Consider the following 222,309-nt stretch of genomic DNA (forward strand, 5'->3'; position numbering starts at 1 on the left):
GAGACCTTGAGTCTCCATTTACACTTTGTTAGGCCAGCAGTAATACCAACTACTTACTGATTACAAAACTGCATGATTCAGGATGCATATAGACTATATGCATGTCATCTGTCACATGGGATCTCACATCTATTTTAGAACTTTCTGTTCTCCACAGAGAAGGAATTTTAAAGGGATGATTCTTTCAGATGGGTTTTTCATTATTAAGAAACTAATTACACTGCAGGCATCTTTACTGAGGTCCCATCTGCAGTGGCAAAGCTGCATGCTCCAGCACCGGGGGTGGAGAGCAGGTGGGGGCATGGCTGGCGCAAGTGTGGCAAGTCACCCACAGGGGCATGGCATGCTGAATGCAGGGGCGTGGTGTGCATCCCTGGGGCCTGGCCGCCGCCCACGGGCGCATGGTGTGTGTCCTGGGAGCGTGGCACCCAGCGCAGTGGGGTGATGCACGTTGCATGCCTGGGAGGCAGCCACGATGGTACCCCCCTCCCCGATGGTGCCAGGGGTGGTGCGCTCCCCCCGCCCCCCCGTTCCTCCGCCAGTGCCCATCTGCACTATACATTTAAAACAGTATCATACCACTTTAAACAGTCATGGCTTCCCCCAAAGAATCCTGGGAACTGTAGTTTGTTTTACTGGGTACCAAGAATTGTTAGGACACCCCTATTCTCCTCACAGAGCTATAATTCCCATTGTTCCCTGGGAAGAGAGATTGACTAAGGACACCTCTCTGAATCATTGGCAACATCCAAATTTATTTATATTTGATTAATTAATCAGTGTGAAAATCCCACATGATTAATCAAGTAAATGTTCTCTTAATTGGTTGACAGCCCTTTTAAAATGACGTATTGGCTTTCAAAGCAGTGCCCCAAAGGAAATGGCAAATAGTATGAAAAAGAAAAGTGATTCATCACTTCAAAAAAACAAAAACAGAACTGGAAGCATAGTGATAGAAACAAGGTGCAGCAGTATGTTTGTTTTATTTGAGATTTCAGTCATTCCTGGATTCCATATTACTGTTTTTTTGGGACCCATAATCAGCTGAATATCTTTTGCCGGGGTGCACGACCTGGAAAGGGCCATTGTTCTTGAGGGCTTTCCACAGGCACCTGTGAAAACGGGATGTTGGAATAGCCACTGATCTGTTCCAGTAGGACTCTGCTTGTGCTATTTTGGGACAACATCCCCTAAATTGATTTGTACAGGTCAAGTGTCCTGGGCACTTTCTGCCTCCCCCCTGCACACCGACTGGCACAAAACTCCCAGCAATCCGTTTTACAAACCTGGAAGTAATATGCTAGACTTTCCCATTTTGAACTTTCTTTTTCCTTGCTTGTAGTTTGGATTGATTTCGACAAAAGTAATTGTTTTTTATGAGCCTGCAGATGATTGCTACACATTCTTTGTAGGCTCTACAAATAAAAGCCAATGATAAAGCAGTTCATAAACACACACACACACACACACACACACACACACACACACACACACGTATCCCTGTGTCCTGGCCCTCTGAATTCTGCAGACGTATTTGTCTTTCTCCTAGATGCTTGGCAGCTGCCAGTGGACATTCTTTTGCTGCATTTCCGTTGTCGTAAAAGAATAACATTAAAATAAGATCCTACAGTGTATAAGATCCTAACCATCGATGAACTCTCATTCAGTTATTAAGCATCACTTGAGTAGAGGAAATGTATTTCAGTTGGGTTTTTTTATTAGTCACAAATTTGGGGGTCAGTTTTCCATTCCTCACCAGAACCTTGTGCAAGATGGTAGCCAGAGTAATTTGACTATCCTTTGCCTCCACTAATACTGGAGTTGAAACAAGTGTCATATGGTAGCTAACAGAGTAGGTTGCAGATTGCAGTGTGTGCTTGGTTGCAGTGTGCTGTGGCAACCACGACAGTTTCCCCAATTTGCAAATGTGCCCAAAGGCCCAAAGAGGTTGGCAGCCTCTGCGGTAGAAGTTTGAAGGACTGTAACTGAGAACTGAAACAGCTCCAGGGAGTCACATATGCAAGTTATGTTAATTCTACCATAGAACCATCTGAGTGTCCACTGTTTTTTTGCATGTATGGGGGTTTGTATCACCCTCTTCGGGTGTTTATATCTAATATTAACTAAAGACACAAAGTGGGGAGATGCAGCAGCGATGAGCATGCTAGAGCTATGCTCGATCCTTGTTTTCATTGTTCTCCGCAAACTGGAGGGTGACTGTATCAGGAAGCCTTCTGCTCTCGTGGAAACTCCTCACGTATTTAGAACCCTGGAAAATGCCTGGTGTTTTTGTCGCTTGAACTGCCAAACATGGGTCAGATGACACACTAAGCCAAACAATAGCTTAGCTCAGATACAGGGGTTCCTGTAGATAGGGCCGTCTTAAGCATATCCGGCGCCATGGTGCAAAGATCCCTCCGGTGGGTCCCCCTCCCCATTTCCCAGAGTTGTTGACCTTTTCCCAAGCCCCCGCGGGGATCGTTTTCCTCCCGCGGAGGCTTGGGAAGGAAGCTGCATGCCCACCACCCATATAGTTGGCGAGGCGCAGCTTCCATTCATCAGGCCCTGCTTGTGAGTTTCCTGCTAGTATCTTGTTGGCAATTGTAAGAACAGGATGCTGGACTAGATGGGCCATTGGCCTGATCCAGCAGTCTCTTCTTATGTTCTTATGAGGACACTGGAATAGCGACCTCAGTATACACCCTATATCAGTATACTCCCTTTCAAATACATCTATGTTTTATGAGTCACGTGATTTTGTGTTAGGAAGAAGAGGATAAACACAAAAATATTTGCCAGCCTAGCAACTTTTTAAATACCACATTAGCAATGCAAAGGAAAGTGTTATTTCAAGAAGAGAAAACTTTCAGAAGCCTAAAGGTGACAGAGCTACAAATGAAAACAGCCGAACAATATTCAGCAATTTGAAAGACCGCGACTGAAAGGTTCCCAGCTCATTTTCAAAAAGCCATACGCCAAAGAAAAAAAATTGCACCAGAAGCTTTGAAATATAGTTTATTAATGCATTTCTTCCCCACAGCAGGACACAAAAGAGGAAGATAGCAAGACAGACGCGTTAAAAAATTATAACTTCAACAAATGAAATGTACAGGCACAGAAATGAGCCACCTTTCCTTTGTGCTGTGTTGAGATGCCAGTGCAAGAAATGTCTTCAAAGCGCCTCCACTAAACGCACCATCTGTGCTATTAGCCCGCTAATCCCACTTCCTGTAAGTGCCTAAGTGTCTGCTGCTTTCCTAGGATTTTGGGAAAGCTTTGCTGATGCGTGAAAAAGCTTTTTGATTGGAAAACGGAAGAAACAGCAGCCCACATTTGCCTCGTCTCTTCCAATCTATCGGTTTATCCAATATCATTGTGAGATCCTTAGTGTACACATATGGAGCCCAATTGCTGGCTCCTGGATGCATTTATCTGACTTTAACATCTACATATGCTTCTCTCCAAGCATAGCTCTGTCTCCCTCAGAGATTCTAATAGTTTTAGCATGTCTGCCTGCCTAAAGTGTGTGTGAAGCCGTTTCATCTTAAAGGCATATTTAGCAAAAAGTTCAATAGGGCTTATTACGACATAAATGTGCATGAGAGCCCAGCTTCCAGGAGAGATCCCCCCCCTAAAATAATGATGAAATGGACTGTATAGGTCTAGATTTACCTGTTGGTGACAATTCCAAGTTGATATGCCAAGTTGCTAGATCTCAATGAGTGGAATTTTCCTTTCCTGCCCTATCCAATCTCAGATACTGCAGTTTTCTTCAAACTCCATATTCCCCCCTCTTTCATTCTCCCAGTCCCTGTGCACCCCCAGAAGCCTCTCCAGAGTGTGGCGAGACAGGCTGCTTACACCCCATGTCAACCATGTTGAGGACCGGAACAGACTGAAGTTCTGCACTTGTGAAACTGCAGACAGTAAAAATGTTGCATGAATGCCTTTGGTGTTTGAGCCATCAAATAAATGCTATTTGACTGTGACCTATGTTTTAGGCTTTGCACCACCTAAAAAAAAAATTGTATTCTGTCCTTCATCGCATACAAACAGCCACCCAATCTCAAACAGCTCCTCACCCACAATAATACAAAAACAGGACTCAACATGGACACTGGTACCAGAGCCTGCAATAAACCCAGATGCCAACTTTGCTGCCACATAAACCCGGATAACACCATTACTGGTCCCAACAACATCAAACACACCATCTCAGGACTATTTAATTGCTCATCTTCCAACATTGTGTATGCAATCAAATGCCAACAGTGCCCTTCAGCTCTCTATATTGGACAAACAGGCCAAACCCTACGCCAAAGGATAAATGGACATAAATCTGATATCAGGAATCACAAGACAGAGAAACCAGTAGGAGAACACTTCAATCTCCCAGGACATTCTATAAAAGATCTCAAAGTAGCTGTCTTAATACAAAGAAATTTCAGAAATAGACTGGAAAGAGAAGTGGCTGAATTGCAACTAATCACCAAACTTAAAACCATGGAGAAACCTGGTTTGAACAAAGACATTGGATTCTTATCTCATTATACATAACAAAGCCATCTTTAGCCATCTCACCCCTTGCATTTCCCTGCAAGACTAACTGCAGCCGTTTAGAGTCGTCAACAGGTTTTCCACACTTATCAGCCTATCACCCATTCCCACCACCCTTCTGAGTAATACCCCTCCCCACTCCCCCACTATATTTAAGGATCTGGTGACTTCTGTTTCAGTGTATCTGAAGAAGTGTGCATGCACACGAAAGCTCATACCAGGAACAAACTCAGTTGGTCTCTAAGGTGCTACTAGAAAGAATTTTCGATTTTGTATAATTATGGTGAGCAAAGAGTCTCTACCACTGATAAATGTCATTTTTCTGAGACCCCTCCCATTCCGAGTTGCATCAGGCACCAGAAGACACTGAGGTAGGACTCCCTGCAGGCAACTCACTGGTCCTCTCCCCAGGATCCAGCTCCACACTCTCACCCCAAAACTCCTTCCGCTCTGACCACACCAGACCTGCCAAGAACCTTCCATGGAAATCATGACATGCTTTTGAGCACTTGTGAACTGGTGGCACTCATCGTACTGGCACGTTACTAAACAGAAGTTCAGTTTGGGAAGATATGGGGAACCAAATACAAAGAAGTAGTACAGAATGTTGCCTGCAGCAGTTTTGACCAGCTGCCTACAGTTTAGGATGGTAGCCTGCTGCCTGTATGAATCTACCCCGCTGTGTGGCCTCTCATGCCTGTAAATCTAGGTCACATCCCCCATGCAGATAAGTCCTTCCTTGCTAATGCCTTGGGCCAAGGAACAACCTCAAGGTAAAAAGGTTTATAGGTCGTGGCTGATCCCTGCCGTCATTCTTCGCCTCAGCAGGAGCTGCTAGATTACACAGTCTACCCTATTATTGTTAAAGAGACATTGGCACGTCCTCTTACAGCTTTGAAGCCCCAGTTAAAATTGCACAGTGTGAATCCAGAACAAGACAGAGTAACACACCAAATGGAATTAGGTCCTAACATGATCTCATAGTCAAACAAGGCCTGGGCCCACCAAGCATGAGAGTGGGAACATTGTGGATGTGATCACAGTGGAGAAGACAAGCCCCCAAGGAAAACAAATCACCAAAAAAACCCTTTCTTTTCCTGGCCAAACGAAAGGTAGCGTCTGCTGCCAACCCTGAGGAATCCAAATGAAGCTGTTGTCTTTATCCCTCGTTGCTGGGCATTGGCAACATTTTCAAACTGCTAAGTAATCAGACAGCACTCCGTTGTTGATGCAGCATTGGTGAAATGTTACTTGTGCAAATACTGAATTCTGTCCCATCTGCGCCGCAGCAGCTTGCTTGAAAAACAAACAAACAAACTAGCAGCACTTTGGGGAATCTGGCAACTGGAAAAAGTTGTTCAGAATGAGGTGTGATGCATTTCCCAAAGCTAAAAATCCCAAACAATTTTTGAAAAAAGGACTCTGCCTCTATACATGCAGTAAGCATATGCAGAGTCACAATCCACTTTAAATGCGGACATGGAGGGTAGATTTGCAGCAGGATGTTATCTAGCAGTTGCAACCATCACTGCATAAGCTGGTCTTCTGAAAATTCAGAATGCTGTCACCTGCAAGGTACACACCAGCAAATTCAACATTAGCTTCAGTACAGTACAGCTTCACACTAGAAGCTACTATGTGAGTGTGATCATTACACGTGAACTGATTAGGTAACTACAGAATATGCGTACTCAAACAATAAGTGTATTACTATTTATGAGATCCTCAAGTCGCTGATGTTCGAACTGTGGCTTAAAACCTATCAGGGGATCATAGAAAGTAGACGGTTGTGTTGCTCTTAGCAGATGCCAATGAAATTGCGGCAGAGGAGCCTGGAGGGTGCGTATGGTCACTTTCCGTTCCAGGACTTCAAGCAAAGACAGAATCTGGAAGGAATCCCATAGCTAAAGCACTTGAAAGCCACTACTCAGCAATTAGTAGCAGCTTCAACTGTTGGACAAGCAAGCAACTAGAGAACTGATTTTTGCTGGAATGTGGTAAGTGAATGAGCTGGGGGCAGGAAAAGACAGGTGAAGATTCCATTGACAAGCATCCTGTTGAATTTGGAAGCTTGGAACACAAGTCACATTGTGCAAAACAGCCAGCCATAGAATCACAGCATTGCAGGGATCCCAAGGGGCATCTAGCCTAACCCCCTGAGATGCAGGAATCTTTTTGCCCAACATGGGGCTCAAACCCATGACCCTGAGATTAAGAGTTGAAGTTAGTTACCCTACTCCTTTGTTCAGACACTAACCGTCCTTCGTTCATAGGAAAATGTGCATGGGTTCTTTGTGTGTGTTTAATAAATTGTTCTTCTCCTTCTACCAGTTCATGATGTGGTCAGTATTTATTGTCTGTACTGAAATGGCATGGAACTGTAAACAGATCACAGCTCTGGTTTAGAGACCCTGACCTCTCCAGAAATAAGTCTACCTACAAATGCACGTGATTCCAACCTTCCATATTGATTCCACCTCCGCAAGAATAAAAGAGGCCTCCCTTTTCATGTCAGTACAGATAAACAAGGGATCAACTTACAAAAGGAGTCTGCACACATTTTGCCACTCTACTGTGGTCCTGATCCAGATTATGTGTTCTATGCTGAATATTTGCATAAGGGGGGAAACTCTCATTGGAGAAAATGGGAACTCCCCCCCCCCCACGCAAACTGAAGGTGCATGGGGCCCAATCCAAACTAGGATGATGTCAGATGCCACAATCCCCATTTGGATTCCCCCATCCCCATTAAAAAGCCAATAATGCAGTTGCTAAGTGTTTGATTGGTGTCTCATTCAGTCTGACCCTTAGTTACCAAATATATCAAATTCAGATTTGCAGTACATCTCCACTTCAAACGTGGCAGCATACTACATGGGTGAAGGTGAATGGTGTACTCCTTGGATCTGGATCCACAGGACTAGATGATTCACGAGTGATTCATAATGCCCTTGAATTAATTGGTGAAACAGTATCAAATTGAATAGCAATATGGTGCAACCTACATGAATGACTAAACTGAAGCAGATAGTGTAACTATTGAAAATGTACAGGCATTATGCAAAGATAGTTTCAGCAGCACCTCTGCACTTCCCCAACACTTCTGAGTGTGCTGCATACGAAGTCACCCTCCTGCAATTGAAAGGATTCTTACTGTCACCTGTCCCTTTCCCCTCCAGATTCTGAGGAAGGAAACCCAGCATTACAGAATGATCTGTATATAAGTTGGGTAACTTTACACAGAAATGCCCGCATTGGTAATTTTCTTTTCTTGTGAATTAACTTTTCCGTTTATGTTTTTTCCCTCCATTTTGCCAATCAATCTGCTTTACCATTTGTGCTGAAATAAATGGCTGAAGTTACTTAAAGGAAGCCACACTAGCAACGATGCTGAGAGCACAATCAGTAAAAAGTTTAGAATTTTTTTTTTGATTCTTTGGGTTAAAAGCAGCAGCAGCTCAGGCAGGGTATTAAGCAGGAGCTGGAATCCAAGGAATGTAGCAGACCAAGAATGCATAAGAGAGTGTTCTGTTTTAAAGGAATGGATGAGGGAGGGTTCCTTAACTTGACAGGAACTGAAGAATGTATTTCTCGGAGACCCATGGTCCCTGGCACCAGCAGTTTAATCTGCAGAGAACCCCCACACTATTTTCTCTGTAATTCTGAAGCACATTGTTGAATGTCATAACACAGTTTTAGGTATTGGTTAGGGTGCTTCCAGGCTGTCACTATTTTGGGGTGTGATTCAGTCACATACCAGCAAATTCAGGTTGCAAAACTATTGTTGGCTTTTGCAATAAAAGTGCTAGGGAAATGCCCTGAGCGGTGTGTAATAGCACTGACTTGGATGCAGCAGTATCTAACCTCTCTGCAAACAAATGGGGATGATTGCAGACTAGATGGGTCATCTGGAAGCAGCCTTGGTCCCTCAGATTCAAGATGTGCTTCTTAACTACTATGGAATCTAGTCCGAAACTATATAGTTTAATCTCGGTTTAAATTTCTTTTTGTGTTTTCTGTTGGCAATAGATAAGCCAGTTTCCCTTGATTTCTCTCCTATTCTGAAGCGGCCACTGGCAAACTGTCCCCCCCACCCCCCCTAAAGACGAGAGGACGAGGAAGGACAAAAAGATGTCTCACTCATAGATTTCAGCCCCGGCTGAGTGGACTAATTGGTTCTTCCCTCCTGTCTGCATTGGCTTTCTGCAGCTGAATCATTCCAGAGGCAGGGCAGAGGGGCAACAATGAACCAGCACCTGATCTTACAGAACTAATCAGAATGCAATTCAACACTTATTTAGAACTGGATAGCCTCAGCTGCGCCACAGCTAGGGATGTTCCTTTTTCAACATACAGCGGTTGAAGCAGATTTAAAGCTTAGTGCACAACATACTATGACGCATTTTATTAGACCAACTGCACAGACACCAACAGCTCAACAACTGTGGCTAATCCTGTTGCTGACCATCTGCCTGGCCCTGGGAAAGATGCTAAGAAAGTTCTACCGATTTGCATCCACAGCTTGATTCTGAAATTCAGAATAAAATGGGTTCCCCTTTATCAATGTACTATATAGGCCAGAAGGCAGGGGGAGGGGGACATGAGGCCCAGGGGCCAAGTGTGCCCCCCCACAAACCTCTCTCTTTGGCCCTTGAGAGTCTCCCCAGGCCACACTCCCTCCATTATCCTTGAGTGCTATTGCTCTGCTTAATTTTGCATTTGGCCCCACTCACCATCAGAGTGCGGCTTCTGGAAGGCTGTCCACAACAGACTGTGGCCCCCAGGCTGAGAAATCTCCCCTATCCCTCATATAGGTTATGGTGCACAAGGCTGCTTGTGACCAATAGCAGAAAGCCAACCTGGGTCAAGTTATTACTGAGGTTCTATACTAGAGTCAGGGCTGTACCACATGGCAAAATGCTCTTCCGCAAAATATAGAAAAGCAGAATGTCAGGTTGAAGGTTTGCTTGGAGCTCGGCATTTAGTTTTCTCAGCAGAGATATAGGTCACATCCACAGCATACATTAAAGTTTCCCCCACAGAATCCTGGAAACTGTAATTTACCCCTCACTGAACTACAGTTCCCAGCACCCTGAAAAACTACAATTTCCAAAATAAATTCCAAGGGGGGGAGCTATCTGCTGCAAATGTATTCTTCGGATGTGACCCTATATATATTTGAGTGGGGCAGGGGTGGAGAAAGAATCCTTATTCCTAGGAGGCCATACTTGTAGGTTTAATGGTATGTGGTGGAGCTCAAGTAGAGAATCACCAACTCATTGAAAGAGAAACAAGAGCGGCTATGGTATCAAATCAGCCAATGGGATTAAGGCAAGGGGGACCAGCAGAGGTGAGAGGCAAATGAGGAGAAAGAAGAAAGGGAGGGGGGACAATGGGAAGTACAAGTCAACCAGGAGAGCAGTGGTACTGAGAGCATGATCTCAGGGTTGTGGGTTCAATCCTCATGTTGGGGAAAAGATTCCTGTATTGCAGGGGGTTGGACTGGATGACCCACGTCGTCCTGTCCAACTCTACAATTCTATGATTCCTGGCCCTAATAAATTCTAGTCACATGCTCTGAATCTGGTGGAATGCAATCAAGCTAACAGCCCATCTCCGCTATGAAGCCATTTCCCCCATTTGCAGATTTCCTGCCCCCCCTCCAGCATCACCCACTTAAAACCATTCTCCCATTTCCAAACATCACTGCCTACGTATAATTTGAAATAGTCACCAATCATCAGAGAGGAAGCCCCGGCTCCTTTCTGAAAGGTGTAATTATCTAAGGCTCGGCTCTGGCACTGCTGCAGAGACGCATCACCCATTAAAGCAGTTTGAAACTGCAATTGTGTTGATACTTTCAGAAACATTTCAAGCGGAAGGAAAACCTTAAGGATCTCTGTAGCACCAACCGTTCGCTCTTGTGGGTGGTTGAGACTTTATGCCACTGCTATATTATTTAAATGCATTTTCATTAAGTGAACACATGTGGAAAAAATAATCCATGCAGCCAGGCTACTTAACAAAACTCATGCTGACAAACAGTGCTAGGAAGACTCACACAGCTAAATTGTATATTATCATGCAAATGGCAAAAGAACCGGCACATGGGACTCTGTGCATTGTGCAGAGTGATAAAAGAGTGGAGAGTTATAAATAAGAGTTAAAGAAAGAGTCCTGTCAGTCTGGGCAGTGGAGTGAAAGAGCCTTCTTAGGGCAGTTAAGGAGGTCTGAGAACAATACTTAGTTAACAAGCCCTATGTATTTTAAAGGTCCAGCATCTAACCTTTGTAAAAACATCATTGTGCTCCTGGGCTCAGGAAGTAATTATGATCAACATGATTTGAACCAGCCCCATCATTTGCGGGAAACGTTACCAGAAAGGGTGAAATCTGTTGGCGCCGAAGCCCTTAGCACTCTTAAGGATATTTGTATGCTCAAAACGATGTCAACTGCACTTACTTTATCTGATGCCTGCAAAATGCCCTCTGACCTCCAGTCTACGAAGGCAGACATCTCCCCAGATGTGGCAGAGATTATTCTCTTATCTGAGAAGCACATACAGTTCAGAGGGAATTCAGCCGCTTTATTCCATACCTCTACATCCTGTGTTTACAAAGAGAGGCGTTTACAGCATTGCCCTCCTTACTGTACGGTGTGGCTCCTCAGAAGCTCAATCAAGGCTGCCAAAAGACTTTAAAGACCCAAACCAGTTCTGGCCACGTACGACCTATTGACAGACTGTATTCACGCGGACCAGAAGACATAGCCAGCCAGTTCCCTGGAACCCAAACAAGCATTACAATACACACTGACAAGGGCACCGGTGCTGGTTAGATAAGGGATCTCCCTTGCTAGATGGGGGTTTTGAACTTTAGTTGCAATTATGTACACATTTCATTTCAGCTTCTGTCCCCCACTTCCACCTAGATTTGGATAGAAACTAAGCTGAAACAAAGCCCTGAATTATTCTGGCATGAACAGTAAGTCACAGACTTTTCCATTTGTTATTGGTTTCCCAGAAACCAAAATGGAAAAGGAATTAACAGCTGCTGAATATGGCACATGCTCTCAGAGATGCTCTGATTTTATAGCTCTTGGTACTACTATAACAGGTTTTTCACCAGTGTGTGAGAAGCAACCAGCGGGGGCAGTCAGTGCTGAAACCTGAACAGACTGAATCAAGTCAGTTTTTTAAAAATACACAGTAATTCTCCTGGAAATTTGTGTAGGAATTCTTACTCAAATCAGCAGCAACCATTAGACATGCGTGTTACACATTCTTGATGAGCACAGGGTTTTGGATAAGCTAAGGCACAGGGAGGGAGCCTGCAAAATTAACTCTAAAGAGCAAGTTCTGTATGGAACAACTTAATTCTTTTATACCAAGTAAAGAAAAACACCCATTAAAATTAGGAAAGAGAAGGGAGAGTGTCGGAAGAAAGACATTGCTTTTCATAAAGCCAAAACCTTGAACACAAAAAGGCAAAACTTTTAACACATTTTTACTGAAATATCCATTTCTTTAGTATGTTACAGAAGAGCTTAAGAACATACGTCATGTACCTAAAATGCAGACTTCTTTTAAAATAAAAAAGTCTTTTTGTAAAAAAAATAAGAAAAGTCAAAGTAAAGTGCATGAAACTGATGTTTTCCTCCTCCAGATTAATGCATCAAAACATTTTAATACACTGACAATACTATATAAACCTGGGAATATTTTCTCCTCCATCACCCCATTAGTCAATTATTTACTGTACAGCAGTGGTTACATATAAAAACAGACACACAGAGAAACTAATGATATTTGCAAAATGCTTCTCACTGGTTAAAGTCAAAAGCTACTGGAACAGTGACTTTCTCATCACTTCTTTTTTAAAATACTAACTTTTGTCAAAACTATGTCCACCCTGGCTAGGAAGAGCCACAGGAAAATGCAAGTCCATAAGTGGGATAGATGCAGATTGTTACTGGATAGCAAGTACTTTTTCATTTAAAATAAAGGGGATTGTTACATGGAATCTTGTGTACATACAAATCCCCACTGGAAGGAAAAGGTAGCTGGTTGCACCCAACCACGGCAATAGCTTTTGCACAGAGTATTTCAGAGTGAATTCTTAAGGGATGCTCTTATAAGAGTGATTAAGGGGGGCACACTTGAAAGAGAAACCTGGCATGAAATTAATACAGGGAGATATATAGCAATTAAAACATACACTTATTATCATTATGCCATGATGTTACAGGAGGCTCCCAGTGGTCTCTTATCCAAGGGACTAGTTAGGACCACACCCATTTAGTTCCAGCACAGGCCACAGACTGAGTCCCTCAAAAGTCATTTTGGACCCTAATTACTTCGGACACAAAGAAAAGAAAAACAACACTGTGCAATGGAAGGATATTACCAGTACCTGGCCTAGTTTTATAGCAGACAATAGTGCAGGACAGGTGCATCAGGGCAGCATTACACCTTACACCTAAAAAGGCCATTGTTTTCAGTGCATCCCTCTGAAAAAATCTAAGCCAACCCAGGTCTCCTTTGAGGATGGGGTGGAAAGCTGGGAGTACAGGCTGCATAAGGCTGCCTAGTCAGAAATTTCACTTTTGGGGTTGGAATTTAAACTGTGTGCACCAAACAAAGGAAGACCACATTCTGCTGATGGATCCCAGCAGGAAAATGTCTGGGAACCATTAACTAGTCTCTCCGCCCTCCCCCCTAAAAAACAAAGTACTCTCAATTATTAAGTTCATTTTTCGGCAGGCTGGTCAGATATTTCAAGGCAAGGTTTCCAGAAGTGCTCTAGACCAGAAGCTGCGTTCCAGCCACCTACAACCGCTGCCCCTGCATTCATCTCCCTTAGGGACACTGCGCTACCGGGCACACCTCCAGTGCCTTCATTACGCCCTTCAAAATGTTAAATCCACCCAGGTCCAGCAGACCCAGAGGGGTCACAGCGAGGCGGCCTTGGCTTTGCAGTGCAAAATGTGCTTGTGGACAAAGTCGACACGGTCCTGCAGCAGCTGCGCTTGCTGCTCGGAGAGGAAGCCCAACACGCCGGCCAGGGGCTCCCGGGTCCGGTAAAGGTGGAGCAGCTCGGCGGCGGCGTTGCGCGCGCGGTGCAGCTCCCGCACCCGCTGGGCAGTGGCTTCTCGGAAGACGCAGACGGAGCGCAGCAGCGGCTCGTTGTACTTGTCCCACATGGCCAGCAGCCGGTAACCGTGCACCAGGCCGGCCTCGTTGTCGAGGAAGACCAGTCCGCCGTTGGGCGCCCGGTGCAGGTTGCTGGTGGCGCGCTGCATCACCCGCGGGTCCCACTGCAGGCTGAACAGGTTGCTGACCAGCCGGTCGAAGTTGGCCGTCACGTAGTCGAAGACGATCAGGTCGCTCCACTGCACCAGCTCCACCAGCTGCGCTTGGCTCAGGCCGCGCAGCTCCCCGGCCGACAGGGGCTGCAGCCGACGGGGGCCCGACGTCGCCGCCGCGCCCGCCTCGGCCCGCCACGGGGCGGGAGCCACCACGTCGGTCAGGTTGTCCACCCAGCGCGCCAGGCTCACCACGGCGCCGTCGGCCCAGGGGGAGCCGCGCAGCTCGTCGCGCACGGGAGCCCACTGCCCTCCGCGGCTTTCGACCCGCGCCAGCGCCAACGGGGGTAGCCGCTCCTGGATGCCCAGCAGCCCGGCCAGGTGGTACGAGAGCGCCTCGCCCTGGATCTGCTCCGCGTTGATGCCGTAGCGCACGCACGCGCGACTGCCGTCCGACAAGCGCGCCAGCCGGTTGGAGCTGCGCCCGCAGCCGCCGCGCTCCAGGGACACGACTCGCGCCTCGCGGGCCGCCCGCAGCCACGACGCCGCCTCCTCGGCCGAGAAGCCCGGCGGCACTTGCGCCTCTAGCGCCCGGCTCCAGAAGATCCCGCCGCGCACGGGCGGCTCCGCTACGCCCCGAGGGGGATCCGCGGGAACAGGCGGCGGCTCCTGCCCACTTTCGCCCGGCCCCTCCGAGGGTTGTCCCGGCAGCGTGAGCAGCGCGCGGAAAGTTTTCTGCGCCGCTTGGCTGGGCGGCCGGAGGAGGCGCCCGCTCAACGCCGCTTCGACGCCGGGCTCCCGGGCGCCGCGCCCGCTCCACAGCCCCGCCAGCGCCACCACGGCCAGCAGCCACAGCCCGGCCACGAAGCCCAGCCCGGCCAGACCCGCGCGTCGCATTCTCCTCCTCCGCCTCGTCCCGCTCTCGCCTCTGCCTCAGTCTGCTGCGCTGGGACCCGGCGGCCGGGCGGCACCGCGGCTCTCCCGACGCCCGCGGCTGCCTCCTCCTCCGCTCATGGCGCGGCGCTGCTCCGAGAACTCCGCCGGAGGGAAGCAGCCGCTCGCCGCGGCGAAAGAGCAAGAGGGAGAGAGAGCGCTCTTCTCCGGGCGGCGGGACCGGCGTCTGCAGCGAGACCCTCCAGCTAGGGCAATTCACAAGCGCCGAGACCACGTGGGAGAGCGAGGTGGGGGGGGGAGCTCGCCGACCCAGCCCACCGCCCAGCGTGGCTTTCCGCTTAAAGCGGCGATGGCCCCAGAAACGGGGGACCCGCCGTCGGGGAGTGGCTGGCCGTGAGGGGCTCCTGCGAGGAGAGGGAGCGCCTCCCGAGCCACTCTGACCCCGGGAGTGGGCTTTGTTTCCCCCCTGGTTAGCTTCTAAGCCGCGATCGGGGGCGTTTCTCCGACGGAACGGCCTGGGCCACGGACCGCCTCCGCCCGCACCTCCCTCCTCCCACCCGGGTTGGGAAGCACAAAGGATTCGGCACGTTTAGAAGAAAAGATGGGAGCTGAGCGCTGGTTTCAAAGAGCCTTCCTTCTCCTGGAGTGGGAGGGACAGAAAAGCGTGGGACGGAGCAGGAAAACGAGGCTGGCGAGAGGGGTGGGCTGCTTCCCGGCAACAGCGACACAAACGCAGCGGCGTTTGACCCTTGCAAGCGGGGAGCGAGGGTCGACGTGCACCCCCCACCTGCCCGCCATGCACAGAAAAGGCTACCCTTGGAAAGAGGGCAGTAGTCACAGGTTTAGTCCGCAGGAACCCTACCCCACCGTCCCCACCAGTGGCATTTGCTCCGGATTAAATATTGCACAGATTATGTGGGGTTCGGATCCTACCAACTGAGCAGCTGCCCTTGTAAGATATGCACTAAGAAAGGCAGCATTGGTGAGGAACACAATTGGATCCACATTTCTCGCTGGAACGGCCTGTTTCCTCCCGGCTGAACCGACAAGAGGTAAATTCGGCCCCCTCCACTTGGCTCCTTCGGAATGATCGAATAGAACCTTTGTGGCATCAGTCCCTTTGTCTGTATATGTATCAGTAAGGCGCACAAATTGCAGGTAACATTGGGTAAATATTTATTAAGCAGCCAGGAGCTCTTTGAAATCGATCAAGGATGGTTTGAAGTCTAGGCTGCTATCTGCTGGCGTCAGTGATTCTTTCTCTCATCCTCCCACAGAGAAATAAAATGAACCGAGGAGAGAGAGAAAACGTGAAATCAGAGACGGCAGTCACAACCAGCTTTCTTTGCCAGCTCAGTGGCAGTTACACTGTGATCCTCAGATGTGAGCTCTGTTTTGTTCAGTGGAACTTTTTTAAAAATAAAAATGAGTGTACACTGGGTTCCAACATTAAAGTACAATCTGTAATTAGAAGGGATCCAGACAGTTTGATGTAGATTCTGCTTCCACCATGTACGCAAGCTTTCTCTCTCTTTTCTTTTGGCTTATGAAGTCATCCCATCTCACCCAAACAAGCTGCCACACATGTGGACCACCAGCTTGGTGTTATTATTTCACATCCCTTTGGAAATAATCTGGGGAGTTTTGTATTTACAACAAAGAAGAATGGTCCATCACCAACTTGGAGGATTGCTGTGGAAGGATGGAAAATGGGCCACAGCATCCCAAAGCATCTCTAAAGGAACGTTTTATTGACTATTTCAAGAAAGACTGTAGGTACATTCTAGAACAGAGGGGCTTATTATCCCTCCCCGGCCCTACTCTTTCTTCATAATGACTTGTCCTCTGGACCTTCTCTTCTCCTTGAACTTTCTTAATTCTTGTTTCAATATCCTTCTTGACCAGAGGCAACTCCAGCTGAATACATTACCCCAAAATTAAATTTTTCTAAATGTCTAAATGTAACAGTACAGTACCTTTCTCAGATCTTGGGGCCTTCACCAATACTGTATCAGTTAGTCAAGCAAAAATGTCATGTGTTGTGCAGGATCAGTGTGTGTTGTTGTCTGTCTAAAAAAGCACTTTTGTTTAGAGAATATTGCACCCCCCTCCATCCTCAAGCAATATGTAATTGCTGGGTGGAGGGGAGGATGCAGTTATTCCCCATTGCAATAAAGGGACAAGCCATGGCAACATGAAGGATGTCTAGAGTATGGTTGGTGGAATGAGTGTCACAGGGAGCCCCATGAGTGATAACACAAGCACTCTTCCATGCCCATTAAAGAGGTTTTATTTGTATTATGTATTTATAGCTCCTCTGTTGGACCAGGGTGCATGCACAGACCGTCTAAATCCATGTTTCCCAACTTTGGGTCTCCAGCTGTTTTTGGACTACAACTCCCATCATCCCTAGCTAGCAAGACCAGTGGTCAGGGATGATGGGAATTGTAGTCCGAAAACAGCTGGAGGCCCAAGGTTGGGGAACACTGGTCTAAATTAAGGGTGTATGAAGACAATCACAATCACATGTCAGTTGGCCAGAAGCATACAATAATTTGCTTAGGAACATAGGAACGTACTAGGAAGTTGCCTCCTTCCAAGTCAGGCCCTTGGTCCATTTAGCTCAGCATTGGCTACTGCAAGGTTTCAGACAAGCATCTTTAATCCCTAACTGCTACTGCAGATTGAACCTGGGACCTTCTCCATGCAGCACAAATCTTTTGCCACTGAGCCACAGCCATGCAGCACAAATCTTTTGCCACTGAGCCACAGCCCTTCCCTATTTAGCTTGCCATTCTGTCCCCAACTTTTTTTCTGGGAAGTTCACAAGGTCATTAAGGCAACACCACCCCTTCCTGGTATCTGCTATCCAGAGGTATACTGCCTCTGCCTCTGGAGGCACAGTTTGGTTATCCTGTCTAATAACCCGGGTGATGCCAGAGCATGCAGCCCAAGTCAAGCCTGATCCAATGTTACAATCCATTCTCCAAGGACTGGGGATTGAGTCACCAATAAAATAAACAACCCCTACAAAGTTCTAGCTGAAACTTCCACCAGCCTTCGTGAGTATTCAATAAGTGCACAAACCACCTACATTTTCTTCATTGTGAATGTTAAAATTACATAATTGCTTCTCCCCATCATGCATTATAATGTATTAATCCACTAGCCCCAATTCATTATTTACACACTAATAAAAAGCGTTCAGTGTTTTAATATAAAATGACAAGTTTTACAAGTAATTATAGACACTGTTCTCATCCTGGGATAACACACCGTTACTGCGATTGAGGGCTCCACCATGTGGCAAAAAACTGAAATTGGTGGAATTCATAAGATGTTGCATTTAGCACTGGAGATGGTTCAGAATGCTCTTACACATTATTTCACAACTCCTTACAGCAGAATCATTAGGTTTCTGATCATCCTCATACTGTGGATAAGGGATTGATGCTGAAAAAACAGTGGCTTGCCTCAAGCAAGTTCTTGTCAGAGATGGTATTTCAACCAAGGATGTGGTTCTGTCTTAGGCAATGTACAGTACTTCTTTGTGTCCTTACTCAGCAGAGAGCCCTATTGTATTCAAGGTATCAACTCCCAGAAAAGTATGCATAGTATATTGTAGCCTGTCACTATACTGAATTGGTATGTGTAACCTACATACTAAGGACGTGGGTGGCGCTGTGGTCTAAACCACTGAGCCTAGGGCTTGCCGATCAGAAGGTTGGTGGTTCCAATCCCTGAGATGGGGTGAACTCCCATTGCTCAGTCCCAGCTCCTGCCCACCTAGCAGTTTGAAAGCACGCCCAAAAGTGCAAGTAGATAAATAGGTACCGCTCCGGCGGGAAGATAAACAGCGTTTCCGTGCGCTGCTCTGGATTGCCAGAAGCGGCTTAGTCATGCTGGCCACATGACCTGGAAGCTGTATGCTGGCTCCCTTGGCCAATAAAGCGAGATGAGCGCCGCAACCCCAGATTCATCCGTGACTGGACCTAGCGGTCAGGGGTCCCTTTACCTTTAATCTACATACTATGAAAATTAGTGTGTGTGTATGTATAATTCGTCTTTGTTTTATGATAGACATATTTTGAAGGTGGCAGATATTCTTGTTTTAATATGGTTTCAAGGTATAAAAACAATAATTTCTGACACTTTATGATGTGTCTATGGTGCAATATTTATAACAAACATCAAAACATGCATTGTACTTTATATAACCTTTATTTACTGTAAATAATTGTTGTTCTCACTTTAACAGCAACTCTCTGAAGCTATAAATCACTTTGTTTTTTAAAAAAATAATAATCAAGTAGCATCTAAATTTTATGAAATAAATAATATAATTAAGTGATGTTATTGTTATTCCCTTTTTACAGATGGAGTACTAATAGCCCAAACTGTGTGACACCATCATATCTATGACAGATGCAGGTCTTGCTCCATTGCTGAAATCAAAAGGAAATACAGTTCAAATGTCAAAGTTTATTTTAAACTGTCTATCAAATTATAATGCCTTTTTTCAGATGAAGAAATATTGAGTTTTATGGTGAAACTAGAAGACAAGCTTCCAACTTTTGATGTTGATATTAAGGTAGAAGGACTGGACAAAAATTGTCTTCATGTGGAACGGTTCATAATAGATTTCACATTTGCATATTCAAATATTATTAAATGTCTACTTCCTTCCCAATCTGGCTGTGAATACAGTGGTACCTCGGGTTAAGTACTTAATTCTTTCTGGAGATCCGTTCTTAACCTGAAACTGTTCTTAACCTGAAGCACCACTTTAGCTAATGGGGCCTCCCGCTGCCGCTGCGCCCCCAGAGCACGATTTCTGTTCTTATCCTGAAGCAAAGTTCTTAACCTGAAGCGTTATTCTGGGTTAGCGGAGTTTGTAACCTGAAGCGTATGTAACCCGAGGTACCGCTGTATGGTATTTTAAACTGACCTTTGTGGCAAATTTCTGTTTCCCCAACAATGTTCTTCTTACTCCACCTACAGGCCAAAAGCAATTTTGACGTTTGTTTCTGCTCACTCCTGTACAACAATATTTGAAAACACATGCAGGCATTAAATGCATTAAGTTACAATGAAATGCTCCCCACCTTGTTATTAATAAAAATGGGCTGGAAACAGTGATGAAAGGAAGAAGACCCCAGGACCAGTAATAATTCTGCTGGGTTCTGTTCTCATTCCCTCCCACCAGCAGATGCAATGTTCTGAAGGTGGTATATGGAAGTGCAGGTGTCTTCCCTTGCGGCAGGAGCAGCCCTCCTCCCAGAACGCTGCCCACAATTTTGCATGCCAACCCACCAGGAACCTGTTTCACTGCCTCCCTGGGACTGCAATGACAGAAGGGTCATCAAACATCTGGCAGGCCACGCTTGATGGACCATGTTCAGATTGACAGTTCACAACTTCTGCAGGCCTGCCCTCAAGGAAGAAATATGCATTTGACCTGCTTTGTATTGTGAATGTTTCAGTGACAGAGTTGAAAATACATTTTTCATCTCCCTTGTTTTATTTTTTATAAAAAAATTAGATCATGTCAGCTACCACATCATTCAACCTCTAGGTTTTAGAATTAGTAGGCCCTTAGCCTTTGCCCTGCCAGCCTCTTAGACTGAAACCATGCATCTGGGCTGAGGGATCTGTGGCTGCAACCAACATCTGGAAGGCCACAGGTTTCCTGCTAAATCTGAAACCTTGGTGAGAAGTTCTGAGTCTCCCGATAGAAACTGGGAAGCCAAAGTCACAGGAATATAGGAAGCCACCTTCTGCTTTCTCAGTCTGGAGAGCTTGAGTTAGTTAGTTTCTGACACACCTCTTTGGCTGAAGGGCTGTTCCTGAAGTTGATTGCTGCCCAGATTCCTTCTTCATGCTTCATGTCTTGCTTTACAGTTGCCATCTTTTTATTCTGGCTGGGCGTTCTTGCCCCAAACCCAACATGCTTCCCCCATCGTTGCAACCATGTGCAGAGGAAGACCTTCATCTGTTGCAGTTCTGCTAGTAAAGATCGAGTGACACTGTTGGAAAGGAAGAAGGGGACACTATCTGCCATATATATGCCTTTGAGTCCATTAGTCCCTGCCTCATTCTTTGTGATTTAGTTTCACAAATTCAGCCAACCGGGGTGCAGCATTCCTTCAGTCAATCAAGTTCACTTTAGTCCTATTGATACATTGGAGACACGCAGCCTGATCCTCTGCTTTATATTGACTTAGAAGTACCGGTACATCCCAGGGAATTCAATGGTGCTTACTCCCCAGTCAGTGCACATACAATTTCAGCCTAAGTGCCCTGAAGTGGGTGAGTATAAAATGGGGATGAGAAACTTGTGACCCTCTAGATCAGGGGTCAGCAAACTTACCGCGCCTCGGGCCAGCGTCTCCAGCGCCAATTGTGCGGCGGGTCAGAGGGCTGGGGAGCGTGCGCCCATACGCGTGCATACACGCTATTTCCGGTGCACTTTCGGGTTGGAGGAGCACCGGAAATAGCTTGTGCGCATGTGCTTGGGCCTCCTCTGACCCAGATGTACACTGGAAATAATACGCATGTGCACAAGCTATTTCCGGTGCTCCTCTGACCCGGAAGTGGGCAGCTGTGAAGCGCAGTGCCGGTAAGAGTGGGCGGTGGCAGTGGGCACCAGGGGTTGCACGGGCCAGATAAACAAGTCCCTCGGGCCTTATCTGGCCCACGGGCCTTAGTTTGGGGACCCCTGCTCTAGATGTTGGCCTCCAAGTCCCACCAGCCCCCGTCAACTGTAGTCCAGCAACATCTGGAAGCCAACAGGCTCCCCATAACTTGGGAGTATAAATTTATTCTGTGAATCGCCCTCATTTATTCTGTGAACAGCCCTGAGACCAGTAGGTATAGGGTGGTAAATAAATAACTCTGGTCTAAATATCTGGAGTCTGCTGTACAGGCATAAGTTTCCTGCATGATTTAAGACCCTGTGTGATCAACACGGGGAGCCTATGCCTGTAGAGAAGCTCCCCTCCCCCCTGCTGCCCTCTTTAGACCTCCTCTCCCAATGGAGCTATGTGGAAGTGGTGTTAATTGGGTCACGTGAATTCTGTGAGTTGAAAATGCCAGAATAGGGCCTATGGGGTTCTATCAAATCTAGGGTTGAGAGAGAGCTTTTGAGACACTGAATGTCCCACATCCCAGAAGTTCCACTTAGTCACTTAAATGTTATATGGCTTGATAGAAATGTTATTATTTAATTTTTTATTTCTTTTGAAAAAAGTTTGTTTTAGGATACCATGTGATCTATGTACGTGACCATCTAATTGCCACCAATTTGACAAAGCGGGCTTCAACTCCCCACAACCAAAGGTTTGGATGCTAATCCTAAATGTTTAGGATTGTACCCCTGTAGGTGGACATGTTGTCCCTTTAACATCTGGAATTTCAAGGTGGCCCCACTAATAGGAATAAGGGATATGGATCATCCCTTCCTCACACCTGAAACTCACCCCACCTCACCTCTGCAAATCTTTACCCACATCATGATCTCACAGAAGCCTTGTGTTACTCTACCAACTCACAACAGATGCTGCTGACTGGACAAGAAAGATGCACATCAAGGAGTCAAGGCCATTTGCAGCTGCCATGTCTTGTTTCTTCCTCTGGCCTGCTATTGAAAACACTCCTGGCACTTGGATAAAATGTTGTTCCTGCTTATATTGCCAACAGTCACAGTTCTTATCACATCAGATCCTTCTTTGGTGGTGCACAGCTATTTAATATTTAGCCAATGCTAGCAGTGTGCTGGGTGCCAATATTCCTTCCTTCCTTCCTTCCTTCCTTCCTTCCTTCCTTCCTTCCTTCCTTCCTTCCTTCCTGCTCCTCCTCCACCTCCTCCTCCTCCTCCAGATTCCTTTTACTGGGCAATGATATGCTGAAAGCTGGCTTTTTATCCCTTGAAACTGCACAGTGTTAACAGGGACAATCATATGTTCCACTGATGGTGCTGATTGTCAAAAACCCACAATTCCAGATAGGAACAGCACCATTATCCTGAATAGCTGCTTCTTATTCAATAGGAACTAGGGTGGTGTTTCAATAGGAAGGAGCCCAAAGGCTGACACAGGATAGCATCTGAGAGCAAATCATTATGTGCCGGAAAAGGGAAACAAGGGTATGAATTTAAATTTAGAGATCGTCCTTTTACTAATAATACATTTTAAAGGAAGTCTATTTCTCTCTGAGGCTAAATTATGCTTCTAAATGAGCAAACCTTTAGGCAGGGCAGTCCTCTCGGCAAAGAACCCTTGCCAGTGATATACGAACAACAACGCTAAGCATAAAGATTTGTGCACTATTGCTTACAGCATAAGCAAAGAGGCCAGTGGCATGCAAAACTGATTGAATCCCCTTAAGCAAAAGCAAAATAGATGGGGTGGTAGTGGAATGCAATTAACAGTGAAATGCATCAATACTGGAATGCAAAAGGTGGGTCTTAATAGAGTTGTCACTTGATTACAAAATATTGTACAGCTCAGTTGTATGCATGTCTATCCAGAGGTTCTACCGAGTTCAGTGGGCTTCATTCCTAGGAAAGCAAGCGTAATATTGCAGTCTAAGGTCACCTCCAAATCATCAGTATTTTGCCAGAGCCTTTCAAACACATAGCAGAAGCGTAGGTTTGTGCAATTTGATTAAACTTTTATCACCCTGGTGCAACAAATCCACTTTTAAAATAATTTTGCTTTTAGGAGAGCTAGGGGGAAATGTTGTTGTTGTTGTTCAGTTGTTCAGTCGTGTCCGACTCTTCGTGACCCCATGGACCAGAGCACGCCAGGCACGCCTATCCTCCACTGCCTCCCGCAGTTTGGCTAAACTCAGGCTAGTCGCTTTGAGAACACTGTCCAACCATCTCATCCTCTGTTGTCCCCTTCTCCTTGTGCCCTCCATCTTTCCCAACATCAGGGTCTTTTCTAGACCCTGCTGAACAAATAGTAACAGGAATACATATTATTTACTTATTTTATTTATTTACTTATCTGGAGAGTGGCAACACGAGAATGGGCCTTTTTTGTGGTGGCTCCTAATTTGTGGAATGTTCTCTCCAGTGGGGCTCACTTGGCACCATTATTATATCTTTTTAGGCACCAGAATGCAGCAGGTCCCAAGCTCAATCCCTGGCATCTCTAGGTAGGAATGGAAGAGACTCCTGGTCTGAAACCCTGAAGAACCACTGTTAGTCAGTGTAGACAGTACTGAGCTAAAATTGAACGATGGTCAGATTCTGTATAAGGCAGCTTCCTATGTTCCTGTGCTAGGGTCCCAATCCATAGAAATTCTGGCTACTTAGAAAAATAACAAAAACATTGCCCTTAAAGTCAGAGCTGCGTGACATGAAATTTGGCCCTGAAATTTGGATTCTGATAAAAAACCTCCTGCACAAAACAACTGCACAAAGACCTGATTGAAGGCAACCAGTTAAAACTCAAATTTCACTTTCTGTCTGGGACTCATTGGCTATTAAACATGAGCAGCCTCTATCAGTGTAGCCTAACTCCATGCTTCTGCCCTTTTTTAGTTTGATTGTTGGATTCTTTTCGTCTGTGTTTCTTTTCTTGGAATGTCTCAACATCATCATGGCAAAGTTCTGTGTGATTCATTGGTGGCCATGATTCATCACTTGGGAATTACTGTTTTAGAACAGCGTGTGTTAGCACAGACCTTGCCATGGCTGGAATACAAGGAGATGCCAAGTATTTAAGGGCATGCTGGTTTCCTTTCTCCAGCTCCTGTGCCTACCCATGCCTGTTTTCCAGATGGAAAAAGAAGAGAATACAAAGGACTGAATTTTACAGCTGCAGATATACAGCTGTATTCCGGGTGCATCCATGGTGCGGCGAATGCAACAACTGACATTCTGATCATGCTACAAATAAACTCTTGTGGCAGATATTCTTTCAGTCCATTGGCGCTAATTTACCCCGAATGAAGCAGAAATACAGATGCTGGATTTAGGTCAGAAGGTTCATAAACCAGCTCTTACAGAACTCAAATAAAACAGATAATTTAAGGGACATTATCAACATGCTTGTGTTAATGGAGAAAATGGATAACAGCTCTTGTATCTTGTTATTGCTGTCTAGGCAACCAACACAATGGAGTAATACTGGTGCCTGAAATATTCGTTTCTTTGCCTTCTTTATTTTGTATACCTGCATCTTCCACTAATATTTCCATAATTTCTAGAATTCCAGTTACAATTACTGGTAAACAATAAATATACCAGCCCCACCTGCCAATGATATGTGGCCCTTGGAAGGTTTCGTCTCAGAGGATGCAGTCCTTGGGCTGAAAAAAAGGTCCCCCAGTCCTATTTTAGAAGGTCACGTATTAGAAGAATTAATTCATATGCCTTGCACCAAGGAAGATTATTGTTATTTAGGTAACACATCAATGTACAGAGCAACACCAGCAAAAGAAGATAGGCCTCTGCCGCAAGGAATTTACATCACACTGCTTCCAGAGACCTGTTTTTCATTGTGCTGCTTTGTTTTCTGCACATTCTCTTCAACAAGTGCCTTCATTGGCTTCTCTGTATCTTTTAATGGAGCTGTCCATCGTAAAGAAAGACTTGATTTGGTTAGGGTGCTCAAGATTGAAATGATTGGGTTTTTATTATCTTCCTGACGTGATTGTCATCTAGAGATCCTCTAGGGGTCCTCCTAGGATTTTTCCAATAGTAGTTACAAATTTGACGGAGCCAGGAACCCAGAATGCTTTCTGTCTCGTGGAATGTTTGAATGCTATATGAAACAAATGTCTTTTTTGACATTAACCAAGAAATCTAAGCTCCAGATGCAGGATACTAAAGGCCAGTGATTTATGTATGGCAGAGTTTCATGTTACACAACACTTCATAGGTAACCATGGCCAGCAGTCCTCTTTAACATCAAACCAGTTCACAAGAGTTTTGATGCCTGATCCTTGGCAAGCTTTAGTATCCATCAGCTGGTTTGATGATCCGCAGTTATATGAGAAGGATATGCACATTCCTTTTCAGAGATGATTCACAAAGGTACAGGGATATTTATATTTAGTCTAGTAAAGAGAGCCAAAGGCTCTGCCATGTGTGATTTATCTGGCATCAAAGAAACTCGCACTGTGATAATTCAGTTGTATGTAAAATACAATCTGGAATCCCAATCCTAAATTAATTTCTTTGGGAGCAAGCGCAGTTGATTCCAGTGGACCTTACTTCCACACACAAAAACTTTCAGCCAAGTTGCATAATCCAAGTAGAAAAGTAGGCGTGTGTCTTGTATGGATCTATGCTCAACTTGGACATGGTGATGTGATTGTGTGGTTGCTTGACAGTCTACTCAGTGACCCAAAATTATTCCACAGTTACCGTAAATATGGATTGTAGAGGTGAATCACACACATAACTATTTACCACGTGCTGAATCTTGCATGGATCCACTCTATCCAATTTTGGGGGTGCTAATGCAGTTGTGTGGATTGTCCTCAAGAACCTGAATTGTCTCAGAGAACTGATGCTTTGTTTAACTGAAGATTTTCATTGTGATTAGAAGACACCAGGAGATGCACATTTGTTTTCTTACAATGTAATGCCAATGTCTTAGAGGTTTAATAATAAAATATGGCTGTTGCACCATGCAGACATCCATCATTTACTAATCATGCTAAGTTCTTCTCTTTTTGAAAAGAGATGGATGGTTTTAATATTCATATAAAGGATAATCCAAAGTAAACAGCAGAGATGTCTCCTTTCTGACACATCACCCCCATCCCATGTTTGATTTACTGGATTATTCCACAATCCATGTATTGTCCTTACATTATACTATGTCCTCTAAATCTGCCATCATGTACCTCTATTGTTAAAAACTGTTTTCTCTGAAATTCATCTTTGCAGTTCCTGCTGGTGTGTTTGCACTGCATAGAACTTGCTGCTGCCTCCCCTCTTTCCCTCTATCCCAGTATGCCGTGACAATGCAGGCAACTGGAGCTCAGGGCTTGCCCCTCCACCCCACCATCTGCAACTGGGTGTGGAAGGCCACTAAAAAGGAAGCCCAGAGACAGGATTATAATGGTAAAAAAGCAACATCTTATTTATTTCAGGAAATTAGTTGGCATGCCATTCAAATGTAGAGAAGAAGAAAATATTCAGAAGTATATTGCTGCAAGTTTCTTACTACTTGTCTCATGATGTTATTTGGCTAGGAGCTCCTCATGCTCTTGATTTTATTCTGTGAACTGCCCTGAGACACCTGGGTATAGGGAAGTATATAAATGATGATGAAGATGATGAAGATGATGCAGGAAAAAATGACATTTGCTTCCCTGAAGATGGAACAATGCATACAAGAACTCCCAGAAGTTTGATATCATTTTCTTTTAAAAATCCTTCTTAACTTGTTAATATTAGCTTTGTGTTTATAGAGTACCTTTTTCTAAGAAGACAAAATGTTTGTCCTTGTAACCCTTCGTCTTTGTAACCCTTTCAACATTCCTTTTCAACAGACACCTGTCTGTGCCAGGACAATTTTGTCCCTAAAAGTTCTGGTTTCATTACATCATTTTGAGATGGTATTTCATGGCCAAGCTGAGATTTGAACCGAGGGCTTTCTGCTCCTAGTTCATGCTCTTTAGTTCATGCCTCGTATACCTTAGACCAGGTCTTTCACACAACCCCCCCCCCCAACATTCTTTTCGCAAAAGAAGAAGAAGAAGAAGAGTTTGGATTTGATATCCCGCTTTTCACTACCCGAAGGAGTCTCAAAAGAAAATTAGTTGTGTGCCTGGCAACTGCTTATGCTGAAACTATTACAATCTATAGATTTGAATCTATATCCTATTGCAGGAATAGGCAAACTCGGCCCTCCAGATGTTTTGGGACTCCAACTCCCATCATCCCTAGCTAAGAGGACCAGTGGTCAGGGATGATGGGAATTGTAGTCTCAAAACATCTGGAGGGCCGAGTTTGCCTATGCCTGTCCTATTGGCTGATTTGAGAAGCATAAAGAAAAACATTTATTTGGTTCATTGTAAAATGGCTCTTTGGCTCAGGCTTCTGGGCACACTGTGGCTGGGTAAAAAGTTCATTCCCATAAACAGGAATTCCCCCTTGCCACTGCATTAGCTCATATGAGGCAAGTCCAAGGCCATTATGGCTGTCTAGCTAATTAGGTCAGATGCCTTCCTGGTGAGGTATCATGTTCACTCGCACTTCAGTGCTGGAAAGTTATGGTGATCCAGGCTAAGGAATAGCTGTCCTCTGTATCCAGGCTTCTTTCCATAAAAGTGGTTTTGCCCTTTGTTTAGTGCCTCCGTTTTGGATCATCACACCTATGCATGCTAGCTGGTTTTTCAGTGGGGGGAGCAGCTCTAATGGTTAGTATGAGAGAGAGGCAAGCTAGTTTTCTAGTTTTATGTCCTGTAGTCAAATCCCCAAATGTATTCTTGCACTATGGCTATTTCTCTTATTTATTTATTTATTTATTTATTTATTTATTTATTTATTTATTAATGTGATGGGTTCCTACAAGTTTATAAGCTACTAATCTTATAATTATTAATAAATCTACTTTTTATATTTCTGGTGTAGTTTCTTGTGGTTAGGCTTGGCTCTGAATCCAGTACCTACCCCAGGAGCTAGCAAACTTTTTCAGCAGGTCCACTGTCCCTCAGACCTTGGGGGGGGGGGGTGGACTATATTTTTTGGGGGGGGAATGAACTAATTCCTATGTCCCACAAATAACCCAGAGATGAATTTTAAATAAAAGCACACATTCTACTCATGTAAAAACACGCTGATTCTCGGACCGTCTGCGGGCCAGATTGCCTACCCATGCACTAGTCAAACTGCTACAGAGTAAATTGGGCTTGGGGCTCAAGAGGCAGAGAGTCTGGATGTTTCGCTCTTGCTCTCCTGAATGTCTGGTGTACAGCTTGAGATTTTTCTGGCTCCTGCTGGATATAGCTAACAGGAGTGGTGGCAGCTGTAGGATTAATTTCAGCCTGGTCATTTGGCACCTTTTACACCCAAAGGAAGCTAGTGCTGAGGTCTTGGGCACCAATTATCCTTTGCAGTAAGGATCACAGCCCAGTATACAATTATGTGCATTTTAGCTTCCTTATTTAAAATGCTGACCTGCATGTTCATACATTTGGTATTCAGGTCAAGAGTAGTGTGTCTCTGGAGGGAGAAATATTTCCAGAGAAACCTCTTAAACGGGTGAATGTTCACTCTTCTCTCTTATTGTACCTATCTATTTATATTTTTAAAAATCATTCTCTGATAAGACTTATGACAAACAATCCCCATATACCTCTAGCCCCCGAGAAACATTCCATGCACAATAGTGGAGGGAGGGGGCAGGGGGCCACGGACGGCACTGGGGCTGCAGGACATCCTCCAGTGGGTAGGCCCAGTGCTGCCTGAAAATGCAGCGTGGGAAATGGCATGGGACACATGTAGCACATGGCCTGCAGTGCGCCCCAGCCGCCCTCCAGCTGAGGGGGAGTTCTGCTGGCCCCTGCTCCGGCTCGCCCCACCCAGTGGGTGACTTGCCCCACCCCAGTGGCAGCTAGCCCCACCCCCATGGTAGCTAGTCCCACCCCTGTGTGCAGTGTGCATGCAGGCACCCGAGCGGCTAGCTATGCCGCTGTCCATGCATATACAGTGTAAATGATAGTCAAACATTAAGCAGGTTTATACAGGAGTGTAGAATTGATTATATCAGTTAGGTGCCTTCTACTCTCCTACTAGAGTGAGTTGTGGGTAGCTGGTGATGAGAAGACAATATTAGCCTTTCCAGGGTATTGAATAAACATGTACCATGCCATTGCAAAGTCATCTTTGGTCTTTGTGACAACTCTTTTCTTGAAGCTGCTGCTTTCTGCTGTTGTTTCCATTATCTGTTACTGCTTTATACCATTTTTATCCAAGTGAAGACTAGGAAGAATGGCCTCAGCCAACCAGGAATCATGGAGCAAGTGTTACGCCTCTTAACATTTCATAGCCCATCAAATTTGGTCGTGTGCTGACATCAATGAGGGCACATGAAGCAGATTTAGAAAGAAGGTAATGTTTAGTGTACTGATCATATGGGCTACCAGAGGCCACCAGGGATCACATAGTGAATGTGATGGCAAATAAAGTGTATTCACATACATTCTTCCCAAGTCACTACAATGACACTCCTCAAAGTTGTTTTGCAGTGGAAACCTTGCAGAGCAAAAAACAGCTTGAAGCAGCAATGTTTTTTTGCAGAAAATTGTGGGGAGAAAAGTGTTAAGAAACTCCTTCTCCATACCAGTGTGCTGCTTGAGATTACAGCTCATCTTTAAAAGAAAATAATGTCAGGGACTTCCTATAGGCACCTGGGTTTCCTGTGCGGTTTGGCCAATTTGGACCTCCAAATTGTGAAGCACATTGTATACTCAAAAGCACCAAATAAATGTGAAGTGATATTATTGCTAGGCTGATATGCTCACAGTTTTCACATTTCCCTCTGTGCATAAGGTTTGAAGCAGCCCCCAGTCAGTGTGATCAAAGAAACTTATTAAAGCGCACACAAGTGTTAGTTCTGTGCTGTCACGGAATACAAAATACCATTGCTGTCTTTTTGGATCCAAAGCTGTTTTAAATTTAAAAGGAACTCTTGTCACTTTATCTGAAAAGCATACAGCTCTTCAAGACTTGTACAACTGAAACTGGCCCACAGCAACCGTGAGGAATTTTTTTTTGGCCCCCTAGAGATACTGCCTGACTGATAAACACTTAAAAAAACAAAACAAAACACGCTGCATCTAAAGGCAGTAGTGATTGTTATAGCAGTAAAAGCCCGAGAAAGGAAGCCATTGGGAAGTGCTATCCTTGCTGCATGCTGCTGCTCCCACTTTGCAAAGGTGATGTAAAACCTGGTGTGTTTAAAGCTGAATTTGAACTAATGGGAAATACACACAACTTCATGGTGGAATAAAAGAAATCTACTCGTGTGTGTTGATTATCATTCCCAGGAAGGAACTGACTTCTGTACGGGAAGTTTTCGACATGTGAAGTGGTCTTGGGTAAAAAGCCATTGGCCTGACGCACCTGCAGATGTACCCCATGCAGTGTTTGGTGAAACATTGGAGGGGATGTCTCGAAAAGGGGATCAGACAAATTCATGGCTAGTAGTCATTTTGGCTGTGTATTACTCCCAGTATCAGAGGTGGTAGAGCATCTGCTCTGCAAGCAGGTCTTAGATTCATCTCCCAGCATCTCCCAGGTATGGCTGGGAATGTCCCCCAGTCTGAAACCACAGAGAACTGCTGTAGAAACTACTGAGCTACATGGAATGGATGATGGGATTGTGTACAGGCAGTTTCCTATGTGCCAGTTGCTGGGATTCACAAACAGAGAGAATGAGAGGGCTATTGCACTCATGTCCTGCTTGTGGGCTTCCTTCCCATAGGCATCTAACTGGTCATGGTGAGAACAAGACACTGGGCTTCCAAGTGGGTCTTTGGTCTGATCTAGCAGGGCTTTTGTTATATTCATATGTGGAATTCCTGGGAGGAGGAGGGATGGTTTGACAGACCTTCATGGAATCATTATTTACATGCTTTCCAGATCCTTGGCGGAAGCTGTGTGGTAATTGAATTGTTTTGTTGCTGTTGTTTAGTCATTTAGTCATGTCCAACTCTGTACTCATCGTTAATTCCAGAGCCTTTAAGAACAACAATGCCTCTGTTGTTAATATGATTGTTTTGAAACCTTTAAAATGAAAAGCAATAATTTGAGAATGCGTGGTATTTCTCCCTATGCTTCTAAGTCTAGACTCCTTTCCTTTGCCCTTCCCAGTTTACAAGGAGAGCTGCAAGAACCTCCAAGTTCCAACATAGCCTGGGAAGACATGTTTTTCCAATGACTGGATTTTGTTTGATCTACTCAGCCTGTCAGCAATGAGTCAAGCCCATAGGCAGGCAACACAAATAACACCCTCTTTGGGAAGCTGACCAACCATTTTGTTTTCATTTTGTGCATTTTCTTTTGCAAATGGGTTTGAGCTCAGCCTCTGAACTTTCCATAAACATTTTAGTGAGATCTGTAAAATAAATCTCTGCAGAAGGAGGCGAGAGGAAGAAGGGGGGGGGAAGAGAACCCATATAGTAGCACAGAATCTGTTATGAAAAATATGAGTTGTAGCAATGGCTTTTTGATAACCATCACTGAAGCTGACTATACTCTGAGTCATAAAAGAAGACAAACTGTGGAGATGAAATAAAGCAGCAGAAGAGAAGTCATGGCATCCTACAGTACCTGAGAGAAGTGAAGGTGTTTATTTTCGAAGCAGCTGACACGGATTTAAAAAGGCATAAGCACAAATATCACATGTCACCTTGGCAGCAAGTGTGTGGGTTTGAGGGAAATGGAACAATATTAGAGATTTATGAACAATTGTCTCAATATAGAATGTGCTCCTCCTTAGAACATCTTCTCCCAGTTTTCAGAGATGCTGTTTAGTGACGATGCCCTGAATGGAAAAAAGCCTTAGATGGCTCCGTGATGACATTACGGGTTTGTTTGTTTGTTTAGGGCAGGACTGCGGAACCTGTGGCCCTCCAGATGTTGTGCAACTATGACTCCCATCCTGCCTGATCACTGGCCATACTGGCTGAGGATAATGGGAACTGTAGTCCAGCAGAATCTGAAGAGCCACAGGTTCCTCATCTTCAGCTGAAGGGCATCACAGTCTGTGATGGCCACAATGTTGTTATCATCCAATGGATAAGGAAAGACCATGGACAGTATCCAGTGCATTCATTTCATTAGCACAAGGATTTGTGCTTCCATAATGGAACTACTGCCTCTCCCACTGTGCATGTCCGAGGTCCTTCCCAGATTTGCTCCGGAGGGTTGATGAAACCCCAGAACAGATTGTGTGGACATGCGGAAGGAGGAGACGGAAGAGGCGAGGAGTTCCATTGCAAAAGCGTATGGTAAATCCCTGTTACCACAATTAAGATTACCACAATTAAGGACAAAAGTGGAAAGGACCTAACAGAAGCAGAAGACATCAAGAAGAGGTGGCAAGAATACACAGAGGAATTATACCAGAAAGATATGGAGGTCTCATACACCCCAGGTAATGTGGTTGCTGACCTTGAGCCAGACATCCTGGAGAGTGAAGTCAAATGGGCCTTAGAAAGTCTTGCTAACAACAAGGCCAGTGGAAGTGATGATATTCCAGCTGAACTATTTAAAATCCTAAAAGATGATGCTGTTAAGGTGCTACACTCAATATGCCAGCAAGTTTGGAAAACTCAGCAGTGGCCAGAGGATTGGAGAAGATCAGTCTACATCCCAATCCCAAAGAAGGGCAGTGCCAAAGAATGTTCTAACTACCGCACAATTGCACTCATTTCACACGCTAGCAAGGTTATGCTTAAAATTCTACAAGGCAGGCTTAAGCAGTATGTGGACCGAGAACTCCCAGAAGTGCAAGCTGGATTTCGAAGGGGCAGAGGAACCAGAGACCAAATTGCAAACATGCGCTGGATTATGGAGAAAGCTAGAGAGTTCCAGAAAAACATCTACTTCTGCTTCATTGACTACGCAAAAGCATTTGACTGTGTCGACCACAGCAAACTATGGAAAGTTCTTAAAGAAATGGGAGTGCCGGATCACCTCATTTGTCTCCTGAGAAATCTCTATGTGGGACAAGAAGCTACAGTTAGAACTGGACATGGAACAACTGATTGGTTCAAAATAGGGAAAGGAGTACGACAAGGCTGTATATTGTCTCCCTGCTCATTTAACTTATATGCAGAATTCATCATGCGAAAGGCTGGACTGGATGAATCCCAAACCGGAATTAAGATTGCCGGAAAAAATATCAACAACCTCAGATACACTGATGATACTACCTTGATGGCAGAAAGTGAGGAGGAATTAAAGAACCCTTTAATGAGGGTGAAAGAGGAGAGCGCAAAATATGGTCTGAAGCTCAACATCAAAAAAACTAAGATCATGGCCACTGATCCCATCACCTCCTGGCAAATAGAAGGGGAAGAAATGGAGGCAGTGAGAGATTTCACTTTCTTGGGTTCCATGATCACTGCAGATGGTGACAGCAGTCACGAAATTAGAAGACGCCTGCTTCTTGGGAGAAAAGCAATGACAAACCTAGAAAAGCATCTTAAAAAGCAAAGACATCACCTTGCCGACAAAGGTCCGTATAGTTAAAGCTATGGTTTTCCCAGTAGTAATGTACGGAAGTGAGAGCTGGACCATAAAGAAGGCTGATCGACGGACAATTGATGCTTTTGAATTATGGTGCTGGAGGAGACTCTTGAGAGTCCCATGGACTGCAAGAAGATCAAACCTATCCATTCCCAAGGAAATCAGCCCTGAGTGCTCACTAGAAGGACAGATCCTGAAGTTGAGGCTCCAGTACTTTGGCCACCTCATGAGAAGAGAAGACTCCCTAGAAAAGACCCTGATGTTGGGAAAGATGGAGGGCACAAGGAGAAGGGGACGACAGAGGATGAGATGGTTGGACAGTGTTCTCGAAGCTACTAACATGAGTTTGGCCAAACTGCGAGAGGCAGTGAAGGATAGGCGTGCCTGGCGTGCTCTGGTCCATGGGGTCACGAAGAGTTGGACACGACTGAACGACTGAACAACAACAACAAAATCCCTGTGCTAATGAAGTGAGTTATTTAGTGCTGCATTGGATATAAATCTATAGGTTATAAACCGTGAGGCTTGGATTTGCTTGGAGGTATGAAAGGCCAGGAATACTCAGACAGGCATTGTGATGAAGTGTTTCACCTTATTCATTGAGCTTGAAGTTCAGGTGTTTTCACCTGAAGCCTGTTAAGCTCATTGGGGCTGTTTGTTCTCTTTTCCTCCAGGGGAAGGTGTGGGGAAGAGTAGGCCCCCTTCTCCAAAGATGGCTCTCCACTTCCAGAACCGCCTCTGGCCATTTTATTGTCAAAGGAAGGTGGTCTAAAAATTAGCCTCTATGGCAACATATCACCTTAGTTTACATAACAATAAACCGTGTCTGTTTAACTGTGGGTTTTTTTTTTTTTTAAACCTCCTTGGTGTTCTGTTTTTATAATCACAGAATCACAAAGTTGGCAAGCATCCCCGAGAGGTCCTGTAGCTCAGTCTCAGTCTCAGTCCCATAACAATATCCAACACACACACACACAGCACCCTTTGGCCAGACCTGTATACACACCGTACATTTAAGAAACATGACTTCCCTCAAAGAATCCTGGGAACTTTAGTTTATCCCTCACAGAGCCACAATTTTCAGTACCTTCAAGAGACCAGCATACTTTGGCGGGGATCATGGACATTAAATGTGTGGTGTGCCACCTGTAATTCTGTGAAACAGAAACTGTTTACAAAGAAAGGATGGGAAAAGATGCGCTACTTCTGTTTTTCTACACAAACATGCTGCTAGCTTTATTACCAAATGGGATTTTTTTTTTTATGGACTGGGAACAATCAGCCCAAGGTCTGAACAAGTACAGTGGTACCTCAGGTTACAGACGCTTCAGGTTACAGAAGCTTCAGGTTACAGACTCCACTAACCCAAAGAGTACCTTGGGTTAAGAACTTTGCTTCAGGATGAGAACAGAAATCGCATGGCAGAGGTGTAGCGGCAGCAGTAGGCTCCATTAGTTAAAGAGGAACCTCTGGTTAAGAACATTTTCAGGTTAAGAACGGACCTCCAGAATGAATTAAGTTCTTAACCTGAGGTACCACTGTATATTATATTATTTCCATCCTTAAAGAAATCAGCCCTGAGTGCTCACTGGAAGGACAGATCCTGAAGTTGAGGCTCCAATACTTTGGCCACCTCATGAGAAGAAAAGACTCCCTAGAAAAGACCCTAATGTTGGGAAAGATGGAGGGCACAAGGAGAAGGGGACAACAGAGTGTGAGATGGTTGGCCAGTGTTCTCGAAGCGACTAGCCTGAGTTTGGCCAAAGTGTGGGAGGCAGTGAAAGATAGGCGTGCCTGGTGTGCTCTGGTCCATGGGGTCACGAAGAGTTGGACATGACTGACTGAATGACTGAACAACAACAACACCACTGTATCAGAAAGTGTGGTCAATGATCAAGGATGATAAGAATTAGAGTCCAGCATCACCTCGGCCCCTTATCTCTCTCATATACACACACACCTTGAGGGAAGCCGTTCAGAGTCTAGGCCATTTCCCCCTGTCCTGTTTTGTAGGGAGAGCTGTAACTATCATATGAGGGTGAGGGGACAGAGCAGTAGCATTGCACTGGGCAAAGTCGTGACCAGAATAGGGGTAGTTTGGGTTGGCAGCAGTTGCCCCCTCCCTCACACACTGAGGTATCTGGGTGAAAAAGAGAACAGGGTTCCTGCCCCTTTTATAGTTGTCAAGCTATACTTCCTGACGTTCCCTTTTCTATACAGCTATTGAAAGGAGGTAGGAGTCCTGACCTCTTTTGTACCATCCTCTTAGGCTGGATTCTGTAGTGCTTTCTGCAGACAGAATAATACTTGACATGCAGATTCCCACCCACACCTCCTTAATTGTTTTATTATATTAAATTGCCATGGTTGACGTTAGCTATTCCATTTCTAAAATTGCATTTTCTGTATAATGGTGATAAAAAGAAACATAATAGTATGCCATTATGAGGCGAAAGAAAGCTTATTTGTATGGATTCTACTATCACATCTTCTTCTCCTAACATAATGAAGCCATTATTTTCCTATACAGATTATTTTCCTGTAGGAAACACTATTTCCTATGAATATTTTGTGACAGAAACAGTTTTGATTTTCATTGGCCTATTTTCAAGATGTGGGGTTGACTTGCCTGTGTAAAAAAATGATGTATTCAATTACCCACAATACAATATGATATATGTATGTCCTAGAAAATGTCAGAATTTTGCTGAATCTTAACAACCACAATCTGAGATGAATTTTGTGAATGCCTTAACACTGCTAAATATTTTAATCCTTTAAAGATTTTTCAAAACTGAAGATAACCATCAAATCTACAGTGCAGTCCTCTACCAGTCAGTTCAGAAAAAAACCCCATTTTTTCAATGGGGTTTTCTCCCAAGTAAGAATGTGTAGGATTTGCCAGAGCGTGTTCTCCTTCCTGGAGAGCACGTGTTGCGGTGGGGGCCAGCAAGTCACCCCTCTGATTGCCGGGCGGGTTAGGATAGATGGTCTCTTGTCATTGGGTCCAGGGTGTAGCTGGGGAGATTTGTATGTTGCAAATGGTTGATTGACAGCCCAGGGACTATATATGCTGCTTGTTTCCCTCTTCGCTGCGTGCATCGGATCTCCCGCCCTCCCTCCCTATTGCTAGGCCTCTGCGTATGACCTTGCTATGCCTGTCATGGGGTCGTCTGCTCTTGGGGCAGGGGCCTGGTAGGAATTTTTCCATTTGGCTGATTGGCTGGTGCCATCTGGTTTTCGCCTACTGCAAAGCAATTAGTCACAACTTGTAAGGTTGGAGGTTAGGCATTGGTTATTATTGGTTGGTGGAGGGGTCAGAATTGACGGTGGCTGCCCCTCCAATGCTGCTGCTGCGCGGGGAATTTTGTTAAAGGAATCCAGGGGCTCGCTATGCTTTTGTCCGTATCCCCCGGTCGGGGGCCAGGGCCACACAAGAGCCCCTGGGAGCATTTGTGGAGAGGCGAGGGCCAGACCCCTGGCTCCCATTCTCTCCCCAAAGGGTTTTCCCCTTACTGACAAATGTCAGATAGTCTGAACCAATGCCTAAGCAACCACTCAAGTAATTAGTATTTCAATAAAGTTGTGGCCAACTTAATGCCAAAAACCTAAACTTAAATTCATGTCTGAAGTGTGTTTTATTGAGGGGTGGTCTGGGGACCTCAACACGCAACTTAATGAGTTTTTGGAGAGCACTTTTCTGGATTAGTCCTCATTCATCTTTGGTGCTGAGCACCCTGACCACAGTTCTGCCAAAAAGAGATTAGAACAACGCAAAGCTCAACTATGGCACCAAGCTTCACCATCACCATTCATTGCTGGAAATCTTGTAAGGACATTTTCACACATGACATCACTGAGTCGAGCTTTCTGTGCTATTTTTGTTAATGTTTTATGAATGCTGTGAATGTGGGCTTCCACTTGCCCGCCTCCTTCTCTGGTGAGGCTGCAACAAGAAATATATTGGGTGCTTAGTTAGGATAATATGTCACCAGCTGGGTTCTGAACATGCCAACTCAAAATAAAAGGAATACTACTAGCAAATGGCATTGCATTCATGCTTCTAGGGGGCTGGTTCCTTACAGAAGGTTCAGAGATTCATAATTCAACAGCTTTCAGTGCCTGCCATGCTAGAAATAATAATAATAAACCTAATGAAAACTAGAAACATAATCCTAGGAATGTTTACTCAGAGGTCCCACTGTGTTCAGTGAGACTTTTTCAGATGTGTGCCTAGGAGAGCCTCGGAAGAGCAAATGAGAAGGATGTTTGCATGGAGAATGTTTTCAGGAATAACAGGAGGACCTGGAAATACATTCGAGAGAAAGACAGAGCAGGAACGGATAACACAATACCTAGCATTTAGTTAGAATTTTTGGAAGCTTAGGGTGCTTCACATACATTAAAAGTGCAACCCTATAGACGTTGATGCCAAAGCAAGTCCCACTGTTTACAATGGAGGTTGCTCCCGAGTTAAGTCCGCATAAGATTTCAGCCTTATTATCTCAACTTCCCAACTATGGCTTCCCTTGTGAACCATCTTATCTTATTCTAAAGCCACTATGTGGCATTTTTCCAAATTAAAACTCATCCACTTCATTAGACTTCTGCGGTCACAACCCAATGGAGTTCTATGCATCCATAGGGAAGAGTGAGGGCATGCAACCATGGTTCTCATTTTCCTATCAAGCGTTTGTGCTGCTGATGAGGCAAAGTGCTTTGGATCGACTCTTTGGCACATGGCAGCAAAGTGAGAGTCACTGCCATTTCCCTCTATCCAACACTTTCCTCTCTTATTATTCGTGGCCCCATTAAAATGTAGCAGAGATCCAGAGTACATTTTCCATCCCTGAACGAAGTCCTTTCCCATTTTTACTGCAGGCCATTATTCAGCTTTCCCTGAAATATATGGGTTTCTGTCCTTCATGAGTCTGTAATCCCATGGTAGGCCATAAGGCATGCTGCTTGTTAGCCTACAATTGAAGAAATTGGAGTTCTTGGAAGAATAATGCAGGAAAAGAAGCGAAAAGGACACCAGCGACTCAGGCCAAAATAACGATTTGATAGATATAAATTATTCAAGTCTCTTGTAAGTTTTATTCCATAAACTGTGTTTATGCATGGACCTGTCCCTGCAAAAAGATGTACATTGGTAAATGTTCTAGGCCCATAAGACTCAGGACCAATGAACACCGATCCAGAATACATAATCGTATTATGGAAGCACCACTCGTGGAACATTACATTCAACAAAAACACACAGAAGATGATTTCCTATTCTTTGTTATATGGAAGCTGCCCCCAGACCATTTCCACCGCAAGAACTCTGATAGACTTCTCTTGCAAAAAAGAAACAAAATTTATCCATCTTTTCAATACGATTTCTTCCAGGCGTCTGAACAACCATCAGGACTTTACTTCCTTTCTATAATTTGCTATAATTTTTACTGTAACTTTAAGACCAGCTGTATGGCTGCTGCTTTAAATTCTCTCAGTAAATTGTTATAACTCATTTTGTAATCTCAAACTGCACCACTGCCACTTTAATTCTTTAGCAGACCACACCTTATCTTTGCGGGGCCAGGCGGAATCCCCCGAACCCTGGGCAGCCCCTGAGGGAAATAACGACACGTGACAACAGTTCTATGGGATTAAATTGGCCACAACTTTATTAATATTCAGATGTAGGGAGACCTTGGCTCAGGCATTGGGTGTTTATCCTTCCCAGCCCCCCAGCTCGGGTTCTGGGTAATATCAGGGTTATCCAGCATGTGTGGGGAGTGGGCTAACTCTGGAGAACATATGTTCAAGCAGATAGCCCACCCCCCCATTCACCGCCACTGGAGGGGGAGGGCAATGATGACCCCTGGGCATATGCCCAATGCCTCCCCCTGAGACCCCTTTAACGGGAACCCTGTTATTGCCGCCGCAATGGGGGTAGGGGTAACCTCCACATGCCCCCCCATTTTGTATATGACTAAAAGATTCCGCCCAAGGCCTGCAACCGCCAAAGTTGTGACGAATTGCTACGGGAAAGGCGAAACCTACCAATGCAGGGAAAGTTCTTTCAGGCCCTTCAACAGAGACCTTGTCATAGCAGCGCCTGCGTGCCTGTGTGGTTGTGGAAATAAAATGGTTAACCTGCAGAGTAAACGTTAAATGAGGGAGTGGTGGGTGGGGAAGCTCTAAATCCAATGGCCGCTTCCCAGGTATGACTCAACTCCTATTGTGTGTACTGACTAATCCCTCCTTCTACCTGGCCAATCCCCCCCGGCAACACCTCCCCAGCCAGGATTGGGTGGCTGCTTGAGTGGGTGGAGACCACAGGTATCCAACCTGGGAAGGTGGTGCCAGACCCAACTGCCAGGAGCTACACCGTGATCTCAGGAGGCTACTCGCGACCACGCAAAATGCGCACCCGTTTGATGTGGGAAGCGGTCATTCTTTTAAATTCCACAAATGCATTTTGAGTCACTCAACTCGAAATAATTGGTACACACTGACCTGAAAACCCTAAGACACTAGTAGGTAAGATTAACTTTCCTTGTAGATTTCTTTGGATATTTCATATATGCGTTTGTAAAACTGTAGATGATTAAATCTGTAGAGAACATCAGACATTCAATATGATAATTAACATAGGGTCTCTTAATTTTCCAGTTGAGGAAGAATACCGAAACAAGGCCTTGTCCTGGAGTTGTCATCTCATTTGTATTACAAACCTCAAGGAATAAAACTTACAAGAGACTTGAATAATTTATATCTATCAAATCGTTATTTTGGCCTGAGTCCTTGGTGTCCATTTTGCTTCTTTTCCTGCTTGTTAGCCTACAACACACACCTTTACTTCCCCTGGGTGTGGGTATTTTCTAGTAGCTAGAGACTATGACTTGGGAGATCTATATGGATTTTATTTAAACATTACTTGACGGGGTCATTTGTTTTTCCTTTTCAGTGTAGTGAAGGGATTTGTTTAGTTTACAGGAGAAGGGAAGTAAGAGGTGGCATGATGGAAGTTTATAAAATGACACATGCTGTGGAGCAAATGTACAGAGGAAAGTTCTGCCCCCTCTCTCATAACTCTAGAAGGCGTAGACATCCAATGAAACTGACTATTGGAAGATTCAGAACAGAGAAAAGGAAGTGTATATTTAAACTATGAAACTCACTCCCACAAGAAGCAGGGATGGTCACTAACTTTGATGTCTTTAAATGAGGACTAGACAAATTCAGGGAGGATAAGGCTATCAAGCGTATGGGGCGAGGTTCAAAAAGTTGCTTAGAGAATAACTTGCACCTAAATATTAGCAAGACAAAGGAGATGGTGTTGGACTTTTGGAGGAAGAGAGGGGAACTAGCCCCGTTGTATATCAGGGGGGTTGTGTGGAGAGAGCCTCTTCCTTTAAATTCCTGGTAGTTTGTTTACCTTAGTGAAGACCTCCTTCTACTGGTCCACAATAGAAAGTGTCCTCTCATATTGTATCACAGTGTGGTACGTTGTCTTGACAGCCACGGACAGAAAGTCTTTACAGAGGGTGGTGAACACAGCACATGATATCATGGGCTGTCCCCTGAGCCCGCTAGATGACATCGCAAGGGATCGTTGCCTTAGGAGAGCGAGAAAAATTCTCAGGGGCAATTCACACCCTGGCCAGTGGAGAATGCCTGCTTGTGGGTTTCACACAGGCATCTGGCTGGCCACTGTGAGAACACAATCAGAACATAAGAACAGCCCCTGAAGGATCAGGCCAATGGGCCCCTAGTCCAGCATCCTGTTCTCGCAGTGGCCAACCAGATGCCTGTGCGAAACCCGCAAGCAGAATCCGAGCACAAGAGCCCTCTTTCCTCCTGCCATTTCTAGCAGCTGGTATTCACAAGCATCACTGCCTCCAACCATGGAGGCAGTCAGAGGAGAGCTAGGGAGTGTGGAATATAAGCCTAAGAAACAAAACACCTGTTTTGGGATTTCCTTCTTTGGCGTGTGCTTTATCTCACTGGACGCAGCCTTATCTTTCATTGGTTTTACTGTAGATGTTCTGCTTCTCCAATTAAGTATATTAAATGTTTCTCTGCCTTTATAAGAGAATTCCAGCGATCCAGTTTGGCAGTGGCAGCAGCACATGACCAAATAGCAGCTAATGATAACGAAGGGTTTTCAAACAGAATGCAGGGGTGAAAACTAAATGAAAACAAAACAATTTCCAGAGTCTGCAGTGAGATATAATTAGGGCTGTGACATTTCTGAAACATAGTCCAGAAAGGGAATCGCTTTTCCAAACAACCCTAAAATGTATTTCATAAAACTGATAGCCTGGAAGCTACTTTAGCCATATCCCCAGGTAGTTTAGAGAAAGGTCAGACTTCCTTTGGAAATACAGTGCCTGCCAGTATAACTCAGGCTACACCTTTATATTCTGTCATGTGCGGGCTGGCGATGTCTCCGCCTTATAGGAAGATGGCACTCATCAGTTTCAACTAATAATGATCAGACCATAGTCTTGGAAGCCTGCACTTTCTAATACCTGCCAGATTATGAAGTCTTGTCACAGCATTTTATGGTCAGTAGGATCAAGGTCCGAATACACACACATTTGTATGTGGGCAATGCAATAGGGGAAAGTGACAAGCTACCCAATGGATAAATTTCATTCTTCTCCCAAGCATGGGCATAGCCAGAATTTTTGTTAGAGGGGCAGGACTTGGTGGTGGGGCAGGACTTTTGTTAGGGGGGCAGAACCGACGTGATTGGTCAGTTAGTTAAGTATTTTTATTATTTTACTTGATGGGGAACAGCTGCCCCACTGCCCCCCCGGCTACGCCCATGTTCCCAAGTATATCAAAACGCTTGAGCCTGAGCATGAAAACAAATTCAGATGGCTGGCCCTTCCCAAAGGGCTTGTCTGCACTACTTGTTTAGCGCTGATCAGGGACAACTTAGGTATGACATTAAATGTGTCTTTGTGTACACATTTTCTGCAAATAGTGAATGCAAGCAGCAGAGGAGTTAATTCATCTCTGCTACGACGAGATGAATATTGCCCCACGGAAGATGTTGATTTCACTGGGGCCATTGAAGGAGTCCATCCCAAAGCCTGCCATGATCCCAATAATTATCAGTCCTCCCTTCCACAGCAGCTGATGTTTGCATTTAAAAAATGTGCGAGTTAAATGCACATTAATTTACACCACAGCTTTCCCCCAGAATCAGGACTCAAGGTGGCTTACAAAAATTAAAATGAACTGTGGTGGTTAGGGGAGGAAAGCAGCTGGTGAACAACTGGAGCTGAGATGAAATCAGCACATGACTGTGCCCACCCTGCTCTTCAAATGGAGGGCAAAGGGTGTATGGCAGGTGTTGAGACGACGTCTCAAAATGTCCTAGCTTGTGCTCAGCCTTAGAGCTTTGCTTTGAACCACTGAATTGTCTAGCCTGATCTATGTTAAGCCATGTAGTGATTTTTCAAATAAAACCTTCAGCGATAATAAAGCTGGGAGTCTGAGTACTGCATCTACGCATGGGAGCCAAGACACCAGATACCATCTCTATCAAAGAAGCCAAAGGGAGAAAAATCTATTGAGTGTTTTGCTGATTCAATCAGCAAAACTAATAAAACTCTCTTTCGAAACACGGTTAGTGTTGAAGTCTGTGTGGCGATTCCATAAAGCCACTGATTGAGAAGGCCTTGCTTCTATTGGAATGTAAGGACATCTGGACTCATATTTTGCTGCCTGGACTAATGTTTTGAAGAATAATAGAGCATTTTCTGGGGCATGAGCCAAACGGGGAAAGACTCTGGATGTGGAAATGTTTTGGCTTTTCTCATTGTGGTTGGGACATGACAGTTCCTGTTTTTATTCTTTTTCTTGACAAGAGCATCCAGTTCAGATCAATGACATGAGAATCTCAAAGGCATTTCTGGAACTTCCAAAGCTTCCCTTACCCTTTGTTCCATGTTTCTTTCTCTTGATTTCATGCCATTGTTCCCAGCTAGACACAACGACCTAAATCCCAGCCACAAACTTTGTTTTACAGTATTTGATACTTTTCACCTAAGTTTCCCCTTGGCAGAAAATAGCTGGAATCCCTAGTCTGGAACATGCATTGGTGGAATAATGTAAAGGGGGAGAGAGGTGGAAGAAAAGACTGAAAGATGGAAATACTAATTACTATGACGACAAGAAAAAAATAAACAAATCTTAAAGGGAGAGGGTTTTTTAAAAACAAAAAACAAAACAAAACACCACACATTTAAATTGTAGAACAAAGGGGGGGGGAGAGAGACCAGGCAAGCTTTATTTGCATGGGCGGAAAGTCAGGGAAGATTTAGAATCAATCACAGAATAATAGAATAGTAGAATAGGAAGAGAACCTGACAGTCATCTAGTCCAACCCCCTACAATGCAGGAATCTTCCAGCCAATGTGGGCCTCAAACCCATGACCCTGAGATTAAGAGTCTCCTTCTTTGGAGGTCTTTAAGCGGAGGCTTGACAGCCATCTGTCAGGAATGCTTTGATGGTGTTTCCTGCTTGGCAGGGGGTTGGACTGGATGGCCCTTGTGGTCTCTTCCAACTCTATGATTTTATGATTCTATGCTCTACCGAGTGAGCTATGCATGCCAGCTTGCCAACATCCTTCTTAAATTGTGGTGTCCAGAACTGGACAAAGTACTCCAGGTGTAGTCTGACCAAGGCAGAATCTTACTATTTGAATCGTAGCTTTACAGGGATTCGTATAAGTGATCAGTTCAAAGGGGTTCCATTCCTAATGGTGTCACAACTGGTCCAGAATTATTATTATTAACTATCATTATTAACATTCGCACATAAACACACACACACCTCTCTTCAGGCAAAGAAGATGCTCGGAGTGGGCTACAAATATCAGCAAGGAGATAGATCCTGTTCTCAGACTTGAAATCTAAGGCCACTTTCAGACTGTCACTAATTTTGCATGGGATTAAGTCACATACCAGTAAAGTCAAGTTGTGCAATTCTAGCTGACTGGGAGGTCTTGCACAGCAAACTCTCAAAAGACATACTTCATGTGATAAGGAACATGATGAGGAAAATGCACTGGGACTTGCTTTGGCACAACATCAATTAACCTCTCTGCAGACAAATCAGAACAAATACTCATTAAATAGCCAGTGTTGTCTAGCCTCCCTGCATAGAAATCAAGATGAAGGCAAAATAAATAGGTTGTCTGGAAGTGCACTCAGACAGAAGATACAAAAGAAAGGGGACCGGGAAGAAGGGAGTATGGAGAGAGAGAAAATGAAACTCAGGAACTACTTCTTAATTACATAGACCTTGTAGTGAAGAGCAGGCGAAAATAATCAGAGAAAAGTGATAAGTTGCTGGTTTTTCCACAGAACCATTTGAGATCCTTGCAGTCCCAGTTCTCTCACTTTCTTGCAGCCTGATAGGACCAATGTTTCCTTACTATAGTGATCTCTCACTCGTCTTCCAGAAACTTCACATCAGCTTATATGAAGTCCTCCTATCTCTACTTCAGAGAGTTAAGAGAGCCAGTGTGGTGTAGTGATTAAGAATGGTAGACTCGTAATCTGGTGAACCGGGTTTGCTTCCCCGCTCCTCCACATGCAGCTGCTGGGTGACCTTGGGCTAGTCACACTTCTCTGAAGTCTCTCAGCCTCACATGCCTCACAGAGTGTTTGTTGTGGGGAAGGGAAAGGAGATTGGTAGCCGCTTTGAGACTCCTTCGGGTAGTGATAAAGCGGGATATCAAATCCAAACTCCTCCTCCTCCTCCTCCTCCTCCTCCTCCTCCTCCTCCTCCTCCTCCTCCTCCTCCTCTTCTTCTTCTTCTTCTTCTTCTTCTTCTGTAAAATGTAGCATGATCAACTGGCTTCTGACCAACATAGAAGCAGCTGAAGCTTGTACGGACAGACCTTGATTTCACAAACTCTGTAAGAACTGGTAAGGACCCGAAGGTTCCAGTTCGTCGCATTGAGTCAAGACACTAAGTACATTATCTGCAAGGGGCTCATATAAAAAATGATGGTCAAATGAATGATATGCCAAAGACCACACATCTCCTGTGAAATAGTCAAGTGGATGATCAAATTAATGTCTTTGTTCATTCATTTCTTGCAAGCCACTCAGGCCAGAGTACATAGTCATTCTCTCAAGAGCACTGTGAGGTAGAATACACTGAAAGAAAGTGGCTGGCCCCAAAATCCAATACTTTATTTGATCATCAGTTGGTTTTGCACTTCTCTGAAAGGGCATGCACAATGCTGTATGTTACAATCACCGTATATACCCGAGTATAAGCCGACCCGAATATAAACCGAGGCACCTAATTTTCCTACAAAAACCTGGGAAAGCTTATTGACTCGAGTATAAGCCGGTTCACCTTTGCCGCTGTGGAGGAGGAGGAGGAACGAGCAGCCCGAAAGCAGCCCTTTGGGCTGCTCCTTCCTCTTCTTCCTTTGCCAAGTTTGCATTTATGCAAGCAGTTCAGGAATGGAACAAACTGCCTAGGGAGAGTAAAGAACCGTCATTCTTGTACACTTAAGGAGTGGTTGACTGGGGAGAGCGGGTGGCGGCACGAGCGGAGAGAAAGGGCTTCTTTCTCGCCACCCCCACCGCGTGCCTCACTCGAGTATAAGCCGAGGGCAGCTTTTTCAGCACAAAAAATGTGCTGAAAAACTAGGCTTATACTCAAGTATATATGGTACTTGTCTTCCTACAAATGCACCTTTTAAAGCAGGGATGTCATTGGGTTTGATGTTTATCCTCAACATTTTGTTATTTAAAACCCAGCAAGAAATGTTCTTTTGATGGACCTTCTTTCTTTTTCTCGGTGGTGAATTTGTACTCCTTGCCGCTCCTTCGACTTCCATTTCTTCGGACTTTCAGGCGCATGTTTGGGAGCTCTTTTAATAGGTTATATTTTGACTGTGGCATTTTCCTCACTTTTTCTTGAGACTACTAGGAATTAGAAAGTGGAGCATATATGAGCTATGTACACTGGAATGTTCATTGCTCAGGGATTTAATGGGCTACTGGAATACACAGACTTTGCCTCAGGTTTCAGCACGCACACTGTAAATCTTCTATACAGATTTTTCTTTTCTTTTCTTTTCTTTTTAAAAAAGGAACATGTGCACATGATGCAGAAGTTCAAACAAATGACAGGGCAGCTTGGAAACAATAAAAATGTGATGAACTACAGCACAGTTATGCACTGGCCAAAGGTGAACACCTTTAAGCCTCATTGATTTTTATGGGAAAGTTAGGCAAGGGTTGAAATTTGGTTGGATTGTTCCTATGGAATTTGTAGAGTGTAAAAGGGTAACAAAGTCTGGGGTGGTAAGGGACCATTTCCCTGCAGCTGTTGGCTGAAGCAGGAAAGGAAAAGGTGGTCCCTTTCACATTGCCTCGTGGCAAAACTGGCCCTCATTGGGTGGGGCGGGGCTCCTTCAGAAGGAAGGGTGGCATATAAATTGAATATATAATGATAAAAGATAAAGAAGTGAGCCTATTTAACAGCTGGCGTTCATGCAGGGAGTCTATTTAGGAAGCATAAAGGTCCAAGTGGGAGAAGGGCATTCACACCATATATTTGAAGCACATTCAATGCACTTGTAAAGCACATGCTTCCTCTCCACAGAGGATTCTGGGAATTGCAGTTCCCCACTTGTAGACCTACAGTTCTCAGCACCTTGTTCCCATGATTCTTTGGGGGAAGCCATGTGATTTAAATATGTAGCGTGGTGTCATGTTTTGTGGCGGCAGAATGAACAAGACCATTTCAGCGCTACTGGAAAATCACATTTTTCATCTTCTTTATGTTTAAAACTGGTTGCAAGAAGAAAGCCAGCACCTCAGCAAAGAAATGGGCTGGGACTTTTCTTCTGGATATGTAACTTTTTTCTATTTGCAGAGAGGTTTTGTGCGTGTCACTTTTTTCAACATGGAGACACATTCAAAAGTTGTGTTATTTCAGCTGTAATTTAAAATGGTACAGTGCATTCTGTCACCTTATTCCTCCCTCATTCAGCTGAATAATAGACTGTTTTATGTTTCAGAAGCCCTAGTAGGTGTTACTCAGTAAAGGAAGAAGATGGGTTTGAGGGACTTTGAAGCTGCATATTTACTTCATAGTATATTCCAGAACAGAACAGGTCCTATTCTGGGCCAGCACCTGCATCATCTCAGATGGCAGGAGGGACCACAAAAGGGCTTCTGGTAAGGATCTTAGGACCTAAGCAGGTTTGTGAGGCAAGAGATGATACCTGAGGTAAGGTTTGGAAAGTTAAAACCAACATCTTAAATTGAGCTTGGAAACAGGCCAGAAGCCATAGGCCTGGTCCCAGTTAGCATCTCAGTTGCCATGTCATACTAAAGGTAGTTTATGAACCACTGATGAAAAATAAAGTGCAGTAGGCCAAATAAGATTTTGCTAACTAGAATATAAAAATGTTGATTATTCCTCCGATGTCTGTTAAGTCAGGGCTAAGGATACTCATGTCCATTATCTTTACTTGTGTCTATTATTTGTTTGGTGTATTTTTTTGACTCATTTCCTCTTTTGCTTGGAAATATTTTACCCAGATTTAGCTGTTGCTCAATGTTTTTTCCATTTCTGAGGAGAATTCAGCTCTCCTCCAGGCTCCTCATATCATTGCCTGTCTGCAAGTGGAGTTAAGATGTGTTTTCTATGAAGTGCTGAAGTCTTTCAGCTGATAGCTCATAACTGTGTTCCTAAGCACACCAGATTGGAAGCAAATCAATAGGACTTGTTAAAACAGAGCCATAGACTAGATGGGCCTCTGGCCTGATCCAGCAGTGCTTCTCTTATACTCTTATTCTAACTTGGAAGGACGTATGCAAAAAGGCACTTTCAGACTTTCACAAAGATACAAATTACATCATAAAGCAATGCAATGATAAATGCATTTTAGCATTTAATGGGATTAAAAGAGATTTAGCACTCACACATTGTGGTATTGTTTTATGATTTTAATTGTATGTTATACTTATTTGAAATGTGATATTACCGTAACCTACCCCAGAATCATTTGCTGAAGAGTAGGTCATAAGTACAAATAATAAAAAATAAATTTTATAATCTTATCCATCAGCTCTTGAAGTACTAGCAATTAGAACAGTCCCATGTGTACACTGGGTCTCTCATTGGAATACAAGACTTACAACAAGTTACAGTATATATAAAAGGAAACAAAACACAGTTCAAATGTATCAGTAGCATTTTCCTTTGCTTTATGAAGGTCATGTGCAAGAAGAATGAGAGTCTCTTGCTGCCACCATGAAGCTCTTTTTGGCAGCAAACTGCTTCAGCCCTGTACACTTGAAAGAACATTTCCACCCTTATCATTTGGCCCAGACACTGAGATCCAGTTCTGAGGGCTTTCTGGTGGTTCCCTTATTGCAAGATTTGAAGTTAAAGGAAATCAGGCAGAGGGCCTTCTCAGTAGTGGCACCCACCCTGTGGAATGTCCTCCCATCAGAGGTCAAACAGATAAATAACTATATATGACCTTTAGAAGACACCTGAAGGCAGCCCTGTACAGGGGAAAAAATGTGTTTGAGGTTTTATTGTGTTTTTAATATTTGTTGGGAGCCTCCCAGAGTGGCTGGGGCAGCCCAGTCAGATGGCAGCATACAAATAATAAAATTGTTGTTGTTGTTTGAAAGGAAACAGCAACTTGTTATGACTGCTCCTAGAAGCAAAACAGCACAGGTGTGCTGTGAAGTACCAAAATGGAAAAAAGGAAGCGTCATCAAAGATGTCAGAAAGGCACAATCTACAGAGACTGAATAATTTCACTTTCAACTGGATTTGGAACTGCCACCTTTCACATCTATACTAGTTTTTACTGTACTTATTAGATTTTTTCCCCCAGTTAGGAAAAATCCACATAATCCAAGGGCAGGGGGACTGAGACATGTTCAAATACAGTTTGACATTATGTGAATGAGGGCATGGGGAACGCCAAATGTGTCAGAAAGGGCAGGTCTAGAAATGCCACGGCTTTCAAGTTCCAGTAGTATATTCTTGTTGGCTTTTAGGCTGCCTGTTTATTAAGATGTGGCAGGACCAGTTTGCAGGTGGGGAGGGAGTTACATGCACACTGAACCACTCCATAATTTGCAAACTAGGGGGAAAGGAAGGGGCTTGGCAAATTATGTAAGGAAGGCATGCAGTGGTGACAATCCCCAATGTAGATGGAGGCAAGCTAATTCTCTCCTTTCTTCCCCAAATTTTGAAAATTGGCCTAAGACTTCAGTGGAACCACTCCAGCCTCAAACTGAGCATGAACCATTGAGTTTTGGAGTGTCACTTCACAGCTGTGATTCTTCATGACTCCATTTTTCACATGCTTGTGGTTTTTAATATATCAAAAATGGCTTACAGTAAGAAGAGAAGATAAACAACGGCTATCAGTTAAGCAAAGAATGGTAGCGTCAATTTGTAGTTGGCCAAATCTGTAAATAATGGAAAACAACAAATAGTTTCTAAGCTGCCTCTTCTTCCAGAAAAGAAATAGCTTTGAAGGAGAAAGCCTTTCCAGGCATGACCCCACAAAACATGGGCTGCAGGGGGTGGAGTTGGAAAGGATCCATCTGGAGAACAGCATGACTATGTATGTGCATGATAATGTCATAATAGGGCTAAGAAGATTTAGATATGGCTGAAACAGACCTGGAAGAACAGATTCATGCCAATAAAGAGATTATGGGAGGAATTCAGTGTAGTGCTATGGAAAATTGTTTCATCAGTGCAAGGTTGTCAGCTTGTCAGAAGGAAGGGTCTTCTTCTCCCCACCCCCTGTATTCTTGGGGATTTTCCTGACCCTCCCAGACCCAATTTCAGGGGACAAGGGGGCTGCACGGAGGGGAAAGGCCTATTGTGCTGTTGGAAATCCTTGCATAGGCTTCCTCTAGCACGGCTCATTTATTCACGGATTCCCACCTAAAGAGTCAATGTTTTAGTATTTGCAATTAGGCTTTGAACCCTAAACGTTTGATCAGCTTGTTACAGAAAAACAAGTGACATATATTGGAATTCACTGATGAGATATATCAGATAATTTCACACTCCCCCCCCGCCAAAGTAGCTGCAAAATCTGAAATTGCTTCTCTTCAATTCACACAATAGCCATTGGCTTCTACAGAGTGAAAATTTCATTAATGGAAAATGTGCTACATATGTTTGCTCTTACTGAGATTTCAGTGTTTGAGGGTCGAGATGAATCATTGCCACAAATTAACTGATTCTGCTCCCCCACCCCACCCCATACCAAGGCCCACAATTAGTTTCTTGCATAGATCTATGGGAACCAAGTTCTTCCGAAAAATCAGGTCATGGCAACGACCAGCTGTACTAACTTCATTTGGTGAGAAAGTTGTGACCCTTCTTTTCCTTCTGATCTTGGTCATTCATGTCTTTCTTAATGTTGGATGCTCTCTGTGGTACTGCCTTTGATGACTGCTTGGAAACTGCAGACACCACTTTCTCACAGTGATACACTCCTTTTCCAGGGTCTGCTCTGGCATCCTGCAGCCTTCTGTGAAGAAGTGAAGAAGCTGCTTTTGATATTTTTGGCTATTCACATTATAGGGCAGAAGCTGATATCTTGTCCAGAGGGCCTCACAATATGCTCCACCAACTCAATGGGGCATCACCATCATCGACAACCTGCCATCGGTGCGCATAGCACTGGTTTCTTTTTTCTTCTTAAATTTATTTTTATTAAAGATTTTCCTGGTTTACAAAAGCACATGCCTTGTCTCTTTTCCCAGGTTGTACAGGCTTTCTTACAAACCAGTTACAGTACATTTGTTGTGAGACATCATTGTTGAGTACAGTATAAGGTTCAGGAAGAAGAGAGGGGAGAGGAGGAGTGGGGTGGTGAGGCTTATATTCTTTCATATAGTGTACGTGTGGGGTTTTGCGTCAGCGTCAACTGGGTAGGTTCGCTTTCTGTTCATTTATTACATTTCCTTGGTAATGAGAGGTAGTGGGGGCAGGGTGTGGTTGCTTGTCTGTGGTTGGCTGCAGTGGGGTTTGCTTGCATTTGTGAGGGGAGGGAGGGCTTGTTGGGTCAGGTAAGCCAGATTAATTCGTATGCTGTCAGTAGATTATTGTTGTTTTGTTGGGCTATGTATGTGATAAAGGGCAGCCATACCGGGGTGAAGGCGTCCTCTTCTATTTGTCCCCGTGTCAGTTTCAGTTTATTGGTTAGCTTTTCTAGTAAGGCTGTTTCCCATACAATTTGATACCATTGAAGAGGACAGGTTTCTGATCAGAGGGCTTATGATCAATAATTCAACACAGGGAGACAACAGCAGAAGGGGAAGAAAGAGAAGGCAAGGAAGAAGAGGGGAAGAATATGTGTTTCTACAGTAACAATATTTATACGTAGTTACTTGAATGTTTTCACGCTAGCCTTCATGAAAGCTTTTGGGTATATGGAAAGGAGCAATCTGGATTCCAGCCTTGATCTCTAAGGTTATTATTGATAACACAATGCTTAGCAGTAATACAGTGGCATTTGTTCATTCTTATAAAATTGGGCACCAAGGTACCCGCGATGAGTCCTCCCCTCACTGCTCCTTCCATCAGGTGGTGGCAATGGTGGTTACCTCCCCCCACCAAAAGTACATATAGCTGGAAGGATGACACCATGTCCCACTTCTTCTTTCAGTTCTAAATGCTTTTGAAGTCTGTGTTTGGCTGAAGTTAACAGAGAAGCTGAACAGAAAATGGAGTGACCAAAATGGTAGGAAAGAAAGGAGAGCAGTCTGGAAGATTAGGAGGGGGGGAAACAAGAGTCATGGGTGAGAAGGAGGAGGGAGGGAGAGATGACATGCACACACACACCCTTTAGGTGGTATTTAATTATGTTTTACAAAGAGTAGACCCACTGGAATTAATGTATCTAACTTAGGGCTCTTCCACACCTCCCTTTCCCCTGCCACTTTCCCCAGGGAAACCCACTCTTCACCACTGAATCAGAACATACAGCAATTGTGTTTTCTATGGATTGCTGTTTGTTCCAATTCAGCAGTAAAGAGTGTGTTTTCCAGGGGAAAGCAGCTTACACCCATTTCTAGAAAGCACAGGGCAAGCGGGAAACAAATCAGACCCATGCTTTCTAGGCATGGGACAAGCAGAAGTCTGGACAAGCCCTATGTTATGTTCATTAACTTCAGTGGGTCTACTCTGTGTAAAATTTAAATGAGTATCACTCCCTGTCTCAGTTGATTGAATTGTAAAAATCGTCGATCTTTCAAGCACTGCTATGATTCCAAAACACAGATCCGAGCTATGAATCTTTATGGATCCTCATTTATTTTTTAAAACAAAGGGCAGAATTCATCTAAGTTGTTTAGTGCACAGAACAAGGTGAAACAGGATTTCTCCCATTTCCCATCCCATAATTCCTTTGCAGGCCTACAGTTCCTGGAGTGGTTTAACAATCACTCACTCTTCCCAGGGAACTCTCGGAATGGTAGCTCTGTGAGGGGAATAGGGGGTCTCCTAACAATTCCCAGCTAACTATAGTTCCCAGAATTCTTTGGGGGAAGCCATGACTGTTTAAAGTGGTATGATATTGTTTTAAAATTTATGGTGCAGATGGGGCCTAGAATTGTTTTGGAATCAACATACAGCACTGGAACATCAGGGGATATTTCAGGCCATTAAAAGCACCATTGGCCTTGCTGACTGGTGCTGATGGCAACTGTTTTCCAAAACATCTGGATAACACCAGGGTGGGGGAAAGGCTGGTCTAGATCTAACTACCATAGTCAAACAATGTTATCTACTAAAATATGTTATCTACTAAAATATATTTTGGGGAGATGGGAGGAATCTGGAAAGCTGCCTTCGAAGAAAAGCAACAACTTTCTGACAATATTTCCATGGAGATAGTTACAACATCTACAGGGTTGCCAAATTTGAAATCAATATATTTCTGCCAGCTTTCTTGCTCTCTCCCCTCTTGCACCCTGACTTTGAAATACCAAACATGATTAGATCATGCTATGAGATTATTGTCTGCCAATGTTCATGTTTTAAATCATGGTGAACTATGTAACCTTATTGAAATAATCTTCAGCAGACAAATGTTTGTTTTACACTGAAATAATGATGGGGGGAAACCTCTGTCTACTTAGTCAGGAGTTTGAGGTTCCAATTTAACACAATAGTTCAGAACTATTTCACCACTGATAATTTACCAGTTTACAATGGAACTATGTTATGTGTGAATCCACTAGAGTTCAAAAATAGTGGGCTCACAGTGGTCTTGTTCGCACATCATGTTAAGCCAAGCCATGGTGTAATGTGAATTCTGGGGAGGACATTGAAGCCACTTCACTCCTTGGTTGTTTTTCTGTTGAGGTAAACCATGGTTTGACCCAGTTTATTCTCCAAACCTGGGCTTGTGATTTAACTCTCTCCAAGTTAACCCAAGCAGTAACCAAGGTTTGTTCTTGGTGTACAGCTTCTTGTGGTTTCTCTGGGAGAGCCAACTATGAGTCAGAGTTTGGATGACAAGCTAAGCCAATCCATGGCTTAGGCTACTGCAGTGCTGCAACAAATTGACTGAGGAGAAAAGCTTGGTTTGGCTTAGTGTGGTGTGCAGACCAGGTCAATAAAACTTTACTGAGCTTGTAATAATAATAATAATTTATTTATACATACATACATACATACATACATACATACATACATACCCTGCTCATCTGGCTGGGTTTCTCCAGCCACTCTGGGCAGCTAGATCTATTTTGAGAAGAGCCTCCTGGCCTCTGGAAATGGTTTTCTGTTTCTAATTGAACCTGAGAATATTAAGTGCCTATTTTGCACCTGTGTGGGCTGCATCCCTCAGGGCCAAAGTAGATGTGATGCTATACATCTTGACATTTAACAAGATGCACATTTTTAAAAACAATGTTACAGTTGTGTCCTTGGGATGACTTCATGGGTAGAATTAAATCTGGGCTAGTGGTTTGGCTTCCAAGTGGGTGGAGCCTCTTCACTCCATCCAGGCACCAAGCATCCAAGTAGCACATTTACCAAAGGCAAGATGAGGAGGTGCCTCTGTTCTGGAGGACCAAGCCCCTCCTCCCTCACCAAAAATTATCTCCTCTCTAGGAAGCCACCTCTGTATATTATTAGCAATAACAATATCTCGCTGGAAACCACAATTAATGCTACAAATATTTGCACATAAACTCATGGGGGGGGGGAATTAATTTAAAGCAGTATCAGCATGATGACCACATTGTGTGCACCTTTTAAAGGAAAGAAAAAAATCAGCAGCACAGAGGTGAGTGCATAGGAAGCCCAGCACACTATTATGGCTTTTAAGTGCTCCTGAAGGAGTATGAACACAGGACTTTGCAAATGCTAGATATTGCCTGCCCATGTGGTTGAACCTACAGTTCAAAGGGAAGCATGGACATAGCCCAGATTTTTGTTAGAGGGGGCAGGCTTTTGTTGGGGGGGACAGAACCTCAGATTTGCATTGATTTGTCCTGATTTGGATGGGGGCAGCTGCTATGCCCGTGAAGGGCAGTGCATTTCTAGTTGTTGTTTATTCCTCCAAATAAGTTATAAAAATGTTCACATCTGATGCTACAATATAGTCTGGCCTTTCATTTAAAAGCTGTATTTTACAGACATGTGTTTTGCTACCTCTTTACCAAAAGGGCGCCTGAAGTCAGCAATTATGTGCTGAAGGGAGAAATAAAAATTAGTGATAATCTTTCATTAAACTGCTGCTTCTGCTCAAGCCTCAGGGCTGCGTTCCATTTGAATTTAATTTGTGTTCAGAGATACAGATATGCTTTGGGCTCTCAGTGTGCTTACATTTCCTACCCTCCATCTCTCTAAATGGTTTCATCAGGTGGGACTATGACTGCCTACATTTTAAGCATACTACTTGCCCCAAAGGACCTGGGAAGTGTAATTTGTTAAGGGTGCAGGGAACTCTAGCTCTGTGAAGGGTAAACTACAGTTCTTGGAATCCTGTGTTTGTGTGGTGTGTGTGATTTAAATGCATAGTGTCATACCCTCCAACTTTTCACCGATGAAAATTGGGACGTCCCATTCTATAATGATAATTTTTACTATTTATACCTCACACATCTTACTGGGTTGCCCCAGCCACTCTGGGCAGCTTCCAACATATATAAAAAACATAATAAAGCATTAAAAATTACCAAAAAAAATCCCTATGCAGGATTGCCTTCAGACGGCTTGGGGGGTCGGGTAACTCCATACCCTCCAACATTTCTCCAATGAAAATAGGGACATCCTAGGGAAAGGTGGGACATTCTGGGATCAAATCATAAACGAGGGCGGCTTCTCTAAATCAGGGACGTCCCTGGAAAATAGGGATACTTGGAGGGTCTGTAGTGTGTTTGCATAGCTGTGTTGCTTCTGACAAGGACTGGTATCAAGGACAGGCATTGAGAGGCATCTATGAGGCCCACACCCTGCAGGGAATACAATGGCCATTCTCTGATGCTCCTGGTTTTGCTATCCTGTTCACTAGTCCTGTCTAAGTACTCAAGTGGAATAGATGAACCCTGGTATCCTAGATTCTAGTGCTTGTTATCCAAACACTTCCCTGTCACTTGCCTTGACGAAAAGTCAAAATTTGGGCTTGGTGGGTGGGAGGGACTGGGTTTGTTGTGCAGCTTGAATTTCCCAGCACACTAATAGCCATGGATAGTCTTATCCTCCATGAATTTGTCCAAGGCTCTTTTTTAAAAGCCAACCAAAGGGAGAGTGCTCTTGTGCTCAGGTCCTGCCTAGGGGTTTCTGGTTGGCCGTTGACAATGGGATGCTGAATGGCATGGTCCATTGGCCTGATCTATCAGGTTCTTCTTGTGTTTGAGTAGCTAGCCATTTCTGCAGCTTGTGGGAATATCCTATTACATGAAAGGAGCAAGTAAGATGGTTCTGGAATGGCTTCGTTTGTTTGTTTTTTTTTTTTTTTTAAAAAAGATGAGGAAGATCCTGAGGAAGAGGAGAATTTAAAAGGGAGTGAGAAGCAGCTTGATGAACAGAGGCAGGAACTGGGCTTTTATTCAGCCAGAACTTGCAGGAACTCAGTTCTGGCACCTCTCAGGTGGGCACCATTGCCATTCTAAGAGAACAAGGGAGGCGTTCATGGTGAGTACCTGCACCTTCGCCCCCCCCTGAAAAATAGTACTAATTTCACTCTCTCTTAGAATGGCAGTGCTGCCCACCTGAGAGGTGCTGGAACTGAGTTCTGCAAGCTTCAGAATCAACCAGACTCAGAATCTTCTGAAATCATTTTGCATCCCTTTATTGACTTCATAACATCAGAGTAGAATATGGCATTGCGTCATCCAGAAGGTTTTCCATTGTTGCAATTTACGAGACTAGCTGTGGTTCTATGTTTAACTGCTTTCTAATTTAAGCAAAATTCTCTCCGTTCGATGTCACTTCAGAGAGCACATGGCAGTGGTGGGTGTTGCCTGTTCAGATATGGGAGAGGGGAATCACTATGCGGGAGCAACTATCACATCATATATTTAGCACACACATTTCTTTCTTTAAGCAGATTTGTATCCTGCCCTTCAATCCCTAGCCATCTTAGCGTCCCATCAGATCAGCTTTAAAAGAAGAGCTGTGGAGTTTCTTTTTTGTTTTAGAGATGGTTGTTAGAAGAATTAATGTATTAGAAAAGCCTGCCTCAGTGTCAGCTGAATGACATAACCTTTTGAGAATTTCCCAAACCCATAATTCTTTCATCTTGGTATCTGTCATAACGCTTTGTTTACATTCAGCACTTCAAAGAAAAAGCTTACATCTCATCTACGGACTGCGGTGGAATAATAAAAGCTGCACATAAAATGCAGAGCCCAAAGGGGCTGATAAGTATATACAGGAAAAACCCAGAAGCCAAATGTTGCAGTGGGGTTCCAGAGTGCTGGTACACTAGATTACTGCCATGCATTATCCGTGGGGCTATGATGGCAATGCTCTGCCTCCATGTTTGGGGACAGTATGCTCCTGAATCCCAGTTGCTGGAAACTTCAGGAGGGAAAAGTGCTGTTGTACAGTACCAAGGTCCTGTTTTTGGTTTCCCATGGGCAGGCACCTGATTGGCCATTGTGAGAGCAGGATGCTGGACTAGATGGGCAAGTGACCTGATCCAGCAGCCTCTTCTTATCGTTTAGCTATTAGTTGGTGTTGGTACTTGTAGCTGGGTGGAGTCAGGAGATTCCTGTTGCTGTTCTGCTCCAGTATAAGAAAGACAATGGCTTCTTCCAGGCCATGTGTTTATTGATTATTCACCCCAATTTGTGTGCATAAAGTTTGTGGGGAAGTCAGATGACATTGAGCATTTATTGAGCATTCATTCTGATTTGCTTGCTGTTATACCCCGGTGCATCATGCAAAGCTCACCCCGCTCTTTCCGGTCACTTTTCTTATAGCAATTGAGGGAGATGAGTTTGTTGCACAAAAGCGCCAAATCAGCTTCAACTTCTAACTTAAATTTGCCGCCATGTGTTTGAATCACACCTCAATCCAACAACAGCCCGGAAGCACCCAGTAAGGTTACTGACTGCTGTGTCTCTCTGGAATTCTGCACATGTTCAGATGCACACACAGCCCACACATATGTCAAGAGTTAAATCTCGGCACAGAAAAGAGGTCCGAGGGATCCCTGCTGGCTCTGATGCTGCCCTGCTCCAGGTATCTTTCACAAGATACGCAAGGAGCTGCCCCAAGCACATTGTCCGCCCATTTCCCCGCCCCTCCGCGATGACCTCGTGTCCCTTGCGCACGAGAAGCGCGACGCGTGCGTTGCTGGGCGTCCAACAGGTCCCTTCCTTTCGCTCCCCTCCCGCGCAGAAGGAGTTAAAAGGAGCAGCTGAGAGGTTTTTTGGGGGGTGACGTCGTCTTGCTTCTGGCCGTCTGAGGAGTCTCTTGAAGGTAGTTCCCCCTTCTGATGATGAGGGGAGCCGAGCCGAGGTCTGAAATCTGAGAGCCTTCACAGAAGCGCCACTTGCAGAGGTCCCAGCAAAAGCTGCTCGCCTGCCTGCCCGCCTGCCTTGCCTTTCCTTTCCCTGAGCAGCAGCAGGCACCCGCTTTCCCTGGGCGGCCTGACTCTGAGCAGCATGGAGAGAGCACCCTGGACCCACCTCGGACTCGCAGTCCTCTTGCAGCTCCTGTTCATTTCCTGCTTGCCAAGAGGTACTGTAAGTAGGCGACTCGCTTTCTAGGCATGCTTCACAGGACGGGGCTCTGCGGGGCCCCCGCCCCTTCTGGAGAGGCCGGTGCGTTTTTTGGTCTCCCACCGTGTGCTGCTGGGATCAATCCTGTAACCTTCTGGGACGAGTTCCCTGAGAATTTGGAGGAAAACAATAGGATCTGACTGAGCCACACTGCTGGAAATCTACTTCTTGCTAGGTTTCCCTGAAATAGTAGAAAAGAAAAACACCACCCCTTTTTCTTTAAGCAAAGTGTAATTTGTTTAGCTTGCCAAAAGGCAGATTTTCCTTTTCAGTCTGACTCCGAAGAAAGGAGGGGAAGACAAGAAAAACAAAAGCCAGATTTGAGTTCCGACCTGTGCTTTACTTTTGCCAATACTGTTCTACTTTCTTTTTTTACTTCAAAGGGAAAATAGTGTGGAAGTTAAATGGGGCTATTTTATTTTATTGCACGGTTGTCGTTTCCATGTTGGCCTGCTGAGCCGGCATGCATACTGCCAAAATGGTTTTTCTTTCAATATATGTTTGCCAGGACTGTCTCCAAAGTGTGCTGCTTTCGTGCCACCTTGTTTTGCCATGGAAGCCTGGGCACCTCTCGCGTTCCTTTTTTCGCTCCCAGAGTCCTTTGCAGTCCCTCGCGGGTTACCCTTCTGAGCCAGAAGGCCAGATCAACTTTTTAATAACTAATAGGCAACTGGAAACTCTGGAATCTGAAAGGAGGAAATCCGCAACGTCCCATGGACAGTATGTGGACACAAAAATGCACGTTTTGGCGTTCTGTGGGACCCTTAGGCTTTTAGAGTAGCCTAAGCAGTGGCCTTTTGAAATTAGGAACATAAGCATCCGTTCTCTGGGTAAGGAAGCCTGCCTATTGCTGCCTCATTAAAGAAAAGAATGATGGTAAAATCACATGTACCAAGTAAACATTGCAGCATTCCAAACACCGAAGCTCATAGTGTGTATAAATAACTCCATATGTAAAGTGGTATGCATCAGGTCTTGCGCTCCACTTGAATGCATTTGAAGTCAAACGAAATGGATTTCCTGGGCAATTCCCCAGGGCCAGCAAATTCTGCTTTGGGGCCTTTCAAAAGTCTAGAAGCTCTGGTTGTGGTAAGCATACAAGAGAATTCAGGTAGTCTCTGCATTTGCCTCCGGAAAGTAGTTGAGCAGCTCCCTCTTAAGGGCTTAGTTGCGCTGCAGTTTATTACTGCCCAAGCTCGTGCCTTCAGTGCTGAAGCAATCCAATAATAGCACAAGTGTAGCTGTCCGGTTACACAGTGGATTTAAGGAACAATAAAGTACCCCCCCCCAACCTCCTCAGTGCTGTGTGCTATGAACCAGAAAGAAAGTAAGGTTGTGAGAATACACAGTGAGTTTTTTGTGCAGACAAAGGCCAATGATGCTGGGGAGTGGGGGGTGAAGGAGATAGAGACCAATACCGTACTAGGACACAGGTCTGTTCTTTGGGACTTCCTGCTCTGCTATTAGGTCAACTGTTCTTTTAGCAGGGACATTTGCCCTCCTCAAAGCAGCTTAAAAACGCAGCTTCTGGGAGTATTTAATACCAGCTCCCAGATGTTTTCAATGTAGATGCTGCAGGTCAGGCCACATCAACAGCACTCTGGCACCGTGAACATGGAACATAGATAAGCCCCAACTTTTTCCACCTCAGCGATGAAAGCAAAGATCCCTGGATAAGAACATTCTTGTGGGATACCCCTGCATTTAATTTCCTCAGATAGTAATCCGCATTCCTTCCATAGGATCAGCTTCGTCTGTTGGGATAATTTCCTATTGCCAAAGCTGCCCTGCAGCCTCACAGTGACAGATTCTCTAGCAGAGTCAGCAATTAGTTTTACCTGCTGAGTCACTTTATAATGCATGGTAGTCAATGTTTCCTCTGATATTCAGCTGTGGCTCCCTTGCCTTTACCCTCTTTTCTTTTTCTTTTTTGCTCCCCAATCCTACCTAATTGCTGTACATTAAACACTGCAGGGCAGTCATGGATAGGTGTGGAGAAACAGAAAAAGGGCCTCAATCTGTAAGGGCATTCCTGTCTCCATTTCTCTCCCCTCTATATGTGTATGTCTGAGAGCAGAGCTGTAGCTACAGGGGGTGGGGCAGGGGGGCTAGCCAGTTTTTTTTTGCTCCAGGTGAAGCCTCCAGAGGGGCTCCATTGAGGTTCCCAGTCTGTATGTGTGCGTGTACACAAATGCGCATGGGTGTGTGTGCCAAACTGAGTCTGACCCAGGTGAAATAAAGTCCAGTTTCACCCCTGCTGAGGGATGGGCCAGGGGCAGGAGAATGCTGCGATGCTGGTCTTTTGTCTCCACCTTCGTCACAAACTATTTAACAGTCATTCCTTCTCACCTGGACCCCATAGTTTTGTAAGGAAAGGGGAGGAATCTATTCCAGCACACTTGCTCTCACCAGTCTATAATTCTCAGAATTCGTTAGGACAGGAGTGAAGAATCTCAGGGCCAGGAACCAAATGTGGCCCTCCAAGCTTCCACATCTGGCCCCCCACCACACACTCTCTCTAGGCTACACCCCTCACCATTGAAGAAACATTCTCAGCCCATTCTGGGGGCCACACAGTGGTGGGCAGGGCCAGAGGCAAAAGCGAGCAGAGCAACAACTATGAGTTTTACCTTTGCACCATAGGCTACACATTCCGTTCCCCATCCAGACAAGCAAGATCCGTTGCCGGAGATCAATGGCATTTCAGCCAGGCAAAAACACTACAAAGCAGAGCCAGTTTAGCCTGGAGAAAAATGGTGTGGAGGCCCCTGAGACTTCCTTCCCACACTTACTTATGAGAATACACGGGACGACTTTGGCTTACTTGAGGCAGAGTGGGTGGCAGGGAGATGGCAAAAAACACAGAGACAGTGCCATTTTATCTCCCTAGAGCCAGGAGAGAGAAGATTGGCAGGTGCAGCAGAATTCTTCGATCGAGTCAAAGGCATCAAAGGGAGTTTGAGGCAAACATGATGTAAGCAAGCAGCACTTCTGAAGAGAGTGACTGATGCTTTTCTGACCCAGGGAGATTTAAAAAATTCCATCTATGTAGAATTTGGGGGGGGGGTGGAGTGGGGATAGGATTACAGCTGCAGGCTGTGCCGCTGGCCTGCATCACCTTAGATAAAATGTCTGAAAAGGGCCACTGCAGAACAGCAGGGGTAGGGAGCACTGTGGGCGACTTGCCCAAGATTCCTTAATCTTCCTTCTTCAAAACATGATACCTTGCCTTTCAGTGATATAGGGTTGACACCTTCTGTGTCAGGGATGGTGAAGTCATGGCCCTCCAGACTCCTATAAGCCCCAGCAAGCATGGCCAATGCTCAGGGATGATGGGAGGGATAGCTCAGTTGGTAGAGCACAAGACTCTTAATCTCAGGGTCGTGGGTTCGAGCCCCACATGAAGCAAAGCGATCCCCGCATTGCAGGGGTTTAGATTAGGTGACCCTCGTGGTCCCTTCCAGCACTACAATTCTATGATTGTAATACATGGAAAGCCACAAGCTCCTCATTTGTGTTCTATGCTATTATTTTACCTGCCACCCAAAAGGCAAGGTTCCCAGAGCCTTGCCTGTGTATAGTGACAACTAGTTAACAGCACTGAAGGCAGTACAGGTTCACTTTTTAAGAAGCAGATGCAGTCTCAGTACCATGTCTGCATGCATGCAACATAAGGACATATTGGATCAGGCCAATGGCCCACCTAGTCCTGCCTGCTGTTCTCAAAGTGGCCAACCAGAAGCCCGTGAGAAGCCTACAAACTGGACATGAGTGCAGTCACACTCTGCCCACCTGCAACTGGTATTCAGAAGTGCAACACCTCTTAACAGTGGAGGTGAAACATAGCTATTGTAGTTAGCAGCCTTTGCTACCCTTGTCTTCCATGAGCATGCCGACTATTAAATATAAGGAAAGTTCCATCAGAAGCAAACAATTTCTCTGCATGTTGATCACACCCTTATGTGTTCAGCTTGCTTGGGGATTCTTGGGAGGTTTGGAAAGATGATTCACCAGGATGCATTCCAAACAAATAGTTTTGTACCATGGGGTCAAGCATTATCTGTGTATGGATACTCTCTGTGCAATATTCCTGCCAATCCTGTCCATTCCGCCCGCCCCCCATCCCCTGAAAATGAGTCACACTCACAAAGCGGAACACAACGGTCAAGTCAATGCAGCAAATGTATTACATAAGGACCTGCATTGGGGGTGTGTGTCAAAAATCAGTGGTGTGTGTGTGTGTGTGTGGTAGAAAAAGAATGCACTGATGATTAAGGGGTCACATTTCACACATTGGCCACCCACCAAACTCATGAAAAACCTCTTGCAAACTGATTTGCTCAGAGGTCAAAAAGCTGTGTCGTGTAAAAAAAAAAAAGCAAAACACAAAACCTTGTAACAGTTTATGTCACATCTTCTATCCGCCAAGAAAAACCTTCATGTTCCCTATATGGCCCTAATTAAAAACCCTCCTATGTTTTTATTGAAGTCATAGGAGTGAGCAAAGTGATGAGAATATTTGTGTCTTTTGAAGACTCCAACTGCTCTTACTTAACCAGAAAGCACCATAAGATTTGGTGTGTGTGTGTGTGTTTATACTGGTAATTACCAGGCACAGAGAAGCCTGAGCAAGGAGTCATTAACTCTTTCTCTTCCTGCCACAGTCCCAGCAAAAACTTACTCTCCGAAGCTTTTTTTTTTGTATTTCAAGGGAAATTCTCATAGGTGCCAGGCTTCCCTGTGGTGCTGTTTACATAACAAAGCTTGTTCACATTACAGTAATCATATTTGCACAGCTAGTTTGGTCGTTATAATAACATATACAACAGAGGGCTCCAACAATCCTTCTAGCACAGCAGCTGAAAAGCATTGAGATGCAAATCTAGACCCTGGAACACTTGCATTGTCAGAGCTGTGAGATACAGTGTTTGTTCAAAGCCACTGGTTCCTAACTTCTTAAAATTGCTGTAAAAAGCATTTTGTGAGGGCCTATTCTATCACCACATGCTCCATGAGCCTGCAGTTTGGGATAGAGTTGCGTTGGTGGTTTGGCACAGGGAACAGTGGGTGAAGTCATTACATGTGCCCAGACCATGATGAGAAAAACAGACACTTTCCTGTCAAATAAGACTGATGGAAACATTACCAATGGTTCCAGTTGATTTATGACATGCTACATTCGCTAACCTAAATGCTTTGCTGCATTAGAAGAAACAAACACCTCAAATAGCTGAAAGGGAAACATGAGGGTTTGTGGTAAACATACTAGAACCAGGGAAGAAGTACTTCACAAAAACATGGCACATTTGTATCTTACCAGAGTGGATTAGTGTTACGCCCAAACCAGCATTATCTACTGGCTGGCAGAGGTTCTCCCGTGTTTCAGACTGTATCCAATGAAGTCATTGTGTAAGCTTGTTGGCCCCATCAAAAAATTGAGCAGATTGAGGTGCAAATGTTATTGAAAGCATGTTCACGTTTGACCACCCTGGTAACATCATGAGGTTAAATCATGATAAAAAAAGAAGAGAGCTTCTGGAAGGTCTCTTGATATTCAGAGGCATAAAACCAGTTCATATGTGACAGGAATTCACATCACATAGGTCTTAGGAACATCACAAGAGCCTGCTAGATCAGGCCACTGGCCAGTCTAATTCTGCATCCTCTTCTCACAATGACCAACCAGATGCCTGTGGGAAACCCACAAACAAGACATGAGCACAAAAGCAAGCTCCCCTGCGTTGGTTTCCAGCAACTTTGTAGATTTGTTTAAGCCCTTCTTTAAAACCATCTAAGATAGCGACCATCACCACATCTTTTGCTGGTGAATCCCATAAGTTGTTTATCCACTGTGTGAAAACATTCCTCTTGCTGGTGCTGAATCTACTGCCCATAAACTTCACAGAGTGGCTGTAGTGTTAAGAGAAAAGATGTGTGTCTTCCTATCTACTTTCTCCATTCTATGAATAATGTTACAAACCTCTACCATCTCCTCAAGTCATCTCTCTCTTTCTCCGTCTCTCTCAAGGAAAAAATCATAACTGAGTCTGATTCAAGCCAGTCAGATACAGACAAGGGTGCCTATCTGTTTTAGAATGCCTGAGCCTAGCAATGGGAAATCGAATCGCTTGTCTCTCACACACATTAAGGACATAGCTATTTCCTGGCTCACTGAATTTGCAAATGTTTATGTCAGCACTTAATGACATTTCTCCCTTTGTTCCATCCCAATAAATTAGCCAGTCGCTCCTTCTTACCTTACTGGTGTAATAAGACTGAGATTAATATTAAGGAAGCTGGCACTTCATCTAGACTTTTAATCATTTTTTTAAGGATAATTAAACCACAGAGCCGGAAGAAAACATGCATTCCTTCCCACCTCCCCTCAGCAAATACCTTTCCATGTAGTTGAGAGAATTATGCTGAGTATAAACACAATAAATCTGTCAGTGAGTCCTTTCGGTTGTTCTTCTCCTCCAACAAATGTGTACTTCATGACAGCTAGCTTCTACCTCGACTGTTGAAGGCAGGATCCCTCAGGGTGCCAATTGCCTGGAATCACAAGTGAGGGCAGAGAGCTATTGCATCCAGGTCCTGCTTATAGGCTTCCCCAAACATGTGGTCCACCAGAGTTAGAATACGATGCTGGACTAGATGGGCCTTTGGCATTATCCAATAGGGCTATTCTTAATAGCACTAAACGTTCCATGTTTCATTGAGGTGTTTTTTGCTATTGTGGTTAGAATTGGCCGTGGCTTTTTCTTTGGAATAGAGGGGAACAGGCCTGGGAAGGGGTTATTTTCCCTCTTTGTGTTGTTTTCTGGCCAAATACTGCCCTCCAGAGTGTCTATTTCTCTCCGAAAGTGCTGTTTGCTGCAAATAGAGAGATTTCTGGGAATGAATGTGAAACTTGTGTGTTCAGATAAAATGAAACAATTTCCTATGAAGAAAGGAAGCATTATAGCTTGAAGTCAGTTTGTGTACTTCATGACGTTCTGAAACCCTTTGTGGTATGTTTCCCCCCCTGTACTTTCATCAGAGTTCAAGCTGCAATGGGATTTTTCCTCAATAGAATTCTAAGGCCAAGACATCCAGTGCAAAAAACAAGTGCTGCATTATTTCTTTGCTTTGTTTAAAGAGGCTCTGCTTTAGTAGCCCTCTAGTGTTCATTCATAATTGGGAGACTGCAGCCAAACTGATTCTGTGTCGCAAAGCCTCACCTGGCTCATATTTGTGATCCAAACTATGAATAAACCGTCCAATAAGTTGTTGCAAGCCACATCACAGGGCTCAGCCTGTCACCCAGATTTTATGGCCATTGTTAATAAAAAATGGACCCATCTGACTTATAAACCAGGATGGGTCTAAAATTCCAATCTACCTTTTAATAGCCATTGGTGTAATAAACAGCCCATACATTCTGACTATCTGTCTCCATGAATACCAGCATATCCTTTGTGTAGAGTTTATTACACAGGATTATGGAACAGCTGCATAATGCTGAGCTCAGTGGCGGCCCTGGTTGGGGAAATGGAGACATTCTGGGATCAATTCAGAAGCCAGAATGGCTTTTGTAATTCCAGGGCTGTCCCTGGAAAATAGGTACAATTGGAGGGTATACCTTAGGATGGGTAAATTCTACTACTACTAAATAATAATAATAATAATAATAATAATAATAATAATGTATGAATATTCCATTGGAATCAGTTAGCTCTTAAAAGCACAATGGACATTTGCTTGGAAGTAAGTCCCACTGAACAAAATGCAGCTTACTCAGAGGTGTAGGAAGCCGCTCGGGCACCCGGAGCGGCAAACATGACGTGCACCCGGGGGCGGGGCGTTGCTATGTAGCGTGCATGCGTCGTACGTAGAGATGCTGCGCATGCGTGCTACATAGCGGGTTGCCGGCGCTCCAGTGCCATACGGATGGTGGCAGGATCCTCAGCTCGCAGCTGCAGCCACGAATGGAGGATCCTCTACATGTGGCTGCTGCTGGCAAAACGCATGCCTTGTCACCCCCGGAGACGTGGCACCGGGAGCGCACCACCCCCACTGCACCCACGTTGCTACGCCCCTGGGCTTACTTCTAATTAGACATGTATCTGATTGTATTTAGGGAAGAGTCCTACCAAGGGCTTTATTCAGACAGAGTTCACAGGAGTTCAGCTCCAGCACCTCTCAGGTGGGCACTGTTGCCATTTTAAGAGAACAAGGGAGAAATTCATGGTAAGCTCTGGCACCTCTTTTTCTAGAAAAATAGTGCTCAGTGGTGGAGCATCTGTTTTCCATGCAGAAGGTCTCAGATTCAACCCTCAGCATCTCAAGGTAAGGATGAGAAAGATTCCTTGTCTGAAACTATGGAGAGCTGCTGCCAGTCAGTGTAAACGATACTGGCCTAGATGGACCAATGGACCAATTCAGTATATAGCAGCTTCCTATGTTTCTATTCATAGTGACTTCAATGTGCATAATTTTGCCAGAAAATTGTAATTTTTTTCTAAGTCACTTTGTGTGTGGAAGGCATAATCCAGATTGAAATATTTTTGTTGCAATGAACAATAAACAGGAAATTTAAGGCCCTGCTGCTGACAAAAATGAAGGATGGTCTTGTTACATTCCTTCCTCTATTCATCTCTGCAACCTTCTCTTATCTCCAGGCTCCACAGTAACAGCCCTCAGATCTGTCTTTTGGTTGAGGGACACCCTGATAGAATTGTCAGCTCATTAAATTTCAATTTGCTGGATGCAGACAGCATGCCAATGGAAGGAAGATGGAATCTGCAGAATTACTTTCTTAGCCAACAGTCACAATTTTTGCAGTTTCAGACTGGGGTTTCTTAAAGAGGAGTTGGCAGCTTTTGCCAAGTTGAAAACCTTAGGTACTGTTTAAAAAAATAACGGTAATACAAATATTCTGCAATGCTTGATAGGTAGTAGCAACAATAATAGCAATTCTATTTCAGCTACATTGCTAAACAGATAAACCAGTAAAATATGATAAGGATGCAACAGCAAAAATATAATTCAGTGTTTATACAATTTCCTAATCTGTCATCCCCCTTCATGGATCACTGCCTTGTCGTGGCGAAGGGGCTTGAATTACTCAGGGAAGCTATGAGCTATGCCGTGCAGGGCCACCCAAGATGGACAGGTCATAGTGGAGAGTTTGGACCAAACGTGATCCACCTGGAGGAGGAACTGGCAACCCACTCCAGTATCCCTGCCAAGAAAACTCCATGGACAAAGACAACAGGCATATAAAAGATATGACGCTGGAAGATGAGCCCCTCAGGTCGGAAGGCGTCCAACATGCTACTGGGGAAGAGCGGAGGACAAGTACAAGTAGATCCAAAGCTGATGAAGCGGCTGGGCCAAAGCCGAAAGGACACTCAGTTGCGGATATGCCTGGAAGCGAAAGGAAAGTCCAATGCTGTAAAGAAAAGTATTGCATAGGAACCTGGAATGTAAGAACCATGAACCTTGGTAAGCTGGATGTGGTCAAAAATGAGATGGCAAGAATAAACATTGACATCCTAGGCATCAGTGAACTAAAATGGACGGGAATGGGCGAATTCAGTTCAGATGACTATCATATCTACTACTGCGGGCAGGAATCCCGTAAAAGAAATGGAGTGGCCCTCATAGTCAACAAAAGAGTGGCGAAAGCTGTACTGGGATGCAATTTCAAAAATGATAGATTGATCTCGATACGAATCCAAGGCAGTCCTTTTAACATCACAGTAATCCAAGTTTATGCACCAACTTCCAGTGCTGAAGAAACTGAAATTGATCAATTCTATGAAGACTTACAACACCTTATAGAAATGACACCAAAGAAGGATGTTCTTCTCATTATAGGGGATTGGAATGCTAAAGTAGGGAGTCAAGAGATAAAAGGAACAACTGGCAAGTTTGGCCTTGGAGTTCAAAATGAAGCAGGGCAAAGGCTAATAGAGTTCTGTCAGGAGAACAAGCTGGTCATCACAAACACTCTTTTCCAACAACACAAGAGACGACTCTACACATGGACATCACCAGATGGGCGACATTGAAATCAGATTGATTATATTCTCTGCAGCCAAAGATGGAGAAGCTCTATATACTCAGCAAAAACAAGACCTGGAGCTGACTGTGGCTCTGATCATCAGCTTCTTATAGCAAAATTCCAGCTGAAACTGAAGAAAGTAGGAAAAACCACTGGGCCAGTAAGATACAATCTAAATCAAATTCCTTATGAATACACAGTTGAAGTGAAAAACAGGTTTAAGGACTTAGATTTGGTGGATAGAGTGCCTGAAGAACTGTGGATGGAGGCTCGTAACATCATACAGGAGGCAGCAACGAAAACCATCCCAATGAAAAAGAAATGCAAGAAAGCAAAGTGGCTGTCCAATGAGGCCTTAAAAATAGCGGGGGAGAGAAGGCAAGCAAAATGCGAGGGAGATAGTGAAAGATACAGGAAATTGAATGCAGATTTCCAAAGAATAGCAAGGAGAGACAAGAGGGCCTTTCTAAACGAGCAATGCAAAGAAATAGAGGAAAATAACAGAATGGGAAAAACCAGAGATCTGTTCAAGAAAATTGGAGATATGAAAGGAACATTTCGTACAAAGAATACCACAATTAAGGACAAAAGTGGAAAGGACCTAACAGAAGCAGAAGACATCAAGAAGAGGTGGCAAGAATACACAGAGGAACTATACCAGAAAGATATAGAGGTAATATACACCCCAGGTAGTGTGGTTGCTGACCTTGAGCCAGACATCCTGGAGAGTGAAGTCAAATGGGCCTTAGAAAGCCTTGCTAACAACAAGGCCAGTGGAAGTGATGATATTCCAGCTGAACTATTTAAAATCCTAAAAGATGATGCTGTTAAGGTGCTACACTCAATATGCCAACAAGTGTGGAAAACTCAGCAGTGGCCAGAGGATTGGAGAAGATCAGTTTACATCCCAATCCCAAAGAAGGGCAGTGCCAAAGAATGCTCTAACTACCGCACAATTGCACTCATTTCACACGCTAGCAAGGTTATGCTTAAAATTCTACAAGGCAGGCTTAAGCAGTACGTGGACCGAGAACTCCCAGAAGTGCAAGCTGGATTTCGAAGGGGCAGAGGAACCAGAGACCAAATTGCAAACATGCGCTGGATTATGGAGAAAGCTAGAGAGTTCCAGAAAAACATCTACTTCTGCTTCATTGACTACGCAAAAGCATTTGACTGTGTCGACCACAGTAAACTATGGAAAGTTCTTAAAGAAATGGGAGTGCCGGATCACCTCATCTGTCTCCTGAGAAATCTCTATTTGGGACAAGAAGCTACAGTTAGAACTGGATATGGAATAACTGATTGGTTCAAAATTGGGAAAGGAGTACGACAAGGCTGTATATTGTCTCCCTGCTTATTTAACTTATATGCAGAATTCATCATGCGAAAGGCTGGGCTGGATGAATCCCAAACCGGAATTAAGATTGCCGGAAAAAATATCAACAACCTCAGATATGCTGATGATACAACCTTGATGGCAGAAAGTGAGGAGGAATTGAAGAACCTTTTAATGAGGGTGAAAGAGGAAAGCGCAAAATATGGTCTGAAGCTCAACATCAAAAAAACTAAGATCATGGCCACTGGTCCCATCACCTCCTGGCAAATAGAAGGGGAAGAAATGGAGGCAGTGAGAGATTTCACTTTCTTGGGTTCCATGATCACTGCAGATGGTGACAGCAGTCACGAAATTAGAAGACGCCTGCTTCTTGGGAGAAAAGCAATGACAAACCTAGACAGCATCTTAAAAAGCAAAGACATCACCTTGCCAACAAAGGTCCGTATAGTTAAAGCTATGGTTTTCCCAGTAGTAATGTACGGAAGTGAGAGCTGGACCATCAAGAAGGCTGATCGCCGAAGAATTGATGCTTTTGAATTATGGTGCTGGAGGAGACTCTTGAGAGTCCCATGGACTGCAAGAAGATCAAACCTATCCATTCTCAAGGAAATAGGCCCTGAGTGCTCACTAGAAGGACAGATCCTGAAGTTGAGGCTCCAGTACTTTGGCCACCTCATGAGAAGAGAAGACTCCCTGGAAAAGGCCCTGATGTTGGGAAAGATGGAGGGCACAAGGAGAAGGGGACGACAAAGGATGAGATGGTTGGACAGTATTCTCGAAGCTACTAACATGAGTTTGGCCAAACTGCGGGAGGCAGTGAATGATAGGCGTGCCTGGCGTGCTCTGGTCCATGGGGTCACGAAGAGTCGGACACGACTGAACGACTGAACAACAACAACAACAACAACAATCTGTCATCTGACAACAATAACGTATGTCATATGTAACAAATGGATTGCAGCATCTATTTTCTCCAGAAAACACCATAAGCTGGAAGGAAATGTGAATCGGATCCCTCTTCTTAGATCAGGGGTCAGCAACCTTTTCCAGCCGTGGGCTGGTCCACCGTCCCTCAGACCGTGTGGTGGGCTGGACTATATTTGGGGGGGGGATGAACGAATTCCTATGCCCCACAAATAACCCAGAGATGCATTTTAAATAAAAGGACACATTCTACTCATGTAAAAACACGCTGATTCCCAGACCATCCACGGGCCGGATTGAGAAGGCGATTGGGCCGCATCCGGCCCACGGGCCTTAGGTTGCCTACCCCTGTCTTAGATACTCCAAGCTGAGTGAACAATGTTAAATAAAGCAGAACTCAGGTCAAGCCTATGGTTTGCCTCTTAATATCTCTAGGATCCTGTTGATGGCATTGTGCAGATATGGGGTTGAGGTGCTCTCTTTTCATCCCTGGATTCTGTGATAGTCAAGGTACATTTTGCTGAGTCTCCTGCAACAAGGAACAGCGGCCAAATGACAGTCCTTCGAGCCAGGACATCAAACCACAGGTCTCCTGCATGAAATGTTGTTTGGCTGTAACGAAATGGATGACATTCTTCCAATAATGAATCATTCCTTCCCACACACCCCTTCCTTTTGCTTTTCTTCAGGGTATACAGTGATCAATGAAAATTGTCCGGGAGCCGAATGGAATATCATGTGTCGGGAGTGTTGTGAGTACGATCAGATAAAGTGTGTGTGCCCCGGGCGAAAAGAAGTGGTAGGTTACACTATTCCCTGCTGCAGGAATGAGGACAATGAGTGTGACTCCTGTCTAATCCACCCAGGTATGTTGATTTATCGCCCTTATCTGAACTGCCTCACCTTTTGGGTGTTCTCACCAGACATAAATCCTTATTCAATGACCCTGATTGTAGCTAGGTGGAGCGTGCAACCTGTTTTGTCTGCCAGACATTGATGATGAATAGGTTTTTTTCCCCCTTTCTTTCTCTCTCTCTCTCTTCAGAGATGGATGGGTGCCAATACAAATGGTTTACTGAGTTGATGAAAGTTAATGCATTTAGCATATTGCCGTTAGTACGTCCCCTTTTCTAATAATTTAAACTCGCGCTCGGAGTCGAAAGTTTCCAGGATTTCACCATGTATGCCTGGAAGCCCTCCAGAGAGTAAAGTCATTGTTGGCATCGGCGCCAGATGAAGATTTTTCATTCCTGAGTCTCCCAGGCCTGGCTTGCACATTGCCTTACTTAAAAAGATAGGAACAAAATTGCTGAACTCAGACTCCGCAAAAGGAATAAAAAAACAATAAAGACAAAGGGATAAGGAAGCAACAGCCAGTAGAACCAAGAAGATAATATTTCTATTAGGAATTGATTCAAATTGTTTACCCTGGGTCATTAGTCTACTTGCAACAACAGATTTAGGGAAGTGTGGGCAGTTCCCTCGCACAGGGTTCTGAGCTGAGGGGGCACAAAATTACACTATTACTAATACCACAGTACCGATAATAAAACCTATTTTTATATGCAGTGCTTTTTCTGGGGGTACGCAGGGATATGCACACCCCTAAACATTTTATCCATCCTTAAAGAAATCAGCCCTGAGTGCTCACTGGAAGGGCAGATCCTGAAGTTGAGGCTCCAGTACTTTGGCCACCTCATGAGAAGAGAAGACTCCCTGGAAAAGACCCTGATGTTGGGAAAGATGGAGGGCACAAGGAGAAGGGGACAACAGAGGATGAGATGGTTGCACAGTGTTCTCGAAGCGACTGGCATGAGTTTGGCTAAACTGCGGGAGGCAGTGGAGGATAGGGGTGCCTGGCGTGCTCTGGTCCATGGGGTCACGAAGAGTCGGACACGACTGAACAACAACAACAAGAAACATTTTGTGAATCTAAGTTTGGCCTCATTGAGTGGCAGTATTTCAATATGAGTAGGAAAATGAGAATACCCCTAAACATATTTTCTTTAGGAGGGGAAAAAGCACCGTCTATATGGGTACCTACTGAGAAAATCCATTAAAAAGCAACTGTACCAAAAGAGATTATTGTGAAAATAAGAAATATTTGGGGGAGGGCAAATTTTGTCTTTGCTTAGAGCACCATATAACCCAAATCTGCTCCTGCTACTTGACATTATCCCAAGGAAATAATCAAATTCCCTAGATAGTGTTTAGTAAAGAAAGTACTACATAGGCCAACAGCTTTGCCCAAGTCCTCCGGCTCCTCTATCTTGAAGCCAAGGAACTATAAGTAGATTTAGATATATTATACATTTCCAGCTACAATCTAACCAGGCTGCCGGTTTTTTATCACTTGTTCTGGCTGTCCAAAGCAAACACATTATGTGACAGCTTGTATTATCTCTGCCATCCACTTTCATTTGTTCCTTTGCAGCCCAATGTACATGCCCAGCAGTTTCAATTCGTACTAGCTCTATATTTTTGTAAAGTGTTTGAAATTTTCGCGGTGTTGTATTTTTGATATAAAAGCCAGGTGTGTTTGTGAGATTCCAGTTGTTCTGTGAGACTGAGATACAGATTATGAATGTTCAAACACAGTGCTAAATGTTCAGAGATATTGGGCAGTATTCAGTTAATTCTTGTGCTAGAATAAAGGGATTTGCTTCTCCTTTCCCCACATGCATCCTGCTGTGTCCCATAATCCACACTGAAGGCTTGGGGATAAGGCCAGAACCAGTTTAGGAGGGTTCAGGGGGACACAAACAAATCACATATATGTGGTTCAGAACACTTTCCAAAACAAGGTCTGTTCAATCAGACCAGAAATGTTCTCTAAATGTCATTCCTCATCCAGGAAAAAACTGAACCTAGCCTTCCACCCACCAGATGGTTTTCCTCTTCTTTTAGGCTGTATGATTTTTGAAAACTGTAAGTCCTGTCGCAATGGATCCTGGGGAGGAACGCTAGACAACTTCTACATCAAGGGCATCTACTGCGCAGAATGCAGAGCAGGCTGGTATGGAGGGGATTGCATGAGTGAGTATTGTTAGAGACATGCTCTCCAATAGGGCAAAGGGTACGGCTTCAAATATGGCGGAGGGAAGACTGAATAAATTGGGAATCAAGGAAATGCATGGCTAGGTCCAAAGAGCTACCCATCCAGGACAAGATCCAGATCCTAGCCATGGCCGATGCCATTCAGAATATTGGATAAGGTGGGTGCCATGAATGGGTGATGCAACCATTTAGTTCAATCCCACCTGCAGCAATCCAACAAATAGCCCAGTTTAATTATTTGACTATTGCAACATTTAAAGTCACAGCAAAGCAAGCGATCAATCAATTAAAACATAAAACAATGAATGGCAAATGCAATAAACACCGCGGGTTTGTGGGTGGCGCAGTGGTCTAAACCACAGAGCCTAGGGCTTGCCGATCAGAAGGTTGGCAGTTCGAATCCCCGCAACAGGGTGAGCTCCCATTGTTTGGTCCCTGCTCCTGCCAACCTAGCAGTTCAAAAGCACATCAAAGTGCAAGTAGATAAATAGGTACCGCTCCGGCGGGAAGGTAAACACCATTTCTGTGTGCTGCTCTGGTTCCCAGGAGTGGTTTAGTCATGCTGGTCACATGAACTGGAAGCTGTCTGCAGACAAACACCGGCTCCCTCGGCCAATAAAGCGAGATGAGCGCTGCAACCCCAGAGTCGTTCACGACTGGACTTAACTGTCAGGGGTCCCTTTACCTTTTAATAAACATTCCAGTGCAACCATGTGTCAAAAACCAGTAGTCACTGCCTGGCAGTACTTTACTTGTTTGTATAATATTTTCAGGAAATGACACAATATGGAATAGAGGTTGTGAGGGGTCAAGTTCTTTAAATATCTCCAAGGCTGTAGGGGAGACTCGGTAACCTTGCTTTTCAAAAAAGATTTCCATAGTATACAAATTACTGTAGTACCTCAATCTATCCAGAAGGTGGTGCTCAGAAGCTCTTCCATGAAAAAGGCATTATTAATACTGTATATAAAAAGAGTGATTCCTTTCCTCCCAGGCATATTCACTATTATGGATTAATGGGGAAACTTATCATTAAGCTAAACATATGAGGAAACAAAACATGATAGTGTGTGTTTTTTTAGTTTAGAGAAAAGGTGAGCAAGAGGTGACATGATAGAAGAGTATAATATTATGCATGCATGCATGTGTGTTGTTGTTGTTGTTGTTGTTCTTCTTCTTCTTCCACCAGCATTTGTTTGTGGTGTGTGCTTTGCTGCAGTTTTTTATGAGTTTCACAGCCTGAGTGTAGTTCACACCACATTGATGGACATCCTGCTTTTGCAGACATAGCCGTCTGTGTTGGTTAGTAGTGGCTATGGCTGAAATGGGGACAGGGGGAGAGAGAAGCAGAGTTCTTAGAAATATGAGTGAAATTCAGTGTAGTATGGGGCTATGTGCACGGGGAACAAGGTCTGCTTGTGCAACAGGACTTTCCCTGTTCCTACCTCTGTGCACCCCTTATTATTATTATTATTATTATTATTATTATTATTATTATTATTATTATTATTATTATTATTATATTTCATTGCATTTATATGCCACCCTATACCCACAGGTCTCAGGGTGGGTAAATTTCTTCTGTGGGTTCCCTCCAACCCCCCAGAACAGATATAGGGATATTTAGGGAGCATGGGTGGGTGGGTCTCAGCTCTGGGCCAATGGTCACAGATGGGAGTTGTAGTTCAGCACTATCTAGAAGGGCTGTAGCTCAGTGATAGAGTACCTGCTTTGCAGTTTAATCCCTGGCATCTGCAGGCAGGGCTGGGAAAGGTTTTCTGTCTGAAACTCCAGAGAGCCAATGCTAGTCATGGATGCAAGACAGTGTCTACAGCTGGATCAGCCGTCTGTGTAAGGCACCTTTTTACGTTCCTCACAACAGTGTAGAGAGCATGTCAGAATGCAGAAAGGAGATTCTGATTAAACATCAAGAAGAACTTTTTTCACGGTAAGGGTTGTTCGAACAGACTCCCTCAGGAGGTTGTGGACTCTCCTTCCTTGGTGGTTTTTAAGCAGAGGTTGGATGGCCATCTATCATTGATGCTTTAGTTGAGATTCCTGCATTGCAGGGGGTTAAACTAGATGACATGTGGCGTCCCTTCCAACTCTGATTCCATGCTTTCAGTACCCATAGGGGCACCCTGAATGATGGCAGGCAATAGACTGGGTGAGACTTGGCTCAGGACCCACCAAAAGAGGGAGAAGACCATGGGCTGTGTGATTGGCTTACATATTCTATGTAAGACTATACAAATGAACTGGATGCATATGGTCTGGTGGAAGAGCAAAGTCCTAGTGGACATAATGGAGAATAAGGCATATTTACCTCTTAACAAGAGTTCCCATATAGCCGTAAAGGATAATGCACATTGATAGGGTTTGTTTTTTTTAAAAAAAAGTCATCTAAGTCATTTTGAGGCAGTGGACCCCATAAATTATTTATGCATTGTGTGAAGTAATAATACCCATCAACCCTATTGATATCTATCTGCTCATGAATTTTCTCAGGTGACCTTAAATAGAATCCCAGTTCTTTCCAAGTGGAACTGTAACCACTCCACGGCCTTTTCACAACCACTTTGAAACCATCCCACTTCCATTAGAAGGATTCCACAGAGAGGTATCAAAAGGAGAGGAACTATATCTAAAGAGGACATCTCAAGGCTTGAAGTAGTCCTAAATAAATAAATGGCTCCGGCATAAACACAGAATGTAAATTACAATTATTGAAAGGATTAAACAACCAGCATTTTTCTCTATTTTTTTATTTTATTTTTGTGTGTCCCAGAAAACAGTTTTGCCTCCTTTTCAGACGGCACAGTGGTGCTGACAGTCTTCCAAAATTGATTCTTTTCTCACTCTTCCCTCCCTCTCCACTCCTCAGAAGCAAGGAAGGGTTTGCCAGGATTTGCCATTGTGGGTGTGAATTATTCTTGAGAACTTTCCAGGTCTTTCTCTTCTTCTTCAGGCTTCGGCAAGAGAGAAAAGATCCCTTTGAGTGGAAACGGTGGAGCTGGTTGCTCAATCATTTGTTGAGAGAGAGGTGGCAGGGCATTACATAAACCTCCCCTGAGAGAGCTTGAGATGGCGGAGGGAAATGGAAGACCCACATCTCACCACAGCTATGCTTCATGCAAAAGTTTGTGGCAAATATGTGGCTGTTTCTTTGGGGCCACCCTTTGAATGGCTCTCTCTTTAGCCTCTCGACCACCTGCTTTGTTGGCCAGTCCTGTTTCCTTGGCAGGAATTTCTGTAAGTTCAGACCGTAATGTTCTCCCGAGAAAGGTGCATTCAGTATTCCCGGCACGCCAACATCTCTTTGCACCAGTTCTTTCTCGTCAAAAGGCAAGAGCAACAAAGGCCACTCAAAAGCCCCCTTGTAACGAAAGGGGAATGTTCTCTGAGGTGATTCAAGGACCTTGTCAATCCTTCTGAAGAAGGTTTCCTGCAGCTTTGTCTCAGGTTGTTTTGAGGTAGGAGCCAGCAACAGGGCAAAGTTTCCTCTCTCCAGTGTGGGAAGCTGCATTATCATGTACGTTGCGGCAGATCCTGGCATATCCCAATAGCATCTTAATGACAGCCATGGGGGCAAAGTAATTAATTCTCTAGCCTTTCACATCAGGAACCAACAAGCCCTGGTGTGGAACGAAACACTTATGGTGAACCCTTCCGTGCTTGTTTTCCATTTCATCAGAGTGCATTTAATTGAGGGTAATTGAGGGTAAACTGACAAAAGGAGATTTTTTCTTTCTTTTATTAGAACAGACAAGTCTTAACACTGTAGAGTCTTGCAGGAAAGAGGAAATATCATGCTACGGCACATGGCATGTCGCTGGGTGTGACAAAGCTGCACCATTCATAGGCTGAGCTTTTTTAGGCCACTGCTCATCTCCTGCACACATGGGAAATCAAGTGAGCCTGCCTACAACCCTAAAAACACTGGTTTGTTCAGATCTCCCTTGCAACATCTTCTCTGAACACATAGAGCAGGGACATCCAACTCCCAAGAGACTGCGATCTACTTCCAAAATAAAAACCATGGGGGGGACCCAAAGTCGTTGAGCTTTTTTTAAGGGGGGGGGATGAAAATTTTTGAGCTTTTTTTTAAAGGGAGCAAACAAAAGTTGTTGAGGATTTTTAGGGGGTCAGGCTGAGGTTGTTGAGCTTATTTTAAGGAGGGGTAGCAAAGGTTGTCGAAGTTTTTTTAGGGGGTGGAAGCAATTTCTGATTGCTTTTTTAAGGGGGGGGACGCCGGCAATCGCTCACCATTCAATAAACCACGCAGGCATAGCTCAGTCTTTTGTTTTTGCTATTGTGCATGAATGAAGGACAGGGCGGGGGGCAGGGCCAAATGTTCTTTTCCCCCCTGTGGAGGAAAGTGACCCTGCGATCGACCACAATTACCTGGGGATCAACCTGTTGACCAGTTGGACATTCCTAACATAGACAGTTTGGAGGTGAGGCCACTGAGTAAACCCTCTCCTTCTGTTCATCCAGGGAACAGACAGACAAGAAGTTCTGAACAAATCTAATGTGGATTGATATTGAGACCTGAGTCTGAATCTGCAGGAGCACAGTTGTGAGATTGTCTTGCCACACACTGAAGTCCTAATACTTGGGTGCATTCCAAATGTTTCTTCAGCAACAACATGGAAGATGTTGTAGAGGCTAGTAATATGGCCGTGCCAAGGCTTCGATACCTGATACCTAGACAAAATGGCAATGAATCCCACTATTTACCAATGGGGACAATCTACCCAGGAAGCTGAATTAACCAGGAGCTGTGGAAAAGCACGACTGTATTCTATTACCAACAAGTGCTAAAATAATAGATTTAAATTCCACCTTGGGCAATCGTTTTTGATTTCTCAGCGTGGTTCCCTATAAGTTAGGAGGTGGTGAAGATACTGCTTGTGACCCATCACATTGAGCAGAAGGCTCACCAACTATATAATGTGGCTGTCCAGGTGGACATAGGAAGCTGCTTTTAACTCAGTCAGCTGTAGTTTCAGATCCTGGCTTGAACACACCTCAATTCCACAGATTAGGACAAATGAGTATATGAAGCTGCCTTATCTCAAGTTTGCACCACTGGTCCATTTAGCTCTGAGCTATTTCTGAGTCTGTGTTCCCTCACAGAGTCTAATATAAATCTTATTCTTCTTTTCCTGCCCTTCAGGATGTGGCCAGGTTCTGCAGGCTTCCAAGGGTCAGATCTTGTTGGAGAGTTATCCACTGAATGCCCGCTGTGAGTGGACTATTCATGCTAAACCTGGTTTTGTGGTTGAGTTAAGGTAGGTGGGAGATGCATTTCAGCGTACAGATATTTCTTTTCAAGTTTATGTACAAATGTAAGGTGTGTTCTGCCATCAGGCTAGTATTTCAACCCTGGAACCTAGAGGGATTTCCAGTGGAGTTTTTCTGCTCCCCCAACCATTAACATTAATCATAATTAATGGACTAAAAATGGCTGCATTCAGTGCTATTTTTCTAGAAAAAGTAGGTGTTGGAATGCCTCCCTCGTTCTTTTAGAATGGCAATGGTGCCTACCTGAGAGGTGCTGGAACCGAATTCCAGCTAGTTCCGGCTGGGGAAAAAAGCCCTGGCTGTATTTCTTTTCCTGTGTCAGAAATGATGCAGTTACGGGTAGGTGGCCATGTTGGCCTGCCCTAGTCAAAACAAAATTTTAAAAAATTCCTTCCAGTAGCACCTTAGAGACCAACTAAGTTTGTTCTTGGTATGAGCTTTCGTGCGCATGCACGCTTCTTCAGAAATGATGCAGTGAGCATGCTGTTTGCATATGGTGTTAGGTTGTCTTCAAGGAGATAAGTGGTTCCCTGTGTCTGGCCCCAAGAAAACCTACCTGGGAAGAAGGAAAGAGGGAGGCAGCAACTGTGCGTACTCTCAGAATCCTTTTCCCACTGAGGAATAGACTGGGGATTCAAGTCTCCGCATCTCCAGCAGGAAAGTGATGCTATATCACTTGTGTGGGATGCATGAGACCAGGGCCAGTTTGCATGGAAGATTGTGTCCGCCTTGATCCTGCTGTTATGTTTCCCACCAGGAGCACTGGAGTTTATGAGCATTCCTGACTGAATGCTCAAAGCATCACAATTTATCTCGGCTTTTAAAGGGTCCCACACAGGGGCATGGGGCAGAGGAAGTGGGAAAGCCTACTGCAGCAGGGCAGGGGTTTTCAACTGTAGTGGTGTGGTTGATGGGGTGTAGCCACCCTCCCAACATTGGCGTTGCTTGGATGGCAATAGGGCAGGACAGTGGCACAGCATGGGTGGGTGGGGCCACAGGACTGGTTACAAACTCAGCCCACCCAGAGGAGTGTCTGCTTACTTGCCTGTCATGTGGGAAGCCTTTGCCAGTAGCAAATGCTATCTTTGAAGGTTATCTTGTGAAACTGAAGGTGTAAAGGAAGCTCTTTGGTGGGATGTTTGTTTCTCTCATTTAGGAGCACAGAAGTAATTTAGAAATACAGACATATGTGGGAAATTTTGGCATCTGGATTTTTCATACCCCTCCCCCCCCCGCCCTTTTGTGTCCAAGGTTTGCCATGCTGAGTCTGGAGTTTGACTACATGTGCCAGTATGATTACGTGGAGATCCGGGATGGGGACAGCATTGATAGCAGGATAATTAAGCGTTTCTGTGGGAATGACAGGCCTCTCCCAATCCGAAGCACAGGGCCTTCTCTCCATGTTCTCTTCCATTCAGATGGTTCCAAGAACTTTGACGGGTTTCATGCCGTCTTTGAAGAAATTACAGGTAAATAGGATGGATAAAATGCATGAGCAAAGGCTACCTGGGTGAAAAGAAAAGTCTTGAGTTATTGAAGTAATCATGTGACTGTATCCCTTGCAGTGGTTTAGCCACATGATTTGGAAGGGGGGGGGAAAATCCAATGAATGTGAAATATGGTCCTGTTTCATTCTACTCGCAAGATTGCCTCTTGCTATTCATGTAACTAATTTAGGGCTCATCCATGGTTACCTTTTGCCCTGCACTTTCTAGGCACAGGTCTGTGCTTTTTATTTCGCCCTGCTGCTTTCCCTAGGAAAACCCAATATTTACTGTTGAATCAGAGCAAATGGCAATTCGGAGCAAAAGAAAAAGCACTCAAACATGGACCTGGAAAGCCCAGACCTGTGTCTAGAAATGTGGAGTAAAAGTAAGTGTGAATAAGCCCTTACTGAATCCTCAGCTCCCCATATGTATGTAGCTGTAGAATCCTTTGAAAATTGATCTCAGGAGTTAGAACCTTACTGCTATGGGGTCATAAAACAGTGAATTAACAAGGGGGGGCTTAGATGGTTCTGATTGCCTCTGAGATTTCTCTCCTCTATACATGGTGCATGAAGCCATGCCAGGCTGTTCCAAATCCCTGCCCTCTTTTTTCCCCCTGCTCTAAAGTTTGTGGGTCTGCTTGCCTGACCATTTCATTTCATGGAGGGGAAGGGTAGGTTGGAGGGAAATTGAGCATGAGGAATAGCTACTTGTCAAAGGGTGTGTCCAGACTTTGTGCAAGGGATTCAAGCACGTGCTGGAAATTTAGGCTGGCACCGTTACAGCGGATCAAAGTGCTCTGTTGCCTTGGCACAACAAATCCACTTAAAAATAACAGACTTTTTTACGGTTGGGAAAGTGATGGGGAAATGCACTTTGAGGTGTGGGGTGAATGGATGATTAATGGGGAGACACCAAAATATCCCACAAGCAAATAGGATAACCACCTCATAAACCAATCAAAAAGGATGCTCAGTAAAGACCAGACATAGTCTAGCTTCCATATAAGCATGATGTGAGCAAATCAGGATGGATGCTCAATAAACAGGTCATCTAGAAGAGCCCAGCGACACTGACTCCACAATAAGTTATTGGTAAGGATCATAGAATTGTAGAGTTGGAATGTTGGATGTTAGAGTTGGAATGTTGGATGTTAGAGTTGGAATGTTGCATATCGCTTTCACCATGGACTTCTACCTTCCCAAGTCTGACTCTCAGTCCACTGGGGCTTATCACTTCAAATTGGACACCTTACTTACTGGTTGATCTTCTGCATCATGATTTCTCTTTTCATTATTGCACAAAGTGCAAAGAGTACCATCACAGGAGTTGCTATAAGTAGCACTGTGTTAATTAAGCAGCCTATTTAAAAAAAAAAAAAAAAACGGAAAAGGAAAACAAGAGTCGGCTCTGTGAAATTGAACTTGGTGTGGGGTATGTTGCAGCAAGGCCTCCCACACTCATGGGACTAACGTATTCCATACGGGGCAGAATGAATGGATCTTGTTTCCTCTGCTCAGCGGGAGCCTTTTAGTATTCCGCTGCTGCCATCTACTTTTCTTTCTGCCCCATTTTTAGCAGCAATTATTTAGAGATTGGGTGGTTGCTACAGTGGTAATCTATGCAGAGTGGGATATGGAGGGCTTACAGTTTTTAGAAGGAAGCTTTATTGTGTGCCTTATTGTGAGTCTGTCCTGGCCTAATGTGCAGCTGAAATGAAAAGCTTTTAAAACGCTCTCTTTTGCAAGGCCGCTGACACTGTTTATGGGAAAGAATGCGATTTGCATGGGGAGTGAAGAGGCTTGGGGGGGGGGAGGACTGTGGGATGGAGACCTCTGGCAGCACAAATTTAACAAGATATAGCAGTGTGAAATCCTTCTCTGGACAAAAACCTCAAGGGGTAGCTGAGATCGGTGTAACAAGATGAACAGAGTTTCATTGGCTGTTCTCCTGTTTATTGCTAAGAACAGGTTGAAGCACTTAAAGACTGTGCAGTGGCCCAGAAGGGATCAGGTGATATCCTTGGCTAGGACCACAATCCCAAGCATTCTTACCAGGAGTCCCATTGAAGTGAATGGAGCTAACATATGAGGGTTCATGTTTAGGATCAGGCTGCCAGAGGGTCTTTGCAACTAAAAAATAAAATAAAAAGTGGTGGTTTTATTACTCATTGTAAAAACTATAAAGTATGCTGTTATATAGTTTCGTTTGGGGAGATTTGTTTTTCAACTTTTGGCACTTCTGTTGCTGGGAACTGCTTGCTTACATCAGCTTCGTTAAGCCCCTTCTCAGATCTCTCGCTGCCCACCTCGATCTCTTCACTGACATTTCACAATCCTTTGGTCTCTGCAGGGTCTTCTGCTGTAATTGCAACTCTGTAGGCTTTACAGTTTTCCTTCTCCATGGCTTCTTTCCTGCCCAGTTTTTTCTAGTCTTCTGAAATCATAAGGGGTCAAGTCTTGGCTGTGTCCTAAGTTCCTTGGGGGCCAGGTGGCAAAGGAAGTTCAGGTGATCTATATGAAAACCACAGGGGTGTCTATTGAGCTGTTTTAGTTCCAGGTTTGGATTATTTGGATTATCTGCCTATGCCCTGTCTTTGAGCAAAATATTGTTCACCATGAAGAATAAGGCTTAGTCAGGTCAGAGGTTCTGGTAAATGGAAGAACTTTCAAAATGATTTTCTCCACAGCACAGGTCTATATTCCCACTTAAAAACAGGAGCATTCACTGAAAATACGTTCTCTTACAAAAGTTTTTCGTACTGGGATGGCTGTACATATAAGAGATGAAAGAGGTGAAGGAAGCTGTTTTATGAAAGAAACTGAGTGGTGGTCTGGTCCTCCTTATACTTTTTTTCCAGCTTGTTCTTCCTCTCCATGCCTGAATGATGGAACTTGCATCCTAGATAAAATTGGTGGCTACAAATGTGCTTGCCTGGCTGGCTATACTGGGAACCGCTGTGAAAGCTGTGAGTACATACATCCCTATGCCTGTGAATGTGAATGTACATGAGCTTGATTTGAATTATTGTGTTTTCAGCTAATGCTTAGCATTGCTATACAGAATTTTATTTATTTATTTAAAATTTATATCCTGCTCTTCTTCCCAAAGGAACACAAGCCAGCAGGCTGATGGAGTCTGATAACTGGCACACAATGGCTAATAATAATAATAATAATAATGCTTTGGAAGGTGCTGAAGAAAGAATAGCCTGGCCCACACATAAAACTAAGCCATGGTTTACTTAACAAACTTCAATTTAAGCATGAGTTGTCCCACAGATGGCTTGCTTCTCCAAAGTTTGCCTTGTTTTATAACTGCCCTTGCCTTGTACCCTTGTAATGTGGTGAACGATTGGGATGGCCTTGCCCAACAAACCAGGCTTAAGCAAGAATGCTTGATTAAAGCAAACCAAAGTTTGTAAACTGCTGGGCAGGGTTCATACATAATGCTAAGTTGGGGTGGGGAAGCTTTTCTGCCTGGTTGGCCAGTTCCCCACATCCCCGCCACCTGCAAGCCAATTTGTCAGGCGGCTGGGACCATCCCTTTGTACTCTTACCTTCTTTTCTGCTTTTAGATGTGACAGTCGTTGCCAGTTCCCCACAGCAGCCATTTTGTGACTGGTACCTCTGTCACCTTCTCAAAATTCCAATTGTGCCCATGGGCCAAAAAGGCTAAAACCCTTGAAATAGGGTATAGCTATGCATTATTTTAAATAATACCATTCTCTATAAAGAAGTGCATCTTTAATGAAGAACATGAATACCTCATGACTTATAAAAAAGAACATTGTGGGGAGGGTAATATATTGATCATCCTGTTCTATAAGATGTTAAAGACTTGAGGTGTGGCCCCCAGCTATCTGAATTCTAAAGATCTTAGAATTACGGCAGTCTTTGTTCAAATTCCCTCCTGACACACTTTTTAAAAATTTCCTTTGGTATTGCTAAACAAAGCCTGAACATTTCCCCCCCCTGGGTAGTACATGCCAACCTAGCAGTTCAAAAGCACATCAAAGTGCAAGTAGATAAATAGGTACCGCTCCGGTGGGAAGGTAAACGGCATTTCCATGCGCTGCTCTGGTTCACCAGAAGCGGCTTAGTCATGCTGACCACATGACCCGGAAGCTGTCTGCGGACAAACGCCGGCTCCATCGGCCTATAGAGCGAGATGAGCGCCGCAACCCCAGAGTCATCCTCGACTGGACCTTAGGGTCAGGGGTACCTTTACCTTACATGGGGAAAACAGTCCCAACTTTATTTTGATACATAGAGGAGAATCATGAACCTAAAATTATTTCTGCCTTAATGCTTTCAAAAATAAGCCAGGAACATTTTTATTCCATGTCTTTGAAAGAGGCTGGATATACTGTAACTTTTCTCTAGGCAGATCCTACTGATATGAGAGGCTGTTTCCTGACAGGCGAAAAGAAGTGCTTTTGGAATGAGAAAATTGAGGGCAGAATCTTATATACTGACGATCCGTTGGCTGAGGGGCTATAGGGTTTGCGTGAAGCCCACTGTGCTAGCTGAACTGCTGTCCTGGCAGACATCCTGACAGAATGCCCCAGGATATGCTGGCAGAATACTCTGCCCAGTGAGAGGACTGAAATGGGGCATGGTCATGAGGAGGACAGAGGCAACACAGGGGGGGGGTCATACATATGTTGGATATTATATGCCTTCAGTTGAGTACCACACACCCAATTGATGATGCAACATTACACCAGCCCCGTAGCTAACCCAGGAATTTCCCCACCTATGAACTTCAACCAGGGTGGAGGGCAGTAGGACAGTGACAGCAAGGGAGGCCTTCTGGGATACTGTCCCATCAAGCAAACTGGTTGAGTTGCAGTAGGTGGATTGGGTCCTGCTTCATAGGTATTTGCATTATCTCAGCAGATAGGGATTCAGAGTGCGGAGGACACCTTTGCAATATCACCCTAAATGGAACTGAAATGGCTTAACTTTGCATTGTTAATTTTCCAGTGCTGTCATCCCGGTCGTGGATTTGAGGAATCAGGGGATTGTCTATCTTCCCACCACTTTTAGGTGTTATCTCCATCCTCATGTAGTGCATATGCAATACTGGTTCACCCAGTGCTTTTTTCCCCTTAAAAAATGTTTAAGGGTACTCTCATTTTGACTCAAGAAAACCACCATTTTATAGTTCAAATTGGGAAAAATAAATACATTAAATGGACAAAAGTACAAAGAACATGCATTCCTCATAGTGAAATACTGCCCCTCAATGAGGCCAAACTTTCATATGTAAAACACCACACACCCACATTCCACACTGCTTCACACATTAAACGCTCGCTTCTGTCTGAGACTCAGGAAACACCATGACAGGAAATGAGGCCGCCAACAGAACTGACGATTCACCGTGCTAGAGAAGAAGCTAAAAAATTTAAAATTTTTAGTTTCTTCTCCTGTTAGATTCACAAAATGTTTAGGGGTATGCGTACCCGAGCCCCTCCAGAAAAAAAGCACTCGGTTCACCTGATTCTTCTCTGTGCTTACTAAACTTCTGTCAAATTAAACTGTATGAATAGTTAGCATTAGGGACGGATCTCAATGAATTCTCCCCACCCCCTTATTCAAGTGATGCGCAGTCCTTTATTAATAGAGCAAATTGGATGGGCTAATTTTTATTTTATTAGCCCACCAGCCTTGATCCCTAGATGTAAAAGAAAACTATTAGAAGCTGCAGCTAGATCTCGTCTGTTTCCATTATCATTATACCCAGGCAATGGGCTTTGTAATTTATAACTAAAACGCACTAAACTGGTGCTTAAAGGGCTGCAACAAGATGGAAAGTTGCTGACACAGTTGGCTAGTGCAACCATATGTGGATTGAGCAGCTGCAAATTCAAAACCTCTAAGATCCTAGACAGCATCTTAAAAAGCAGAGACATCACCTTGCTGAGAAAGGTCTGTATAGTTAAAGCTATGGTTTTCCCAGTAGTAGTGTATGGAAGTGAGAGCTGGACCATAAAGAAGGCTGATCGCCGAAGAATTGATGCTTTTGAATTATGGTGCTGGAGGAGACTCTTGAGAGTCCCATGGACTGCAAGAAGACCAAACCTATCCATTCTGAAGGAAATCAGCCCTGAGTGCTCACTGGAAGGACAGATCCTGAAGCTGAGGCTCCAATACTTTGGCCACCTCATGAGAAGAGAAGACTCCCCGGAAAAGACCCTGATGTTGGGAAAGATGGAGGGCACAAGGAGAAGGGGACAACAGAAGTTGAGATGGTTGGACAGTGTTCTCGAAGCTACCAATATGAGTCTGACCAAACTGCGGGAGGCAGTGGAAGACAGGAGTGCCTGGTGTGCTCTGGCCCATGGCGTCATGAAGAGTCGGACACAACTAAACGACTAAACAACAACAAACAAATTCAAAACAGTTCTAAATCTAAATTGGAATAAGTGGTAAGGGGGCTGGTGGGGAGGAGCATCAGGTGGATGAGGTCCAAATTCTTTGCAGTGGGGAAGGAGCTGCAAATGCACATTATATGTGTGTGTGGACAAGCCTGTGTTGTTGTGCTCTTTGCTTGAACTCCCGCTGGACAGCCTGAAGAAGGATAAGAGAAGAGTGCAGGACTGTTTGCCAAACTTACCAGTAGGACCCCTCTACCCACAGATATATCAGCTGGAACCCCGCCTGCCAGGCTCCCAAGCAAAAGTTGACTCCAGATCTAAGTTAGTCCCATTGATTTCAATGTGTTTATGTATGACAAAGGGTGCATTCACACAGTAGTTTATTCCATTTTCCTGTTTCCCTAACTGTTAATTATCTTTTAGATTTCACTTGACATAAAAGCCATTTCCGGAAATATAGTGGAATATAGTGCAGGTTTAGCTTTCATTTCAAAGTTATTTACAAATGGATATATATTTTTTCCTGGAAGCAAATAACGTGGAAATGAGAGCCAAATTTCCACTATATTCTGGTATATTTCCGGAAGTGCCTTTTTCTAACATTGGGAAACCAGCTGTGTGTATGTAGCCGAAGTCTGAATCCAACCCAAAGTATTTTCGTAGCAATTTAACAAACTCCGCCCACAGTCGGATTGGACGCTTAGGCTGTAAGTAGCCAAAGTTTTGGAAAACTTTAGAATAAATGCTCTCTTCCGCCACCCCACCCTGGTGCTTTATTAACCCCTGTTATGTATATGTGGAATACAGTCCTCCTATCCCTGCTCAGCCTCTCTTTGACCAGGCTAGAAATGGTTCTTCCCACTCCCCTCCCCTCCCCTCCCTTTCAAGTTGTGTACTGTGTTCCTCTCAGGGGGTGCAGAGCATTCTGGCTCAGTGAGCCTCCCAGGGAATTGCTGGCCTTCTAAGCGAGGGACTTTGACCCCTTTTTGCTCTGAGACTTCCTGTCACCTTTGTCTGAAACAAAGCCCAGCAAGCTCAAGTCCTTGAGTAAATGCTGGGATCTTGTATTGAATGGGGAATTCATTGCTTAGATCCAACTTCCATTTCTTTGCGGCTTCCCAGTCTCCTTTGCCAGCCGTTGGACACTTCTTCCGCATCCTAATGAAGGGTGCTCCATTGAGCTAAACTGTGGCGTACTGTGCTATCTATCACTAGCAGCCCCCCCCCATCGTGTCAGCGTCACCCCCTTTTTCAGGGTAGGCCTGTGAAAGTGTTCTCTTGGTCGTCTCCTATGCTTGACTCCTGCCCACTGCCATCACTGAGCAACACACAAGGTTTTCAGAAAGACAGTTTTTCGGGGCTTGTCTTTGCTGACTGACTCATGTGTTTAAAAGGGACACCCTCTCAGCCTCTGGCAGCAGCAGAAGTAGAAACAGCTGCTCTCTGTAGGGTATTGAACATGGTTGTTGTTCTTTCTTTCTTTGTTTTAAAGAGAGAAATTAACAGTGTCAGAGTCAGTGTTGTGACACTACTGCTATGATGTTGCTGCATTGATAAAGGGGAGATGTTCATGTGATTACCTGAAATTACTGAGTGCCAATATTGAACATGCCTTCCTAATATTGGACAGAGGAAAATCTGTTGTTGTTGTTGTTGTTGTTTAAAAAAATAAATGAATGAATAAGGCTGAATTCCTATACACACCTGGGAACAAGCCCTAATGAAAGCAATGGGATTTACTTCTGGAAACATGCATATAGGGTTAGACTAGAAGACTTACCTGGATGGAAACCTCAATGGGACTCGCCTGAGCAGAAATGTATAGGATTGTGATGTCAGGGATTCACAGTGTGTGGTAGGGATTCACATGCCAAATCTGTGAGGACTAGTGGCATGCCCTGCCAAAGGCACTTTAAGATGTTCCCCAAAATATATCACCCTACTGTTCTACATTTTGCATACATTTCACACAGCATCTCATTCCCACCGTATCAACCTTTTCATAATGCCACCATTCATTATATACTAGGGAAGTTATCAGACTGAATTCCCAAGCAATGCACATAGAGGTGTGCTATCTCTAAACAGGGTTGAGAAGTAGGGAGCATTAGGTGCAAATTCAATACACACCACCAACCTGCTGACATCAATGAAGTGGTAGCTGAGGGGTGCTTGCCCAGCTTTAGGAAGGAGGAAGGAGGACTCTAGGACCCTGTCAGAGCCCTCACACCTCCTTCCCAAAGCTGAACAAGCCTACCGGGGTCTGAGAAAGCGCCCTCCTTGGCTGCACACCCAGTACCACTGCCCCACTCGCATTGCCCTAAATCCTCAGACTCCTGTCTGAAACTCTGGAGCCCCATTGTCAGTCATTGCCGACAATACTGAGAATAGGTGCCAGCTCCCTGGGGCCCTGGGTGCCTGAGCACCCACAAAATTCCCTGTGAAGGGGCCAGGAACCCACAAATTTTGGTGCCAGAGCCATGCACACTACATGGCACCCATGGCTCCGTGCATCCACAGTCACGGGGCCAAGTTGGCACTCCTGATACTGAGCTAGATTGGCCAGTGGTCTGACTTGTATATGACAACTTTCTATGTCCTGACTGCTGCCCTAAGACCAGCGCCTCAAAGACCAAGCAATGTGTAATGGAGGTCCTACTTAATCCCTTTCCTTTTGAGCTTCTCACCCAAGAGCTGAGAACAAGGATGTGTGTACTCTTAAAATGACAGCCAAGGTTGCTCCTGAAATCTTCTGAGTGAAATAAAATTTGATGACCTCTTGGCATTGCAAAATGCAGCATAAGGTATATTGCTTAATATATCACATTGCAATCTGGGAGATGCATTTGTTGAAAAGGAAAGCAGGGCAGAATTACTGAAACTGTGGCAAATCATGAAGGCTGATGGAAATGTCATTAGGCAAACTCTGTGTGTGTGTGTGTGTGTGTGTGTGTGTGTGTGTTGGCAGTCAGGAAGGTTAGGCTCCAATTCTGTATTTGGAATTGCTAAATAATGCAGAGAGAAAAACTCAACTTTCACAGCTCTGCTACTGACGCACCATTTCACCTTGAATTAAGGCATAAGGTGGCTTCCCTCCACATCTTTGTATTATTTCTATTGTTGCTGTGATTATGAATGAACTTCAGCTGTAGGCTTAAATATTATTGGTAGGAAAAGGTGCATACTTGTAGCAATTCTGTTGATGCCCCAACCAAGGAACTGAATGTGACTGTGGTTATTCAGATTATGTCCTGATTGGGTTGCTGTAAGGGGCTTAGGTCTTCAGAAGTGTCTGTTGCTTCCAAACAAAGCAGCCAAACTACAGTCTAGGTAGTACCGTATGGGGTGTTTCAATAATGTCACCTCAGGGTTATTTCAGCTAGGGATGTTGCTCCCCTCTCCTAATCACACCCCCACCCCCAAATCTTTTATACTAGTGACAAATGCATTCTGCAAACGTGGATCCTTGCACAACCAAAATGACAGCACCTGTGCATCTCAGAGGGTTGATTTGATTTTATACTTGTATTCCGCTTTCCCAACAGCAGATGCTGAGCTCAAAGCAGCTTACAATAATCACAAGACCATTAAAACACACACACATTGCAATCACTTATAATATCAAACACAATAGCATTTGAAGCAAACAACAACAACTTCATCATCAAAACAATGAATACAATTCAATAAAGTCATAATAACTCATAGCATTGTCAGGATACTTCCTAATCACATGCAACCTTACTCCATAACAACAAAATATTGATTGGGAGTGATTGGTAGGCTTAGGGAAAGCCTGATATTTGTAGATGTACCAAAACAATTTTGGGGGGAAAGTGAGGGCATCCCCCTCCCCAACAAAAACAAAACAAAACAGCCCAGTAATGTAGCCAGGCTACTAGGAATATCCCTATCGTGAGCTAAGTGGGGAAAGGGCAGGATACAGATTTGGTTTATTGTTATTTTATTATTATTTAAAGAAAATGCCATCTTTTATTCAGCCCCACAATCTTCCTTTTAAGCAGCTATTTATTGTGGTGTTCCCTATGCGCTTACCAAGGGATACCTTCTGGAACCTGTTCACAATATTAATGATAGAAGCATAGAGACAGAAGGTGAAGTTTGATGGGGACGTTTATAGTTTTCATTCAGCCCAGTCTTATATGCAAACCAGTTCAGTTCTAAAATTAAATGGGTTAACCAAATAACCGGAAAGGTTGTATCCAAAGACACAGCTTTCTAAGGGATTCGAACAATGCTGATAAAGATCAAGTGGCTAGTTGTAAGCAACAGCCTCCAAATTGCCTCCGGATGAATACATCCCAGTGGCTGACCCAAGCATACTTTCACATGGTTACTGTCCCATTCACAGACGCATGGAACTGGAAGACATTGGGGTGGGTTCCACTTGGCTGGAAGGGCATGAAAAGATTTTCATTGCTGCTGGGATTACATCATTGCTTTATTCTGGTGATTCCTGGCTGTTGGGATAACTGCGGGAAAGGATGTTTTGCTCAAACCAGAACTCTAAATCCATGGATGAAAATATACTGTGAGGCTCGGTGATCACTACAAGATTCCCTTCCATGTTGAGTACATGGCACGAGCGAGGGATACTGTCCCAAGTGTGCGTGAAGACAGAGATTCAAAAGTGTGGTGGAAGTGCCTTGAACACATATTTGCAACACGTGGAAGCATTTGTTTTCCAGGCAGCCTTGCCCTATGCTTGTTCTAGAGAGAGAAACTATCCCGAAATTTCCTGTGATTGGAAATTCCTACCTAGATGTACAGTATTTCTCCTTTGTTGCAGCCACAGAGTGATCAAATCAACTTTCTCTAGAATCAATTCTATGTTTTAAAAGATCATATTTGTTGTTGTTGTTGTTCAGTCGTGTCCGACTCTTCGTGACCCCATGGACCAGAGCACGCCAGGCATGCCTATCCTTCACTGCCTCTCGCAGTTTGGCCAAACTCATGTTAGTAGCTTCGAGAACACTGTCCAACCATCTCATCCTCTGTCGTCCCCTTCTCCTTGTGCCTTCCATCTTTCCCAACATCAGGGTCTTTTCTAGGGAGTCTTCTCTTCTCATGAGGTGGCCAAAGTACTGGAGCCTCAACTTCAGGATCTGTCCTTCTAGTGAGCACTCAGGGCTGATTTCTTTAAGAATGGCTAGGTTTGATCTTCTTGCAGTCCATGGGACTCTCAAGAGTCTCCTCCAGCACCATAATTCAAAAGCATCAATTCTTCGGCGATCAGCCTTCTTTATGGTCCAGCTCTCACTTCCGTACATTACTACTGGGAAAACCATAACTTTAACTATACGGACCTTTGTCGGCAAGGTGATGTCTTTGCTTTTTAAGATGCTGTCTAGGTTTGTCATTGCTTTTCTCCCAAGAAGCAGGCGTCTTCTAATTTTGTGACTGCTGTCACCATCTGCAGTGAAGGAACTGGCAAGCCACTCCTGTATCCCTGCCAAGAAAACTACATGGACAAAGACAACAGGCATATAAAAGATCATATTAATACCTTGAAAATATCAGGTGGATTTAGCGCAGAGTGCCTGGTTCCGTTAGGCTGGGTGCCAAACCAAGGGGGCGCCACAGAGCATCACAACTATGACATAGTGAGTTGAGTAGAATGGGAGGCAAGAGGCGGGGGTGCCAAATTTTGGGCATGCACAGTGCACGACTGAGATTTGAAAGACCAAACTCTGCCCCTAAAAACATGAAAGCAATTTTATTTGGGATAGACAGATCACTCTCTGTTTTTAGTCCAAGTCACTTTTCCATGTGTTCACCCGTTCTGTACATTCTATACCATTTCTGCATTTCTCTGTGAATATTTATAAGAAAAAAACTTGCATTAAATTCATATACAAATGCATGGTTTTAAACACACTTTCTCTCAAAATACACATTTGAAATTGTCTTATGATGAATTTGGAGAAGTGTAAAATCCCACAGATAGCTACATTCCAATCCACATTCCAATCTGATAGGCTTGGTTCAGGTCAATTCACACTGGACTTCACAAAGATCAGATTTTTAATAGCCTCTTGTGGGCCATATTTCAGACACATAGGTGGCAAATGTCGATATCTGTGGTCATACTGAAGACAAAGAGTTATTATCTAGCTATGGGATATATTATGGATGAGATGTGGGTGGATGAGATTAACCTATGTATTATTTAGCAATGAATAATGGAGGGGAAAGAGACCAGAAAAAGAAAAGTAGGCTTTATTTATGCAGGGAAGTAATGGAACATGGGTAAAGAACAGTCGGGATTTAGAAAGGATTAATAGGGGAATGTTCAGCAGCAGAAGAAAGTGGTTTAAAATAGGTAATCCAATTTTTTCGTAGCAAATTGAGTATAGAAGCTATTTCTAAATGGCAAATAATTCAAAGTTGAGGAATGTTGCCCATAAGTAATTGAGGAAGAAAGGAATGAAATTATTCTCTGGGTTATTAATATCCCAGAATATTTAACTTAAAAATTCAGATACTCTGTCTTCATTTATTCTAGACTGACTTTGAGTTCTAGAAATACCCACAGAACATAAATATAACATAGAACATTAAATATAGTTCATTCTAAGAAAAAGAAACCCAAGGAATATCTGTAGAAAAAGGCAGGGGTGCTATTAAATCTTATCACACACTTGTGGACTTGTAGAGTTTTGAGACCCCCACATTTTCTGCCTTGGCACTCCTCCATCAATCAGGTCAGGCTGTGTGGACTGACCAAACAACTCTTTAGGCCCAGTCCCTTATCCTCACCACAGTTTCCCCTTGTGAGCACAAAATGTGCATGACATGGGGCCAGAGAGATACAGCTTGCTTCCACATATCTTACCGTGTTCCCTGTGAAGAGGGTTGGGAATTGTTGAGGACAATAGGGGTCTTCTAAAAGCTCCCAGCACCCTTAACAAACTACAGCTCCCAGAATCCTTTGGGAGAAGTTATGACTGTTCAAAGTGTTATCATAGCACTTTAAATGTATGGTGCGAATGTGGCCTGTGTAGGATCCACTGCCAATCAGAGAGGACCATGGAGGTCTAGATGGAGAAATGGTCTAATACCTTAGGAAAAAGCACCTTCCTTATGTTCCTATGCCATGTAGTGAAAATATAAAAATTGACATTGGCCAGAATGTTCTTCATTCACATTAATAATGCCTTCATTTGTACTTAATCGTGGTTCTGTACGAAGCTGCAACCTAAACTTCACCTAATCAGGTTTACTTTTGTTGCCTTTTCATTCTCCTGCAGCACTGAAAACTTGTCTTTTAATCTGTATTACACAGGAAACTTCCTACCAGTGCTGACTATTTAGAAATAATGAAGGATTCTGCTTAGGAAGGTCTTGTATAGTTAAACGTTCCACAAAATTTAACTGACAGCACCAGTGACACAGACATAGCATCACTTTTATTGGTTCCTGGGACTTATATGCTAGAAAGCATTATAATAAGTCCCATTATTTTAATGTGGCAGTTAAGCATGTCCTCAATATTTTTCCTTTGGAATTTTGTTGTTGTTGTTGTTCAGTCATTCAGTCGTGTCCGACTCTTCGTGACCCCATGGACCAGAGCACGCCAGGCATGCCTATCCTTCACTGCCTCCCGCAGTTTGGCCAAACTCATGTTAGTAGCTTCGAGAACACTGTCCAACCATCTCATCCTCTGTCGTCCCCTTCTCCTTGTGCCCTCCATCTTTCCCAACATCAGGGTCTTTTCCAGGGAGTCTTCTCTTCTCATGAGGTGGCCAAAGTACTGGAGCCTCAACTTCAGGATCTGTCCTTCTAGTGAGCACTCAGGGCTGATTTCCTTGGGAATGGATAGGTTTGATCTTCTTGCAGTCCATGGGACTCTCAAGAGTCTCCTCCAGCACCATAATTCAAAAGCATCAATTCTTCGGCGATCAGCCTTCTTTGGAATTAATGGGACCTAAATGTGCTTAGTAGTGGTTGGATAGGACCATCCTTTTGGACAGGATCATTTCCATTCTTTTCTGAAACATGATGATATAGTTGTAACTCTTTTGTGGCATGGGATAAGATGTCAGCCATCCAGGTCACTCTTCAATTGTTGACAACCCAACACTTACAGTTTGGTGCTGCTTCTAAAGGGATTTGAGTGTGACTTCTCCCATTTGGATCAGACCCCAGCAGAATACGGGCATTACAAGTGGAGATATGTACTGAATGTTCCACTATTCCATTCTCTCTCTGAAACCTCTTTCCAGCTAGAGCCACATAGGCAGCTGCAAAGGTTAAATTGGCCTTGAAGGCGGGGGACACTCTTAAAAGGCATTTTAAAAATATATCTCATAAAGGATCCTGTCCTTGGCTAAAACTCTGTTGAATGCACAGTGGGATCTGAAGAGGGAAAAAATCAATCAGGTTCATGTACCCGACAGGCAACCATTCACACAATGAAAGAAAACTTTCCTATAAAACACACAAGGCAGTAGCACTCATTTCAAAACCAGCTTCAGAGCTTTTCTTGCACAAAGCAGGAATGAGACAGAAAAAGGATCAAGCTGTAGAGAAACTGCAGGAAATGCTCTAGAGAAGGAAGGGGCTTACAATAGGTTACAAGACAGCATGTGTTGCCCCCATTTTACTGGGTGAAAAGGTCTTGAACGCATTTGCTTTTTCATCAGGCAGAATGACAAGGCAGCCAATACGAACCTGAAAACTCTCCTGGTAGCAAAGTCATAAAGCATAGAGGGCTAGTCCAGGAACTTCTAGCATGTGACGGCCTTTACGGCGGTTGCTAATAAACACATGGAATGGCTAGCATTTGCTGCCCTTTGATGGTGATCCACCAACTGGGGCAGGTACCTTGTTCCTCTTCACTGGACGGGCGGCCCAAGTAGGAAGGAGCCATTTGCTTAGGGTGGTCCATGTAAGATGGTAGTTTCTCCTCCTGCTTTAAACCCATTAACTAACAAGTTTAACAATATTCCCCCATGACAAGTGTGAACGTTGACTGCTTGCCCGAGTAAACAACAAAGAGACTGGTGACGTCCTGAAAGACTTAAGAAATTTAACATGGCACACTTTGCTGGGCTAGAGGCTTCTGTTCGTAGTGGTGAAATTTGATGCTATTGCTATGATGTCCCCACCTTCTGGGGGGCCATCCAAAGGTCCTTTATCATATAGCTAACCCCGCCTTCCAGATAAGGCAGTACAGTGGTACCTCAGGTTAAGAACTTAATTCGTTCTGGAGGTCCGTTCTTAACCCAAAATTGTTCTTAACCTGAGGTACCACTTTAGTTAATGGGGTCTCCCGCTGCCGCCACACAATTTCTGTTCTCATTCTGAAGCAAAGTTCTTAACCTGAGGTACTATTTCTGGGTTAGCGGAGTCTGTAACCTGAAGTGTCTGTAACCCGAGGTACCACTGTACCTTATGTGATGGCAAACCCTATGGTGAGCAAAGGCTCTGGCTGTCAGAATGGAAAGAATGAATAAAGTCCATGGCATTAGTAAGTCATGGCAGGGCTAGATGAGATTATATTTGTGATCATTTTCATTAGAGAATGTTTTAGTCAACCAAGTAAGGCTGAGCCAACTGACGCCAATGGCAAAATAACTGATAGCTTATATGGAAATATTATTATTACAGTACCACAACTTGGTGATGAGATCATGCTCCCCTGGGTTGGGGTTACTGCGTCCTTGGGAGCTAATACTCCTAAGTTAACAGTTTTAGGGCTGACAAGTTTATCAGAACGTTCTTTTTCAAGCTGCTGCTAAACTATTGCCTCTGCCACACACCTTACTCTCACTGTTCCAGAGTACTCTCAACAGAGGAATGAGCTTGTCATTTTCAGGGGGCTTGTGAAATCAGACCAAGGGCTTAATAAAATTTGGCCTAGGAGCACATATTGCCCGGCCCTAGCATAGAGGCTTTAAAAAAATCCTGTGAACAAGACACAAGGTATTGGGGGGGGGGGAATGTTGTAAAATGATTGAATTAAATTGTGTTCCTAAAATAAGAAAAATGAAAAGCAAAGAGCACAAAAGGACAGCCAGTGGGCACTTAGAGACTTTAGAAGACTCAGGAGAAAAGAGTTTTGTAGCATTCTGGTGGATTATACTCCTCTTGGTCACAATAACTGACTGAGCATTTTAAAATTATACCTTTATATGTATCTTTTTAAAATGAGCCAAACATTTATTTTTCGCTCCTTGATGGTTACCTTTTTTCTTCTCTTGATTTTGATACAGGATTCATGTTTTAAAAACCATTTATTTAAAAAGGAAAAGGGAAGAAAAAGAATAAAAAGTCATGAACAAGCTTAGATATTACTGTTTCTATTTATAACTTACTTTAAAAAAAAAACCCAGTGAGTTATATGAGCAGAGTTGTATTCTAAAGGTTTATAAACTTGTTTTTACTTTGGGGTTTTCTTTTCTCAGTTTTCTATAATAAGTAAAGTTTGCTAAGAAAGATTTTGTTATACCATTGGATTTTGACTGAATTGCATTATATGTACTACTTAAAAATTAGAAGTCACTTTATCAAGGGCACAAAGGGACTTTTAACATATATAGCAATCTAAAATGGGTAATGATAGTTTTAAGTTCTAGACACCTTCGATGCTGGTAGATGATGCCTGGCACTTCATTGAAAACCATCAAATAAGGGTCTGGTTCACATGTCACAGTAAGCCAGAACATTCAACCTGCTGGTTCCCAGAGAGGAACTTGCATCAATTTTGCTCCCTCCCTGGGCTTTTTACATCAGTATAACATGGCAACTAAGCCATAGTTTTTCCAGGGTTTGTCCTATGGTTGCAGTCATAGTTAAGGAGAGTCCTGGACCATGGTTTTTGGGTTTGGACGACACACTAAGCCAAAACCATGGCTTAGCTGCCACACCTTGGTGACCTAAAGAGCCTGGGAAGGAGCAAAATTTCTGTGATTTCCTTGGAAGAAAATTTCTGTGATTTCCTATCACGCTAACCCATGGTATTGCTTAGTGTGCCATGCAAACCTGGTCACAGATGAGTACAGAAAAACTAAGGGCCTACTGCTGCAAGTACTTGTATACTCATGCTTTAAGTCAAGTAACTAATCCAATTACTTAGGTGGTAGTATTTAAGATAAAAGATACATCAGGAATTTGGTAGATTGGAATGAAGCGTGTGCTTTTTATATATATATAAAAGAATTGTGTATAGCAGTCTCACTATTTTGATTTTTTTGTCTCTGTATCTCTTCCTTCTTAATATTTTTATTACATTCTAAGTAAAGAATCAACTTAACACAGCCCTGTTTTTGTAATAAAGTGGATTTTTTTGAAATATCTGAACTGTCAGTGGTGATGTGTAGGACTCCAGGTGCTCCTGCTCATGGTTTTGTGGAAGGAGATGACTTTAAATACGGGTCCCAGGTTTACTTCAAATGCAACGCAGGTTACACATTGAAAGGCAGCCGTGTTGCCGACTGTCAGCTAGATGGGAGCTGGTCAAAACATCATTCTGAATGTGGTAAGGGTGCTTTACATTTTTTTAAAATCATGTTTCAACCATTATTCCATTATTATTTTCCTTTAAGACTAATTAACAGCAAAGCCAACACGCTATTTTGAGGTTGACAAATTAATAGTGAGACATTCATTCACACGGTCCCTCTTAATAAGAGGCCACCTGTTCAGAAGCCTCAGTGTGCTTGTAGTGACTTCCGATTATTACAGCGAGTGCGAGTGCCTGCTCCTGGCAGACTTTTGCCTGTGTTCCTAAAACGTCTTGCTCCACTTGGCATCAGCTGTTCTTCCTTAAAGGAAGGACTTCTCCTTGGTAGAGATACAAGGAAATTATTTTCATTTTTTGTATGTTGTGGCTGATGCTTTTCTCCTTCCCCACTGAGGGCAAAATTGGTCTTTGCCAGAAAGAAAAAATAAAAACATTCCATCCAACTACTTCTTTGCTCTTTTCTGGCAAGGGATTCTGGGTAAGGGTAAGGGTATTGTGAGGTCTCTTCTCCAAGCTTGGGACAAAGCTTAAACTGGACTGAGTCACTACCACCATGTACTCTGTACTCTGGATGCCAGAGCCAGAGGCCAAAAGCGGTGCAAAGAGACTTTTTTGTGCCTGTGGCCCTTCTTTAAAAGCCTAACAAATATACCAGTCCAGATGTACAGATGCACAGCCCTTATTTGCTAACTTGGAATTTTGAAATCAGAACTGGCATGCATTCCTTGGAAATGGCTGGAAAACAGCTGAAGTGCCATTTTGAATAGTTGGATACAAATCTGAGCCGCACATCTGGCAGGCCATTTTCAAGATTCTTCCAATATTCCATTTAAGTTTCATGATGGAACCATATTGGGTGTAGGTGAATCCCTGTTTCTCCATGCTCAGCAGGATATGCCATTATCCTCCCTCCTCTCCATCAGCCACCACCTTCCTCAAACTCTAGTAAGTCTCCCATTGATTTTAAAGCACTTTCTTCCAAGGCCACCAGCAGTTATGTGGCACATCCTGAGTTGGCTGTGAGCAATAAAAAGAGCAATTTACTTCTTAATTCTTTCCTTTCCAAATCTCTCTCTATGAGAAGCTGCAGCCAGTGTATGCGGCACTGCCTTTGACGTTTCAGGAGTCGCTGAAGCTCTGGGGCTCTGGGCTTGAGTGCCAACCCAGAGAAATGAGAGCCCCACTGAGATAGTAATTGGGGAGCAGAGACGGGTGATAATGAACATGCCACATGCTAAAGCCAGAAAGAGCTCCAATATATTCATGTGCATAAAAAACAGGTTTCTTGGTCACATGGAGAGCACTCCTCTAAAAATGGATGGATTACTATCCAGTGTCAATTTTGCATTATTTCATTCACAAGTCTGATCTGTTTCCACATTAATCTGCTATTACTACGGCCAGTCAAGCAGTAATAAATGAAACGACAATGTTGTTGCAGACTGTGCAATTTTATGGATGAACTGTGGAAAGACAACTTCTATCCTTAGTTTTAGCAGTCAGATTTTTGGCTTACCACTTGCTGGATGCAACAATGGAATGCAGTGGTCCAATGGAAGAACCTTTGCCAACCTGTTGTCCTTGAAATGTTTGAACTACAAATCCCATCAGCCCCAACACAGCTGTGCTGGCTGGAGCTGATGGGAGTTGAAGTCTGAAACATCTGGAGGACACACCTTAGCTTGGCTAAAGCTTGAAGTAACTGCATTGCAATGCTCAATGGAATTAGATTTCATCAGATCAAACTGTTTATACCTGTAGTGTTATTTTGCAGTTGCAATGACTTCTTTAATGCTCATAAAAGGAAAGTTAATAATATGCACGACGCTGTACAATAAGTGTATAAACTGTGGAATGATCTGATGATCAGGATTAATACTTTCTGCATGGAAAAATAACATTTACCCCCTCGCTGTTAGTCACAGAGGACAGAAACTGCTCTGATCCTGGTGCTCCACTCAATGGGTACAAGAAAATGATGGACGGTACTGCATTGATGAACGGCCGGTATGCAACAGTTGGAGCAGTCATTACATTCTTTTGCAATAACTCCTATATTCTTAGTGGCAATGAGCAAAGGACCTGCCAAGATAATGGAGAATGGTCAGGAAAACAGCCAATTTGCATTAAAGGTAATTTACAATCCCTTTTATGACAACTAAAATTTGTGGGTTTTTTTTACATTGGCTTAGTTTTATAGCTGAGACATATGAGATACAAGCTGCTTCCTGGCAAATATCAATACAAGGATTTTTTGGCGCCCATTGCAGAGGCAGGCAGTTTTTGCCAATCATCCTCCACTGCTCTCAGTGAAGTTAGAATCTACTCCAGCAGATGTGTATTTCTAGGTTTTTAAAATGCACTTATGCGCAAGAAATGACAAAAACTCATTTTCTGCAAAATGTTTGCACCAGAACCTAAAGGTGGGGCACTTTTGGTTTGTACTTGATGGCATTCAGTGGTCAACCATGGGGAGCTGCAGATAAGGAGGCTCCATGGCTCAGTTATCTTCTCATTCTCCAGTGACCCCACCAACATTTGCTTCCACTGACTGGTAGGGTTGTAGTGTCTTCCAGATCAACCTGGACCATTGTCTAGGGCCTGTTGGCATTTACTGTACAGGTATTTCTCTGTCTTCTGGCATTGACTCCTGTGCTGAAGTTTCACTTACCTGCCAGACTTCCCTCCAGGCTCATGCCTCTTGCTTTCCACCCTGCCATCTCTTTAACAGTGTGATCTTCATTATATCTACTCGGAATGAAGTCACATTTCAATCCCATTTATTTCAATGGGAACTGAGTGTAACTAGGCTGCAATCCTATACGCAGGGAGTAAGATCCATAGAGCTCAGTGGGATTTACTTCTCAATAAGCATTCAGCGGATTTCACAATTAGTCTGGATCCAAACTATTCTAACAAATAGTTATCTAAAGAAAGCCCTCCCAACTGCTATTGGACTACAGCTCCCATCATGCTTGATAATTTGCCATGGCTGATGGGAGTTGTAGTCAAGGAATATCTGGAGGGCCACCAGTTCCCCATCCGTGATCTAAAACTCAGGCTAGTTTACAGTATTTTAACATGTTGTTGTTGTTGTTTAGTTGTTTAGTCATGACCCCATGGACCAGAAAAATGCACGGCTAATCTTCTCTCTAAAAATAGCTGCTTTGAAAAGAAAATTCAGGTGCAGCTATTTTGTATACTGATTGCCTCTCATCTTGAGGCATTGCTATTAGGAAAAGGAAAGGATGGACAGGTATATGAAACATAACTTTTGACCATGGCAGAGCATTGTGAAACATTGTATTTTTCCCTCCTAGCTTGCAGAGAGCCAAAGATCTCTGACCTGGTGAGACAGAAAGTACTCCCAATGCAGGTTCAGTCAAGGTGAGATCACAGTGTCTTAACTACAGTGTTAACGAGCAATGTTGATACTTTTTTTAAAATAAGAATTTATTGGGTTTTTCAAAATCAAATTAAACAAAATACAAAAACACACAATACACACACTACACAAAAACACACCAACAAAAAACACAATTATTTAACAATCCTTCTCTTCTTTAAAATCCTAGGCCTGGGACTTCCTCATGTCCTCTCTTATGCGTTCATTTCTAATCTTCTTTAGTAACTTTGTAACATTGTAAAATCTTATTTCTTACATCTAATCTTGGTCTTACAATTATAACCAACATATCTTAAATCATACAACTTGTTCTTATCAAATAAAATATCATATTCCAAATCTTAACTTCTTATATCCTTTCTTCATTTAACTTAGTAAGGCTGTTGCCATTGTTCCTTCTGATTCCAACTTCAAAAATATTAAAACCAACACATTTTACCATAAACCTAAGTATTTCTTCCATTCTCAAAATCCGTTTTCCCCTCTGATATCGGAGTACCGTGGTCAGCATTTATAATATACCTCTTAATTCCCATTACCCCACCCCCTCCTCACCATCCTCCCCCTTCCCATTCCCATCTCCCACCAGACTCCCCCCCAACATTTTCCCAGTCCAGGTTCTTCTTCTTCCAGAATGTTGCAATTTCCTTCTTCCTCCAGAATGTTGCATTTTCCTTGATACATGATTACAGAGACATTGTCACAAAGTAACTTTTCTCCACTCTCCAGTTCTTGTTGCATTTCCCAGAATTGTTGTTCCAAAGCCTCTGAGCTGCCACCCCAGAAGCTCACTACACTGTCCCGATTACCAGCTTCCTACCTCTCACGTCCTGGAAGCCTCTCCTGTCCCTGTACTTGTGCCTCTTCTTCATCAGGTGAAATCTCTGGAATAAAGTTCTCTCTAACTATTTCCTTGAGTGGATCAATGAAACAGTTCTTCCAAGTAACTTAAATCTGAGTAAACTTGTCAATAACATTCTGTTGCAAAAGTTGTAATTCCAACTGTATTCTTTCCTGGATTGGGGTCATTGTTGAGTCTAGGGAGACTGTGGGAACGGAGCAGGCAGGAAGTGATAAAGTTTCAGTACTTTTCCATCTTCACTAACCGGACCATAACCGCCATTTCCCCCTTAGTCAGAGGGTTAACTTTCTGACTCTTTACTTCACCAACCATAAGAAGAAATAAATCAAGTTCTTGATCTTACCCCAAACAGGGTTTTCTTAAGTATCCAAAATCAGCGTAAAAATTTCAAGCAAGTCCTAAGTGGCTGCAGCTGCATTAACGTTACTTTGATCTTGCCGCTGTCAGAGAGAGACGGACTTCCTTCTTTTAAATCTCTCTCTGTAAGCCAAATTTCTTCACTTTTTAGAGCCAAATTAAACTCCGTACTTACAGAATTCTTCTTTTGAGTCCAAATTGAGGAAAAGTGGAGCGCTCAAAATCCGGTAGATCCCTCTGCTTCGTGTCCTTGGTTAGAGATGGCTTCTTCAGCGCCGTGCCAGAGCCTCGCTCGCTCAAGCCTCCCCTTTACAGGGGTTGCCTGAGAGCGGGGGTGACACGTCTGGCGCCCGCTAGAAACCCAGGACCACGGGACGCTCCTCCCGTGGGTTAACGGAGCCCGCAGCGCGGTTGCGGTAGCTCCTATCCCCAAGACCACCGGAGTTGCCTCGGAGCCGAGACAACTCCCGACTACACGGAATGGCGCTCACACCGGAAGTCCCGCAATGTTGATACTTTTTACCTATGTGCCCTAGCTTGTTTGGGCATCCTACCAAATGCTTTGCATGAACAACACTGATGTTCCAGAAATAATGGTTGCTAGTTGGATGGGGGTACACTGGGTATAGACATCCAAGCTGATGAAGTTACCCACAAGACAACACATAGGTAGAGATGGTCACAGATGTTGTATCAGTAAGCATTGTAACTAATAATGCAGCAGGTGAGACATCCCAGGACTTTCCTATGGATTGCTGATAGATCTATTGCAGCTTTGATAGTGAAACCTAAGAGATGAAATGGTGGGGAGGAAGGATCTTCCGAGATCCTACCTTTAATGATAAATTGACTGATTTCTTTTAAAGGTAAGCTCTGGACCATCTCACAGCTTTAAGCTTATAAAGGATCCTCACACACAACCTCCAGCACTTGAATGTCTGTCCCCACCCCGCTAGTGGGGGCATGGCCATACATTTTGTGGTCCTGTCCCTTTTTCTGCACTTTTAGATTGAGAAGCCATTTTGGAGTCCATGGCACTTTCTCAAAATTCCAAATGTGCCCACTCACCCAAAAAAGTTGGTGATCCCTTCTGGACACAGTCCAAAGAATTTTAGATCCACTTGCCACAATCTAGCCCAGTTAGGCATAATTAAACCCACTGCACATCCGTCTCTGAGCTGGATTCTGAGCAATGAAATCTATTGGCTACAAAGATGCAATTAATCACTTCGGTAGGGTTTAAGTAAGCACATGCACAGTTTATTTGAATTGTACCCATTAAACCAGGCCTGACCAAACTTGGCCCTCCAACTGTTTTGGGACTACAACTCCCATGATCCCTAGCTAACAGAACCAGTGGTCAGGGATGATGGGAATTGTAGTCCCAAAACAGCTGGAGAGCCACGTTTGGCCATGCCTGCATGAAACATTTGCTTATATGTGCCATAAAACACTGTGTTGACAGGTTTTGGGTGATATTCCTATGTTCTTTATGCATCGAAACAGAGAAACGCCTTTGCATCGGCTCTATTCGTCGACATTTAACAAGCAGAAGCTGGACATATATCCAACCAAAAAACCATTACTACCATTTGGAGAACTACCTCCAGGGTTCCAGCATCTTCACACACAGCTTCAGTACGATTGCATTTCTCCTTTCTATCGTCGTTTGGGAAGCAGCCGGAGAACCTGTCTGAAAACAGGGAAGTGGAGTGGGAGAGCTCCTTCATGCATCCCAAGTAAGAAGCCTCTGAAACATATAATACCTTAGAGAAAAACCAAGACAATAGCAGGAATAATAATTTTATCTCTCTTTAATGGCAGTCTGTGGAAAGGCAGAAAACACCACTGTTCCAAAAACATCCTCAACCAGATGGCCATGGCAAGCAGCCATCTATAGGAGGCCCAATGGGGTGAAGGTTCCCAGTCACAGAAAAGGGGCCTGGATACTGATTTGCAGTGGGGCCCTTCTAAACGAGCGCACAGTCATTGTGGCAGCCCACTGCGTCACCAATCTGGGGAAGGTCACTGTCCTCAAAGCAGCAGACATTAAAGTCATTCTCGGCAAGTTCTACAGAGATGATGATAGAGACGAGAAGACCATACAGAACTTACGGGTGAGTAAGGCTTTGAGGCGCCATGACACTGTGCATGTGCAAACAGGTGCAAAGGCCTACAATAAGTGACTGCTGCACATTCAGGGCTCCGTGTTGAGACAGAGAGACCATTTGGGGGCTGCAAGTGTAAGTACAGTCGTACTTTGGTTCTCGAACCCTTTGGTACTCGTATGTTTTGGCTCCCGAATGCTGAAAACCTGGAAGTAAGTGTTCTGGTTTCTGAACGCTTTTCGGAAGCCGAACGTCCGGCGCAGCTTCCACTTGAGTGTAGGAAGCTCCTGCAGCCAATGGGAAGCCACGCCTTGGTTTTCAAACAGTTTCGGGAGTTGAACGGACTTCCAGAATGTATTATATTCGAGAACCAAGGTACTTGCATGGTGGTAGATCCCACTAAAATCGCCCCCCCCCAGTTGTTTTAAGTACATGGCTATGATTAGCACGTCATTTGTATTTTTAAAATAATAATGTCTAAATCAAATTTACCAATGAAAGCTGTATGATTGTGTTTCATTATGTGTGTGTGTGTGTGTGTAGTACAACACAACATAACAGGATATATTTCTATTATACTCTATACCAGAATCTCTCACAATGTGATTATATTTCAGTTTCCTCATTAAATGTTTGGCATCTTAGATGAGATTGCTTTTTTAAAAAGTGCCAGCTAATACCAGTGCTAATTAGAAAATATATTTAGTAAGGCAGGCATCCAGTATACCCTTGGCTGTGTGCATCATTTCATTTGCTAACTGCATTTTGGAGGAAAAAAACAGTGAAAATCTGAAAGCTTAAAGCTGAATTTGTAAATTTGTTGTCCCTGGTCAGCTCTGCTGGAAGGTTCATCCAGCTGTCATTTGAATCAAGTAGGTTTACCAACTTGAAGTATTATAAGATAACATCTCAGGCAATTTCCTAGCCAGCTATTTGTTATCATATTTTTTTATTTTATTTATTATTATTATTATTATTATTATTATTATTATTATTATTATTATTATTATTATTTATACCCCACCCCTCTGGGTGGTTTCCAACAACCCATTTGTAAGCAGAGAGCCTATACATTGTTATGATCACTCTACTTGTTAGGATTGCCTGGTGTTACAAAATCCTCACCTTCATTTGCCAACGTTTTAAAGAAATTTTCTAGTTGGCATCAAGAACTTAAAAAAAAAAAAAGTCTGAAGGCTCTACACATTCTCTTCTAGTGACCCAGGCCAGACACTCGGGAGTTCTGCACTACAGAGTATTCTCTCTCCTTCTCCCTGGCCCTGGTCATTGCAGAAGCAGAGTTTCTGCACTTCCAATACTGTGATACCTCCTTCCCCTGCCAGTCTTTGAGAAGCACTCCACAGTGTATGTTTGCAAAGGATTCTGCCATTCAGCTGTGAAATGTATGCAGATCTGCCCAGTGTAAATGAGAGCCAGTTTGGTGTAGTGGTTAGGAGCGGCAGACTCGTAATCTGGGGAACCGGGTTCGTGTCTGCACTCCTCCACATGCAGCTGCTGGGTGACCTTGGGCTAGTCACACTTCTCTGAAGTCTCTCAGCCTCACTCACCTCACAGAGTGTTTGTTGTGGGGGAGGAAGGGAAAGGAGAATGTTAGCCGCTTTGAGACTCCTTCGGGTAGTAAAAAGCGGGATATCAAATCCAAACTCTTCTTCTTCTTCTTCTTCTTGCTACAAAATACTGAGTTCTAGCTACAGAAATTACAGTTTAAATGAAAACATGTGGACCTTCCCCAAATTAATTACTATTGGTGAATGAAGGATTGTTAGAACAATAGCCATTTGATTTCCTGTTCAATTGTGTGATCTACCATAAGATCTTTCTAAATAATGACAATGAGTCACCAGGAGCAATGGGACCACCTTACAATGACTAGAGACACCTCAGAATTTCCCAGTTGTCTATATTATGTTCCAACACATTTTTGGGAACTGACTGTTTTAACTGGCTTGGTGCTGCAATGTTTTTATCCTAATCATCTGTATGTTTTAACAGATCACACACAATATTCTATTAATATTTATATTTTTTAATGATTGCTTTTCTCGTTTGTTTTTTTAAAGCTCTTTCCATTTTAGCCTCCTTGAGTCCCTTGAGCCAGCCTAATAATAATAATAATAATAATAATAATAATAATAATAATAATTTCAAGTAAATGGTGAACTGAAAATGAAGCCGTTATAATTTGTTGACTACTTCTGGGTTCTTTCCTAGATTTCAGCCATCATAGTTCACCCTAACTATGATCCTATCTTGCTTGACTCTGACATTGCTCTCATTAAACTCCTGGACAAAGGGAAAATCAGCAGCCGTGTCCAGCCCATATGCCTGGCATCTATACGCGATATCGATCCGCCCGCGGACAACTTGCAGATAATGATCACTGGCTGGAAGATCCTGACAGATGTTGCCGATCCGAGCTATAAGAATGACACCCTCCGCATGGGGACTGTTCAGATGGTAGACTCCCTGCTGTGTGAGCAGCAGTATGAGGAAAACGGCATCCAGGTCAGCGTCACTGAGAGCATGTTTTGCGCCAGGCAGCACCCCACCGCCTTTTCCAACATCTGCCCTGCTGAGACTGGAGGCATAGCAGCTATAGCTTTGCCAGGAAAATTATCTCCAGAGTTAACCTGGCATCTCATGGGGTTAGTGAGCTGGGGCTACGATAAAACATGCAGCCTAGAACTCTATGCCGGCTACACCCGAGCCATCCCATTCAAAGACTGGATTGAGAAGAACATGAAATGAAACACTCCACCCCCACCCTCCCCTCCATTTTTTTTTAAAAAAATGTTAAATATATTCATTTCTCTCACAGTCTCTGATACTTTAGATTTGTCACTCCATTGATGGAACACCTGTGGAATAAAGGTGAAGCAGGGGTCTCAGCACTTTGATACAGTCTAGCTATCAAGCCAGACCACTTCATCTGTGCCAGATGGGTTGGCATGTCTCAGCTGCCCCCTTTTCTCCTGGTGGGAGGAGGGCGTGCATGGATGGTGGGTTGTTGTACCAAAAACATGATGACTAGAAGTAGCGGTCTTCAATCTATATTTAACCATCACCTGAATGAAACCATTAGAATTATTTTCATCCATAAAGGAGGTTGGAAAGAGATAATTAGGAGGTTGGATTAATTTGTTATGGTCACTAGAAGCTATCTATATTGCCGTATTCTATGTTGTATTCTTTGCCCTCCTGAGTACATTACACATTCAAATAAACAAAGGTTTCTTTTAAACCTGAAAACTAACACTTTACCATTTATTCCTCTGAGTCTGATCTATCAAAAATAGTTTTTTCTCTCTTTGGACAGGTACAACCAGAAAAATGTAGACCACTGAATCCTATCATTTTTCAAACCTTCTGTCTTGGTGGATCCCCTTCCTCACTGACTTGTTTAATGTGTCTGCAGTTGAACACCTACAGATAGAAGAGGATTCTGGCACAAGTTCCAGGACCCCCAGTCAGTTCATGAGGAGGATTGGCCATTGACCCACAAACACTGAGACTGATCCCTTGAGCACACTTTGAGGTTTGCACATTGCAGGGGAGGTCACTAGGGGTGGGCAAAGCATCTTTCAGGCAAGTTTCCCTGCTGATGCTATTGTTCTCAGCAGTGAACCCCTGAGAACCTCCAAGCAAGAATGCATTTTGAAAACCTTTGATCTAATCACTGAGTTATGGTCCTCCATACTCAGCATTCTAAGAGATTGGTCCATGTCATCGAAAGAATAATATGTGCCAACAAATACCAGGGTTCACTGTTCTGTGCTTCTAAAATAGACTCTGTTTAAGGTATTTAGTGCCTTACTAGCTCCTGAGGGCTAACCCTTGACTGTGCATGTTCCTGGGCATCTTATTTTCATTGTTGGGTTGACATTTCCTCTTCCAGTCATAGAAACTGCTCATTGACATCATTTTGCACTGATTCTCAGGAGACCCAAGCAGGTTACCCATTACTATAAGATTACACAATCCTGGTCGATAGAAAACAAAAATGTGCTTGGAAATCCTATTTTTAAAGTGTTTCTTATCTGAACATGGTCTGACACACTTGTGAAAGAAAAATTAGTAGTGGAAGTATCTTAAGGCATTAGTTTCAGGACAGCATATAAGTCTTTTGAAATAAAATAAACACACAAATAGATAGATAAATAGCATTCTCTTCCATTTCCATAGGCAAAAGCATTTTCAGAATCATGACCATTTTTAGCTTTTAATTACTTAATTTCCCCTCATCAATTACATGTTGTTCATATTTCAATTTACTGCACTTCCAAACAGAAAATTACTCCTGAAAAAGGAAGTTAATTGTTTACTATGGCATGCCTTTGCTTATCCAGGAGTCCCCTCCATTTATAAAATAAAGAGGGGGGATGTGTCTTTGTCTCCTTCACATACTTTCCACCATAGTGATTGTATTGTCTTCAAGCAAGTGACTCCCGAAGAGGAAAGCAAAACTGAGAGGCAGATGATCTTTGCTGTATAAATTCAAATAATAATAATAATAATAATAATAATAATAATAATAATAATAATAATGTGTCAAGGCTTCAGCACAGAATAGGTTCTTTCCAGTAGCTGAAGACATCTACCTCTCAAGTGATTCTCAATGGTCCACTGCAATTTGATGGCCTCGTTTGCTCTATGTTTACTCAGAAGCAAGTCTCTTTGGTTTGAATAGGAATTGCTTCCAAATAAGCATGTTCAGTGTTGAAACTTTGGCCAGCAATCCCCTGTGCACTTACTTGGGAGAAAGTCCTATTGAACTTGTGGGACTTACTGCCAGGTAAAAATGTACAGAATCTGGCTGTATGTTTCCTTTCCCCCTTTCTGGTTTCCCCTTTAAAAGGGTGTTAGTGAGTTATTGTTTTATTTTGCTGTCACTTGTCATTATTACAGCAATTATCAAGCAATAAAAATAGACTGCTGTCTTTTTGCTTTCTGTAGAAATCACTTTTATTTTAAGGCATATCAGTGGGCGCGGAGGTGGTCAGGTTGATAATATGCACAAGAAACAGAGGTGTGTTATCCCAATCACAGATAATGTGCAAATATGTATATATATTCGAAAAGTATATATATTGCAAAAGAAATTGCATCACTTGCACATATGTCTTCAAGCAGATGAGAAGCTCTCTCTTACTTGACACAGTTTAGTGTTGAACAGTCTCCTTGAAGGCTATGTCAAGTACTCTACTGTACTAGTATAATAACCCAACTCAGGAAAGTAAAAACTAGATAATATTGCTTAAAGCAGGCATAGAAGAAGAAGAAGAGTTTGGATTTGATATCCCGCTTTTCACTACCCGAAGGAGTCTCAAAGCGGCTAACATTCTCCTTTCCCTTCCTCCCCCACAACAAACACTCTGTGAGGTGAGTGGGGCTGAGAGACTTCAGAGAAGTGTGACTAGCCCAAGGTCACCCAGCAGCTGCATGTGGAGGAGTGGAGACGCGAACCCGGTTCCCCAGATTACGAGTCTACCGCTCTTAACCACTACACCACTACACCACACTGGCTCGGCATAGGCACACTCGGTCCTCCAGATGTTTTGGGACTACAATTCTCATAATCCCTGACCACTGGTCCTGTTAGCTAGGGATGATGGGAGTTGTAGTCCCAAAACATCTGGAGGGCCAGAGTTTGCCTATGCCTGGCTTAGAGGATGTACTTGTGGCAATAAGTTTCCAAATTCAGTCCCCAGTATATAGGGTTGCAGAGCTAGAAAAGATATCTCCCTGAGTCCTTGAATTATGGCAGCTTTCCTGGGTAGATGGACTAATGGATTAGATGATTCAATGTTCATTGTAGATGAATTAGTTGTCTAACTTAAGGCTCCTTTCGTGAGTTTCCCACCTCTCATCTTGTTCAATGGAAACTGAGGTGCATGGGCATTTCACCAGATGTTGGGCTACAAGTCTCATCATGCTTGACCATTGGCCATGCTGGCTGGGGCTGATGGCAGTCAGAGTCCAGCAACAAGAACTAGAGGGTCACAGATTAGCCAACCCCGAAGAAAGAGAATAGGATTTAATTATCTTCAATAATTGCATTGTAAGGGGAATTATCTTAGATCAACTCCTTCCTCTGCCATGCAGCTGTTAGAAGTACAGGTGCTGTGCCAAATGCACCTGATTAACTTAGTGTTGGATCAGGGTGTATTTCGAGAAAGGCTTCAAGTTAAACCCAAAGCAAGGGAAAAGCCAGTTTGTATTACAAAAACCATGATAGAAGTCTAGATCCTCTTAAGAGAAGTGCTGAGATTGATACCAGAGTTTGACAAGGGAAAAAAGAATTGTGCCATTTGAACAAAGTGTAGAGAGAGCTGCTTCATACCCTTTGCTGATCTGCACAATTTGATTTGATTCTTGAGAGTCTTTTGCTGGCTCATAGAACAAAATCTTTCAATGAAAGCAGGCTTTGATGTAGAAACTAGTATTCCACAGAGAGTGCATTTGAAGTGTCTAAAAGGCATGCTAAGGTTATTCCTGCTGCAAATCTAGCATCTCGCTATTCATATATATATATAATATTTAACCGTACCTTTTAAGATAGGATTTGGGGCCTTACTACTAGATGACCCTTGGGGTCCCTTCCAACTCTACAATTCTATTATTTTCTGTTATACAAATATGCATGAAACAGAATCTGAATTGTCATTATAAAAAATTTGGGAGGTTTTCAGGAGGAGCATGGGTTGGAGTAGAGAAATGAGACGCTTCATCTCTTTCCTATGTACAGCTGCCCTACTCTAAATTATTCCCCAAATTGTGTTTCCATCAATAAGTTTCCAAAAGCCCCCTTGTCCTTTCCAAATTGTCTCTCCCCCCCCCCCCAGTTCCTGCTCATAAAAAATTAGGTTTTTTTAAAAGTCATTTTAGTTTTATACAGCCTCTGCCAGAGGAAGGGTGAGGAGGGCTGGCTCAGTGGAAAAGACGACCTGAGTCCTGTATCTTTTATAGTTGGGTAGAAGATGGAATTTCAGTTTGCCATGCAAGCTATACGACACGGTTCTGAGAAAAGCTGAAAGGTCTTATCTTGCATATATTCAAGGTTAAACTAAAAGAGGGGGGAAACCCTGTAAAATTTAAGAACATTTGCTTTAGAATAGGATAGTATTGAGATACATAGACCAACAGTCTGACTCAGAATAAGCCACCTTCATATGTTCCCAGGCACGATTGTTGATAGTTATAGTCACTCTGAATAGAATCTGTGAACTGGCAATTCTCGCCCCGAGACAGCAGAAGTCATAACAAAGTGAGCAAGAGCAGAGTGCCATTTCTTTATCGCTGAATGAATGCACCGCTCCCAAACATCTAAAACTAACTCTTGGATCTCTCTATTATTTGATCTTGTTTCACACTTCCTTTTTTGGAGATTGATGAGCTGCATCACCTCCTAATGAAATTTTAAGACTGCAACCTTATGCCCACTTAACCTTAGTACAGGGGAGCACCATATCTTTTGAGAAGACATGTATAGAATTGTTGTTGTTGTTCAGTTGTGTCCGACTCTTCGTGACCCCATGGACCAGAGCACGCCAGGCACGCCTATCCTTCACTGCCTCCCGCAGTTTGGCCAAACTCATGTTAGTAGCTTCGAGAATACTGTCCAACCATCTCATCCAGCACATGTAAATGAGAGATAAAACTGATATTTTAGTGTAAGGGCAATGATGACTGGTTAAGTTTTGTGGCCAGTACCGTGACCAAGGCTAGTATTATTATTATTTTAAATAAGAAATACCATTTCCATCTACACTGGTTGGTCATGTCCACAGAATAGAAGATGGCAGGACCTCCAAGGATATGTTCAACAGGGAGCTGGCTTCAGGTACTCTGCGTTATAAAGCTGTCTGCAAACATGACATGAAGGTTGGCAACATCAACCCTGCCATGTGATCATTCCTTGCAGACAACCATAATGCCTGGAGACAGTCAGGTTGTGTATCCATAGCAGTGACCAGAGGAGGGATGACCGCTGGGAGGAGCTTGAAATGCCTTGGTGCATCTACAGCAGCACAACCAGACGCCTTCATCTGACCCAGCTGCAACAGCAAATTTATATATTGCCAATAGCAAATTTATATATTCTGACGACACCCTAGGACTATGTTGATCATTAGTACTAGAACATAACATTTATATTGTATCTTGGGACCTAAACATTGTACAGAAGGGATGAAGGGCCTTTGCAGAGCTTAAAACCTAAAGGTCTGATCACACCCCCATATACTGGCTCATTCATATGGTCACCCTTATATCATTGCCCAAGAAGAAAATATCTCAGAAATGTGGAGGTTTAGAGATACAGCTATCACTTCTCTGCAGTAATTTCTATAACCATAGCAGACATTTCCAAAGTAACTTGCCCATGAGAAGGGATGTGAAATGTTCTTCATATGATTGCATCCTTGGAAGATACTGAAGGGACACTCCACAGTGAGTGCATGATCCACCCATGCTTTTACCTGACCTCACATCATTTGATTCCTGGAGTGGAATTCTGGGAACTGAACGTATGGACTGGCTCAAGTGAAGTATTTTTTCTTGTTTGATTGTGTTAGCATTACTTTGACGCTCCTGTTTTTGAATATTGCATACACACACACACACACACACACATATGTAACAGGCTGGACAGAAATAAAATCGCTCGACATCCTGTACCTTTAAGAGTTGATAAGAAAGAGAAATCTTTTTGCCTGTGTGCCTTTTTTCAGTACAAAACATTGAGAAATCACAGCTAGTGGAATTTTCCTGTCTAGAAGGTGCAGGAGTCCTCTCATGATTAGAAGCTTACAACTAAGGGAAAAGATTAAGGGGAAAGGTTCTGTTTGATAAGGAATCAGATGAAGCATGCAAAAATATTTAGAGTCAGGAAGTGGCTTAGGAACGATAAAAGGCGAGGGAGCTAGCTGGAGTCATCTCTCATCAGCACCAACCAGCAAAGCTAAGAGTCAGAGATGACATCTGCAGGACCCCCAAATTCCCACCTCTGTTTTAGACATGTGCAATGTGGAGAGGACAGAAAAACAGGAAGTAAAGACAAGAAGGAGATTACTGCCTTAATGTTGGTAAGAGTTGACCTGGGCCCACACAGCACATGGTGTTTGCATATTCCTAGGCTAAGTACTATTTGTCAAATAACCCAGTTTACAAAGATGATGTAGCTAGAGATAAAGGAGGCATTTCACTAGCAAGCAACAGAAGAGGTCAATATTGCCAAACTGCTGCTTTGCTTTTGCACTCCTTCCCTGAAATACAGCACAGCCGTCTCTTTCCATCCTGCAAGGAAAGCTAATGTACAACTCCAAATTGACTATTCCCCTAGAACGGGGGTCAGCAACCTGCGGCTCCGGAGCCGCATGCGGCTCTTTTACACGGCTGCCGCGGCTCCGGGGCTCCAGGGCAGATACGCCTGCCCACTTCTCCAGCTGGCAGCGACCGCCCTCCAGCTGGCCGGCGGCCTGCCCTCTGGAGGCTGAGGGCGCTGCTCAGGGGCGTACCCAGGATCACCTGGCCTTGAACAGCGGGGCAGCGGGGCTCGGAGGCTGTGGGGATGCAGTAGAGGTGGTGCAGCTCAGCCGAGGGCTCTGGCGGGGAGCGCGCCTGAGGCGCGCACGCTCCTTCGGGAAGAGATGGAGCTGGGCAAGCGGGAGGGGGAACTTTGAAGACCCCGCCTCCGCCTCCGAAGCAGGCGCCCATGGGAGAGGCCGCCCCCCCAAGCCTGCCTGGCGGGACCAACCCTGCCCAGCTCCGGGAGTCTTCCTAGCGTGGGAGGCGGCCTTGGGGTGGACAGGGGAGCTCCGGGGTCGGCGGGTATGTGGGACCCCGCGGCATCCAGAGGCAGCTGGGAGGCGGGACGGGATGGGGGCAGGAAGGGGGCCTTCAGATGCGCCCCCGCACGGGCACTGGAGGCCAGGACTCCTCGGCTGGGTTGTGGGACCGCGGGGGAGGGCTGGCCGCGGTTCCTCTCGGAAGGCTGCTGGCTGCTGCGTCGAGGCGCCGACGAGGTAGGCAGCTGCGGGCTGGGCCAGGGGCGGCGGGTGGCAGGCGAGGGGGGAAGCCCTCTTTTTAAAAATGGCCGAGGAAGCGGCGCCTGTTTCCCTGCCGCTGCCTCCTTCGCTCCTGGTTCCGCTCGCAGCCTCAGACCGCGCTCTCGCGGGCGCGCGTCTCTCTCCGCCCCGGAGGAAGGCCGGGACGTTTTGCAGTTTTTCCTCTGTCCTGAGTGTGTGTTAGGGGAGCCTTGACAAAGCACCTGTTGGCGTGGAAGAGAGGAGTCCTAACTTGGATCTGTGTTCATGTGCAAAATCTATCGCCATTGTCATTAAGGGGGCAGGGAACTCCCCTTAAAAAGGTTTGAACACTACGAACTACTACAGCCACCTGTATGCAAGTCAGCACAAACATCACAGGCTTCTCTGGTGCAATTCTGTGCTTTATTTAGCAAGAGAGGAGGTTGGAAGAGGTGAACATAGCCTCTGGTCTGGAATATTAAGGGTAAAAGACACTAAGATTATTGTAAAAGCCAGCAGTCTTCAATAAGACATGGGACAAACATTTAACACAAGTGTGCAGTTGAGGACTCATTTTTTTTAAAAAAAAACAACAAATCAAATATTTGTATGCTGTTGCAACCCACCTTGGATCAGGCTGTGACCTGGCAGTGGTCCCCAGGCTAGATAAAAATGAATGATTTTTTTAAAAAAAATTAAATCGGATTTTTTAAAATTTAAATCGGATTTTTAAAAATAAAATGCAGTGTTATATTTGTTTTAAATGTCGCAATGGTTTTGCGGCTCCCAGTTTTTTTTTTTCCCTTCGGAAACGGGTCCAAGTGGCTCTTTTGGTCTTAAAGGTTGCAGACCCCTGCCCTAGAACAATGATTCCGAGTACTCCAGCAGCCAGTGTTCCACTTCATAAAAATACCAGTTTATACTCTCCTTCCCTGTCTTCTAAGGAAGTTAAAATCTACTGACTACTAAGAATGCCAATTAAGAAGAAATTGTTTTGAGGAAGAGAAAAGAAAGCTCACAAAATGCTCCCAATTTCCCAGGAAAGCCCTCTCTTCCCCAGCTCTTTCCCCTGCCTGTTTCAACTAGCACTGATTTACCACATCTCCAACAGAGGTCAGCAGAGCCTTGGAGGACTGACTCTTTATCAGTCATTGAAGTTTATAGATGCAGAGAAGCTGCTCATATTTCTTAATGGGCTAAAACGATGCTGATGAATGGTGTATCTTCATAGCTGGTTTCTGGGAGTACACAGAAGTTTAGTTGCCAAGGGTGCAGGTGGGGGGATTTGTGAGATGGTGGTGGTGGTGGGATCTCATCCTATCTAGTGAGCCTGCCTTCTTTTCTTCCATTCATCAAAAGATTGCGTGCATATAAATCGGACATTAGACCCAATAAGAGGTGTCAAGTTCGCTGCTATTGCATCCCTTAAATACAAAATACAGAAGAAATATACTGCTGCCTTTCCTTTTCTCTAGCAAAAACTGCAGGGAGATGGGAAATAGAGTTGGTCTGTTCTCCTTCCTTGCTTACACCAACACTTTCATAGAACTGCCTGCAGGAACATGCACAACCCCACACATAACTACTGAGAAGTAAGTTCCATTGAGTCCATTTAGGCTTACTCCCAGGTAAGGAGGTATTGAGCTGCAGGCCAAAGATGCCTCTTGGTACTTTCAAACAGATATGTAGTGGAAAGAAGAAATAATGGCTCAGCCGCTGAAGAAAGCAGGCAAGCTTATATTACCCAACATCCATTCCACACAAGTCACCCTCATCTTTTGAGAAGGATTTCTTTTTAAAGAAATGATAGGATTGCATTAGAGTGCCATAGTTTCTCTCCGTTTGGAGTTTCCAGAAACCTCCTGGTTCTTTGGAAATCTCCCTAATGCTAGTGGATAAGAGCAGCCCTCCACGATAGGGAATCGTATCGAGCCATATTAATTCTCTAACGCAACTTAGAGAAAGAGAGCGGTCCGACTGGCTGAGAAGCTTATTTGGCTTCCTGTCCTCCTGTCTGCGCAGCGTTCAGTAAAGCCGCCCTTTGTCTCGTGTCGCGAGTATTAATTCATTAGTGTAGCCTACAGTAGCCCCGCCCCCTCCCGCCCGAGTTCCAATCGGATATCCAGGCAGGTTTTAAAGGACAATAAATGTGACAGCATTGGAGTGCGGGGGGGGAGGTTAACCCCTTCTCTGCCGGCCCAGAGGATGCGCTCTCTCTGTGTGTGTGTGTCTTCTTTCTACACATGATCACTTGCCGACAGAATTCTAGCAATGCGAGTGTTTGCACTATTAATTAGTCCGACTTCCCAATTAGCTCTTCCAGGCCGCCGGGAGGCTCCGGAGCTGATAGCGAGTGAGTGGCCGGGTGGGGAGGGGCGCCCGCGCGCCATGTGGCCCCGCACCTCCACGATAAACGGCGGAAAGGGTGTGGGAGGGAGCGGAGAGAGAGCTGATAATAGGGACGAGGGGGCAATATATTCCTTCGTTAGCAGGGTGGTGGGGGAACCGACAGACGCTTGCTGCTGCTGCTGCTGTTGCCACTGGGATCAGACAACGAGCACAAAAGGAATCGATCGTCTGTGCAGGCTGGTGAGACAGTTGAGACGCCTCCCTCCCCGTCAGCTAATCCAAGCCATCGAGGAAAAGCGTCGAAATAATAATAGCAATGCAAGCGAGCGAGCGTGAGGAGGGAGAGAGAGAGGGGGGGAGGGAGGGGGCGCAGAGTTGTGCTTGGCCTCGGAGTTCCCAGCTGCCGATCTCAGCCCGGGATCGCCTTCATTCCTATAGATCCACGCGTCTTCCCTCCCGGGAGGGCTGCGCTGCCCCCTCCCTTTATAAAGAGACTCGGGGAGGGGGATTTGTAACCACACCGGGTGATGTCAGCTCTCGCCTAAAATAGAGAGGGATAGACTGCAAATCCACCGTTAAAGCCTTCCAATCCAGCCTCAGCCAACAAACACCATGGCAATGTGAAGTCACCCACCGCCTCTTCCACATACACACAACCCCCTTCGCCTCCTTCCCTCCCTCTCTCACACACAAACAAACACACACACACACACACACTGCACTCCCTCGCCAGGCAGCCCCCCGAATGAGCGCAGAAAGCCAAGGATCGTAGCGCAGGTGCCCACCAGCACACAGCCTCGGAGCCCTTGCCTGTCATTTGCCATTGACCATCTTCTCTCTTCGCCCCCCTCCCCTATTTCATCTTCTCTCTCTCTCTCTCTCTCTCTCTCTCTCTCTCTCTCTCTCTCTCCACTAATACCAAACCTCTGGAAGGAGACGTTGAGAAACCTCCCTCCGAGTAGCAGGAGCAAGAGGAGGTGGCGGCGTCGGGGCTTAGATCTCGAGACCAGCCAAGCTTCTTGGATGATCGCCTTTCGGAGACGGGAGGATTACACAGGGCAGGAACTAAAAGGGTTCTGCGACACCCAAAGATAAAAGGAGAAGAAGAAGAAGTTTCCCCACCCGGAAAGCGGCCACGCGTGGTTTAAACCCTTGGATTTCTTGGCAAGACAGGGGGGCTTCCGCGGGACCATGGCATCGACAGAAGGGTGAGGAGGCAACCGGCTTTTCTTTTCTTTCCCCCCTTCCTTGGTTTGCCGGCAGGGGTGGGGTGAGAAGATCGAGCTGGGTCTCGAGTGGGTTGCTTTGCTCGCTCGTGGCTTTTCCGTTCCGTTGTTGCGTGTGGGCTTATCAGGCGGCGGGATTCTCTGCGTCCTTCCTGCCGACCCTACAGGATGAAAGAAGCATCCAGCTGCAGCTCAAGGCTGGAGAATGGCATTTCAAATATGAGTCTCTCTTGGGAGAAGGAAAGAGCTTTTCCTCTTCCCTACTGGCTTTAACCCTTGCAAGGGCTGAACGCCAGTAAACCGCTTAAATATTATTATTATTAATAATAATATTATTAATAATAATAATAATAAACTGAAGCCTGCAGTTCTGTGTATCATAAGTCTCATTAAAAATCAGCGGGGCTTAGTTCAGAGTGGGCGTATCATAGGATCGGGCTTGCCTGAGAGTAAGCCCCATTGCACTTAATGGGACTTACTCCTGAGCAGGCTTTGCACTGCGAGGCTGCTCTCTTAGGTGCGCTTGAGACTTACTTCTGAATAGACACGAACCCGGCTGCAATCCTAAACATATTCAAGGTGCAAGCCCCGCTGAACCGAGTGGGACTTCCTGCCGACCAAACATTTGTAAAACAGCAGCAAGAGCACGCTGCCGCTTCCAAATTCTTAAGGGGTTTTGCAAGAGAGAGACTCGTGTCAAATGCCGTTTGCAATGCCCACAAGGGAAAAGTACCCGGAATACAGTATTACGCTGGAGGGGGGTTTTGCGGGTTACCCAAGAGTTATGCATTATGGAGCAAGCAAGCAAACACAAGTTTTTGGGTAGTATTCCTGCCGCGCGGGAATCTTGTTGGAAGCGCGCCTCTTGCGAAACGTTTCCCCGGGGCCCAAGTCAGGCGGCGGGCGGCGCTGGCGATTGGCCGCCTTGCTCTGCTCGCGTTGGTTTGCAAGTTAATGTCTGGGACTCCCGCGGGTTTGTCTCGCGTTCTCCGGCGTCTGGGAAGGGCGATCTCCTCTTGATCCGCGCGGGGCTGCTGCCTGTCAGCTTGGATCAGCGTGATCTGCTCTGGACGGGACCTTGTGAGGACAGGGTGTAAAAAAGAAGCAGCTCTGTTTTTGTCGATTGTAGGTGTAGGTGTGGGCGTGTGCGCGCGCGCGCTTCCAAGGCCAAAAGGGGATTTAAATCAACCTGCTGCAGCTTCAGCTGCACATTGCTGGAAGGCGCGCGCTCACCCAACTGTTCGCCCTCCTGGTGGGAAGGGAAATATATGCGCGCAGTACCTTGACCAAGACAGGTTACCTGGCAGGAGGTTGTTCAAAAACCGCAAGCACTCTGCAGCTGCAAGCTCTCTGCTTTCTTGGGTGCAGGGAGCCTGGTCCATAGGAAATCTCTGCAGACCAAGAAATCCGCCCAGTATTAATAAGGTGAAGCCCCTTTAGCGCCATCCTATGCGTGTCTACTCACAAGTACCGGTAAGCCCCACTGAATTGCACACTTAGTGATGTGTTGTAACTCCAGCGAATGCGAATCTCATGTTGGCACAGCCCTGCGTTAGCTCTGCTGGCATTTTCCTCTTTGCAGCCTTCCTGCTCAAAGGTAAATGAAGAGGGATTAAAGGAAAGGTAGTGGTTGAGGGATGCAAGTGGACATTGACCTAGATCTCACTGGAAGAGGAACTACCCATTTGCTAGTATCCTCTGTGCAGCCTATCAGTATAGATACTTGTTGCTTTAGGGTGGCTAAATGCTACATAGTCCCCATTGACTTCAGTTAGATATTGAAGCTTCTGCTAACTCTTTCCTGAACATGGAGCCTGAACATCGGGCTGTATCATTTAACTGAGATTAATTATACAAACAGCAGGTGGCAAGTGTCATATTAAAAGAGCAAAGCCCACCTATGCACGAGAAGAGGAAGGTGAGGGGTGATGCTTCTCCTAAGATTATGTCCACTGTGAAGCATATGCGCATCATCTCCCAACAATGTATATTTTCTTCTGCACTATTGATGCAGATTTAACAAATTGATTAACCAATGAATATACTAAACTTTCATTTCTTGAACTGGGTGACATCCTCGTTTAGAGTGACTGACGTTGGCTCGATTGTTTCCATTGTGAAATGCTTCTCCAAAGGTTTGCATTTCCTCTAGTGGTTGATTAATAATAATAATCGCTACATGTTGTTGTTTTGCTACAATTTGCCTAGCATTTAATCTCTGCATCTCAGTAGATCTTACAACACTTCTGTAAAGGTACAGCTGTATCATCATCCACATATATACTGGATGGAGAACATGAATATAAGTGCCTTCGTTGCTCACCTGACATTTGAAGTAAGGATATTTAGCTCCTGGCTCATAAACACTATTCAGGGATGGTGAACCTATAACCCTCCAGATGTTGGGTCAGCTACAGTTCCCATCATCCCTGGCCATTGGCTATTCTGATTAGACGTTCCTCAGATCATACCACAAGCATATATCAGTTTTTAAAACCCCAAACTACTGGAAAGACCAATATATTAACATGCCTTTTGCCCGAGACCCCTTACAATACAACCATTGGGGTTTTAAAGAAGAGTAATCAATTCATACTTGCATATAGATAGTATGTAGTACTCATTTCTGTCCCCCCCATCTATATTTCTCAGTTTCTTCAGAGAAGTGCATATGTTCATTCTGTTTTAATAGTAGACATTGGGCCAGTTAATATATAAATATTAATGAACACTCCTGGAGTTTTCAGTAGTTGACGACTTGGTTGAACATGTAAACTGAAAAGCATTCTGTTTGAAGTGGTATAAGGCTGACATGCAACTTCTACCTGTTGTGTTTAGATCTGTAATGGCTCTTCGCATCTTCAAGTCATCATTTGATGCTGCAGTCATCAAATGGTATGATTCAAAAGTGTAAACCAGCTCACTTATTCAAGGGAATTCAAAGTCTGTGACTTTGGAATACAGACTAACACAAGTACTGCTCTGGAAATATTAGTGTTACTGTACTTTAAAGTCACTGATAAAAAAATATTAATATTTCTGTGCCATAAGCTGTAATCTATACTTTTTGAGCAATTTACAGAGTGGTAGCCATGTAGGTCTATTGCTATTGCTAATTTGAAGGTCGGCGGTTCAAATCTGCATGATGGAGTGAGCTCCCGTTGCTCTGTCTCAGCTTCTGCCAATCTAGCAGTTCAAAAGCATGCCAGTGCAAGTAGATAAATAGGTACCTCTGCAGCGGGAAGGTAAATGGTGTTTCCGTGCGCTCTGGTTTCCGTCACAGTGTTCCGTTGCGCCAGAAGCAGTTTAGTCATGTTGGCCAGATGAGCTGGAAAGCTCATCTGTGTGTGGACAAACACCGGCTCCCTCGGCCTGAAAAGCGAGATGAGGGCTGCAACCCCATAGTTGCCTTTCACTGGACTTAACTGTCCAGGGGTCCTTTACCTTTTTACCAAGAGAAAGAGAGAGAGAGAATGTTAGCAAGTGAAGTGAGAGAGAAATAGAGTGCAAGAAATACTGACTGTGCTAACTTTAAAGCTTTAAGTATGTAAAATAATTACAGTGACCCCCTTCACAGAGCAGTGTTGATGAAAACAGAACATCCAGGCATTGGGAAGTCATTGTTTTGGATTTGTTCTTCTGGCATGAGCAAGGGAAAGGACTGTTTCTCAGTGGCTGAGCACATGCTCTATATGTAGAAGGTCTAAACTGAAGGTCTGGAGCCAATACTGAGCTAGACTGGTCAAGAGTCTGACTCTGTGAAAGGTAGCTTTCTATATTCCAAAGTTTAACTCCTGATAGCAAATCTGATCTGGGAAGTGGGAGTCTGAACCTCTATAAACTGACTTCTAAAATTGGCAACATCCAAATGCTTTGGTTATTAGTACAGAGACAAGAGTAAGACTATCCACAAGAGATCTTGAGCAATGTTGTGATACTTGGAGAAGCACGTTCAGATAGTTAGATATGAGACCTTGAGCACAAAAGCAAAAGAGGGAGGGTGCATGGCTCAATGACTATGCCATATAGTGAGATTGATGTCCTCAAATATACACATTGCATTGCTTATCTGTGTGCAGCATAGTCCAATGCATATTTACTTAAGACATAAATCCCACTATGTACAATAGAGGCCTGTTTGTCACAGCCTTCATCATTTGCCGCCCTCCGGATGGTCATTTGAGGCATTGGACTTACCTGTGCTGTTGCTTCTAGCTGTAAACAATAAACTATTCAATGGAATGTCAACCCCACTCCCTCTCTTAAAATGTTAATCATGTTTGGAAATGCTAAGCAGAAAGGTGGGTTGCTGTGTACCAATGCAAATGCGATAATAAGAAAACACTCTGAAGCAGTTTCAGGTTTTTTTTCATTTGAAGCATTTTTGTCCTGCTCTTCTGCTGAAAAGGAATCCTGGAGTGGGATACAGAAATCATTAGTAGGGCACGAATATAAGCAAGGCAATATGACACACAAAGGAAAAAGAGAGGGTAAGGGTAAAGGAAAAAAAGCAAACTCAGGCACCAGCTATTAACGTAACAGTAGTTATAACAGCTGTCATGGGTTGCCTGGTGGAATGGCTTCTTGAGGTACGTCCAAAGGCAGCTGGTATATCTGCAGAGGTGATAGAACAGCCCTGCTTCCCTTTGATTTGCACCCTGATGGAACAGGTTCCTCCAAGCAATGGGGAGCTTCAACCGCACAATGCTTCAAAGCACGCTGAGCCTATGGACATTCTGCTAAAAGCATCTTAAGTTCCCCCTTCAGACTTTGCACTCAACATGTGAAGGTCTGGCAGTGGAGTTCTGAGATGTTCACATCTGGGGTGAAACAGCCCTGCACCATCCTCTGAAAGCAAGGGGTAATGTCTCAAGAAGAGGGGTACTGTCACCGGGTAGGTGTCATTACACACCCATTGCAGTGCCATGTCTGTATCCCATTTCTAGCTTCTTAGTAAGCCTCTAAACTGACTGTGTTTACAGGGGTCAAAGTTCATGGGGTCATGAAAGTAGCAGGTTGCTGTCACAGGGCGGCGGTACTGACCTTTGGCAACAACAGGGCATCTTTTCAAGTGCCATCTTACGTATGTGGATTGTGTCTAAGTCATACTCGGAACAGATCCATCGAAATCCACCAACATGACCAGCTCAAGTCTACCAATTTCAATGTCTCTGTGCTGACTTATTTTATTTACCGGTATTTTACTTTAGTATTTAAAAACAAACAAATACAGGTAAATACACTGACTTGGTTGGATACAGCCTTTTGTTGGGGAACCTGGGATTCTCCAGTTGATGTTGAATTCCAAGTCTCATCAGCCCCAGCAAGCATGACTAATAGTCAGGGATGATAGAAGTTCCACATCCTTATACTGCACAATGAATGCCTCCAAAGTCTTAAGCATCTCTACCCAAACTGCTTTGCTACTTGGTTTCATTGATTTATTCCCTCTGGATACTATGTACAAGCTCTTTATACCAGCCAAACTCTTTTGTAGTAAATTTAGGATTTAAGTCCAGAATCTGTAAAGTATAAAAGGGCCAAAAGGGGGAGGGAAGAACAGCAATATGTAGCTCCTTGGTCATTTACTGGTACATTGAAACACTATAAAATTGCCATAGGGATAAAGAAGTTTCATGATTCCACTGTGATTTCTTTCTTCCCAACCTCTTCTAATCTTTGTACTTGAGCTGGTCAATGCAATTGAGTCCACAGCATCAATAAACAGTGGACCAGTAAACTCTCTGTTTGGCTATCGGCAAAATCTGCCGTGTAATACTTAGAGCAGGGGTCAGCAACCTTTTTCAGCCGCGGGCCGGTCCACCGTCCCTCAGACCATGTGGTGGGCCGGAGTATATTTTGGAAAAAAAAATGAACAAATTCCTATGCCCCACAAATAACCCAGAGATGCATTTTAAATAAAAGTACACATTCTACTCATGTAAAAACACGCTGATTCCCGGACCGTCAGCGGGCCGGATTGGGAAGGCGATTGGGCCGCATCTGGCCCCCGGGCCTTAGGTTGCCTACCCCTGGCTTAGAGTATAGTACCACACCAATAATGGTTCACATGGCAGTTTGCTGGTGGCCTACCAGCTTCCATTGCTCAGCATCCCTGCAAGAGAAAGCGGGACCCAATGCCGTTAATGATGGATGTTGTCAGGAGAATGTTGCAGACAGAGGAGTGACTACTTCAGCACCACACATGTGGCCGTATCCAATTAACTTGTTCCATCAATGGAAGCATTTCCACTTGCCCAGCAAAACCTCCCCACTCCCATGTCCCCCTAAATCTCCTTTGGGGGAAAGTTGCATTGTGCAAGCGGAAAGTTTGTTGGATACTGCCCCTAGTCATTGGGTGAATGAATAATAGTGCTTGATGTTGGCTGGTGACCTCAAAGCTTGCTCAATGTCTGCTACATTGTGCCGAAGTAGCAGCATCTGAGCCTCTGCTAGGCTTCCATTAAGGATGGGTTCTCCCCTGTCATAGAGCACCGTAAGTTCAAACCAATGGTCCATAGGAACATGTCCTTTCACTGAGCCAGACCATTGGTTTATCTGGCTTAATGGCACCAACACTCACACCAGTAGCAGTTCTCCAGGGTTTCAGACAAAACAATACTGGTAGCACCCCACCAAAAAAAGCCACTATATGAGCTACCGCTGTGTTAATCCATATTTTGAATGTATCCATTTCTGCATTCTTATTCCAGCTTCTATTTGTAGGAGTTCCAAAACCACTTTTATGATTTGAGATACTGTAGTTGGTATCTCAGATTTTTTTCATTATGTTTCTGGGCTTACTGGTAGTTAATTGGCCATACCTTGGCTAACCAAAGGTTTACTAAGCAACAAGAACACACACAAATAAAATATGGCACCAGAAGAATTCAGCTGAAGTGAAACACACATAGTATACAGGACCTGTCATATTAGCCCATATTCCTTCTTGGCTTTTTCTGATTCCCCCTTTAGAAATACATTCCAACTGGGGATAGCAATTCATCCATCTGATGAATTGGTCTCTAGTCCACAAAGACATTTGTATTTAAGTGTATTTAAAACTCCACAAAACTTTGTTATATTTTCTGCAACAGCAGGCTAACACAGTACCTCCTCTGGAAACAGTAAATATATAACAGTGATACTATAACTTGTATCATCTTTTATATGGATTGCAAACATTAACACGCCCCAAAAAGTTTAGTTCATAATGCAAGGAAGCTAAATTCTTTAGGCAAGAATCACCTAATGAGTCCCACCAGAGTCTTCCCCCTTTCCTCCCTTGCACCCCCCATGTTCCCCATAACCTGGGGCAAGACCAACAGGCTCATCGCCTAGTAAGACTTGAAGGATGAGCCTTGGAAAGCAGAACAAAAAGTTAGGGAATGCTACAATTGCTAGAGGTTGGAACCTGCTTAACTCACTGTGGCTCGAAACATTGTGGCAAAAGCAGAACTGTATAAACAGTTACTCCAAATTGTGTTTCATTCCAGCTAGAGACATCTCTGATTCAATTTCAGTCATGGACAAATGCAGGGAGAGTGAACTATCCAGGATCAGAGACAGTTGCTGGGAACAACAGTGAGGGCAGGCTGTTGCCTTCGTGTCTTGCCAGTGGGCTTCCTGTTGGCACCTGGTTGGGCACTGTGAGAAACAGGATGCTGCCTCTACGATATAGGCCTTTGGTCTGATCCAACAGGGCTGTTCTAATGCCTATATGGGGAAGGAGCAGGTGCCACTATATGAACATACCCTATTCTTATACACCTTTTATGTGCACAGCCTTTGCACACATAATCATAGGAAGCTGCCTTATACTGAGTCAGACAATTGGCCTACCTAGCTTAGTATTGTTTACACTGACCAGCAGCAACTGTCCAGGGTTTGGGGGCAGCCCATCTGCAGATACAGAGGGAGTGATCTTGGGACCTTCTGCATGTAAGGCAAAGGCTCTACAATTGAGCCGCATCTCTTTCCTGACTCCCCACCCATCCCTGCCTTCATCTCAAATAGCATCTCTCAAAAAACCCTGCTTAATTTAATGCACCCATACATCCCAGCCCAGCAATTCTTGCCAGGTGTGGGAACTCTTATACAAGTATGGCATGTCGTTTCCTGCTTGGCAGGGGGTTGGACTGGATGGCCCTTGTGGTCTCTTCCAGCTCTATGATTCTATGATTCTATGTCTGTTCCTACAGCTGCTTTCTCGTTCATTTCAATGGAGGAGCATATCCACCCATGCATTCCTGTGTGTGTCCAAACCAGCACCTTCTACTGAAATAAGGGGGGGGGGGCGCCATTGCATGTATGTACATCAGAACTCTGCATCTGGATTGCGGAACTGTGCCTTGAGGTGCTGGTCTCTAAACTTTGTGGCAGTGGTACAGGCAGGCTAATCATTGAAATATGAAAATTATGCACATACTTACTGGGTTTCAAGATGTTCTCTGAGGAATCACCTGCCTATGTTTTTTAGGAAGTGCTAGAAGAAAGTTTCTGTTTCATCGGGCATGAAATAAGCTGCCCAACAGGAGAATTAGCTGCATCTTTTTTACCCACCTGACCTCTTCACCTCCACTTTGCTCACTAATCTTTCAGCAGGGACTGCTCCTTAGGCTGCAAATCTCTGAGCAGCTTTCAAACAGCTGCTGTTTTTACATGGCTGCGGGGTGGGGTTGGGTGGAGATATTCATACTGTGACAGTTTTGAAGTTCACACGGTGATAGGAATCTTGAAATCTAGGACGTAATATCATTGAACCCCGTCATAGTTTTAAATCCTGCAGTCTCGCAATAGGATATCTAACCTGAATCCGGAAATTATTCTGATTTAGTGACAAAATGGCAATCCTTTGTATAGGTTAGTCGACAGACTGGTCCCACCAAAAGTTTATCTGTTTCTAGGTACCCTATCACATTTTTCATAGTGTTGTAGTAAAAAAAACAAAAAACAATCTACAGTTTCTTGAACAATATTTTCACGTTTTAAGAAACAGATTTTCAGTTCCTTAATGTTCTATATTTCTTTTAGATTTGGCAAGTTGTACATTTTCTTATGTAATGCATCATATGTAATATGTAGTATACATTCTTATGCAATGCCCATTCCTCTGACGTTCTTGCTGCCAGATGGTGCCAACTTTCTTATCAAATAACAACTTGTGTGACTATTAGTTTAGATATTGAATTCCTTCCTCCACCCCCACTAAAAAAAAAAAGTAGCCTGGAGAAGTGTGTGGCTTCTGGAAACATGGCAGTTGAAAATCCCTGGTTTAGATGAAGATTTTTAAATGTTAGATGTAGCGTACACCGCTATTAGCTCAGTTAACTTAGCCTCCAGTTAGGAGGCGTTCATGTTGAGAAAATAATTCCTATCGTGCTGAGAGTCTGGTTTAAAAATAGCCATTCATCTCCTCACCTCCCACATATATTTGTACTCAGAGCAGGCATGTGGGTGCATCTATTTTTACCAGCAGGTGCATATTCATACAGCGTCAATTTAAAACTTCTTGCCACTTAAAAAAAATATATGGTGGTGTTCCCCTGCCCCCTGAAAAAGAACAAATGGCAGAAGCAAAACAGAGGTTGGGGCAGTTTTGTGCAAAGTTTTTAAGGGGATACAGTGGTAGCTTCATGAAAAAAGAAAGCACCCCCAAGGAACCGGCAATTCGTTACCATCATTGTAAACCAAACTATGTTAACAAATCTTGTTATTCTCAGGTGTGTGTGTGCAACACTGTGTCAGAAAACAACTAAACCAGATTATGTGCCTTTACAAGGGCTTTGCCAAATGTACGGTGTGAAAAAGGGGCTGGGAGCTTCTCATTCTCCAAGTATAGAGCCTAAACAGCAGTATCTGTGCCTGATAGGGAAGTATCTCCATGCTTGGGGGGACCTCAAGATTTCAAGTAGTACAAAAAAAACCTAACAGTGGAGATTCAAAACTTCTGCTGCTTGTAGCCTGCATAAGCTGCAGCTTTGGTACGATTTATTCTTCTTATTTATTCTGGAGAGCCAGTGTGGTGTAGTGGTTAAGAGTGGTGGACTCGTAATCTGGGGAACCGGGTTCGCGTCTCCACTCCTCCACATGCAGCTGCTGGGTGACCTTGGGCTACTCACACTTCTCTGAAGTCTCTCAGCCCCACTCACCTCACAGAGTGTCTGCTGTGGGGGAGGAAGGGAAAGGAGAATGTTAGCCGCTTTGAGACTCCTTCGGGTAGTTATAAAGCAGGATATCAAATCCAAACTCTTCTTCTTCTTCTTCTTCTTCTTCTTCTTCTTCTTGTAAAGAGACCGTGATCATAGTAACAATGACGCCCCACATTACCAAGAACAGCAAAACATGGTGCTGAAGTTCCAGCTGACCAGGGCTGTCTTGTCTATGAAGACCAGGAGCAGCTTGCTAGGTGGGTGGATCTTCCAGGCAGATGGGTCACTTTTGCTCCCCGGGGAAGGAAAGGGGAAGTAAGCAACAGCAACTCAGTACAGTAGTGTCGCCACACTCAGCAAACCGTTTTGTTGAAGTCCTGCTTCAACAATGAAATACTGGGGTGGTGATATGGAAGGCCTTGGTGCTGGTGCTGCAGCTGCACACACTTCCCCCACCTTTTGGGGCTTGCCTTTTAAAAAGCATCATTACACAGGGTGCGTGGGTGAAGCAGAACGGAGAGAGTGTTCACAAAATGTACCCACCCTATGCCACCGCCATGATGGTGGTGCAACAAGGAATCTCAGGCAACATTTTTCAGTGTATATCCTTAGGAGAGGGTAACTTGTGTGGCCTCCCAGTTCTCCCCACCACCACAATTCACTACCAAAAAGAGAAAGGAAAAGATAGCTTGTGTTGGCTTCTTCTTCTTCTTCTTCTTCTTCTTCTTCTTCTTCTTCTTCTTCTTCTTCCTCTTCTTGCTAATTCATGCCTATTGATGCAAATTTAGAAATAATTACTGTAGCGTCCAACATATCTCTCCATAATGGGGAAGACTAGGTGGTCTATGTAGCTGCTCAATCTGCTATCCAAATGCTAACTTTCAGAAGTGGAACTTAAAACTTCCCGCTCTTCTTTCTTATGGTTTTGTATCTTTAATCAGGACTTGGACAAGATAGCCTTCAAGAAGATTGTCCTTTGCAAAGCAGGGCCCATGGCTACCCTAGAATTAAATGGTTTCTGATGTAACAGTTGCAACTAGTATAATATGCAAACAGGTAACTTGATTTTTCACAAAGTGGAACACCCCTTATTAGATAAATTAGCAGTGGTGGAGCTTCATGCTCCGGCACCGGGGGCGGGAAGCAGGCGGGGGTGGGGCTGATGCACATTCTGGGGGCGTGATGCACGGCCCGCAGGGGCGTGGCGCGCATTCTGGGGGTGTGGTGCGCCGCTCGCAGGGGCATGGCACGCGTTCTGGGGGCATGGCGTGCAGCGCAGGTGGGGGGGGCAGCCGAGATGGAATCCTACAGGTATCGCGCTGCCCAGGGCGCCCCACCCTTCCTACGCCAGTGTAAATTAGCATTGTAGACTTTCAGTCCCACCACAATTCCATAATTGCAGAAGCTCCAAAATGTGCCATGGTTTGTGTGGGAGAGAGACCATGGAAAGCAGCTCACATATGATCCATCTATCCATGCATGGACAAGGAGGAGAGACTGTTGAAGGCTGTTCATACATATGGGTTGACAATGCATCAGACTAATAAAGGACAATATTTGCCGGAGGAATGATAATATTAAGAACTGCTCTTAATTGTTCCCTAGGGCCCTGATCCTGAAATCTTTGCACATAACAAGGTCCTGTGTAAAAACCTTCTGCAACAGCACATATTGCTTATCTATTGAGCATACTGGCTAATTTACATTTATATGCCACTGAATAATGGCTAACCATATACACAAAATAGCTGCCTAGAAAGAGTACCAGGGGATAAAAACCAAGGCAACAACACTAATAGGAATGAAAAATTCATAGATCTTAAAAGTCCCAAACTATCAGAAGTTCTATTGATCACTGGAACCATTTAAGATGTAAATGCCAAGGAAAGCGAAAATGGGTCTTCATCTGCTACTGAAAAGCCCAACGAGTTTGGAACAGCATCATTGAGAAGCCACATCTTTCCCTGGTGGTTACTTGCTGCATGTAATTTGGTGGTGGTGGTGGGGCTGGAGAAGGGCATCTCAGAAAGATCATATGGGCTTGGCTAGGTTTCTGTGAGAAAAGGTAATCCTTTAGATGACTTGGTAACAAGCCATTTTAGGGATTTCAAGCAGGGCTGGGGAACTGTTGCACCTCCAGGTGTTGATGGGCTTAAAATCCCAGCATTCCCGATCATTGGCCACAGTGGCGGGGGATGAAGAGAGTCGGAGTCCAATAACACCTTGAAGCTCAAATAAGTTGAGGGTTAAGTTAAGACCAGCACTTTGAATTGGGAATAGAACCAGAACAGAAACAAGCTCAGGTGAACAAAGAACTGGCATCATATGATCATACTGTCACAAAAGTTGGGTGCTACCCCCATTCTCTGCCACGTGGTAGCAAGATTCCGGGCACTCACCCAGGGTCTGTGTTCTTTTGGAGAATTGAAGATGTGGTGGTAGAGACTGTTGTAGGTTTAAGAAATATGCTGTATCCACCTATTTACACCTTCAGTCTGCATGGAGGGAGTCCAGATCTTACAGCATGGTCATTTCATTTCCATCCAGCACTGGAGTCAAAGGCATCTCTTCCAGCCAGCCTGCCCAAGATGGATCTTAGGCTTTTTTGTCTACCTTCTTCTTCCCAGCACACCTTGCTTAAGACACTCTTTCCTTGTCACTTCCCACCCAGTTACCTTGGCAACCTTCTGTTAATCCCTGACTTGGAAAGGAAGCTTAGCCTGTATTTTTCCACTGGCCTGCAATCTTCCCTTCAAAATAATCAAAATCCAGGGATTGGGAGGGTGCCCTCTCAAAATCTATAACAATAGCATCCCATCTTAGTTAGCGATCTTGTAGGCTTACCTTTGAACCAACTGAAGTTAGGATCCAACCCTATATATGTAATTTCAGCAATGTAAAGATTTCACTGAGCCTAAGCCTAATTTGCATATTATTGCCTTCACATAGCAGTATTTTAGAGAGATTTTAAATATCTGATATTGAGGTATTAATTAAATGGACAAAACAAACATATCTCCTTGTTCACCTGTTCATAAATATGTTCCCTCTCCCACCCTGATAATTGGGTGAGGTAATTATACCCACTTCTGAACCCTCCAACCAACAGCAAATGCAAATACAATTACCTTAGAATATTACTTAGGGGATGGTATTATATAGATGACAGAAAACCTGTTATAAATATTTCTGTTGTATAGTTAGGACCAGGAGAAATTTCATATGATTCCCGACAGGTGGCAGTACATGTCAAGGGTTTTCTTCTCCCATACAAAGTATCCAAGCTGCAGCTGTATCTATATCGTATCAATCTTCTGAAATGATATTTCTCTATATTTTTAGTTTTTTAAAGATCCTGAATGATAGTGGAACACAGAAAGATCACCCTCCTTCCCTTTTCACCCCATTTTAGCCTCAGAGACTGAATGACATGAAAATGTAGCTATGTATTTCAAAATAACTGTAAAAGATGACTTCACATCCATAATCTGTAATTTTACTAAATGGCTACTACGGTGCAACAGATCATAAAATATCACCAAGGGCTATTTTATTTATTAATTCAGAATGTTTTTTCAGCCTCCAGTCTTCTTTTTTGCATTTTATATTGATTATCATTGGTTTTACTGTTGGCTTTTTCAATTGAACTTTATAGGTGAGGGTTGTAAAAAAATTGTTTTATGTAAACCACTTGGAGGTCATGCCTGTGGGATGCAAGAACTCCAAAACAAGGAAGACAAGAAATATTTATAGGCCTGCCATTCTGTCACTAGGAAAGCCCACACAGCTAACAAAGCTATTAAAAAACAAACCGTTCAGTATATAGGATTATTACACACAGAAGGTTTGCAGGTAGATAGAGACACATAGGTGTGCACATGTGTGCTGTGTGCAGAAGGAGAAACAGTATGGCTGGTTTTAAATTGGGTAATACAAGCTCTGTCCCAGTAGATTCCCCTCACTCACTCACACCACAAAAAACACCCAGTGGACTCTGTATCTCTCCCCCCCCCCCAAAAAAAATGAATCTTTCCAACCACTCCCAGAATCAAAAAGCCAACTTGGGAGTAATCTCCACTCAAATTAATCTGACTTCTGAGAAAAATGGCATTTTCCTCAAATGGTTTATTGGGAACAATAACAAATAAAATGCTAATTTGACTCCTAGTCACAATAATGTTAAAGATATGATCTAGTAATATGTTGGGAACATAATTCATCCTGTCTGAAAGAAAGAAAGAAAGAAAGAGGATGGGTGTGGTGATATGTGTTTCAACATGCATATTATGTTGCAGTAATTCCTAATACAATATGAAGTCTTGTCTAGCCGGGCAGTAAAGCAGGAAACAAAGGCCCTTTGAGCCGTTTCTTGAAGAGGCATACTTAATCATCAATCCGTAAACTAGGAGCTGCCCAGGTCATGTTGAAAAACATAAATAAAAATAATTTCTTTATGTATTTCACAAAATTTATATGCTGCTTCATTGTAAACACACACACACACACACACACACACACACTATTGATATTTTCATTCGAGTTCCTCTGCTTTAAGGGTTCAGCATTGGTTACAGTATAGCTTTCTCATTTTGTGTGTGGACAAGAAGCCTGTGAGCAAGTTGGACTGAGAGAGTGCTTTACATGTACTATGAGAAAATAATATATCTTTGTACAGTGTGGTCAATTGATTCCATGGCAGTAATGGAGAAGAAGCCGTTGATGCTGACCTCTAGCTGCATTAGTTCATGGTGACCAGCATGTGCAGTCTGCAGGATTTGGATTTGGCATGCTGCTGCTGTAGCCACCACCATAAGGTAAAGGTAAAGTGACCCCTGACTGTTAGGTCCAGTCACGGACGACTCTGGGGTTGGGGCGCTCATCTCGCTTTACTGTCTGAGGGAGCCGGCGTTTGTCCGCAGACAGTTTTTCCAGGTCATGTGGCCAGCATGACTAAGCTGCTTCTGGCAAATCAGAGCAGCACAGGGAAACGCCGTTTACCTTCCTGCCAGAGCGGTACCTATTTATCTACTTGCACTGCGTGCTTTCAAACTTCTAGGTTGGCAGGAGCTGGGGCAGAGCAATGGGATCTGACCCCGTCATGGGGATTCGAACCGCCGACCTTCTGATTGGCAAGCCCTAGGCCATGGGTAGGCAAACTAAGGCCTGGGGGCTGGATCTGGCCCAATCGCCTTCTAAATCCAGCCCACGGACAGTCCAGGAATAAGCGTGTTTTTACACGAGTAGAATGTGTACTTTTATTTAAAATGCAACTCTGGGTTATTTGTGGGACATAGGAATTCATTCATTTTTTTCCCTTTTCAAAATATAGTCTGGTCCCCCACAAGGTCTCAGGGACAGTGGACCGGCCCCCTGCTGAAAAAGTTTGCTGACCCCTGCCTTAGGCTCTGTGGTTTAACCCACAGCACCACCCGTGTCCCTAGCCTCTACCATATATCAACCCAAAAGTAGGGTATGCCAAAAGTCCAATCCAGAGTGAATCCTGTGCATGCCAACGCCAGTTTTCTTGAAACTGCCTGGCTACAGTTTGACATGGGAGGAGTCAGCATAGGTCGTCTTTCCTCTAAGCCTGCTATAGGCGAGCTGCTTGTGAGAACAGGCCTTTAGGAGCAGGAAGAAACTGGCACAGAAAAAATGTGTGTCATGAGGAGTAAGATATAGGCACAGCGAACTTCCAAATTTCAGTGTTGGTTTGTCAAAGATGCGTTCTGTGTAATTAGCTATACTAGATCATTATAATTGGAGAGGCAGGAAAGGCACTTTCAGGAAAGGTTTCCTAAAAAAAACTAGAAATGCATCAGCTTTCTGAGCCTGGGCATAGCAATTAACTCTGCAACTCAGCTTCCGTCATGCTTTCTTAGTTGTGCATACTGTAGTTACCAGAACGACAGCGCATGAGAAATGTTACTCTTATTTACAATTTGAACCCTTGACCAAATCCCCAGCAAGGATGTTTAGGCTAGCAGGATATGAGAAGGAAGCTGTTTTTAGCAAGCAAGAGAATGTTGAAGTGCAAGCAGAGGGAATAAATGGGAAGTTGGGAGACTGGAGAAAGCGGGGGGGGGCAGGAATCGAATACCTGAGGGCAGCAGCAAAAAGTAGAATGGTGGCACGTTGGAAGTGGATGGTAAGAGCTAATTTTAGAAACTATTGGTGGTATAACTATTGGTTCTATAACTATTCGTCCCATCAATATCAGTGTATAAAGAGTTGGTGATGATTTGAGGGTATAACCCCAGGAATGTGGGGAAGCAGGAAGGAGCTAGGTGAGAAGTTAGAGATTGGCAGCCCTGAAGAGAAGAGAATTTATCTCATATTTTCTGAGTTTCACCATCATATTTCCTTCTGCAAAAATTAAAATAAATACATATCCTTATAAACTCAGCAGAATTGCAACATATGGAAGTGGCGGAGATAAGGAACACATTTAGAAGAGGAACTGAGAAACTGAACCCAGCCAAAAAGGCCTTAGCTGAATAAAGCTGTGAGGAGATCGCTCACAGATGGCATGCAGACATTTCATTTGAAAATTAAGATAATGATATTCAGCTAAAGGAACCTGGTCGTTTCAACATCAATTAGGAATGCTTATAAATATTATTGGATTTCCCATGCCCCACAAATAAAAGCCCAGGTTAATGGTATGGGGTCTTTTAAAAATCTAAAACATCGCTGCTTGCTCTTTAAAACAACAACATACTGGCTGATAACGTCTTTGACGCTTTCCTTTTCTGAGTAAATGGCTCCCTCCATATATGTAACTATCATATTGAAAGTAGCTTATCTCATCTTGTTAAAACTAGATGTGGAAACAGAAGATCTTGATGTATGAGTTAGACTTTATGTATGAGTTAGACACAGAAAGTTCACTTTCTCTACAGCAGATCTGGGCTATGATGGGCTTCTCCAATAATAATAATAATAATACAATAATAATAATAATAATAATAATAATAATAATAATAATAAATTATTTGTACCCCACCCATCTGGCTGGGTCTCCCCAGCCACTCTGGGCAGCTTCCAACAAATATTAAAATACATTAAAATATCACAGATTAAAAACTTCCCTAAACAGGGGTGCCTTCAGGTATTTTCTGAATGTCAGGTAGTTGTTTATCTTCTTGAGCTCTGATGGGAGGGTGTTCCACAGGGTGGGCACCACTACCAAAAAGGCCCTCTGCCTGGTTCCCTGTAGCTTTGCTTCTCGCAGTGAGGGAACCACCAGAAGGCCCTCGGCGCTGGATCTCAGTGTCCGGGCTGAACGATGGAGGTGGAGATGCTCCTTCAGATATACAGGACCGAAGCCGTTTAGGGCTTTAAAGGTCAGCACCAACACTTTGAACTGTGCTCAGAAACGTACTGGGAGCCAATGTAGATCTCTCGGGACTGGTGTTATGTGGTCCCAGTGGCCACTCCCAGTCACCAGTCTAGCTCCCGCATTCTGGACTAATTGCAGTTTCTGGGTCCTTCACACTGTTAGAGGCTTTTGTTTTCCCAACAACCAGCCTTGCTTGATTTGCTTTTGTGAAGGTCACGTTTATGGGATGCATGCCCTGCCCTTGGGGCATATGTGCGGAGCCATGGTGTTATTTTGCAAATTACATACCTGTTTCCAAAATGCACAAACCAACCGGCCACGCCAGCACAGCAGCTGCCTTCCTGGGCACCTCTTCTGGGAAATGCAGACTGTGTAGGTACTCAACAGGCACAGTTTAAATTGTGAACGGAAGAGTGTTTGCAGAGAGTTCACTCAAAATATATTTGTATACAGTAAGATGAGTAAATTTCACATTGCATGCTGCATATATCAAACGCATGCCATTCAGAAATCTTTCTGCCTTGAGGCAGCCCTGAAACTGGATGCCTGTGTGACTGCCCCACATGCAGAGATTTATTGCTGGATGTTAGTTCTTTCTCACATGCAGCACCCTGTTCCACTCAGATTTAAGTTACTGTTTGGCAGGATTAGAGTAATACTTGTAAAAGACAAAATATACTGGGAAAGTTAAAATAGATACAACAAATGGGGGGGGGTAAGTTCAATAAAAAGGGATGAACAATGGAAACCAGAGAAGGGCGGGGGGGGGGGTCAAGGGATTCTGAGAATCCTAAATGAAAAGGTGATATGTTTAAATTGAAATTTAATAATAATAAAAAATATTTCAGTTACTGTTTGGAGGCAAATATTTTCAGGTGGTGTCACTAAATTATGGCCCAGAGACCTCCACATTTGTACAAGCATCACTTTAAAACACGCATGCACATACACACTGAAACTTGTCTTTTAATGTGCAAAATGTGAAACTTTACCCAAAACCTTCTTCTTTTCTGTGGACACCCCACTACTTTAATAGTTTTGCCCTGGGTCCAAAGAACTACACAACTAGTTCATGTGCCCAAGGGAGTTTTAAACTTGCATTACACAAACTACGTCCCTCTATGCTGTATGACAAACATCCTCCTCAACTTTTGGGGTTCCAGCCATAATATGTAATGAAACTAATAAGGACACCTTCGCTTCTCTTTGTTCTTCACCTACCCAAACAACCTGTGTATTTTGCCAAAGGTGGAGGCAGAACTGAGTTAACAGCTGGTTTTGTATTTGCAGAAATGGGGGACCAGCCATTATGTGTTTTCCCATCCCCAGGAGGCCTGGGTGCAACCTGAAACCTGCAAAGCACCTGAACAGGCCTCATTTGAATGTCTGCTACCTTCTCCCACACTCCATCTTAAAACTCTTACAAAACACAGACACCTGTCCTCTGACCAACAGGCCCTCCCCGCTTCTCCTGCCTCATCTGGCTTGGGTTTTTTTTTGTTTTGGCCATCTAGCTTGATGAAGAGTTGTTGATGAAGAGAAATCTAGCACACTATTTTGTGACTTTTTTGGGGAAGCCTTGCTTGAATATTATCTGCATATTGCTATCTGTTGAAAATCCACAGCACAAGCAGATTTCGAAGGTTTCTTGACTTACATATTTTAGTTAACATAATGTAAAACTTTTACTGCTTGGTCTGAAAGCAAACTGGACTGTGTTTTTAAGTAGAATTTAAGGAGCAATACATTTTTGCATTTTAGTAGAGCAGTGAAATTTATTAAGGATGTCATAACCACCATCAATGACAGTGGTAGGATTCTTTTCCTTTTAGCAGTGGTGTTGCCCCTCTTGCCCACCCAAGAATTACAATGCAGTATATCCAAATTGCATATGATGAGTTACTAATGAATGCGTGCGTGCGCGCGCACGCACACACACACACACACACACAAACACACACCACAACGTACTGGCAGAAGAACAGTAACATGCATTGCTTTCCTGCCAACATATCACTCATCAAAGAAAAAAAGCAATGACGTACAATGGCTTGGCAACCACCCTTGGTCCCAGCTCTCCAAACCTGATCATGCCATCACTGCTGCTTTAACATTAAGAAATCTATGAACCTGACAACAAGAAGACAACCAACTCCCAATAATTTATGCAATATGATTGCTAATCAGTTCTTAACTCAGTATCTGTGAATACTTGTTGGAGAATGTTTAGGCCTGGAGCTATTAACCAGAGTGCCATTTGTGGAGCATTCAGTCTTCTAACTCCCAGGTCCAGCATTACAATGGTGTACTCATAGCAGTGCCTTCAGAAAGATAGGGTTGCCATTTTCGTGCATCCAATAGCTATCACAATTATTTTTTTTATAATTAAAAAAACACACACCAATGGGCTCCAGTCCACCTTTTGCTTTGTTGTTGTTTAGTTGTTTAGTCGTGTCCAACTCTTCGTGACCCCGTGGACAAGAGCACGCCAGGCACTCCTGTCTTCCACTGCCTCCCACAGTTTGCTCAAACTCATGTTGGTAGCTTCAAGAACACTGTCCAACCATCTCGTCCTCTGTCGTCCCCTTCTCCTTGTGCCCTCAATCTTTCCCAACATCAGGGTCTTTCCCAGGGAGTCTTCTCTTCTCATGAGGTGGCCAAAGTACTGGAGCCTCAACTTCAGGATCTGTCCTTCCAGTGTCCTTTAGGTATGCAAAGCAATGTAAGGCTGGCAATGTCCAAAGAACACCAAAATGTGGTATTGTGTTTCTGCCAGAAACAACACCCAGACTGAGTGCTGCCCAGTGACAGAAATGGGTGAGGTTTTTTGGTCCTGCCCTCCCCCCCCCCCAGCCTCCTAGTTGGGCACAATGGAGGCACCCAAATGCTATAGAGGAAGGAGGAGAGGGAAGAACCCCATCTGGCTTTTTGCTTAGGATTCTGATGGCTGTCAGCCTCATACATAATCATATGTTATGTTGAACAATCCCCCCCCCCCCAGTAAGAATTGTCTGGGAGTTTTAGAACAAAACTCTTACAAAGCTTTGTGAGTTGTTGCACTGTGGAATGCAACTCAGCTTCCAGGCATGCAGCGAAGTATGGCAAATGTTGGAGGAGGGCTGATTTTCATTTGGAACTATTGTGTGTTGCCTCCCTCTGATCCTCCCATGGTTGGGGCACACCAAGAAGGCCTCAGATGATTATCACAGGACCCAGGTTGGTTCATGTGCAGCAAGCTGGTCTTTGAGGTACTTCTTTGAGCATAGAAGACAGATAGGAGCACAGCTAGGCCACAAGTCAAAGCTGAAGGAAGGTACTCTGCACCACCAAGGCCACTAGGGCCTCAAGTGACAGTAATGGATTCAGAAATACCCACAAGCTACATATGTGCTCCATCAAAGGGAATGTAACCCAGAGGGGTACCACCCACCAGCAGTGCCTTGGCCCTGTCTGGATTAAGCTTCACTTTCTTGGCTCTCATTGAATCGATTCTCAAGGCAGTGGATCAGACCAGCACTGCCACACCTGCAGATGTAAAGGAGAAGTATAGCTGTGTGTCATCAGCATGTTGTTTACAATGTATTCCAAAACACCTGATGACCCCACTCACTAGTTTCATGTAGATGTTGAAGAAGGAACCCTCAAGGCTCCACGGGGTTGAACAAAACTTCCCAAGTACCACCCTCTGAAAAAAACCATCCCATCAAGATTGGAACCATAGCAACATGGTGCCACCACCTGCAACTCACAGTTGCCCCTGCAGAACACCTTGGACAGTATCAAAAGCCTTTGAGAGTTTGAGGAAAGTTAACAGGAACACACTCCCCATGCCTTTCTCTCAACTGAGGTCAACAGGGCAACCCAGGCAGTTCCCATACCAAAACCAGGCCTAAACCCTGATCAAAGTGCATGTAGGAAATGGGTTTCATCCAAGAAAGCCCTCATATGTGTAACACACATTTGATACTGCCTTGCATGCCTGCTGTGTTGAGGTTTGAGTACATTTTCTCTGTGCTCTTCTGCCTCAATTCTATTCAAGACCCAGAGGGAATGAGAAGGTTGGCTGGCTCACAAAGACTAGAGGAATGCTTTTAATATAACAATATCCAGTTGCTGAATCGGAAACAATCAGGTCTCTTAGCTGATGTGATTAATACTTCTTTTTGTACACATTGACTGGTTTATGAGTGAGGTTAAAAATACTGTGTGGCTTCAAGCATACATCAATAGTGTGTGGCTGCAAGCATACTGTGGTTTCTTTTAAAAAACAACAGCCCCAAAGCATTTCCCGTTCATCACTGTTGCTAATTACCTACCTTCTGCTAAGAACTTCAGCCAGTGTCCATTATGATTTTTTACACAAGTTGGAAAGAGCATATACATTCAGTACGCTCATTTCTCCTTCAGAGGTAGTCCAGGGAACTGAGAGAGATACAGCCCTGGAATGTGTGCCCATAACAGGAGAAAAGAGCGTGATCACCACCTCATTTATAGTAATGGAGTGTATGCATATGTTTATGAGACGCTGTGCTTGTTCTGGAATTCAATGGCCATTGCGTGCTTAGCAGCACATGCCTGAAATGTTAGCAAATGCATTTTTCATTGCTGCTCTGATCTTGTGTTATCTTCTTCATTTGGAATCTGATTTGGAATGATAAAGGAGTTAGCAACAGGAAAAGAAAAACTAAAGATGGATTCTTTTATTAACATCTCCCATATAATGGAAAACCAAACGTTGTGCTGTTACATTATTATTTTAAATGGCACTGAATGTACCTCTCATTAAAGTGCCTCCCAGGGCACTTTCAACTGAACTGTTTGTTGAAAATTCATCTTGATGTGTTTGGTGGCCTCGGCTATTTAATGAGCATTCACTCTGATTTGTGTCATTGCAAGTGTTACCCCATGTTTTCCACTGCGTTTTCCTTCTTGGGGAAAAAAATGGTGAGGGGGCAAGCGGGTTTGTTGTGCAAGAGCTCCAAATTAGCTTTAATTGCGCAACCTGAACATGCCAGTATGTGATGGAATCCCACCTGAAAATAGCAACAGTCTGGAAGTGTAATTAAAAGAGCACAGAAACTCCCATCTCCATGCACAACCTGAGAAAGAAGACTCTTGATCTAATATTGGAAGACCCTATCCCCAGCTCTTCCATCTTCTCCTTTCTATTTTATTCAGCCACATTAGGAAAGAATGTGAATTTTCCGTCCATTAAAAAAAAGCAACAAGTTAAATAGTTTCAGCAGTTGGTTTCTCCACCACGATTCTAAAAATATCTCGTGAAGAAAATGAAAGCCATCAGATAAAAGGCAGGTGCGTGTCTGAGCATGCCTGTTATCTGGGAGATTCTGGGAAATCACAAATGGTAGGTGCGCCACTCCAGTCTTTCAGCTGGCCTTTTTGGGGGGGGCAGGGGTAATGCTTTTGGTTTTGCAAGAGGGCCTATGAAGGAGGATTAATCGAAAAGGCTTTCGGTGTCTCCTTGCAGCTCACCACAAATCTGCACTAAGATTTATCAAGAGATCAGCCTTGTCCGTGGACCAGCAAAGATTAGCTGGGCTTTAAAATAAAACTCTTTGAAAAAGTTCACTAAAAATAAACTACTGCGCATTTATCCGCACAGAGAGGCACAGAGAGTACGCAGGGAGGTTACCAAATAGATTATGTGATCCAGTGGTTGAAAAAAAGCACAGATCTACGTTGGGGGGGGGGGAATAAAAGCAAAAGTTCAACATGGTTGTGGCTCTGCTCTTTGCTTTATGTTACACTGCCTTAACGGTGTGTATGTGCAGTCTTGCTGAATGAGGCTTCCAATGAATATATAGGTCATGTTTTCCAAGCTGTATGTGAAGTCAGGAATAACCAACTTTTGTATTTGTGGGGTGGGGGGAGGGTATCACTCTGTTATCCAGCTACCAGTTTGGGTGTTGGAATAATCCATCCTTTCATGGTTGTTCAGGTTCTAGAATAGAATTGTCATTTCCTGGCCAGAGGCAATTCGCGAATGTGGAGCACAATTGTTCAGATGCTATGTGGGCGTCATTTGCAGGGGTGAAAAATGGAAGGGTTTCCTGAAAACAGTGGCAGATTGGGCACAGGGCTGACCCTACCATTGGGCACAAAGAGGCCCCAGGTGGCAGGTGCTGTGGGTCAAGGAGTGGTGGTAAGGCATTGGCCGATAAGGCTGTGGGTACCATGTGTGTGCAGCTCCTCAAAGAGACTGTGGAGAATGTTGTGACTGATATTCAACTGCCAGTCCTGTCAGGTTTTATACACAAAATATAGGGGAAGCCATTTTGTTCTTTGCCTCAGGCTGCACAATGTCTTGAGCCAGCCCTCACTGGCCACATTTTTTGCCTTTCCCAAATGCACATGAGATGACAACACAAAAACTCAAAGCAAACACAGCCTCTTTCCTTAATTTAAAGTGGTTTGTTAGCAATTTTAGAGGGCTCCTTAACAAATGGAATAGTGGCAGGAGAAAGCGGTGATAGGCCTGAAGGGTACTAAGGTTTAAATTTGACTTGCTTTGCAGTGTCAACACCTTTTGCTATCTTCAAATTAGGTTGCCTCATCTTCCTTGGAGGCGGGTGATTAACAAGATTAAAGGCAATCAAAGCTCATGGGTGTTTGTTTTGCTTTTCATTATAGACTTCACATGGTATTAGAATAGACAATACTAATGGAGCAAAGGTAAAACCCACAACCATTAACAGTGGGGATTTTCCAATCCTGAAACTGGTTTTGCAGAACCTACACAATGCCTAGATGCCCAATCATCCCTTTGATCATGCCATATGGATAATGTTAACTTCTTTGTGTCTGGTGGCACTTGAATTTTTTTTTTTAAATTTCTAGTTAGAAATAAATTCTCTATCCTGCATGCACTATTTTGCCATCCATGAGAAGGACTAAAATATCTTCTCTTGCATTTATCTTATAACTTGATTAAACATGTTTCACATGCTTGGCATGTATAGCAGGTATGGGGAACCTTTTTGTCTCCATGAGTGAGATTCTCATCAGGATTGGCCTTGTGGGCCGAATTTGAGAAGTGGGTGCCTCCTCCACCTCAGCAAACCACATTGTATCATTATGACATTGTATGATTGGCAGGTGGCTAGGGCCTCCCAACCTGTCAAAATCTCTTGTGTGGGGCTCCCAAGTGCCCAACAGCCAGCATTACCCCATACTGCTCATGAGAGGTCCAGAGGGTGGCAACACGAGGACAGGCCTTTTTTGCAGTGGCTCCCCATCTGTAGAATGCTCTCCCCAGGGAGGTCACCTAGATTATACACCTTTAGGTTCCAGGCAAAAATGTTCCTCTTTAACCAGGCCTTTGGTTGATTTGATTGACATCCTATGCCCTTTTTAAATGTTTTTTTTTTTGGGGGGGGGGTTATTGGGTTGTTGTTGTTTTTATTTTGATTATATACTTTGTGGTTTTATATTCTGATTTTATCCTGTGAACCGCCCCGAGACCTTCAATAAATCATCATAATCATAGGGTGTTAAATCCTTCTTCATTGGCTGCAGGCATCTGCTCCAAAGCAGAATTGACCCCACCCTTCTGCCCATCAGCTGGCATCACATATGATACCAGCTGATTGACAGTTGGGCATAATGATTGGCAGGGGCAAAATGGTCCCACAGGCAAAATTGCGCACTCTGGCAGGCCAAGATTGGCCAATGGGCCAAAGGTTCCCAACCCCTGATATATAGTATGCATTGTTAACAGTGATTGAAGAGTAAGCAAAGGTGTTTTTGCAAATACACATATTGTAGCTGCTCTGCACTGCAGCTGCTCCACTCTTTGCAAGCTCATGAATAGCAAGTGAAAGCATTATTTGTCCTCTCGGTCTGCTACTAATGTTAACCTGTTATAACATCAGTTGTGGTTTCATTTTAGCAATGTGGCATTCTAGTTCTGTAAGGTTTATACTGACTTAGCTAGGGGGTAGGATCCAAATGAATGAGTTCAAATTAAAAAGGGGGGGATTTCAACAGAACTTTAGGAAGAACTTGAAAGCTCTTAGGCCCTTCCTTCCTTCCTTATTGATTTTATGCACAGAAACATACAAATATATACCGGTATCTGTATGAGACATATATAGAATGTTGAACTTAAAAGATACAGTAGAGACAGCTGATAAAAATCCTTTCTGGAGACTAACAAGCACAGCAAAATTTGCAGAGGATTTACTCTCTACAAAGCACGGTATAAAGATAGAATCAGAATCGTAGAGTTGGAAGGGACACCCGAGGGTCATCTAGTCCAACCCCATGCAAGCAGGAATTTCAACCAAAGCATCAATGACAGATAGGCATCCAACCTCTGGTGAAAAAATTCCAAAGAAGGAGAGTCCACAATCTCCGAAGGAGTTTGTTCCATTGCTGAACAGTTCTTACTGTCAGAAAGTTTTACCAGATGTTTAGTTGGAAACTCCTTTCTTGTAACTTGAATCCAAGATAAGAAGTATTACTTTTATTCTTACTGTGACTTCAGCATAAACTACTCTGTGCTTCACAAGGTAGCATACTGCAATGAGAGCATTGCTTGTCTTAAGACATTTTTAATCCAAGGCTGATAACCCCCCCCCCCAATTATGGGTTTCTTGCATTGGCAGGGCGTGGGAGGAGATGATCTTTGGGGTACCCCCAGCTCTGATTCTGTGACCTAGATACTTTCAATTATTTGTTCAGCTATATCTTGTTTCAAAAGCATCAGTTCAGCACAATGAGAGTAATTTTAAGTTGCGCCAAGTATCTCTGGAAAATTAAGTGGAACGTTGTTTTTCAAATATCCCACATTAGCATTTTAGAGATTGTAATTAACGTGCTAGGAAATATTAGATTCCAGTTCGCATTCTCTTTCTAAGGAGCTCACTTGGGAAGCATTAGTGCAGAAAAAAATATTGCTTCATATATCATCTGCATACAAACACCTCAGTATTTTGGAAGAAATTTGTCACAGGGCTGGCAGTGATGGTGCAAACAGTTATTGAGCCTTAAACGCTGGAAAGGAATCATGGTCAAATTACCTCTGATTTCTAAATAAACAGAGTAGATGGCAAAGACCTGAGTGATGTTTGGTGCTAGTCCAGTGAGGTCAGTAGAGCTAAAATGTAAATTAGCTTTAAAATTTGAATGAAACATCCAAGAAATAGAATTAAGATGTGTCTCCCTTTGTTTAGATCAGTGCCCTGCAGAATAATCTGTGGTCCAGATGAACTATTAGGCTTATCTGTAGTTTAATTGCCTGAAAACTTACAGTTTTAAAATCCCTAATAGTTCAGAATATATGCCTCTTGATCCAACCCATTTCTAGGAGTCCAGTAGTCATATTTCTATTTATGGGAATGTGCTGTTTATCATGAAGAGTGGAAGTACCACATTTTGTGGAACATAGCAGATTCTATGTGTATCGTTTGGTGTCTGGGAAACCTTACTTGTCTTCGGGCTGGTTCACCCGATCTCTAATTCTATGACAACCTGTGGTCATTATTTTAACCAATGATTTGGCAAGCTAAAGTTGAACTTAGTTGTAAAGGGAAAACCACCACTGGTTCTTAGCTAACTTTCTTCCTCAACAGTATAAGTTAACACCAACGAGGGAACAGAATTGTTCTAATGGGCGGAGATCACGAGTCCATCAAGAAAAACGGGAGAGGCCTTTTATAGACCAAAGATGAATGTGATAGGTAAAAGTGGCCCATCTCGATTCATAATGGTTTCACTCCTCGTGGAAAGCTGTAGGGAAAAGATCAGGCTTTCTCAAAGGCTTCTTCAAAGCTGAGAAAGCTCTGGGCAGGGAGAATTCCTCTGATGCTATCACATATCCCTGCTTCCATTTTTTCTCCTTTGCCTTTCCATACTTTCCCAAATATTCTAGTTTGTGAGAGCTCTTCCTACGTTATCATGGTATTCTGAGCATGCCAAGCATCTCCACTGCTTCCAGAAAATGTGGGGACTACATGGGACCTTCTGCTGTATATATCTCACCTCATATCTCCTCCTCCCTATTAAAACCAAAGGTAGCCTCAGGAAGAAATATTCCTGAGGTTAATGACCAAAGTACTAGATACTGGAGATGGGGGCAGTTTCCTACTCAAGTCTCCACCCAGCGATAGCAGGAAAATATTTTGGGTACCCAAAATAGCATGGGAATATATTTATTTCGTTACATTTATATTCCACCTTTCTTCTATTATGGAACCCAAGGCAGTGCTTGTGTAGTTCCCAGGTGGTCACTAATCCAGGAATTAATCAGACCCAAACATGCTTAGCATTGGCAAGGTGGTAGCCTAGTGAACCTTCAGACCATACCTGAGAAACAGGATTTCCCTGCATGCAGAAAAGCTATTGAACAAGAATGTTCAGCAAAACAACAACAGCAGGCAGGGCAGAAAGGTCAGAGAGCTCCTGCTCCAGTTGCTCATGGTCCTCTGGTTAAGAGATGAGTTTCCTGACGCATTTAACATAAAACATGGAGGGAAAGATGCATGCAACTGTATATCATGTGTATTTTAAGCAAGGATCCCATTTACACAAATCTTTTGCATTGAATCAACACACGAGAGGAGAGAACAAAGACAAGTATGCTTCCATGATCCGCCCCCCTTGCTGCCCTGTAACCCCCCAAGGGTTGGAAAGTCAGGACACTACATTGTGTGGGGAGCCTACATGAATGGGCAAACATTCATGTGGATGATGGTGATGGTAGAATGTGTACTTTTATTTAAAATGCAACTCTGGGTTATTTGTGGGACATAGGAATTCATTCATTTTTTTCCCTTTTCAAAATATAGTCTGGTCCCCCACAAGGTCTCAGGGACAGTGGACCGGCCCCCTGCTGAAAAAGTTTGCTGACCCCTGCCTTAGGCTCTGTGGTTTAACCCACAGCACCACCCGTGTCCCTAGCCTCTACCATATATCAACCCAAAAGTAGGGTATGCCAAAAGTCCAATCCAGAGTGAATCCTGTGCATGCCAACGCCAGTTTTCTTGAAACTGCCTGGCTACAGTTTGACATGGGAGGAGTCAGCATAGGTCGTCTTTCCTCTAAGCCTGCTATAGGCGAGCTGCTTGTGAGAACAGGCCTTTAGGAGCAGGAAGAAACTGGCACAGAAAAAATGTGTGTCATGAGGAGTAAGATATAGGCACAGCGAACTTCCAAATTTCAGTGTTGGTTTGTCAAAGATGCGTTCTGTGTAATTAGCTATACTAGATCATTATAATTGGAGAGGCAGGAAAGGCACTTTCAGGAAAGGTTTCCTAAAAAAAACTAGAAATGCATCAGCTTTCTGAGCCTGGGCATAGCAATTAACTCTGCAACTCAGCTTCCGTCATGCTTTCTTAGTTGTGCATACTGTAGTTACCAGAACGACAGCGCATGAGAAATGTTACTCTTATTTACAATTTGAACCCTTGACCAAATCCCCAGCAAGGATGTTTAGGCTAGCAGGATATGAGAAGGAAGCTGTTTTTAGCAAGCAAGAGAATGTTGAAGTGCAAGCAGAGGGAATAAATGGGAAGTTGGGAGACTGGAGAAAGCGGGGGGGGGCAGGAATCGAATACCTGAGGGCAGCAGCAAAAAGTAGAATGGTGGCACGTTGGAAGTGGATGGTAAGAGCTAATTTTAGAAACTATTGGTGGTATAACTATTGGTTCTATAACTATTCGTCCCATCAATATCAGTGTATAAAGAGTTGGTGATGATTTGAGGGTATAACCCCAGGAATGTGGGGAAGCAGGAAGGAGCTAGGTGAGAAGTTAGAGATTGGCAGCCCTGAAGAGAAGAGAATTTATCTCATATTTTCTGAGTTTCACCATCATATTTCCTTCTGCAAAAATTAAAATAAATACATATATCCTTATAAACTCAGCAGAATTGCAACATATGGAAGTGGCGGAGATAAGGAACACATTTAGAAGAGGAACTGAGAAACTGAACCCAGCCAAAAAGGCCTTAGCTGAATAAAGCTGTGAGGAGATCGCTCACAGATGGCATGCAGACATTTCATTTGAAAATTAAGATAATGATATTCAGCTAAAGGAACCTGGTCGTTTCAACATCAATTAGGAATGCTTATAAATATTATTGGATTTCCCATGCCCCACAAATAAAAGCCCAGGTTAATGGTATGGGGTCTTTTAAAAATCTAAAACATCGCTGCTTGCTCTTTAAAACAACAACATACTGGCTGATAACGTCTTTGACGCTTTCCTTTTCTGAGTAAATGGCTCCCTCCATATATGTAACTATCATATTGAAAGTAGCTTATCTCATCTTGTTAAAACTAGATGTGGAAACAGAAGATCTTGATGTATGAGTTAGACTTTATGTATGAGTTAGACACAGAAAGTTCACTTTCTCTACAGCAGATCTGGGCTATGATGGGCTTCTCCAATAATAATAATAATAATACAATAATAATAATAATAATAATAATAATAATAATAATAATAAATTATTTGTACCCCACCCATCTGGCTGGGTCTCCCCAGCCACTCTGGGCAGCTTCCAACAAATATTAAAATACATTAAAATATCACAGATTAAAAACTTCCCTAAACAGGGGTGCCTTCAGGTATTTTCTGAATGTCAGGTAGTTGTTTATCTTCTTGAGCTCTGATGGGAGGGTGTTCCACAGGGTGGGCACCACTACCAAAAAGGCCCTCTGCCTGGTTCCCTGTAGCTTTGCTTCTCGCAGTGAGGGAACCACCAGAAGGCCCTCGGCGCTGGATCTCAGTGTCCGGGCTGAACGATGGAGGTGGAGATGCTCCTTCAGATATACAGGACCGAAGCCGTTTAGGGCTTTAAAGGTCAGCACCAACACTTTGAACTGTGCTCAGAAACGTACTGGGAGCCAATGTAGATCTCTCGGGACTGGTGTTATGTGGTCCCAGTGGCCACTCCCAGTCACCAGTCTAGCTCCCGCATTCTGGACTAATTGCAGTTTCTGGGTCCTTCACACTGTTAGAGGCTTTTGTTTTCCCAACAACCAGCCTTGCTTGATTTGCTTTTGTGAAGGTCACGTTTATGGGATGCATGCCCTGCCCTTGGGGCATATGTGCGGAGCCATGGTGTTATTTTGCAAATTACATACCTGTTTCCAAAATGCACAAACCAACCGGCCACGCCAGCACAGCAGCTGCCTTCCTGGGCACCTCTTCTGGGAAATGCAGACTGTGTAGGTACTCAACAGGCACAGTTTAAATTGTGAACGGAAGAGTGTTTGCAGAGAGTTCACTCAAAATATATTTGTATACAGTAAGATGAGTAAATTTCACATTGCATGCTGCATATATCAAACGCATGCCATTCAGAAATCTTTCTGCCTTGAGGCAGCCCTGAAACTGGATGCCTGTGTGACTGCCCCACATGCAGAGATTTATTGCTGGATGTTAGTTCTTTCTCACATGCAGCACCCTGTTCCACTCAGATTTAAGTTACTGTTTGGCAGGATTAGAGTAATACTTGTAAAAGACAAAATATACTGGGAAAGTTAAAATAGATACAACAAATGGGGGGGGGTAAGTTCAATAAAAAGGGATGAACAATGGAAACCAGAGAAGGGCGGGGGGGGGGTCAAGGGATTCTGAGAATCCTAAATGAAAAGGTGATATGTTTAAATTGAAATTTAATAATAATAAAAAATATTTCAGTTACTGTTTGGAGGCAAATATTTTCAGGTGGTGTCACTAAATTATGGCCCAGAGACCTCCACATTTGTACAAGCATCACTTTAAAACACGCATGCACATACACACTGAAACTTGTCTTTTAATGTGCAAAATGTGAAACTTTACCCAAAACCTTCTTCTTTTCTGTGGACACCCCACTACTTTAATAGTTTTGCCCTGGGTCCAAAGAACTACACAACTAGTTCATGTGCCCAAGGGAGTTTTAAACTTGCATTACACAAACTACGTCCCTCTATGCTGTATGACAAACATCCTCCTCAACTTTTGGGGTTCCAGCCATAATATGTAATGAAACTAATAAGGACACCTTCGCTTCTCTTTGTTCTTCACCTACCCAAACAACCTGTGTATTTTGCCAAAGGTGGAGGCAGAACTGAGTTAACAGCTGGTTTTGTATTTGCAGAAATGGGGGACCAGCCATTATGTGTTTTCCCATCCCCAGGAGGCCTGGGTGCAACCTGAAACCTGCAAAGCACCTGAACAGGCCTCATTTGAATGTCTGCTACCTTCTCCCACACTCCATCTTAAAACTCTTACAAAACACAGACACCTGTCCTCTGACCAACAGGCCCTCCCCGCTTCTCCTGCCTCATTTGGCTTGGGTTTTTTTTTGTTTTGGCCATCTAGCTTGATGAAGAGTTGTTGATGAAGAGAAATCTAGCACACTATTTTGTGACTTTTTTGGGGAAGCCTTGCTTGAATATTATCTGCATATTGCTATCTGTTGAAAATCCACAGCACAAGCAGATTTCGAAGGTTTCTTGACTTACATATTTTAGTTAACATAATGTAAAACTTTTACTGCTTGGTCTGAAAGCAAACTGGACTGTGTTTTTAAGTAGAATTTAAGGAGCAATACATTTTTGCATTTTAGTAGAGCAGTGAAATTTATTAAGGATGTCATAACCACCATCAATGACAGTGGTAGGATTCTTTTCCTTTTAGCAGTGGTGTTGCCCCTCTTGCCCACCCAAGAATTACAATGCAGTATATCCAAATTGCATATGATGAGTTACTAATGAATGCGTGCGTGCGCGCGCACGCACACACACACACACACACACAAACACACACCACAACGTACTGGCAGAAGAACAGTAACATGCATTGCTTTCCTGCCAACATATCACTCATCAAAGAAAAAAAGCAATGACGTACAATGGCTTGGCAACCACCCTTGGTCCCAGCTCTCCAAACCTGATCATGCCATCACTGCTGCTTTAACATTAAGAAATCTATGAACCTGACAACAAGAAGACAACCAACTCCCAATAATTTATGCAATATGATTGCTAATCAGTTCTTAACTCAGTATCTGTGAATACTTGTTGGAGAATGTTTAGGCCTGGAGCTATTAACCAGAGTGCCATTTGTGGAGCATTCAGTCTTCTAACTCCCAGGTCCAGCATTACAATGGTGTACTCATAGCAGTGCCTTCAGAAAGATAGGGTTGCCATTTTCGTGCATCCAATAGCTATCACAATTATTTTTTTTATAATTAAAAAAACACACACCAATGGGCTCCAGTCCACCTTTTGCTTTGTTGTTGTTTAGTTGTTTAGTCGTGTCCAACTCTTCGTGACCCCGTGGACAAGAGCACGCCAGGCACTCCTGTCTTCCACTGCCTCCCACAGTTTGCTCAAACTCATGTTGGTAGCTTCAAGAACACTGTCCAACCATCTCGTCCTCTGTCGTCCCCTTCTCCTTGTGCCCTCAATCTTTCCCAACATCAGGGTCTTTCCCAGGGAGTCTTCTCTTCTCATGAGGTGGCCAAAGTACTGGAGCCTCAACTTCAGGATCTGTCCTTCCAGTGTCCTTTAGGTATGCAAAGCAATGTAAGGCTGGCAATGTCCAAAGAACACCAAAATGTGGTATTGTGTTTCTGCCAGAAACAACACCCAGACTGAGTGCTGCCCAGTGACAGAAATGGGTGAGGTTTTTTGGTCCTGCCCTCCCCCCCCCCAGCCTCCTAGTTGGGCACAATGGAGGCACCCAAATGCTATAGAGGAAGGAGGAGAGGGAAGAACCCCATCTGGCTTTTTGCTTAGGATTCTGATGGCTGTCAGCCTCATACATAATCATATGTTATGTTGAACAATCCCCCCCCCCCAGTAAGAATTGTCTGGGAGTTTTAGAACAAAACTCTTACAAAGCTTTGTGAGTTGTTGCACTGTGGAATGCAACTCAGCTTCCAGGCATGCAGCGAAGTATGGCAAATGTTGGAGGAGGGCTGATTTTCATTTGGAACTATTGTGTGTTGCCTCCCTCTGATCCTCCCATGGTTGGGGCACACCAAGAAGGCCTCAGATGATTATCACAGGACCCAGGTTGGTTCATGTGCAGCAAGCTGGTCTTTGAGGTACTTCTTTGAGCATAGAAGACAGATAGGAGCACAGCTAGGCCACAAGTCAAAGCTGAAGGAAGGTACTCTGCACCACCAAGGCCACTAGGGCCTCAAGTGACAGTAATGGATTCAGAAATACCCACAAGCTACATATGTGCTCCATCAAAGGGAATGTAACCCAGAGGGGTACCACCCACCAGCAGTGCCTTGGCCCTGTCTGGATTAAGCTTCACTTTCTTGGCTCTCATTGAATCGATTCTCAAGGCAGTGGATCAGACCAGCACTGCCACACCTGCAGATGTAAAGGAGAAGTATAGCTGTGTGTCATCAGCATGTTGTTTACAATGTATTCCAAAACACCTGATGACCCCACTCACTAGTTTCATGTAGATGTTGAAGAAGGAACCCTCAAGGCTCCACGGGGTTGAACAAAACTTCCCAAGTACCACCCTCTGAAAAAAACCATCCCATCAAGATTGGAACCATAGCAACATGGTGCCACCACCTGCAACTCACAGTTGCCCCTGCAGAACACCTTGGACAGTATCAAAAGCCTTTGAGAGTTTGAGGAAAGTTAACAGGAACACACTCCCCATGCCTTTCTCTCAACTGAGGTCAACAGGGCAACCCAGGCAGTTCCCATACCAAAACCAGGCCTAAACCCTGATCAAAGTGCATGTAGGAAATGGGTTTCATCCAAGAAAGCCCTCATATGTGTAACACACATTTGATACTGCCTTGCATGCCTGCTGTGTTGAGGTTTGAGTACATTTTCTCTGTGCTCTTCTGCCTCAATTCTATTCAAGACCCAGAGGGAATGAGAAGGTTGGCTGGCTCACAAAGACTAGAGGAATGCTTTTAATATAACAATATCCAGTTGCTGAATCGGAAACAATCAGGTCTCTTAGCTGATGTGATTAATACTTCTTTTTGTACACATTGACTGGTTTATGAGTGAGGTTAAAAATACTGTGTGGCTTCAAGCATACATCAATAGTGTGTGGCTGCAAGCATACTGTGGTTTCTTTTAAAAAACAACAGCCCCAAAGCATTTCCCGTTCATCACTGTTGCTAATTACCTACCTTCTGCTAAGAACTTCAGCCAGTGTCCATTATGATTTTTTACACAAGTTGGAAAGAGCATATACATTCAGTACGCTCATTTCTCCTTCAGAGGTAGTCCAGGGAACTGAGAGAGATACAGCCCTGGAATGTGTGCCCATAACAGGAGAAAAGAGCGTGATCACCACCTCATTTATAGTAATGGAGTGTATGCATATGTTTATGAGACGCTGTGCTTGTTCTGGAATTCAATGGCCATTGCGTGCTTAGCAGCACATGCCTGAAATGTTAGCAAATGCATTTTTCATTGCTGCTCTGATCTTGTGTTATCTTCTTCATTTGGAATCTGATTTGGAATGATAAAGGAGTTAGCAACAGGAAAAGAAAAACTAAAGATGGATTCTTTTATTAACATCTCCCATATAATGGAAAACCAAACGTTGTGCTGTTACATTATTATTTTAAATGGCACTGAATGTACCTCTCATTAAAGTGCCTCCCAGGGCACTTTCAACTGAACTGTTTGTTGAAAATTCATCTTGATGTGTTTGGTGGCCTCGGCTATTTAATGAGCATTCACTCTGATTTGTGTCATTGCAAGTGTTACCCCATGTTTTCCACTGCGTTTTCCTTCTTGGGGAAAAAAATGGTGAGGGGGCAAGCGGGTTTGTTGTGCAAGAGCTCCAAATTAGCTTTAATTGCGCAACCTGAACATGCCAGTATGTGATGGAATCCCACCTGAAAATAGCAACAGTCTGGAAGTGTAATTAAAAGAGCACAGAAACTCCCATCTCCATGCACAACCTGAGAAAGAAGACTCTTGATCTAATATTGGAAGACCCTATCCCCAGCTCTTCCATCTTCTCCTTTCTATTTTATTCAGCCACATTAGGAAAGAATGTGAATTTTCCGTCCATTAAAAAAAGCAACAAGTTAAATAGTTTCAGCAGTTGGTTTCTCCACCACGATTCTAAAAATATCTCGTGAAGAAAATGAAAGCCATCAGATAAAAGGCAGGTGCGTGTCTGAGCATGCCTGTTATCTGGGAGATTCTGGGAAATCACAAATGGTAGGTGCGCCACTCCAGTCTTTCAGCTGGCCTTTTTGGGGGGGGCAGGGGTAATGCTTTTGGTTTTGCAAGAGGGCCTATGAAGGAGGATTAATCGAAAAGGCTTTCGGTGTCTCCTTGCAGCTCACCACAAATCTGCACTAAGATTTATCAAGAGATCAGCCTTGTCCGTGGACCAGCAAAGATTAGCTGGGCTTTAAAATAAAACTCTTTGAAAAAGTTCACTAAAAATAAACTACTGCGCATTTATCCGCACAGAGAGGCACAGAGAGTACGCAGGGAGGTTACCAAATAGATTATGTGATCCAGTGGTTGAAAAAAAGCACAGATCTACGTTGGGGGGGGGGGGAATAAAAGCAAAAGTTCAACATGGTTGTGGCTCTGCTCTTTGCTTTATGTTACACTGCCTTAACGGTGTGTATGTGCAGTCTTGCTGAATGAGGCTTCCAATGAATATATAGGTCATGTTTTCCAAGCTGTATGTGAAGTCAGGAATAACCAACTTTTGTATTTGTGGGGTGGGGGGAGGGTATCACTCTGTTATCCAGCTACCAGTTTGGGTGTTGGAATAATCCATCCTTTCATGGTTGTTCAGGTTCTAGAATAGAATTGTCATTTCCTGGCCAGAGGCAATTCGCGAATGTGGAGCACAATTGTTCAGATGCTATGTGGGCGTCATTTGCAGGGGTGAAAAATGGAAGGGTTTCCTGAAAACAGTGGCAGATTGGGCACAGGGCTGACCCTACCATTGGGCACAAAGAGGCCCCAGGTGGCAGGTGCTGTGGGTCAAGGAGTGGTGGTAAGGCATTGGCCGATAAGGCTGTGGGTACCATGTGTGTGCAGCTCCTCAAAGAGACTGTGGAGAATGTTGTGACTGATATTCAACTGCCAGTCCTGTCAGGTTTTATACACAAAATATAGGGGAAGCCATTTTGTTCTTTGCCTCAGGCTGCACAATGTCTTGAGCCAGCCCTCACTGGCCACATTTTTTGCCTTTCCCAAATGCACATGAGATGACAACACAAAAACTCAAAGCAAACACAGCCTCTTTCCTTAATTTAAAGTGGTTTGTTAGCAATTTTAGAGGGCTCCTTAACAAATGGAATAGTGGCAGGAGAAAGCGGTGATAGGCCTGAAGGGTACTAAGGTTTAAATTTGACTTGCTTTGCAGTGTCAACACCTTTTGCTATCTTCAAATTAGGTTGCCTCATCTTCCTTGGAGGCGGGTGATTAACAAGATTAAAGGCAATCAAAGCTCATGGGTGTTTGTTTTGCTTTTCATTATAGACTTCACATGGTATTAGAATAGACAATACTAATGGAGCAAAGGTAAAACCCACAACCATTAACAGTGGGGATTTTCCAATCCTGAAACTGGTTTTGCAGAACCTACACAATGCCTAGATGCCCAATCATCCCTTTGATCATGCCATATGGATAATGTTAACTTCTTTGTGTCTGGTGGCACTTGAATTTTTTTTTTTAAATTTCTAGTTAGAAATAAATTCTCTATCCTGCATGCACTATTTTGCCATCCATGAGAAGGACTAAAATATCTTCTCTTGCATTTATCTTATAACTTGATTAAACATGTTTCACATGCTTGGCATGTATAGCAGGTATGGGGAACCTTTTTGTCTCCATGAGTGAGATTCTCATCAGGATTGGCCTTGTGGGCCGAATTTGAGAAGTGGGTGCCTCCTCCACCTCAGCAAACCACATTGTATCATTATGACATTGTATGATTGGCAGGTGGCTAGGGCCTCCCAACCTGTCAAAATCTCTTGTGTGGGGCTCCCAAGTGCCCAACAGCCAGCATTACCCCATACTGCTCATGAGAGGTCCAGAGGGTGGCAACACGAGGACAGGCCTTTTTTGCAGTGGCTCCCCATCTGTAGAATGCTCTCCCCAGGGAGGTCACCTAGATTATACACCTTTAGGTTCCAGGCAAAAATGTTCCTCTTTAACCAGGCCTTTGGTTGATTTGATTGACATCCTATGCCCTTTTTAAATGTTTTTTTTTTGGGGGGGGGGGTTATTGGGTTGTTGTTGTTTTTATTTTGATTATATACTTTGTGGTTTTATATTCTGATTTTATCCTGTGAACCGCCCCGAGACCTTCAATAAATCATCATAATCATAGGGTGTTAAATCCTTCTTCATTGGCTGCAGGCATCTGCTCCAAAGCAGAATTGACCCCACCCTTCTGCCCATCAGCTGGCATCACATATGATACCAGCTGATTGACAGTTGGGCATAATGATTGGCAGGGGCAAAATGGTCCCACAGGCAAAATTGCGCACTCTGGCAGGCCAAGATTGGCCAATGGGCCAAAGGTTCCCAACCCCTGATATATAGTATGCATTGTTAACAGTGATTGAAGAGTAAGCAAAGGTGTTTTTGCAAATACACATATTGTAGCTGCTCTGCACTGCAGCTGCTCCACTCTTTGCAAGCTCATGAATAGCAAGTGAAAGCATTATTTGTCCTCTCGGTCTGCTACTAATGTTAACCTGTTATAACATCAGTTGTGGTTTCATTTTAGCAATGTGGCATTCTAGTTCTGTAAGGTTTATACTGACTTAGCTAGGGGGTAGGATCCAAATGAATGAGTTCAAATTAAAAAGGGGGGGATTTCAACAGAACTTTAGGAAGAACTTGAAAGCTCTTAGGCCCTTCCTTCCTTCCTTATTGATTTTATGCACAGAAACATACAAATATATACCGGTATCTGTATGAGACATATATAGAATGTTGAACTTAAAAGATACAGTAGAGACAGCTGATAAAAATCCTTTCTGGAGACTAACAAGCACAGCAAAATTTGCAGAGGATTTACTCTCTACAAAGCACGGTATAAAGATAGAATCAGAATCGTAGAGTTGGAAGGGACACCCGAGGGTCATCTAGTCCAACCCCATGCAAGCAGGAATTTCAACCAAAGCATCAATGACAGATAGGCATCCAACCTCTGGTGAAAAAATTCCAAAGAAGGAGAGTCCACAATCTCCGAAGGAGTTTGTTCCATTGCTGAACAGTTCTTACTGTCAGAAAGTTTTACCAGATGTTTAGTTGGAAACTCCTTTCTTGTAACTTGAATCCAAGATAAGAAGTATTACTTTTATTCTTACTGTGACTTCAGCATAAACTACTCTGTGCTTCACAAGGTAGCATACTGCAATGAGAGCATTGCTTGTCTTAAGACATTTTTAATCCAAGGCTGATAACCCCCCCCCCAATTATGGGTTTCTTGCATTGGCAGGGCGTGGGAGGAGATGATCTTTGGGGTACCCCCAGCTCTGATTCTGTGACCTAGATACTTTCAATTATTTGTTCAGCTATATCTTGTTTCAAAAGCATCAGTTCAGCACAATGAGAGTAATTTTAAGTTGCGCCAAGTATCTCTGGAAAATTAAGTGGAACGTTGTTTTTCAAATATCCCACATTAGCATTTTAGAGATTGTAATTAACGTGCTAGGAAATATTAGATTCCAGTTCGCATTCTCTTTCTAAGGAGCTCACTTGGGAAGCATTAGTGCAGAAAAAAATATTGCTTCATATATCATCTGCATACAAACACCTCAGTATTTTGGAAGAAATTTGTCACAGGGCTGGCAGTGATGGTGCAAACAGTTATTGAGCCTTAAACGCTGGAAAGGAATCATGGTCAAATTACCTCTGATTTCTAAATAAACAGAGTAGATGGCAAAGACCTGAGTGATGTTTGGTGCTAGTCCAGTGAGGTCAGTAGAGCTAAAATGTAAATTAGCTTTAAAATTTGAATGAAACATCCAAGAAATAGAATTAAGATGTGTCTCCCTTTGTTTAGATCAGTGCCCTGCAGAATAATCTGTGGTCCAGATGAACTATTAGGCTTATCTGTAGTTTAATTGCCTGAAAACTTACAGTTTTAAAATCCCTAATAGTTCAGAATATATGCCTCTTGATCCAACCCATTTCTAGGAGTCCAGTAGTCATATTTCTATTTATGGGAATGTGCTGTTTATCATGAAGAGTGGAAGTACCACATTTTGTGGAACATAGCAGATTCTATGTGTATCGTTTGGTGTCTGGGAAACCTTACTTGTCTTCGGGCTGGTTCACCCGATCTCTAATTCTATGACAACCTGTGGTCATTATTTTAACCAATGATTTGGCAAGCTAAAGTTGAACTTAGTTGTAAAGGGAAAACCACCACTGGTTCTTAGCTAACTTTCTTCCTCAACAGTATAAGTTAACACCAACGAGGGAACAGAATTGTTCTAATGGGCGGAGATCACGAGTCCATCAAGAAAAACGGGAGAGGCCTTTTATAGACCAAAGATGAATGTGATAGGTAAAAGTGGCCCATCTCGATTCATAATGGTTTCACTCCTCGTGGAAAGCTGTAGGGAAAAGATCAGGCTTTCTCAAAGGCTTCTTCAAAGCTGAGAAAGCTCTGGGCAGGGAGAATTCCTCTGATGCTATCACATATCCCTGCTTCCATTTTTTCTCCTTTGCCTTTCCATACTTTCCCAAATATTCTAGTTTGTGAGAGCTCTTCCTACGTTATCATGGTATTCTGAGCATGCCAAGCATCTCCACTGCTTCCAGAAAATGTGGGGACTACATGGGACCTTCTGCTGTATATATCTCACCTCATATCTCCTCCTCCCTATTAAAACCAAAGGTAGCCTCAGGAAGAAATATTCCTGAGGTTAATGACCAAAGTACTAGATACTGGAGATGGGGGCAGTTTCCTACTCAAGTCTCCACCCAGCGATAGCAGGAAAATATTTTGGGTACCCAAAATAGCATGGGAATATATTTATTTCGTTACATTTATATTCCACCTTTCTTCTATTATGGAACCCAAGGCAGTGCTTGTGTAGTTCCCAGGTGGTCACTAATCCAGGAATTAATCAGACCCAAACATGCTTAGCATTGGCAAGGTGGTAGCCTAGTGAACCTTCAGACCATACCTGAGAAACAGGATTTCCCTGCATGCAGAAAAGCTATTGAACAAGAATGTTCAGCAAAACAACAACAGCAGGCAGGGCAGAAAGGTCAGAGAGCTCCTGCTCCAGTTGCTCATGGTCCTCTGGTTAAGAGATGAGTTTCCTGACGCATTTAACATAAAACATGGAGGGAAAGATGCATGCAACTGTATATCATGTGTATTTTAAGCAAGGATCCCATTTACACAAATCTTTTGCATTGAATCAACACACGAGAGGAGAGAACAAAGACAAGTATGCTTCCATGATCCGCCCCCCTTGCTGCCCTGTAACCCCCCAAGGGTTGGAAAGTCAGGACACTACATTGTGTGGGGAGCCTACATGAATGGGCAAACATTCATGTGGATGATGGTGATGGGGACTGCAGTGGGGTGCAAAGATTGTGCACTTGTCTCTGCTTTCCCCCTTTGCATGTGGATTAAACCAAGGGGGGGGGGAGGAAATCCTGAAATACAGTGGTACCTCAGGTTACATACACTTCAGGTTACATACGCTTCAGATTACAGACTCTACTAACCCAGAAATAACGTTTCAGGTTAAGAACTTTGCTTCAGGATAAGAACAGAAATCATGCTCTGGTGGCACAGCGGCAGCGGGAGGCCCCATTAGCTAAAGTGGTGCTTCAGGTTCAGAACAGTTTCAGGTTCAGAACAGACCTCCAGAACGAATTAAGTTCTTAACCCGAGGTACCACTGTAAGGCTAAAGTGAGAAGAAGCAGGGGGCATTTTACATGCCTTTCATATGACGTCAAATGAGTGGAATTAGTTTCCACTTTGCATTGGAACGTAGGCAGGAGGGAAATGTGTCTTTGTATGTTGGATAAATATTACTGTTGCAAAATGAATTCATACAGACCATCACTTACATCCACACACTTACGTAAACACTCCAGTGTAATGGAGAAATGAGATCTCAAACAAAGAGGGAGAGAGAGAGAGAAATTCTCTGCAGCATGCCGAAGGAGAATAGGGTTGTGGATTTTTTTCCACACTGTTCCTTCCCTACTTCCCCTGTCACAATAAAAGATAAATGAACTTAGCTGACACTGTTATTGTTTCCTATAATTGCAGCTATGTGCCTATACTAAGGAAGATGAAATACAGAGTCTTTGCTTCTCTAGAGACCTGTGGGAGACAAGGGAGGGAAAATGCAACAGAATACAGTACTGTAACGTGTGCATCATTAAGGAAAGCACTGAAACTGCCTTGAATCAACATGCATTTCCCAGCAACACAACATATGAATTCTGTCATCTTGAACGAGCGATCAGGGTGGCAAGGAACAGACAAGCGGGGTTCCACTGAGGCCACGTTGGGTGAGATTTTCCCTTAACTAGCCTGTAGTTGAAAAAAGGAACAGAAAGCTCTAGGGCTAATCAGCGATGAGCAGAAATGGCATGCCAGACCATGTTAAATGAATAAAGAAGATGTCACAGGAATCCTAAGGCTCCCCCCACAACTCAATTCCCTTCCTGTAATGCAACTATTTCTTGTGAGAGTCCTAAATTTGGGGCATTCTATGAATAGCAGATGACAGTGAGCCTGTAGGCTGTACAGTGAGAGATGCGTTGTTTGTGCATATGTAGTTTGTAAGACAGCTTGGATAATCGTGCTTATGGGTGTCCCCCTGAGTACAGTACAATGTGCTTGATTTTCTTTCCATGCCAGTCCTTTTTTTAAAACAAAAACAAAAAACCCCGCTATGTTCAGATCTAATAAAATAATATTTCTTTGGTGACCTTCAGAATATTCTGGAATTAAAAATAGAAGCTACACATATTGTTAATGAAAGACTAGGCAACCAAAATATGAATGGGTCGGTGACTGGCCTAAATGAAGAGAATTAAAAGTAGGGGAAATAATATAAGAAATGTAGAGGGCCAAGGGGTACAGTGGTTTCACATAACGAACACTGCAAATTCTATGAGAGCCAGTGTGGTGTAGTGGTTAAGAGTGGTAAACTCATAATCTGGGGAACCAGGTTTGCGTCTCCGCTCCTCCACATGCAGCTGCTGGGTGACCTTGGGCTAGTCACACTTCTCCGAAGTCTCTCAGCCCCACTCACCTCACAGAGTGTTTGTTGTGGGGGAGGAAGGGAAAGGAGAATGTAATAATAATAATAATAATAATAATAATATAAATTTTTATTTATACCCCGCCCTTCCCAGCCAAAAACCGGGCTCAGGGCGGCTAACACTAATTAAAATCACAGCAATGTTAGCCGCTTTGAGACTCCTTCGGGTAGTGAAAAGCGGGATATCAAATCCAAACTCCTCCTCCTCCTCCTCCTCCTCTTCTTCTTCTTCTTCTTCTTCTTCTTCTTCTTCTTCTTCTTCTGGGTGGTTCACAAAGTAAATATACAAAATGAGTACACAAAATACACAATGAAAAAACCCCAAACCAAACCAATACCACCCCCACTCCCACAAATACATTTAAAAGGCTGTAGGTTGTTTAATAAGACCTGGTTATAGAGAAACGTTTTTCCTGGCCTCTAAAGAAGCATGGCTGAAACCAAAGAGTAGGAAGCTGTATGGCTGCAGACCCACGTGACACAACACACACTGCTGCTCCCCATCCTCAGCTGCAGGTTTTATTGCATAGGATGCCATTTCGGGCCATCACACAAAGCAAAGCAAAAAAAAAAAAAAAATCCTGCTGTTGAAGACAAATGAGAGGAAACGACATAAGCAATTGCTAATTTGCAGTCTGCCAGGTTTTATTCCTGGCACAGACAGAATATCTGCTAAATTTGTAATGGGGCATGTTTCAACTTTCAAACCTAAAAATGTTCCACATAACCAGCAAAGCTCCTCTTTATTTAGCTTTGGTATGTGCGCTTTACAAAAAATCTACGCTTCACGTTTCAGCTGTCTCTCTCTATAAAGGTCTGTAGGTCTGTGCTTATTTAAAGACCTAGATTTATCCCATTAAGGCTTGGCATCTTCTCCTCTTTGTGTGAATCACATCCATCAGAAATCAAACTGAAGTTACAGTGAATTTTCTCCAGGGTCTTGTGCATTACAGCAGCATGTCTCCATTGAGAATTTTAACTTTAACTTTTCTGGCTACATATTTATAAGGGCTCTGTGGTGATTGTGCAGCAACAAAATCTTGCAGGTTTTTGCCCTTCTGCCCTCCTTTATTCTGCTGCTTTGAATTACCAAATGATCATTCTGAAGAAGAATTTGGCTGTGAACTGGTGCTGCTCTTACAAGATGATGTTCTAGGAAGTGGTGTGGGAATCATCAGCAAAAAAGATGCTTAGAAAGAAGAAAACAGGATACCGGCCGGTCTGCGCATATTGTACAGTTCTTCTCACTCACTCGGCAAACACAAATATTTGACATGACATTCTCTCAGCTGTACATTTAAGAAACCCAGTTTTCTAGTCCTCATGTGACTCAAACCCTGCGAATCCACAGGTACTATCTGAGGATGTTTCAGAAAAATAGGTGAAGAATGAACCTGGGTTTCCTTGAGTATCCCATCTATTTAATAATTTTCAGACCCAGTTCATTGTTCTGTCTGCCAGTTCTAAAACAAGGTGAAGATAGCTAATGTTTTATCCAACAGAGCACATGTACAACTCTGTGAATGAAGGTGCAGTCAGGTTGTTTGACTGGCTAGGGATGTGGAGAGCAGGGGATTTGGCTTCCAACCCTACTATCAAACATCTGAAAAGTTTGGCCCTTTTTTGGCAGAGCTATGCATATGCAACCATGGCTGCTTGTCTGGTCTGGGAAAACTTGCTTTTTGCACACATAATTTCTTACCCATCTAGGAATACATGTGTAGAACTTGCTTCTCATATGTATGGCCTTTAAGTGGATTGCATAATACTGTATACTTCTCTGTCTGCTAAGAAAAAGGCTAGAAAGGGAAAGGGGATCAGTCATAGGAATGATGCGAATGTGGTTAACATGATCTGTACTGCTGAAATGAGCATATAAAATCTGTGTTATATGTGGACAGTTCCATGAAATAAAGCTAAGTAAGAGCTTAGTGAAGTCCATAATATGTATTGAATCTCATCCCTTAAAAAGACAATCAAGCTTAATGTGAGATGGAGGGAAATTTTAAAAGAGGTTCAAGCACAGGCATTGTAAAAATAAATTGCATAAGCCTGCTTCATATTTGTATAAGTAATTCATATGTGACTTTATTGCAATTGAAACAAAAGGAGCATAATTAAATGGTTAGTTTTCCTTGTGACTGCTTTTCTTTCCTGCGTAATTCAATTTTGAGATGGAATTACAGTTGTTCTGTTTCCAGCACAGATGGCACATAAAACAGGCAGTGCATACACTTATTTTTTTAATAGGCCATTTTAAATGTTTCCCTTCCACCACTTAAAACTGTGCGATTCTCAAATTCAGGCAAAATGTGCCTGCTGCTGAAAACAGTGTGGCCATTTTTCACACCTATTTAAAAATACAGTCATACCTCGGGTTGCGCTCGCTGCAGGTTGCACATTTTCAGGATACGAACGCGCCGAACCCAGAAGTTCCGGAACGGGTTCCTTCTGGGTTTCGGCGGTCACGCATGCGCAGAAGTGCTAAATCGCGCTTTGCACATGCGCAGAAGCGCCAAATTGCATTACGCGTGTGCGCAGATGCAGCGGTGTGGGTTGCGAACGCGCCTCTCGGATGGATCGCGTTCGCGACCCGAGCATTCACTGTAAAGTGAATTGTATCGCTTATGTTCTGTTAATCTATGATATCATAGCTCAATGCAAATTCTTCATTTAGATCAGTCGTTTGCAACTTAGTGTGATGGTTTTCACATTTTTCAGGCTCTTGTGAGAGGAACTTCTAATGAGGAAAAGGCAAGCCCACAAAGAACAACTGCACTGCTTTGCGGTTCACGTTGTACTTCACACCTGAAAAACCAGTTGTGACTTAGATGCTGGATGCTGAACACAGCCGACCACCATATGGTTCAAGGGCGTCTACAAGGCACTGAATGAAAGTTATCTTGTGGGCTGGCTTCCTAGAACTGACAAAAATGTAACCTAAAGGCCACAAAACGTTGCTGCAGATCACAAGTTGTGCAATACCTATTTTACATTGTGTCATCGCTTCTGCATTATATTAGGCTCAACAGCCTTCCCTGAAATGGTGCCCTCCAGATGTTTGGGACTACAGCCCCCACCATCCCCAAGCAATTGGCCATGGCTAAGGAGAGTTATTGACCAAAACATCTGTAGAACCAATGGTGTAGCATGGGGGCAGTGGGGCCATTGCCCCAAGCACACAAGCGTGGGGGGGGGGTGGGCAAACCAGGCATCCCTACAGAGATCCCCATTGCACACCCTCTGCGCCCCGTCCCTGCCCGGCATGCAAGCACCCACATGGTGGGAAAGGAGGGCTGGGGAGTGGAGGGTGAAGAGCACCTTCTGCACATCATCCCTGACTGCCATGCGAGTGCTCGTCCAGTAGCAGGGGCCAGGTGAGCGGAGAGGGTGCTATTCACCCTCCACTCCCTAGCCCTCTCTGCTGATGGGGAGAGGGGGGCGCCAGAGAAGTGAGGATAAGCAGCTGTGGCAGTGTCTTCCAAGTTCTGGGGAGATCATGCAAGAGGCCCGTGAGATCTCACTGGAACCTGGAAACAGCTTCCACAGCTGCACAACCCAGCAAGTGAGGCTTTGGCAGGGATGCAGGCTGGCACCTTGCCACTCAAAGAAAATAAGGAGATAGGGTACTGCTTGGACAGTCTGGACTGGATTGTAGGGATAGCTATATGAGCTCTGGCTTCCTCCAGACTACCTTTGCTCATAGTCTGTGTAATGCTGCCCTAACTTTTTTTTTTTTAAAGAACCTTTCCCAAGTAATCCCATCTGTGTTGCTCACTGCTATGGAGCATAGCCCCTCTTATTATATCTAATTGTGTTCATGGATTTCCTACCTTTTATTTGAAGCATACCTGAAAGCTTCAACCCAGCAACTTAAAGGGGACACAGGTAAGCATCAGGATGCTAACGAGGAGATACCTTTATATTTAAATGGGCAACACATCTGGAAAATTGCTGCTGTGTGCTGACATTCTTTTACTGCATTGAGGCAAATGCAATTGCAGCCATCGTAGACACAATATCTACTAGAGTGTTTCATTGCTGTGTGCGTATCACAAAACATTTGAAGAGGACTGTGGTTGTCTACAAATGCCTTTAGAAATGGGTGTGAATTACTCTGACTTTGACACTAAATGGCTGTGGCTTTGATATAGCATCAGCAGCTTGATAACTGTACAAACATAATAGGGAGACTTCTCTGTGGCAGCACAAATGACTCCCATGGTGCAGTGATGCTCTTTTTAAAAGTCCATAGATTGTTTAATTAGCCAAAGGCCTGGGAGAAGAGAAATATTTTTAACTGGCACCTAAATATATGAAACAAAGGCACCAAGTGAGCTTCTCTGGGGAGAGCCCCTGTTGAAATGGCCCATTCTTGTGCCAGTACCCTCTAGGCCTCTCATGTAGGGGGCACACAAAAAGGACCTCAGGTGATTATTGTAGGGTCCAGGTTGGTTCATAAGGAGAGAGGCGGTCTTTGAGATATTGTGGTCCTGAGCTGTTTAAGGCTTTATTGGTCAAAACCAGCACTTTGAATTGGGCCGGAAGCTAATTGGCAGCCAGTGTAGTTGGTCTAGGTGTTATATGCTCAATCTGTCTTGCCCCAGTGAGCAACCTAGCCCCCAGATTTTCCACCTGCTGAAGTTTCCGAACCACCATCAGACGCAGGCCCATGTATACCACATTGCAGTAATCTAACCTAGAGGTTATCAGAGCATAAATGACAGTCCAGCACATCCACTGCCACAGCTTCAGATGTACAGGAGAAGTTGAGTTAATTGTCATGTAAAGAGGAACATATGGAGTTTCTTTCAACTTTTCTAAACTGTGGCTTGAGGAACCTCAAAACTTCTTGGTACAAAAAATAAATGTGTGTATCATGGGCAATAACAGCACTACAGAGCATTTTCCGAATGTCTGATAATCATTTATATCCTGAGTGTTGTGGTATGTGTGTGTGTGTGTGTGTGTGTGTGTGTGTGTGTGTGTGTGTGTTTAGTGGAGTTCAGCTCCAGGTATTGAATAAGCAGAGAGGCCTCTTGCAGCCTATTTATCTCATAGGCTTACATAATAGGCAGGAGAGAATGACCCTCATCACTTAGGTCTAGCATCAGACACCAACTGATGTAAGAGAAAATTCCAGATCTAATCACACCCAGCCTTCATGCCAGAAGGAAGGATCGCGCAATATGGTCTTCTAAAGGACAATGGAGGATTAAGAGGAATACTGAGGTGAGAGACCCTAGGGAGTCTCTTCTGCCTTACACTTACTGTAATTAACACACTAGCTAATTTGATCCTGCCTTTTAATTTGCACACAGTCTCACACTGGTGTCCTAAGCTAATGGAAACTGATGGGACAGAACTGTAGACTGATAATAAGATATCAGCGGGAAGTTTTTGAGGTCCTTAGCAGTGTGCTGAATGATCTAATAGAAACAACTGCAGGTGAAGCATGCTTCAAATAAAAGGCAGGAAGTCCATGAATACAATTAAATATAATTAGATGGGCTATGCCCCATAGTATGTGATATCACAGAGCTGACAGAGGCGGACTTTTTTTATGCATCGTGAAGAAGACACCTAGCTGGTTCTCTCTTAGTTAAAAGGGCACATACAAGAAAAGGTGTGCCCTGACAATCTAGTGCAGGGTTCCTGGTCCCATAAAGGATTCCTCCTTCTACCATATTGCTTGAGGCAGTGGGCAACACAGATGGCCACTCAAAGAAAATAAGGTAGGGTAATAGGATTTCTGCTTGGACAGGCTGCACTGGATTGTAGGGATAGCTCTGGATTCCTCTAAATTACCTTTGCTCACAGGCTGCCCTACCTTTAAAAAAAAAAAAAAACCTTTCCCCAGTAATCCCATTTTTCATGCACTCGTGTTTCATTATTTGTTTTGTTATAGCTGTGGCAACTTTGAACTTGTTCATTATGAATTAAGAAACCAGGAAAGGAAATAAAGGAGGATGGGCCGTAGCCCAGTGGCTATGAAGATGGGTCTGCCATGGAAAGTGTCCTGTACCAATCTTGGGCCTTGACTCAGTCATGGTTTCCCCTAGTAGGTTTAGGTATCCTACTCTCCCTCAACCTTTCCCACTCCCATCTCTAATGTGGCAAGACCACAAGGCTGAGTAAGGATTACTGAGATGGTGTGTGTTCTTTCAGCATTTAATGGAAGCAGAAGAGTTTTAATTTGGGCATGCCGCTTCATGTGAGTAAGAATCACATAAGGGGTAAAGCAGGGCCACTCTGCCCCCCACCCCAGAGGAACCTGCTGTATGTATTCCGACTCCCTTCATTACGTAGACTCCTGCACAATGCAGATTTCACATCACAGAAGAGTCTGCATGTATAGAACAAGCTCTCATTTAGAGAAGTCCTCTTCTCTCCAAAAGGTGAATGGAGGAGGAGGAGGAGGAGGCCAGTAGGACGTGGGAGTGGAAACAGCAGTCCTGCTCTCTCTCACTTCATGTGATTGTTGTGAGGAGGAAACCCAAATATGATTTACATCATTGTGAAGTTTTATTTTAAACTATTTTTTTCTATTTATTTTGTGTCATTATAAGTCTATCCATCTGTCTGTCTGTCTGTCTGTCTGTCCATCTATCTGCCTATGTTGTTAGAAGTATTAAACGTTAGAGACATAATGCCAAGAAGAATGTCTGTATAACTGAAAGTAACTTCCCTCACCTATGGAAATGACAGAAGGCAGCAGCTGAGCTATGTGATACTCCAAATCTCTGAATCAACTAACACAAATGGTATGTCTTATGTCTGAGAAATAAAAACATAAGGAGATTAAAGGGGCATATTGAGTGAGAGACAGAGGAACAAAGATTGACCTCGGTTCACTTCAGAAAGCTTCTTTAGAAGAAGAAAAGTATATTGTACAAGTCCAACCTGGTGAGATGGGCTCCCTTTCTAGTGATGCTTATCGGAAACAGGAGGTATTGGTGTAGCAAATGATCTTATGAAGAAACAGGTGTTTTAAACAGTCTGGATTACCCCCATTAATCTTCTTATCCCGAGTTAACTGAAGAGATTGGCCGCCATGTAGCGTCTAGATTGATTTACAATCCAATCTTTTATTTATGCATGAGGATAAAAATGAAGGGAAATGTGCATTTGTGGTACTGCAGTGTATACAGATGCCTGACTTGAAGTCGGGTCAGTTTTATTTGGGTGCATGTGCAGAGGAGGCAATACTGCCATCATTTCCATACATGCTGGGTTTATTCAGCACCTTCGGGGGGAAAGTAATGCATGAGCGAACCCTTACTTTATTGTCATCAGTGAATAGCTATTATTCGGACATGCAGTTGCAAACCATAAGAGCAAGGGAAAGCAGCTGCTGTGCCACATGAAAACTTTTGGTGAACGTTATGAATTCCTTTCATATCACCCATTTCTGAAAGAAATTACTGGCTCCTAAATTAAGCACAACAACTACAGCTGCAGTGTGATAACACAAACTGGAACAGGCACGCTATTAATTTGACCTGCAAAAGCCTCCGGTTGCTAGTCTGGCTGTCAGGTTCCTTTCCCTGCCAAACCTATGTGTATGAAAACGTTTTGCCAGAATATAAACTTAAGGAGCCAAAGAGGAGGAATGCAGGTAGGATTCCACCCAGTTGTTCTGTAGGAAGTAAATACTGCCCCCACTTTCATTGAAAGGATAATGAATTTACAAAAAGGCCATGGGATGTCAGATCTGGCATTTATTTTAAAAAGGAATTGGATTCTTGAATGACAAGTTTAAAAAAATATTTGGATACTCCTTAAGCTGTTCGCTTTTCTCTGTTGCTGCAAATGGGCAGAGCCTCTGACTTATGTGTCAATGAATGTAAGTCTAAAAATAGCAAAGTCTTGTAGCATCTTAGAAACAAACAAATTTATTATGTCATAAGCTGTTGTGGACCACAGCTCACTACCGTATACGGCATGTATATCACATCTCCATCTGCTTAGGGTGGCCATGTGTCTTACCCTACAGAGGACAACCCTCTTGTTTAAAGGCTGTCCTCTATTTGATGGAGTCCTCTTTTTAAAATTCGGTCTGCTCCAAGTCTAGTTTAAAGATAAAGAACCATACAAAGAGAGTTACCCATAAACATCTGGATATCACACTGAATAGCCACACAGGTTACCAAGTCATAGTCTTCCCTATGGTGGTGCATGTTGTTGCATGTCTATTTAAATTGTAATGATAATTTCTAAACTTGCACCACTACATATAAATACATATATTTGTAGGTACATATTCGTATGTACAAATTTCATGCAAATCTTTGCTTCTTTTGTTCTCTTCTTGGTGATGCACACATAATTCAAGCACTGACAGAAGTTTAAGCATCTGAAAGACCAGCTAGGCAATTTCTTGTTTCTGGCATAGATTTCAGGAATCTTTACACAATTGTGATGGCTGGAATCTTGGTGTAGTTAAAATAAAAAAGGAAGCTCCAATCTCAGATTCCCAAAACATCTACATGATTTTTTGTTCCCTGTGTGATTCCAAACAAAATCTTAAACCTTCCCTGAAGCTTTTGTAAAACTGAGAGGCAGAAATCTCTCTCCCACGATCACATTGAGAAAACATGGTTAAACCTAGCACTGTTTCTTCCATGACTACGGAGGGGAAAGACATGATTTAACAACATCAAGGCCTTAGTCATAAAACACAATTGCTGGAGTGTTTAAAATATTCAGAGAGCAGTAAGCATTAACAACACCAGACTTTATCTTATAAAATTCTGTAATGCAAATTGAAACAAAGTGTTCCTTCCTAGATCCTTTTAAAGGTTAAGTGGCTGTGGCAAGAAGTGTTAAAATTGTGCGTAAAGTGACATTCTCAAAAAAATATTTAGAGTTTGGGCATTTTTCTTATTAAGACCTAAATCTAGAAAGTTGCTTTTTGTGGCAGAAAAGCAGGGTTCTGTGAACCCCAGATTCTGGTCACCACCCCATTCAAATGCTTCTAGTATTGAAAGTCACATAACAGGAAAAGCAGGGCACAATCCACCCAGGGTTACTGTACAGCCCTAAACAGGCCTGCTCAAAAGTATGCCCCATTTAGTTCAATTGGACTTCTTCCCAAGTTTGCAGTGCCATTGATATCAATGGGAGTTAAGAATGTGATTTAAATCACCCCAGCTGAAATATCAATTCAAAGCACAGAATTTCAATGAGACGATGCCCAAACACTATGGCATAAATGCAGAATTCCCAGTGTGGAACTGAATATTTTCTGGATATTTTTTGCTCATAGCATGATTATTGATGTAACCTAATTATCACATTTTTAATCTGTCTATCACTGCCTTAGTCATGAATCACAGTTTTGAACAGGATATATTTTGCTCCTTAAACTTTTGTCATGAAGTCACTATGAATGCAAGGTCTTCTGAATTTGATAGACTACATCTGACACATGGCTGACTTTGAAAAGAATGCACCTTTTGTTAAGTACTAATGATAAGCAAATTATTATTTCAAACATGTGCAAACCCCCTTTCAATAAAACTTTTAAAAACTGCAGCTCATAATGATGATTTCAGACTTTTGCTTGCAATTTTAAAATAGTGTTACAAAATAAATAGATAGCAAAAGGGCTTTCTAAATTCTCTTTCAAAATCATGATGATGATGAGACGTTTTAGAGCACATTACTCACACACTCTGGGATGAAGACCCAAGACTGTTATGGGACTAACAAATGGTCACAACTTTAATTTAAAGTGATCTGCAATGAGATAAATATCTCTGCAGTAGCCTTAATTCAACTCGAAAGGTGTGGGCTCCTAACTCTTAAAGGGAGAACTGGGATGACACACTTAGTTTCTACTTTACATGAGAAACTCCATCCTGGCTCCAAGAACAAGATGGACTTTTGGCCTGATCCAGGAGGGATCTTCCTATGTGTAATGATAACTTCAAGACTAGATTACTGCCCAATACTCTTTATGTGGCTTTCCTTACAGCTGGTCCAAAAAGGCAGCCTTCCATGTCATCTCTCACACTCCAACCCTTGGGAGCAGACTGTAAGGTGGACAGGGAATCAGCAAAAAGGCCTCCCCTCTCCTTTCTATTCATGAAAGCCTCTGTTCTGATGGATTAAATTATTACTCTTGAATGGAAGGGGAACATTGAATACAACTTCCAAGTTGTTCAAGAGGTGGTGGTTCAGCTTCAAGAACACTTGAAAGAAACTGATTGATCCACTCCAGTCTGGCGCTGGGGCCAGTTTGGCACTGAAACCACCTTGGTCACCTTGGTAAATGACATTTGTTGGGAGAGAGATCATTTCTTAGGAGAGAGATGTGGGGTCTGCAACCTTGCTCATTCTCCCTTGAATGAATGGTTTTCAGTTCCATTGGCTTTCTTCTTGAGTGGCTTTCAATACCACTTGTGGAATGTGACAGGGAGGTGAGGGTCAGGGGCATTGTACTTCAGTTGTTCAATAATAGTTTCCAGAGAGTAGTTATTGGGAGGGTGCACTGCTGAGCACCAAGGGAGCTGTCATCAGGAGATACGGAATGAGCTGTCATCGACACACAGATGACACACAGCTCTACTGCTCTACTCCATCTGAGTCAGGAGAAGAGTAGTTATTTATTTGTTATTAAATTTGTTAGTCACTTTATCTTACCCACGACAACCTAAAGTGACTTACAACCAACCAACCAACCAAACAAACAAACAGATAACAAACTCCACATAGATACATTAAAACCAAGAGGAAAGAGAAATAAATACATTGAAATACATTACAGCTGAGGTGCTTGGAGACAGTGATGGACTAGATGTGAGCTAATAAACTGAGGTGGAAACTTGAAAAGGGAGAGATGTTATGTGCTCCAAGTTCTCAAGTCTGAGAGGTGAGGAGATATCCTGTTCATGATCCAAAGGCAAGGTTAGGCAGAAGTCCATGAGGATGGGTAATAAATCAAATAAATAAATAAATAATAATAATAATAATAATTGTAGATGGGTGCCTGTGAAAAATCAGCATTGGAATTAAAGCCTACTGTGTGAACACACGAGTTCAATAAGTTCTTTAATCACCCTATGCTGCCTTTTAGCCCTTGCCTTTAAGTTCTGCCTTGTGACTCTCCATTTCATCCTAGATTATGTTTATATAATGCACTTTAGAATCTGCAAGAGAAAACACGCAGTCACAGAGAACCTTTCTGAAGTTGAGAATATTATGCAATTTGTCATTTTTGAGATGACTGAGGATAATTCCAGCTAAAAATCGGGGCAAAGAATTTACTCTTCAATCTACAACAACACTGTTAAGGGCGGTTCGGTGTAAACACAAGACTTCTAAATTTTTAAACATACTTGGCTAGGCGTGGGAATCAGGGAGAACAAATGAATGTTGACTGGAACAGGGCCTTGAACTCTTCTGTGTTCATTTCTCTTTGGTTATATTGAAAGAATCTCCCACTGGGGCGAAAGTGTTGGCAGCAACTAGAGATAGGGGACAATTAATGTCCCCAGAAATGCCTCTCTCCATATTCCAGTCCTGATCGAGATTCTGTAAGAGTTCAACAAAAACATATCCCCAGCCATAACATCTTTACTATGACAGAAGAGAGGATGGGCAGCATAGGCCATCACTCCTTAGCAGATGCCTTTTGTTTGAATGTTACCAACCCACTCGCTTCATTTGGTACTCAGATTGACTGCAGATGGACTATAGGTTTGTGTGCTTTGTCACTGTCTCCCAGGTGATATCCAAATGAAATTTTGGACTCTGTACTTGAAAGGGGGAACCCATTGTTGAAATAACTTCTATGTCCAATGGACCAGAGAATGGGAACGTGTGACTTCCTTGTCCAGGGCTTCTGTTGACAAGCACTCATTAGTTGAATCTCACTCATTGGTCTTCAAAAGGCATTTAAAGATCATTACTGTCTCCAGCTCAGGAATTACCTGAGGGAAGGCATTTCAGAGAGTAGGTACTATCACTTTTGTGTTGCCACCAAGTGACAACGTGACAAATATATGTTCGGCCTATATACGGTGTTCGGCCTATATACAGTGGTGCCTCGCAAGATGAAATTAATTCGTTCCGTGAGTCATTTCGTCTTGCGAAAAATTCGTCTTGCGAAGCACAGTTTCCCATAGGAATGCACTGAAATTTAATTCCCATAGGAATGCATTGAAATTTTCATCTTGTGAAGCACGACCGTAGAAAATTTCATCTTGCGAGTCACCTAAAATATATCGCAAAACCCTTTCATCTAGCGAGTTTTTCGTTGTGCGAGGCATTCGTCTTGCAAGGTACCACTGTGTGTGTGTGTGTGTGTGTGTGTGTGTGTGTGTATATATATATATATATATATACACATACACACACATACATACACAGGTATATATATTTCTGATTTCAGAAACATCTGAGGAAGGCTGAGTATAAAAATAACACACCTGGGTAACCTATTTAGTTTGCCGCTCAGTTCATTTCACATACACCCCGAGGGGCCTTGAGACTTCCTTTCAATCTTTTTTTTAAAATAATAATAATAATAATAATAATAGCAATGCATTCAGTTATCAGTGTGTGAAGGATAGGATTCTATTGGGTTGAGAGTGGGAGCAAGGAAGAGGGGTAAAGAGAACCCCTGAAAAAGAAGGTTGCTGTTAAACTACGGAAGGAACCAGGAAAAATGTTTTACTCCAGATGAGAAGAATTGGATCGGTTTTTCGAAGCTTCCCTCTGCAAAAAGCCTTTTCAGTTCCACCAGATGGCATGCACTCATCAAATCAGGCTGCACTGTGATCATATATACTTGCTCCAAGAAACAGCTGTCAAAAAAGATAAAGCCGTACATACTAAGCTTTAGGACCTAAAATAATTTGTCACAAGAGATTCTATTATGCTACACTTGATTTCTGTAATCCTTTTAACATCTCACAGAAAGGTAGCACATCCTAAAAAATGAAGGGATTTAGGGTGGGGGTTGTTTTGCTTTCATTGTCTAGTATCCAAATGGCTCTTAATGGGATTGCTGCTTCTAACTAATGAAAGCAGGCTATGCCTAATGACTCTGTAAGGGAGATGCTGCCTGGTAAGAAATCACAGTGATGATAACAACCCCAATTAGAGTTGTTGGGTGGTTTTTCTTTTTTTCCTTTTTTTAAGGGGAAGGTATTAAATATGAAGGCAGCCCAAAAAGAGAGAGAGAGAAGAATTTAGGAAATAAGAAGTGTTAATGACATGGCGCTGTAGGATCAGGCAGGATAAGTGTGCTTAAGTGTGGAACTCAGTATTGTACTATTACAATCATTCCATTAGTGCAAGCATTTCTGCTTACTAGATGGGATGATCTTCTCTCACTCCTTTGGCATGCTGTTCTGGGGGTTCTCCTGGACACACACACACCCCAAGCCAATTTGGGGTGGGGGTGCACAGGGGGAAAGAGGAAGAAAAGTACTGTTGCACCAGCAAGGCTCATTGCAGTAGCTCTCACTAGCACTAGTACAACGATTTCGTTGAATCTGGCCCTAAGGCAGCAGTCTTGGACCCCAGCCTTCACCAATCTGGTTCCCTTCAGATGTTTTGGACTAGAACTCCAGGCTAGGGCTGATGGGAGCTGTAGTCCAAAAACATTTGGAAGTAACCAGGTTGGTGAAGGCTGCTATGCCCACTTCCCCGGGAGAAAGCACCACTGAACTTAGTGGGACTTAGTTCTGAGTAAACATGTGGAGGACTGCACTGCTAAGATGCTTCACTCAAAGCCCAAGTTAGGTAGTGTGGGTCAAGCAACCACTTCCCTAGGGATTGCTGCATTTGCCTCTTGAGCTCACCTCATGTCTGTGCCTTAATTATAATATTGAACTGAGATAAACGCACAGTCAGTTCCATTAGGAATCATTTATCCTTATCCACAGCTGCTTTGGAATGCAGCCTCACCTGTGGCCAATTGATCTGTCCTAAGTTCTCTGCTTCTAGCCTAGTTAGGAACCCTTACAAGGAAGCAGGAAGATACTGCTGACAGACTGGTCTACTAGGGCAGGTAGGACAAAGTTATATTCTGTTACTCTTTGTCCCTCCCTGAAACTGTAATCTGCCTGGTTGGTTGGCCTGTTTGGTCTTTTGCACAACTTCTCCAGGCCCAGCACAAACTTGTAACATTGGAGTGGGTGGGCCTGAAAGTTCAACACACATATGACTTAGAGTGCTTCTGAATTGTTAGGAGGAATTCAAGCGCAAACCAGAAATTTAGCAGCTAGGACCATAACGAGGAGATGCACTGAAATGTGTGGGGTGAATGAATGTTTAATGGTAAGGTGTATAAGCACCCCACAAGCAAATCAGGATGAATGGTCATTGTATAACTGCTATGTAAACCAATCAGAAGATGTTCAATAAAGACTGGACATAGTCTAACTACCACATAAGCTTTGTATAAGCAAATCAGGATGAATGCTCAATGAACAGGTTTTCTCGAGGAACCCTCAAATGTGCATGCTAACTCATGGGACAACAGTGATGGGGCTGGGAGGAAATGGATGCCATCATGGTGGGGGTAGAGACATATTCTGGAAGGCCCTGACAAACCCAAATTAGAAATTGTATCAGCGCCAATCCATTCAAATTAACCTTGGTATACAAATATTGCCCAGCCCAAACCAGTGATGCTGTGAGGGACTTAGGAGTCAAAATCAGGCCACAGGCTTATAATGTTAGTCTAATATACATAACTGGAAGTAATTTCTATGAAAGGGATGATGTTCAATAAAGGGCTTTAGTAATTGCAAAAAAGGGTTTTGGAAAAACCATTGAAAGCGGAGCAAAGCTTCTCTTCTGTCTTTATTTATTTTGGCGGGAGAGACATTTTTGTAAATAATAATAAAAATAATTGGACAGAGACATATGGTACAAACCAGACCATTGTGTTTCAGTAGTGTATAAACCCTAATTTGATGATAACTGGCTGACACAGCAAAGGCAATCTAGATTTCCTTGGATTCACAATCATCCTGACTAGCAATTCAGCACCACAGCAACTGTGCTGGTAGGATGGTCATCACTTTATTTTCTCCACCATGTCTGGACCGCACAGCTTGGCATTTCATACAGGGACAGCCCCAGGGATGAAAAGGTTGTAGGCAAAGTGGCATCTAGATTCTCTTCAGTCGGTTGGCCCTCTCAGGCCTGCTTGGTGGCTGCAGCACTCTGGTCAACACTGGAAGTGGGATCAAGTGCCTGAGTCTTTCTGCATTTTAACTTCCCACAGTGCTCCGAGTGATACTGCATCAGGGAGATTGCAGGAAATTAATGTGTCAGTGAAATCCAACCATCCAGCACTGCAAAGAGCCAGCATAGGCAAACTCGGCCCTCCAGATGTTTTGGGACTACAACTCCCATCACCCTTAGCTAACAGGACCAGTGGTCAGGGATGATGGGAGCGCTGGATTATGGAGAAAGCTAGAGAGTTCCAGAAAAACATCTACTTCTGCTTCATTGACTATGCAAAAGCATTTGACTGTGTCGACCACAGCAAACTATGGCAAGTTCTTAAAGAAATGGGAGTGCCGGATCACCTCATTTGTCTCCTGAGAAATCTCTACGTGGGACAAGAAGCTACAGTTAGAACTGGATATGGAACAACTGATTGGTTCAAAATTGGGAAAGGAGTACGACAAGGCTGTATATTGTCTCCCTGTTTATTTAACTTATATGCAGAATTCATCATGCGAAAGGCTGGACTGGATGAATCCCAAACCGGAATTAAGATTGCCGGAAAAAATATCAACAACCTCAGATATGCTGATGATACTACCTTGATGGCAGAAAGTGAGGAGGAATTAAAGAACCTTTTAATGAGGGTGAAAGAGGAGAGCGCAAAATATGGTCTGAAGCTCAACATCAAAAAAACTAAGATCATGGCCACTGGTCCCATCACCTCCTGGCAAATAGAAGGGGAAGAAATGGAGGCAGTGAGAGATTTCACTTTCTTGGGTTCCATGATCACTGCAGATGGTGACAGCAGTCACAAAATTAGAAGACGCCTGCTTCTTGGGAGAAAAGCAATGACAAACCTAGACAGCATCTTAAAAAGCAAAGACATCACCTTGCCGACAAAGGTCCGTATAGTTAAAGCTATGGTTTTCCCAGTAGTAATGTACGGAAGTGAGAGCTGGACCATAAAGAAGGCTGATCGCCGTAGAATTGATGCTTTTGAATTATGGTGCTGGAGGAGACTCTTGAGAGTCCCATGGACTGCAAGAAGATCAAACCTATCCATTCTCAAAGAAATCAGCCCTGAGTGCTCACTAGAAGGACAGATCCTGAAGTTGAGGCTCCAGTACTTTGGCCACCTCATGAGAAGAGAAGACTCCCTGGAAAAGACCCTGATGTTGGGAAAGATGGAGGGCACAAGGAGAAGGGGACAACAGAGGATGAGATGGCTGGACACTGTTCTCGAAGCTACTAACATGAGTTTGGCCAAACTGCGAGAGGCAGTGAAGGATAGGCATGCCTGGCGTGCTCTGGTCCATGGGGTCACGAAGAGTCGGACACGACTGAACGACTGAACAACAACAAGCAAAGAACATCAAACCATACACACACACACACACACACACACACATGGCTCAGGGCAAGTGGCAGCAGTAGGCCCTCCTGGAGCACTGGCCCTAGCAGTTTCCCAGTGCTGGGTACCCAGCAAGTATTGATAGCCACCCTGAATTCATAGGCCCTGGCTCTCTCCCCGCTCACCATTTGAACAAGCACTTGCTATATATCTATGTATTATAAGATCTCTATCCAATCAATCGATCGATCATTAGAGATAGAAAGTCAGTAATATATACCTTGTGTGCAGATCCTTCTAAAGTCCAGTAGTTTGACCTATGCATGTTTCACTAGACATATATGTCATTTGAAACACAGAAGCTATCACGGAGTAAGCGAATGGGCCAAACAAATAATCTCAGTATTTATGTTGGCTTTAGTTGAGCTAGCAGAGGGGGAAGCATTTGGATAGGTTTCTATTCTGCAGCTAAGAATCTCCTGGCAGCATCCATGAGAAGCACAGACAACAGCAGCCAAGGAAAGAACAGTGGAAACATACTTAAATCCCATGTAATAAAATGCAGATGTATGAGAAGAATCTTGAGCAGTCGTTACTTCATAGTTCATATTTATTCCAAGTCACTGCTAGGAATGGCTACCCCTGGAAAGGATGCCTTCCTCTTATGTTTTGCTGTCCTTATTAATGGATCTGAACTGTTCACACATGGATCTAAGATTCACCAGAATGCTGGAGTGCTACAAGTCAAGGTTTCGCATTTGGGCAAATACAATACTGTATTTGTCCTTTTCTTTGTAGGCCAAGGCAGAACTTCAATACTTGAGCTACCGGTATCTGGTGCTACAGTCACATACTCATTGACTGGTGTGCAGTGGACCTCACCAAGTTCTGCACTTTTTCAGTGGGGTGTTAATATAGATTTTGTTTGAGGTTGTTGTGGAAGAACCTAATCAAGACTTGAACTTGATCAGCATTTTCTAAAATTTAACATTCACATCTCGTCACATATTCCACATTGGAGCACATTCTCGTTCCAAAATTGTTTAAAACAGCCGCATTGTTTTTGATACTGATGATAAAAGGATAGATAAACAATTGTGCTTCTCACATTGTACAAATAGTTTTAACTCATCTGTTCATGATGGTCAGTCTTGGGAATAAAACCTTCTCTCACTGGTTTATTCATCTTCTCCAAGACATATGCTCAAAGTCCACTATTTTACCCAAAGTGTATCAGTTTCTTAGTGAAACCTTACCATTTCACTGGAGACAATTTACAGCTGACAAGTTTCTTCTAACTAAGATATAAACATATCTGGCATAAGAGATGTGGTGAAATGAAGAAGGAACAGGCTTAGAGTTTATTTGCTTTACATCTCTAATGTATGTTTTGCCCTTCAGTATTAAGATTGGATAATGCCGAGTTTCCCCCAACCCTATTTCTTTTTATGTTGTTGCTGGCAATAGCAATGAGTACACTCATAGAAGTTATGATTTTTATCTTTATTTCCTTCCATGTTGATTTATATTAAAATCAATATAGTGGACCACAACCTTGCTTTTGTTTCTTGATCTCTGTGGCTTCTGTTACCATTGACTAGTATGATATCCTCCTGGCTCCTTGGAATGGAAATTGTGGCCCTTGTGTTACAGTAGTTCTGTTCCTACCTAAGGGACCAGGTCCAGAGAGTAGCACTAGGAGAGTGCTTTTTGGGGCCCGGACAGCTACTACTCCTGAGAATTGTCATCAGGAGTTTGGGGCAAGGTGCCATCAGTATGCTGATGACATTCTGCTCTAGTTCAATCCATCACAACATCTGGATCAGAAGAGGCAGGGTGCAATGTTGGAGTGGATGAGGGGAAATTGGCAGGGCTTGAATCCTGGCAAGATGGGTGGGTGAGGGGGTCCCATGTTCGAGAAATTGGTCAGTTGTGTGCCCTGAACACGGTTGCAATTGCCCCTGAAGGAGCAGGTATGCAGTTTGGTAGTGGTTTTGGATTCTTCTCTGTCACTGGGGGCCCAGGTAGCCTCCGTTGCTAGAATTGCCTTTTAGTAGCCAGTCATTGACCTGCAATCCACCGCATGTAACAAAAATGTCAAAAATGTTCATAAACATGCCTGTCGCAGCTGAACTAGAGCTCAATGCTTCATCAGATTCTGGGTAAACATAGACAACCATTTAGCAACCAATTGGTGCCCCTGAGAAGCAACCATCTAGAAAGGTTATTAAGAAAAAGTCTTCTTTGGAAGAAAAGGATGCCAGAATTTATTGCCCCTGACAAAGTTATTAAACCAAATATTGTTTTAATTATGAACACTTCAGTGCTGCTATTCTACCCTGGGTTCCCCCCCCCCCAAGTATATTGTGCATACTTACTTGAAAGAGGTTTTTAGCCCCTTGGGGCACATTAGACCAGCTGAAATGCCCAGAAAAGAAGCTACAGTGTTGCTGTATCTTTTCTGCAGTTCATGGACTTAATACACTTTCTTTGGAGAATTGGACATTGAACCCCTAATAACAATAAAAGGTCACAGTGCAGTTGCAACTAATACAAGATTCTGAACGAAAGAATTTTGATACCATGGTTCTAAAATCAAAGAATACTCTTTCAAAATGCTGGCTAATTAAAACAATACAAATGTCCAGAAAACAATGATGTGTGAATTGTGCAACAGTACATACAAAATGAAGACGGTGCTGACAGAAATGAATCCACATTTTTACAAGGCATATTGTTGGGGGAGGGGGAGAACAGCTTGCTTAGGCTAAATGTTGTCACATAAGCATTTGGAAATTGTGAAGCATGTACTGTGTGACTTTTATTTCCATGATGATAAACTTCCCAAGGCACGTTGCTGGACACTCATGGAGAAGTGATTCAGTGCCCCTTGAATTAAAACAGAGATCTGAATATGGATTTTTTGATTCTCAATAAACTTCTGCAGAAAGGGTCAAGTTCCTTGGCTTTAGGGAGTTGAACATCATGGAAATAAAGTCACAAGATAGTCTTCACATTTTCCAAATGCAAACTTTTTTTGTGAAAGCATGTTTTTCTTCACGTCCAAACCATTTCATGTAGGGCAGAAAGACATCATCATCCTCTCTTCTGCTCAAATCCTGGTGATTCTTATTTCATGAGTTGCACAATGGAAAATAACAACCTTGACATGAATATACAAACAAAAACCGATTTGTCTTTGATGTCCCCTTATGCTTCATCTCCTCCCTTTTATGCAGACATTTCTTGTATTCAGGATGTTTTGTTTTCTTATGTATGGTGTGGAGAAAGTGGCTAGAGAAAAGTTGTTCTCTCTTTTTCATAGTTCTAGATCTGGAAGCTGAATGCTGGAAAAGTCATGGACCACAATCCTCATCCTTGTGGATAGTATGAAGCAGTCTCTTTCCCATCCATGTACAACCTTGGGTATTGGTATTTAGGCCACACAGTTTCTGTTGAACCTCAGTTAATGTGAAGCAGCTCTGACGTAGCAATGTTAAGATGCGTTGGCCGGCAGAGATACAGAGATGCAATCTATAATAAGTTGAGCCTGAGCTGTAAATAACTTATGAAATACTTAAGTTATCACATAAAGTAGAATTGTTGGGAGCACAAGCCTTATGCATGATTTTGAGGCTCATTAAAAGTTTTTGGTCTCATTAAAGTACATATTTCAATCTCATTAAAAAGTTAACGTTTGGGGCTGGCAGCTGTGATGAGGCAGATGGCACCATAAAAAGAAAAAAGAAAAGAGAAGGCTATACCTCAGATTCTGAAGAACGTGGTTAAAGAGCTACTTTAAATCACACCAAGCTAGCTCCACATCACTCAAGCAGGAAGTCTTTAGCTTCAATGCAATGGCTGAATTGAAAGACTTGGGAATAGGGAGAACTCCGGAAGAGAAGCATTGCTCTCGCCCAACTATCTATGCCTTCTTCTGATTCTTTCTGGCTTTCTGAACAGTAGTTCCTTTTTCTTTTCTTCAGTGAACATTTTCTCTGGTTGTTTGCTGTGTCCCAAATATGGAGATCTGATTTGTTTAGTCCCTCCTAACGTTTCCATTTGCTTTTCCAAACTGATTTCTGCCAGTGTTTATATAGGCATGTTCATTTCCCACCTCCAGTTTCTCTCATTTTAAGAAATTTCCCCTGATTTCTTGTATTTGATTTTTTTAGATCAGTGGCAAAGTGGTGTCTGCCCCTCCAGATGTCAGGGTCCTCTAAGTTCCTCCAGCCAGAATGGCCAATGATGAGAGTTGTAATCTAAGAACATCTTCTGGGCCAGAGGTTCAACACTCCAATTTAGATTTTAAAAACACGGAGAAGACCTTAGTTTTAAATTTCTGTGCAGAATCTAGTTGTGTTAGGAATTTAATAAGTAATAATATTTTAGCTCCTGTATTTAATATTTTAGCTTCCAAGGAAGGAAACCTACAAATAATTTTGTAACACTAAGAAGTCATGGTGAACAACATGGTAGTAAACTGGTTGCTTTCTCCTTTATGACAACATAAAGTCTTGCATACTCCAACCCTGCAGTGTCTTGATTTCCCCTGTTTCTTTTTTATTTAGTGCCAACAACATGCCAAAGCAGGTAGAAGTGCGAATGCATGAAAGCCACCTGAGTCCAGTGGAGGCTAAGAAGAAGAACCTATGTGTGCGGTTCTGCCTTTCGCTCAGAAAAAATCTGCTCCTTTCGCTTACTGTATTTGGTAAGTAAAATTCTCTGGTTCATGAATGTAATTCTTTTTTACAGCTGGATTGTTTCCTCTTATAATCATATACAGTGGTACCTCGGGTTACAAACACCTCGGGTTACAAACACGTCAGGTTACAGACTCCGCTAAACCGGAAGTAGTACCTCAGGTTAAGAACTTTACCTCAGGATGAGAACATAAATTGCAGGTCGGCAGTGTGGCAGCAGCGGGAGGCCCCATTAGCTAAAGTGGTACCTCAGGTTACCTGTGGAACAAATTAAGTTCATAACCAGAGGTACCACTGTACTTCCCTTTCTGTTATCATTACAGTGGTGCAGCCAACGGTGGAGCAAACTGATTGAGCGCCTGGGGTGGCACGCGTCCCCTGCACCCAGAGATGGGGCCGGCCAGCCGCCCACGGGTCGGGGCGAGCCAGGGCAGGATGCTCTGTGTGGCATCCAAGGAATCTGCCTGCCTCCTCACACTCAGCCGCCCTACAACTGAGGGGGAGGCAGCGGGCAGACAGTTTGGGCAGCGCTGGAGCCTGCGCACACCCAAGCCATCACGTCTCCCAGGAGAGACATGTGGCTTGGGTGCGCTGCAGGCCCCACGGTGCGTCCCACCCGACATTTTGTCACCCCATCCCTGGGTGCAGGGGACGTGTGCCACCCCAGGCCCTCAGTGGTGACACCTGGCGCAGCACGCCTCCACCACACACCCCTTCCTCTGCCCCTGGGTACAACTAGTTAATTTTGGGCCCTGGGTGTTATGGTCTTGCAGGGTGGGGGCTTTAGATGGCCATGTGTATTACTTCAGTTGTGAAGCACACCATTAGCATTTCTCTTCTCCTCTCTGCCCCCACACCTCTGGTCCATGCTTGTAACAGATGTAGAAGCGGGGGGGGGGGAGTTGGCAAACCCAGTAAAATAAAATAAAAAGAAATACTGTGAGCATGTGCACAGTTTTTTAATTCACATAAATCTTAGCACCATCATGACTAATGAAATAAAATGAGGTTTACTTCTGATGCATTTATTTGGGAATAAACATCATTTTGTGGTAGAAAATCAGGACTATAAGGCAGAATAAGACCGTTTTCTCCAGTGGTGGGTTTCCCTGGGATGCTTGCTTCCCTCATTATTACCCGCAACACAGGACAAGACTCTCCACCACCACTGTCAATTCCATATTCTCCTTCCTGCCTCACATCGCTTTGCGAAAGGACAGAGAAAAGGTCCTTCTTCAGAACTGAGGCATTCTGGGTGAGATGGCCAGGAGAATGTTTGCGCTGTTACCACAGTTTGGTAGATTTTCTTAAAAATATATATATAAAAACACAAATTCAGAGGCTACAACACTACCTGCTGCAGCAACTAGGATGGTATTAGCAGACTTTCACCCAGAAGGCTAGCAGTACCTGTTGAGTTGCTAGCTCAACAATTTAGTTGAATCCAGGCCATGGTTTCTAAGTGCCTCATGGAAGGACTGGAAGGGATGTTTGGTGGAGAGAGAATAAACACTATCAGAACTGTGAGTGTATATGGGGTATGAAGGAAGGATGTCAATCTTTACCTCCATTGGTAAGAGATGGAGAGGAGACGCAGATGATTGCTGGGAGGGTAGCCTGCCAGTGCCACAAGCAAAAGGTTTGGATACCATCTAATGCATTCAAGTTAATTATGGTGGACCTCTGTGGAATGCTTTTTTTAAAAATGGCAATCTCCCCTCCACCCCATTTTATCCCTGTGTTAGGTATCATTCTCCCTGCTGTTCAGTTTTAAGCTGTTAAATTGGGGTAGCTTATTTGTATTGTTTATGCAAAGACTGATTTATTTATTTATTTATTTATTACAATTACTTATTCTTAGTTCCTGAATTGTTGTTTTCTAATTATTTCTGTTTTAAAAAAATTACTATATTTGTTCATCTGATATCTTGTGAGCCACATTGGGAACAATTTTGTGGAAAAGTGGCATACAATAAGACCAGTGATGATGATGATGATTAAATGTCCCATGACAGGAGTGGAGATCAGCTGCCTTCTCACTCTCATAGGCCACCAACTTAACATCACAGCCTAGATGAGCAGCCCTGGAAATACTGGGTGGAATTCAGCATTGCACTGAGGAGATCAACACAAGCATTTCTACTTGCCCAATGGAGTGATCTGCCCTCTCCTCCCTCTGCATCTTGATCAAAGCGTTCTCCTAACCGTCCTAAGCAGATTTGGGGTGGGCACAGGGGGAATTGTGGTGCTGGCTTTTGCTAGCCCACCAACTTAGTTGAATTTGGCCCATAGATTAGAAATGTAAATCCCTGTCCTTGTTTTAGAGGAATCCTATAGTGGAACAGGCCGTGCTGGGTGTCAAAATTCAAATAATTTTTCTGTTCTCTGGGAAATTCAATTTAGTTCATTTCACCAGGCCTGAAGATGGAGGCGAGGGAGAGATGTCTCTCCTGTCAGGAGAAAGAAGGAAGGAGGAAGGAAAGAAATTTATCCCTGGTCTTTCCTTCCCTTACAAGCTGCTAATACTTTTTAGCTCGCTCTTTTGCTGTGCACCAGGGACTAGGCCAGTGATACAGTGATCTAGTTTCTCACTTGCCTTCTGGGTATCGCAGCTTCCAAATATGGAGCAGTTTGACATTTTAGTGTGGTTCACTGGCTCCATGCCCAGGCTTACTAGATTGTTTTTTTCTTTTTTCTTTTAATGTTACAGTACAGTGAGCCTAACAGCCAAATGCATGGCCTTCACAGAGCCTGCCTTTATTCACTTCAGCTTGAATGGACAGCTGTGCTGTTAGAAGAGAAGGCTGCGTAGATAGCCTGAACTAAATATATTCCTGTCCTGAAAGATTTTGAAATGGTGTATTTATTTTGACATCAGCTTTTGGCTCAGATTGATTGTTGTGAGATATCTGTGAGCCTTTCCCAGCAGGATCCCACAACAATTATTTTCGGTTAGATTAAAGCTGCACCCTGGGAAATCTACACATCACTCTGATGGATAGTCCTGTTGCGGAGGCTGCTGCATTTTAAGCCCGTGAAGGAGGAGTATAGAAATTACAGACACAAAATTCAGTTTTTCAGAAATTGTCTGAGGGTGCATGAGTTTGCTACTTTATTGAAGCTAAGGGTGCTGCCAGATGGAGTTGTGACTGTATATGTGAGATCAGTACTCCTTATGCATGCATGAGTTACTGATATCACAACGACAGCCCATATTTTTCCTTATTTCAGTCAGATTTAACCGTCTTCTCTATACAAAATCCAATAATATTCTAGTGAGCTTGCCCCATACCAGGTCCGACAATTGATCCATATAGCTCAGTACTGTCTACTCTGGCTGACAGTGGCTCTCCACCATTCCCAGCCCTACCTGGACATGGTAGGGATTGAACTTGGGACAATGATCTTCCATTGAGCTACAATTCTTTCTCCAACTCAATGTTCTGGTCACTGCTAGACTCTGGGGCCATGGCAGCCCCACTCATCTCCTCTTCATTTCAATGTCCTCTAAGCAATAACACAGGAGGCTGTGAATGAGCCAGGCCATTGGTTCTTCTAGCTCAATATTGTTTACACTGACAGGCAGCAGCTCTTCAAGATGTCAGGTGGAGACTCTCCCAATTGCTATCTGGAGACAGCAGGGACTTAAACTGATACCTTTTGAATGCAAAGATACCCTGCCACTGAGCTAAGGCTCTTCCCATCTGGTATTTTCTCATGAACCCCGATTGAAACCAAGGCCTAGGAATGGGTATTACATACTCTTTTTTATTACCATCATTCTCCCTACTGCTATGTAAAATCCCTAGAAAATGTACATTTTCTGTGTGTATAGTTAGTTCCTGGGTCAAGGGGAAGTACTCGAAGAGGAAGCTTCCTGTAGAGGTAAGTGAAAGGAGGAAGCCCATTTTTGTCCTGGGGACTGAGGAGTAAGTGGGTCTCCCTGGCTGGAAAAGAAAAAGCTGTTCATGTGACCTTTCATCCCAGATAGCTCCCTTTTTCCTCAGCTCATATAAATAGGCTCTGTTGGTTGCTATACAACCTTCTAGTTTAGCCACATTGGAATGCTGGCCATTACAGTAGGACAGAATAATATAAATAGTTATTGGGAGGAAGATGGGATTGGTAATTTTAGGAGGACGCTGAAGGCTGAATACCTACCCAGTCACGCAGTGCAATCCTATATGTCCACCCAGAAATAAGCTCCATTGTGTTCAGTTTCCCAGCTGTATATAGGATTGCTTTATCCTCAAGTACCTGGAGGTGATTTCTCTGAGGTGGTCAGAAGCGACTGGGGTCACTCCTTGGGATTGTTAGGATGGAAGGCAGGGAGACCAATAGTAGGTGGAGCCAGAGCCAATAAAAGGCCGTCAACTGATTGTAATTTTGTCCCATCCTCCTCACTGCTGATTTCTGGAGGAGGAAGCAGGGTGAGCCAAAGTTGTGTGCCCTCCAAATGTTGTGGACTACAAAACATCAGCCTCAACCAAAATGGCCATTGGATAGGGATAGTGAGAGTCCACAACATTCAGGGGCAGCCGGGATTTATTGTTGGCGAGCGGACCTGAGTGAAGCCTGCCTCCCACAGGTCCGCTTGCCAAGCCATGCCCCCTGCAGTGGCCTTGCCAAGCCAGGCCACTGCAGATTGGCTCATTTGAATCAGTGGGTTTGACTGGAACCCGTGAGCCTCTGCAGCGGCCGAGGGGGAAGTGCTGCACACAAAATGGCGTGTTGCGTCCAGGCAGCGAGGGAAGGAAGGCCGCTTCAGGCTGCAACCGCCGCTCACTGAGGAGAATCAGTAGGAGGTCATTATTGGCACAGCTAGCTCTGGTCCAAAGCTGTGTTTTGACAGGATTATTCTATTATGTGATGAATTAAGACTCAATTACTCAAATCCTTTCTTCTGTGCCCTCCCATTTATTTTACCTTTCTTATCCAGGTGTCATCATGGGTGCATTGTGTGGGGCACTTCTTCGCATGGCAACACCTATTAATCCTGATGTCGTCATGTTGATAGCCTTCCCAGGAGACATCCTGATGCGGATGCTAAAAATGTTGATTCTTCCTTTAATTATCTCAAGCTTAATCACAGGTGAGATCTGTTCTAAACAATTAGAAGGTTAATCTTTTGTGAGAGATTAAGACCTATAGAGTCATGCTCACAGCTTTATACACTCTAATAACAGCTTGTGTGTTCTTCATATTTAATGTACCAGCATTATCCTTGAAAATTGTCTCCAAAACACCTTGTGCAAGTGGAACAACTTCCGCTTGTGCAGCAGGACTTTCCCCCTCTCCTCACTCTGTGCACTCGCTAAATCTGTTCTGAAGTTCCTCCCAACTCGTTGGGAAAAAACTCCAAAGTCTGCAATTGTGTACTACCTTTATTAAGATCAATTGAAAGGATCGCAAAATTGTGGCAAGCTTTTGAGTTCGCCAGAACACTTCATCAGGCAAAATGTTACACAAATACGTTACATCTAGACATCAGGGTTTTAAGTTGGGGTTTGTTTTCTCAAGAAGAGTGAAAGCGGCCATTGATTCATTATCCCAGAATCCTCAGTGTGTAACTTTATGGATGTAGTACCTGTGCGGGACTTACTCAGCCTGTGATCTCCATCTTAGAGCTGCTTGCAAGCTGACCTCATGGTTTTAATAGCCGGACTAATTATTCTACTTTGTTGTTGTTTTCCTCTTCCCATCACTCCCCACCTGATGTTTTCATATGTGTCCAACATCTTTAACTCACCACAATGCATTTTTATACAGGTCTGTCTGGCTTGGATGCTAAGGCTAGCGGTCGGTTAGGTACAAGAGCTATGGTCTACTATATGTCCACGACGATCATTGCTGCTATATTGGGAGTTATTCTGGTCTTAGCCATTCACCCAGGCAATCCAAAGCTCAAGAAACAGCTGGGAGAAGGAAAGAAGAATGACGAAGTGTCCAGCCTTGATGCTTTCTTGGATCTTATCCGAAACTTGTTCCCCGAAAACCTCGTACAAGCATGCTTTCAGCAGGTGAATGACAAACCTTTGCCTCCCACTAATATCCTGTGTGTGAAAACCACGACAATAAAAAAAGAACTGAAGAAACTAAAACTAGATCTGCAGCTGTAAATTTAGCTTGTTTTATACTTATCAGTACAAAATAACAAACAACAGTGCTTCTACTGAGTTCCTCATTCTTTGCACTGTTCAGTTTGCATTGTAGTTTACTTTATTTTAGTGCTTCATTCTTGATGAAAACATTCTTCAGTTTTTTTTCTTTCCTATTCCATATACCTTCAGAATTTAGTTTTGTTTCCCTGGAGCTTTAAAAGTCTGCCTTTTGTGGGGAAGGAGACTTGCGATCAAGTCTAGGAATTGGAGGAGAAGCACAGAAATACTTCTGATTTCCATGTCATTTGCCGCGCTTTTTGATTTTCCGTCAATGGATATGCACTCTGAACTAATTTTCCTGGTTTTAATTAAAGTCAGTTAAGCTTAATGTGCTTAGCTTTGATTGGATCCAGACCTGCCCTATCACTAGGCAGAGTGAGGCAGCCAATTCTGAGCATTGTGGAAGGGCAGCATATTGCTAGTGATCTAACTTATTATGATGATGTTTGTATTGCCAGACTGGAGGTGAAGTGCTTGTGAGGGTGTTTTTATGCCTTACTTCACAGGTCTGGGGTACTTGGAGGGCAGGCCCAGTTGCTTCCCAGGCAGCAAAACGTCTTGGGCTATATCTGACTGGATCGTGCTTTACATCTTACTCCACATAGACATTTATTTTTCATGTATTTCAGTTAACAGGGCTGGGAATATATTCTTCTTCTTATTTTTATTAATATTTTATTAAAATAATTTCATTTATAAATAAAGTGATAAGAGAAAAAGAAAAGAAGGGTTTGTAAAATAAAACTGCAGAAAGTACAGTGTAATACAATTAGTAAAGTCAATTACATTTTCACATATTGGTATAAAGATATAAACGATATTATTATCTTAATAAATATGTGGTTATTAATAGCCTACTGCATTTTGTATAAACTCATAACAAATGTCAGTATATTTATCCAGACAAAGCCTACGTCTATAAGCAATCCGTTCATAAGTTGTGAGTGTTGTTAGGTTGTCAATCCATTGATTAAAGGGGATCATATCTTTATTCCTCCAGTTCATCACTATCAGTCTCTTAGCCAGCGTTAGGGCACATAGAATCCATTTTTGTTGTCCCATTCTCTGCTTCCATGCAATAGGAATATACGGTAATCCAAAAGAATATTCTCTGAATTTTTAAAAACTTTTCCCGTACAGTCATGTTTATATAGTCCAGCACTTTCTCCCAGAACTTAGTAGGTATAGAACAATGTAAAGAAAACCACTTCAAAAGGCATTATCCTTATTTCATCTCCAGCAAAGAACTACTTTAGGGCTGGGGATATATTATTATTCGTACATAAATATCTGTAAAATCGGATGCATTGAAGGCTGTTTCTGTTCTTCAGCAGATCACTCAGAGAGTATAATGCCACCGTGGCCACTGTTGCATGGGGAAAAACAATTTGATGTCTGGAAGAAAAGTGCCCTTGCTGTCAAGAGTTCTTGGCACTGAGCAAACCTATGGTGGGTGTATTCACCTACTTAGGGATGAGGCATGTCATTGGATGATTGCTGGGGAGGGAAGGAAGTTTTTCCTGCAGTTGCCTATTCTACTCTTACTAAGTGGATAAACATTTCAGGCTGTAGTCATATTTCATCAGAAAAGTATATTAACATGATTTTTTAAGGGTGGTATGAATGTTAGCCATGTTGTTCATGCTTTCTGTTCTACACACATGTATGAGCAGCCTTTTTCCTGAAGCTAAGTTATTTGACAGTTACACAGACTTTTTTTTTTAACCATCCAAGCAAGATCCACCGCCAAACCTTTCCTAAGTATGCCTGAATGGCACCATTTAAAGGATTTTAAGTGCTGAGTTATCTGAGGTCGTAGCTCTAGGCTGTACCGTGTGGGTGGGGAGCAGAGGAAGGACAGGACCACATAGGGAGACAGATGCAAACTGCTGCAGAACTAAGCTAGCTGCATTTCCCCTCTCTCTTACCTTGCACCCAAGAGCACCTAAAAGCCCGGTCCAAAAATCTGTTTACCAGGAAGTAAGGTTAACAGATTACAGTGAGGCTACCTTCCATGTAAGCGTACTTAGAATTGTAATCAAATCTGAGTCCTTTTAAAGGGCATGTTTATTCGAAATACCATCAAAAGAAGAGTCAAATATGTAGAGGCAGCACGTTTCCAAAATCAGAACAACGTGTATTGAATGCTGAAATGAACTCTTCCTTTCCAGCTAATTGTATTTTTTTACTGAAAGTTACAACTGGGCCCCTTGATGGGTAGAAAGCTGAGGAATGGGATAGTGAGCTGAAAGGGGAGCAAGTAAGCTAACTTACATTAGCCCCATCAGTCCTTTTATCACCCTCCCGGTGCTTATAATATTGAAAGACGTGTTTATTCACGGTGTCATCAAAAGGAGTGTCACATGGGTAGACAGTGTGTTCCAAAAAGTAGAACAATGTGTGTTCTGTTGCGCTGGTCTCTCCCTTTCCAGTTAATTGTGCTTAACAGGATGTGGGAATCGCCCCCTTGACTGGTAGAAAGCTGAAAGACTGGCTAAATGGGCTGACTTGGAAGCAAGCTACTAACTTATTATATTGGCACTCTCCCTCCTTTTATAAATCTCTGGACACTTGTAATGTTAATGTCTTCTGGTGAGCAGCTCCTTTCAATTACTTCACTATTTTTTTGAGCTTTCTTTGTCCGTCAACAGTCACTTCGGTCAAGTATTTGTTAAGGTTAAGATGGATAGCTCAGCTGGTTAAGTACGACACTCTTAGTCTCAAGGTTGTGGTCGTGAGCCCCACGTTGGGCAAAAGACCACAGTCATAGACCTATCTTAGACATGTTTATTAATGTCAATGGGTCTACTCAGAGGAAAAGCTAACAGAATACTACTCCCTGCCCGCACTATGTGTCAGCCACTACCTACAGAAGTGGGGAAAGACTGGCTTGGTCTCGGATCCAGGTTCTGTCACGTGGTGGCATTGGTTGTGATTGCTGCAGCAGCCAGGGGTGTTCTGAGGTGGGGGCGGGGGGCAGTACGCCCTGGGTGTCATTCCAAAGGGGGGGATGACAAAATGCCAACCCCTGATGGGTGACGCCTCCCAGGGCATGCGCCGCTCACTTCACACGCCCCGGATGCGCGCCACACCCCCAGGATGAGCATCATGCCCCCTGTGGGTGCCGTGCCATGCCCCCTGGGTTGAGCGCCGCTCTGGGTACCAGAACAGGTTGTTCTGCCTCTGGAGGCAGCTGTAGGCTGCCACAACTATCTGTTTCCCCAGCTGCATCTCCAGCCTGCATGCTTGGCTGGGCTGTGGATATGATGGTAGTCACAACCCCTTCTATTGGGTTGCATCTGCGGTAAGGGTTAGAGTTGTGCCGTTAGCTTTCATTGGCATTTATTCATAGGTCAGCGTGTTTGCAGCCCTAAGCAATTGGCAGCCCAACAAATAAAAGTTGCATGACTCAATAATTTTCATCACCTACCTAACATAGGTACTGGGTAAACAGTCTAATGGCAATGCGCCTCTAGGGGAAGGGCTGTAGCTGAGTGATAGAACTTCTGCTTTGCCTGCAGAGGATCCCAGGTTCAAGGGCAGGAATTCACCTTTTCCTCTGTTCCCACATTATTCCTGCTAGCAGTTTTACCTAGCAAGCCACTTTATCAGCTGCTTCTGCCTATCAGGGTGAGTTTGACTCATTCCTAAGGACTTGGTGTCTATGGCCCTTGGCCCCAGGATAACTGAAGAAAAGACAAGCAGGTATGGTTTTGTAATCTTTGCCTTTATTCAAGTCATCTCCCTAAAGTCAAGATAGTTAAGAAACTGTGATACTTGAAGGGTGAGCAATGAATGTCAACTTACTATCATGTTTAATTCTAAACTATGTGTTTCCTGCTTAATTGACAAGCAGAGGGAATAATTAAGTAATTAGCAGTTAACTACTGTACTTGAAAACCTGCCCACCTAGCAGTTTGAAAGCATGTCAAAGTGCAAGTAGATAAATAGGTACCGCTCTGGGGGGAAGGTAAACTGCGTTTGCGTGCGCTGCTCTGGTTCACCAGAAGCGGCTTAGTCATGCTGGCCACGTGACCCAGAAGCTGTACGCCAGCTCCCTCGGCCAGTAATGCGAGATGAGCGCCGTAACTCCAGAGTCATCTGCAACTGGACCTAATGGTCAGGGGTCTTTTTACCTTTACCTTACTTGAAAATTAAAGTCCTGCTAGACCTTCCTACAAGACCTTGAAGCTGAACTATTTAGCAGCTCCAGTGTAGGAAATACCTTCATCCACAAACAAACAAATCTGCACAGCTTGCAAGAGTTTTCAGAGTGCCTTAATTTGCTTTGAACTAGCACTTTCTCCCATTTCCTGTGACTTTAACAGGTGCAGGATAATTAGAAATTCACGAGATACAATTCCCACCCACCCACCCCCAAATATACAGCAAGAGAAATTTGAGGTTGGGCCTTTTTATTCTGGCAAGATCAAAATATCTCAGTGTCCTGCTTGTTTGTGGGCTTCCTGTAGGCATCTGGTTGGCTGATGTGAGAACAGGATATGGGACTGAGGACTCTGGTTTGATCCAGCAGGGCTCTTCATATGCTACTGAGTCCAGTAAGAAATTTAACATTTTGTCTACTTTTGCCCAGAGTATCAAATGGAAGGGACTGGTTGATGAGGAGCGCCCTGTAACTAATACGAATTAATGCAATTTCAAGCTGCGTCTCAAAGCCTCAGTGTTGTTAAGTCAGGTTTAAGACAGGGGTCTGTATGGTAGTTATGGGGGCGGGGGGAGCCTAACTTGTGTTGACTCCCAGACATTTTTGCACATTCTGGGACATTGGTATGCACTTGTAGCCACTGACTTTTTATTATGGTTCCTGTCGGTATACCAGGAATTAAATCCAGCCTGTACTGGGCATGCATGACTGACTCAGGGCGTACTAGAACAGGTGGAAGTCAGTGTGGCTAAAGCTTTTCCCACAGCTGCATAAAGTGCCCTAGTGATGAGAATAAATCCTGATGTGACAGTCCCTGATAACGACAGGCCTGGTCTCACCAAGGCTGCCAAAACTCCGTAATTTTGCTTTGTTTCCAGTAAGGTCTTCAGCAATAACCCTTCAGTTTCAGGAAATTCTGCTGTTCTCAGAGCCTTCGTAATGTTTTAAAGATGACAAAATTCTCAAGATAATAATCGAGTCCATGAAAATATGTAGGAATTTTGGCTTGCTTAAGAGCTTCTGCTTTTGCTCGCTGCATTTCAGAGCCACACATTTTCGCAGGGTGCTCAAGCACATAAAAAAAATATTATTAATAAGATGTGAATGTAGTAAAATGGATAGTGTAACCTGCATTGTTCCCTTAATCATTCATGATGCCGCTATGACTGGCAGCTTAGCAGAAAGAACAAATATAACAGTTTTACTGATTTTGCTAACTTTGCTATCTGACTAAATGGTCTGGTGAATTAACTCTTCCCCTTTTATTGAGCAAACTGCATGTGTGATTTCAGCAAGACAAAATCAACTTTGCACAGACGCTTTAGGAAGTACCTCTTGCAGACTTGAATGCCTTGCATTCTCACTGCATATTAAGAAGGACACAGCATTTTTTAATGACTGGTAACCTATTTTTGAATATCCACTAGATTTAGAAATTCTGCCTCTGTTCCATTGCCAACTAGACCTTTCACGTCATTCTTCGAATGGACTTCGTAGATTACGGCTTGTATACAACAAAGTTGTCCTGTTTGCACAAAGACTCCTGCTTGCTCAATTAAACTTCCCCTCCCTATCCTCTCCCTATGTGCCCCCCTAAATATGCTCTGGAAGCTTGGGGGGAAACTTAGAAAAGATTTTGGGGAGCACAGAGGGATGAGAGGCATAGGAGATACCATCGTACATGTGCGTATCCTTGTGTGAATGGGATTACTTTCTTTGATACAACCCAAACTATTTATCTACTTCTCACAGAAACGATAGATAAAAATATTAGCACATTCAAAGATGAAAGTTAGCATTGTGGGAGTCATTGTACCTGTATTTGGATTTGCTCCCATATAATTCCCTCCTGATTTGGGTAGAGTTATTGCTTTATTATAGTGATGTTTCCCCAAGTGTGGTTTTTAGGAAGGATCAGAGATGTCTTGTGTTGTTGTACTTTCTAATGGCAGAGTTGGATTTGTGTCCCAGTCCACAGACCTTAGCACAGAGCAGCAAGGTGCATACACAAAACTGGCAAAACCACAAGAGCCCTGAATGACCACCGAGTGGTCAGCAGATGATGGAGGCAGTAGCAGACAGGCCCTGCATCAGCATCTAGGCCAACAAGGGCATGCTGGGACTGACACTCACCACCACCATGGCATCCTTTCTTTCTTTTATTTAACATCCTTTTATAGTTAGGCAGCAGCCAAGCATGTCTATGGTTACAGATGCTCATGTTGTTATTTTTACTTTAAATATATATTATTCTTTGTCTACAACAAAATGGTGCTGTATCTCGAGTTTATCATCAGGGCAGCAGAAGCAAAGTACATTTTCTTTCTGTAGTCATGATGATGCTAATTAAATGGGTTCTTTAAAATGGGAAACGGCACATGTTCAAAGTATTTCTTTTTTTATTAGGGCTGGCAAACTGCTTTTTGTTTAATTTTTGCTCTAACATAACAAGGATACAAAAGCTCTTGTAAAGCATGGAATGGAGATGGGGTAAGAAGCAAATGGTGTAATTGTGTGCTGCAGTAACATAGAGCTATGTAAATGTGTTTGTGCAAGGTTGCCGAAGACAATAAAGTCCAGGGTCTAAATTTACTTAGTTGCAGGGGCAGGTGCCAGAAGAAATTCAGAAGGGGGATTTCAAGCTCAGAGGTTTGCACTGCTTATGTAGCAGGCAACTTTACACCTGAATTTGCAGCCCTGTGTTTTGATTCTTTCAGATTCAAACGGTCACCAAGAAAGTGCTTGTCCCTCAAGAGATCGATGAACCATCCAATGCAACAGACTCCATCTTTGACATGTTGAATGAGACAGAAGTGACGCCAGAACCTCAGCTAGTCATTAAGAAAGGCCTCGAATTTAAGGATGGCATGAATGTCTTAGGTATGGAAACACTTTTAGTGTATGTGTGCTTCATGGTTATTATTGTAGCGATATTGTGTATTGTTTTGATTATATTGTTATCTTGTCGTAACCCACCCTGGGACCTTAAGGTAAGAATGATAACTAAATGATTAAATGTTTTATTGCATTATTATATATGTTGTAAAATGTCTTCAGACTTTTTAATTTAAAATATATGTAAAGCAATATTCAAGTCCAATAAATCATACCACATATCCTTTCCATATATTCACATTTACATATTCATTTTTGCATATCCTCCTCTGTTTATTTGTATGTTGGCAGGGAAATCCAAATCAGTTCAGGGAAATAGCACTGCCAATCATTGAGCATTCACACACATACACAGGTTAATGGTTATCCATCTAAAAGCAGCATATGTTTATATCATTTGGTTATTATGACACTCTTTTGTATTATGATAGATTTGTTAGGAGATAAAATAAGGAATGTGGGTGCTTCGTTTTGACAGAGCCTCAGTAGCGTTTAATATTTTAGCATTCTTTCAACAGGACTCATTGGGTTCTTCATTGCTTTTGGTATTACAATGGGCAAGATGGGAGACCAAGCCAAGATGATGGTGGATTTCTTCAATATCTTGAATGAGATTGTAATGAAGCTGGTAACCATGATTATGTGGTGAGTCAAAGTCATCATCCGCTTGTTGTTTAGTCATTTAGTCGTGTCCGACTCTTCGTGACCCCATGGACCAAAGCACGCCAGGCGCTCCTGTCTTCCACTGCCTCCCGCAGTTTGTTCAGACTCATGTTGGCAACTTCGAGAACACTGTCCAACCATCTCATCCTCTGTCTTCCCCTTCTCCTTGTGCCCTCAATCTTTCCCAACATCAGGGTCTTTTCCAAGGAGTCTTCTCTTCTCATGAGGTGGCCAAAGTATTGGAGCCTTAGCTTCAGGATCTGTCCTCCCAGTGAGCACTCAGGGCTGGTTTCCTTCAGAATGGATAGGTTTGATCTTCTTGCAGCCCATGGGACTCTCAAGAGTCTCCTCCAGCACCATAATTCAAAAGCATCATCTGCTGAGACACACTAAATCCAGTTGTATCCTGGACATCATTTTGTAGCTTTTCTGTAATTTCTGCATGACCTACTTCACTATATTGGTCTGAAGCTACAGCAATAATTTCAATTGTTTGCTTTTCACCATTGTATCCCGCCCTTAGCCCACAGAGCTCAGAATAGCATACATAGGAGTTTTTCCATTTTATCCTCACAACAGCTAGGTAGCCAGAACAGAATGTGTGAGGCTGGACCAAACTCAACCTGGGAAGTTAATGGGATGTTGAGAGATTTGAGTTGAGGTCTCATCAGTTCAAGTTCAGAAGTGCCACACCACACCTAATTTGGTCAGAGAATCAAATGAGGCTGTTGCTTTGTTTTTGCATATTTAATTTACTGCAGACGCTCAGGGATTTCTTCTATCAGAACACACTGGATTGGCCTCAGAAAACTTGATCTTTGCACAGCCACTGTCCCTGCATCACTGCTGGGACCCATTCCTAATACGGTGCATCAACAGAAGGCTTACCTTCAACCCATGATTCTTGTTCATTTGCATAGAAGAGAACATTTAGTCTATGGAGACACATTCCTTTATTTCATATCCAAAGGGACATTCTACCCCATTATTTATGGCTACTCTCTTAGGAAAAGATCCACCCCCTCCAGCAGCTTTGGTGATTTATGAAAGTCTTGTGAACACCATAATGACATAAAACAAAATTGGGCATCTGCTAAGGATGTTTCGTAACCCTTATTTAAGGATTATCCTCAGTGACCATTTCAGGAAGCAGACTGCCTGGCACCTGAGAAAACTGTGCAAAATGGGGATTGTGCGAAGCTCATAGACTCCTGATTGATTTGCTGCTTCTGGGCAATGCATGGATGGTTCATGAGAAGGTCAGATGGAGAGCAGACATTCCTTTTTTTAAAAAAGTCCAGTTCCAGTTTTGCTTCCTAAATCTATCTCTCTATGAAAAAGTAAGTTTCAGATTGCAAAAAAGTTAATATAGAGCATAAGAGTAGAGATTCCTTTAAGCCACCTGCTGCTCAGCAAAATTAATCATCATCAACAATAAATAAAGCTCTCTGACACAGTAACCCTTGTTGGTGGGTAGGCACCAGAAATTGCTTGGGAGCCTAGATATAGCCCACAGGACATGGGATAGCCACCCCTGCTTCAAGGCCATTGTTGAAACCTTCACTGCTATTCCTGTCTGCATGGAATCCCAGCTAGAAGCTTCTCAGTAGCTTGAGTCCTGGGTGTGGGCAGAGCCAGTGAGTCTCTTTGTGGGAGGTCTGGCAAGCCACCCATTCACTAAGAGGTGTCATTATGAACTCCTGGAGGGGATGGATCATAGGAAAGAAAACAACCAAACAAAAGGCTTGCTTCTACGATATTATCAGCATGTATTAGGTTTGTCAGCAAGCAAGGTTTCGGCTGGTCTGCAAAACATTTTAATGTCTAGGCACAAGCAATGTACTGGCACAAGCATTGAAAAGCTCAGCCAAGTCAGTTAACTATCATAACTGCCTGGCAAAAGCCATCACTAGACTTTCAGGAATTGTAAGGGAGTGGCTTTCTCTGGTCCAATAAATTATCAGGGCTCTAATAATACAGTACTGCTTCTGTCGTAGCCACTCTCACAGTGCTTATCTATTAGGGGTGGAGAAACTTCTTTTTTTCTATCAAGAGCCCTTGACACACAGAATAAACCAGCTACTGCTACCAGCACAGCCTACACACAGAGGGGGAAATGCATCTGTCCTGCCTCAAAAGGGCTTTAAAATTTGGCAGTTTGCGCTGACTGAAAGCCAACCTATTTGCACTTTCACCTCTGAAGGCACAGATCAGTTTTCAAACGTGCCAATCCTCAGGGAGAAGAGCTTTGAAGATGCTCCGGTGGCTGAGAGCCATCCCCACCTGCTTCTTCAAAGGTAAAAATGCCGGCCACTTTCAAAGCTGTCCTCAAGACTGTGGACTGAATCAAGCCAACAGGATAGCGCTCTTTCAGTCAGTTTCTGCAGCATAGGGCCATGCAGCCCCAGGTCCCATCATCAGATAGTGGGGGTGTTTGGGGCTGAAAGGTTTTCCATCAAAAGGTGGTATAGCTTTATCAACTGCCTTTATGATGCCATTTCTGTTTTGAAACACAGACTTCTGCAATTGCATTATTGTTTAATGCCGCGTTTTCTCCTAGGTACTCGCCACTGGGCATTGCCTGCCTCATCTGTGGAAAAATCATTGCAATCAAGGACCTGGAGGTAGTTGCTAGGCAACTTGGAATGTACATGGTAACTGTGATCATAGGCCTTATCATCCATGGAGGGATCTTCTTGCCTTTGATTTACTTCGTGGTAACAAGGAAAAATCCCTTCACATTCTTTGTGGGCATCTTTCAGGCATGGATTACGGCACTAGGCACTGCTTCAAGGTATTTTATATGAAATGCAGAGTTAGCAATACGTTCAGGGCCATTGTAAATTCTTTGCTAACAAGACTTACTCAGCTGAATGTGTGAACACTTGTTGTGTGGATTAGCAATACATGTGAGCTAATCAATTAACCTAAAAATGAAGAAAAGGTATAAACTGGACACACTGGATTTCACGTGCCCACAAACTCAGACCTGGTTCATAGCATTGACTGCTGTGATTGCAGCTACTTGGTTCAGATGACATCTGTTCCCTCAGGGATTGCCTGTAGGAATTGGGGCTGGGTGAAAGTGTTCTCCAGGGCTGGCCTAGACCATATGATGCTGCATTGGAAGTGTCATTTTCAGGGCTTTTTTCAGCTCTGAACTGAGTTCTGGAACCCCTCAGGTGGTGCCATTGCCATTCTAAGAGAATGAGGGAGGTGTTCATGGTAAATTCTGGCACCTCTTTTTCTAGAAAAACAGCACTGATCAAATCAAATCAAAGTTTATTGCGTTAGCCAATTGGCCATAGCACATAAAAAGCATTCAGGCAGAAACCTGCCACAGTTATACAAAATATGTTAGCTTCATTTGCTAACCAACAGGTATAAAATCATGGTAGATAAAACAAGATATGGTAAAAGCAGTAATAAATCATGTGGCTATGGGTATTTCAGAATATTTACAAACGTCCAGGGCTTTAAAAGAGTTTCAGGGCCTGCAAGATATAGATGACCACACTGCGGGTAACCATGGGGTTGGCGTCCACCAATAAGTATTTCATACAATCATCTTCCAAGACGATGGATGGGGGAATTAATTGGGAGAGCCTCTTTTTCTAGAAAAACAGCACTGGTCATTTTTACTATATAACATCTAAATACCTTGTTAGTCCATTCACAACTTTGATGGACAATTCATATGATGATGGATTCATCTCATATAATATTATAACGGTGAATGGAGATCATTCATGACAGAAATCCTTCCCTAAGCCCAGCACCCCAGGCCTAGATTACCTGCCCTAAATCCAATCCTGGACTTGTCTTTAGCACCAATAACTGCTGGGTCTTTTCTAGTTTTCCTCTTTAGAAGTATGGGATCTCTCTCCAATCAGGCAAGGCTTTCCACTTTGACTTTTAGTCATGATCTTCTCTGCTTTTTCAACAGATCCTTCTCGGGTTTCAGACATATCCCCCCCACCCCACCCCAGCTAACAGGAGGCTGTCATCTCCCTCTCTTCCCAAGGCACCTCCACCAACTGACCTCTCCTTTTCTGAGTTCTTTAGTCCCTGTAACAACCAGGAGTAGTGTTGTTATTAGAAAACATATCAGAGTTTTTAAAAAATACTGTACAATAGCATGCATTGGAGGGATTTTCTTCTAAACATGGGGGAATGAGGTTTAATTTTTTCCTCCCCAGCTGCAGTCCCAACAAAAAATTGTTCTGCAACTATGAGCCTTAAAAACTAAAGATCTTATTGGAGCCAAAGAGATTTTACTTTGTGGCTCATTGCCATATGTGAGGGGAACAGTTTTTGTTGGAATTGTAACTAAGGAGGCAAGGGTTGCTGTGCTTCAGATGAAATATTCCATCATGCCTGCTATCAATTTTGGGTTGTTTAAACAAATTATCTGCCTTGGTTTCTAATGGTACATGTTGTCACATCTGGTTTTATCCTCATTCGACAACTGTCAAAATATATACATCTACAGGGGCATGCACAAGCTTTGATCAAAGCACCGTGCATAAGCAGTTTTATAACCATAGAATTTATACGCTTCCATCAGTTCCAGTATGGAAGAGGCAGAAGTTGAACTGTGGACAGACAGAGACCTGGTGAATGTGTGTGTAAGATGCCTGGTTGTTCCCCAGAGTGTCAATAGAGCTGTCTCTCCCAGTAAGTCTGAATTATTTTATCTATAACGTTTCATTTTGCTTGCTCCTTCAGTGCTGGTACACTGCCTGTTACCTTTCGCTGCCTTGAAGAAAACTTGGGCATTGATAAGCGTGTGACAAGATTTGTCTTGCCTGTCGGGGCCACTATTAACATGGATGGGACTGCCCTATATGAAGCTGTGGCAGCTATCTTCATAGCACAGATGAATGGAATTGCGCTGGATGGCGGACAGATAGTCACTGTCAGGTGGGTTTCTTGCCCTACACTGGAGATGGTGAAACATGAACATTACAGACCTTGCCTATTGCATAGCTTTTTAAAGTTGTGAGCCTCCATTGTAATAAGCAGTGAAAAGCCTTGGCTGCTTTTGCCAGTTCCCAAGTAGAGCATCACGTATTGCAACCTACATGGGAATTACACAGTTTTCTACATGAAGTAATTTCTGTGTAGGGATTTGTAAGACATGAAAGCAGACCTTGATTTCTGTCTATAACCTGGTTTCAGAGGCAGTGTTAATGTGTTGTGTAGAGGATTTCATTGTACTTGATTATAAATCACGGAAAATAAATATACTCAAGTTAGTGTGAGTTAAATGAATCATATATTGCTTTAATCAAAAATCATTAAATAAGAGTGCTTATGGAAAATAAAAGTGTTTTTTGGGGAGGGCAAAATCAAAAGACTGGTGTGTTAATAAAACTACTTTAAACTCAGTCAAAATCCTCTAAATTACAGTATTAGAAGCTGCACTGAAATAACAGGGGATGTGTTTCTACAGAAGTGGAGTGATCAAGCAGTTCCCATATTCGTAAGAGAAACACTAACTAAGAGAAGGCCCAACTAAACAAGTGGATGTGTTTAATTTCACAGCCTGACAGCTACGCTTGCGAGTGTTGGAGCTGCAAGTATACCCAGTGCTGGATTGGTGACCATGCTTCTCATCCTCACTGCAGTGGGCCTTCCCACACAGGACATCAGCTTACTTGTTGCTGTAGATTGGCTTTTGTAAGTAACATTAAAGAAACTTGTCACCTTTCTCCAAACAGTGATGCTGTGGCTTAAGTACCCACTCAGATGTCAACTCCTTCATGATGAAGAATGCTTGCTACAAGAAGCACTCCTGGATGTGCAGCAGCTGACCAATGTTTATGCAACAAAGCATTTAAAGGAAATGCACACAGATTGTTTCTGATACCCAACTGTAGCGAAATTAGAGCGGAGCAGAAACCGGCAAGCATTGTTTGCAGACAGTAGGAGGTTGTTAACTTAAAGCATGTGGTTGTTTGCTGTTTCAAGGAAATGTCACTGAAGTAAAAACATTTCACTTGATGGAGAAGTCCTGCCTCCTGAATGGACAAAGCCGCAATTCAGCTGCAGAGGCAAGGTGTTAGCGAGGGGGGTAGGGCTAAGGGCTTACCACTGTGTTTCTGATCATTCTCATGTGGTAAAAAAATACCTGTCCCCTGAAGCAAGCCCTGTGGCGAATTGTGCTGCTGACATTTGCCGCTTTAGAAAAGGTCAGATAGAGCAAGACAATATCATGGCAGTGCAAAGAAAAAGGAGCTCAAACCTTCCATAGAGGAATTGATGCCATAGAGGAATTGATGGGGGTATCTGGGCTTTTCATGTGACATTCCTAGGCATCTCCTGAGAAATAATTGAGATATTTCACAATCTTCCCTAGGCCTTCTTTCAAATTAGTTTCACTTTACTGTGCGTTCATGTGTATTAAGAGTGCATTGTACAAAATACTCAATAAAATACTATTAGAAATAATTACAGCTATATAGTATGGTGATGTAATATACAGACCTTCCTCTTTTCTTTTTCTTGTAAGGGCTATTTCACCCTAAAAACATTTCTTCTGAGACAGGTCTTCTGTGCACTGGTTTTAAACCTGAAGTGGCCCATAAGTAGTCTACTTGGATCAGGGGTGCCCAAACTTTTTTCAAAGAGGACCAGATTTGATGAAGTCAACGTGCACGAGAGCCGACCAAAGTTGTTGAACTTTTTCTTGGATTTTGTTATGCATGTTATGTCTAGATTGCAGGTAGTCTGGATTCCAATAGATCTTCCCATTGGTGTTGGTGGGGCAGTTTGAAATACAGGTACTTTCCCAAAGGACTATTGTAGCTAGCAATTATATCAATGCACCTTGTCAGTCTGTTGCAGTTACCGAATACGGCAGAAATATATTTTATTTTGTTGTTGAGAAGCACCCAAGCAAACTTCTTACAAGTCCTGAGGTATAAAATGTGTCTGGAGTTTTTTTTTAAAGTACTTTTGGTATGAGCTAAATAGACAGACATGAATGAAATCTGGGAAGAAGGAAGACCATTATAGTTTTTCATGAAAAAAACATACAAGGGTAGTCATTCTTCATTATCAAAACTGAAATATTAAGAAACCAGGTCATTAACTTAAAATTTATCAGGAGTAAACCTTTTCCAATTTATTATACTGTGTCAATCTTGATTCAAAATTGTGGTTACAAACTCCATCTTTAAATTTGTATAAAATATGCTGGATTTTATTTCTTTTGCTCTGTATAACGTAGGGAAGATATATACAGACTTCACAAGGAAATCTTTTTTTAAGTGTTCTGATCTCCTGCTGTTCCTCCATTCCAAAGTGAACAAAAATGGCATTTTAAAGAACAGTGTTATTTGTCCACAGCTGGAATTAATCCAGAGTCATTAGTGGTAGCCAAGAACTGCAAGTTTCCAAAGGGGAAATTGACAAGCTTAGCAAATGTCACGGAAAGGTCTCCAGCACAGAGATGCTATGCCCAAAGAAATGGAGAATTAGAAAGAGCCTTCTTGTGTAAATGGTTCGTGTTCAGCTTCTAAAATGCTTGCTGAAATGTAGAGCTACCACTGCAAACTTAGTGTGAACACCTGATTTTTCTTTCCTTTTGGCGTTCTGTGAAACCAAGCCAAAAAAAACCCATGTTTTATGACTGAAAAACGCCTGGGGGAATCACATTTTAATTTTTAGTACTTAGGCCTGGTGCTAAATAATAAATTGAGGAACAATGAGGGCCTATGTAAATGAAATGGACATACCATGAAGGTTGTCTGAAATTACTCTCTATGGTAGCTTTCTCCACATAGCAAGTGGAGTGCATGCAGTGTACCACTGCACAGAAGGGGATGTTTCTCCATCTCACTGCAAACTTACAAAATGATTGTTGTGGAATGAAGAAAACCACCTGGTTGGCACAATGACTGACTGCCAAGATACACAGATACAGTCATCATGGGAAGCAGTTGAATTAAAGGTTCTCTCAACCCTATTAAAACTGGGCAGTAGTAAGTGGACCTCCATACCTACAGATGCCAGGCTTGTTTGGGGCAAGCGTTTCACAATGTATACTTCATATCCACACACCATGATAAGGATTGGGTGCTGCAAGCAGATTGTTTCATGCAATCTAACAGAAATTTATGACCGACCTGCTGCTGAATGCTATTTTGGCACCTGTTTATAGAATGTGTGGTATTGGTCATCTACAAGGAAACAGATTTCTAAGCGGCATCTCCTATAGCAGTGGCTTAACAGGTGAAGACAAAAGAGAAGGGCATTTTAAATTATATGTATATAATACAGTGTATATAATACAGTGTGGTGTAGTGGTTAAGAGCGGTAGACTCATTATCTGGGGAACCGGGTTCGCGTCTCCACTCCTCCACATGCAGCTGCTGGGTGACCTTGGGCTAGTCACACTTCTCTGAAGTCTCTCAGCCCCACTCACCTCACAGAGTGTTTGTTGTGGGGGAGGAAGGGAAAGGAGAATGTTAGCCGCTTTGAGACTCCTTCGGGTAGTGAAAAGCGGGATATCAAATCCAAATCCAAACTCTAAATGGTGCATGCCATCAATAATCTTAAACAGATTTTTTTTGAAACTGTGATATTAAGAAGAGAATCAAACAAAAATGATAGTCTGATTAGCATTTTAGAATAAAAACAATGTATTCAGTGATCATTTCTCTTCAATTCCCTGCTTCTGTTTCTGAAAAATGCATTTTGACCATATCTTAGGCTTGCCATATGTCAGGAAAATGCCTGACATGTCCTGATTTTCGGGTGTAAAAATGGTGTAAGGGGAGAATTTTGCTGAATCTGCAAAATGTCAGGGAAAACTCGGGTGTGTGGCAACGCGATGGAAAAAGCAGCAGAAACAGTTCCAAAAAAGCTTAAAATCACTATTTTGGGAAAAGGCAATTTGGGTTTGTTTCTCAAAAAAGTTCAACAATTTTGTGGTCTTTCTAAAAAAGCCCAACAACTTTGCAGGTGTCAGGAATTTTACTTTTTGGAATAGGGCAACCCTACCATATCTGTACTGTGATTTGATGATTTGATGATAATTATTTTTTTGTGGAACACTTATAAAGTGTTTAGGGAAGTTTTTAATCTGTGACATTTTGGTGTATTTTAATATTTGTTGGAAGCCACCCAGAGTGGCGGGGGGGACCCGGCCAGATGGGCGGGGTACAAATAATAAAATTATTATTATTATTATTATTATTATTATTATTATTATTATTTGCTTTAAATACACTAAGCAATGTTAGAGGTTTGGTAGAAATGGGGATGTGACTGAACAGACCTTCTGTGAACCTAGTTTTTTCAGTAGGACAAAATCTACAGTCACTATTGATTACATAGATGAACCTTTAAAAGAAAAAGAGTTGTCCCATTTTTTTCACTTCATGATGGGATTTCTCTGTACAAAATGAACATGTGCAGCTTCTCAGAAATCCCAAGAGACTGTGGGAACACCCCAGTTTTTCCTTTGCAGCATCAGGGTCATGCAAATTATGAGATCTCTTGGCTATAATTTTCTAAATGTTCAAAAGAACATAAAGCTAGTAAAGGTTAAAGTAACCACTTTAGGTGTAAGATATAACACTCAGGTCTACTTTAACATCCTGTTGGTGCTTTGCTGTTGCAGAGATCGAATGAGAACATCTGTCAATGTTGTGGGAGATTCCTTTGGAGCTGGCATTGTCTATCACCTCTCCAAGGCAGAGTTGGATAACATTGATGCCCATCACAAAGTGCACGAAGATATTGAAATGACCAAGACACAGTCCATTTATGATGACATGAAAAACCACAGGGAAAACAACTCAAACCAGTGTGTTTATACAGCCCACAACTCTGTCATAATAGATGAGTGCAAGGTACCTTTCACATTTATGGATATTGAGACTTGCATCTAGTCAACCATACCTCATCTTCCTTTGTTTTTTAACCTGCATGTATTTTTTTTTAATGTATCACTAATAATGGGACAATGTCGCATGCTATGTTGATCAGTTTAAAGACGTGGGTACATCTAATGTTTGCTTTCTTTGAGTATTTAAATTGCTACTGCATGCCGTGTTTACAAATAACATTGTGTTCTACAGGGTGTTTTGTAAGGCAGTGCAATGCAAGGGGGGGGGGAATATTGTCCAGTTAAGCATTCTTCTAGCTTCCCAATACAAGAAAGGTTGCAAATTCAGTTAATAAGGCTTATTGATAAATAGGAGAATTGATTTTGTGGCAATGGGAACAGTTAAAAATGCCTAAACAAACAAACAAACAAGAAATCTCCACATTTTCTCCTCCAGATCAGAGCAATTCTGTTGCCTTTGTGTGTTTGGAGGATCCATGATGGACCAGCTACCACATTTAAAGCCCTGCTGAGTAGCTATAGCCTGAGCAGGAGGCTTTCCCTCTCTGTTGGCACCTTCTGTTTCTTTCTCTCCCCTCTCATTGACCGCAGTTGGGGGAGGGGGTCAACAACACCAATTCCAGGGGTGGCATAGTTTGGGGGCCTTTGGGGGAGTGTGTCAGGGGAATGAGGGGACTTGGAATCCTGTAGGTCGATGACCTCCCCCAACATGCCTCCTGAACTCCATGTTTCAGACCACACCACAGGTGGAACACCACTGACAGGACATGCCACAGCATCTCCAGCATCGTGTCATCCCGCTAGAGGGCTTCTCTTTCCACTGGTGGAATGGCACTTCCCTCACTTCTTCTCATCCCTCGGCCAACCAAATGTGATTGCAGCCTTAGAGAACTGCTTAAAAATGATATTTAAAAGTGACAGTTCAGAGTGCAAGATAGTTAACGGTTTGGAAACAGAAGTTCAATCGAATCCAGAGATTTTTCTTGTGCATCCTGCAGGCAGGAGCAGAAGCTACACAAAAGCATTAGTTTCAGTGGGTTGTGTTCCAGGAGCCTGCCATTTTCATGAGTAGAAAAAGGCAGAACACTTCCTTGCTTCTTTTGAAATCAACGGCAGATACTTCCAAGTGAACGTAATTAAGATCAGGCTGTAAGGAAACTGGAGGAGAAAATATTAAGCCACTTCTATTTATATACAGTTAGGGAGAGCAAAGATATGCACAAGAAGGAAGCATATTCTCATGCTTCCCCTGACACCCAAATAAATGCAAATCCTGTCCTTTTGTGGATTGATGCTTTCCATGACACACTGTAGAGACACATGCACTGTACCTCGTCCTCAGCAACTGAGAGCTCTTGTGCTCGCCATAATATTTATGCTTTACTTTCATTTTCATTGTGGGCCATTACAATGCCATTTTTGCAATTTCTGTCTATTGCTGTTTGTAAATTAATTGGTTTAAGAAGAGATTATAACAAGAATTGTCCTTACCAAGAGTTACATGAACTTGAGGGAACTCCATGGCTGAACAAAAAACTAATTTGAATGCTTTGCATCTTGCTTCCAAACTTGCTTGTGGATGCATCACTGTTGTTTAGCATGATGTCTGAATGCAGCCATTGACGAGACTGGGCCTGGCTGGAGAATTGAACTGAACAAATGTTTTTCTTTAGGCAGATCTACAGCTTTCCCTAATGTGCTGTCATTAAAGGATTGCCGTAGCCATTTCAGATTTCCATTAATGTTTCAGCTGGATGGTCATCAAGCTCACTTACTTGATACTGATATTTCTAAGTCCCAGTAGGGAGAACAGGGGAGAGAAACCATTGATGGCTGCGTACAACATCAGGTTTCTAAAATCACACAAGTAATTTAAAAATAACAAAGCTTTGCCTGTAACTAAAAACAATCTGACAGAAAGGCTTTATAAATATGCCATTTCTAAAGAAAGGCACCATTGCTCTGACATTGTGCCTAGGACCTAAGTTTATTTCTCTGAAGTAGGCATCTACTGTATTAAACAATTCTCAGATCACATAGTTATGTATAGTATTAATGTGTAGAAGAATCCTATGGTTAAAAAATTGAGCCCCTTTGAGTTTAAGCACATAGTTCAATCATGCTCATTTAAATATATCGAAAATCCAGACAGAAAAGTTGTTGAGCCTTTTTAAAATTATTATTTTAAGTTTTGACCAAACTTGTTGAGTTTGCAAAATCTCGACAAAACATCACCAAAAATGATACTGCCGACAGGGGTTTCCATATGTCTGGATTTTCCCAGACATTTCAGCAATTCCTGCCTGGACTCAGTTTCCAACAGCCGATTGCCAGCTATATACATGAAATCCCAGACGTATGGCAACCCTTTTAAATTTGTCTGAATTATTCCTGATAAGTTTAAAACTTTACAAGCAGCACAGAAAAGTATGTGAATGAAATTGTAGAAAATGTCCTGCAAGAGAGAAGTTTGCTGCAACTCTGGTCAGTGGTTTTTGTTGTTGTTTCTTTGTCTCAAGTATTAATATAATGACATGTCATTTCTACTTAATATTCTAAACATCTTCCTAGTTTGATTGCTTTGCACAGCTAATGTATGCTTTATTAGCAAGCTATGTCGATTGTTGTTGCATGGGCTGTTTTTCTGTATTATTTTTTTAAAATCACAATTCACATTACTTCCTTTGCAAACTAACCTATAATTTCAGTTCCAAATATGTGGTGTATTCTATTCTTTATAATGCATGTGTTTCCCTTTTAATTATCTAAGAAAGAGGCTGGCTTTGTTTCAAACATGGGTACATTGTCATGATTTCATGTCCCAATGCTCCCATGCGTCCAGTTTGTCCATCATGTGGAATATCAGTCCTGTCTTTAAGTTTTCATGCGAAGCTGAGGACAGTAACATGAAAGGTAAGCTAGGAAATAATGGGGTTCCATTTAGAATTACTGTAGATGAAAGGCTCCCTTACTATGTAAAGGTCCAGTTCATTTCTGCCCAGTCAAACAAGCACATTAGCCATTTTGGCTTATCTAGCCATGCATAGCACATCTCCACTAGGGGGAAAAGATGGTGCATGGCTGGCTGTGGGGTTGTTGTTTTTTTCCTTTAGAAAAAATATTGACTGCTGAGATGTTGCTTATTAGCCAGTATTTCCCATGGAATGATTTACCATTCTTGGTCTTCCACAATTGTTATCAAGTCACCACTGAAGTGTGAACCTTTAACTGAGACTCTGATATGGCCGTTTGTGATTTTGTATGTAAAATGCAGCCTTCTTAAGAATGGTTTGACTCAGTTGTAGCTGCACCTTCAACATTACACGATTGGACACAGTAGGGGAAAATGATGTTTCCCAGCAGTTCCTTGTGGAGGATCAATTCTGCCGTTTGCTATTTAGCTTTTTGTAACATATGTGCATATGTATGTGTGTATGATTCACATATATGTGTATCTCTGTGCACTTCAGGCCTATAGACCTGATTTCTCAACATTCTGCTTTGCGGACAGAGCACTATTGTAATTTTGAGTTCTTCCTGCAGATTGAGAAACATTGAAAGGGCAGAACTGATTCAGTACAAAATAAAAACACGTATGTATATTTTCACACATGGATTTAATGTAAATCTTGTAAATATTCAGTTTTGCTGTTTAATTCTTGACATTTCTCGCAAAAGTGCCTTGATCTTTAAGTTAGGTGTTGATGAAAATTATTTGCAGGTCACCCTGGCAACAAACGGCAAATCTGCAGACTTCAATGCTGTTGAAGAAGAACCTTGGAAACATGAGAAATAAGGAAGGAACAATCCAGGTCCACCTCTAATAAGCCCCAGAAGTTGTCTCATGGTAAAAGCTGGTATCAAGATTCAAGAAGATTTTTCACTGTCTTCATTTAGCATAAAAACTATTCGCTTATTTAATGCTCTTAACGGAAACTTAGAAACAGTCTCATAAAGTCATTGCTCCTTTTAGCATCTTTGCCAAATAATTCATAACCATCTGTCTCAATTGTGTCACCATTTGAATGGATGTGGCTGAAGGACACTCTGTCAATTCAAGAGATGTATTTTTGCTGGGCTTCCTCTGATCAACTCAAGACATAGAGAATGTAGATGCTGCGAAAGAGGAAAGATCAAAAAGCCCCGATGGCTGGTGAGACTCGGGCTAATAAGCATTAAGTATAATGTAAACGGTGCAGTATTTTCCAATGCCTCTTCTCCTGCTGTAGATGTCAACCAGCACCTTGGTGTATATCAAATACAGTTAGCACTGTAGACTGTAATATATGATCACTGTAAGTGTTTTACATGTGCTTTATTAATACCTGGCATATGATATTCTTGATTCCCTATTAATCATGCCATCCTCGCATCGGTGGTCATATCCCAGTTCTTTTTACCATCCAGAGCCCCACACATGCCAGATCTATGTAGTCACCCAGGGGTTTTCATTTTTGTCATTTTTGCCACCCCAATTCTGCGAACCCAAAACTTGAAGGTATAGGAAAAGTGATTTGCAGTTTATAGTGGTGTGTGTGTGTGCCTGTGTGCACTGTTCCCCAAAATGAATTAACCCCTGGGCAGCATATATATCTGGCTTCATGATTTTTTCTCCAATTGAGTTCAATGGACTGTATTGCCAGTATATAAATTTAGGTGTGAAATAATGTAGTTTTTGGAGCTAATAAACCATCCCAGATTGTATGCTATTCATACTAGCAACTAGCACAATTCTGATTATCCATACAAGGAGAAACATAGACTGCAATATGTGTTTGTCTCAATCCAGCAACGTCAAAGTACCATATAGATGCCTATCACTGATATTTCAGCAGGAAAATCTGCAGCAAGTAATATCTTGTCACCCTTTTGCTGAGACCTGGGATGAAATAAGGTGCTATTCTTTAGGGATAAAATGTCTGCAAATAAATCACATCTTTTGCATTCATTTTGCGAAAAAATAAACTTAGCAAGTTTAATATTGTTTAACAGCTGGAAGCTATTTATACACTGGCGAAAATGTTTTATATGTTTGGTCCTTGTGAACAGAGAATTTAAATGTAAGATAATAATCTTGTCAATTATATCTTGGTTTGTACAAATGGGTTTGGGTAAAGAATATCCATTCAGAATTGTAACAGAATTATATTTAGTAATTGTTGTGATGCCCAAACCACAATAATTCCTTGACAACCCACCATAAAAGGACATGCTGCCACAGCAAATATCTGCAAGTTGGAGCAGGAAGGATTTAATCTCTTGTTGATAGATCGTAGAATTGCAGAGTTGGAAGGGTCAGTGAGGGTCATTTAGTCCAACCATCTGCAATGCAGTAATCTTTTGCCCAACATGGTGCTAGAGCCAAAAATATTGAGATAAAGTGTCTCATGCTCTACTAACTGAGCCACTCTGAACATGTTTGCCTTGCTGCAGAGTATTATCCTTTGCCAAACAGGCACAAAGGATTTCCCATGGGTTTCAACAGAATCATGTTTCTCCCTTTTGCTCTCTCTGCATAGGAGGACTGGCTTTGTCTCCCATTAAACCAGCCTGCGCACCCATTCTTCTTGATCACCTTGAATTCTGGAGGTCATATAATTTAACTATGTGGCCATAGGTGGGGTGGGGTGGGCTGTGTGGGAGAGCAGTGCTCATATCTTTCCTTTCCTGACTAATCTGACACACTGAAGGGAGAGAGGAGAAACAGCTCTGCTGATTCCTTGACATAAAGGCAGTGTGCTCTTGTAGGGAAGGAATCTACCCATGGATTTTTATATTCTGATATTATACTTTTCATTGAATACATACATTTTGTAGAATTGAAGGCCCTACCCTATCTTTTGTGCACATGCTCATGTTAACATCAATGAGGTACCATGGGGATTGCTTACATATGTATTTCTATTCTTCCCCACATCACTTTATAATTGGCAGCTGTTCAGTGCACAGTTAGAATGAGCAAACAAGGTACTGAGCCAGCAATGTGATTTCCAGGCCCCTGTCTGGGGTGATGCTTTGAGCAGCACTAATAAAAAAAAATACCCCATTGCTTTATTTTATTTTATTTTAAACTAGGAAGATGTTCTCAAATTGAAACGGGGGATAAATTCCGCATGTGTGCAGAGTTAAGATTCTTTGAATGGATATCAACAGAAAGAACACCTTTTACAAAACCGGGAGGGCGGGGAGGGATTTTTGTATGTTTTATAACTCAGGGAATTTCAGTCTTATGATACTCCTTTCCCAAGAATATAAAACAGGGAGAGGGAAGCAACGATTATATTGGAGGCCTGCATATTTTATCTTCTAGATATATGCTATTACATAATTCTCTTGTGCTAACTGGTCAACTGACTGCCCACAAGTATTTCTATTTAATTATGAAATCTAAATATCCATAGCTGCCATTTCATAGTTTGCTTAGCCAATGTGAATCTAGGTTGCTAAACCGGGGTGGGGGTGGGGGGACCAAATAAAAAAGAACCTAGTAAAGTGGCCACAACACTAACGCACATTCCTTTTTTAATAGACACTTCTTTTAACTTGCAAATGTTATATATTTTCAACATATATATTTTCAAGATGAATTTGCACACTATGCTTTTTCCTACTAGCCTGAGGCATGCCATCTTTCAATACTATGTTCTATTCCTCTCTTATTAGGATGCAGCATCTTCCAAGGGGCACGTAAAATCAACTGTAATCATCTCTGCAACCTAATCTCTCATCTACAACTGTCCCTGCTGCCCAGACTAGCAATCTAGACAGAATCAGTGACAGGAAACAATTAAAAGTATCATTTGTAGGAAGTTATACCGAAGACCCTGACATTTCACCAACACTTCAAGCTCTTTCCGGCAAGAGCGTGTGTAGTAAGAGCATGTGTGTGTTTTAGTGCTTTCCCTACTTAGGTTCAAAACCTTTCCTTTTTATTTCAGTCATTCCCGGGCAGGTGAATGCTTAAGTAGCAGGTGAGAAACAATTTCCACTTCATTTGCTTCTCTTGACTAATTTTGCACCAGCACTTTGGATAAAATGATTTCTTTGCTCAGGTCTAGCTCGCTAGTCTGCGTAATTAAGAGGACCTTGCTTTTACCTCTTTGTAGATTCTTTATAAAAGCGATCTAAGATTTCAAAATGCTGATAATCTGCCTCACATTGTCGTCAAGGGAAATGAAGGATGTTGAGCACTTTGCATTGGACGGTCTCTTTTCTAGCATCCCTTTTGTTTGAAAAAGGTGCCCAGGTATTTTGTACTGATCTTGGGTGGCTTGGCTTTGTCCTTTGGCTAGTACAATTTAAGGACTTCAGAAAAAAAATAATGGCATAAGGCGACATCCAACATGAGTCATACTCAGAGCAGACCTGTTGAAATTGAGTGCATTGATTTGCATGGGTCTGCTCGGACTATAACTAATGGGTGGGTACACAGGTGTACCTAGGCTCCCTTGCACCCTTGGCAAGGAGACACATCCCCCTTATCTTGCACCCTTGCAAGAGGATCCTGCACGCCTCACCTGCTCTCCCTGAGCAGGGAAGAAGCAGCCTGGGGAGTGTGTGGACAGGCAGGTGGACTCCTAATTAACCTGACCAACCCCTAGATACACCCCTGGGTGGGTATCTTCCTTAGATTTCAAGGAGAGCAGGCTGAGGTTTGGTCTTCGCTGGTGGCAATTCCATTGATGTTCTGCTTTCAGTGGATTTTCATAGAACATAATCAGTAATTCATACTTGTATAAGTAAATCTATCGAGTGTTGGGAAGGATCCAAACTCTTTTGCCCTATTCCTATTTACTTTAACCCTCCTCTACACAAGAAACTGGAGTTTCTCCTCTTCTTCCCATAGCTCCTTGGCTCTCCTTCCCTCTCATTTGTATCTCCTCTAATATTTTCTTGTACCAAATGTCTCACCTGTACTTCTCTAGAGTTTCTCAAAATGAAAAAACAAACAAAAAAGCCCCCCTCTCTTCCTGTTCAGACATGACCCTCGGCCTGGAGCTCCTTCTATCTTTCTCTTGCTCATCATTGTGATACCTGTTATCTCGCAGCTACTGACATTTTTTTCAAGCAACCACTCTAGCCATGTAACCCCATCTAATGCTCTTCTTTTCTCTACATGGAGAGAGAGAACTTTATGATGCCTGAAAATCAGTGGGCTGGGTAGAGGTTCATTGAGATACAAGGGATAGGTAGGGAAGAAGAGGGAGCTGGTCCTCCATAAGTAATGGAGGTATGAAGCAATGAAATGGAATGATGACAATCCTCCAGTGTTACTGGTCAACATTTGTCACAATTAATTGTATTGTTTTCCATTTATTGTCCACACAACTTCAGTGGGATAGCATTTTATGTCACTAATTTGGGTAAAAATGGCTTCGGTTCAGCATAATACATGTGTAGTTATCTAGCAGTTATCTATTACATTCATTCTGATTATGTGACTAAGCCAAGTTCTTAGCCAAACCAAGCTTTCTGTTGCTGCAAGTTAGCCTACTTTGCACTGAATAGCACCACACACTTGCTTGGATGTTGTGTTATAACACAAGTCAACCTACCTACTTTCAGCTAACTGAAAGAAGCCTCTAAGCCACCCAACACTCTCTCAGTTGTCTTGGAACAGCCTTAACCAGTGGATAAAGAAAATTTATTATCCAACCCAATCTTTGTTGGGTTTATTACAGTATTTCTTAAAAGGCAAAAAGCAAATATGTGCACATAAGACCTCTACATATTCAGGGATCCCCATTCCATTAACTGGAAGGATCTGATTTATTCCTTCAAAGCTGATCTATTGCTGGAACAAGAAGATTATTTGAAATTAAGTTCCTTTTCAATCAGTGGCACACAACCCTCAACTATTGTCTTTGGAACCAGGGTTCGTGCACATTTATTCAAGACATGGACACAATTTAATACTGTGAGTCTTTCACATTAACAGGTATTTTGTACATAACACATAATGCTTCACAGGGATTTTTTTCATTGATTTTCTACAGCTTTGAAAGCTTATTTGCAAAGCTTGATTACCAGTTGATATTTTTCAGTCAGTGCTGTAGATTCCAACATTCCATTTTTAACTTCTTCCAAGCTGCTTCTTCAAGCTTCCTTTTGAATACTGCAACAAAAAAAAATCCCTTCCTTCCTGTCCTTCCTAGTGTGAACTGTAATTTATGGAATGCATGAGAAAAATATGTATTTCTACTTCTAAATACATCTTCAATTCTAATGTAGGCATTATTCATACCTTTGTCCAGCACCCACAAACTACAGCGTAGACTGAATTAACAAATTTAGTATCTGTAATTTGCAGACATACTGATATTTTCTTATACTGTTTACAGACTTACCAATATTTTGTTATACAACCTTATAAGACAGAGAGAGAAAGCTACAATATTTACAGGGAATCCATATAAAGGGGAATGGAAAATTTTCTTATAACATATATAGATTAATAAACAAAATCTGTGTTATATTAAATTAACATAACCCTGTAAACTTTATTTATAACCTCTAAGCAAAGCACAAATAGGAAATAAAGGTGTCTTTAAATGCTGCAGTTCATTATGGAACACTATGTTGTTATAATAATCTTAAGATTGATCAGATGAACAAATGATTGATCTGTTATTTTTGATACCTACAGTGTAATCCTATGCATGTTTACTTGGACAAAAGACCCACTGTGTTAAACAGTGCTTACTCCCTAGTAAGTGTGTTTAGAATCACAGCCTTAACCTGGTGTCCTTACCAGGAGAATTAGGAAGGGTCTCCACCCTGCAATATACAAAGAGTCTGATCCAGAATAATTTATTCACCAGTATATTTTGTCCCCCAACCCTTCTCCTTACTGCATTTTCCTGTAGTCCCCAATGTTTCCAATGAATCAATTACAAAGTCTGTGTACTTTAGGATTGCAGCTTCTGAAGAAGGCCCTGATCCAGCTGTAGTCATGGGCCATCAGGCATGAGAACTGGTGTCCCATAATTTGCATCAAGTGATGCATCCAGCTAGTTCAAAGTGGCTTGGGTGAGAATCATAACATGGAAGGAGATGAGCATCTGCATTTATTTATGTGCACAGACGTTGTTTGCTGGATTGGCCGGAAGCCTTCAGAGAACAGGCCTGCAGTTCCTCCATAGTCTTTCTAGACTGGCTAAAGTAACACAAGTTTGCTGCTCGACAGATACTGTACAAGAAAGGAGGCGGCAACAAAGCCAATAAGGTGTCATCATTATTTAATGAATAACAGCACAAACTTAGCCATGTGTACTCAGAAGTGAGTCCTGTTGAATTCAAGGGGGTTTATTCCCAGGTATGTGGGTTCTTGGGAAGGGGAAGGGAACAGAAGACAGGCAAATGGCCAGAATCAATGGCCTGCTGAGCTATTGCTGGTGTGGGTCAGAAGTGAGGTTGGAATTGATCTTTTGTTTGTCCTTGTCTTCTTCCTGACCAAGAATTTATTTTATGCTAGGGACCACAAAGGTTTCCACAGGGAGAGTATCAACAAGTTGGATCTTCCTCTAGAGGGCAGAGCTTTGCCCTTATAGTGCGAACTGAATCGGTTTTATGGCCCTGGAACACCTCTGTGAACATAAGGCTGCAGGGTCTGGCATGTAAAATGAATGATATTTATACAAGTTCAGATGATGTAAGGAACTGCAGAACTGTGTTTCATGTCTTTGCCTTTTGTGCAAAAGGACCAAACAACACTCTTATGGGACCATGTCAATCGACTTGCACATATAGAAATACCTCCTGATTTTTAGACATTTATAAGAAAGCAAGCGGTATATTTTGCACCAGGATGAATGAGATCTCTTTTCCTTTTATTTCCTTAGCAGTTAATTATAAAGTATCTCTAGTCCTATGGCCTATGCTATTACCCAGCACACTGAATGAGCTAACAAGAGATATTAAACCTGAGGAACAGCTTAAATACAATGTAGATGTTGTCTCCTTGGCACACCACTGCACAGCACACACAGCAGAGGATATACTGAAACCATCAACGATCCATGAAACAGGTATATTTAACTAGAGAAACCTGTTGTACATGCCTTGCGTTTGGGTGAGCAACTGTACAGTAGATCGAGAATGTGTCAATGTAAACTTATTTGTAATCCTCTTCTATTTTAAAAGATAGGTTTTCAATACTCTCGTATTAGAGCCAAATGTGTTCTAGTGGTAAGATAAAAGTACTAATAATAGCTGTCAAAGCATGACACTCTTATGAATACCATCGTGGTGCGTTGTTTTCCGCTGAAGAACAGTGCCTCTCCGCACTGTGTGTAGATAATGTAGCTTATCTTTGTGTAATTTCAGTGAAATTGTTTATACAGTATTAATAGTTGCCGTTTGGTGTTTAATTTAACATCAAGTTATGCGGAGTAGAAGACTTTATACATGTTCCGAAAAGAATTTGTGTTGGGGTTTGGCTGCTTGTCGTATTTTCCATCCCCAGGTATTATCAGAATAATCTCCATAGGCAGATAACTGGGTTTATGTGTTGATATATAAACATGTGGTGCATGTCAAAGTTTGAATAACCTTTTATTGCAGCCGACTCATTGTACATATGTTAGTCTTTGTTTTTATATATCTAACCAGCAGCATGCATGTGAGTGTGTGTGTATGTTTGTAAATCCCTGGCACTTAGTGAATGTGACTGGCCGTCTCATTTTGCTGCACTGTGAATGCAATATCACTGCTACATTAAAGAATTAATGTAGGCATATTATTCTGAGTTTATAATATTAATATATTTTCGTCTGTATACCTGGATATGTTGAAATGTAGAGACAGGATTATTAGTAAGTCGCTGCATCAGTTAGCCTCATGGTCCGAAGTAAAAACAAAGCTTGCTGTACTCTTTACATTGGATGCCATGCTTATTGTTTGCAATTGCATGTCGTTTCTGTTTTGCAACATGGACTCCTTCTTGCGGTCATCCAACAACATTTCAAGATTCCTCTGATGTTCATTTGCTTTCACAGTTCACTGACAACAGTATCCATTGAAGAATCTGCATAACCTGAGCCTGTCATTTTGCTTTAAATCAAGGTATAGACATGCCTGTTAACTATACACACTGGCCTGTTTCCAGCTCAGAATAGACCCACTGAAATTAATGGACCCAAGTTGGCCAAATCCATTAATTTCAATGGGTCTGCTATGAGTATATCTAATGCTGGATGCAAGCCTATTATTATCATTCTTATGATTTGTGTTACACCAGCTAGCCAGAAGCACAGATGCAAACACTGCTTCCATTTTCAAAAATAAGCATATGAAAAATTATAACCCAAATCCCATTCATGTCAGTTTGGAAACACACAAACAACTGTGTTTTTGAGGTGTGCTTTACCTGTTGTGTTTATGTGCACTTGTATCTCAGAATTTCCATGCACCAGTAATCATACTATCTATATATTATGAATTTGAATGTCTCTGATAATATATACAAGAAGCTTTCTGAAAAAGAGCTACTGGTGGAAAGGCTGGCAGGATTCACTGTTGCTTTCACTCAAAAAATGTAGCACCTTTACTGTGGCATATTCCATGGGGTAAAATATCTCATAACGGAAGCTAGTTGTCATCTGCCTTAAAAGTACTCTATAACTATTCCTTTTTTTGATTCCGGCTTTCCTATTGTGAATTGCCTTTAGCAATTGCTGAAGTGGCAGATCACTCTGAGCCTGATGACTGCAAGTGTGGTGAGACAACGAAAGGGGAAAGCCACAAAATCTCAAAATCTGTGCACATGTGTTCTTTTTCATATGCAACTATGGGCGAAATCCTATACACATTCATGTGGAATAAGTTACATTGAACTCAATGGAACTTACTTCCAGTAGGTATGTATAGGACTGTGCTGTTTAGGGAAATTGCACTCAGGGCCATTGTGGTATATGATTTTTAGGCTCCATCATTACATAGTAAATTTGCAGTTCTTCCCTTGAAATGTGATGTGATCCATTAGGATACATCCAAAAGAAACCATAAGCCTGGTCTTTGACATTGATTGGAAATGTTCATCTGGGAGTTGAAATGATGTACAGTTCCTGTACCACATTTTGTGTAAAGACTAATGAATGCAGATGTGAAAACTTTCAATTAACGCTGGTTACTTTCTTGTATACTGTAATGGGAATGCCTCATTTACTGAGAATATTTTTTTGTAGTTTATAGTTCTAATTCTCCTAATCTTTATCTATACCTCCTTTAGTAACTACAGTATTTTGCTTTTAATACTTTCTTACTGTGTGAACTGATTTCTGTAACTTATGTATAAACAAAAACTGGACATTCTTTATATACTGGAAATAATCAGCAAAGACAATATTTCACTAAGTGTTGTACTTTTTATGTACATATCATCAATAATGTGGATTCATAATTTAACAGTTAGAGCAAGTGTCAATTATTACTTATCAACTCTGAAAAGAATATGTGATGTGTTTGTGCTAAGTATTTGATTCCCCAACACTATTCTTAGTATATGTAAATCTCTATTTTAAATTACTTACACATGGGGAGTTTTTTGAGTATTACTCAGCTAAGGAAGTCTGTCCTTTTCTGGCAAAGAGGTCTGAAACCATGCATCTGACACAACCAGCTTGCCATGTTACTTAAATTTGTGGTTTTGATATACCAAAGTTGATCACAGAATAAATATCTAAAATCAAAGGTTTCCAGTTGTCCCAGTGCATCGTGCTTTCTGGGCCAGTGCTTTCCATGCACCACAGGGTGTTACATCAAAGCAGGTAAACCAATGGCAGCTGAAGGACATTGCAGACTTGTCTTTTAAGCAGCAACTTATATCCAACACAAAAGCAGAAAACCAATTTTAAACTCCTAAGCATGATGCTTCAGTCGGGGAGTTGCTGAACAACAAAAGGCCTGAATACTACTTTTGTTATTTTATTCATGTCAGACCAGGGATATTGGGTGTTTTTGTTTAAAGGATATATCATCTGGCTTCAACTTAGGAAACAATGGAAATCGTTTCTGTAGAAGAAAACTGCCAAGCTTCAGTTAAGTGTTTATAAACTTTTGGAGACCACCAGTGGTCCCTGATACAAATGGGGGAGGGGGAGCTGTTTGAACATGCTGCTTAGAAGAAAATCCTCTGCCAGTGAGTCAAGGACATCTAAAATATGTCTGCTGACACCACTGTGCCTTGGAAAGGGAGTGAATGAATGACATTCTAATTGTTCCCAGTAAAAATGGTTCTCTCCACTTGGGAAGATCCACAGGAGTGGGGGCTTTTAAAAGGGTGGGTTCAAAAAGAGGGTATGCTGCTAGGAATCCATAGCATCTCTGACTGTAAAAAAAATTAGGACTTTGCAGTGGCAATGGTGAATAAAGTAAGACAAACAACTCTTAGTGTTATTATCTGACAAGGTGCAAACATGTTTAAACAGCCAGAGCAGGTGGAGGGCTGATGTCTACAGTGTAGTGTCATCCAGATGAACACTGTGATACAGATGCCAATGCTTACCCTGAGCTGTAGCATTGATGCATGGGACCCTCCTTTCACAAACAGGTCTACATTTCTGCATTGGTATGATAATGTGCACAGTGTTAATTAGGAAGTAATTAGTTGGGAGTTTTTAGTTTTTTAAAAAAAAAATATCTTAAGAAAATTGGACATTAGTAGAATAAGGAATTGTGGCACTACATTTGCAACTATTTAACATTATTCAGCTTCATAATATTTGTGTCTGATTTTCTCAGAGATTTTTGTTAGTTTCTTCTTAGTTCTACAGGTGAGTTGTATTTCTCATAGCATTTGTCATATGTAAACAACAGGCCATTTACAGCTTACATTTCTGCTGGAAAGGAAGTGATCATTTGCTATTGATCTCTGTGGCAGGTGGAGACTGTTGTGGTTATTTTTATGTGCCCGGTGCAATCAAATGAAGTGTCTGAA

The 222,309-nt window shown here is 43.1% G+C and overlaps 3 protein-coding genes across 5 annotated transcripts; 2 read left to right on the top strand and 1 right to left on the bottom strand.

Annotated features, from left to right (window-relative positions):
- Positions 1–12,854: 12,854 nt before the first annotated feature.
- On the bottom strand, positions 12,855–14,927 carry FJX1 (four-jointed box kinase 1). The gene has a single exon (XM_033149774.1). The coding sequence runs from the start codon at positions 14,755–14,757 to the stop codon at positions 13,507–13,509; it is 1,251 nt and encodes a 416-aa protein (XP_033005665.1). The 5' UTR covers positions 14,758–14,927; the 3' UTR covers positions 12,855–13,506.
- Positions 14,928–58,835: 43,908 nt separating this feature from the next.
- Positions 58,836–109,130, top strand: PAMR1 (peptidase domain containing associated with muscle regeneration 1). Of its 2 annotated transcripts, none has more exons than XM_033149788.1 (12): positions 58,836–59,213; positions 72,252–72,428; positions 74,470–74,598; positions 79,799–79,913; positions 81,178–81,395; positions 84,274–84,381; positions 99,131–99,301; positions 101,206–101,418; positions 102,607–102,673; positions 105,418–105,650; positions 105,736–106,028; positions 108,252–109,130. In XM_033149788.1, the coding sequence occupies exons 1-12, from the start codon at positions 59,138–59,140 to the stop codon at positions 108,786–108,788; spliced, it is 2,337 nt and encodes a 778-aa protein (XP_033005679.1). In that variant the 5' UTR covers positions 58,836–59,137; the 3' UTR covers positions 108,789–109,130. The 2 variants fall into 2 exon arrangements, with proteins under 2 accessions (XP_033005679.1, XP_033005687.1); XM_033149796.1 differs by having other exon boundaries at positions 59,034–59,218.
- A 10,417-nt stretch (positions 109,131–119,547) lies between these two features.
- On the top strand, positions 119,548–211,716 carry SLC1A2 (solute carrier family 1 member 2). 2 transcript variants are annotated; one of them, XM_033149809.1, is made up of 12 exons: positions 119,572–119,622; positions 183,500–183,639; positions 188,571–188,723; positions 189,401–189,651; positions 196,675–196,837; positions 197,371–197,497; positions 200,076–200,309; positions 202,244–202,438; positions 203,063–203,197; positions 207,147–207,378; positions 210,918–210,967; positions 211,096–211,716. In XM_033149809.1, exons 1-11 carry the CDS (start codon positions 119,606–119,608, stop codon positions 210,930–210,932), a joined length of 1,662 nt encoding a protein of 553 aa, XP_033005700.1. In that variant the 5' UTR covers positions 119,572–119,605; the 3' UTR covers positions 210,933–210,967; positions 211,096–211,716. The 2 variants fall into 2 exon arrangements, with proteins under 2 accessions (XP_033005707.1, XP_033005700.1); XM_033149816.1 differs by lacking the exon at positions 210,918–210,967 and having other exon boundaries at positions 119,548–119,622.
- The last annotated feature ends 10,593 nt before the right edge of the window (positions 211,717–222,309 follow it).

Source organism: Lacerta agilis, chromosome 1 (assembly GCF_009819535.1).
Source record: "Lacerta agilis isolate rLacAgi1 chromosome 1, rLacAgi1.pri, whole genome shotgun sequence".
NCBI classification, from domain to species: Eukaryota; Metazoa; Chordata; class Lepidosauria; order Squamata; family Lacertidae; genus Lacerta; species Lacerta agilis.

What these genes read in the sequence shown, in the direction of transcription:
- FJX1 (XM_033149774.1), bottom strand. Translation starts at nt 14,757, where the DNA reads ATGCGACGCGCGGGTCTGGCCGGGCTGGGCTTCGTGGCCGGGCTGTGG.
- PAMR1 (XM_033149788.1), top strand. Translation starts at nt 59,138, where the DNA reads ATGGAGAGAGCACCCTGGACCCACCTCGGACTCGCAGTCCTCTTGCAG. An exon ending in GGTTTTGTGGTTGAGTTAAG is followed by an intron (nt 79,914 to 81,177) that starts GTAGGTGGGAGA and finishes TTTGTGTCCAAG; the next exon opens with GTTTGCCATGCTGAGTCTGG. An exon ending in AGCTCCTTCATGCATCCCAA is followed by an intron (nt 105,651 to 105,735) that starts GTAAGAAGCCTC and finishes CTTTAATGGCAG; the next exon opens with TCTGTGGAAAGGCAGAAAAC.
- SLC1A2 (XM_033149816.1), top strand. An exon ending in TACAAGCATGCTTTCAGCAG is followed by an intron (nt 189,652 to 196,674) that starts GTGAATGACAAA and finishes TGATTCTTTCAG; the next exon opens with ATTCAAACGGTCACCAAGAA. An exon ending in TCATAATAGATGAGTGCAAG is followed by an intron (nt 207,379 to 211,095) that starts GTACCTTTCACA and finishes AATTATTTGCAG; the next exon opens with GTCACCCTGGCAACAAACGG.